At 41.1% G+C, this 288,358-nt stretch overlaps 3 protein-coding genes and 2 long non-coding RNA genes across 6 annotated transcripts; 3 read left to right on the forward strand and 2 right to left on the reverse strand.

The window, feature by feature from the left end:
- Positions 1-23,688: 23,688 nt before the first annotated feature.
- On the forward strand, positions 23,689-217,831 carry LOC108086994 (synaptosomal-associated protein 25). 2 transcript variants are annotated; one of them, XM_043208554.1, is made up of 8 exons: positions 23,689-23,821; positions 37,658-37,754; positions 42,659-42,700; positions 108,788-108,836; positions 133,956-134,073; positions 184,827-184,955; positions 203,181-203,325; positions 216,909-217,831. In XM_043208554.1, exons 2-8 carry the CDS (start codon positions 37,659-37,661, stop codon positions 216,969-216,971), a joined length of 642 nt encoding a protein of 213 aa, XP_043064489.1. In that variant the 5' UTR covers positions 23,689-23,821; position 37,658; the 3' UTR covers positions 216,972-217,831. The 2 variants fall into 2 exon arrangements, with proteins under 2 accessions (XP_043064489.1, XP_043064488.1); XM_043208553.1 differs by lacking the exon at positions 108,788-108,836 and adding an exon at positions 86,688-86,736 and having other exon boundaries at positions 23,690-23,821.
- Positions 93,368-94,666, forward strand: LOC108086992. Its single transcript, XR_001771157.1, has 3 exons — positions 93,368-93,651; positions 93,711-94,179; positions 94,241-94,666. It is a non-coding gene; the product is annotated as an uncharacterized LOC108086992 (long non-coding RNA).
- A 20,753-nt stretch (positions 217,832-238,584) lies between the features above and the next one.
- On the reverse strand, positions 238,585-239,463 carry LOC122320309 (leucine-rich repeat extensin-like protein 5). Its single transcript, XM_043208488.1, has one exon. The coding sequence runs from the start codon at positions 239,461-239,463 to the stop codon at positions 238,585-238,587; it is 879 nt and encodes a 292-aa protein (XP_043064423.1).
- A 17,334-nt stretch (positions 239,464-256,797) lies between these two features.
- Positions 256,798-257,095, reverse strand: LOC108086993. Its single transcript, XR_001771158.1, has 2 exons — positions 256,923-257,095; positions 256,798-256,866 (listed from the first exon to the last, which is right to left on the reverse strand). It is a non-coding gene; the product is annotated as an uncharacterized LOC108086993 (long non-coding RNA).
- A 142-nt stretch (positions 257,096-257,237) lies between these two features.
- Positions 257,238-259,861, forward strand: LOC122320310. The gene is made up of 2 exons (XM_043208489.1): positions 257,238-258,532; positions 258,724-259,861. The coding sequence occupies exons 1-2, from the start codon at positions 257,238-257,240 to the stop codon at positions 259,859-259,861; spliced, it is 2,433 nt and encodes an 810-aa protein (XP_043064424.1).
- The last annotated feature ends 28,497 nt before the right edge of the window (positions 259,862-288,358 follow it).

Below are 288,358 nucleotides of genomic sequence, written 5' to 3' on the forward strand. Positions count from 1 at the left end.
CACGTGTCCTCGGTGTTTGTATTTTCACTGCTGGATAACTTGCGACTTGCTTCTCCGGGATCTCAAAACCGACTGCTCCTTGCTTCTCCGGGATTTCAAAACCGACTCTCCGATCGGCGAGCAGCAGATGTCGTTCGAAGCTCTTGCCGCTGCTGCCGACCGCGGCAGCGGCCCTTACGCTGCCTTCGTGCAGCTGTCGTCGTCCTGCTTTCTCTGCAGCTTCCCTGCACCCGCGTCTCTCTACGCGACCGTGCTCCTCTCCTCTCGTGCGTGGCTCTCCTGGTTTGGTCGTCGGCTCTGCCGGTTGTCGGGAGACAACGCCGAGAGCGTAAAGTTTGGAGAGATGTTGCGGCGATGTTGCAGGTGATAATCCCGGTGATGTTGCTGGCGATGATGTCGGCGATGTTGCCGATGGGTGTTACTGGCAATGGTGTTGCGGGTGTGGCCGGGGATGTGGCAGGTGTTGGCGTGTGCTGCCGATACAATGGTTCTAAATCCTAACTTAAAACTATTCTTAACTAATAATATATGCAGGTGGGGCGGGGCCCCGTGAGGGATACCTCACACGATTTCTATATGTACCTATATATTGATATTTTTCCGTTTTTTCACATTATTCTTCTCTTTCTTTGACTTTTCATTTTTCACTTTTTATTTCGTTTGTCTCACTGTAATTATGTTTTCAGGTTTTAGGTTACCTTTGGGGAGATTTTCTAACCATAATTTTTTTTTTAAGCCTGGATTGTTTTGCTTTTTTTAATTCCACTTATTTATAAATTGTTTCACTTATTTTATCTTGATTTTCCCACTTGCTGATAATTTTTCTTCGTCGTACAAAATATGGATGCTCTCCACTGCTACTCCGCTGCCAAGCCTGCATTTAATTTTGTGTCGGAATACAAAAGAAATGAGGATCACTTGGTTTGGGTGGAAAAAATATAGTTAATAGTTACCCTGGGTTGGCCCTGGCACGTCGCAGTGGACAATAATTCTAGTTTTCTTTCTTTTATCAGAAATCCAATAACTGCACTCCCACAGGTGATCGTGTGCCGGTATGCACTTTTTCGTCTCTAAGCTTTAAGCTTGGTTAAAGTTATTTTAGTTAGACATGGGAGGCTATGAAAAAAAAAATAAAACTTACAAATGTTTGCTGCTGGTAGTCACTCTTTTTTTTTTTAAACTTGAGACGTCTGGTCAAGAGGGAAGTCAAATGGAAAAGACTTGATTCAGTGCCGTAGGATTTTAAAGTCAGCCGAAGCCGAAAATAAGCCTATCTTTCAAAGAGAAATGACACTGACAGACGATTTGTCAAGAGCATCAGCTGATCCTCAGGTTGCCAGTCGGTCTTATCTTAGTTCCAAACCTAGATGGCGCCACCCGAACTTAAGGGCCTTTTTTTCGAAATACTTGTGGCTTAATACGATATTAACATAAGTATTTATGTAAAATATCCAACTGCGACTACCAAACAAAAAAAAAACTTTGCGGATGGAAGCTCGAACAAGCCCTCTCTACAAGTGTGAACAGATATTCATCTTGAACCGCTTCACAACTAAGATAGTCGATATAAGTCATAAGAGAAAAGCCGAAGAACAAGGAGCTAAGTGAAGCGCAAGAAAATACGCATAGGAATAACGTACCATAATTTATCCACCTTAATTATTAAACAAGAAAGGAAGCTAGCTTCGGCAAGCCGAAGCTTATATACCCTTGCAGTCATCAAACATGTCCAACAAAATACATAAAGGCTAACAACATCGAAGCTATGACGACTTTTCTATTAATTTTCCATATTTTCGACTATTGTTCATATGGCAGCTATATGATATAGTTGTCCGATTTTTATGAAATTTTTTTCTCGGTTCAACAACTTTATAATTTTTTTTGCCATTATTTCTATATATATTTTTTGATCTTTCCTATGGCAGCTATATGATAGAGTTATCCTATTTTGATCAAATTTAATCCAAAATTCAATAGTAAGTAGAAAACGCCATCTGGAAGAAATCAAGTCAATTCGATGAAAAACAACGGCGTAATAATTTTTTTTCCTTTATTTTTTTGACCTCTTGTATAGGAGCTATCCGATATAGTCGGCCGATCCGGCTCGTTCCGACTTATATAGTGCGTGCAATAACTTCACAACTTTTCGGAAAGTTTCAGCACGATAGCTTCAAAACTGAGAGACTAGTTTACATAGAAACAGACAGACGGACAGACGGACCGACGGACAGACGTACAGACGGATTTCGATTCAGATCGTGATGCTGATCAAGAATATATATACTTTATAGGGTCTGAGGTGTCTCCTTCACTGCGTTGCAAACTTCTGACTGAAATTATAATACCCTTTGCTCTGCAAGGGTATAATAAACACACCACTCGCAAAGCATAAAACCATCCCTTCGCAGTTCAGCAGAAGTGGGATAATAATGATATTTTTGAGGTTGGATATACGTGGATCAGAAAAGTGCTACGAAAATTCTAGAAAAAGCTACTAGAATCGTCGGCCTGGAAAGTTTTCAATGGGATGTGTTCCCAAAGGTCTATGTGACAACAGATAATGAAAATTACGGATGTGTTCCTTTTCTACGCGGCAGACGGATTCAAAGCAGAGGAATCAGGAATCTTAGTGAACCTGAGTTCTAAGAAGTTTCGAGAAACAGGATCAGGAGTCTCAGTGAACCTGGAAATCGTGCGTGCACATGCAAGTTGTGGACAATTGGTCAATTGCCTGGAAGAAGTGAAAGAAAGCAGTGATAATTTTGAAAATGCCAAAAATTGCAGAGCTTAAGGTGGATGAGCTAAAGTTCTTGCTAAGATTAAGGAATGTGTCAAGTACAGGCACTAGAACAGAGTTAATTCAAAAACTTATAATAGTTGAGCAGTCAGAGGACATAGAGTTGCCAGCACCGAGTGGGCTAAGCAGCCAACAACAAGAGCTAGTGGTGACACAATCAGCAGCAATTTTACAATTGCAAAATGAGATGACGGAGTTGAAGGAAATAATGGCTCAGTTAATTAGCATTCAGAGGCAATCTGCAGCAGACTCAGTTGAAGTGTAGCATCAGCAGCAGCAAAACAGAGAAGCAGAAATCGAAGAGATCAGGAACGACAGCAGCCCAACAACGTAAGGCAAGCATCTGTCAAAGAAATTTCTAACACCTTACCAGTGTTTGATCCCAGTGACGAAAATGCCATATCTGTTAGTCAGTTCATCGATCGTGTCAATAAAATGGTTGACGCTTATAAGTGGGACGACAAATTCGTATTGCTCACAATTTATACACGGCTTAAAGGTCCAGCCAAAATGTGGCTTGATTCATCACCAATTTTGCACACCAAATGAAATAGTTTCGCAGAAGGTATACAAGAAGAAATCGGAACAAGCCCAGACGAAGCTGAAGTGTATTTTTAGATGGCCAATGCAACCAGACAACAGACGGAGACGGTCAAGGAGATGGGATGTCAGCCATTGGAGTGCGATACCAGCTTAGAGAAGCAGCGATCATCAGATATGCCAGATCAGGTCTACAGCACCGAGAACTTGAAAACAGTATTGCAGCTATTAATTTCGCAACTATGAAGCAACTTCGAGAGGCAGCAGAATCGTTTTTTGTAAATAGAGGCCGAACAACAGTAGGTAAAAGAGAGTTTGCACCAAAAAGCAGCAGCAACGAGCAGAAGCAGGACAGCGATGTTAGACCAACGAGACAAAAGGATGCCCAGAGATGTAACAATTGCGGAGAATCGGGACACTTCGCCAACCATTACCCAAAGGAGAATAAAAAGACGCGCTGTAGTAAATGCAATAAGTTTCACGACCCAAAAGAAGCTTGTCGAATGGCAAACGTTATGCGTATGGAAGCTGAAAATCACGACAAACTTTTCACGAAGGAAATCAGTATTAACTCGCACAAGTACAACGCATTCATCGACACAGGTACTCAACAGTGTACTATGAAAATAAAAGGAATGTGCGGAGGATCATGTTTGCTTAAGGAAATTATCATTACGGACGTGGACGTCGATGGAAAAATCATCAAGCCAAAATTATATATATAACTTTTAGGACATCATTATCAGTTTACAACTCAGTCTAAGTGTTGAGCATGGCAGCAGCGAAATTAGGCGAACAGTCTCGAAGCCGACAACATTTGTAAGTGACAGCATAACTGAAAAACTTTTGGCTAATTTTCAGAACAACAACGAGCGAGACAAAATAAAAAATCTGCTGGAGGAGTACGCCGATGTCTTTTCGTCAGGATTGCAAGGAATAGGAAAAACGAGCATAGTTCAAGCCAATATTATCGTTAATAGCAGTCAAGCTGTATCTCAAGCCCCGTACAGAATTGTCAACAAATGGTCAACGAGCTTTTGGGGGTATTATTTGTTTATCAAATTCCGAATATGCAAGCACTTATCAAAAAGCCGAACGGTAGTGATCGTATGTGCGTCGATTACCGCCGCCTTAATAAGCTCATTCAGAAGGAAAACTTCCCAGTACCCCAGCAAAAAGATTTAAATACCAACTTTTCTTCCCTAGATCTCAATAGCGGATATTACCAGATTGAAGTTGCACCCCAAATCAGAAAGTACACAGCATTTATCACTACCGATGGATTATATGAATTCAAGCGACTTCCTCTCGGATTGAAGAACGCTGCAGTTTTTAATCGACTCATGGCAGAGTTACAGAAGAGAGTGAGAAGCAGCGTCATGATACACTACATGGACGACATCCTTATTGGTAGCCAAACATTTGTCGAGATGTATGAGAAGCTGAACCGTGTCCTCAATGTTTTGAAAGAATGTGGATTATCGCTAAACCAAGATAAATGTGATTTGTTTAAGCAATCCGTGACATTTCTTGGTCACCAGATTTATGCAGAAGGCATCAGCCCAGGAGAGATTAAGACAATTAATTAAAATGTTTCCAAAACCCGCAAATGTTACCGATGTGATTAAGTTTTTAGGTCTTACAGGTTATTTTCGTAAATTTGTTTTTGGATATGCCATAATATCTGAACCCTGCGTATGCTTTTGCAAAAAGAAAAGAAATTCACATGGGAAACACCGCAACAATAAGCTTTTGACGAATTAAAGAGATGCCTAATATCAAAGCCAGTTATCAAAAGTTATCGCTTAAATGCCGAGCATGAACTACACACAGATGCTAGTTCCATTGGATTGGAACGTAAGAAGGATCAGCTAAAACCAAGTCGAGCAACATTCGAGGATTCTCGCGGAATGGACACGTCATGCCTTAAGATTTTAAAAACTTTAATTGACGAATCTGATTGGATATTTTCTATACAATTACAGGACGAGAAAATTAAGAAAATTGTTGCAGAGATGAAATTGAAAAAGACTTCAGAGACAGAGAAGTATGTTATGGAACATGATCGTTTGTTTCGAAAGTATAACAACAAATTGTTATGGGTTGTACCGAAGCAGTTAAGGTTCCATATTCTACACGAATGTCATGATAAGGCTCGCATTCAAAATTTGTTTTGGTTTCCCCGAATGCGCAACTTTGTAAAGAGTCATGTGTTGGATGCGCACTGCGCATTGCGCAGTAGAGTATATAAGATATCAGGTGGACGTCAAGAAGGTCAGTACTATTACGATGACATCAATCCAAACCCTTTTTCCAAAGAGTTCCAGACGAAATGAGCACATTTTAGTAATTGTCGATGCTTTCCCCAAGCTTACTATCATTCGAGCAGTTAAGAGTACAGCAACCAAACACGTCATTGATATTCTACAAGATGTAACTATCTATTTAGGAATGCCAAACAAAATCATCACCGATCGCGGCACAGCATATATTTCAAAAGATTTCGAAAAATACTGCAAGGCTAATAATGTAAAGCACCTAATCAATCCTGTAAGGACGCCTAGAGCAAATGGACATGCAGAGCGAACAAATCGAGTTATTCTTTTAATGTTATTGCCTCTAAATGAAAAAGAAAAACGTTGGGATGAAGACATGCGTACAATCCAGTGGAGCATTAACACCAAGATAAACAGTACTACTAAATGTTCCCCATTTCAGCTTTTGTATGGTTACGAGTCCCGAGACATTCTGAAGAACACATTGACAAATGCAATTCCAGGCCCGAACCAGAAGATGTTAACGGATGCAGAATTAGAAAAGCTAAGAGCAGATGAAGCAAATACAATCAACGACCATCGAGCGGCTGCTAAGAAACAATACTGTGCCAGACATTCTAAGCCAACAATGTATAGCCTTGGAGACCTTGTTTCGGTCGAGAATGAACTGTTTAGCACAGGCACATCACGCAAGTTGGAGCCTCGTTATAAAGGTCCTTTTATTGTCAGTAAGGTAATGCCAAGCGACAGATATCTGTTGGAAGATATCTCACATGCCCAGAGAAAGCAGAGACACTACAAGTCGGTATACTCGTCCGACAAAATGAAGCGCTGGTGCCAACTCCCCCCGATGACCCAGATGAAGATGACGATTTTGAAGACCACCCAGGACCATATCCCGAATCTTGCGAGGACGCTGCGATTTGTCAGGAAAGTCCGACTGGGAACAGCTATTCATCCTGAACCGTTTAACAACACATTTTTGTAGCATTTAAGAACTCTTTTTGTATGTATAAGATAGTCGATATAAGTCATAAGAGAAAAGCAGAAGAACAAGGAGCTAAGTGAAGCGCAGGAAAAGACGCATAAGAATAATGTACCATAATTTATCCACCTTTATTATTAAATAAACGCACCACTCGGAAAGCATAAAACCATCCCTTCACAAAAGGGTATTATTGCAAGGGTAAAAAACGTAGTCAATATAATCTAATTAAAATAAAAATACATTTTTTTTAGTCGTGCTTCTTATAAAAATAGGTATGACTTTTCAATAATTGTTTTGGTGAATTCATATAGGACATGGTTTAAAAAGTCACCGGCATTTTCATGTGGATCTATTTTTTTAAGTCTCATTGTTGAATGCACCAACGACATATTCATAAATTCATTGCTGGTTTTACAAAGGGTATCCTCGCAAAAGCCATCGATGAAAACATCCATTGAAAGCAATGGCTTATATGAATTTTCTCTGTACAAATTTCGTAATGACATAACAGACACTAGTGCTTCAACTGAGCTGTCAATCTCTTCTTTTTGGTACATGTTTGGGGAGCCAAAAATATGGCTACTTACATACTTTCTGTATTTAAGTCAATATGTTTTACTGGAAGTTAGAAAATGTGTGCGTCTTGAAAGCTGTTGATGGTCGTAGAGAAGAAGTTAAATGGGGGAGTGATCCGATGAAAGATCTGTTAAGTGTTCCACATGAAGATTACCTCTAGGCACTCTTCTTGTGACAGCAAAATCCATCAGGTCAGGTTTCTATTAAGATCTGTTGGCTAATATGTAGGCCTATATGTAGCTTGTTTCTTGGTGTTATTGTACAGATGGCTTTCTTTGGGGTTGGTGAGAGAGCCCAACCACTATAAAACCGTCAACTAATAGGTTAAAGAACTGTACAAATTCATCTTCGGCCTGTTCCTCGAGAACTAGTGGGATGTTCAAGAGGGCGCTTAGCTGGGGCCACCAGGCGGGTCGCAGGTTGCGGATAGCGAACGCCCTTTTTATAAGGTTAGTTGCGAATAAGCGCGAGCAAATAAGCAAACCCGGACATACAGCGGGTAAACCGTAGTCGGTGTACTGACAAGACGTTTGTCTGGCCGTCTTCAAAATTGTAGCCTCACACACCCCCTTCCCTCACAACTACCTACAAACTTCCCTCCCCACACAATCTCACTCTGGTGCCAGACTAAGGTGTCATCGGACTCGTGTCGATCGTCAGCCTGGCTGGGGACCCGCATCAACAAATAGCCCAGTCTTTCACGGAGGGTTCAGGCAAGTGGCGACCGCCTGTCCTAACCATGCCTTACCCGGGTATGGCGGATCTCTGCCCGGGTGGACCATACTTTCTCCGCAACTCGTGGGATTCGATTATGAAAAAGAATACGAACACCAAACTGCCGCAGGATATCCCTGCCTCAAGTGCCGCAAGGCTCTTGGAAAATAGACTCCTTGACGGAGTGCGACCCCAAGTGGGACCAGCCCCACCCAGGAGCGCAGCTACCATCAGGAGTGCGACACGGACGCAGAATGTGGGACAACCCCCACAACGATCGACTGTCCCAGTTCGGGAACGTGGGCTACTGGCAGGACCATCCCGGCCGGCATGTTCACCCCCCACGGCTGGACAGAAGAGCAAGACTGCCAAAAAGGAAGCTGTCCTTCCAGCCAGAGGGCAATCTGAGGCATCTGCTGGCATACCCAATTTCGAATCTAATTTTTTTTTCTATTTTGACTGTATGTATATTTAAAAATATTGTCTGAAAATTTCAAAGTATTCCGGTAAATAGCTTTGGAGTGATGAGATTATTTTTAAAGACGCCTCCGACGTAGTTCAACTAGTAGCCAAAACTTTAAATGCGTTTTTCTCGAAACTATGTTTTCAAAGTCGGTGGGGAAAATTTCTCCGAGACGGCTTGACCGATTGACTTGAAATTTTCACATTCTCTTCTTAGATATTTTTTTCAGGTAATAACACAGGGAATTTTGGCTCCGACAAAAATTTCGATTTTTTTAGTCACTTCAAAGTTCAAATTTTTGTGCCAAAAACGAAGTTTTATGTTTGGGAAGCCGCCATTTTGTCAAAAATCAAAATTTTGAAAATCCCACGTGTCATTACCAGTATTTGTCTATTCTTTGCGTAATCCTTTTGGTTTTTTGTATTTCTTATAATTTGGATCAGAGATACATATCTTTCTCACCGCAAAACACCTTTCTGAAGTGGACCCTCAGGGGATCCTTTACAGGATCGACACAGGATTTGAAAATGTATTCTGAAACTACAAAAAAATAACCAACTTTTCATATATAACACGTATAAATACAATAAAAAGCTTCTCCAGTAATAATTTACAAAAAATCCCATTTTTTCGGCCTCGCAACTGGATATAACCACTTAAAGAAGAACACATTTTTGTTTCGATGCTCCCGGTTGGGCCGGCAAGACCTTTATTACTTGCTACTAGCAAAAGTAAGGTCTCAGGGAAAGCCTAAACAGAAGCGTCGTCAAATTTCGCTGCAACTTTATTAGCAGGTGGACGCATAGATCATTCCGCTTTTAAACTGCCCCTACGAAAAGTGGCCCTTTGGGAAAAGTTCTGGGACGAATGTACCATGATTCAAAGAGATCACGTAGAAGCTTAATACAAAACTCTTAGAAGATCTTAGAAGCTGTGATAAAATCATGGGTGGGATTACTGTTATGTTTCCTGGGGACTTTCGAACTAGGACAAACATTGTAAAGACTTGCCTAAATGTTCTCCATTATGAAGGACTGTAAATATTTTTAAATTAGCGATAAGTAAGAGAGCCCATCTGAAGGGAGGTGTTGGCTGAAGCCAGTTTTATTTGTTTATTTGAATTGTTAAAATAAGTCTGATTGAATTGAATTTGAAGTTTACTGTAAGTTAGTTTAGGGCGAAGGTGGGAGCGCAATAAAGCTTTCGTTCGCTCTCTGCGAGTTCGCTCCGTCTTCGCCAACCTTCGGTAAGCTAGGCTTAAGTATGATTGTGGAGAATAGAGCATTCGTTGAAATTGAGTCTTATCGAGCGCACGCATTATTTTCGTTTCGTTTTGCCAAAATAAAAATATTAATTAGCCACCCAAATTTTCGGAATTTAATATTTAGAAAAACGCTTCTAAATTTTCATGGCGCCCCCGGGTGGACTAATTAATTAAATTAAAAGGCAACAAATTTTATTTAAAGTGACAGTGACACATATTCAAAAGTGCAAGTGATTTTTCTTGTGTTTTTTTGGTGATACATACATATACATATATATCAAATTGCACAAAATCCAATTTTGCTTGTGATATACACAGTTGCCCGCGACGTGTGTTCAAAAGAAAAACATTTAAGCTTCAGCTATTAATTAATCGTGCCGGTCGCGAAATTAAATACCCTAATTCGACGTTTCTGCCACCGACGAGGGATGCCCTGCGATTGTTCAAGTTGCAAAAGGAAAGTGGCAGCTGGATTGAAAGATCCAAACGAAGAACCGAAGGTATTTGTGCAAAAAAATTGAAAGCTGAGTTTTTTGACAAAAAACTAGAAATATTCGTTAATTGTCTAGTGCTGAAAAATTGTACCTCGCTTTCAATTCTTGGCACATATGTACAAAATAGTAGAGCTAGATTGCATGCAAATTAAAATTTAAACAATTTAAATAATATCAAAAAGTAGCAAAATATTAAAGCCATTATATATATATATAAATACCTAATATATTTACAAGTGCTAAATTTCTGTATACTATTTGAACCGCCTTTGGATGCAACTTTTGTTGAATTTTGTTAAATTATTGCAATCACTGTCGCCCCCCTTGTTTTTAATTATCGTTAAAACCTCGCAAGTTAATAGTTGGGAAGTTAATCTAAGCCGTTATACACAAATATATAAGCCCTTATATACAGCAGCTGCAGCGGTAAACTTTTTTTCGTTTTCGCTTTCGCTTGGTCGCCGCTAGCAGCGTTGTTGTTGTTGTTGGGTTCTTGTCATTTGGGCGCGCTACAGGTTAACGGACCGGCAAGTGACGCGCTACCCCGCATTCGGTCGGGTATATTGTTTTTCGCTGTCGTTTGCACCCACTATTAATTTTGATACTTCGTGCCTCGATATTCAATTTAAAAATTATTTTCGTTGTTTCTCGCCCCTAAATAATTATTTAATAATAATAATTATTTAATAATTTTTTTCGAACAAATTTAATATTTTATAAATTATTATTTTTTTGTGGTTTAATTCGAAAATTAATTTCATTTAATTTTTTAACACTTGGTCCTTTAATAATTTACTTTAATAAATTTGGTTTTTTGATAATTTAATTCAAAAATGAGCCAAGAAAAGCCAAAAAGTAACCTGCTTGAAGACTTGAAAGCCAAGTTACAAAATCGAGTAAAAAGCATTCGCCGATTAAGTGATCGACTCGATTCTGGCGCGATCGCGATTAAAGAAGAAGAATTAAAATGTAGATTAGATACGTTAAACGCTGCAATTAATAAGGCAAATCTATTGCAAGAAGAGATAGAAGATATAGATGATGGCGATGAATTTAGAGATGAGTTGGAGGAGCTATCAATTGTTACCAAGGCAAAATTAATGTCGCTCTTGTCGGCCTTGAAGACAGCAAGCGATCCAAAAATTTCCGGATCAGCTTCTGTAGCCCCAACTCGAGCTCGACTTCCGAATTTGGCCTTGCCAAAGTTCAGCGGCAAATATTCGGAGTTTAAAAATTTCATCAGCCTTTTTGAAACTCTCGTTCATCAAGACGACAGCATTCCAGTTATCGAGAAATTTAACCACCTAATTTCGTGTCTCTCCGGTGAAGCCTTAGGGACTATTAAGGCTTATCAAGTCACCGCGAGCAATTATGAGAAGGCTATGGCCAGCCTTAAAAAAAGTCTACGATAACGAATGCTTGATTTTTATGAATAATATCTCAACATTGTTCACTCTTCCAAAAATTACGCACCAATCAGCGTCTTCCTTAAGAAGCCTTATCGATACCGTTTCATCAATTTATGGATCGTTGTTATCGATAGGAGATGATACAAAAATATCCAATGCAATGTTGATTTATCTCGTCTTGAACAGAGTAGACCCAGTGACTAAACAAAAATGGGAAGAACAGCTCGATTATGAAACTTTGCCGCTTTGGTCCGATTGTGAGAAGATGTTGAATCGCCGATATCAGCATTTATCGGCTAAGGAAACATCAAAACCAAAGCAAGATAAATTAATTCCGAGCAAACATAATCGAAGCTCGTTTTCGTGTTCTTCGACCAACACTAAGTCCGTGCAAAGTTGTAGCTATTGCAATGCTGGAGACCATGTCCTAGCGAACTGCAGTCCGTTTGGTCGGCTGTCAGTAATGCAAAGGTTCGATTTTGTTAAATCTGCGTCTTTGTGCATCAATTGTCTGCGAAAGGGTCATACGGTTTCCAAATGCAAGGGAAGTAAATGTCGAGTTTGTGGTCGCTCGCATCACGTTTTACTACACAGATATACCGTATCCGAGAATAGCTTAGCGTTGCCACCACCCCAAGAGAGTCTGTCTCCCTCTAAAAGTCAGGATCAGCCTTCCACGTCACATGTTATGCATGCGACATCGTTGGACAGGGTGATTTTGGCCACGTCGATCGTAAGTGTCCGCACGAAAAGCGGTGAATACATTTTGGCTCGAGCCCTTCTTGACTCTGGGTCTCAAGCCAATTTCGTTACAGAAGACCTTGCTCGCCGCTTACAGATCCGTAAAGAGGAATCGTGTATCAACTTACTTGGTATTGGCGAATCCAATTCTCAAGTTAAGAAAAAGGTACACACAGTGGTGAAGTCGCGAATAAATGGTAGTGAATTTTCGTTCGATTTCTGGATTTTGAAATCGATATCCGGATATCATCCGGACCAGTCTGTGAATATCAGTGACTGGAAAATTCCTAAGAACGTACCATTAGCAGACCCCTATTTCTACAAGCCACAAAGAATAGATATGTTGATAGGAGCAGAATCATTTTTCGAGCTTTTAGCTGTTGGTCAAATTAAGCAAGGTCCTGACTATCACACTCTTCAAAAGATCCTACTTGGATGGGTTGTTTCAGGCAGATACAAGGCGTCTGCCCCAAGAGATGTTGTGAATAGTTATAGTTGTAGTGAAGAGCTGTTAGTATCGATTGATAGCACGCTACAAAAGTTTTGGTCACTGGAAGAAATGCCATCTATAAAGAAAATTCTATCACCTGAGCATAAGTTGTGTGAAGAACACTATAGAAAGACCACTCAGGTTTTGCCATCAGGTCGGTTTGAAGTTAGATTGCCGTTTAAATCTGATCCCACTGGATTGGGCAACTCATTCGAGGTTGCAAAAAGAAGATTTCTGTCGCTCGAAAGAAGGTTGTCGCGAGATCCTGAATTAAAGAAAATGTATCTCGAATTCATGGAAGAATACCTCGCGTTAGGTCATATGTCTCCTACAGACAATAGAGTTCCCTTGACTCCACATTATGTTATTCCGCATCAGTGTGTCCTTAGGCCCCAGAGTACGTCTACTAAGTTGCGTGTCGTGTTTGACGCCTCTTGCAAAACGTCATCTCAGGTGTCCCTAAATGATATCTTGATGGTAGGCCCAACTATCCAAGATGAGTTATACTCCACACTGCTCCGCTTCCGGCTGCACAGGTTTGCTCTGACAGCCGATGTTAAAAAAATGTATCGCCAAGTAATGGTAAATGAAGCGGATAGGCCATTTCAACTCATAGTGTGGAGAAGAGACCCCTCAGAATCCTTGAGATTATACCAGCTCAACACCGTAACATATGGAACTGGTCCAGCTCCATATCTAGCGATTCGGTGTTTAAAAAGGTTGAGTGAATCTGCCAAACTTTCATTCCCTAGAGCTGCTGAAGTGATTGGATCCGACTTTTACGTCGATGATATGCTAACTGGTGCTGCATGCGTCGAGGAGCTCAGATCTATTAGGTCTGAAGTGTCTCAGGTTCTTCAAACCGCCGGATTTGAATTGACAAAGTGGTTTTCGAACTCACCTGAGGTCACCGCATCTGAGAGCACAGTTAAATCCATACCGATCTCGGATTCAGAGTCGACGAAGGCGTTAGGCATATCGTGGTTGCCTAACGAAGATTCTTTCAAGTTTGAAATTGACAATTCCGTCATGGGTCTCAGAGCGACAAAGCGGAACATACTATCGGTGACATCGACCCCCTCGGCTTGCTTAGTCCTATCGTAATCAGAGGAAAAATCCTATTGCAGGAACTCTGGCTGAACAAGTTAGATTGGGATGAGTCGATTCCTGTGCATTTGGAAACTGCGTGGAATAAATTGAAAAATACATTGTCTCGTTTGGAGGATATATCAATTCCGCGGTATGTGCACACCGATCCGATGTCACCGGTTCAATTGCATGCCTTTGCCGACGCATCCATGAGAGCTTATGGAGCTTGCGTCTATATTCGTAGCAAAACTGCAGAAGGTATTAAACTGTCATTACTGACGTCAAAATCTAAAGTAGCGCCGCTCAAGACTAAAACGCTCCCAAGGCTTGAGTTATGTGCCGCTCACCTTCTCGCAGATCTCTGTCACAGAATCAAACCCCTATTAAAGGTCCCTATCGAACGGATAGTATATTGGTCAGACTCGGAAGTTACGTTGCATTGGATTCGATCCCATCCGTCTTCTTTGTCGATATTCGTCTCGAATAGGGTAGCGGAGATTCAGGAGTGGTCAGGAGAAGCTACGTGGCGGCATGTCCCAACTATCCAGAACCCAGCAGATATTGTATCAAGAGGTTGTGACATAGAGGAAATTAGCGATTCAATCTGGTTTACTGGACCATCCTTTTTGAAGAATGGAGAAGAGACCTGGCCCAAAAATTCACATTTCGTTCTTGATGAAAAGGTCCTAATTGAAGAATCAAGGAAGACTGTGGTAACGATGGCCGCCACGGTAAGGAAGTCGGAACTGGTGGATGTCATCGAGGGATTTTCGTCACACCTCAAGCTGCTTAGAGTGTTCGGTTACATGTTCCGCTTTATAAGGAAATGCAGAGACAAGAGTATAGTTTTTGAAAAAACTCTGTCTCCGAATGAGTACAACGAAGCCTTCTTAAAAATTGTCGAGACCATCCAGAAACACGAGTATCACGAAGTTCTTGAAAAAGTTCGGAAGAACTCTAGAGTTGGTCCAAGTCTTCAACGATTGAACCCACTCATTCATGAAGACTCGGGTACTTGGTGTAATTTTTCGTTGTTGCGAGTTGGGGGGCGATTAGCAAATGCTCCTATAACGTACGATGCCAAGTTTCCCCTGCTGTTGACAAAATGCTCCCAATTTGTGCAGAGCTATGTCCGGCATTTGCATCTAACCAATTTTCATGTCGGGCCACGAGCACTTGTGAGTCTCCTTCGACAGCGTATTTGGATCGTAAACGCTCAGGAGGTCTGCAGTCAAATAGTTCGATCCTGTATTCGCTGCTTTAAATGCAAGCCTCGACTAATGACGCAAATTATGGGAAATTTACCCGCAGATCGTCTCCGTGCTCTCCGCCCATTTAGTATCTGTGGCGTTGATTTTTGCGGCCCCGTCTGTACGACATTGAAAATTCGTGGAAGGCCTCCTTATAAGTCCTACATAGCGCTTTTTGTTTGTTTTGCGTCCAAAGCGGTTCATCTAGAAATTGTTTCAGATTTAACCACTAACTCCTTTTTATTGGCTTTCCAAAGGTTCGTTGGGACGCCCGGGCACCTGCTGACAGGCGGGCCACTATTCCCCATCCCAGCACTCCGGACCCCGGACCAGGCGGGTCTCAGTTGCTTGCGGCGATGGCAACTTGCCTCGTCAGCCAGGCGAATGTTTTGGCGGCGATGGTCCCTGGAGTATGTGCTGGGCCTTCAAGTTCGGGGCAAATGGCACCAGGAGCAGCCCAACATCCAGGAAGGACAACTGGTCGTCGTCGCCGAGGACAACCTGCCGCCTCAACAGTGGTTGATTGGGAGGATCGTCGCCACGCACGCAGGAGAGGACGGCATGGTCAGGGTCGTCGATGTGAGGACCAGCGGAGGAGGAATGTTTAGGCGGGCCATCCACAAATTGGCGCCGCTTCCAGTTTGTTGAAGCCGGATGGGCCTTCAACGGGGCCGGTGTTGGCTGAAGCCAGTTTTATTTGTTTATTTGAATTGTTAAAATAAGTCTGATTGAATTGAATTTGAAGTTTACTGTAAGTTAGTTTAGGGCGAAGGCGGGAGCGCAATAAAGCTTTCGTTCGCTCTCTGCGAGTTCGCTCCGTCTTCGCCAACCTTCGGTAAGCTAGGCTTAAGTATGATTGTGGAGAATAGAGCATTCGTTGAAATTGAGTCTTATCGAGCGCACGCATTATTTTCGTTTCGTTTTGCCAAAATAAAAATATTAATTAGACACCCAAATTTTCGGAATTTAATATTTAGAAAAACGCTTCTAAATTTTCAGGAGGTATTATAACTTTCCCATAAAAATTACTTTTAGTAGCAGACCCAAAAATCAAAATAAAATAATAATTTATCACAATTAGAAGTAGGAGTAGTTAACATTGAAGATTTAATACTAAAAGCTTACCCTGACATCAGCGAATTATATAAAGATGGATGTGTCAAAGGGCAACATTGTCGGCGAAAAACAGTAGCGTGGACGAAATTAATGACACCATTTTAAATAAACTTCCAGGAGATATAGTCACATACACATCTGTTGAAGATGTATTATGTAATATAATATAATATATATGGTCCATTACCCACAGAAGCTTCAAAATTCTTTATGCCCAATTGGCCTTCCTCCACATTCCCTTAACTTATAAAAAGGTGCCCCAATAAATTTACTTAGAAATCTGAAACGATCAAATTTATGCAACGGAACCCGAATTTAAGTCAAATGTTCGATATTTATTGAAAAGGGCACTTTAAAAAAAAAGTAAAAAAAAAACTTTTCCCTCGGCTTAAAAACTAAAATTTTTGGATGCAAAAAGTTTCTTTAAACAAAAATAATAGGAACTGCAAAAAGAATTTTTCAAAAATAATTTTTCTTCTATTTTTTATGATTTTTCTTTTCTCGCCTTTTCTCCTTTTCAAATATGTATGAAACTGTTGACAGGAATATTTTTATACCCTTGCAGAGCAAAAGAGTATTATAATTTCAGTCAGAAGTTTGCAACGCAGTGAAGGAAACACCTCAGACCCCATAAAGTATATATATTCTTGATCAGCATCACCATCTGAGTCGAAATATGTATGTACGTTTGTCCGTCTGTCCGTCGGTCCGTCTGTCCGTCTGTCTGTTTCTATGTAAACTAGTCTCTCAGTTTTAAAGCTATCTTGCTGAAACTTTCCCAAAAGTTGTGTAGCTATTGCACGCAGTATATAAGTCGGATCGGGCCGGATCGGCCGACTATATCGGATAGCTCCAATACAAGAGAATGAAATAAAAAATTCCTACGCCGTTGTTTTTTATCAGATCGACTTGATTTCTTCCATATGTCATTTTCTAACTACTATTGAATTTCGGTTTAAATTTTATCAAAATCGGACAACTCTATCATATAGCTGCCATAGGAGAGATCGAAAAATATATATAGAATTAATGGAAATAAATTTATAACATCGTTGATTTTTTTCCCACGAGCATGATTTTTTAAATATCAAGTTTTTTAACAGCCCTAATATTGAGAAAAAAGTTTCATAAAAATCGGGCAGCTATATCTTATAGCTACCATAGGAAAGATCGAAAGATCTATATAGAAATAACGGAAATATAATGATAACATCGTTGTTTTTTATTAGAAAAGCATGATTTTTGGAATATAAAGTTTTCTAACAACTCTTGAATTACGAAATAAATTTGATCAAAATCGAACAACTATATCATATAGCTCCCATATGATCATGATCTATAGTCGAAAATATGGAAAATGAACAAAAAAATCGTCTTAGCTTCGATGTTGTTTAGCCTTTATGCATTTTGTTCGACATATTTGATGACTGCAAGGGTATATAAGCTTCGACTTGCCGAAGCTAGCTTCCTTTCTTGTTTGAAATTGAATTGAACCAAGATTATACTTTTCAAGTTTTCGAAAACAAAATTGTTCCGTTCGTCGCTCCATTGAATATTAACAATTGAAAAAACGCGTTCGCAATTTGCGTTGTGACAGGGAATCGCAAAGAAATATTGAGCAATTTTGAGTATTTCAGAACATGATACAAGACAACTGTTAGCAGAAAGAAAATCACAGACTTTTTCATTGCTACTTTTTTTTGAAAAAATCATCTCTTACTTCTTATTCTTGCTTTTTTTTTCATTTAAGATTTTTTCAAATTAACAAACTGCTCGAACAGTTTTGAATCATCAATTTGAATATTTTTGGATGCGAGAAATGCAACAGATTTTTCAACAGATTCATACCTCAACTCTTTTCCTGGCTTGAAATTTAACCATTCGAAGTCTTCCAAATGACGCAATGACTGGCTCCATTTCAGCAAATAATCGCAAGATCTTTCATACACTACAAGCATGGATTCTGTGAAGTTTTGACACTCAGTTTCTTTACCTTCATTTGTCAGCTTTTGCAATTTCTGCTTGACTGCGAATGGTGTAAATTTCGAATTGAGTTTTTTAGCCAATATCTCCGATACTTAGTCAATGTTTTGCAAAACTTCTAGAACAGAATTGTCTTCGCGTTCGATGCTTTTGATTCTATTGTGAAAGACATTCATAAACTGAACTTATTAACAGTAATTGCAATTCCGCAAAATCATCTTTGAAAAACCTCTCTAAAATAATTGGCGGATGGTCAGTGGATAAAAAAATGATTTCAGAGCTGGAAAAATTTGTAAAATTCGCAACGAGGGTTAGCCATCGTGTTTTGCTGTGAGACAGTGCCGGATTAAGCTAGCGCGGGGCCTGTAGCAAATTTTGTCAAGGGGCCCTTGCTTTGCTTTAGGTTCTCAAGTTTAGGGTATTAAATAAAACAAAATTGTTACAAATAAACTTTTCTGGATTTAATATGGGCAAATTTAGAGATAACACTTTCAATATCGACTTCTTTAAGCAAATCATGCTCTATATTCAACAAAGTGAGATGATTAAGACGTTCTTGGCCCATCGTGTTTCTTAATATATTTTTAATACGTTTTAATGTTAAAAAAGAACGTTCGCCACTGCAGTTAGTGATCATGAGAGACAAGTAAATGCGCAAGGCAATTTCTAAGTTTGGGAAACACGATTCTAAAGAATTATTTAATAAAAGTTTATAAAATTGCTGTTCCAGAGGCTCCTGTTTCGTGCTGTCAATAACAGTAGCCACATCTGTTTTCAGCAGCTCCGCCACCTAGGCTGTTTTCCAAATCATCTTCGTAAGCACTGACCATACTTGAGGATTTTTCCAAAATCTCTTCTGTTGTAAGAGATTTTAGCTGTCGAAATACTTCAAAAACACTAGTAATCTTATGATATGCCTTCATACGTTTAGTTAAGGGGTTATATACCTTTTTCAAAATCAAAAAATCGAAAAAAATTGTATGATTTTTTTTTTTATGTACATACTTCAACAATTTTTCTGCAAAATTTTTTAGAGATCGGGGCACTAGAACCCAAGATACAGCCGTTCATAGCGCACGGTGTACACGACTACCTAATGTCCAGCTAAAACTTAAAACGCGATTATCTCGGAATCGCATTTTTGAGAAAAGGTCATTGCGGTGAGCACGGTATCTCGGTAACCACTACATCGATCGATTTGATTTTGGGGGATTGTTTGTAGATACAATAGCTAGTTCGTGAACGAAGGAATTTTATTTTCGACAAATTTTTCTATTTTTTTTGGGTGAAAAACTAAATTATTAGACCTCAAAAAATCATTTTTTTTGAAAAAAAAATCACTGTAACTGTAAAAAAATTTTTTTCGTAAAATATTTCGTTCACGAACTAGGTAACACTATATACTAACGTAGTTTTTTTTTTTTTTTTCTGTTGAGCCGTTTCCTTGTTTTCATGCTAACCGTGAGCCACTACTGAAAAAAGGACTTCTGCGGCAAGGACTATAACTTCCACAATTATGAATATTTTCACTCGAAATTTTATACGAATTTACTTAAGGACACGTACGTTGATAAAATGTATATTGTATTTAAATAAAACAATGGTAACATGCTAAAAAAAATAAATAAAAACCCTGTATTTCTCTGGTGAAAAAGGTATATAATCCCTTAAAGCAGACAGTACGTTATCAATAATGACAATAAACACCTGAACTTCGAAACGTTGTCCAGGAGTTTGATTTTCAACAAAGTCGTCGAGTGTAGTAGACCCGCTGAAATGGTCGTACTTTGTATTTCGCTTGATTCGTCTTGATGTCTGTTGCTGGTATTCTTCACAGTTGGTCAGATCTTTGGCTATATAATATTATAAATATATATATATAATATTAAAATCGATAAAAAAGTACAATCTCGGCTACGTAAACTCCCAAAATAAATGTATACCTATATAAAAAAATGAAAATCTGGCCGCTTGAAGGGTAGAAATGTGGTTTAATTTCAGATAAAATATAACGTGACGAAATCGAGTTTTATATTTTCAGATGGGAGTAAAGCATAGCCTAAGCGCTTCACGCTTAAGTCATGCAAATTATTTTTAGGTTCCTATCTAAATTTTTTTTTTTTTTACGATCAGATAGGTAGGAGTTGGAGCGCGGCAGCGCGGGGCCCCCAATGCGCGGGGCCCGTAGCATTTGCTACTCCTGCTATATGGCTAATCCGGCACTGCTGTGAGATAGCAGTTTCCTGTACTCCACATCAACGAAATCGCAAAAATCCTTCAATTGATTTGTCCGAACGATGTTAATCGAGAAGTGATTGAAAATTTTCATTACAATAGATTCAATGTCGAAAGATCGGGTGACTCGGACATTATGCCGTGTTAATTATCAAAAGCTTGTTGCAAGGGCAACCTGTGTTTTCGTCAAAAACGCGAAAAATACGGACATTTTTACAAAAAATACGGACAGAGCTGAAAATACGGACATGTCCGTATTAATACGTACGCCTGGTCACCCTAAATTTGGTATGCTTGACTGTGTTGCCGGCCGAAAGTGCGGGTCTTTACAAAGTCGTTCTAACAATTATAGATAACAAAGATAAACAAGCATATGGGACATTCTTTTTACAAATCGTACGGATTCGAGAAAAATTTTTTTTCATATCTCAGAATTGAATGAAAATTTTTTTTCAGCTTTTATGGAAGATTTTATTCGACACGAGTAAAAGGATTTTACTCAAAAAAAATGGTTTTTATTTATTTTTTCTATATATGAAATATATTATCTCCGCTTCCAGTAGACACATAATAAAAACTTTTTTTTTATTCAATAGGTATTAATGCTGCCTTTCAAGTTTTTTACTTGCAATTTTTTTATTTGTTCAGAAAAAAAGTTATAAACAATTTAATGGTTTCAAAGCTGATCCCCAAAACATATATAATAAGGAAAATTACAATTCTATACGTCATTCCTAAGAAAAAACATTTGGATTTAGAATGGGGTCTCTATTAGGTAATAAGATATAAAATAACATTGATCGCGCTGCGGCAGCACGTGGAGCGCGCGCTGCGCGAAGAGTCGAAAATTATTTAATTTCTCTTGATCTGATGAAGACCCCACTCTAATTCCTTTTACTGTTTATTAAGCGAAACATAGGGATAATAAACTGATTTTTTTTCAATTAAATAAGTTGTGGGGATCGGAATTGAAATGTCGATATAATGATTAATTTGTAACTAATTCTTATAAATAAAAAATTAAATTAAAAAATAAAATTATTTTTTGAAAGCTGAATTCTTGAACTAAATAATAAAAAAAAAAATTGTAACGATACGATTAATAGAACAAGAGATAATTGATTTAACGTGTTCAAGGATGGAGAACCATTGATATTGTCAAAAATCATAACTTTGTAAAAAAAAATTTTAAAGCAAAATACCGATACACGTGTCTTTTTATTATGCGTCCTACACTTCAAAAAAATTTGTTGACAAAAATCGGAATTGTTACGCAAAAAAAGGTGTACGATTTGTAAAAGAATGTCCCATATGAGTAGCTTGAAGAGCGGATTAGAAATGTAACTGCAGCGGTACACCTATGCGCACCAGATTAGGTACTGGCGGTCTGCTCCGAACACAAAAATCTTGAATTAGTATAGTACAGGGTGGGCCATTTAAATTTGACCCATTTGGCAACCCTGTAACTTTTGACAGCGTCGACAGATCGTCAAATGTCATACCACGTTGGAAGCGTCAGTCGAAGACAATTGATACCATGGAACAATACACTCCAAAGGAACGCGCTCAAATTGTTCAGGTCTACATTGAAAATAAATTCTCAATTGTGTTAACCCAACGTGGGTTTCGTAAAATGAATAAAGTTAAAAGTGCTCCAGTTAAAAACACAATTAAGTCTTCGTACGCAAAATTTGTAAACACCGGTAATCTAAGTAATGCCAGTCATGTATCCAGGCAACGAACAAGACGTTCTAATGAAAATATCGAAGCTGTACGAGCCAGTATTGATGAGACTCCTACGACATCGACTTATCGACGATCTCAGGAATTAGGCATCGCTCGCACTACTCTCCGACGCATAGTTCATAGCGATTTGAAGATGTTTCCTTACAAAATTCAAATGGCACATAAGATAACCCAGATGTTTATCCAAGACGCCTAAATTTTGCCAAATGGGCCATCGAAATGTCTGAAAACGAAAGTGGTGATTTTGACTGGCCCCCAACATCACCAGATTTGACGGCACCAGACTTTTATTTGTGGGGTTATTTGAAATCCAAGGTATACGCTAATAAACCAAAAACCTTAAGTCAACTAAAAGACAACATTAGACGTGAAATAGCCGCCATATCGTCTGAAACATTGACCAAAGTCATGGAAAATGCTGAAAAAAGAATGCATTCGGCTGTCAGTGCTAAAGGTGCCCATTTACGTGATATCATTTTTAATAATAATTTGTAAAAAATCCCCTTGGACCAAAATAAATGATTTTTGGAATAAAAAAAAAATTGTCCACTTCTTTGTTTTTGTTTTAAGAATCAAGTGGGTCAAACTTTAAATGGCCCACCCTGTAAAATAAATTTATTTAATAGTGAATTAATTAATGATATTTTTATATATGAAGGTAAAATGCCACGAGCCAGACGACCAAACATAGGCCGGCGAACTCGTAATGCAAATCAACTGGCATTATTAAGACGATCTCAGACTCCAGATGAACGCTCACAAGCTAATGCATCGCAGCGTGAACGTAATGCACAGAATAGTACTGATCTTGCACGGCGATGATTAAAACGCCGTGCTGCTTTTAATTGCAACAGTCAGATTGATTATAGTATGTAGGGATACATTGGAATGATATACGCATTACGTCTACATTGGGATGCAGCTTACTAACTCACGAACGGCTGCATGGATTAAGATAACTTTTTTTATTTTTTGCGTGATTTTCTGCAGATGGTTTATAGCCAATCAAAATAAAAAAAATCCCTTAGAAGGGGAAAGTTCAATTGAGACTAACGAAATCATAATTATAATTATATCAAAATTTTTTGGAACATAGAGTTTTTTAACGTCGCTTGAATTAGAAAAATAATAAAATAAATGGAAAGAAAGTAAAACTCTACAGTATTGGTGACGTTTTTTGGATTAGACCAAATCTAAAAAACTTGTTACTATAAACTTCTAAACCTTTTTTTAATCAAAAAAGGAAGATATACCATAGAATTGTTAATTGCTTAGACAACTGATTAAACTTCATGCTTCTTTTTAGATTTTTTATTGGTGGTATTTATGGGCGTTTTTTTTCATTGCTCTATTTTTTTGATGATTATACTACAAAGGTATTTAAAATATACTTTTTGGGCAAAGCTATGTCCCTTTTTCCTGGCGGAGTTATGTCATTTTTAAAACCCTCTAGTACACAATGACATGTAAACCATGAACATCATTATTCGTATAAGCCCTGCGCGCGCAAATTCTTTTCGTACTTTGTCTCATTTTAACTAAATTTTTTAATTTGTCATTCAGCGGCTCTGTGAACTTTTGTGTACACAAAAGAGTACTTATATTCTTGTTTATTGATTGCCAATTAGACAGACATTAAAGAGACAGGTATGTTAACGACCGAAGTATTCTTAAATTTCCGGATAGTCAAAAAAAAATAAGTACTGAGATTAAGTATATTATGAACTTTTATGAAAAGCACAGATTATTATTATTATAAAATGTTAGGAATTTCAACTATTTTATGCGTGGCTTTCTTTGCAAAAAACATAGAATATACATATGCAGAGCAATGTAGTGTTTTTGTATATTACAATATTAATAATTCAAAATACGTCATATACATTTGAAACATCAATTAATATACACATTTAAAAATAAATTTTACATTTATATAAGAAGTAAATTTTGCGGCAAAGTAGTTTTTTCTGAACTGTTACCACATTTAAATTTATTATAACCTTTTATTTGTATTATTGGAAATAAGTCTGTTTCAATCCAAACTAGTACTTTTGTTTTAGAACAATCGGACTTCATTTTTTCAAAACCTGTATGCATATAGTTTTTTATGTAATATACATATATGTATGATTGTTTATTTGAGTTGAATCGTTAAATATAAGGCGCTATAAGTATAAATATACATGATTGACACAAACGGTGATGTTGATCAAAAATATAGTTGGATTTTGTTTTTTTAACAATAATGACTGCCCGCCTGGAAGTTCCAATGCAAATTAGTCTCTCAGTTTTAAGCCATCTCCTTAAAACTTTACTACTGTTGCTATTTCAGGATATCACCCAGAAAGGCGGAGATTGGACGATCAGATAGGAAAAAGTCATCGTTTTTAATCAGTTTTTCTTTGTTGTGTAAAATTTCAAAAAGATCGGCGATTCTATTATACAACTACCAAGGGAAATATCGGAAACTCTATATAAAATTATTTTAAACAAAACTATAACGTACTTAGTTTTTATTTATTTTACTTTTTGAGTTTCTTTTAAGTCTGTTACGAACTCCATAATTCATTTTAACCTAAATAAAACAGTGAATATTTTGTCGTCGATTATTGTTATTGGGTTTTTTACATAATAAATAATTTTTTTGTAATAATTGTATCAAGAATACTTCTAAGATTGTTTTAATAAGTTATGTTAAAATTTATCTGCTTTGTTTGGGCGTTTATGCACTATGTTTAACACAAACAAGTGGTCCTTACGATACCAAGCAGTTTTTGTTACGTAAGACAAAAGTAATGGTTTTAAGATAAGCAAAGACTCGGTAGTAGGTATAGGGTTTAAAGGTTTACAAAGTTATCACGGTTTTAAAAAAATGGTTTTCTTTTTTTGGCTTTTTAAGTTGTACATGTCTAGAATATTCTCGCATCTTTTAAAACCGATCCACAAAACAAGAAAGGAAGCTAACTTCGGCGAGTCGAAGCTTGCATACCCTTGCAGTCATCAAATATGTCGAATAAAATACATAAAGGCTGAACAATTTCAAATTCAAATGTCATTAGAAAACTCTATATTCCAAAAATCAATTATAAAGTCGTTGTTTTTAATCCCACGAGCATGATTTTTAAAACATCAAGTTTTTTAAATACCTTTGAATCAAGAAAAAAAATTCATAAAAATCGGACTACTATATCATATAGCTGCCATAGGAAAGATCGAAAAATCTATAGGAATAAGGGAAACATTGTTGTTTTTCATCAGACAAGCTAAGTTTTTAGAATCTAAAGTTTTCAGTTTCGTGAATATGCACTCACTTTTGCTCGCCACTGTATATGATATTTTTTTGTCCAATTTTGATAAAATTGAATATGTAATTCGTTAGAAAACTTTATATTCCAAAAATTATGCTTGTCTGATGAAAAACAACGATGTTATTATTTTATTTCCATTATTTTTATATAGATTTTTCGGACTCTCCTATGGCAGCTATATGATAACGTTGTCGGAATTTAGGGATTTTTTTTATCGATTCAAGGGTTATTAAAAAACTTAATATTTTGAAAATCATGCCCGTGGGATTTAAAACAACGACGTTATACTTTTTCCCCATTATTTATTTATATATATTTTTAGATCTTTCCTATTATCCGATTTTAATAAAATTTAATTCGGAATTCAATAACACAGCCACACAAAAAAAAATATTTTTCGGGCCTGGAGGTCAGACCATGTTTACTATATGTTTTCGGGGTCGCTGAATCCGAATCCGAGGTCCAAAAATTTTCGGAATTCGAAGTCTCGGTCTCAATAAGTACAAACTTTTGTTTTATGGTAAACATGGTCTGAGCCCAGAACTCGGAAAATAAAAATTTTGTCAAGTTTTTGAGGTTATGTCGTAACCCTAACATTCTGGAGATTTTTAAACCTCGGATTCGGATTCAGCGACCCTGAAAACATATAATAAACATGGTCTGACTTACGGACTCGAATATAATTTTGTATGAGGTTTTTTAAGGTTATGTCAGAACCCTGACGTGCTGGGGTTTTTTGGACCTCGGATTCGGATTCAGCGACCCGAAAACATATAGTAAACATGGTCTGACCTCCAGGCCCGAAAAAATATTTTTTTTTGTGTGGATGTGTAATTAATCAAATCGATATGATAAAAAAAAACGTCGTGAGAATTTTTTTCTCTCGTATGGGAGCTATCCTATCTAGTTTTTGCCGATCCGGCTTGTTCCGACTTATATACTGCGTGCAATAACTACACAACTTTTGGTAAAGTTTCAGCAATATAGCTTTAAAAAGAGAAACGGACAGACGTATTTCGAGTCAGATGGTGATGCTGATCAAGAATATATATACTTTGTGTATATATGAGGTGTCTCCTTCACTGCGTTGCAAACTTCTGGCTGAAATTATAATACCCTTTTGCTCTGCAAAGGTATAAAAAGATACGCTAGAAATTATTGTAGGAATTCAATTGAATTCCTGATGCTGAAATCTGGAGTTTGTGTTTTTGTTGCGTGCCGCAAGTACAAAACCAGTGGCAATAGTCGCCGCACAAGTACAGTACAAATTGGGCTGCGGAGAAGTGAATACGTAAAGAGTTCTTTTCGTACTAATTTTATTGAGTCAAAATTAGGCTTTATATAGGGGAGAGTGGGGATAGGTGAACCATGGGGATAGATGAACCACTAGTAATATTTCACCTTCTATCAGGATTTGGTGCACCATCTTCATATGTATGTGTTGTTTATCCAGTCGGTATCTTAACATCACACGTACGCGTGATCGCGTCAAACAATTGCTGTAATTTCTATCACTAATCAAAGTTTTTGTGCGCCTTTCGCAGCTATTTGCGACATAACGTTTTCTTGGGAAAAATTTATTGTGCTCCGCCTGTGGCATTGAACTCTAGAAAATTTTTTGTTAACTTAAATAGACGCAAATTATGTTATTTTCACGTATATCTCACGCATTTCAAAATATTCCATTAGCCTGAAAGGTGGTTTAAGTATGTTTGTGGGGTGGTTTAAGTATCCCCACGGGTGGGGACACTTGAACCATTCGAGACAAAAATTTAAAATGCCCATAAAGTTCAAAAAAGTGACATATTATTTTCACCAACTACTTTAAATGCAAAGAAATGAATGCTCTTTTAGATTCCTATAAACAGCAGACCCTAACGTCGAATTGTTCAGACATAATAATGTTCAACAGAAAAAGTGGTTCATCTATCCCCACTCTCCCCTACATGTATTGCTCTTCTTCGAAGGCGCCTTTTTGTTGTTATTTATTCTTTAGCTTCACTTGTGAAAGCAACACCATAGTTTATAGGTCTTTAATCGGGTTCCGGTGGCTTTGAAGAAGTAGCAGCCATATATATATTATACTAGAGGTCCTGTGTCCACTTCGCTGGTCAACACAATTTAACAAAATAATAGTCAATGTTGCAACATTTTTCAAATATCTAAATTTTCATTATCACTGTAGTTCGCAGTGTTCATATTGGAATGCCAAGCGATTGAATGATGCCAATGATCTCCATGTGCTCATTTGTCTTTCTTCGCTTAAGTTTTTGTGAATATACTTGTTGCTGGCTTGGATGTCTGCGGCCAATGTTTGCACGCCGTCCTCTAAGCATTTTGGACTATGAACAGAGTGGTGAATTTATTCTCAAGTGCACGATCCACATAATTTTCACAGTTCAACTTAAATTGAATAAAAATACTTTTTTTTCACAATTTCACAGTGAACACAATACCCGTTTGTCCATGAAATTAACTGAGCACAGAACACTAAGGTTTGCATAATATGTGAAAAAACTTAATTCACTTGGAAATGATAAATGAAAACCACATAAATTGAGTTAAAATGCTATGGTAGCGTGTTTGTCAGTGTGATGAGGTAGCAACTCACTTGATATGCGACAATATTGCAATTTTCTTACGGATCCCTAATTTTTTTCATATGGCCTATTTTACTCCACGATAATGTAGCTTTCTATCGGTAAAAGAATTTTTTAAATCGGACCAGTAGTTACGGAGTTGCAAACAAACAAACAAACAAACAAATTTTACCTCTTTATAATATTAGTATAGAATAGTATAGATTTTCGTAGCCATTTTGGCAATAAAACCTTTCTCTTTAGGTCCAGATATAATCTCATAGAAAGGGACTTCTGCTTCGATTCCCTTGATAACTACTTGTAACCCTTTGCAACTTGTAAGTTTGTAGGTGTAGTAATTTACTTCTGGTAAATTTTACTTCTTGCCCCGTGCAGACGTGTTTTTTTATCTCTCCGCCAAGCGAGTCAGTTAGTTTAATATTTAAGTGAAATAAAACTGAAAAATTGCTGGCAGCAATGCCTAACCATATTAGCTCCCTTTCTTTCTTTTCTAACAGATCAAAGTGAAGAAAACAATTAATTTCAAACAAAGTACAATGCCTGCGGGTAAATCATTAATAAGTGCAACTGGCAAATCCACGAGTCAAAGTCGAATGCAACAACAACAAAAGCAAGACGAACGCCGACTGTCTTCTGCCCGGAATAATGCTGATGTAGCAATTGTTTCGGAGACAGTAAGTAACGAACACGCAACAACAAAAGCAATGTCATTGACTGCTTCCGAGAGAGCGCGCTCTCTGTCACCTGCACTCCTAAGCTCAAGCAGCGCTGCCATGACCCAGTCGTGGAGTTCCCAATGCCCATCTCCACTCTCACCACTCATTGCACTGACTACGTCAGCTCTTGCGCTGACTAGCACGGTGTCCTCTCTTACAACTGTTGTTTCGACGACGACAACAACAACTTCAACGTCGGTGGCAAATCTGTGGCCGATATTATCATCGCAATTAAAATGTGTCTCTGCTGCCGCTCTCCCACAAACTACGCTTGTACAGACCGGGATCGATCGGTATGTACAAATAAAAAGAAAGCTTAGCCCACAAAAAACTAATGCAAACCTGCCGAAGGTATCGACAACTTCGGGCAACAACAACAAGGCAACTTCTGAAAATAGATTTGCTATACTTGGTGACCTTGGAGAAGATGAGGGTCAACCGCCTCAACCCACCAAGGATGTAAAGCCACCCCCCTTCTATATTAGGAAACACAATTGCTCGGAGCTTATTAACAATCTTAAACAAAAAATCGGGCTAAATAATACCAACTTAAAAAGAGGTAATATATCAGAAACCAAACTCCAAATAAAAAATGAAAGCAACTACCGCACTGCAACGAATTTCCTCGACCGTGTGCCGGTAAATTCTACACCTACCAGCTTAAAAGTAGCAAAGGACTGCAAGTTATAGTAAAAGGCATAAAATCAACCGTCCCAGTAGCCGAGGGACTAAAAGAACAAGGTTTTGACGTTAAACATGTTACCAATATCAACAGGGCCAAAATTCCTCAGCCACTATTTAAGATTGAATTGGCGCCAGAGACTGCACCTAAAAATTAAGGTGCAGTCCACCCTATTTACAAGTTACAATATCTTCTCCACCGAAGAATTTCCGTAGAGGAGCCACACAAGCGAAACGGCCCGGTTCAGTGTACTAACTGTCAGGAGTTTCGGCACACAAGGAGCTACTGCACCTTGCGATCAGTCTGCGTCGCCTGTGTTGATTTGCACTGCATATATGCATGTCTGAGAAACAAAGAACACCCTGCGAGGAGGAAATGTAGTAACTTTGGTGGAAACCACACAGCCAACTATAGGGGCTGCCCTATCTATAAAGAACTCAAGACACGTCTGACTCAGAGGCGCAGACTCAGAGGCACAAGCACATATCGGACAAGCACATACACTACCCACGCTTACAAAAATCATGCTAGCGATACAAAGTACCCTGCAAGACCTAACGCGAAATCAAAATCTTCTTTTGGAGCTTTTGATTAAACAATCTAAATGAATCCCTTAAAAATATGTTTCTGGAACGCCAACGGCGTTTCCCAACACAAATACGAACTCCTTCAGTTCCTAAACAACCATGATATCGACATCATGCTTCTCTCGGAAACTCATCTAACCAATAAAAACTATTTTTATCTCGCCGGCTATGTATTTCACGCGACCAACCATCCAGATGGCAAAGCGCATGGAGGCACCGGCATTCTCGTCAAACAGCGCATAAAGCATCATCCTCAGGACACATTCGCTACAAACTACCTGCAGGCCACATCCCTACGTATCAATATAAGAAGCGGTCCACTCACACGATCAGCTGTGTATTGTCCCGCACGATTCAATATTCCAGAGAATGCATTTTTGGGCTTCCACAACTCACTAGGTAACTGCTTTATAGCTGCCGGTGACTATAATGCAAAACACCACTACTGGGGCTCTCGTCTTATTAACCCCAAAGGACGCCAACTATACAGTGCTACTATCAAACCTAGTAATAAGCTAGATTTTTTTTCACCGGGTAGGCCTACATACTGGCAAGCAGATCCGAATAAACGACCAGACATTATAGATTTTTCCGTAACTAGGAGAGTGCCACCCAGGCTGTTACGCGTTGGAACACTGGCGGAACTTTCATCTGATCACTCGCCTGTTCTTCTCTGCCTATTTGAACACCCACAGCTTGTAAAGAGACCACAATTTCTGACTTCCAATACAACAAACTGGCTAAAGTATAAAAAATATATCAGCTCTCACATTGAAATCGAGCCCAATATCTCGAGTGAAGCTGCCCAGCGGAAAAGTGAAAGTAGGTTTTTATTTGACTGGAAAACCTTCTGCTTTTAGCAGGCGTAGGTGTAGGGATAGACGATTTCGGACCGATTTCGGGGGTGGGTTTTTGAATTTTACCATAATTTTTACCAAAGTAAGGACAATTTTTGTTCAGCGGTAAGGGAAAAATCCAGTGGATTTTGTCCTGCATTCAGCAGCTGTAGGTCTACTGGATTTTGCCCTTCACCCCTTACTTTTGTGTGTCACCCCCGTGTATTTTGAAAGGAGAGATGGCAGAAATGTAAGGGGTGAAGGAGGTTTTCCACATTCCGCTTGTATGAAGAAACCACTGGAAAATAGCATATTTTCCACTGGTTTTTCCCGCTGGGTGACATTGAAAACTCACTTAAGCTCATAGCAGATGTAATGTCCTCAGCTGCCAAACACTCCACACCTGAAGCTTTAACTACATCCCTCCCAAATACTATGCGCACAAACATGCGGATCCAATCGCTCCTTCAAGAAAACCGTAGACTTCGCAGAAACTGGCAGACACACCGATCCCCAGCCACTAATCAAAGCTTTAAATAAACTTGTCGGAAGCTATCTAAGGCTCTAATAACTTAGAAGAATCAGGCTCAACGTGTCTATATATCACAGCTTTCACCCACTAGCAACAACTTTCCACTCTGGAGACCACACCCAAACATTCAACCACCTATAGAACCCGATTTTCCAATTCGATCAACAACAGGTGTACGGGCGCGCAGTGACGAGGAAAAGGCCAACATCTTCGCCTCTCACTTACAAAACGTCTTCCAACCTCATCCGCCGGCGAATCAATTTACTTTGCCAAACATCCCACCAGCAGAGCCTTCCTCCACAATTGTTCTTGAAACAAGTACAGTCACAAAAGCCATTGCAGAAGAGATGAATCCAAAAAAAGCACCCGGCCATGATTTAATTTCGCCTAAAATGATAATTGAACTGCCTGCATGTGCAGTTAAATGCATCACCACCATATTCAACTCAATTCTCAAATGGGGCTATTTTCCTCTGCAATGGGAAAAGTCTGTCATCACAATGATACCGAAACCAGGCAAAGACCTTCCGTTCTTATTAAAGCTATTTGAAAAGCTGATAAGAACACACCTCCAAAACAACAGAGCCATTCCCCTGCATCAGTTCAGCTTTAGGGAAAAGCACGGAACTATCGAACAGGTAAATCGCATAACTTTTGAATACAGGGAATACTACAGTGACATATTCCTGGACGCGCCTCAAGCCTTCGATCGCTTTTAGATTGAAGGTCTAGTTTACAAAATCAAGACTGTCTTGCCACAAAACACCCACAAGTTGCTTGAATCTTACCTCAAAGAAAGAGTTTTTACTGTAAGATGCAAAAACTTGTTCTCTGAAAACCAAAAAATCAAGGCTGAAGTACCCCAAGGAAGTGTGCTGATATTCCCACAAGCAGTCAAATCATTCTATCCACCTTTACTGATGATACAGCTATAATCAGTCGCTCAAAAGGTCCAAACACAGCAACACCTCACTTAAAAAACCATCTGAAGGACGTGGAAAAATGGTTTGCAGATTGGCGCATACAAGTCAACGATCAAAAGTGTAAGCACATTACGTTTACACTCAATCGGGAAACCTGCCCACCACTGTCCCTAAACAACAAACAAATCCCCCAAGTCAACGAAGTCACCTACCTGGGCATCCACTTAGACAGGCGGCTTACCTGGAGAAGGCACAATGAAGCAAAGAAGGCCTCACTAAAACTCAAGGCCAACAGTTTTACTGGCTCATCAACTCTCGCTCACCTCTTCCGCTGGAATACAAAGTTCTACAATATAACTCATGTCTAAAGCCAACCTGGACGTACGGGTCTGAACTCTGGGGGAACGCAAGCAGCAGCAACATAGAAATCATCCAATGAGTGCAGTCAAAGATACTGCGAACAATAACGGGGGCCCCCTGGTATATTCGCAACACAAAAAAATATAAAACCCGTCAAAGAAGAAATTGATAGTAAAGTTTTGAAATACGAAGATAGACTATCAATACATCCAAACCAACTAGCCAGGCAGCTCAGGAGCCACTCTCGTCTATAGCGCAACGACTGCCCACTCCTGCCCAATTGAGGGCTGTCGACCAATTAAAAAACATAATATAATAAATAAATAATATAAAATAATATAGGTTAAGATTTGAATTCTTATTGTAAGTCTCTTCAAGAGAAGATTCAATAAATAAAGATAAATCTAAAAAAAAAAGCAATTAACTTCGTCGAGGTATTTGGCCACTGATCGATATTCTTGTTCGTCGTTCACTTTTATTTTTGTTGCACTCGTGTTACCCTTTTTATACCCTTGCAGAGCAAGGGGAATTATAATTTCAGTCAGAAGTTTGCAACACAGTGAAGGAGACACCTCAGATCCCATAAAGTATATATATTCTTGATCAGCATCACGATCTGAATCGAAATCCGTCTGTACGTCTGTCCGTCTGCCCGTCTGTCTGTCTGTCTGTCTGTCCGTTTCTCTTCAAACTAGTCGCTCAGTTTTAAAGCTATCTTGCTGAAACTTTCCCAAAAGGTGTGTAGTTATTGCACGCAGTATATAAGTCGGAACGAGCCGGATCGGCCGACTATATCGGATAGCTCTATCATATAGCTGCCATGGGAAAGATCAAAAAATATATATAGAAATAATGGCAAAATAATCATAATGTTGTTGTTTTTTATTCCACGAGCATGATTTTTACAAAATCGACTTTTTGGACTACCCTTGAACCAAGAAAAAAATTTCATAAAAATCGGACAACTAGATCATATAGCTGCCATGTCGAAAATATGAAAAATTAATAGAAAAGTCGTCATGGCTTCGATGTTGTTAGCCTTTATGTATTTTGTTCGAAATGTTTGATGACTGCAAGGGTATATAAGCTTCGGCTTGCCGAAGCTAGCTTCCTTTCTTGTTTCTTAAAAAGAATTGGCCTTAGGTGTTTGAGAGGTAAAATCGTCCTCTTTTGAGTTACTAAGAAATCGATTTCTTGTCAGCGGGAGAAAGCGAGCGTGCTTTCTCCGTATTCACTCGCAGTGTTGAAGTTTTCGTTGAATCTGGTAACTCTTGTGGAGAAGTAAGCATTTGTTCTGATTGTCGAGAGTTGTTGTTGTTGCCAAGACTTCCTCATTATGGCTCTTCGTTACAGAGCTTTCGCTCTCAAATGTTGGCGTTGTTTTTGACAAACTATATTATCGTTTAAAAAATTAATTAGAACATTATTTGATAATTTCCACAGTCAACATGAGCAGAGGTACCTCTGCGTACCCTAAATTCGGCTATTTTCGATGTATTTTTAGTTACACGCCGGAGCGATCTAAAAAAACACGTCTGTTTTTATTTGCTGTGGAACTTTCAACTGAATGAATGTGTTTTAGTTGCCAAAACTAGTATTTTTTATATTAAGGTTCTTACAATGTAGTTTCGCTAAATAGATCGCAACCCTAACCTGGTCAGAAAGCCAATTGATCCTGTTCGCTCGCCGACCGACCTGTGAATTGTCCAAAACTTGAGAATCAACTGCAGGCGAACTCAGAACGGTCTTAGAAATTTATACAGAGCTGTTGCTTTCACTAGCAATTCTCTCGGGGTACAGCCTTGCGACACGACATCTGTCGTGTCAGAACAGCATTAAAAGGGGCAATCAAATCTATGGTTTTCTTGACGCCTTTGATAAGTTTAGCTAACTTCGTGTGTAAAAAAAAAAAATTTTAATAAAAAATAAATTTAATTTAAACGGCTGCTATTTGTTGTAGTTATATACCTCTTCAATTTAAATTTGTGCTCCAATTGGAAAATATTCCTCTTCGTTTGAACTTATAAGAAAGCGGACGCGTGGTTGGTATTGACAATAAAAAAAATTCGCATCGCTTAAAAGGAGTTCGCATCGCTAGTTTAAGGCAACATACCAGGTTGAAAAAAATCCTCAATTTTCCAATTGAGGCAACTAAAAAATCATAAGATTTGGCATACTTGAATCCCTCCAGAGACAATCTAACCAGGCTTGGTATTGTGTAGTTTTGGCTTGTCGCTAACAAAATTATATTCCGTAGCAATTACTTAAAAAAACACACCAACGCCAATAAAAAAGTCAATTCGGTTAATGGACTAGCAACTACCTTTAAATTAAGTTGGCTAGCAAGTTCCGAAGCATTGAAGTTCATTGGAAACTTGAATATAAGATTGCTCGGGAAGGCATAAATGCACCATCTCTATTTTTACGTAGATTTTAGCAGTTGGACTAATCTTTAAGGATCTTAGTGGAGGGTGTGCTAAATAATGATCATAATGCGATGATGAATATGAGCATGTCACTAGCGCTCATGAAGAAAACGGCCGAGAGCTTAGGAGTGGGTCAGATGATGGAGATGAAAATGAGTTAGATGATTGTTGCGAACTATGTCCCTTGCGCAAGCAGCTGGACAAAGAGTCTTTTTCTTTGCTTATCAGAATTGAAAATTCGAATTCAAGTTTAAGAATTTAGAACACTTTGGCAACTAATGACCCCAGCATCGCAAAATAGATATACCAGATGATTTGAACTTGTTTATATCCATGCTCGTTTGTTCCCATCTCCTGGTCTGGGGTTTGAATTACCAAGGTCGGATCGAGGTTTTCCACCTTTTCCAAGAATGACTGCAAAGCAGTCCATGTAAATCTGCGATTGACAAATTTTCTTGAATGTAATGTATGTTATCATTTTTATAAATTATCAGAATATGATTCATGACAACAAGCTACCTCCAAAATTGACTATCAAGGGGAGTGCATGCCGAATTTTGTGTCGTTTATGTTTTGCATTCTCTCTGTGCCGATAAGAACGTATGCATACACTGGCTTTTTTCATGGCATAAGTACTTTGACTGCATCTTTATATTTTATATTTTTACACTGAAGAAGTGAGAATCAAACAACTTAATTTAAGATCAGGTGCTAAGCGCAAAACAGGAATCGATCTTTACTGAAGTACAGAAATGAAAAAAAAAATGTTTTTCTGAAGCTCCAATCTACTGTCGATCAAATAAACTTAACAGCTAAGATCGCCATTGTGACTTTAAAATCCCATACATAACAAAAACAAACAAGCTTGAAAGACTGTCTTGTGCAAAGAAACATCTCCATAAACCAAAGGAGTTATGGAGAAGCGTTCTATAAATTCATGTGTTTTCGATCGAATGTAACAACGAATGTTTAAACGATACCTATAAAACAATAAAAACATCAAGTAGCACCTAACCTAATTGAACAACTGTCGGAGTCACCAAAATGTTTTTGGGGAACACAACCAAAGTGCCACCCTTGATTGATTAACTAAACCCACGATAATATAGGCTTAATTTAACGCATGTGTTTTATTTGCTTGGGTGCTACACACTAACTTAGCCAAACGAAAGCTTAACTTAGAAGAATATACAGTTGCTTAGTATGCAGTTTGCTTGAACCCGACATAAGAGAGATAACAAGAAAGGAAGCTAGCTTCGGCAAGCCGAAGCTTATATACCCTTGCAGTCATCAAATATTTCGAACAGAATACACAAAGGCTAAACAACATCGAAGCTACGACGACTTTTCTATTAGTTTTCCATATTTTTGACTATTGTTCATATCGCCGCTATATGATATAGTTGTCCGATTTTGATGAAATTTTATTTGTTATTCAAGAGTCGTTAGAAAACTTTATATTCCAAAAATCTTGATTTTCTGATGAGAAATAACGATGTTATCATTTTATTTCCGTTAATTCTATATAGATTTTTCGATCTTTCCTATGGCAGCTATATGATATAGTTGTCCGATTTTTATGAAATTTTTTTTACAAATCAAGGCTAGTTAAAAAAACTTGATACTCAAAAAATCTTGCTCGTGGGATAAAAAACAACGATGCTATCAATTTATTTCCATTAATTCTATATATATTTTTCGATCTCTCCTATGACAGCTATATGATGGAGTTATCCGATTTTGTTCAAATTTAATCCGAAATTCAATAACAGTTAGAAAACGCCATCTTGAAGAATTCAAGTCGATCTGATGAAAAACAATAGAGTGAGAATTTTTTATTTCATTCTCTTGTATTGGAGCTATCCGATATAGTCGGCCGATCCGGCCCGTTCCGACTTATATACTGCGTGCAGCAACTACACAACTTTTGGGAAAGTTTCATCAAGATAGCTTTAAAACTGAGAGACTAGTTTGCGCGGAAACGGACAGACGGACAGACGGACAGACGGACAGACGGACAGACGGACAGACGTACATACATATTTCGATTCAGATGGTGATGCTGATCAAGAATATATATACTTTATGGGGTCTGAGGTGTCTCCTTCACTGCGTTGCAAACTTCTGACTGAAATTATAATACCCTTTTGCTCTGCAAGGGTATAAAAATGGACAGAGAGCAGCTTCGTGCAAAGAGCGCTCCAGGTGCAGTAGTATAGCGTCGAGCACCTGAGTCTCAATTTTAATACTCGTTTATAATTTTTTAGGCAACTAGAGAAAATCCAATATATCCGAAAAAATAAATATTTAAGCAAACAGGGGCGTGAGATCTAAAATTTTTTTAGAGATTATTTTTGGTGAGCATTACACGACCTTTTATATTGAATTTGTGAAAACTTGAGAAGCGTTAAAATAAATAAATTAATTATTTAATAATTAGTAATAACTAATAATTTTGAAACCTCGAATACTTCAAACGTTATTTTGAATAAATTTTTTTTTTTTAATTTCAGAATGCCGGCGGATCCTACAGAAGAAATGGCCGCTCCTCAGGTCCCCAAAACTGAACTAGAGGAGCTGCAAATTAGTGCTCAAGGTGTAGCTGATGAGGTGAGTGTCTACTTAATCATCGCCGTCTTGAGAAGTCATAAATCACACAGATTCTGATGTACTTAAGAATAAAAAAAAAAAAAAACAAATTATTTTAATATCAAAAACAAAAAAGAAGCTAGCTACGGCAAGCCGAAGCTAATATACCCTTGCAGACTTCAAATATGTCCAACAAAAAACATGAAGGCTAAACAACATCGGAGCTTTGACGATTTTTCTATTCATTTCCACATTTTTGACTTTTGTTCATATGATATAGTCGTCCGGCTTTTGTGAAAATTCAAGAGACGTTAGAAAAAACCATTATTGTCTGATAAAAAACAACGATGTTGTAATTATATTGTATTTCCATTAATTTTATATAGATTTTTTGATCTTTCCTATTTCAGCTATATGCTAACGTAGTCCGATTTTTTTATTTTTATAGTAATTTTTGTGAGGGCGAATCTTTTGCTTGGTACATGCATTGTGAAGATATTACTCGCAGGCGTCGAAAAGTTGCTTACTGTAGAGCAAAACACCAATATAGGGAAAAAATGACTTATGTCTTTTGACAGACTTAAATGGTCGCGATATCAGTGTCGGATCGCGGCGGCAATAAAAAAAAGAATTTCAAAAGTGACTTCCAAAACTCGGGCTTTTACAAAAACAAATGAGCACTCAGAACATAGAAGTTGGGCACCACGGTACAATTATACAAGGTAGTCTCGTCGGCTGCCTAATCGTTCGGCTATTTAGTCAGTGCGTTCGTGCTTGTTGAAGGATGAGCACGCGTGCGATTTTTTTCAGAGTATTAACCCTTGTGCAAAGATGTCGTTCTGCCCTTGGCTGCAAACTTTTTTTGTTTTTTCACATGTCGTTTCAGATTATTTTAGTATAACAAAAAATGTAAAGGGAAAACTATTAATTGTTGCTAAGAAACATTAATTTAGATATTACAAAAATTTACTTTAATATTGACATTTATTTTAAAATTAAGAACCTAAACAAAGAAATAACTATCCAAAAATAAAAACAACGTTTAATTTTAAATACCAAACTATTAAAAATTAATTTATAAAAAACTTGAACTCCTATTACTATAAATGAGCAATTTAAGACCCATGCACCATCTGAGGGCTAAGCAAAAAGCTCTTTTGTCGTTTCACTCGCACTTACTACGCAGACTCCTCTCACTCGTTCTTGTGGTGAGTAATGAATAAGGGAGTGCTTTTTGCCGACGAGACTACCTTGTATAATTGTACCATGTTGGGCACCTCGGTTGAAAATACATATAATTTATCATCATCCTATCCTCCAGAAGTGACTAAACAGTTTCTTCCTAGGCGAAAGGCGATAGGTTTCTCGTCCAAATGCTTGCAGGCTTTTTTGGACTGTGTACAGTAAAAAAACAGTGAACATGCATTTATATAAGAAGCGAACAATATTACTAAACAAAAAGTAAATAATAATAATTACAATAATTTTACATTTTTAGTAGGCGAATGTTGTCAGGGTTGGGCCATATTTTGACCTATGTATGTCCATAAGTTCTGAACGAATGACAATTTAGAATAAGTTTATACATTTTTGGAAAGGTACAAGCGAGAGGAAGTGTTCACCAAAAATAGAGAATAAAAAAACAGAAACAAAAAAAGTTATAGGCGTTTGAAAAAAAAAATGTAGTCAGCGTTGGGCCATGTATTCAGGGTTGGGCCACCTTCAGAAAATCGTTGACAATATCGTAACGTGGTGGAATAAAATTGAATTCAGGTAAATCTGACAATTTTTTGTTCATTTATTTAATTATTTGGGATTTTACAGTAAATATCAAATTATTCAGAGTTGTTTTTCGTTTGTAGCGAGAAACACTAAGGAAAAAAGATAAAAATGATTCATCTTCTTTCAATCCATCAAAATATTTTTTTAATGAAATCTATTTAATTTATTTTGCATATTTTTGCTACAAAAAACTTAAATATTATAACAAAAATCGAAAATACACGAATAAAATGTAAAAATTATGATGGCCCAAGCCTGACTACAAGAGTGGCCCAACCCTGACGACATGCGGTATTAGTCTATTATGGTATGATATAGCCAAACTATGTATATCTAACAATGAAACTATATCTTAGTATTTTGTAATATAACAACTATATAACGTATTTGTATGCTCACTTTGCGGATGACATGTTGTAATCTTGTGTTATTCCACCTTTTCGGCCAGGTTAAAAAAACTTTTTCGAGCACTTTTTTTCACAGAACAACGGCACGTAGAAAAATGAAATCCCGAAATAAGTTGTCACGTGGAAAGTTTGGAGTGACCGATAGAAGTTTCTAGATACCCACTAACAGATGGTACTAGAACGAATATTCAAAATATTGAGATGGCCCAAGCCTGACAACGGCCCAACCCTGACAACATTCCCCTACATCTCAAGAATTGGCTTTGCATAAAGCGATAATGGGAGATAATGATAATTTCATGGAAGCTCTAACCAAACTTTTAAAGTGGACGCATGGCGTCAATGCAACATAATAAGCTTCAAATTTTGTTGTACACCAACAAAAACCTACAATATTATTGCGTCTCTGAGTAGTAAAGATGGCGAAAAGGGATTGAAAAGATAAAATTGATTTTGAAACCTATAAATTTCAAAGTATTTATGCAAAATCGGAATAAATTGCAAAACAGTTGGATAGTCCGATCCGGCCTGTTCCGACAAATATACTGCGTGCCGTGACTATACAACTTTTGGTAAAGTTTCAGCATGTTAGCTTTAAAACTGAGAGACTAGTAGACGGACAGACGCTGATCAAGTATATACATATAGGGGAATTATGTCAGGGTTGGACCGTTGTCAGGCTTGGGCCATCTTAATATTTTGGATATTCGTACTAGTGTTATATCGACGCATTTCCGCAAATGTATCGTATGTTGAAAAATCAAATTTTACAGGAGAAGCTTTTTCTTTATTTTTGTGTTTCGGTATTTTTGTGCGATTGCAGTATTTCCATGCAAATGAAAAAAAATTTGCATGGACATACGATAATTTCGCGCGCACATTGTAACATACGATAAAATTGAAACTTAAATTTTATCGGAACTATAGGGCTTTCAGTTATAATATTGCACAGGGTAGTGAGACATTAGGTGCCTAACAATTTTGCATTAAAATCTCAATTTCGAAAAAAAAGCGACATACGATACTTTCGCGGAAATGCGTCGATATGATTTTTGGTAGTATCGATATCCCCACTGGACACACACTCACAAATCACATCTACCGATAAATAAAGCACGCGTTACCTTCAAACTGGTTCTCCCTGAGAATCAAGTACAACAGTGCGTGCAACAGCACTCTTACTAGGATTGTGAATAATATATCAAAATATCAATATATCGATATTTTTTTGACAAAAATAAATATTTATATCATGATATTTTTTAACCTGATATATCAAATATCGCAAATTTTTTTTTTTATATATTTTTGATATTTCCTAATTGGTCACACTGATGTGATTTCCCGGAAGCCAAGGAGATGAGCGCGCCAAAAATTTATTTTTATGTGGATTTGTGTGTATTTCCGTGAATTTTTGAGTTTGTACACGAATTCCGTGTAATTGATTTGATTTGCTCTCGAGTTTTTTCCGCTAATTTCGTGTTAGTGATTTTGTTTTTAATTTTCTATAAATTACTTGTAATAGGAAAAAGGCAAAGTAAAATCAGGATAATATATAAATGTATGTATGCATTTAAAATAAAGCATTGAGCAACTGTGCAGCGAAAATCGTTAAAAAAAAACAATTTTTGTTAAATTTTGGTTGATTAATAAAAATAAATATGTAAATTAAATAAATATCAAAAATACTTGATATATCGATATTTTTGGGTGATAAATATTTTTATCAATTTGATAGATTTTTAAAAAACGATATATCACTGATACGATATTTTTTACATATCATCACAACCCTAACTCTTACGCTCTCTCAGATTCCCTATATCGATCGTCACCCTTTGTTGGCCCCCGGAAATTTTGTGTAAAATTAATTTAAGGGGGTCTTCCTATGTGACGGCCTGTTTTTTAGGGTTATTTTAGGATTTTTTTTCTACGACCAGTAAATATTTAGAGCTTCAAGTTTTTTTATCATTTATTAACACATATTTGGACAGTATAAATAAAAAATTTCAGCAAAAAATATTCGGTCAAACTAGAGTTACAGCGCTCTGAACACCCCCGCCTCGAAAAAAAGAGCTCCCACTTCCTCCACGATTCCAGCTGATCGGCTTATCAGAAAAAAAAAAAATAAACGGCGTTTTAATTTGTAGGCTTAAATGCACGGAATGAACTACAATCAAATAAATATAAAAAAATTGGGTTTTTTATAGACATTTTAAAAAAAGTTGCAAATTTGGCGTTTTTTTTTTTTTTTTTTTGCTATAAAAAAATCGAAGTTTTGAAAATTTTCGATTGATAATAGTTCATTCCATGCGTTTACATATATTGAGTGTGCCCGGTAAATTTCCAGTAATTCGGTCCAGCCGTTTCTGAGATACAATGGAGGAAAGTTTGAAAAACACAGTTTTGAGAAAAACGCGTTTAAAGTTTCTAACTGCCAACTCAGCGCTTCGAACCGCTCTTTCTTTTACCTGCTGTATCTTTAAAACGACTTCGAATTTTCTAAAATCGCTTTACTACCGTATTCTAGACATGTTAAGGGAGCAATTTATGAAAAAAAAAAAAATCGATTTTTTCAACCTATCACATAGGAAGACCCCCTTAAAAAACTACCTGGTACAAGCCGGGAGTTAAGTGAAGTAACTTTAAATGACTCGTAAAAATAAGTTTAATGATTGAAAATCCATAATAACCATTATCATCAATATTTTAAATGTATATTTTTTTTTTTTCTAGTCCCTGGAAAGTACGCGGCGTATGCTTGCTCTATGTGAGGAGGTAAGAAAACTAGTACTAGTGCTTCATAAAAATATTTATATTTTGTTTAACAATATTGTGAATATTTTAAACAAGGGTATCTTCGCGTTCATAATCAGGATTTAGATACAGGATTCAGTTATATTAAATTCCACCTTTTTTTAATTTAAAAACAGTAAATAGATGCTTGGCAAAAGTCAAACCACTTTCCAAATGGTAAAGGCCATTATGGACAACACGTTTTTAAAGAAAAATGAAATACATACGAAACACGGAAGGTGTTATTGTTTAAATTAGAATTTTATTTGCCTTAACCGAAAAAACCATCTACATTTTTTTGCGGAAATACAATAATACGTGAGTAGTTATGGATTGGTGGGCGATAAACACAAAAATTTAAATGCTGCAAAAGCTTTGATTGACTCCTCTCTCTAGCTTTGATGTGAAGTGCTATACTTAGTAAGCTTATAAATATTAAAAAAACATGTTTTTCAGATTCGTCTTGTAAATTTTATATATTTACATGCTGATTATTTATAGAATTATAATTACCTTAGGAGCACGAACTTTCAAAAACTAGTTAGCCTAATAAAAAGTTACTCAAACATATTACATTAAAACTAGCGGACCCGGCGAACTTTGTCTCGCCCCAATTTCACGAGTAGAACACTGGTAATTCAAATTTTTTGTGCAATTTTTTTGACTCGAAATCATTGGAGAGCGGTGTGATAAACAATATTTTTTGTTTTGTTATCCGGTGCAAAAATAAATAATGATGACGACTTTCCGACACGCGAACAGGCTACGTATAACTGTCCATGTGAAAAACATTGATTTTCCAGATTTATCCCGCAGACTTCCAACGACTGGCCTTGCGATTTATTGATTGTCATCGCAAATGCCAATCGAACTGGGAACTGAATCCTCTTAAATTGGAATGGAAGATCTGTTGGAACAATCGGAATTCTTGGGATAAGAACTTCCTCTCCTTTAAATTTACCCTTGATGATCGTCGCTTGAATCACGTTGTTCATTAGTTTCTTAAAGGACAACCGCGTACCGTTGCATAATCTCAGATGATTTGGATTCCGCTGCATTATTATAACTGATCCCACCTTCAGTTGCAAATTATGCGGCAGAGTTCCTGGCACATCCAGTGAGTTCAAAAATTCTGTCGGATAGTTGGTCGCTTCATCCTCTATTATTTTGTCGGGCTTGAGATGGGCTTTGAGCAGCGCGAAGCTGTGCCATTCGGGCACGTGTCGATGCATTTGTTTCTGCACGTTCCTCTTGCGTCCGACTATTACGGAAATTCGGACTATTTATTACATTGCGCGAACGCCGTCCAAGTCTTAATCTTCTAACAGCAGGCATTATTTCCAATTGTTTAAGCTCACTCAAATTTTTTTGTTTAAATATTTTTTTATCGAGTTCATCGATACACAATATCAACGCAGCTATGATCTTTGTAGTGTGTTTTAGAATTTTACATACAACATTGTATAGATCTGTTGAGCCGCTAGCGACTTTTCCAGAAGGTTTTCCCAAAATTTTCTTATGCTATAACCTTCTACTGGCAAGTAAAAACAACTGAAAAAAATTTGAGCCAGATCGACCCAGCCGTTCTCATGTGATGCGATTCCGCACATTTTTTGTCTCCATTTTTATATATATAGATAAGGACGTTAACAAATTACTTATTAGAGTAATACAATTTTATGATAATGTATAAAATTTACTTAAAAATAAAAACAAATCTTAAGTCAGAAATCTCTGTACGCTGCACGGCGTTTGCCCTCTTTTAAACTCAGTAAAAAAGAAAAGAAAAAATGAGAATGGAGGCTTATACGTAGTTCCAAACATGGTAAGTATACCCACGCCGCTGTCTGACATAATAATAATTTATGATACAAAAAAAAAACGATATTCGTCGAAAATGGATAAAAAAAAGTCCCAACTTGCTTTTACTAAAAGATAACTAAATTGCCTTTTTATAATTCGGTTTTATTCTGTAGATATAATTTATTTTCTATTTCGTTTTGGTTGCTGATGACGGCAAATGAAAAGTATTGAAAAGAGCGTTAGCCCTATGACAATTTATTAACAATGCAGCAAATAAATAATAATTTATTCACGATACGCAAAATGATAGTTGCCTCTTTGTCGAATTTGGCAACAAAACTTTGGTTCTGGAAACCTTCTAAACAAAAAGGGAATAATAAATGAGCAGCCTCTCATCTCGAACTTCGAACCAATGAGTGCGGTTGAATCATGTCGTAAAATGATTTTCATCAGAATCAGTAGTATTTTCGGTAAAGTTTACATCTGCCAACTTTACTACAACTTTACTAACTATTGCTTTTCAAAGTACTTCAAAAAAATTTGCATTACCATTAAATACGTATAAACGGCTCGGAATAAGCAAGCTCCATCACTTGGTAAAGGAATTATTAAAAAACAAGAAAGAATGCTAGCTTTGGCAAGCCGAACAAAATACATAAAGGCTAAACAACATTGAAGCTATGATGATTTTTATATTAATCTTCCACATTTTCGACTATTTTTTATATGGCAGCAATATGATATGTCCGATTTTGATGAAATTTACTTCGTTATTCAAGAATCATTAGAAAACTGATAAAAAAAAACAACGATGTTATCATTTTATTTCCGTTACTTCTATACAGATTTTTATACCCTTGCAGAGCAAAAGGGTATTATAATTTCAGTCAGAAGTTTGCAACGCAGTGAAGGAGACACCTCAGACCCCATAAAGTATATATATTCTTGATCAGCATCACGATCAGAATCCAAATATGCATGTACGTCTGTCTGTCTGTCCGTCTGTCCTAGTCTCTCTAGTCTAACTAGTCTCTCAGTTTTAAAACTATCTTGATGAAACTTTTCCAAAAGGTGTGTAGTTATTGCACGCAGTATAAAGTCGGAACGGGCCGGATCGGCCGACTATATCGGATAGCTCCCATATGAAAGAATGAAATAAAAAATGCTCAGGCCGTTGTTTTTGATCAGATCGACTTGAATTCTTCAAGATGGCGTTTTCTAACTGTTATTGAATTTCGGGTTAAATTTGATCAAAATCGGATAACTCTATCATATAGCTGCCATAGAAGAGATCGAAAAATATATATAGAATTAATGGAAATAAATTGATAACATCTTTTTTTATCCCACAAGCATGATTTTTTGAATATAAAGTTTTTTAACAACTCTTATATTGAGAAAAAAGTTTCATAAAAATCGGACAGCTATATCTTATAGCTACCATAGGAAAGATCGAAAAATCTTTATAGAAATAACGGAAATATAATGATAACATCGTTGTTTTTTATTAGATAAGCATGATTTTTGGAATATAAAGTTTTCTAACAACTCTTGAATTACTAATTAAATTTGATCAAAATCGAACAACTATATCATATAGCTCCCATATGATCTATAGTCGAAAATATGGAAAATGAATAGAAAAATCGTCTAAGCTTCGATGTTTTTTAGCCTTAATGCATTTTGTTCGACATATTTGATGACTGCAAGGGTATATAAGCTTCGGCTTGCCGAAGCTAGCTTCCTTTCTTGTTCGATCTTTCCTATGGCAGCTATATGATATCGTAGTCCGATTTTTATGAAAGTTTTTTTTCCATTCAAGGGTTATTAAAAAACTCCATATTTTGAAAATCATGCTCGTGGGTTTAAAAAATACGACGTTAACACTTTTTTCCCATTTTTTATATATATATTTTTTGGTCTTTCCTATGGCAGCTATTTGATAGAGCTATCCGATTTTGATAAAATTTAATCCGAAGTTCAATAGTAGTTAGAAAACTCCATCTGGAAGAAATCAAGTCGATCTGATCAAAAACAACGTCGTGAGAATTTGAGACTAGTTTGCAAGGAAACGGACAGACGTACAGACGGATTTAGATTCAGATCGTGATGCTGATCAAGAATATATATACTTTATGGGGTCTGAGGTGTCTCCTTCACTGCGTTACAAACTTCTGACTGAAATTATAATACCCTTTTGCTCTGCAAGGGTATAAAAACAAGTACTTTGTAAACTATGTTTTTTTTTAAACTGTTTTCATAAAAAAGGAGATCAAATCGCATTTGTTTAAGTGACAAAAACAAAGAAAATTTATAATTAGTTTTGATTTACCAATTTTCTAAAATTTGGGGTCAAATGGGGTCAAAAAATAGAAAAAAGAATGAATGGATCGGTTAAGTTCTAAAAGAATAGGTACTGCAGATTACCCAAAAATATTCGCAAGAAAGTGCGACCTGTAATTCAACGTATCCCTCATGGTGGCGGCAGTGTCATGTTTTGGGGATGTGTCTGTTTTAACGGGATCGGTGATTTGGTCCCCATCAATGGGACGATGAATCAAGGACACTATTTGCGTATCCTGAATGACCCCGCATTTCTTGCCGGCGACAGACTCATTGGGCAAGACTTTATCCTGCAACAGGATAATGCTCCATGCCATAAAGCAAAAATGATAACAAAATTTTTGATGGACTTGGAAGTAAAATCTTTAGATTGGCCACCCCAAAGTCCCGATCTTAACATTATAGAGAATGTGTGGGCTTACATAAAACGTAAGAGGAGTCCAAACATAACAAGAACTCTAGAAGAGACAATTGATGAAGTCGAAGGACTATGGAAGGAAATTTCCCTTGAAACACTTAAAAATTTAGTGAAATCTGTTCCAGCACGCTTACAAAAGGTGGTAATAGATGCCAAAGGAGGGTTTATTTTGTATTCATTTATATTTCATTATTAACATTTTTGGCAATTCACATTAATTTTCTTACAAATTATGTTATGTCAAAATACATTTGGCCTTCCACTTTAATGAAATTGTATTTCTAGTTTATAAGATGTAATATAATCTGAAATGTAATATTTTTGTTCTTTTTTATTGTATTATTACACTATTGTTATAAATAAATTTCAATAATATTTTTTGGGTAAATAAATTAGAGTTTATAACACAAAATGTGCATTTTTATTTATGTCAAAATACTTATGTCCACGACTGTATATTCCTAGCTTGTTTAACATTAAAACCCTTTTCTTTAAGTTCAGCTATAATCTCATATGTTGCTTCGATTCCTTTAATAACTAATTGCAATCCTTTGCAACTTTTAAGTTGGTAGGGAAGTAATCCCTTTTCAAGGATTTAAAATAGAAATGGTGTTATGTATTAAGTTAAAGGAATTACATTAATGAATAGTCGATAACGAATAGACGATAGTCTCGTATTGAAAATACTTTCCTGTATTACTTCTTGAATTTCACCATGAATTGTAATTGATATAAATAAGAAAAAAATATACAATTAAACAGTGGTGTCGGAAGTCAAAAAGAATGGCTTCTACTAATTCAGAGAGGGCTACATCAACTTCAAATAGTGATCTAAGCGGGATCATTGAGTCGCTGGCTGATGCAATTCGCATATCAGTGGCACAGTGGTTACAAGAGCGGGGAAGATTCCACAATTAAAGATTACTTCAGTTGATTTGAGTGGGCACTACAACTCAGCAAGGTGCAGAGGAGGAGCACCACAACTACGAGCCAGAAGAACCACTGGCAACGTTCGTATTTCGCTTAAAACAAGCAGCATATTTTTTTTGGTTCGTTCCTCGACAGAATGCTTACAGAACAATTGCTTTTCGGCATGGAGGGTCGCAGAATATGTGATGAGGTGATCGCAAAAAAGCCAGCTTCAGACAACAGCAGAAGTCGAATCTACATGCAAATTGGGATACAGACCAATCTTAAAGCGACCGAAGAGCAGCAAGAAAGGAACAAGATGCTATGGCTATATATAGAGGTCAGCTTATACGACAAAACTGCAAGTTTAAAGATGAGAAATGCTTTAAGTGTGGAAAAATCGGGCATATAAGCGAAGTATGTAGATCGAGTACCAAACAAAATTCAGAACCTTATGATTCTGACAATCATGCAGCATGTCAATTTGAAGAACCTACAAATTCCGTCAATTCAATGAGTCCAGCAAAAAGAAAAATTATTACAAGGCAATAAAGATACAAGCAACCGGACTAGCAGAAAACATAAAAGGTCAGCTTCTTACTAAATACGATTTGGTTTTTAATACTACAGCAGGAACATTCAAAGGGCTAGAGGTTAAGGCACATTTAAAACCAGGGGCAATACCAATTTTTGCACGAGCGAGAGATGTACCATTTGCACATAGACATTACTGATGCATATTCACATTTACGAATTGACGAAGAGTTCGCTCATACGCTTACACTTAATACAATTAATAGCGGGCTCTGTCCACCAACGCGCGCTGTATATGGTGCAGCAAACATTCGAGTTATTTGGCAAACAACGATGGAAACAATATTACAGGACATTCCAAATGTACTTAATTTTTTGATGACATATTGATATACGCTGGAAATATGGAAGAATTGCTCAGAACGTTAGAAAAGACTTTAGAAAAGCTGCAGAATTTCGGATTAAAACTAAATAAATCAAAATATATATTTGCGGCATCATCTATAGACGCAAAAGAAATACACAACGAAACACATAGAGGCCATAATACATGCACCGAGACCAGCAACAATAGAGCAGTTACAGTTGTTTTTGGGGAAAAGCAACGTACTATTCGAGTTTCATTTTAAACTTATCGACACTAGAAAAACCGCTCCGCAACGTTTTGAAGACAGGAAAATTCTACTGGTCTCAAAAAATAGAATCTACATACAATCAAATTAAACAAATCCCCATAAGTACTGATGATCCATCTCTACCTATACTACTAGCAACAGATGCAAGAATCACAGGAATAGGTGCAGTCTTACCTCATCGACTAACCAACGGCAATGAACGACCAATTGAACGACCAGAACTCAAATTCTCGCCAATCGACAAAGAAGCACTTGCCATTGTATGGGCGACCCAAAGATTCTTCAAATATTTATACGCTAGTCACTGGACATTAATAACGGACAATATACCCCCTTGCACAAATTTTTCACCCTAGTAAATCACTTCCAAGATTGCGCATCTCTCGAATGGCTAATTATGCAGACTTCATAATTAATAATAATTCATTATAAAAGATTTAGAAGACAGTTCTACGCTTGATGATTATTTCATTTCATTATACGACAAATTAAGCAACTTCCAGTGACAGCCAAGGGAATATCGCAAGAAACAAAAAAGGACCAACACTTAGGAAAGATTCTGCAACTACTCGAGAATGGTCAGTGTTTAGGCAAGAATGGATATAAAAATTGTAATTGATATAAATAAGAAAAAATATACGATTTAACAATTTGTTTGTTCCAATTTGATCAGTTATTTTTTTTTTACCAATTTAAAACCATTTGCCTGACATACAAAAATTAATGGTGGCCTCAGTTGCTTGGCCTTAGGTGTTGGGCGGTATTATCGTTTTAAATTGTTTTCTTGTGTAGCGATGCTTCTCCGGCCGGGATAGACCTCAGTCGTGCCAGAGCTCCTTACAAGAAATTTGTAATTTACAGGGGAACTTGTTTATGAAAGGAATTGTCGAGCGCGGGTTTTGGATCAATGGTACTCTGGCTTTGGGTACACTGCGTACTCTCTAGCGAGCTCTGCGCCGTTAGCTAGCGGAGAAGAGAGCGGGAGGGGGGCTCCCACGTGCCGTTGAAACACCTGGCTGTACCGAAGCTATGGTAGGTAAGAGTAGGAACGCGTGAGCGTGTCTGGGAGGGCCCAGGAATACTAGCTACGGGCACGGGAACGGGGCACGCCGACGTCCTCTGGGTTAACCAGGAAGGGTCGTAGCCACGCCGGAGGGATCGCCAACCACTGGCAGGGATCGGGATATAAATCCAACAGGGGCACGCCGACGTTCTCTAGATTAAGCAGGAATGGTCGTAGCCACGCCTGAGGGATCACTAACTACTGGTAGGGATTGGGATATGCATCCAACAGGGGGACGCCGACGTTCTCTGGGTTGACCAGGTATTGTCGTAGCCACGCCTGAGGGATCACTAACTTCTGGTTGGGATCGGAGAGGTTAGGGTTAGGGTTAGTTTCTATGAACTCTACGAAATTAAATACGCACTGGAATTAAATGATCACAATATATAACTTCACTTTATTTGATACTTGTCCTGCCTTGTTTCCCTGCTGCTGCACCGATATCTTATTAATTAAGCCGCGGTGGCTGTAGCGCGCGTTGGCTCTCGAGACGCGTGATTCGATTTTACCTGATTGCGGAGCGTATGACTGCTCTCTGCGGCTGATCTGGGCAGAAAAGCTCGGGTTGTGTAGCGCACGTTTCGCTCGCTGTGTGTGACCGGAGCAAAAGAGGCCGAGTTGCGGAGCGCACGTCTGCTCGCTACGGCTGACCGGAAAGGAAGAGATCGAATTACCATCTCGATCCTCTGACCAGGCTATCAACGTGGCGGTTTTTGACAGCGACGCGATCTGGCAAGGTTTGCGATCTGGCAACGTGTCAACCGTCAGCGTGTTGATCGGTAGTGCCGTAAATAAATTCGAAAAGGATGGAGATGGAGCCGTTTGTGCGGCTGGTGTCCCGGTAGTTTCCCTCTGGGCGTTGGAGGCGGTACCGCTGTCGGGACCTGACTTGTAGCGCTCGGGCTTGGATGATGTCTGCAATGTCGATGGGGATTCTCCCATCCGGCTTGTCACAAGTCCACTCCTCCGGGGGGACTAATCTGGTTTCGCCTGCGTCTTGCACTAACGGAGCAACTGGATCACCTCCATCGGGCAGCCAGTCCAGGACCATGCTCTCGACCTCTGGTGGGTGTTCGGCCATCAGGGCGTCCATTGCCTCGTCCGATATCCCCAACTCCAGTGTGTCGGCGCCGGCTTCCTATGGAGTTTGGACGCGGATAGGGTGCCTGGTGGCACTTAGTGTCGGCTGTGGTTGTTGGGCACGCTTCCTCCTGTGGCTGCGTCGGAATATGGCGACGTCGTCATCGTCGGAGTTACTCGACTGGGACGACCAGGCCATAGATTTCCCACTGGCCGTGTCCGATGATTCCGCATGGTTCAGCTGGCGAGCAGCGTCGTGAGCGGCATAAGTGCCCTCTACTCGCAGCATCCTGAGAGCGACCGGTATCCGATTGAAAGTGGCGTGTGCGCTTCCCAAGGGAAAGATGTCGTGGTCGTCCGGTTCTTCAACACAAACTGTGGAGCCGTAGGCTGTTTGGGGGTTCTTTGTGGCTGGCGTCAAGTCCAGGGCTGCGTCAGGAGCGGCGTATGCGTACTTTGACTGGCCAACCATGTCGATGGTTCCGTGGTCCGGGCGCAGCACAGCGCTGAATGCGGTGCTCGGCGGAGCCGTAGGGTCCAGGGCATCGCCAGGAGCGGAGTGAACGCGCTCGGGCTTACGAGCTTGGCCGGTGGTTGAGTGCCCAGAGGGCGACGCAGTGCTGAGACTGGTCCACGACGGGGTCGTTAGGTCCAAGGCGTCGTCAGGAGCGGAATGCACGCGCTCGGGCTGACGAGCCTGGCCGGTGGTTGAGTGCCCAGCGCTGAGTGTGATGCTCGGCGGGGCCGTCGGGACCAGGGCATCGTCAGGGGCGGAGTGAACGCGCTCGGGCTGACGAGCCTGGCCGGTGGTTGAGTGCCCAGCGCTGAGTGTGGTGCTCGGCGGGGCCGTCGGGTCCAGGGCATCGTCGACGTCGCTCGGGTCGGGGCCCACGAGCGCGAGGTTAGGCTCCGGTGAGATTGGAGGTTCTATAATCGGATCCTCTGTTGACCGAAAGGGCATCCGGATCCAGCACGAGGTGTAGTGGATCTGGAGCAACTGGATCCAGTGGCTGTGTCGGGTGACGTACCTTTCGATGTGTTCGAAGAATTGGTGTGGAACGCCTCCATAGCCGACCACGGCGTCGCTCGGCGTGTCGCGTCCATCGCTGGCTCCCTCGTCGTCGTACCGTGGCCCGTTGCTGTAGTCGCTGTCGTCCTGGACGTATGCCTCCGGGGATGGGGCATACCGTGGTTCGTCGCAGTACCGAGGCGAAACGCCTTCGTAGCGGGTTTCATCGTCGCTCAATGGGTCGCGCGGTCCGCTGGCCCACTCGTCGTCGCTGTCATCCGCAACATATGCCTCGGGGCGAGGGGCATAGCGTGGTGTGGCAGGACGGCGAGGGTGAGGAATTTCCCCATCGCGATGAGGAGGGCTGGCGTTCGGTTTGGCCTCGTTTGGGTGCGCTGTGCCTCGCGTTGGAGACCCGGGTCCCGGGGTTTGGGTGACGGAGCTCGTGGTGGAGTCGCGTCAATGTCACTGTTGCTGCATAGATCGACTATCTCCGGGTGGTCCATGGTAATTTCCTGGTGAATATTTTAAACTTAGGCCTTATCTAACTTAGGATATGATTAGCGGTATATATGTGTATGCGCAGAATAAACGTAAGGTCGGGCAGCAGCTAACAGATCTCCTAACAGTGAATTAAGTCTTAAAGCTAACAATAGTTTGTTGGTTTATGCTTGTAATCACCCCCCCGTTGATACTTGGCGTCGTCGCTTCATCTTCTTCGCCTGGAAGGGGTAGGAACGGGCTTCTTGTGTCTTCGTGGTCATCGTCTTCGGGTTCGCTGATTCCTGTAGAGGAGGGAGAATGGAAAGCTTTTAAATCTGCGATATTGGCTAACCGCCCCTTTCGCTCGCCGGGGAGGCGTAACCGAACGATATTGGGGGAGGTGAAAGCCACAACTTTATATGGTCCATCAAACTTCGGCGCTAACTTGGCCGCGAATCCCTCGGAAGCCTTTGAAAGGTGGTATTGTCGCACCAAAACAAAAGATCCTAGGACCGGACGCCATTCCCTGCGGCGGAGATTGTACTGACGAACCTGATCTTTGCTCGCTCTCTGTATGTTCCCCTGGACGATGCTGTAGATTTCTCGTAAGTGGTCGGCTCTCTGTGTGGGCGTCTGTGGTACGGTTCCCGTCCCCGGGGTGACTTCCTCGTACCAAGCTTTGGGTAACCGCGGTTCTCTGCCTTGTAGCAGGAATGCCGGGCTGTATCCCGTCGAGTCGGAGACACTAGAGTTCAATGCAAGTGTGATTTCGGGGATAAGAGTGTCCCATGTGTTCTGCTGGTCGCCTAGGTACTGCGAGATCATCGTCCTGATTGTGCGGTTCGCCCTTTCAGTGGGATTTTCGCGAGGGCAGTAGGGTGCTGTATACTGGAGCTCTACTCCAATACCTGATAGAAAGGTTCGAATTGCTTTGCTGGTAAATTGGGTGCCATTATCGTACACCATTTTCTTCGGTGCTCCGAAGTGACCTAAGACTCGCTTACGGAAGGCTCGAATCAGAGACGCCGAGGTTGCTTTGCGTAGAGGGATCAGTTCAATCCATTTAGTGAACGTATCGAAGAAAACAAGTAACATGTTGTTTCCTTGCTTGGAACGGGGCAGCGGGCCTACGAAGTCTGCACATAGTACTGCAAATGGTTCCTCTACCTGTCTCGTGAGCATCATGCCGGCTTGTCTTCGTTGGTCTGCTTTAAACTTTTGGCACAAGACACACTTTCGTACATATGCTCCGACGTCTTCCGTACCCCCAAGTGGCCTGCCGTGGGCGCGTCGTGGCATTCTTATAAAATTCCTTGGCGGTGCTCGCCTGGTACGCATAACTTCCAGGGTATGTAGTCGTGGTCGTCGGGACGATGTCCTAAGTGGCGATACAGTTCTCCATTTTCGACGACGTAATCCGGAAACTTCTGTGGGTTATCCTTGATGTCCTGTAGTTTGCGTTGAATCCACTTACACCGTTGGTTGCCGGTCGTGATCCGCTGGAGCCTCTCTAACGGCTGTCGAGATAAAGCGTCGGCGACTACGTTGTATTTTCCTCGGCGGTATTGGACATCGTATTGATATTGTTGTAGTTCTAACGCCTATCTGGCTATTCTTCCCGTGGGGTTTTCGGTATGGTTCAGCCATTTAAGCGCTAAGTGATCGGTGATTACGTTGAAACAATCACCTTCGAGATAACATCTGAGCTTGCGAATTCCCCAGACGATTGCCAAACATTCCTTTTCCATTGGGGAGTAGTTAAGCTCGGCCGCGTCTAGTTTACGGCTCACGTAGGCTATCACTCGTTCCTGTCCGTTGATGGTCTGGGTTAAAACACCGCCTAGTCCGTAAATACTAGCATCGTACAGTGGTCCGGCTATATGGAAAAAGTGGTCATAAATCAGAAACTCAACGTAGAGAGTTCAAAATTTGTAGTCGGGGGTTTTGGGGGTCGCTGATTTCCAATATGAAGTGGAAATTTCAAAATTCAAAACGGCGGCTCCAACATTGCAGTTGTGATTTCCGTAATTATCTGGTGAATATATTATCTCATTTTTCACGACCCCAGAGAGTACCACGTGAAGTTTTACGGTAAATTTTGACTGTCCTTTTTTTTTAAATTTTTTTGAAATTTTTAAAAATTTGTCTTTAATTTTTTTTAAATGTTTCTTTTTTTTTTGAATTTTTTTTCTTTGAATTTTTCTTTTTTTGTTACTTTTTATTTTGGACTTTGGTTTTTTAATTTTTAAGACATTTTTTTAACTAAAAAAAACAATTGATTTTACCCTAGCCTCCTCTCAATGTTACCGCATAAATTGAAATGAAAGAATATTCTAGTACAAAGTATACTTAAAATAAAGCAGCACAACTGCCAAATTAAAGTTACTGCATATGCATAAGCACACGTGAAATATTGAGAATGAGCGCAAAGGAGAACTAGGGAAGATAAAATCAGTAGGGGAGGGTGGCCCGATACCGACCCCCTAAATGGCAAAGGCGATAAAGGTGAGAAAAATCAATTTTTCAGTTCAGTTCAAAAATTTACTATGTAGAGGGATCAGTTTACTATACATCTAATGGATTAGTAAGTGCGTAGGTGCTTTGAAGCGTTAGATATTCAGGCAAATAAAAAAACTAACAGAACTTAACAGAAAAATTTAATAACATAAAATAGAATTTAACGATTTTGACGTATATTAAGAAATATATTGAAGGTTCTTTCCAGAAAATAAAAATTAATGTATAAAATAAAGGGCACTGTAGTCAATTGATGAATTCTGAGTTGTCCTCTTTCTCATAGTAAGTTTTCGCGTTGTTTTTCGAAAGCCGCTCGTTGATGACTGTCTCTTCGCTTTCTTCTGATCTTTTTGCTGTTTCTGTTACTTTTCTTTACTGAATCTTGTGTACTTTTTCATATTTTCCCTCAAAATTACGCTATGACATATTAAGCTGCCAATAAATGGGGGTCGGTTTCGGACCATCAGTTCGCGGTCGGTTTCGGACCACCACAACCTTTTCTAATTAACTGCTCGCCATTATCTAATGACGCAAAGAGCGATGTGATTCTAATAGCGTGAATGACAGCAAGGACTATCAACTATTAGAAAACCTTACTCTCCGATTTCTATGCGGAGAAAAAAAACTTTAAAAATATTTAAGCTCAAGTTCAGTAAAGCTCAAAAATGAATGTCACAGGCGTTGAAACAAAACAAACGGAAAAATTGCAGTGCATTGCAGAAGTCAAATTGGCTATCTATCTCCAAAATGTCTGTGTTATAACAGCTTTTCACTGAAGTTACCGACAATTCGGCTAGCATCGTCATCTCTGAGAAACATGGGGGGCGGTATGGTACGACCGGTCGGTATCGGGCCACCCTCCCCTAACTTTTGTTTTTGTCGCTTTCGCTGTCGCTGCTGATTAGGCTGGTGCTTAATTTCGGCAACAGGTGTGGAAAAAATGTTCGCATTTGCGTTTGCGCAAAAGTTTTAAATTGGGTATTGTAGTACAGATTTATACTAATATTACCTATATGGTCTCTGGTTGGAAGCTGATAGAAGGCTAATAAAATTCGATTCAAAAAAATTTATTTAAAAAAAAACAATTTTTTTGCTAATTAAATGAGAATCCCATCAATACAACTATACATATTGATCAAAATTTTTATTGGTGATATAGTTTACAGTAATAATAAACTGTTAAAAAAAAGTTTTTATCGAAAAAATGTTCGTAAAAAAAAAAATTATATCTTATATATATAAATAGCCTGTCACGATGTTTGTCCGCGATGGACTCCTAAACTACTTAACCGATTTTAAATTCAATCGGCACACCGTGAGCAGTCTGGTCCAACTTGAGAGATAGGATAGCTTAGATCTTTGATTATAGTCGCAATTTTATTTTATTGCAAATTATTTGTCTATAATAAATTGACAGTCACAATATCTTTCAGCATTGCCAGATACGAGTATATTTGACTTCACAAGCAAAGCGCGAAATTTGAATGTAAAAACCGGTATGTCATTACCAAACAACCTAATATATAAAAGGAAGTCGTGTTAGTTACATCACTTATAACTCAAGAACGGCTGAACAGATTTGGCTGAAAATAGGACATAGGATAATTTTTATCCCAATCCATATACCAAAAATCGCATATAAAGTGAGTTACTACCTCATCACACCGACAAACACACGCTACCATAGCATTTTGACTCAATTTTTGTGGTTTTGGTGAATTTAAGTGAAGTTGGTGATGGGTTTGTTTTGAGTAACATTTCGACAGCGTTCCCGTGTGACGGGAAATCTTCTGAAAAAATCTTCTGTACGCGTGTTAGTCATTGAACTCCTCCTAATCTTCGTATAAGCAATTACTACTCCATACTAAATTGAACAGTTTTTTTGGCTACTACCCAGGTATAATATACCCTTGCAGTGGGTATTAAAATTTGAGTCAGAAGTTTTCAACGCGGTGAAGGAGACACCTCAGACCCCATAAAACTACGTCTGTACGTCTGTCAGTCTTTCCTCCTGTCTGTTTCTATGTAAACTAGTCTCTCAGTTTTAAAGTTTAAATCTTGATATTTAATTTCAGTAAATGGTCGTGACACCAGTTTTGAAAATTGTTTAGGTCTGTTTGAATGACTGCAGTATTCATTATACTGCAGACACAGTTTTACATCGTACGCGTACATAAGCAGGAATGCGCAATGATCAATGGAAGATCATTAATAAACAAGGTAAAAAGTAATGGTCCCAGATGGATGCTTTATGGTACACCAGAGGTAGCTCTGAGGAGACTACTTAAGGAATTTTTGAAAAGGACTCTTTGCGTTCGGCCACTGAGAGAACTAAAGATCCAACTCACTTTATCGGCACTTATTTTGTCTTTTTTTCGCGAAATTCGCTCAGAGTACGCGTGGGTATCTAATTACTAATATAAGTGATATAATACAGTTTTTCACAAATTTTGCCACGCGCGATAAGCTCAAATAAATGAGCGGCGAGCAAAATAATGAGCGTAGAAGCTCCGTAACCCAAATAAACGCTTGTTATGCTTATTTCTCAACCCGCGATACCGAAGCAGAGAAAACGTCTACAAAGAGCAACCCGGCCCTACTGGCCGTCGAAAGCACGAGAGCCCGCTCTCTATCACCAGCCCTACTCATTCCAACTCCCACATCTTGGAGTTATCAATGCCAGACCCCACCACCACCGGCTTCTATGGGAGACGCACCAACAACAAGCAGTGCTTCAATTTCTACTACCTCAGCAAAAGTAACGGCAACAACTAAAGCAACGACATCGACGCCATGCTGCTGGTTGAAACTCACCTCACAAGGGAAGTTCAACTAGTAGTTTTGCGCCATCCCTAGATCTGAGGACGCGGTCGCTGCCATTACTAGAAGAAATGATTCTTAACAGGGTGACTTTCAGCTGTAACTCTACTACGCGGTAGAAAGGCGCAGATTGCTACTTCTTTGTTGTCCACTGCCCCTTCAAGAGTGTAACAAAGTTGGTACAGTGCAGTGTCTGTTGAACGACCTGCCCTGTATGCGTGCTGCGTGGATTGCAGCGGACAGTCTTTGAGAACTGTGCTGATATGGTAGTCTACCAGCTTTTCCAATGTTTTAAGACAAAACGAAGTTAAACTGAAGGACTTGGGGTTGGTGATGTCTTTCTTCCCTTCTTTGGCGATGAAGGCCACCCTAGCTCTACGCCACGCATTTGGGATGTGTCCAATTGATAGGCTACTCAACATTAGTTTTCTTAAGCGGGTTAGGAGTAAGTCCAGTCCCTGCTGCAGGAAAGATGTTGAGATACCATCCAGACCTGGTGATTTAAATGGTTGGAAGGTCTGGGGTGTCTCGGAGTGGACACTACTTCCACTGGGGTGGACGCATTCTCCACTAGGGGTGAGCTCCCAGGGAAGGGTGATTCAAAGAGTAAAGCTAGTTTATCCCTGTCGTCAAGAGTATAGGTGTTATTACATTTCCTCAGGGCTTGATTATTTTCTGGTTTCTGCCCCTTCATTGGTCCTCTTGATCACTTTGTTGTAGAGCTTCAGGCTTTGCTTATAATGCCCCCAGTTTTCCTCGCTCGTTTTTGCTCTGTTGGTGAGCCGGCGGGTGGAGATGCGGAGCCGTTCCAGGTTGGCGTTTCACCATGGGGCGTCTCTTTCTGCTTTCCGTCTGCCAAGAGAACAGCTGTCCTCTAAGGCATTGGCCATCTTCTCGCAGGGGCTACCCACTGCCTGATCTAATACTAAAGAATGTCTGGGTATACCTGATCCGCAAATTCCGGGTAAGGCATGGTTAGGACAGGCGGTCGCCACTTGCCTGAACCCTCCGTGAGAGACTGTGCTATTTGTTAATCCGGGCCCCCAGCCAGGCTGACTATCGACACGGGTCGGATGACACCTTAGTCCGGCACCGGAGTGAGATTGTGTGGGGAGGGAAGTAGGTACATAGGTAGTCGTGAGGGAAGAGGGGTGTTTGAGGCTACAATTTTGAAGACGGCCAGACAAACGACTTGTCAGTACACCGACTACGGTTTACCCGCTGTATGTCTGGGGTTGCTTATTTGCTTGCGCCTATTCGCAACTGACCTTATAAAAGGCCGTTCCCATAGCATGATTCGCTATTTATTCCCTGAGCACATCGACGATGGCTCTCTGAAAAATGCTGGGTGCATTCTTCAATCCAAAGGACAGTCTACAGATTTCATATTTCCCATTTCCTACTGAGAAGGCCGTTTTTTCTCTGTCTTTTTCGGCGAGTCGTATCTGGTAAGAACCGGACTTCAAATCTAATGTGGTAAAGTATTTTGTCTTTCATAAATATGCCAAGATAAAAACTACATTCGGGAAAGGGTATTTGTCATCTATTGTCTTTAAATTAAGCTTTCTCAAGTCTATTACTAAGCGTTTTTTGGTGTTTCCCTGTTCATCGGTCCATTTTTTATTTACAACCCAAACAGAGTTGTTATACGGAGACCGAGATGATCGGATTATGCCGTCTCGTAACATCGCTTGTGTTTCTGTATTTACAAGGTCTGAGACGCCCATCGGGTATGGGTTCAATTTCAAATATATCGGATCTTGTTTTTCTGTCCGGATAGTACCAATAATGTTAGTATTGTAGGGCAGCGCTTCGTTTGGCTTTGGAAATACGCCCGTACGGTTTCCTAACATTTCCTGGAATTTTTCCAATATTTCCGGTGGTACTACTATATCCTCCTAAACCATTGTAAAATTACGTTTGCGCACTTCAAAAATTTAATTTCATCCGAACGGCTATTAGTTATTTACTTTTTTCTCTTAGGTCAAGTACGATGTCAGTTTTTTTTAGTAAGTCCAGTCCATCAAACGTTGTTAAGTTTGGTAGCAAGTAAAATGTTGTTGTTGTATTAAAAAGGACATTATTCAATTTTTGTTTATTGTGTTCTGACCATGGATTGATTTTAAAGAGAATGGTTTTGAACTCGCAAAGAGCAAACGAAAGCTTTATTGCGCTTCCTCCTTCGCCCTAAACTAACTTCCATTAGACTTCAAACTTTATATTCAATAATAATAATATTTTAAGAATTCGAAATAAACAAAAACAACTGGCCCCGTTGAATGCCCATCCGGCTTCAACTGATTGGAAGCGGCGTCAATTCGTGGATGGCCCGCTTAAACATTCCTCCTCCGCTGGTGCTTACCCTGACCGACCCTGACCATGCCGTCCTCTCCTGCGTGCCTGGCGATGATTCTCCCGATCAACCATTGTTGAGGCGGCAGGTTGTTCTCGGCGACGACGACGAGCTGTCCCTCCTATATGTTGAGCTGTTCCTGATGACACTTGCCCCGAACTTGAAGCCCCAGCACATATTCCTGAGACCATCGCCACCAAAACATTTGCCTGGCTGACGAGACACAAACAACTGAGACCCGCCTGATCTCGGGTCCGGAGTGCTGAGATGGGGAACAACAGCCCACCTGCCAGCAGGTGCTCGGGCGTCAACGCTTCTCCGTCGCTGCGGTCGTTGCTTAGCGCGCCTAACGGCCGGGAGTTCAACACCGCCTCGATTCCGACGAGCACCATCTCCAGCTCTTCTGCGGCTGGGAGCGTGCTGCCCACCGCTCGTAGGAGTAGGTGTTTTGCAGACTTTACACCTGCCTCCCAAAGGCCGCCCATGTGCGGAGCCCGAGGAGGTGTAAATGCAAACTCGCATCCGCTTCTTGATGCGAATTCGCGTACGGCATCTGCCTGCTTCTCTATACGCTCCCGAAGACCCTGGATGTGGCGACTGGCTCCGACGAAGCTCGTCACGTTGTCGCAATGGACTGTGCGAGGGCATCCTCGGCGCCCAACGAACCTTTGGAAAGCCAATAAAAAGAAGTTAGTGGTTAAATCTGAAACAATTTCTAGATGAACCGCTTTTGGACTCAAAACAAACAAACAGCGCTATGTAGGAGTTATAAGGAGGCCTTCCACGAATTTTCAATGTCGTATAGACGGGGCCACAAAAACCAACGCCACAGGTAGTAAATGGGCGGAGAGCACGGAGACGATCTGCGGGTAAATTTCCCATAATTTGTATCAGTCGAGGCTTGTATTTGAAGCAGCGAATACATGATCGAACTATTGTCGAAGGTGTCAAAAGTGCTCGTGGGCCGACATAAAAATTGGTTAGATGAAGATGCCGGAAATAGCTCTGCACAAATTGGGAGCATTTTGTCAACAGCAGTGGAAACTTGGCATCGTACGATATAGGAGCATTTGCTAATCGCTCCCCAAGTACCCGAGTCTTCATGAATGAATGGGTTCAATCGTTGAAGACCTGGGCAAACTCTGGAATTCTTTCGAACTTTTTCTAGTACTTCGAGATACTCGTGTTTCTGGATGGTCTCGACAATCTTTAAAAAGGCTTCGTTGTATTCAGTCGGTGACAAAGTTTTTTCAAATACTATACTCTTGTCTTTGCATTTCCTTAAATAGCAGAACATGTAAACGAACACTATAACCAGCTTGAGGTGTGATGCCATCTAAAAATTCCGACTTCCGTACCGTGGCGGCCATCGCTCCTCAATTAGGACCTTTTCATCAAGAACGAAGTGTGCATTTTTAGGCCAGTTCCCTTCATCATTCGTTGAAAAGGATGGTCCTGAAAACCAGATTGAGCTACTAATTTCATCTATGTCACAACCTCTTGATATAATATCTGCTGGGTCCTGTTTAGTTGGGACATGCCGCCACGTAGCTTTTCCTGACGACTCCTGAATCTCCGCTACCCTATTCGAGACGAATATCGACAAAGAAGACGGATGGGATCGAATCCAATGCAACGTGACTTCCGAGTCCGACCAATATACTATTCGTTCGATAGGGACCCTTAATAGGGGTTTGATTCTGTGACAGAGATCTGCGAGAAGGTGAGCGGCATATAACACAAGCCCTGGGAGCGTTTTGTCTTGAGCGGCGGTACTTTTGATTTTGAAGTCAGTAATGACATTCTTTAGTTTTGCTACGAATACTGACGCAATCTCCATAAGCTCTCATAGATGCGTCGGCAAAGGCATGCAATTGAACCGGTGACATCGGATCGGTGTGCACATACCGAGGAATTGATATCTCTTCCAAACGAGACAATGTATTTTTTAATTTATTCCACGCAGTTTCCAAATCCACAGGAATCGACTCATCATAATCCAATTTATTCAGCCAGAGTTCCTGCAATAGGATTTTGCCTCTGATAACGATAGGACTAAGCGAGGGGGTCGAACAGCTTCAATGTCACCGATAATATGTTCCGCTTTGTCGCTCTGAGACCTATGACGGAATTATCATGCATGCAGCTCGAGTTAACATATCATTGACGTAAAAGTCGGATCCGATAACTTCAGCAGCTCTTGGGAATGAAAGTTTGGCAGATTTACTCAACCTTTTTAAACACCGAATCGCTAGATATGGAGCTGGGCCAGTACCATATATTACGGCTTTGAGCTAGTACAATCTCAAGGACTTTGAGAGGTCTCTTCTCCACACTATGAGTTTAATCGGCCTATTTACTTAATTTACCATTACTTGGCGATACATTATTTTAACATCGGCTGTCAGAGCAAACCTATGCAGCCGGAAGCGGAGCAGTGTGGAGTATAACTCTTCTTGCATAGTTGGGGACATTCAGGGACACCTGATATGACGTTTTACAAGAGGCGTCAAACACGACGCGCAACTTTGTAGACGTACTCTGGGGCCTAAGGACAGACTGATGTGGAATGACATAATGTGGAGTCAAAGGATTTTTATTGTCTGTAGGAGACATATGACCTAACGCGAGGTATTCTTCCATGAATTCGAAATACATTTTCTTTAATTCAGGATCTCGAGACAACCTTCTTTCGAGCGACAGAAAACTCCTTTTTGCAACTTCGCCCAATCCAGTGGGATCAGATTTAAACGGCAATCTAACCACAAACTGACCTGATGGCAAAACCTGAATGGTCTTTCTACAGTGCTTTTCACACGACTTATGCTCAGCTGATAGAATTTTTTTTTTTTTTTTTTTTTTTTAACGCGTAATCCCACGGCCCACCACCCGCCCACCAACCGACCGAGGGGCGACAGTCGTGAATCGTACGGCACGATTCGCGAGAATTTGGACGCGATTTTTAAAAGAAAAAAAAAGGAAAAAAATCAAAAACGAAGCTAAAGTTAATTTTATTTTAATTTTAAATTTAACGATTTAATTTCGTACCAGAAATTTTAGTATTAATCGTTTTAGGAGCTCCAGAGAGTCAGAAGAAGATACTATAGAATACAGTCTATTATAGTCCGAACAAAGTACCCTGAAAGGCTCATGCACGTCATAATTAGGTCTACAAAGACTTACAACTAAAGGAACATAATTTCTAGTAAACCTACTTGGAACCGAGAAATTCAGTCTACTTAACAAGTAAGCACTGTCAATTTCACCACGTATAAGCTTATGAATAAATGTTGTACCAAGCATCGTTCTACGGTTAGTAAGGGAGGGCAAGTTAATGAGGAGCAGTCAATGAGAATAGGAGGGTAGGAATAGGTTTGCATTCCCATTTATGCGGCTACTGTCAATGAGAACAGACGTGTTTTTATATCGCTCCGCCGTGCAATTAAAAATACATCGTAAATAGCCGAATTCCATTTCCCGAAAAGACGCTGAGGTAACGCATGGGTACATGTACTCGTGTTGCCTATGGAATTATTTCAAGTTATGTTCAAATTACGAAAATAAACAATAATACAGCTGATCATAAACAAAGCCAACATTTAAGAGCACCAGCTCTGCAACGAAGAGCAATAATGAGCAAGGCTCGGCAACAACAACAAGACGAACGTCGGCTCTCGTCAAGACGAACGTCGAACGTCGGCTCTTGTCAAGACGAACGTCGAACGTCGGCTCTCGTCAATTAGAAACAACGCTTACTTCTCCATAAGAGCGGAAGAGTTAGAACCGACAACAACTGCAACACTAAAAGTGAGTACGGAGAGAGCACGCTCGCTCTCTCCCGCCTTATTATGTCCAAGCGGCGCATCACAAAAACAGCCGTGGAGTGCCCAATGCCCATCCCCCGTCGCCTACAACATTACCAACGATCTGCTGATAACAACAACGACAAGCACAATGCCATCGTTTTAGACGGTGACATCGACACTAGCGGCGACAACAACCACTACAACAACCACATCAACTGCAGTTTCTGTTTCGTCAGGCCACCATTAATCTTTGTTCGTCAGGCAAATTGTTCTGAATCGGTCAAAAAAAATAATTGATCAAATAGGAGCAAACTATTTCTATGTTAAATCCTTAAAAAGGGGTAACATAAATGAAACTAAAATACAAGTAAATAACGAACAAGACTATCGATCTGTTGTCAAACACCTTGACAACGGAAAAATAAATTACTACACCTACCAACTTAAAAGTTGCAAAGGACTACAAGTAGTAATAAAAGGCATAGAAGCAACAGCTCCTATTTATGAGATCATAGCTGGACTTAAGGAAAAGGCTTTAATGTCAAACAGGCTATGTACATATTAAATAAAAACAAAGTTCCACAGCCAATGTTCAAGGTAGAGTTGGAGCCGGAAACCTTGAAACTAAAAAATAATGAAGTCCACCCAATTTATAAGCATCAATATCTGCTGCACCGTAGGATCACCGTTGATAAGCCCCACAAGCGGAATGGGCCTGTGCAATGTATGAATTTTCAGGAATACGGTCATACGAAGACTTACTGCACTCTACGTGCAGTCTGCGTTGCCTGCGGAGATGCACACTTAACTGAGGCCTGCCTTATAAATAAGGATAACCATTCTGCCATAAAATGTAGTAACTGTGGGGGAAACCACACTGCAAATTACAGAGGTTGTCCTGTCTATAAAGAGTTGAAAAGTCGACTAGGCCAACACATAACTGCAGCTCGAAATCCTGTAACCCGAAACAGTTCTCCATTTATATCAACGAACACGATCCCGGGAGTCTCTTTTGCACAGGCTTTAAGTAACAACAAGGGGGCGAACGCCACAGTATCTGAGGTGACAGTTCAGAAAACCACTATTGATACAGTGCGGCAACAAATATTAAACCAAACTCCAGAAACTACTGGCCAACGCGCGAATGCAAATACACAATTGCCTAATGGCGTAGAAGCAATGTTGGTAACTATAACCAACACAATGGTAGAAATACAGCAAACGCTGCAGGAACTTATGCACTCTCAAAATCTCCTTTTGGAGCTATTAATTAAACAAAAATCGGATTAGATGGTTACCTTAAAAATATGTTTCTTGAATGCGAATGGCATTTCTCAGCACAAATATGAGCTCTTGCAGTTCCTAGATCAGTATGACATTGCCGCCATGCTTATATCAGAGACTCACCTAACTAACAAAAACTACTTTAACCTAAATGGCTATTCATACACATCGATACCCAAAGCGGTTTCTTAAACCTATCCGCTGTATATTGCCCACCACGCTTCTCCATTTCCGAAGATGAAATTGTACAGTTCTTTAAGCTATTAGGTGACCGTTTTATAGCGGCTGGTGTTTAATGCGAAACACCCCCATTGGGGCTCTCGACTCACCAATCCGAAAGGAAGACAGCTGTACAACGCTATAATAACACCAAGAAACAAGCTTGACCTTATCTCTCCAGGTAAACCCACATATTGGCCAACAGATCCTAACAAGAAGCCTGACCTGATGGATTTTGCCGTCACAAGAAGAGTGCCTAGAGGTCATGTTCATGTGGAACACTTATCAGATCTTTCATCGGATCACTCGGCCATTTTACTTCTTCTCTACGACCATCCACAGCTTTCTAAACGAAAACATCTTCTAACTTCCAGTAAAACAGATTGGCTTAAATACAGAAAGTATGTAAGTACTCATATTGATGGCTTCCCAAACATGTACCAAAAAGAAGAGATTGACAGCTCAGTTGAAGCACTAGTGTCTGTTATGTCACTAGCTGCTCAACACTCCACACCTACTATATCGGCTTATAATTTTAATTTTAATTTTAGCAACAGTCGAGCTTCTGGGCATATCAACGAACTGCTACGCAATAAGAGAAGGCTTCGGAGGGAGTGGCAAGTCCACAGATCGCCTGCCTCGAAGGAGCGGCTTATAACAGCCAACTATCTTCTACGCACAACCCTAGAAGATGAAAGTAATCGATCTCAATTATTCTATTTGAAAAATCTCTCCCCTAACAGCAGACGATATCCACTGTGGAAAGCTAAATCGGGTATATGTCCATCAATCGAAAGCGAATCGCCCTTACACACACAAACAGGAGAGTGGGCTCGAAGCAACGAAGAGAGGGCGAATGTATTTGCTGCGCATCTGGAAAACGTCTTCAAACCGCTTCCATCAACAAACAGCTTTGTGCTCCCAACAATCATCACTCCAGAGGCTACTCTGCCTATCGCATTCGAACCAAGAGAAGTGACAAGAGTGGTAGAGGCTCAGGAAAAAAGAAAGCACCAGGACACGATCTAATCTCCCCTAAATGATTATGGAATTGCCGAGCTGTGCAGTAAGTCTTCTCACCACGATATTCAACAGCATGATGAAATGGGTCTATTATCCACAACAATGGAAAAAGTCTGTCATCATTATGATCCATAAAGATGTCAGAATCAGTCTTCTGCCGTGTCTATCAAAGATATTTGAAAAGCTTCTGCTGAATCGTATAATATAACACCTGCAGTCCCACAATGCCATCCCAAGCCGCCAATTTAGCTTCCGCGAGAAACACGGAACCATTGAACAAGTAAACCGAATAACCGCAGAGATACGAAATACATTTGAAAGTCGAGAGTACTGTTCTGCAGTCTTTCTGGATGTCGCCCAGGCCTTCGACCGCGTTTCGTTAGACGGCTTGATTTATAAATTCAAAATTTGCTACCACAGAACACCCACAAAATACTGGAGTCATATCTTGTGCAAGTTAACAACGCAACGGTGATCTGAGATAAGAGCACGATGAAGTCTTACGAAGGACGCTGGTCGACGGCTGTGATCTGTGCGAGTTAGGGTTACGATTAAGCTCTCCTTCTCTTACGTTTATTAGTTCTGAGCTGACAGCCGAAGAATAAAGGCATCTCTTGTAAATCGTGTGTGCTATTTTTTCTAATCACCGTTTGAGCAATAGCTGGAGCCACGACCCGGCTACCAGCTTACAGCAAGAGGATCAGCAGCATCATCGTCACTGATCGTGGCCACCACCTGGTCTAGATCGGTGCTCTGTAACTTTTTACTAGCGCAGGGCCAACTACCAAGTGACCGGCCGTTGTGGGCAGCAACTTGCCGCAGCGGTTACATCAGAACTAACACTTCCGTGAGCAGCACGTGCCACGGTGGAAACCTCCTGCAAGAGCTGTGCAGGTGGAGAATATTGTGGACAAACACGCTGCCACAATATTAATAACCTTATCTTGCATAGAAGTTTCGGAGTACGGTGTAAAGATTTCCTCTCCGATTATATGGATGAATATAATGATGTATATAATCTACACAGCAGACCTTCCGACTACCGGCCTTACAATAACTTCAACATTTGCTGATGATACTGCCATTCTAAGTCGATCTAAGTGTCCCATGAGAGCAACGCAAAATCTATCAGCTCATCTCGGGCTTTTGGAGAAATGGCTAGCAGACTGGCGCATAAAGGTTAACGAGCAAAAGTGCAAATACGTTACTTTTACCCTTAATATACAATCTTGCCCCCACCATCTCTGAACAACATCCATATTCCACAAACAACGGAAGTAACGTATCTTGGAGTCCACCTTGATAGACGGCTTACCTGGAGAAGGCACATCGAAGCCAAGAGAACACAGCTAAAGTTAAAAGCAAGAAGCCTACACTGGATAATAAATGCTCGCTCTCCACTTAAATAAGTACGAGGTACTTCTGTACAATGTAGTTCTCAAACCAATTTGGAAGTATGGCTCCGAGCTATGGGGGAACGCATGCGTTAGTAACCTAGAAGTGATCCAGAGAGCCCAATCAAAAATACTAAGAACAACAAAACATTCCCAACAATTTCAACGTGGGATCTGTTAAAGAGGAAATCGACAAAATAAAAGCAAAGTATACGATAAAGCTACAGGCTCATCTAAACAGGCTGGCGCGGTCTTCAACGTGGAACACTAGCCACACACGACTCCGGCGAAGAAATTTCCCCACCCAGCAACAATAGCTAGGGCCGTTATATCGAAAAATTAAAATTTTAATTAATTAATTATATGTATTAGGCTAAGATTTGAATACTTGTCGTTAGTCTCATTGAGAGAAGGTTCGATAATTAAATACCGTAATTAAAAAAGCAAAAAAAATGTTTAGGTGGCGTAGGGGAAAAATTAAAAAGTTTTTTGTACTGATTCCATGCGATCAGCATGTACTCCGTATTGGGGACTCCATACGGGTGCCCCATGCTCAAGAATTGGTCGGACCAACGATATAAATAAAGTCTTGGTAACGTAAGGATCCTCAAATTCCTTCGACCATCGTTTAATAAATCCAAGCCTTCCCCTAGCTTTATCAACCATGTTCGAAATATCAAGTTTGCGAATCAATAGGAAGTGATTTACAGAGTCAAATGCTTTACTGAAGTCTGTGTAAATGACATCAGTTTGAAAATGATTTCTAAAGCCATTTATCACAAAGGACGTGAGCTCTAAAAGATTTGTTGTAGTAGACTGATCTACAAAGGTGCTGCAAGTTATTACTCGCTCAAAAAGCTTTGGAATTGCTGACAATTTAGAAAAAAATTTACATTCTTTTACTCCACCCGTGAGCTTAGAGCCTCTACAATTTCTTGTAGAGGATTCAATTATCATAGATTTTCGATCGTACCGGTGATAAGCCAGTAGCGACTTATCCTAGCGGTGGGGTTGCCACCTGGCGCCATCTAGGAGTGACGAAAGTTCTATTGTTGGGTCCATAGTAACGTGGACGAGGGGGTGTACGGGTCCGAGGAGCCGAAATTTGTTACCAATGTTAAGTGAGCGATAGAGCATAGAAGTGGTGGAGATTTGGAAAAAGATACCGTTTCTTTTTCTCGGGGAGCCTGGGACTCGACTCGAACCCGGGCCTTCCGGACCGGAGGCCAGCGCTCTACCTGCTGGGCCACCGTCCCCCTAGAAATACCTCTATAATTGCTAGCATCCGACTTGTTTCCCTTTTTATGAAGGGGAATAACAAATGACTCCTTCCAAACTAGGGGAAACTGACAAGTTTGTAGGGATAGGGTAAACAGCTTGAGAAGGGGCTTACACAATGCATTAGCACAGTGTTTAAGAACACACCCAGGAATCCCGTCAGGACCTGGGGAGCAAACTGGTGTAACACGTTGAAAATCCAAAAGAAGGAAGCTTTCGTTTAAAGAGGGACGAAATATTAAGTTCGACTTAGGTATGGCGTATAAATATTGAATGACACTGTGGAGTAAGTGCTTTGAAAGAATTGGGCAAACAGATCGGCTATTGCCTGATCAGTATTAGCCGACATACTTTCAAACGAAAGCGAAGGCGAAAAGGAACATGATCTACGCTAAGTGTTAACAAAATTATAAAACCGTTTAGAATCCCGTAAAAACTCGGACTTGCAACGGACTAAATAATTTTTGTAACACTGAGCGTTTAGCACGGTAAAGTTTGACCGAGCTCTTATGTATTTTCCAAAAACAGACTCACAACCTGAAACCTTATATTTTTTATAAAGTCTGGACTTTAAATTCCTAAGGCGTGAGAACTCCTTGCTAAACCATGGGGGTTTATTGGATGTTGTCGGGTTATATAGCGGAACACACGAGTTAAAGAGCGATTTGATTGCCGAATAAATACTTGTAATGGCTTCTTCCATATTATGGCAGGAGTAGAGATCGGACCAGTCATTGCCAGATATAAAATGATTAAGTCTCAGAAAGTTAGCCCTGCGAAAACAATGAGTTTGCTTGGCTACCTTTATAGCATTATTTTAACTGTTAGCAGGGTGATACGGATCTTCAGGTAGCGTAAGTGGTACAAATCAAGTAAACGATCAAATAAGTTTTGAACATGGTTTACCTGACACAGAGGTATGTCAAGTAGACCATCAATGAATTCATTGTGGCCTATGGAATTATCATCCGAGGACCACGAAGTTCCAGGTATATTAAAATCACCTAGAACTACTAACTGATCCATATCGGACAAAGAACTCGAAATTGACTTTACAACTGATAGGTGCTGAAAATAGTCCTCAAGATCGGACGAAGGAGGTAAGTAAGAGCAGGTAATAAAAATTAACCTGCCAGCAACAGACAGTTTTACGCATACAAATTCTAACTCAAAGTTCAAAGGATCTTCTGTAAAAACCTCTTCTGACGTGAGGTTAGCGTCCACTGCAATAAGGACGCCCCCTCCCCGTCTAGAGGGACTGGGAAAAACTTCAGAGCTAAAGATCTCCGGCTTTAACCAGGTTTCTGTAAACACAATAACTTGGGATGCAAACGAAAAGCTTATCTTTATAGATGACATTTCTTCCAGTGACCAAAACGTTTGTAGTGTGCTATCAATCGATACTCTTTTACAACTGAAACTATTCACAACATCTCTTGGGACAGACGCCTTGTATCTACCTGATAAAACCCATTCAAGTAGGGTCTTTTGAAGAGCCAGGACCTTGTTTAATTTGCCCAACAGCTTAAAGCTCGAAAAATAATTATGCTCCTATCAACATATCTATTCTCTGTGGCTTGTTGAAATAGGGGTCTGCTAATGGTACGTTTTTTGGAATTTTCCCGTCACAATCCGTGAGTAGATTGGTCCGGATGATATCCGGATATCGATTTTAAAATCCAAAAATCGAACGAAAATTCACTACCATTTATTCCCGACTTCACCCGTGTGTGTACCTTTCTCTTAACTTGAAAAACAAAGAAGCAGATTTAAAAAAACGAACCTTTGCATCACTGACAGTCGACAAAACGGACTGCAGTTCGCAAGGACATAGTCTCCAGGATTGCAATAGCTACAACATGGCACGGACTTCGTGTTGGTCGAAGAACACGAAAACGAGCTTGGATTATGTTTGCTCGGAATTATTTTATCTTGCTTTGGCGTCAATGTCTCCTCAGCAGATAAATGCCGATATCGGCGATTCAACACTTTTCGCAATCGGACCAAAGCGGCAAAGTTTCATAATCGAACTGTTTTTCCCATTTTTGTTTAGTCACTGGGTCAACTCTGTTCAAGATAATCAAGATAAATCAACATTGCATTGGATATTTTTGTATCATCTCCTATCGATAACTACGATCCATAAATTGATGAAACGGTATGGACGATGTTGACTGAAGCGTTATTTTTGGAAGAGTGAACAATGTTGAAATATTATTCATGAAAATTAAGCATTCGTAATCGTATACTTTTTTAGGGCTGGCCATAGCCTTTTCATAATTGCTCTCGGTGACTTGAAAAGCCTTAATTGTCCCTAAGGTTTCACCAAATAGACACGAAATTAGGTGATTAAATTTCTCGATAACTGGAATGGTATCATATCGGTTGATAAACGAGAGTTTCAAAAAGGAAATGAAATTCTTAAACTCCGAATATTTGCCTCTGAACTTCGGCAAGGCCAAATTCGGAAGCCGAGCTTGAGTTTGGGCTACAGAAGCTAATCCTAAAATTTTGGGATCGCTTACTGTCTTCTTGGTAACAATTGATAGCTCTTCCAACTCATCTATAACTTCATCGCCATCTTCTTTATCTTCTATCTCTAATTGCAATTGATTTGCCCTAATTATTCCAGCAATTCTTCTTCTCAAATGGCAATCAAGCCAGAATCGAGTCGATCTTTCAACCGGCGAATGCTTTTCACTCGACTTCTTAACTTAACTCGACTTCTTAACTTGGTTTTCAAGTCTTCAAGAGGATTTAATTTTGGCTTTTCTTGGCTCATTTGAATTAAATTTAAAAAAAATTAATAGTGGGTGCAAACGACGGCAAAAAACAATATAGCCGACCGAATGCAGGGTAGCGCGTCACTTGACGGTCCGTTAACCTGTAGCGCGCCCAAGTGACAAGAATCCAAAAACAACAACAACGCTGATAGCGGCGACCACACGAAAGCGAAAACGAAAAAAAGTTTTCCGCTGCAGCTGCTTGTATATTTGGGCTTATTTACTTGGATTTAGCGGCTTGGATTAACTTCCCAACTACTAATTTGCGAGGTTTTGACGATATTTAAAAACGAGGGGGGCGACAGTGATTACAATAATTTTACACAACTTAATATAATATTTTAAAATATTTTTTAATTCGAAACAATTCAACTCTACTTAAATGGCTTTGATTTATTTATAAAACTAAATGTTGTCGCCGCTGTCGGTGTCTTCCTTCTATTAATTTGGTTGTGTTGTTGTTGCCGTTCCTGGTTGTGTTGTTGTTGCTTGATTTTGTTGGGTTTAGGTAGTTTTTTTATAAAACGGATCGAACGCGTTTTATATATTTTTTTGATTTAATGTTTTTATTTAATCGTAGAATCTTAGGTCTTACGAATTATTTTTTTTTTTTTTTTGAGCAAAGGTCGAAGGTTTTACGACGCGTTGTATTTTTTTTGAACACGGGTCGAGGATCTTACGACGCGTTGGGTGCCAATTAATTGATGTCGTTTTTTTAAGGATAGATTTAAGACGTGACGATTACGCGAATGAGAAGACTTGGGACTTGCGAGGTTACGACCGTCACGATTTATTTCCAAAATTAAAATAACTGCCAGGTGCATAAATTCTTATAACGAAAGCCAGCCCCATGCCCTGAAAGTGCTGACCCGGCTGCCCGTGCATGGTGTTGGGAAGCCGCCGTTGCATCGGAGTGCAGTGCCCGCTGATTGCGCTGACCGAAGCTTGGGTTTTTGGCAACGTCGTTATGCAATGTCCGCAGATGTCGCTGGCCTTGCATTATTTTCATGACGGTATAAATGATCAGCTTGGGAACTTCCGTGTTGCTCAGCGACCGTGTTAACTTATACATACTTATACGTTTTCAAATGACTCTCGAGTTTCGAATTAAATATCAATAAAATCGGACGACTATTTCATATTGCTGTCATATGAACAATCGTAGAAAATATAAAAACTTAATACAAAAATCCTTCGATATAATTGATGACTGCAATGCATATATGTATGCTTCAGTTCACCGAAGCTTCCTTTCTTGTTTTTATTGATTTTGGTGCCTTTTAAATATAAAATATTTGGTTTTTTGCTTTTGAAGCTATTATTTTGTAAATTTTGTCAAAAAGGGTAACTGTGTTTTTTTTGTAATTTATAATTGATAGTGCATTTTTCAACAAGTTTCTGCTAATAAGGATATCGTAAAAATGGGAAAAATTATGTTAATAGAAGGACTAATTTGTTTTAGAAATACTCTAGCTGAGTAACATAGTCAAATTGTTCAACGTAATAGGACCAGTTGATGGTTAAACTTCAAAATTAGTAATTTGAATTGGCATACAAAATGTATTTTTATTAATTACATTCTTTAACTCCACCCGGGAGCATAGAGCCTTTACAGTTTTGAAGAAGATTCATTTATCTTTGGTTTTTCGATCGTACTGGTGATAAGCCAGTAGCGACTTATCCTAGCGGTGGGGTATGGCGATATATATTTGCCATTAACGTTTATTGATAATAAAAATACATTTGATTAAGGTATTTAGTAAAGCTTGCTTCGCTGTATCGCTTCTTGAAACTCAACTGAAGAACTCTCGTCGTTGCCAGATCTCCCGCCAGGTTGGCAGGCTCTAGTTGGCGCTGCAACCATATGAGGTCGCCACAGTACTCCCCCTCCAGTGACTGCGTCACGAACCTTGGTGAGAAAATCTTACTCGTCGTTCGTATGTCCTGGTGATTTTAGGGGAAGCTTCATCTGAATCCAACTGTCGATCATCCTTCACTAAAAATGCTGGCTTGAGGCGATCAACTGACACTGCAGTCTCTTGTCCATTGATTTTTATCGTGAAAACTCGATCGCTTTCGCGCCTGGTGATTTCATACGGACCAGTGGAAGGGTTTTCCAAAGGCTGCTTGACGGCGTCAGTGCGAAGGAATACATGAGTACAATTATTGATCCCTTTCAACAAGAACAGTTTCTGCTTGGTATGATGTGCTGTCGGTGTCGGCCGCACTTTTTGTATGTGCTCACGGAACATGCTTAAGAAAACTGTTGGGTCAACCGTATCATCCAAATCCGCAAAAATTCGTTTGGAAGTCGAATAGGTGTTCCATAAACCATTTCGGCCGCGGAGGACTTGATGTCCTCCTTGAAACAGGTGCGAAGTCCAAGCATCACGGTTGGGAGTAACTGCGGCCACGCAGTACCACTGTTGCACATTAAAGATGACTTGAAGGATCTGTGCCACCTCTCTATGAGTCCATTTGACTGAGGATGGTAGGCCGTTGTGTGTATGTGTTTGCTTCCAACCAGATTGGCGAGATGTTTGAAAACTGCCGATTCAAATTGTGTTCCTTGGTCTGTCGTTATCGTTTTCGGTGAGCCAAATCTGGATATCCAGTGAGTCCAAAACGCTGTAGCAATAGTTTCTGCAGTAATATTTGAAAGGGGTACAGCTTCTGGCCACCGAGTAAACCTGTCAATCATCGTCAGACAGTATCGATAGTTTTGTTGCAGTGGCATGACTACAATGTCAAGATGGACGTGATCAAATCTTCCGTTTGGTACTTCAATCTTCTCCGGCGATAGGTGGTTGTGCTTATGGATTTTTGAACGCTGGCATGGTAAACAAACTCTGCACCATTCGAGGACATCTTTGTTCATTGAGGGCCATACGAACTTCTGGCGCACCTGGCGCACTGTTGATCGACCACTGGGATGAGATAAACTGTGAATGGATGAAAATACAGTATTTCGCAAAGACTTAGGTATATAAGGACGAACGCTTCCTGTCGATATATCGCAGTAGAGTGAGATGTTGTCATCAAATCGAATCTTTTGAAGTTTTAATGACGTAGCTCCGTGTAAAAGACGTGCCAGCTCAGGATCTGATGCTTGATCCTCTTCGATTTGGGATAATTTTATGGCTGTCGGCATTGTTATGGAGCATAATCTCGAGAAAGCATCTGCGACTGCATTCTCAGATCCTTTAACATGTAAAATCGTAGTGCTGAATTGGGAAATATAAGCCAAATGTCGAAGCTGTCTCGGCGATGCTTTCTCTGGTCGCTGTTGTAATGCGTATACGAGCGGCTTGTGATCGGTTTTGATTACAAAACTTCGTCCTTCAACAAGGTGTTTGAAATACCTAATGGATTCGAATATGGCGAGCAGTTCCCGGTCGTAAGTCGAGTAGTTTTTTTCTGTGGAGTTCAGCTTCTTAGAGAAAAATCCAAGGGGTCGCCAATTTCCGTCTGTGCGCTGTTCTAAAACTGCTCCGATTGCAAAATCGGAAGCATCGCAAACCAGCTGGAGTTCAGATTTTGGTGTGGGAAAAGACAAAAGCGCAGCGTCTGCTACACTTCGTTTGCAAGCCTCAAATGCTGTATTGAGTTCTGGTGTCCACTCAATTTTGCGTTGATCATTCTTCTTTACATTTTTTAGCAACTCAGTGAGCGGTGCTTGTATGTGTGATGATCGAGCCAAACATCTGCGATAGTAATTTATGACGCCCAAGAAACGACCCAGCTGGCTTATAGTTTCAGGGCGTGAATAATTTAAAATGGCATCTATGCGTTCGGTGGGTGGCTTAATTCCAAACTCGTTGATCGTGTAGCTGAGGAAATTTACTTGCGATTGTGCGAACTGACATTTGCTCACGTTGATACTTAAACCATGCTTCTGTAAAACTTCCAATACAGCTCGAGGATGTTCTTCGTGTTCAGCCAGGGATTGCGATGTTATAAGTATGTCGTCGATATAACAATAAACAAAGTCCATGCCGCGGAAGATGTTGTCCATAAAACGTTGAAATGTTTGAGTCGCGTTTTTCAGTCCAAACGGCATGTACTGAAACTCGATCAGTCCAAACGGGGTGCACACCGCTGTTTTTTGAATATCGCTTGCTGCCATGGGAATTTGGTAATAGGCTTTGACCAAATCGAGTGTTGAGAAAATCTTCTTTCCTTGCAGTTGCTCCGTAAAGTCGTGTATATGGGCTATTGGATAGCGATCAGGGATTGTAATTGAATTCAACTTCTGATAATCTCCGCATGCCCGCCAGCCACCGTCTTTTTTGGTCACCATGTGTAGTGGGCTGGACCAAGGACTTTTTGACGGCCGGCATATACCTTGTTCAATCAAGAAGTTTATTTCTTTTTTGGCAGTGGCAAGTTTTTCACCGGATAGGCGTCGTGATCTATCAGCAACTGGTATACCATTTGTTTCTATATAATGACAGACGTCGTGTTGCGTGGATTTGTTGATAGAAGGTCTTGTCACGTTGACAAATTCGCTTAACAGCTTTTGAAAATTCGAAACACTCTGCACTGTGGAAACTGATATGTGTTTCGCTTGTGCTAGACATGCGGGTGTTGAAAGACCAGTAAGCGAGTCGATTAATCTTTGATTTTTAAGATCGATGAGCAATTGAAAGTTGCTCAAGAAGTCTGCCCCAATAACACTGTGCGACAAAATTTAACGAAATGTTTGTTTGAGTTACTTTTTTGATTGTTTTCGGTTAAGGGGCATATGTTATGCACAAAAATATTTATGCCACCTTCTAAGTGATAGGATTTCTTTTTTTATGATAAATTTTATGAAATTATTATTATGAAAATATTTAACTCAAAATATTATTTTTTTTTTACTTCCAATAAACTATTATTTTTTTTAAAAGTGAAATTTTTTCTGATTTTTTTTGGTTTTTTCAGAGGTATCCTCGCGTAACAAGTTCCATACGTAGTCGCCCAGAGTATAGACTGGGAGAAAAAAATTTTAAAGCATTGTTATAAAAGCCTAACGGTATATTTGCTTAATATATTTTAATTAATAGATATTGAACTTGCATAAAACGCTTATAACGGTGAAAAAATATTTTCCCAATATGGTATTATAAGGCTGTGAAATATGCAAAAACACGCGTTTTTGGGACCTTTGAGTGTGCGTAGAAGCTGATTGGCTATTGATATTAACAAATCCAAAAACTTGTATTCTTATTTTGACTAGTAGAAGTGAAAAATAAGAAAAAATCAACTCAAACATTTTTTTGTCGCACAGTGTAATAGCTGTGTGAACATCGGCGATAATGAAAGGCCAGGTAAAGTTTCGGCGGAGACCCAAGTTCAGCTGTGTGACGTACTTTCCATAAGTATGAATGACGGTCTGGTTCGCAGCGTACAGTTCCAAATCGTTTAGAGTGGTTTTTTGTCTAACCAGCGTTCGGGGTATGACGGAAACTACAGATCTTGAGTCGATCAGAAAACGGATGTGAGATGAGCGATCGGTGATGTGTAGACGCTGTTCCTGTGGAGCAGCTCGTTGAATTGTGGGTTCGCTGGTTAAGTACTTGCTGCCGTCGACCAGCGTGTTGGACGACAGCTCCTCTAGTTTAACGACGAGGAGCGGGAGCAAGGGGGGCGGCGTTTGTGGGCGTTTTCTCCGAATCGCTCGTGGTAGTAACATAGCTTCTCTTGGGACTCGGAGGACTGGTAATTAGCATTTCCCGTTTGCGGTCGGTTACGCGATGGGCTGCGGGAGCGTCCTTGGAATTGGAGACGCTTGACATCCTTTTGCAAAACATCAAACTTTTGTGAAAGCGAACGCAGCTGCTTGTTGACTTTTTTCCAAGGATCTTCGGTAGAAGCTGCGCAAATGGATGAATCAGCAGCAGTCGAAGTGTTCGTGCTGATGGCGAAAGTAGCATTGTGGTTCACTGCTTCGAGCATTTTGTCTGCGATTTTGGCCAGCTTATCCAGATCGGTCTCTTCCCAGACGGTGAGGGTAGGGCGAATTGATGCCGGCATCTCTGCCTGGAAAAGTGTGAGGATAATGTTCTCGCTGCCCGGATTCGGAGCTAGTCGTCGCATGTTGGCCAAGATTTCGGATGGTTTCAGACCAGATGTATCCCCACCTTGTAGCAGTCGGCGTAGTTTCGACTCTGGGGATTCAGAATACTTTTGTAATAAGCGATTCTTTATTGTTACATACTTGTTTTCGTCAGGTGGTCGAATGACTAAGTCTTCCACAGCCAAAACCACATCCTCCTCCAGGTGAAGAGTAACAAGATCGAACTTGTCGGTGTCGTCCACGATGTGGTGTAGTCGGAATGAGCGCTCCACTTGCGCAAACCATAGCTGAGGGTTGCTATGTGCAAATTTTGGCAAGTGAATTGTCGTACGTGTTCGTGTGTGAGTAGTCTCATCTCGGTTACCAGGGACACTTGTCCGAAGTGCCTCAAGTTGCTGTTGCAGATCTCGGATTTGTGCAGTTAAATCAGGATTGGAATCCGGCATGATGAATGATGATGAATCGGCTGGATCGCTTTGTTCGTCGAAATAAAGGCGTCTTCCTTTTATATTTCTTAAATCGTATTGGCGTCTTTTCATTAAATGCGCAATTTCTGATTGCAAAAGTGCATGTGTGTGTGTTGCGAATTTCACGAAATAAAGTTAATTTCGCTCGTTGAGCAGGGTTTTAATATTTTAACTTGTCGGGGTCACCACTATGGCGATATATATTTGCCATTAACGTTTATTGATAATAAGAATACATTTGATTAAGGTATTTAGTAAAGCTTGCTTCGCTGTATCGCTTCTTGAAACTCAACTGAAGAACTCTCGTCGTTGCCAGATCTCCCGCCAGTTTGGCAGGCTCTAGTTGGCGCTGCAACCATATGAGGTCGCCACAGGGGGTTGCCACCTGGCGCCATCTAGGAGTGACGAAAAGTTCTATTCTTGGGTCCATAGTAACGTGGACGAGGGGGTGTGCGGTTCCGGGGAGCCGAAATTTGTTACTAATGTTAAGTGGGCGATAGAGCATAGAAGTGGTGGAGATTTGGAAAAAGAAACCATTTCTTTTTCTCGGGGAGCCTGGGACTCGAACCCAGCGCTCGAACCCAGCGCTCTATCTATACCACAACAACCGTCCAAATCTAATCATACCAACTTCTCAATTACCAAACGACTAAGACCATCAGGCAGTGAGCAAACCGTCTTGATTCCTTCCAGATGGCGTTTTCTTACTGCTATTGAATTTCGGATTAAATTTTATCAAAATCGGATAACTCCATCATATAGCTGCCATAGGAGAGATCAAAAAATATATATATAAAAAATGGAAAAAAATTATAATGTCGTTGTTTTTAATGCCACGAGCATGATTTTTGGAAACTCAAGTTTTTCAAATACTCTTAAATCGAGAAAAAAATTTCATAAGAATCGGAGTACTATATCATATAGCTGCCATAGGAAAGATCGAAAATCTATATAGAAATAACGGAAATAAAATTATTACCTCGTTGTTTTTCATCAGACAATCATGATTTTTGGAATATAGAGTTTTCCAATGAGTCTTGAGTTACAAATTAAATTTCATCAAAATCGGACGACTATATCATATAGCTGTCATATGAACAATATGGAAACCGTCATAGATTCGATGCTGTTTAGCCTTTTTGTATTTTCTTAGACATATTTAATGACTGCAAGGGTATATAAGCTTCGGCTTGCCGAAGCTAGCTTCCTTTCTTGTTTTTTTTTGTGGTATGGAGTATGCATTTTCTATAAATGTTGTGTCCAGAGCTCACAAATAACAGTCGACCGTTTCTCGTTGTCTGCTAATAACAGTATTCTCCTAACCCTTTACGAAAAGTCTCAGAGAACGACCGATTTATGAGTTCGTAAATGGGTTCGGTTGCGCTCAGACCGAAACCGATTTTTTCTATTCGGTTTTGTTCTGGTTGCTCCAGGACCGTTTTGTCGTTTTCAGTGAAGCAAAAGGTCGGCAAGCAAATCGTTAAACATCGGTTTTGCGGACGAAATATATTAATCGTCTTCGTGAATTGAACGTGTGTGTGTAAATGCCAAGACCGTTTGCTTTGAGTTTTTCGGTCAATCGGTCTATTGGTGACTCTCATTGTGCGATCGTTTCTCGATCTGCTCCTTACACACTGCTCATTGAAAGACCGAAATGCAAAAAACTCAACGAAAAGTGCTCAACAGAAAACACAAATTATGACAGCAAGGGGCTCTTGCTCAGAGCGAGAGCGAGACAGTATGAACTTTTTCGGTTGTGCTCGCACCCAGAGCACTAGATGAAAAACGGTCAACTGTTATTTGCGAGCTCTGGTTGTGTCAAATGATTTTTTTGAGGAATTGATTGTATGTTTATGAATTGGTTGGTTCCGAAACAATTTCGTAGGTTGTTGGACATCTGCCATGTATAAGTGGTTGCGTGTTTTGACTAAATCAAGGTTGGAATGGTTGAGAATACTGTGGGTAATTTCCTTGATATTGGTTTTGGTTATTTAGATTAATTTTGTGTGATTCTTAATTTTCTGGACATTTATTCAGTTTAAAATTAACAAAATCTTTATATATTCCAATTATTTTGTGCAATAGCAATTAACGAACTTACTTATGTGTTTGTAAATAGTGAAAAATTGTATTGGTAATTTTCTAATCAGTACTTTAGTGGAATCTTTTATTGCCTAAATATTAGATTGTTTGCTAATGACATACCGGTTTCTTTATTGATTTTTGACGACGATTTTAACATAGTTAGCATTGTCCAATTTAAGTACTATATGTACCGTTGTCTTCGATGATTTTCTGCCATTTTGATGGTATCTTGTATATGCCTCTCCTAAAGAAGTCCTTGTCCCTACTGGCAAAAAACTCGGCGATTCGATTTTCACAATTCTCCCTTGAACTCAAATTTTGTCCATCGCAAAAATTTTGCATGGCCAAAAACAGATGGTAATCGCTTGAGGCAATGTCCGCACTATAAGGTGGATCACCATGACTGGCCGCTTCTTTCATTCAAGTGCAATCTTCAATCGCTCCAGTTGTTCACAGTAGAGGTCAGAATTGATGGTTTGGCCATAGGGCAACACTTCATAATGGATAATTCCTCTGATATCCCACCAATTAGCAACACCTTCTGAGCCGTCAGGCTTTGCTTTGCCACCGTTTGAGACGACTCACTGTGCTTCGACCAGGGTCTTTTACGCTTTATGTTGTCATATGTGATCCACTTTTCATCACCAGTGACTAACCGATCCAGAAATGAGTCGAGTTTATTACGGTGCAACAAAGATTCGCAGATTGATACACGGTCGAAAAGGTTTTTTTGGGATAACTCATGAGGCACCCATACATCGAGCTTTTTTGTTAAATTTTTCGACTTTAAATGGCTATGGACGGTTTCCGTGCTTAGTTGCAGCTCCTCTGCGATAGTCACATGACGATCTCGATCCATTACTTCCATGATTTTATCCGTATCAACGGTCACTGGTCTTCCGGAAGGCTTGGGTCTTTCGGTATCAAAATTGCCACTGTTCGGCGGTTTAAATCGAAAGTTTGTTATCTCCTAAGACAGCAATCTTTGTCTACGAGATTCCACAGCAGTTTTTCCCTGTGCGAAATAAAATTTCAAAATTGCCCGAATTCCTGCGTTTGTGAACTCCATTCAATCGATTTTTTAACGTGGAAGCTCATGTAAACAAACTATATGTAATTTTAAGGGTGATACCAATACCAATAACGATAAACAGCATTGCCAGATACGATTATATTTGACTTCACAAGCGAAGCGCGAAATTTGAATGTAAAAACCGGTATGTCATTACCGAACAACCTAATATAATTAACAAAATCTATTTGAAAATTTTCCAAATGCAGTTTACGTCGTTGAAAAAAAACCTAAAACTTCGGTGACTAAATAAATTACTTGTCTGGCGAAACAAAACGAAAATATACATGCGCTCAAACTGATTCACTTTCAACGATTGTATTATCTCCTTCACAACCATACTTAAGCCTTACTAATAGAATTATTCAACTTAACTCTAACTAATAAAAACTGGCTTCAGACAATAGTCATCTTTCCGTTTCTTCGCAGAATGCTCTAAGATTTCTTTGTAAGGTGTATTTTTGAAGTTCTTCAGTAGTTAAAAGTTAGATGGTTGGCGTTACAGTTCTGTAATTAGTCTCGATCTAAGGCTTCGGCCGCATCGCATTGAGCGATGAGCGACTGAGCGACGTTCTCTCGAGCGACGTAAAATATTAAAGTTTATGAGAATGCATTGGAGTGGCCACGCAGCCGTTGAGCGACGAGCGATGTTCTTGAGCGTCGGGCGACGTCGCTCAGCGCTAGAATTGGTTTTAATTTTTAGTGCATCGCTGAGCGACGAAATGCAAACATGCAAAAAAATGCGCGGAAACTTTAATTTCGGCTGTTCAAAGCCGAACCGTTTTATGGAACGACACTCATAAAGTGTATAAAAATAAAAATACATAAAAGTATATAAATAAAGTAAAAATAAAATCAATCGATTAATGGGATGAACGCCAAACTTACGCCTTTGTATTCTTTTTAATTGCCTATATTTACTATAACGGCTTTCAAACAGATTTCGTAGAACCTCTCTAGAATAAGGCATTTTTAAAATGTTTACAACTAATCATCTCGAGTGATGTCGCTCAGTGCGTGGCCACCTCCCTCAAAGCGATCGCTCATTAAGGGGAGGTTCTTTTGTTTTTTTCCGAAAATTAAGCAAACTTTGAGAATTGATTGCGGGAAAATGAAAAGACATACGAACTTATGCTTTTGAACTTTTGATTCGTTGTTTATTGACGATTAAAAAAAATATTCAATATTCAGGAAATTCAAAATGGCGGCTTCAAAATGGCGGATCTCGTAGAGCTCTATTTTTCTGCTTTGTCGAGTGTAGGGCCGCTGGTAGTGAACCGAAATTATAAATCTAAATTATTTATTTAAATTTATGGAATTTCCTATGCCTTATACCTAAAAACAATCAATTTTGGTAAAAATAAACCAATTTCATGGACGTTTAAAAAAATTGACTTTTTTTTTTTATTTTGATCTCGTTTAAAAATTATAAACAATTTTTTATGCTAATTTTAGGTATAAGGCATACAAAAAAGTATATACTTTCAAACATTTTTTGAATGAAGGAAATCGGATCAATAGAACGACCCCTGTGCGCGACAAGAGGTTTGAAAACATGGTTCCGAGAAAAACGCGTTTAAAGTTTTTAGAGCGTACCACAGCGCGCTTGACATGGGTATGTTTGACACGCTCTAGCTCAAGAAATACGCGTCGTATCGAAATATCCCTTGGAACGTATATTCTACACATATGTAACTTTCATTTTATAAAAAAAAAAAAATCAATTTTTTTCAAAAAAACAAAAGAACCTCCCCCTTAACGTCGCTCGGTCGCTCATCGCTCAATGCGTGGCCGAAGCCTTACGCGTTACGTGTCCGATCGCGTTACATGTCCGTCCAAGTTTCTTTCGATGTCTCCAAGCAGAAATCTCTGTTTTTGCACACCATTAGAGTGAAATTTACAAAGTCCACTCTGCTGATGATGTATTTTAGCTGCCGATGAGCTTCAGCAAGGTTTTTGTCATTTAGCACCACAAGTTGAGGGGAGGCGCTGGTTGGCTTTGTCATTTTAATTGCCAAATAACTTTTTTTGTTGTAAGTTTTTTGTTTGTTTAATTTTCTTACAGTTGTATATGTTGTTTAAGCTTATAAATTTTTTTTCCCCACTTTTTTCGCTTTTGTTGGACAGGCGAATAGGAATTATAATCCAAGTCAAAGACTTCTGACGTTCTCACCTTGTGGGGGAAAGAAAGTCGTTTTTTTAGGCTTATCGTGTAGATACAGTAGAATCCGGTTATAGCAACTTTCAAGGGACCGACGAGTTTTCATCGTTATACCCGGAAGACGCACTATGCAAAAGGAGCAAAACATTTTGTTTGTTTATTTTATAGTTGTTTTTAAAATAAATCAAATTAATTTTTTAATTTAAACAAAAATTCAATAAATATTTTTTTTCAAAATACTGAAAACTGAATGAGCCTATTATTGCACATTTTGCACTTACCGAATTTACGCATTCAGTTTTACTCGGAAAAAAGCAGAAAAAAACTAGGAATATAACGGAACATCTCATGGAATAGGCTATAAGGCAGGGGTGCTCAACGCCTATGCACCGAGTGCACTTTTGTTTTTGTAGAGCTCTGTGCTTATGGGTAGTGCACCCATAAGCACCGTGCATATGGGCTTCGATTTGCATGCGAAACAAAAACAATTTTGCTTGTTTCTTCATTACATCTCTGTCCGTCGTCACGCTTATCTGATCGCAATGTATTTTGTTTTTGTTTTTTCCTCGAGCACATGCACTGAAACTTATCTTTCTGTCTGCGTTGGCTTTTGATTTATTTCGGGGTTGACCATCGTAAGTGTTATGTTAAATTTTTTGGCGGATCAAAATGAGTGATGAATTAGAGAGCAGTTTTTTTTAGCATAAACTTTAAATGCGAAGTACAATGCTTAATATGCTTCGTAGTTCTGGAGGTAAACACCAAATACATTCTCTATAGGCATTTTTCTCTCAGTGCACAGCTGCACCCCAACACAAACGCGCCGCTACATATGTACACGTTTTCTTGTGGATGTGTTAGTAAACGCACTGCCATAAGACGATCTTGAGCACCCCTGCTATAAGGTCTGCACACTCAGTGTGACGTTGTCAATGCACTTCGACTTTCTCTCTCTCTCGCAGCAGCGTAGTGACAGTGTAAGATCCTTCGTGTCGCTGCTAGGCACACAAGAAAGGGTGCCGATCAATAATAAATACATACATTTCTAACAGCGTGTTTTGGTGCTAAAATTTGGCACTGTTGCACTGTATTTCTTTTTGGGCACCACGCAATATCCAGTTGAATTTTTTAAATTTTTTGTTTGTCGCTAAAAGCAGAAACCAACTAGCGAAGATCTCACTTAGAGATCTCAAAATCCCAAAGATTGGCGATGTTTGTCGAACGCATGCTGAAAACTATTTCAGACGCCTTGGCTCTCATCCTAACTCCCTGGCTAACTAGGAGACCAACAAGAAGAAGACTCAAAAGATACCACCCACATGACCTTCCATTAAGATATATTTAATACCCTCGAAGACTGATCTAATTGAATTACACATGAATAGAATTAATTTATAATCTTGTACCATCCCTTTGTTAACCCCTATATTTACATACAACCTGCTCAAGCTGCCACATAGGTAGCAGTATACCCGTTAAATAATAAATATACACTTTTTACTTTTTACTGAAAAAAGGGATATCTTTAATTTTTTTGCGGCAAAATGAGTAATTTTATTTAATTAATTTTATTGTTCACATTTTCAAGAGTATTAGAAAAAAAATTATTAAAAAAACGTTTTGAAATAAGCCTGTGGATGTTAATCTTCCGAAGCGCCTAAAGAAAAAGTTGTTTTGCGGTGAACATCATAACTCGTTAACGGATTATCTTAAAAAAAAGTGATATGCGCTGTAAACATAATGAATTTCTCGAGGTAATCAGGAAGAGCTTTTTTTTTAAATTTATTTTTTGTCTATTTTTGGGAGCACTTGAAAGTGAGAAGTGCGATTTTAGCTCAAAAAATCGCTGTTAATTTATTTTTCAAAAATAGAAAAAATTAAAAATTAAAAAAAAACTCTTCCTGATTACCTGCGTATTTATGTTGCGAATTTTTGTTAAAAATTTTTAAAGGATTGGTTCAGTAGATTTTGAGTTCCAATGTTCCCCGACTTTCAAAATAACGTCTTCGGCAAAATCGATTCAAAGTGTTTTTTGTACGTAAAAATACGTCCAAATACGGTCGTTTAAAACGCTGTAACTCCGTTAGTTTGACTTTAATTGATTTAAAATTTTTATACAATGTTCGCGACATATTATTCTTTAAAAAAAAAAATAAAAAATGCAGAAAAAATTGTAAAACCTTGTATTATTATAAAACTGTTACGTATTTTTTTAAGATACTCAAAATAAAGTTTTACAAAGTCCATACATACAAGCATAGCTTTTAGCCCTACAAAATCTTGTTTCTTTCATATAAACAATAATAACACAAATAAATATACTTATACACTTTTACAAATTATTTACATTTCAATTTGCTGCACATCAGAGCAAGGAAGCAGGAATACGTACACTTGTAGCCCTTGATGATCAAGGAGGTGAGTCCACTACTAACAGAACAATATATCACATTTTTTTTCATACAAGTTCATTTTCACAAAGTATATACTAAACAATATTTGTCATCTCATACAAGAAAATTATTTTCTGCGAGTTCCAGCTGTAGAATTCTGGTTTTTGGTGGATTATAATCTTCAGGATTAAAATAGAAACTCTTGGTGTCAGATGTTTCAAAAACGTTATTAAGATTGTTAAACTGTCTTTCTAAACTTAACTTACTTACTTACAAGTCAAACCTGGAAATACAACATTATTGCATGAAAAATTCGCTTCATTTATTCCATGAATTTAGTCACGTGAGATTCTTGAAATTCGCTGCAGTTCCAAAAGTGCCTTGCCGCCGATGAATTGTACGACGACCCATTGGTGACAGCGGGGTACGCGCCTTTTTATATGGGATGTCCGCTTAGGGATGTATGCTCTCTCGATGACACTTTTTTCATGTCATCGAACTATTCAGCGGTGGCTTATACGAATTTTGTACGGAAAAAATTATGTAAGTCATTGATGTTTTCGTTGGTGACATGAAGGAGATGTTTTTATCAATGGATTTTGCGAGGATACCCTTTGTGACATCATCAATTTATTTCTAAAAATGCCATCCCCAAATACATACGAAAAACAATAAATATATATTTTTTCTTTTTTATTTTATTAAAATATTTTATTTATGTATAAACATAAATTTTTTTTTATTACACATTGTTTCTTTTAGTTGTTAGTTCTGATATACATAGTTGATTAAATATGTGTATGTATATCATATATATACATAACTGCCAAAGAGATAAGCTGATAAATAATATGAAATTCAAAAGTTTTTGTTTACGTTTTATGTGTGGTTACAACTGAAAGTAGCTACTGAGGAATATTCGCAGGGCAGCGGTTGTTTTGCGTCCGACTATGGTAAACAAAAATTATTTTATCATTTCATATTATATGTTACTTTTTTAATAAAAAGAAAACTTACCTTTTAAACGAAGATATCGGACGTATGGCTGAATCTTTAAAAGATTTAAATATGTTTGTAGTTAAAAACATACTATTTTTATAGTCTCATTCCCTGCTGCTAGTTGCATAAATTAAGTAAATTCCAGAGTTTGCAAATAACAGTTGACCGTTTTTCATGTAGTGCTTTCGGTGCGAGCACAACCGAAAAAGTTCATACTGTCTCGCTCTCGCTCTGAGCAAGAGACCCTTGCTGTCATCATTTGTGTTTTCTGTTGAGCGCTTTTCGTTGAGCTCTTTGTATTTCGGTCTTTCAATGAGCTGTGCGTAAGGAGCAGATCGAGAAACGCTCGCACAATGAGAGTCTCCAAAAGACCGATTGACCGAAAAACTCAATGCAAAAGGTCTTCGCATTTACACACACACGTTCAATTCACGAAGACGATTAATACCCTGCAGTTCTGGCTGTCACCTGGTGTCTCGTGGCATTCAAGCAATCAATGTGTAGGAAAGGAAAAGGGATATTCTTAAGTTTCCCTTTCTTTCTCACTCTTATAATACGATTTCTTTGCTTGCACCCGACAGCGGCCCGACTCCAAATTTGTCTTCTATTCTTTCGTTTTTCTAATTGCACTGTTGTCATTCTCCGTTAGAAACAAAACCGATGGAAAATACGGCTGAGGGGCGCTCGACTTATGTATACTCTTTTGATGTTAAAGTTCTTCAAATATTTAATATAATATATAATATATTATATATATTCAACATTATACATATAAATTATTAAACCAAGATAACCATAACACAACATTGATTGCAAATATAGATATAATATAACTCGCGTGTCATTTATGGTCGGTTATACCCAAAAAAGAAGGGTATACTAAAACTAAAGAAAATAATTGGAGGAAAAGGGTGAAAAATGAAATTGACCAGCGTCATTCTTTTGCCGTAGTGAGTTGACGATTGGTTGTGAATTTACCAGAGCTCGCAAATAACAGTCGACCGTTTCTCGTTGTCTGCTAATAACAGTCTTCTCCTGACCATGGTACAATTATATAAGGTAGTCCCGTCGGCTGCAAAATCGTTCGGGTTCTTTCCCCCTATCGACCCGAACCCATAGGAAAACACTCTCTCGCTCTAATTGTAGTGTCGATAGGGGGAAGAAAAAGCCGACGGGACTACCTTATATAGTTGTACCATGCTCCTGACTCTTTACGAAAAGTCTCAGAGAACGACCGATTTATGGGTTCGGTTGCGCTCAGACCGAAACCATTTTTTTCTATTCGGTTTTTTTTAGCTAACCCCGACGAACTCCGTTTCGCCACCAGATGGCAACGTACTCTTTTAGCATTCACTGTACTACGACCTTTGTTCCAACAACGTCGTCTTCCAAACATGACTTTATAATGTCTGTACAAAATTTACTCAGTTTTAGACTTATGTATAATTACCTACTGAGTTTGTAATGTATAAGCGAAAAAAGAAAATTATTAAAACATTAAAAACCTCAAAAATAATAAATATTTTTTTAACATATTGTAAATCTAAACCATCCTCAAACCCCCTAGGATACACACAGAAAATTTCATCAAAATCGGTCCAGCCGTTTAGGAGGAGTTCAATGACTAACACACGTACAGAAGATTTCCCGACACACGGGTCGAAATGTTACATAAAACGAAGCCATTACCAAAACCCCAAAAAACTTGACTTCACTTCAATACAGCAAAGTCACAAAAATTGAGTTAAAAAGTTATGTTAGCGTGTGTTTGTCAGTGTGATGAGGTAGTAACTCACTTTATCTGCGATTTTTGGTATGTCGAACAGGATTTAAGAGGATGAAAAATATATGTTGGCCGATTCTCAGACCTACGCTCACAAAATTTCATGAGAATCGGTATAGCCATGGTACAATTATACAAGGTAGTCCACTCGGCTTGCCGAAGTCGTTCGGGTTTGGTCCCTTATTTTCCTTGTGCGTGCCTGCTTGTATGTAGCCGTTTCACTCACACTTACTTGTCAAAGCTAAAAATAGGGGACTATGGATTTTGCCGAGTGGACTACCTTGTATAATTGTATTATGGGTATAGCCGTTTCGGAAGAGTATGGGAACAAAAACTGTGACACGAAAATTTTATATATATAGAGATTATGTTTAAATTTGAAGAGCTTTAACATCAAAAGAGTACTTATGTATCGAGGCCCCCCTCAGACGTGTTTTTACCGAAACCCAAACTTTTGTTTCTAACGGAGAATGACAACAATGCAATAAAAAAAAAGAAAGAATAGAAACAAATTCGGAGTCGGGCCGCATTCGGTTGCAAACAACGAAAACGTATTATAAGAGTGAGAAAGAGAGGGAAACTTAGGAATATTCCTTTTCCTTTCTTACAGACACGATTGCTTGAATGAAACGATTCACCAGCCAGAACTGCTGGGCGGATTTCTCATGCATGTTCATTCATTCTTCGAGTTAAAACAAACAATTTAAAATGGTGGAAACACGCTATCCCAGTTGTAAGCTTGGGAACGTATTAAAAAAAAAAAAATGCTAACGTGATTGCTTTTCCATAAAATGTAATGTATGAAGAGAATAGAAACTGTATGGAACCTATATAGATTTTATTTAAAAGAACACCCGAAACCCATCGGTTCGCCGAAATAAATTTATTAGACCCTAATTTTGGTGACCAAGACCACAGATCATTTAGGCTTAGCAAAATGCGCTTATTAAGCGGGCTTTATGTTGTATGTAGCCGCTGCAGAGTTCCCTGGAAGAGCGGTTGTGCCTGAGCTCACCAGTGACTCTTCTCGGATTAGGGAATGTAAGGCTGGATCGGTCTAGCGAGATCCGAAACGAAAACGCATTGTTTTCACTACATTTTTGAATAAATTTGAAATTTTAAAACTAAAAAAATGCTTGACCATTTGGAAGACAACATTCGCCGCTATGTTGCCGATATTTGACCACAAATGTTGTTGCTCCTAGGAACCCTTACCAAAAGCTTAAAGCTTAAAGGTTTTCGCATTTCTCCGAACACTTTTACCGCCGTCTATCTGAACAAAATTTGATGAGCCGTTGCTGTTTCGGTGGACATAGGAGGTGTGCTCAAAAAGTATCGCGAATTTTGAATTTTCGCGGGTTACCTCGTATCGAATTTCGATTTATTTGTGGCGTTATGTTGGTACTCATGTCTCTCACTTATGCCGACAAGCTCGGCCATTTTAAATGTTTACTTAATTGTTGGCAGCTCCTTTGCTTACACGTGTTTTGGCTCGTCTTCGATATTTACCTATTCAAAAAAATGGATTAAAGAAACTGTATCAAATTTTGTGTGAAAAACGAAATGAAGTACGTGGATGCATTCCGAATGTTGACTGTGGCATACGGAGAAGCTACCTTGGACCGAAGCAACGCTTATCGGTGGTACAAAATGTTCTTAGAAGGCCGAGAAGATGTGAACGACGAAGAGCGTGCCGGACGCCCGAGCACTTCAACAACAGACGAAAAAATTAATGAAGTGGAGAAAATGGTATTGGCCAATCGTCGAATCACCGTTAGAGAAGTTCCTGAGGACCTAAACATAACGATTGGCTCATGCCATTCGATTTTTATCAATGATTTGGGCATGAGTCGGGTCGCCGCGAAATTCGGACCAAAATTGCTCAATTGCGACCAAAAACAGCATCGCATGAACATTGGTAATGAGATGTTAAACTCTGTCCGAGACGACCCAAATTTGCTCCAGAGGGTCATAACTGGTGACGAATTATGGGTTTATGGTTACGACGTGGAAACCAAAGCCCAATCATCTCAATGGAAGCTGCCTCACGAACCAAGATCGAAAAAAGCGCGCCAAGTTCGGTCGAATGTGAAAGTTTTGCTGACAGTTTTCTTCGATTGCGGAAGCACAAAAATTGGCTTTTGCACCACGATAACGCCCCTGCTCACACATCGTTGCTTGTGCGCGACTTTTTGGCCAAAAACAACACATTAATGATGCCGCAGGCACCGTATTCTCCAGATTTGGCCCTCTGTGACTTTTTCTTGTTTCCTAAACTGAAGAGGCCCATGAAAGGACGACGTTACGCTACGCTTGACGAGATAAAGACGGCATCGAAGGAGGAGCTGAACAAGATAAAAAAAATGATTTTTTGAAGTGCTTCGAAGATTGGAAAAACCGTTGGCACAAGTGAATAATATCTCATGGGGATTACTTTGAAGGCGACAAAATAGATATTCAAGAATAAATAAATAATTTTTGAAAAAACACAAAATTCGCGATACTTTTTCAAAACACCTCGTATTCTGTACCAATTCCAAATGAACGGCCTTTATTGCCTTTTCCTTTATACAAGGGTCCATAGAATCGTGCCCAAATAGTTCGAAAGCATTGATTCCCGTCACTCGGTTAGCGCGAAAGCAAGAAATACATTTGCTTATAGCAGCTTATACAGTTTTTTTGCTGCCAATGGGCCAATATTGTAAACGAATCTTGGACAGAAGGGAACATGGCCCAGCATGTAAATTGGGCTCGTCAAACTCCATTATTAAATCACAAGTAATGTGGTTTCTTGTTAGTATGATTGGATGCTTGGCTTCGAAACATACCGCTGAGCTAGCTAGGTGGCTACCAACTTGAATAAATTTACAGTCAAATAATAATAATTTGATGGAGCTTGAGTTTTTGATGGATGGTACTCATTTTGAATATGAACTTGCTGCATTGATCGTCGTCTTATCTAAAGGGTAAACTTGAAGACATAGCCGAAACCACGGCTCATTTTTCAAAAGAGTTTGTGAACTTTAGCAACACTAGTCACAGGAACCAGAACATTTTTCACTAACTCTGGCAAAAAGTTCACAGCTGAACATGGGAATATATTCTTAATCTGTTAGAAAATCAGGACCATTTCCCCAAAAGTAAGACTCAAGAATGCAATTACGACATGCTCCCCGAGATATTGTATCAGCTGAATTGAGAGCATTGGGAACGTAGCGCCAATCCATGCTGTTGATGGAGACTCGAAGTCGAGCTGTACCTGCATTTGAGACATTGCGACGGCTGAGTCTGAGCAGCAGTACAACGGGCAAGAAAATGGTTTAACCTGAGTTAAGTTGTGAAAGCAGCAAAGCACCACAAAGTTCCCTCAAAATGTTGTGCATAGAAGATAAGTGCTCTTTCAATGAGCCATGGAAACTTCATAAGCATTCTCACTGGCATCTCCTAATTCATGAGTTCCATATTTGTAGTCATTTAGGATTTCTAACCGAGAAAAAATTATTATATATAAAAACGCGATATATCGGAAAGGACAGACCTTCTGTTTGGTTTGTTGACTCAGAAATTAACGAAAATATAAACAGAAGGCAATTACAAACGGGATCCCAGGAGAGACCAAATGTTTTCGGTATGTCACTATTATTAAGAACAAGAATTTGTCGAAGTACTTCCGGGTGGTTGGAACTTCGCTTGCGTAGTTGGAAATGGCCTTTCGTCAAAATGTTGTATGTTGTATCTGATGTATTGAATTCTTGACTTTTTCTGTGCAAGACCCTCCTCTGATAAGACCACCCACATAAAAACAGAACAGAGAGAAATAAGGCAGGCTTTGAGCCGTATGCCCGGGTGTCAAGCTTATAAAAATTAGTAGGCTGTGACGGGGAGTTGCGCCACAGTATAAATTGCAAAAACCTATCTGATTTAGAAATCCGAAAACATCTGAATATTTTACAAATGTCTCCAGTTAAGGCCTCTAAAAAGTTCGAGTATTGTTTGCTTTTCCTATATTGTACGCCCTGCCATTAAAATTTTACTGGGAGTGCGGCCTGATTCCCTTGACAGCAAATCCATCAAAAAATACTCTAAGCTCAGTACTTGTGATCTCCACTTCCAGAACGCAATGGTGAAGCAGAAACACTTGCAATGATTAACCAAATTGTATGTAACGACATATGCTTTAATTGTAAATTCTCCTTGATAAAATCCGAGTCTTGTAGTTTAAGTTGCAGATGCCGCTTAAGCTTTCGTTTAAGATAAAAGAAACCTATAGTGTGCTTGTTGGTAAGAATCGTCGTTTATTTGAGAGATAAACAAATCAGTTGGGGGGTGGACCAGCAAGAAAAGATCTGGCCTCCGAACCAAAAGACCTGGGTTCAAATCCCAGGCTACCCCACGAAAAAGAAACGGCTCTTTTTCCAAAGAGCTCCATCAATTCTATGCTCAATTCTACCTCGCACTAAACAATAATAACACAAATTCGGCTCCCCGGACACGTTACTATGGACACGACAATAAAACTTTGACCACTCCTGGATGGCGTTATGTGGCAGCCCCACCAGTCAGATAAAGTGCTTCTGGTTAATCACCAGTTCGACCGAAAAAACCAAAGATTACTGAATCCACTACAAGTTGTATAATCTCTATACTCCCAGTTGGAGTGATAAAGGAAAATTTGAACAAACGTTGGTAGGCGACAAAAATGTTCAGAAAAATATCTCTGACTCTTAACCTCCCTCTTCCCTCGTAGTCTTGGACGCAGTGTCCGGAACGCTTTTCTCCTTCCATAATAAAATCTGTTCTTTCCCTATCAGTCTGCGTAGCCTGCATGGTGATTAAGGCTGAGTGATTTAATTGGGTTCAAGTTGCCCAGTCCACAAACTGAAGCGGCAGACTTTGTGGACTTCCTTTAAAGCTGCAGTTAATGAAAACTCCGACAGTGATCGCATGATATGAAATCAAAGAAAGATATAGAACGGAAATAAAAACAAAACGGGAAGCAGCAGCAGCTGCAAAGGAAGCACAGATAAAATTTAAGAAAGAGTGGTGTTCTGTTTAATGTTTCGGATCCTGCTTGTTTTTCCCCTTGTCCAACCTAAGTACACTAACATCCTATTTTGGAGAGCTTGATTATTAAACACACTTTAATTAGCTCAAATAAAAAGAACCTTTAAATACCACCTTATTCATAAAGCAGTGATGCGGCAGATAATAATTTTTTTAAGTTTTGATGTGTACAGGATGTACAAGATTTGCCATAGTAAGCTTCCTAACGCTTTGGCCACGCTTTGAGCGATGAGCGACTGAGCGACGCTCTCTCGAGCGACGTTAATGAGCGATCGCTTTGAGTGAGGTGGCTACGCACTGAGCGACATCACTCGAGTTGATTAGTTGTAAAAACGCCTTATTCTAGAGGGGAAAATATAGGAAATTAAAAAAGAATACAAAGGCGTAGGTTTGGCGGTCATCCCTTAAAGTTACAAATAACTCCTACTTTATTCCATTGCTTATCAGTAGTATTTTTATTTATGTACTCTTTATGAGTGTAGTTCAATAAAACTGTTCGGCTTTGAAAAGCCGAAATTAAAGTTTCCGCGCATATTTTTTGCAACCCTCAGCGATGCACTAAAAATAAAAACCAATTCTAGCGCTGAGCGACGTCGCTCTGACGCTCAAGAACTTCGCTCCTCGCTCAGCGGCTGCGTGGTCACTCCAATGCATTCTCATAAGCTTTAATATTTTACGTCGCTCGAGAGATCGTCGCTCTGTCGCTCATCGCTCAATGCCTGGCCGAAGCCTAAAGGAACTCCAGCTTCAACGTTGTGCTCCTCACTTGTAAAGTTTTTACATCTTACAGTAAATAGCCTGTTTGTACTTAGCTGGAAACTGTATGGCTTTCGGGTGTATAAGATGTAACTCGTCTTTTTCGAAATCAATTTGGACGGAAGGTACATCTGTTGCATACATCTGAGTTCGACGAAATTGAGGCCAAACGATTTCGTTGATGTAGCTTATAGCGCCATTTACTAATCCCTTCGAAACGTCAAAATTGGACCGTAGCATAACTTTTGCCCCGACAAATATTTCCAGTTCTGCTGGTAAACCTCCAGTTTTGTTGATATCAGCTGGTATTATAGTAGCTATATCCACATTGTCTGCATTTCGTGTGGAGTATACTAGCTGATCCTGCGCTTTTATTTTGTAAATGCGAGCACCAATATTTCTGTACAAATTCAATACAGCAGAGTTGTGGTCGTTAACTTGTTGATTTGTGGGGAATACCCTTCACGCTTTGTCTATTGCAAACTCATCACTTGTGTCTTGCAGAAGTCTTCCCATTAAAATACTAAAATGTTGGTTTGTTAGCTCACCGACTCTGAAAGCATTCAAAATATCAATAAAAGCCTGGTCACCTTGCTGACGCATATTTTCAGTTAATTCACACAGCGTGAATAAACGCCAGAGATGTGTAGCTGTTTTGAGATGTTCTGGCTGTTTGAAAACAGGGTTTATTGATCGTTTTAGAGGAGGCAGTTGTAAAAGATCACCGAAAAGTAATACGTTTAATCCTCCAAAAAAACTCATTTTCACATTTCTTAATTTGCCTTAATCGAGCGTCCATCATGCATAACATTTGATAAGACACCATGGAAATCTCGTCGACAATCAAAAATTCTGTCTGATGCAATTGTTACCTCATTATTTGCAAGTAGTTTCCGGACAGTGGTGACATACCTGTTATGCGACCGTTTTTCTGTACAGGCAATTTTAAAGTACTGTGTATCGTAGCTCCATTTATTAATCTAGCTGCAATTCCTGTTAGTGAGCAGACTTTAACCGCATCCTTTGCGTAGCACCTAATAATTTGGTCTCGTAATAACTTTAATAGAAAAGTCTTGCCCACACCAGCTCCTCCTGTAAAGAATATTTTTAAACGTTCTTCATCACCTGTCATTTGATTTTGTATGAACTGGGTAACTAATCTAAAAATTTGTTTTTGTCCTGCATTCATTGACTGCTTAGTCTGTAAGAACTGGTTTTCATTTATTGGCAAATAAGGAACTTCTTTCGGCCTCATTGCGATACGGCATATACTGGATTAGTAAACTGTAATAATATGACTCTGGATCAGAAGATGCTACGAAGTTAGGTACCCGTACTACAGCTGGCGTGTTTCTAATAGTCATTTTGGTGTTGTCTGTTAAAGTTATAAGACGCCTTCTTGTTGTTTGCTCATGTGGTGCATAAGCATCGGTATCGATGCTCTCTTCATTTAAATCTCGCCGTTTTGTGTAGTGTGGCTCAAATAACATCGCAAATTCTATGAGACACATATTGTTAAAATCATAGTTGGGGTGCTCTACTGGTCGTTTTTCATATCGTTCGAAAATATTGGCACAATATCCTGCTGCTTGACCGGCTTCATTAAACTTCAACACTTTATACCTTTGTTCCGCTTTACGAGTATTGACAAAAATTGTTTTTCTCGAGCTGTCACGCATACTCAAATGGCATAGCCTGAATATGCATTCGTAGGCTGAAACTTGACGTTCTCTTAATATGCGCATTCTTTTAAGAACGCAAATGTGACCACCGTTGTAGATGAATTCGTTAGATTCAATAACATGTGTCTCTAAGCATTCCGAGCGTGGAAAGTTGAAACAACAAACAGAATTATTTTTCGTGCAGGTACTAGTGTGTCGATGTATTTGACAATTTTTAACTAATTTATATAGTTCTGAAGTTTCTGGAGGAATGGCAGTACTCCAGACTGAATCAATGCGAGCTATTCCTTCAGGTGTCGCAACAGACGTGTGATCTACGATCCAAATAACCATATGCAAATGAGGACGACTTCCTCTGTTCTGAAACTCGATTCGCCACAAATGATCTTTAACTTTACCGTTAAATATTTCAGTATCAGTTTTAAGAAACTGCATTAACGCATTAACACGTACTAAAAAATGTCTACTCACAACAACTGGATACTTCTCGATGAGTCTCTGAGTTTCCTGAATTTCTATGTCATCTGGGTCAATGTGCTGTTTACCATCACTAACAAGGAGGCCTCTTTTCATATCCTTCCAGTGAAGATCATTGCAGCTCAATGTAACAAAATAAGTGGAAGGTCCTAAACATCTGATTTGTGCTATAAGATCACTAAGAGCACTACGCCAATAAGCTGCTGAACCTCTTAGATTTTTTAAATATATTTGCAGGTCTTCCACTTGATTGCCGTTTCCACCTTCAAATTTTCTAGCACAAGCTGCAATGGTTGATTTAACTCGATAGTACTTAAACATTGATAGAGCATAGAATAGGTAATCGTTGCGCTGAAATCTAACATCAGAACCTAATAAACGAAATTGATAGTAATCCAAAGGACTTATATTTACGGGCCGTTGTTCTTTTAAACCATTTTTACCATACGGGAAAAGCTGATAACATGCGAACTCTTCTGCTTTTAACTCATAAACTTCATTCACAATATAATTATTCGTCTTTCTTCTGATTTCGTTTACATTTTCAAATACCTCTAGCTCATCTTCAACATCAGATTGGACGCAATTAATAGGCAACATTACAGATGTTTGTATAGGTATAGTTTCAGATCTCAGATTCGAAAGCGGTTGTTGTACTTGTACATCTTGATGAGTGATGGCATCTTCCTGTTGCTGTACTTGAACACCCTGACGAGTGATAATTTCCCTCAAATGTCTTCTACGCGTGTAAGGGTGTACGCGATATTACGTGATCCGAGGCATCTTTTACAGATGCGGCACAGTTCTTTCAAGTTGTCGCATTCTATTACACAGGCTTTGCCATTTGCTGATGTTGGTTTTCCTTTTGGGCCACATGAATGGGAGTCAGCAAAATAGAATTTGTCTCCACCGCGAAACACGCTAACAGATTTATTTGACGCTGTCAATACTCCTGAAGAATGACTATCAAATAATCTATTTAATGCTGTATGTAATGTAATGCCGATATTATTGGTATTTACAGAACCTTGGAGACTCCCGAATAAAAGAGTGTCTTCATCATATTCTATTGAAAATCGGCATTCATACATTTGTGAACTTTGCCTGACGATATGAAAGTTTCGTATCTCTAAATATCCTGTTTCATCCAGTTCAGTAGGATCAAGCTGGGTACGAATCCAGCAATATAAGGAGTCACCCGTTAACATATTAGCATTTAGAATATTGCCGTCCCATTGATTTGGGCTTATGATTGCAGCTTGGAAACTGTTCGCCAACGACATAGCACTACGTTGTACACCAGCATATCGCGAAGTAAAGACGTTGGCACCTTGATGCCATGAAGCTCGAATAATTCTTGCAACATTATTAATTGGAATGAATGCATTTCGAATTTAATTTTCATTCCTTTCGGACGCTTCATCTTCAGACAATTCGGGCACACTAAGTCATACTAACTCCTGGTCACTAATTTGGGCATTGTCGTCAATACGTACATCTTTGTAAAGCGGGTTATTTCTGATTAACCATATTAAAGCACTATAGACTTTTTCGCGACATATTGTGAATTATCTGGTGATGTTCAAATTTAATGAATGAGTAAATGAATTTACTTATTACAAGGCGACCGTGACAGAGAGCTAAGAACGCTCACAGTATTAAAAAACAAAAAATAAAAAAGATAGAAAAAATAATTGTAAAACATTGTAAATGTTAGCAATTTAACAGTGATAGAAAAACAAAAGTAAAAAGAGCACAATGCATCCCTTAAAAAAAAAAAAGATGTGGAATAATTAAACGAAACAAATTAATAAGTTGCAAATAAAAATACCTGTGCAAAGACCGGCACCGCCTGAGCCCAGAGGCCCAGGACATCAATGGGAATCAACAAGTGCGAGAGACAGGCCGTCCCTTGTGCCGACAATGGAAAAGAAAACAACAACATGTGTGGGAGGCATGGCAAAGCCCCCTACACCTACGAGGGAATGGAAGTGTGATAGGCAGGCCGCCGACTGCATCAACGATGGAAATAGGACGAGTGCGGGAGGCAATCCCCTGCAGCATCGCTGGAAAACGCCCACTCACAAAAAAAAGATCTCGCTCTCTTCAAGTGAACGGTCGTTTTTTTTTTTTTTTTATCTATACAAACCAGCGGTAGTTCGGTATATACACTTGTTTTCACCGTTCGCTTCGCGAGTGAATTTTGTGCGTTTTATAAAATATATATATATAATCATAAACTTTAACGATCTGATTTTTGTCTTTTTGACTACTTTCTTTTGTGCTTCGTCCGTCAACCGTAGTGTTGTTGTTGGGAGTGCATGCATATTAACTGACCCGCTCTCCCGCTTTTCTCTTTAGTACTAACATACTCGAAAGTTCTAAGCGTGCAATTTATACGCTCTTGCGGTACATTTGAGTTGCTCGCTTACGAATTTCTCTCAGCACAGTGGTCCGTAATATAATAAACATGGACTCCTACATTGTCTGCTTTAAAAAAACCTGCCTTCAGGTAATTAAGCCTGAGCAGGCAAAACTCACTTGTTGGATTTGTGACAAGATGGTACACACTAAGTGCGCTGGATTCACAGGGCGGACAAGTGATGACATTAGTAAAGGCCTTGGTTTGCAGTTCTGCCTTGAAGCATGTCGCGAAGTTGCAAACGAGATGAAGTCGTTCATGAGCCGAACTAATGGTGGCCTAAAGGGACTGATTGCTAGTTTTGGCACAGCTAGGGATAGTTTTGCCAGGGCCAGTGATCTACTCTTAGCGCTGGACTCGCAGTTTAATAGCCTTAAGCTATTAGATGAGTCCCCGAAGCGCAAAAAGGCTGCTGGTGGTAGGCCTGAGGGAATCGTCCTGCAACTTCAAAGCGACCAGCAGAACTCCTCTGCGGATGAGCAGTCGACTTTAGAAACCCCTCAAATGTTGCTAAGATCGGCAGCTAAAAAAGATTCGGACCCCGATCAATAAATAGTGGAGTGCATGAGACCAATGCCTATAAAAAGTTCCGATTTGTCTGAAGGTGGTTCTCAAACTGTAATTCCACCTAACCAGCCAAATCTACCCCCTCTTGTGTTTCTGAAACCGGACTACCGACCCAAATTGTCACCGCAGGCCCACAGCCTGCAGTAGCAAAACCCCTCACAGTGGTTCCACAAATGAGACAAATATTTGTTTCTCGGAGGCCCCTGATCTCACATCGTTTGATGTCTCGTCTTACATTAAAGACAAAATTAATGCCGATAAAGTGAAGGTGGAAAAATTCAACTTTTCATACGCTAGGAACATTTCATCTTTCAAGATAAGTGTTCCTGACGAACTTTTAAGACCATATGCTCGAGCGACTTTTGGCCGGCAAAAATGGTGGTTAAGGAGTTCGTAGCGAAAATAAAAAAAGGCCCTACGGGAATTAAACTCCCCGGCCGGGACAAACAAACTGCGCCGTCCTTAGCCCCTTCCCCAAAAAACTAACCACTAACCTCCTAATAAGCTATCAGAATACAATAGGCTTGCGTAGCAAGCTAACTAAATTGTATTCTGATAGCTTTTCTTTGCATCCCATATTATTGTGTTTACAGAAACGAAGTTAAAGTCGCAGATCCTTAACTCCGAAGTTTTATGCGAGTTTGCATTTATGCAAATGCCCGAGTTCCCATTAATTTTAATGAAAAGCAAAAAACGGCAGATGTGCGAAAGCGCAACCTGGAAAGGCTATGACTAACTAAATATTATAACAATACTACTTTTGATTTTTAGTTTGTTTTGAGGATTGATTTAAGACGCGAATAAAATTGAATTTTGAATAATCATTTATGGACATTGTTGGGTCAGTGAGCTTTTCACTAATGCTAACATTTGGTGGTGCCCAAATAAAATAAATCCGCACAAATTTTCAATTCATTTTGCACTTGATTATTTAACTGGCACCAAGGCCTTAATTTACAAAGTGAATGTTTATGAAGAGTTGGTTGGGCAGGCAGATCGAGTTGTCTGTGCCTTTTTAACTAGCGATAGTAAATACATATATACAAAGAACAGGCAGGCAGTCTGCGGCCATGCCTTCAGCGAGCGAGTACAAAATCGAAAAAAAAAACTAAAAAAGAAGCTGCTTGCCGTGGATAAAGGGTAGCGATAAGCAAAAAGAGTTGAAAAGAAGTAAGCATTTACAATTAATCAAAGAGTTGCCACGTAGGGCAAATAGAAAAAAATTAAATTTACGTTAAGATTTGAAATTAAGTGATTTGAGTTAGGCTGCGGCATGACCGAACAGACATAATAATTCACAAATCTTTTGATTTTATTTGCTGTTGTTGGCGAATTAAAATAATATACATTTTTTATTATATATTTTGGTGTTAAAGTTTTATTCTTGAAGCTCAATTTTTTTTACAAGACACTTTACTTATAACCAATCCAGATCGATCGCGAACCAAATTAATTCATTAAACTTTAATACAAGACACTATACTTAAAAATTTCATTGACCGATCGCGGAGTTAATCTTCATTGCATTACGCAATGACGGTGTCTATTATCTGCAAAATTTTCTCGCTATGAGCGACTAGATCAATTGTTAACTTTTTTATGCCAGTTAACAGTCGATCAACTTTTACATATTTATTTAACATATTAATTCATGATGACTTTGTTTAAATTAAACGACTGGTTTCTTTATCTCGGCTAAAAGCTTTTTTTTTCAATTTTTTGAACTTAAATTTTTGTTTTAACAGATACGAGGTGTATTCAAAAAGGATCGCGAATTTTGATTTTTCGCGGGTTACCTCGTATCGAATTTTGATTTTGGATCACATTTTGTTCTATTAAGATAGTGTTGATTCTGTCAAGTAGCATTTTTTCAAAATTTGTTTATAGAATTGGTAACAGGCTGATTGGTCCATATGAGCTGCAATTTTATGACATTTTGGGATTGCTGAAATCTGAGCAACTTTCCACGTCGAAGGGAAAATGTCTCTTTTAAACCAAATCGTATTGTCTGGCAGCTCTTTTAGTGTTTTACCACTGATTTGATCAAAACCCGGTGTCTTTTTGTCTTTGACTTTTGATATTTGTTCTCTTATTTCGTATATCGTCGTTTTCCTGATTGCACAGTTGGGCTTAGGTAAATGTGATGGAAGCTCAATGTTTTGGTTGTCCATACTGTTTGTAAAAATATCCTCAAAGTGTTCTGCCAGTGTGTCAGCTTTTTCTTTGTTTGTTCTTGCCCATGAGTTTTTCTTTGGGTTTATTGGATGTTTATGTGTGGTTGCTTTTGTCAGTTTTTTAGTTGCTTTCCATAGGGAGTAGTTTGTGGATGTCGTTGTTCCCAGATTTTCCAGCTGTCTCCTAATTTGGCTTTTGTTGTACTCTTGTAGCGTTTGTTTGAGATCTTTTGTTGCACGGTTTAGCTTGGTGTTGTCAGTTGGGTGCTTGTTGGACTGCCATATTTTTCTTAGTTGGCGTTCATGTTTGACTATGTCTTTTATGTGAGATGGAGTCGATTGTCACAGAGCTTTAATTATGTTGTCGTTTAAGTGCATTATGGCAGAGTCTAGATCTTCGTTTGTTTTTAGAGAGGCCATGGTATCCATGTTGTTAAGTAATATCTCCCTGAATAGGTAGGTTCCAGTTCGTTTTGTGGTTGTGGCTCGGAGTGTTGCTTGTCAGGTCTGGTGTGCTTTTTATGGTTACAAGGATTGGTGAGTGGTCTGAAGATAGGTCCAGGCTTGACTTTATTATTATGTTTTGGTGTGTCAAGTTTTTGGTAATGCAAAAGTCAATCAAGTCGGGAAGTTTTTTTGTGTCAGTTTGCCAGTAAGTTGGCTCTCCTGTACTTATTGTACGGCTATTATTGGCTTTGATAGCTTCGTATAGTTGTCTTCCCTTTGCATTTGTCAGACGCGATCCCCAAAATGGCATGCTTGACGTTATAGTCTCCTCCCGTCAGGTATCGATTCCCAAGCAATTTTAGGTAGTCAAGGTATTGTTCTTTAGAGTTATTAAATTTGGGTGGACAGTAAACAGCCGATATGTTTAGTTGTCCCGATTGGTTCGAGATTGATATTGTCGTTGCTTGTATGTTTGCAGCCTTATAGCATTCTACCTCTACACATTTTAGGTCATTTTTGATTATAATCGCTGTGCCTCCATGGGCTTTGTTGTCTGGGTGGTTTGTGAAGAATATGTTATAGTTAAGAATGCTGATGTATGTTTTGTCTGAGGCGTGGGTCTCTGAGATGAGCATTATGTCAATCTGGTTTTCTTGTAGGAAGTTCTTTATTTCTAGGATATGGCGCGATTGTTCATTTGCATTCCAGATTGCGATTCAAATTATTGTTTGTCAAGCTTGGATACAAGTATAGTAACTATGTTCATAATGCTTGACATCTGTGCAATCAGTTGTTTCATAAGTGTCTTCAGCTCTTGAATGTCCTCTTGTTGTTGGTTATTGTTTGTGTTTGTTGGGAAGAACGGCTCGATCAATCCACAGTGGAGTGTGAGAGAACAATGCCCATAAAAAGTTCCGATTTCTCTGAAGATGGTTCTCAACCTATAATTCCACCTAACCAGCTTAATGTCCTCCCACAAGAGGTTTCTAAGACAGAACTACCGGCTCAAATTGTCACCGCAGGTCCACAGCCTGCAGTGGCAAAACCCCTCATAGTGATTCCACAAATGAATCAAATATTTGTTTCTCGGCTCCACCCTGATCTCACATCATTTGATGTCTCGTCTTATATCAAAGACAAAATAAATGCCGATAAAGTGAAGGTGGAAAAATTTAACTTTTCATATGGTAAAAACATCTCATCTTTCAACATAAGTTTTCCTGACGATTTTTTTAGCACCATATGCTCGAGCGATTTTTGGCCCGCTAAAATAGTGGTTTAGGAGTTCGTAGCAAAAATAAAAAAGAAAGGCCCTGTGGGTTCAAAACTCCCCAGCCGGGACCAACATACCGCGTCGTCTTTAGCTCCTCCCCCAAAAAACTAACCACTAATTTCCTAATTAGCTATCAGAATTTAAGAGGTTTGCGTCGCAAGCTAACCAGATTGTATACTGATAGCTTTTCGTTTGCATCCCAAGATATAGTTTTATGTTTATAGAGACCTAGTTAAAGCCGGAGATCATTAGCTTCGAAGTTTTTCCCGGTAAGTACAAAATATATAGGCATGACCATCCCTCTAGACGGGGAGGGAGCGTCCTTTTTGCAGTGGACGCTAACCTCACGTCAGAAAAATTTTTGACAGAAGATTTTTTGACCTTGAAATTAGATTTCCGATCTTGAGGACTATATAAGACACCTATCAGTTATAAAGTTAAATTCGAATTCTTTGTCCGATAGGGAACAGTTGGTAGTTCTAGGAGATTTTATTATACCTGAAACTACGTGGTCCTCGGATGATCATTCCAATGCTTGAATTTATTTAATTTATTGACGGTGTACTTGACATACCTCTGTGTCAGGTAAAATACGTTCGAAACACATTGGATCGATTACTTGATTTGTGCCTTGTCTCAAATTCTGAAACTGTATTTCTCTCCAGAGCAACACCACTTATGCTGCCTGAAGATCCGTATCATCCTGTTTTCGAGGTGACTATCGACACTGGAATAACAGTAAAAATAATGCTATAAAGGCAGCCAAGCAAACTCATTGTTTTCGGAGGACTAAGTTTCTGAGACTTAATCTTCTTATATCTGGCAATAACTGGTCTGATCTCTACTCCTGTCATAATATGGAAGACGCCATTACAATTTTTTATTCGGCAATCAAATCGTTTTTTAACTCGTGTGTTCCGCTATATATCCCATCAACATCCAATAAATCACCTTGGTTTAGCAAGGAGTTGTCACACCTTAGGAATTTAAAGTCCAGACTTTATAAAAAATATAAGGTTTCAGGTTGTGAGTCTGTTTTTGGAAAATACATAAGAGCTCGGTCAAACTTTACCGTGCTAAACGCTCAGTGTTACAAAAATTATTTAGGCCGTTGCCTCTCTCTTCATATTTCGAACATGGTTAATAAGGCTAGGGAAATGCTTGGATTTATTAAACGATGGTCGAAGGAATTTGAGGATCCTTACGTTACCGAGGCTTTATTTATATCGTTGGTCCGGCCAATCCTTAAGTATGGGGCACCCGTTTGGAGTCCTCAATACGGAGTACATGCTGATTGCATAGAATCAGTCCAAAAAAACTTTTTAATTTTTGCCCTACGCCGCCTAAACTGGAATGCAAACCTATTCCTACCCTCCTATTCTAATAGATTGCTCCTTATTATCTTGCCCTCCCTAACTAACCGAAGAACGATGCTTAGTACTTTCTTTATTCCTAATCTTATACGTGGTGGAACTACTAGTGGGACTACGCGCGTAAAAAAAAAAAAGAAATATCTCCGACCCCGGTTTTTTAGAATTAGGGCACCACATGCGACTCTGTTTTTCGGCCAGGATTGCGTTTTAACGAAAAGGCATCGTTCTTCTTATTTTGATTCTTAAATGATTTCTTTTTTCGGCTTTCACGTTCTTTTTATACCCTTGCAGAGCAAAAGGGCACGTCTGTCCGTCTGTCCCCCTGTCTGTTTTATGTAAACTAGTCTCTCAGTTTTAAAGCTATCTTGCTGAAACTTTACCAAAAGTTGTGTAGTTATTGCACGCAGTATATAAGTCGGAACGGGCCGGATCGGCCGACTATAGCGGTTAGCTCCAATGCGAGAAAATGAAATAAAAAATTCTTACGGCGTTGTTTTTGATCAGATCGACTTGATTTCTTCCAGATTAAATTGGGTTAAATTTTATTAAAATCTCACAACTCTATAATATAGCTGCCATACAAAATATCGAAAAATATATACCTATATAAATAATGGAAAAAAAAACTTATAACATCGTTGTTTTTAATTCCACGAGCATGATTTTCAATATACGGAGTTTTTTAACAACCCTGGAATCTAGAAAAAAATTTCATTAAAATCCGACAACTTTATCATTTAGCTGTCATAGAAAAGATCGAAAAATCTATATAGAAATAACGGAAATAACATTATGACATTGTTGTTTTTCATCAGACAAGCCAAATTTTTTTAAAGAGTTTTCTTACGACTCTTGATTAACGAATTAAATTTCATAAAAATCGGACGACTATATCATATAGTTGCCATATGAACAATAGTCAAAAATATATAAAAATAATACAAAAATCGTCATAGCTTCGATGATGTTTAGCCTTTATGTATTTTGTTTGACATACGACAATTGATGACTGCAAGGGTATAAAAGCTTCGGCTTGCCCAAGCTAGGTTCCATTCTTGTTCAACTTTGTTTGCGTTTCGAGCAAGATCGCCGATGGTCAGTTGGTATCTGGGCTTGGTGAATCACTCCGTGTTTTAATTCCTAATTGGAATCTAGCTTCTAGCTTTGAGAACAACCCTTTTGATAAAAATGCTCTTTGGTATTGTTTTGTGGATGTAGCGCCAACTTAGGCTTTCTTGCCTTTGGTAAAAAAATTACATGACAATTTTTTTGGCAGCACAATAAAAATAGGCAAAATATGATTATGACTTTAAAAATTTTAAGCTCGAAATACACACCAAGAAATTTATACATTTTGTAAACCTTATACGTTTTAAATCTAATATAGCGATAATTACAAATTTTAAGTCTTTTTTGAGTGTTGTCAAACTCAATGGTATCTTTCGCAGTTATAACTTTATACTTGACCTTTTTGGGTTCGTGAGGGATTTGTAAACAGTCAATCTAGGTCAACGGAGTGCTGGCTCTTTTGAAGGAATATAATTTTCCATACACCAGTTACGCTTTAATTTGAACTTCGAATTAAAGCAGTTCTGGAAAAAAGTTCGACCACGGTACTAGAGATTTGGTAAATATTAATTAGAGCTTAGGCTTTTAGAAAACTTATCGGCCAAGCCTTTTTAACCGAAGTTCTCAGATAGATGATTCAAATACTTGAAAAATACTAAAAAAAAAAGTAGGTCGAGTTGCCAATTTCCTAAAATAAACTTTGGTGAACTTTTTGCCAGGTCTTCGCACAAAGATTAAGAAATGTATTTACTTAAAGTGTAAATAAGCAAATTCAAAACCAAAAAACAAGAAGGGAAGCTATTGCTTCGGCTTGCAGTCATCAAATATGTCGATCACAATGCATAAGGGCTAAACAACATCGAAACTATGACGATTTTTCTAGTCATTTTCCATATTTTCGACTATTGTAGAAAACGCCATCTGGAAGAAATCAAATCGATCTGATCCAAAACAACGGCGTCAGAATTTTTCATTTCATTCTCTTGTATGGGAGCTATCCGATATAGTCGGCCGGTCTGGCCCGTTCCAACTTACATATATACTGCGTGCAATAACTACACATATTTTAGGAAAGTTTCAGAGAGATAGCTTCAAAACTGAGAGACTAGACGGACGGAAAGACGGACAGACGGACAGATGGACAGACGGACAGACGGACAGACGTATTTCAATTCAGATCGTGATGCTGGTCATTAATAGATATACTTTATGGGGTCTGAGGTGTCTCCTTCATTGAGTTGCAAACTTCTGACTAAAATTAAAATACCTTTTACTTTGAAAGGGTATAATAAACAATGGACGGAAAACACAAAACTATCGCAAAAATGTTTGACGCTTTCATAAAACTATTGGTCTCTGTCAGGTTTTACTGACATAATGGAGCAAAATTGGTTCCAAAAAAGTTGTCAACATAAATACTCAATTTTTTCTCGTTATGGAAAAGCATTGTGGAATCTTCTATTTATTCATATATCTCGCAATCATTTTTATAATGTATGTTCCTTATTTCTGCCGATTTTCCAATGCAAAAACAAAACAATTTTTTTTACATATGTTGGTCTTTTTTTTCATTTTATGAATGTTTTGCTCTTGCGTAAATAACGTTTATACGACCTTGGCAAAGTGTGGTGTATGAAAAAAGTATGTCGAGCTCCCTGTAAAGACCAAAAGACATGGTACAAAAAAAGGAGTGCTGGCTCCATTTTTTATAATAATTAAGAATTTGTAATAATAACGTTTTTAAATTGTAACGCAAATAGAAATATGTATATCTTTATAGTGGCGTACGCCAGAGAGGGGCTTCAGCACAAAAAAAAACCAATTGTGGCATTTAACATATGCAAATCTTGCGTACACCACTGTTAAGATATATTAAATCGCAACACACGTTTGTCACACTAAGTATGATTTAAAGAAACGGATGAAAACACTTTCATTAATATATTTTTGGAGGTCTAATTATTTCAAAATGCAAATGTATTTCTATTTAGAGCGCAGAAGTTGGGATGCGAAGCATTGTTATGTTGGATGAGCAAGGAGGTAAGAAAATTTAAAAAATACGCGTTTATTGGTTAAATGTTATTATATTTGAATAGTAAAAGTTCTAAAAAATAGGAAGTACAAGTTAAAATTCCATATTTATTTTATGTTAAGCGTAAATGGAGTGGTACTATATTCTTATCAGACGCCAAAGGTTGCAACTAAATTGTTAAGCTGGTAGAGATAACATTTTTGTTCTTATTTGATTTTTCAAAAAGTGTTTTTTAAAACAATCTAAAATCTTAAGTTTAGAGTGCTTCCGAATCCGTGTCTGAGTAAGACGTGAGACGTTAAGCTAAAATCTGCAAAACTATGGCTATTTAAAAACGCAAACCATTTTTTTTTTTGTCAAAAAAAGTAGTCAGTGTAGTAGATTCTATAGAAAACTGTATATTAAAAGGTTCATAGAAGTGATTAATAAGATTCAAAATTATTTGAAACTAAAGAAACAAAATTTTAAATTTCTTAGACATCGATTAATAAATCCAGGAACTCCCCTTGCCTTACTAAGTGAGGACGGCAAGATCGTCAACAAGCGTTACTCTTTCCAAGGTGTTCGATGACATCATAATTCAATACTAATTTTAATTTTATTATTTTTTTTTAGTTAATTGTGTATTTATTTAGTGCAGAATCTGTACAGCAAATTAAAGTACTTAAAATGTCACAAATGAGAAAAATAAACCAAACCTCAGCATTAAAATGAGGATTATATTATATATTAGGTTGTCAAAAAAGTCTTGCGGTATTTTCGCTAGTTGGCGCTGAAAGCGCGTAGTTCTTGTTTTATTCGTCGCATCAGGTCATACTATACCTTTTTGGAAAGCTCATTTCACGCGCTAAGACGTGTTTGATTGATTGTCTTTTCTTTTAAGTCGTTCGTTCGTTATAGCGTCGCAATCATGGAGCAAAATAAAGAGAAAATACGGCATATTTTACAGTACTACTACGATAAAGGCAAAAATGCACCTCAAGCCGCCAATAAAATTTGTGCAGTTTATGGACCCGATACAGTTTCCATTTCCACCGTACAACGATGGTTTCAACGTTTTCATTCTGGTGTAGAGGTGGTCGAAGATGCGCCACGCTCGTCGAAAATTGCGATAAAATCGCTGAATTGGTCGAAAGAGACCGGCATAGTAGCAGCCGTAGCATCGGTCAAGAGCTGGGCATGAGTCGTCAAACCGTTATTAACCGTTTAAAGAAGCTTGAAGTTACTAAGAAGCTCGATGTATGGGTGCCACACGAATTGACGCGAAAAAACATCTTTGACCGTATCGACGCATGCGAATCGCTTCTAAATCGCAACAAAATCGACCCGTTTTTGAAGAGTATGGTGACTGGCGATGAAAAGTGGGTCACTTACGATAACGTAAGGCGCAAACGGTCGTGGTCGAAAAGCGGTGAAGCGGCCCAGACGGTGGCCAAGCCTGGTTTGACGGCCAGGAAGGTTCTTCTGTGTGTTTGGTGGGATTGGCAGGGAATAATCCACTATGAGCTGCTCCCCTATGGCCAAACGCTCAATTCGGACCTGTACTGCCAACAACTGGATCGCTTGAGGACAGCACTCATGCAGAAGAGGCCATCTTTGATCAACAGAGGCCGAATTGTCTTCCACCAGGACAACGCCAGGCTACACACATCTTTAGTGACGCGCCAGAAGCTCCGGGAGCTCGGATGGGAGGTTCTTTTGCATCCACCGTATAGTCCGGATCTCGCACCAAGTGATTTCCACCTGTTTCTGTCCATGGCGAACGCGCTTGGTAGTCTGAAGTTGGCCACAAGAGAGTCCTGTGAAAATTGGCTCTTAGAGTTTTTTGCCAATAGGGAAGCGAGCTTCTATAAGAGGGGCATTATAAAGTTGGCATCTTGTTGGGAACGCGTCATCGAACAAAACGGCGCATATTTGACTTGAATCGCATTATTGTAACCAATTTTATGAACAATTGAAAATTCAATAAAAATACCGCAAGACTTTTTTGACAACCTAATATAGTATGTTAGCCTTATTGGTTCTTTATCGTCTTGGCAAAGCCTTGCCTTTTAATACACCTCAAAGGTCTCGCTGGGAATAGGTTCCTAGCTAGTAATTTGCGGTGTCTTCTTAATCTATCTCTGTATCGGCTTGTGAGTCTTGTGTATTAATCTGTTCTTTGACAGTGTATAGATTTAGGTCTCTGTGAAGTGTCGTGCCACGTACATACCAGGGACAGTCGGTAATAGTACGTAGAAACCGATTCCGCAACACTTGTATCCGTTTGTAGTTCGATTTGGCTGCGATCTCCCAAATTTGGATATCATAAAGCCAGATTGGCAGGATACAGTATGCATACAAGGTGTGTGTCAAAAGTTTCCGAACTTTTCAAAAAGAAAAAAAACTACAAAATAGTTTGGAATGAAACTTTGCATTTATTCAAAATAGTCTCCCTCTCAATACAACGATTTGCACGATTTAAAAGTGATTCGAATGAGTGTTTTAGCTCGTCAACCGGGATGGCCTTGAGTATGTCGGTCGTCGCCTTTTCAATGGACTTTATGTCATCAAAATATCTTCCTTTCATTGCCAATTTTAATTTTCCGAATAGGAAAAGTCACACGGAGCTAAATCAGGTGAATATGGTGAGTGGTTGACGGTAAGAATGTGATTTTTTGTTAAAAAATCGGTCTGAATGCGAAGCGCCTTTTCGTGCTCTTTGAGTGTGTGTGGAACAAACCGTGCACAAACCTTCCGCATACCCAAATGCTCAATCAAAATGCGATGAATAGACTTATAGGATATCTCCAACTCCATTTCCATGTATCTCAACGAAGATTTTGGTTCTTTTTTGACAAAATCACGAACAATTTGAATGTTTTCATCAATAACAGCACTTTTCGGACGGCCCGAACGTTCGTCGTCTTCCAGGCTTTCACGACCATTTTTAAAACGATTAAACCACTCGTAAGTTGAGGTACGGGATAGACAATCATCACCATAAACTTGTTTCATCAATTTATGAGTCTCGGTGAAAGTTTTACCGAGTTTAAAACAAAACTTAATAACCGCTCTTTGCTCCATGATTTTTCGTCGACCAACTAACACAAGGTACTGTCACTTAAAACGCAATAATTCCAATTCAACTGTTCCAAATGTCTTGAAATTTGGAGGGAAAATCGGTGAATAATGTATCTTTCAAACGCATATACTCACACAAAGATGGCGGCACCAGAAAATGCCCTGCCAGAAAAGTTCGGAAACTTTTGACACACACCTTGTATACTGCTCTCTTGCATCTCAGCGGCAAAGTGCTCCTTCTGTGTGTATGCCAACGCAGTTGCTGAATTTCTGAGTTGCATTTCTTGACTGTTGCTTTTAGATGTGGTCCGAACATAAGGTGCTTATCCAGTGCGATACCAAGATATTTTGCTTGCGACGGCTGCTCCAGAGTGACTGCCTCTAGCTGGATTTCAGGGGTGTTGGATACAAGTCTCTTTAGTGTAAAGCCCCTGCTTCGTTCGTTATTTTTTGCGGATTGATTTTCATATTCCATCGTTTACATAAAGCAGCAAGATATTTTTAGGTATCCGGAATTTGGAATTGTAGATGACTGCGATGTCATCTGCATACGTTGCAATCAGAGCTTTGGAAGGAGCTACCATGTGATGTCTGTTTGGGCTTGGTATATCAACAGTATACAACGAGTAGAGGAGCGGACCAAGCACACTGCCCTGTGGTACTCCTGCTTTCATTCGAAAGTTATCAGAGATTATATTCCTAACTCTGACCTTAAGGGGGGGGTAAGGTTTTAAACATTTTTTTTTTATATATTTTTTTTTTATTTTTTTCTGAATGATTAATATGTCGAGAACATTGTGTAAAAATTTTGAGTCAATTAAAGTCAAACTAACGGAGTTACAGCGTTTTAAACAACCGTATTTGGGCGTATTTTCACGTATAAAAATACTTTGAATCGATTTTGCCGAACACGCTATTTTCAAAGTCGGTGCCCCTCATAACTTCAAAACTACTGCACCGATCCTTTTGAAATTTTGAACACTACTTCTGTACATATTTTACGAGGTAACGCTGTCGAGTTTTTTTTTTTTTTTTGTTCATAATTTTGATTTTGCAATGACAAATTAACCGATTTTTTCCCAAAAAATTGTGTTTTTCACTTCAAAGTCTTCGAAAAAATTAAAAAATTGGAATTTTCAAAAAACCTTCACAGCGTTACCTGGGGCGAACTATTATCTAACGAATGAACTTTCATTTTTTGATTTCGTATGATCCAGCACCGAGTTATGAGGGGCACCGCAATTCAACTTTTTTGGCGACACGTTCGGACAATTGCTACCATTGCCATATTTTTTAATATTTTTTTGTAAAAATTTGATAAAACATTCTTCTAATGTCATACTTTAATATACCGTTGGTTGAATAAATAAATTTTATCTGTGTCGTCAGGAAAAAAATCACAAAAACATGGCTTTTTTTCGCATGATTTGACCTTACCCCCCCCTTAAACTCACGTCCATCAAGGTATGATTTTAGATTTCCAAATCTATGGACTTGTTCAACAGTGCCGTGTCCTCCACGAAAGCGAAATTGGTGGTCTGGCAAGATATTGCAATGAGCCTTCGGTTTGGTATGAGTCTCTCCCACAACTTAGACAGGGAAGATAAGAGACTTATTGGACGGTATGACTCAGGATCTGCCTCTGGTTTACCGGGCTTGTGGATCATCAGAATCGCAGCCAATTTCCATTGCTTTGGAAACACTTGAAAACTAATAATAGCATCAAAAATTAATGTTATATATGGGATCGCTCTTGTGGGCAAAGCCTTTAACGTTGCATTACAGATCCTATCAATAGATGGAGCTTTATTTTTTGGTAAGGATTGATTGAATTTAGATATTTCCCCAACCCTTATCGGCTTAACAGGCAGCGACATCTCCAGTGGAGTCTCCAAACTCAGATGGGTCTCTCTATTTTGATCAAACGAAGATAAGTTATAAGGAGTGAAGCGATCTTCTAGATGTTGACCGAATGCATTGGTTGCTCCACTTCATTTTGTGCAAGTTCACCTCCAGGACGTCGAACAGGAACCTGTCTATGGGGCTGTCGTTTAAGCGATTTTGTGCACCTCTACAGTGAGTAGTTTGTATCAACTGTGTAGTCCATGGAGGACAATTTTTGATCGAAAAAGCCGCTTCGTAGTCTTCTTAAAACGGTTTGTAGTTGTTTTGCTGCCCTGTTCCACATAATTCGGTCCTCAGGATCCTGAGAACGAATTGCTCTTCTTCGAAGGCGCCCTTTTGTTATTATTAATTCTTTAGCTTCCCTTGTAAAAGCAACACCATAGTTTATAGGTCGATAATCGGGTTCCGGTGGCTTTGAAGAAGTAGCAGCCATATATATATTATATTATTAGTTAGAATTTCGACAGCATTCTCAATGTCTTCTCTAGAGTCCAGGGTAGAATTTAGTTAGATGGAGTTATCAAGAAAAACCGAGGGCTTGGTCTGATATTGATACCATTTGTTAGAAGTTTAACAATAAGGGCTAAGTGATCCGACTCCAAATCCCGGCAAATGTTTATTAGAGAATCCAGAATTTCATGGTATAATGCAAAATCAATGCTAGTAGCCGTGTGACTAGAAACATAAGGATATCTAGTTGGTGAACCAGTGGCAAGAATTTTAGCCCCTCTGGCTGAAATGGATTCGACTATATTCACGCCTTCTGGGTGAAATATAAATGTCGCCCCACAACCAATGTCGAGCATTCCAGTCACCTCCAACAAAGTACCTCTGGCCACAAGAAGCGAGTAAGTCAGTGAAATGCCTTTCTTCGATTATGTGCCTTGGAGGACAGTATATTGCGCTTACTACGATGTAACCCAAGCCTGTCGCAACTTTGATGGAAGACATTTGAATGTTTTGTGTTTCGATAACACGTTGTGGGAAATGATTGAGAGAGCTTCTCATCACCAATACCGACGCCGTGATTAAGTCGTGATGGTTTATAAGCTGGATGGAAGGAATAACCGAAAATTTTGACAGCTTCACCTCGATTGAGCCTTATTTCACTTAAAAGTAGGATATCAACGCTGTTGTTGTGTACGAAGAATTCAACTTCTTTGGCATTTCCTGAAATGCCATTGACATTCCAGATAAGGGTCTTGGGTGTATTCATTTTGAGGCTGAAACGTTGTTATGGAGCTGGAGTACTGCTTTGCCCCCAGTATTGCTTTATACAGTTGGCCAATTCAAAAACCGTATTTGCAAGTCTTTCAAGTCGTAGACTGTTCTGCTTTTTTTGTTTTTGTTGTTTTTGCTGCTGTTGCTGTAACCACAAAAAGAATTGCTGCTGCTGCTGTTGCTGAAGTTGTTGTTGCCATTTCATTAACTGCTGTTGTTGTTGCTCCAATATTGACTGAACGTCAAGCACATATTGTTGTTGTGGTTGAACAATAGTTTCCTTCGGATTCTGTACTCGTGGCTACGCTTGTAGATCATGTAGACGGCGTTGGGCATGTACATTTCCACTTCTTACAATTGAGGCATAAGATTGGCCTATACTACTGCTGGCAGGAGTACTAGGCATTTGCTGAGTTAGTTGCTGTCGAGTTGACTGTTGTTGCTGACGTTTTTGTAGATCCATAAATCGTCTAAGGTAATCTTGATACCACTAACAACCCTTGTAGCTTGCCGTATAATTACCTCCACAGTGCATACATGTAGGCGGTTGATCTTGGGGAAGTACACATTGCTTTGTATAGTGATCTTCGCCACAGAGAGCACAATTAGGATGTCGAGGGCAATACTTCACTGTGTGGCCAAATGCTTGGCGTTGAACAATTTCAGATGTTTTACGCATCCTTTCTATCCTCACTCGTTGGCGGCAAAGTTTTACTGTGTCATACATATATAGCATTAATTGGTGGTTTCTTCCTCTTGCTCGTCAGATGTTTTAGGCTAACCTTCAACTTGGTAACAGCATCATTAAATGGAGTAGAAAAAATTTTAGAATTATCATTAAGAGTTGGAGAGACAATACCACTGGGTATTGGGGATGCATTGCCAGATGAGCGTTGGGTGTAATAAACATTACTTTTATCAATACTCGCGGAAGAGCGAACACTGCTGATTGCCGCAGTTGATGCCGTTGCCAGCGTTGTGGTTATGGTAATAGTGCTCGGAGTTTTAGAGCACAGTAGCCGTTGGGCACTGATGATCTCTGTCCTTATCTCAGAAGGTAATTTACCAGCTATTTCGTGCATTTAGAGAGAGTTAGAATAAAGATTTCCATCCAGGGGTAATGGATGTGCGGCTGCGCGCGGAGTGATTGGTGACCGTCTACAGATGAGTATTTATAGTTGTACGTCTGCATTAAACAGCGTCCAATTAGCACACGAAGCGCGCGCAAAAGAAAATTTTGAAATCCACTTGCTTTGCTTTTGGTATTTCTATCCACTGCACCACCGAATTTCATCAAGAGCCTCTTTGCAATTTTGTAAAATAAAATATTTTTAAATTCCTACTAAGTAGCTATTTTGACGTGTGGCGGCGGCCCTGCTCGATCGGTACACGTTAATATACACCCCATTTAATTATTATTATTTTTATAAATAACTTTGTTTAAAGCTGTTTAATAATTTAAATTCCTTGCCAACTTGTTCTACTTAATTACCCCCCACTGTAGGTAATCATAATTTTGTATTTTGAATTCGCCTTACGTACTCTTACACACATGTACATATCCCTCTTTGTAATCTCGAAATTAAACATTGAAATCAGTGTATATTCGAGATCGAAACAACTCGGACGTTTTACTCTGATAACTCTGCATTTGGGCAGAGTCTGCACACAAGGTATATTCACTTAGCGTATAGGTGACATTATGCGGATTGACCCGTCAAAACGACATCAGCTGGCACTTAGTGTTTTTTTATATTCCTAGTTTTATTTAGTTAAATTAGAACAAAAGCTTTTTTGATGTACCAGATAGTATATAACAAGTTATGGCTCTGATATAACTGACATTGGAAAGAACTATCACCTATAACACTGTGCGACAAAAAAATGTTTGAGTTGATTTTTTCTTATTTTTCACTTCTACTAGTCAAAATAAGAATACAAGTTTTTGGATTTGTTAATATCAATAGCCAATCAGCTTCTACGCACACTCAAAGGTCCCAAAAACGCGTGTTTTTGCATATTTCACAGCCTTATAATACCATATTGGGAAAATATTTTTTCACCGTTATAAGCGTTTTATGCAAGTTCAATATCTATTAATTAAAATATATTAAGCAAATATACCGTTAGGCTTTTATAACAATGCTTTAAAATTTTTTTCTCCCAGCTCTATACTCTGGGCGACTTCGTATGGAACTTATTACGCGAGGATACCTCTGAAAAAGCCAAAAAAATCAGAAAAAAATTTCACTTTAAAAAAAAATAATAGTTTATTGGAAGTAAAAAAAAAAATAATATTTTGTGTTAAATATTTTCATAATAATAATTTCATAAAATTTATCATAAAAAAAGAAATCCTATCACTTAGAAGGTGGCATAAATATTTTTGTGCATAACTTATGCCCCTTAACCGAAAACAATCAAAAAAGTAACTCAAACAAACATTTCGTTAAATTTTGTCGCATAGTGTAATGGATAGTATAGTTTTACACGATAGTCATAATAACTCTTTTTGAGCATTCTGGTTTTACCAAACTTAAATCTATAAAACGACTAGCGATACAAACCTACAATTTGAGTTATACAAATGTTTCTATAAAATTATTTAAGATGGAAAGATGGGAAAGTCAAAGTTAATAAACCCATGCACATACAAATTTCAATATAACAGTTAAATGGCGTTGTAGTTCCAAACTAAAAGATATTTCTGTGTACTACACTGTGCGACAAAAAAATGTTTAAGTTGATTTTTTCTTATTTTTCACTTCTACTAATCAAAATAAGAATATAAGTTTGTGGATTTGTTAATATCAATAGCCAATCAGCTTTTACGCACACTCAAATGTCCCAAAAACGCGCGCTTTTGCATATTTCACAGCCTTATAATCACATATTGGGAAAATATTTTTTCACCGTTATAAGCGTTCATGCAAGTTCAATATCTATTAATTAAAATGTATTAAGCAAATATACCGTTAGGCTTTTATAACAATGCTTTAAAATTTTTTTCTCCCAGCTCTTTACTATGGGCGACCTTGTATGGAACTTGTTACCCGAGAATACCTATGAAAAAGCGAAAAAAAAATCAGGAAAAAAAATCACTTAAAAAAAAATAATAGTTTATTGGAAGTAAAAAAAAAATAATATTTTGTGTTAATTATTTTCATAATAATAATTTCATAAAATTTACCATGAAAAAAGAAATCGTATCACTTAAAAGGTGGCATAAATATTTTTGTGCATAATTTATGCACCTTAACCGAAAACAATCAAAAAAGTAACTTAAACAAAGATTTTGTTAAATTTTGTCGCACAGTGCTATCGTTACTAATAATTTAATTAGCACTTAATTTTTGTTTATATTAACGTAGCATAATAAAATAACATAACTGTCAAAAAAAGAGGCGAAAATAGCTTCGGCGAGCCAATGCTTACCTATATACACTTTCATTTATTACGAATGTCAAGCAAAGTGCATAAAGGCTTATCATCTTCGATGACATGAGTCGTCCGATTTTAATGAAGTGTAATTTAAAATATAAGAGTCGTTAGTAAACTCTTTATTCCAAAAATTCTGCTTCTATAAATAACGAAGATAGAAATTTGACCCATTATCTAATATATAAAATTCTCGTGTCACAGTTTTTGTGACCTTACTCCTCCGAAACGGCTATACCGATTCTCATGAAACGTCCAACGTCTATTTTTCATCCTTTTAAATCGTGTTCGACATACCAAAAATCGCATATAAAGTGATTTTCTACCTCATCACACTGACAAAAACACGCTACCATAGCATTTTAAATCAATTTAAACTGGGGAAAAAATCCTTCATCATTAAGTAAAATCATTAATTCTATTTATGAGTGTTCTGTCCAGTGAGCTATGCCAAGAAAACGCAAAGCGGGTACTTTGAGCCGTGATACAAGTAGATCTCGATACATGCGAAATAGAAGATCCGAAAGAATAGCGCAATTGCATCAAGAAGAGCCAGAAGTTACACGAGCTGAACGCAATGAAGTCAGAAGATTACAACAACGACAACGGCGTGGGTCACAGTCAATAGAGGTAGAACAAATGACCATCAACGACAACAGGCACATCGAGCATTTATATATAATTCATTACTGCGTCTAGCATTCCAGTATGAGCCCGATACTAAGTATTATGCTCACTCAAAAGTGGTAATTGGTACTATGGACAAGGAATGTCCGCATTGTCATGCTCTGAAATTTAAAAATGAGCCAGCTGGGATGTGTTGCGCGTCAGGAAAAGTGCAACTACCAGAAATTGAAACACCACCTGAACCATTGAACGGCTTACTTATCTGCACGGATCCAGATTCTAACGTGTTCCTGAAGTCAATTCGAACATTTAATTCATGCTTTCAAATGACACCGTTCGAAGCAACAGAAATAGTTCGAAATATTAATGCATATTAAATGGTCAAAACTACAATTCTACATTCAAAATTAGAGGCCAAGTTTATTATAAAATGGGCTCACTGCTGCCAATGCCAAATGAATAACATAAATTCTTACAAATCTACTTTATGGGCGGAGAGGATTCCGGAAGCGCACTTGCCAATCGCGTGAATGCACGTTACGATTATAATAACCTGGATTCATTTTATGCCAGACGCATCGTCATATGACGAATATTAGCGGATATTGGAGAGCGTCATAAACGTTGTTTTGCTTGAGGCGTTGAACAGGACATTGAAAGATATTAAAAACAACGACAAACTATTTGGCGGAACTCTGTTGGTCCTTTCAGGTGATTTCAGGCAAACACTTCCAGTCATTCCACGTTCAACATACGCTGATGAGATCAACGCTTGCCTAAAATCATCTCCATTGTGGCGTAATGTTGAAAAATACAGCTAAAAGTAAATATGCGCGTTCAAATGCTTCGAGATCCATCCGCTGAAACATTTTCAAAACAACTCTTAGATATCGGTGATTTTTGATTTTTGCACAATCGCTAATTCGCAAGATACTCTAATTGAACAAATATTTCCCGATTTACACTCACAGTACATAAATCATGAGTGGCTTGCAGATAGAGCAATTTTAGCGGCAAAAAATGTAGACGTTGACAGTTTAAATCAAAAGATACAAATGTTGTTGCCAGGAAACTTGGTATCATATAAATCTATTGATACAGTTTGGAACGACAGCGAAGCAATAAATTTTCCAACAGAGTTTTTGAACTCACTGGATTCGCAAGGCATGCCAACGCATAATTTAAAATTAAAGGTTGGATCTCCAATTATCCTACTTCGAAATTTGAACCCGCCCCGACTGTGCAACGGTACGCGATTAGTCATTAAAAAATTAATGAACAACGTGATCGAAGCCAGCATTTTAAATGGAAAGTTCAGAGGTGAAAATATACTAGTACCAAGAATTCCTATTATACTTGATGCGCCAATTCAATTCAAACGAATTCAGTTTCCGATTAGATTGGCATTTGAAATTACTATCAACAAATCCCAAGGTCAAACGATGTCTATTTGTGGCTTAGATTTAAGAACACCATGTTTTTCACACGGACAATTATACGTGGCATGCTCTCGAGTGAGTAAACCATCCAGTTTGTTTATATTAGCAAAAGATGGACTCACAAAAAATATTGTTCACGCTATAGCATTAAGAGACTGATATTATTTAATCTAATATATAAAATTCTCGTGTCACAGTTTTTGTGTCCAGTCTCTGCCGTTAGGTCGATGTTAAGGAGAGTGTTTTAATTGCAGGGTGTTTGAAAGGTGTAGGCATTGTCGACGTTCCGCTTTACAACATTTTAGTGGCTTTAGTTTTTAGTAGGAAGATTCTAAATGTAAAGTGAATATTATGTCCCATTATAACCTTGCATTATGAACCTCAGTCAGAAGTTTGAAACGGTGTAAAAGAGACACCCCAGACCCCAGTAAAATAAGTTTTTTTTTATTAATATTGTGATTAGACGTACAGGTTCAAGGGAAGACTAAGCAGAAGAAGAAGTTTTGAGGAAAACGCCACGAGCGCTTTCACGCCTAGAAACCGCAACAATTTGTGGCGTCTCATTTAACAATAATTTGTATGATGTATTTGGATTCTACTAACGAATTCAGAAAGGATAAGTCAGCAAAAAAGTAAAACACGAATACGGTTCCATCAGTAAAAAGTGAATTTCGAGTAATAAGTGAAACACGAGAAATACCAACACGAAGGTATGATCGCGGCCCGTCGTACTCTTGGTCGGTCTCGTGGCGAGGGTTACGTCGTGATGTGACAAGCCTCGAAGGACGAGTATTTCAACTGTACGTGTATCGAAATACGTATGCGTTGTAAACTATACGGAACCTGCTAGAGTCTAAGAGCAGCAGAATCACTAGAGCCAGAGGCCACACAGCACAGTACGCAGTAGTAGACGCTAGGGTGGAACGTTCGTCGAACGATCGCCGAGGGAACTTGCACACACAGAGAGAGAGAGTAACTCGGGATTTTTTCCCGAGTCTGTTTGTTTTTATTTTCCAGCCAGGCGGGATGAACACATACACAACTCCGTAGCTAGCAGAATAAAGCAAGAAAAAAATAATAATAATTACATTGTTATGAATTAAAAGTTTGATAATTATTGTTAAGTATTGGAAAAACGCAGATTGTGGTCCACATGTTTTAAATGGAGCTTAAAGTGTCAGGCTTTAACTAAGTTTCTATAAACACTACAATGACGACGATGAAGGTTTTGGGTTATTTTTGATCTGTGGCGTTCTCCTAGTAGGCTTGCCTCATATATCCCTCTTCTGTGCTTAGATAATCTTTGATGTGTGTGTCTGGCCATGCCAAAATATGGCTCCGGTTCTCGTAACGGAAGTTTTGCCCCTTGTTTGGCCAGCGTGTCTGCTAATTCGTTCCCGGATATTTTTTTATGTCTTGGGATCCGTCTTAGCGGCCATTCCATTACCCTCAGAAGTAACTCTTAATAGGTTAGCTTCTCTCTGCAGATCTATTACGCAGTGGAGCGTAGTAAGCTCCATGAGAATTTCCAGTGCCGTGGAGGGACAGGTCCTCGTTGCTCTTGTCATACATACGCACGCCAATCTTTGCAGCTTTTGTAGTTGTTTCTGTGCGGTAATGAGCTGCGCTCTTTTACCTCAAGCGACTGCACCATATGTGAGTATTGGCCTTACAGTAATAATATAGAGCCATCTCTCCATGTTTTGTCTGCAATTTTTCGACAGGTGAAGAGCGCTTACAGGCACTTGTCTTAGCAGCTTAGCAGGGCACCATTTCACTTTCTAGTTGTTGCATCAATATTCCTTCTAATGAGGGCCGCTAAGAGAGCATCATGTGACACATTGTCAAAGGCTCCCTCTATATCTAGAAAGGCGCAGATTGCAAAACGAAGTTAAGCTGATAGGTCTAAAGGACTTGGGGTTGGTGATATCTTTCCTCCCAACTTTGCTAGGGTACTCATCATTAGTTTCCTTAAGCGGGATGGTGAGATGTCATCAAGACCTGGTGACTTAAATGGTTGGAACTGGTTGGCAATTGCCCAGTCCCTTGTACTTAGTCTAGGGGTCTCAGAGTGGACACTACCTCCATTGGGGTGGACGCATCCTCCACCAAAGGTGAGCTCCCAAGGAAATCTGAAATGTGAAAATGAAAGAGTAATGCTATTTTATCCCTATCATCGGAAGTGTAGGTTTTATTACCTTTATTTAGGGCTATATTACTGTCGGGTCATCCAGCCGCAGCAGATATTCCGATTCTCTTAATGCTAGCTCTTAGCTTATCTGCATAATTACCATCGCCCTCTCTCTCTCTTTATCTTTCTATTCGCTCTCTCTCGTTGCTTGTTGGTTTATACTTTGGGTCAGCAATCGGTTGATCCGCGTCTTGATTCAATTCAATTGTATTACTTCTTTTCGATCTCGCGGAACATTTATAACTCATTTTCGTCGAAATAAAATCGCTGCTACAGAATTCGAAAACAAAATTTTCTTCGTGCATAATTACTTCAACAGCTAATAAAAAAGCTTATTAGCTCAACAATTACTTTCTGGTATAATTTTGGCCATAGCTTTGTGCAATCTTACCATTTCCTGCGCTGTGCTGATTGCCTCACAGAAGTCTCTATAGTTCTTCCATTTGGCTTTCCTGATCTCTTTGTTGTATAGCGTCAGGCTTTGCCTATATTGTCCCAAGTTTTGCTCGCTCGTTTTTGATCTATTGAAGAGCCGGCGGAGACCTGAACCTATGCCAGTTTGTTTCCTGAGGGTTGAAATCTATTTCAAACCTAATGATTAGGTGGTCCGCCATTGATACCTCTGGCGGCACATGCAAAATTTTAATATGCAGTCCTAGGGACCTGCTCGACAGAGTGTTTAATACCTCTTCTCTCACCCTAGTGACAAAAGTCGGTGTACAACCAACCTTACAGATTTCTAGGCTACTATTGATAAAAAATTATATGAGCTGCTCACCTCTGTTGTTGACATCAGTGCTTCCCCATAACACATGATGTGCATTGGCGTTACAACCTTTTATCAGGGGCATCTTCTTTTGTTTGCAGCAATCCACTAGCCTAATGATTTCTCGCGGTGGGCATGCTGCATTCCCAGCTAAATACGCCGAGGCTATAGGCATTGCTGGTGTTGTGCCTGTGCCGCTCAGCACAACCACGACACAGTCTCCATTTAGGAATTCTGAAAAGATATTATAATTGATACCTTTTCTTGTTAATATGCATGCTCTTGGGTGTATACCCCTTTGGTAGCATATTACCATTGAGGCACTTAAATTAATTGGTTACACCACGGCTCCTGTATAAGCGCTAGCCCTGAGGCAACACCTGGGGGGACATGGGATTATCATCCCCCAGATCCATGCTGACGATGGAAGCCTTGCAAGAAGCTAGCTTTACATTCCGTAGAGCTGCCAGAGGACACTTCCTCCGATGTGGCCTGCTTTTTGAAACCACTGACCGAGGCGGACCCAAATCTAAAGTTGAGCTGATGCCCTTTAGAGATGACCTCGTCTCGGTTGCTGATCTACTCCGATTACGAAGAGTGTCCCGCCTTCATCATTTCTTCGGACCTTCCAGGCATCTATATCCATCTTTTTCTAGCACCCCACATCGTGAGGAGTTCCTCATTAGTTGTTTCCGCACTTCGTGGACAGAAGACCGTGACGTTGTAATCCGCGGGAATGACGCCCTTCAAAGTTCTCAGTTATGGCGCCACGGCACGGGTAAAGCATTACGTAGTAAGCCATTTGAAATTCTGATGGCAAAGACGAAAGGAGGAGTATGGTTTTTTGGTTTTTAGGGCTCAGGAGAGCTCTTCAATGGGAGTCAATTTCCATAAAATATTCTTTATTTTCTGCTCTTCATTCTCTAGTATAGCAAATATGCCCTCAGGCCAGAAAGTGTTTGAGTACAGAGTTCCAAAATGCGCATCAGGAATCTTAACTATTAACGGTGATACTTTTCTACCATAAGAACATTTGAGTTTTTCAACCTTGAAATCATCACCTTGGACTTTTTTACGGATATATAGTAAGCTGAAATATTCAGAGACGAAGGTCTGGGGCGATACAAATAAACATGTTTTAATTTTAGCACCCGAACACATGTAAAAATATTTAGGTACAACTAATGTAACCATCTTTGCTACTGCTGAACTAGTGTCGGCACTAGCAGTACTATCTGGTAATACGGTGGTTGAGACTAGCAGCAAGGGGAGGCTGGCTGATCACTATTAGCGTCTTGTCTAAGACTAGCTCTGTTAAAATACGGCTAAACGGCCAAAAGCACATCTAGTCCGAAAAGCTGGTTTTTATGCTCCACACATTTATCGCGAAGGCCACTCCTTTTATCGATTCTGTCTCAAGCCAAGTAAGAATATCGAAAATTTTTATCATGATATATTTTATCACAAGTTTGAAAAGGATTTCCTTGTCATCGGGCAAGATAACTTTCTCGTAAATTTGTAGTGAATAGAAAGACATTTTTAAATGATTGCGGACTACTGTGAAAATGTAGCGAATAATAATCTTTATAGTCAAGAAATTTGAAAATGAGTGAGAAAGGGTGACAGAGCAGAAGCGTAACACAGAGTAACTCTGATGATAGATGTTTAGAAAAGGAGAAGTCCGTAAGAGCATTTGCTGCTCCAAGAGCGGAAACGAAAAAAAAGGATGCAATAAAAACAACAAATGCAAACCAAGCACCAACTAAGCGAACATGATATCGATTATGACAAAGTTAATTGCACTGAAAACAATTTTGTGTTGTGACACCCTAGAGTTGACGTCTGGGAAATAACTCGCGAGCCGGATTTGGACTAACCGATCTTGAACTGAAAACATAGAGTTGCTTAATTTCAAACTTTAGTCTTTTGGCAAGGTTACGGTGCTGTTTGTTTAAAAAGTCGAAACGTTTTGGCCACCGAAAGCTAAGGCTTCTTTAGCTCCTTAAATCCCTTGTAATATTACGACCCGGGCAGGTGCTAAATTTCTTATAAGAATTTAGGAAATCTTCATAAAAAAACAAGGATATCCGCCCTTGCGAACTACTTTCCAAATCAACTTACATCATCCCTTAGATCAGCTAACTAGGAGGGTATATTACTATCTAGAGAATGTCAAACGGCATTATTCTATATTAATATAATATAACATTTTGTCGCAATGTTTTAAAATGTTTCCCGGCTTAAAAATTAAGATAATAAATCAAAATACTTTGAAAGGTAATAAAAAAATTTTCATCGAAAGGATTACGCCTTCCGAGTTCTGCTTGCCGTTTTAAGCCTTATTTACGCCGTTGACTTTAAATTGCCCGATTTAGTGCAATGAGTTCCCTTTTATTTGATTTTAAGTCGTTCAGAAAAGCGCGAAACCTTTAATATACGGGTTTGATTTTAATTAGTTTGCACTGTTTTGTTATTTTTTTAACGAATTTTTGAAGTGAAACTTCTTTAGGCGCGTTATGGATTTTCGGGGACGGAGTAAAACCGATTCATGACCGTCACAAAAAAGCGAGTTCAGCGCGTTCATACAAAGTTGAGAGCGTAAAAATCTAAAAATAGAATGCGGTTGCGTGGTTTACCTCCATATTTAGGATTTTCACCTAACTGAATTGTAATCCAACAATTAACATTTATGTAATCAATATATTAAATTAACACTTATGATAATATCAACTTTAATTACATTAATTTTTTATTTACGAATTTGTTATTCAGCTTTTATAGTAAATTATTATTAATTATAACTTTTTTATATCTAATTATAACTTTCTTTTCAATTTTTGGATTATTCTTAATTTCTTTATTTTTTTTATATTTTAAGGCTTTAAGTTAATTAAACTAATAGCCTTCAAAGTTGTAAATATAAGATATTCCTTTAAGCCTTAGTAAAATTGTACTCCCTGAAAATTGCAGTTTGATGTCATTATTGACTATAAGACCCATAATTTATTGATTAAGAAGAATATTTCTTATAAATAGATTTACAATCTAGCACCTAAACTTCAGCCAATTAATCTAAAATAATCGCGACAATAAATATTTTCTACAAATCATAACGATGTTAAAACTTTATATTTTATTTTTGGAGCTTGAGCTGGAATAGTAGGGTATTATAATTTCAGTCAGAAGTTTGCAACGCAGTGAAGGAGACACCCCAGACCCCATAAAGTATATATGTATATTCTTGATCAGCATCACCTTCTGAATCGAAATATGTACATATGTACGTCTGTCCGTCTGTCTGTCTGTCCTCCTGTCGCTTTCTATGTAAACTAGTCTCACAGTTCTAAAGCTATCGTGTTGAAACTTTTCCAAAAGTTGTGTAGTTATTGCACGCAGTATATAAGTCGGAACGGGCCGGATCGGCCGACTATATAGGATAGCTCCCATATGAGAGATTGAAAAAAAAAAATCTCACTCCGTTGTTTTTGATCAGATCGACTTGATTTCTTTCAGATGGCGTTTTATAACTACTATTGAATTCTGGTTTAAATTTGATCGAAATCGGATAATTCTATCATATAGCTGCCATAGGAGAGATCAAAAAAATATATATAGAATTAATGGAAATTAATTGATAACGTCATTGTTTTTCATCACACGACTATGATTTTTTGAGTATCAAGTTTTTTAACTAGCCTTGATTTATAAAAAAAAATTTCAAAAAAATCGGACAACTATATCATATAGCTGCCATAGGAAAGATCGAAAAATCTATATAGAATTAACGGAAATAAAATGATAACATCGTTATTTCTTCCTTCCTTTCTTTCTTTCTTGTTCGAGCTGAATTAGGTCACCCAGGAACTTTAATTGGTGATGACCAAATTTATAATTTAATTGTTACTGCTCATGCTATTTTTCTTTTTGCTTTTGGTCTTTACCAGCGACAGGCTGCTGACTGCAAAGTGGAGCTGGTGTTCAAAGATTAATGCGACAGCCATTGAATATTTATTGGTTGTTACTTTGCATATAATTTGTGGGCCGGGGTGGCATTGGTTTCCTTGCAGGAGGGCAAAATTTAAATGTGGAACCTGTCAGGCTGTTGACTCTGCGGATTTAATTTGTCAGAGTGCGCAAATACGAAATTAATTTGCCCGGCTAACCAGGAAGGCTGTCAAGATACTTGTTCAGTTTGCGGCCAAGACAAATGGCGTCTGCTATTGAAATATTAAAAATTTCTTTTTGTCCTAGTCCGTGCGGTAAATCGCTAATTTCAGCTGTTTTTTAGGGATGCATACGCTAGAAAAATTACCAAATCGTAACCCGTGCGTAATCGGTATTACAAGCAGTTTTGCACTTAAAATGCCAAAATTTACGGGTTTACGGACAAAAAGCACCGTATGTATCACTTGCGGTAAATACGAGATGACACTCGTTTATAGAAGATGCTTGGTCAATGCTTCGACTGCAACTTCTGATTTTTACAAAAGCAGAAGCAATTGCTTATTTTAGAATGTTACACACAGTCGAGGCACCGAATAGCTTAAGTTTTGCGACTTCTGCTAATTCGACTACAGTTTTTTTAAACACTGCTTTGGAAACCATGGAGAAAGTGCGCCAAGAAATGGAGAAAGCGCAGAAATTTCTAGAAGCTTTGCAACGACAGATCGACGGCGTCAGTTCTGGAAGCAACGCCAGTGGCGCCAAAACCAACAATTCGGCAAATTTATACAGCAAGATAGAGCGAGATGGCAAGAAATGTAACGGTTCCGAGAATTTCGAGAAAATGCAAGAACGGAAGGCGCAGACAAATGGCGACAAAAATAGCGAAGATGAAGACAAGTTAAAGCAAGATGGAGAGAGAAGCAACGGTTCTGCAAGAAGTTCACACGAGTGTAATCTCGTTCTTACCGCACTAGATACATAAGGTTCTACTTCGCAAGAAGTTGCGCCAGCTTTGTTAATTATAATATTGTTATTTATGTAATGTTGTATGCTTGGAAATAAATTGAACATTTTTGGAACTATAGGTACATTAATCGATCGTCATTCTTCTATAAGAAAATATAAGATACAAAAATCCATGCTTCGTCCTTGAATTATTTAACCTCTAATCTTTAAACTAACCTAAGAGATAATGAAATGATAAGAGAGAGAGGAATACTAGAAGTTTCACTTCTGTCGTGCGTAGGCTGGACACACCCCTTTTTTTTTAATCGAATATAGTTATTTTCGTATTTTGGGGTTTTTTGCGACTTTTTAGCAAGTAGCCTTTTCAGGTTGAATTTTTTAAATCGTGTTTTAAAAACATTATTGAACAAGCAACTTTAATAGTTTAAGGAGGAGTCATTTTAAAATATTAAACAGAAATACTCCGGTTTTAAAACTTTTTTTTTTTTTTTTTTTTATAGCTTTGCTTTTATTTATTGAATCTACTCTTAATTTTGAGACTAACAATAAGTTGGCGAATCTTAACATTAAAATTTAACTAACAGTATACTAAGACTGCATTCTGGTTGCGCGTCCCTCAGGTCGTTCGCTGGGTGGGTAAGTCGTTGCGACGAAGGCGTGATTGGTTGCTCAACCTTGTTAGACCTCTCGCCAGGTGGTTAGGGTGCACCGATAGCTTGCTTAAGTACTTTGCCTTCTGTTCAGCGATCACTTCTTTGACTGGTAGGATGTTTAAGTCGCGGTGTATGTTTTCGTTGCGAACGTACCACGGTGCCCCGGTGATAGTTCTCAAGATCTTCGACTGAGCTCTTTGAATTATGTCAATGTTGCTATTGCTGGCGTTCCCCCATAACTGGGAGCCGTACATCCATATAGGTTTTAGGACCGAGTTGTACAGCAGGACTTTATATTCAAGGCTAAGAGATGACCGAGCGTTGATAAGCCAATGAAGGCTGCTGGCTTTTAGCTTTAGGTGTGTTCTTTTGGCTTCAATGTGCCGGCGCCATGTGAGTCTTCTGTCGAGATGTACTCCTAGGTATGTTACTTCGTTTGCTTGTGGGAGTAGGGTGTTGTTTAATGTAATCGGCGGGCAGTTTTGCCTGTTCAGAGTGAACGTAACGTGCTTGCATTTTAGTTCGTTCACTTTAATTCGCCAATCTGACAGCCATTTTTCAACATCGACCAAATGAAGAGCTAGCTGCGCAGTTGCTTGAATCGGGCATTTTGAGCGGCTAAGAATAGCTGTGTCATCGGCAAACGTGGATGTTGTTAGACGTGTGCTTGTCGGGATGTCTGCTGTGTACAGGACATATAAAATTGGTCCTAGCACGCTACCTTGAGGAACTCCAGCTCCAACAGTGTAATCGTCAGATATAGCAGTGTTGCACCTCACGACAAATTTTCTGTCGAAAAGGTAAGACTCTAAAATCTTGTGGGTGCTGTAGGGAAGCATTGTCTTGATCTTGTACATTAGACCTTCTAGCCAGACTCTATCAAATGCTTGAGAGACATCTAAAAATATGGCAGTACAGTACTCCCGTTTTTCAAACGCGTTCCGAATTTCGGATGTTATCCGGTTGACCTGCTCAATTGTTCCATGCTTTTCACGAAACCCAAATTGGTGTGACGGGATTCCTTCCTGGATTCTCAGGTATGTGTTTATCCGAGTCATTAGGCATTTTTCAAAGAGTTTGGATAGGCAAGAGAGTAGGCTTATAGGTCTATACGACGTGGGGATAGTGTGGTCTTTCCCCGGCTTTGCTATCATTATTATAATTGACTTTTTCCATCTCACTGGAAAGTGGCCAAGTTTTGCGATGGCATTAAATAGCTGGGTGAGAGTGCAAACAGCGCAGTATGGGAGCTCAATGATCATTTTGGGAGTTATGAGGTCGCAGCCCGGGGATTTTTTCGGATTCAGTTGTCTTTTGATGATGTTAACGATTTCGTTTGGGCGAAACTCGATTGGCTCATGTTGAGGCTGGGGTTCATATGATAGAGTCGGCAAAGTAAACGCATTGGTGGCAGGATTTGGTTGGAAGACATTTTTAAGGTGTTTGGCAAACGTGCTGGCTCTGTCTGCGTCGCTGCGCGCCCACCCGCCTGTGGAATTTCTAATTGGCATCACGGTTTCTTTCGGTGAGCTCATAGTTGGGTGAGCTCTCCATAGTGAATGTTTTGTACTGTTAGTTGACAATTGCTCTATGTAGCGGCGGTGGACATACGTTTCTTCTTGCTGTAGAGCTTGATTAAGTTGACGTGAGGCTTGTTTTAAGCGTTGCTTAGCAGATGGCGATCTGTGACATTGCCATTCTCGGCGTAAGCGTCGCTTTTCGAGGACGAGCTGTTCGATTTGTAGATTTGTCTTCTTTTGAATGTATTGTGTGTTTGTAGTTTGAGGTGTTGAAACTCGAGCTGCAGAGACGAGTACAGACTCCAGTGAATTAACAAAACTGTCTACGTTGGCTTCGTCGCTGAGGTGAGGACTCAGCTCAATGTGTGAGCTGATATACTTCCTGTACTTAACCCAATTGGTTTTATGTGAGGTCAGTTTTGATGAGTGATCCCATGTTCCTGGGTGTCGGAGTAGAGTAAAGAGGACAGGCGAGTGGTCAGATGAAAGATCCGAAAGGCATTCGGCGCTTATCATATTTTTAGGAATATTTTTGGTAATCGCAAAGTCTATTAAATCGGGAAATTTCTTTGGGTCTGCCGGCCAGTATGTTGGAGTGCCAGAAGAAACATAGTCTAGCTTGTTCTTAGCTTTGATAATTGCATTATAGAGCTGCTTTCCTTTTGGGGTCACGAGACGAGATCCCCAGTGTGTGTGCTTGGCATTGTAGTCTCCTGCTGCTATAAAGTGGTCTCCGAGTGAGTTGAAAAACTGCATAAACTCATCTTCGGCTATGGAGAAGCGTGGGGGGCAGTATACGGCGGCTAGAGTTAGTTGCTTGCCAGTATTTAGGTGTATATTTATTGATGTGGCCTGTATGTAGTTTTTAGAAAATTTCGTATGGTAATGGTGCTTAATACGGCTTCTGATTAAAATTCCAGTCCCGCCGTGTGCTTTACCATCTGGATGATTTGTTCCATAGAATGTATATCCTCGTAGTTGGAAATTGTATTTGTTTGTAAGATGTGTTTCTGAGAGCAGCATTACGTCGATTTGATTGTCTAGAAGGAATTGCGCTAACTCGAGTTTGTGCTGCGAAACGCCGTTAGCGTTCCACGTAGATATTCGTAGGGAAGTCATTATTTGGATTGTTGTGAGACCAGCATTTGTATAAGTAGATTTTGGTTTCGCATTAGATCTTGCATGGTTGTACGCATAAACGACATAAACTCCGTAAGGCTTTGTTGTAGACTGCATATCAAAGATTCAAAGTTACTTTTTGGCTGCTCCGGCGGTTGATGCTGCTGAGCCGTGTTCGGTTCTTGGTGTGCTGATTGCGGCAGTGAGATTTTTGGGGCTGGGGTAGCCAGTCCTGATTTTAAAGCGCTTGCGTATGTGACATTTTTGGCAGAGTTTATGGGTCCTAGTGAGGATCTGGCTGCAGTCGAGAAGAAGACTTCAGGGTTTGACCTGGAGGCTATGAACTGATTATTTTGGGTGCGGGCAGTAGATCCCCTCTGGTGGATGCGGCTTTTCAGCTCCTTATAAACTGGGCAACCTCTGTAGTTAGCAGTGTGGTTTCCACCGCAGTTGCCGCACTTTTTCGAGTTCTGGTCATCTTTGCTCGCTGGGCAGTGTGCGGAGTCATGGAGCTCACCACAAACTACACACACCGGGCGCAGTTTACAGTAAGACCTTGTATGGCCATATTCTTGGCAGTTCGCACATTGTACCGGGCCATTGCGTTTGTGCGGCTCCTCAACTGTAATTCTGCGGTGCAGCAGGAACTGAAGATTGTATATAGGGTGCACTTCGTATTTCTTTAGGGGCTTAATTTGTGGCTCGAGCTCAACCTTAAAGAGTGGCTGTGGCTTTCTATCCCTGTTAAGGATATTGAAGACTGTCTTGGCGCTAAATCCCTTCTCTTGTAGCGCCTTTGTTATCTCTGCAGGCGATACTTCGGGCTCTATGCCCTTAAGTACGACTTGCAGGCCCTTGCTGCTTTTTAGCTGATACGTGTAAAAGTTCTTTTTTTTGTCGGTGAGGTATTTCGATAATACTCTGTAATTATCTTCAGACTTCGTTTGAACTTTTGTTTCCTGTATATTGCCCTTTACGAGTGGTATTATGTGGAAGTTGTCCTTGCCAATAAGCTCTATAATTTTGTTGACCAGAACGTTGGAACTTTTTTCTCGTATGTAGATTGGCGGGGGCTTAGGCTTCCTTTTTTCGACTTCTGTAGATTCGGCGTCATCCTCATAGTCTGCCAAGATTTTAAATCGGTTTGAGTTCGTGGGCGTTTCTATTGCAGCTATATTAGCATTGCCACGGGTTATTTTCCGTTGAGAGTTAAGGGGGCTCAGCTTCCTTTTGATTTGAATGTACCGATCCATACCAGTCTGCACAGCCGGCTTAATATTTTCCTTGTTATTGTTCTCTTTTTCGGGCAGCGCAGCGGCAGAAGTATTAATGTCTGCGCTGCTAACTGATGACGTCGTTAAACGCGCTGTCGTTACAGTTGCGGTTGTTGTTGTTGTTACGGTTGACGTTGTCAAAGAAATTGCGGTGCTAGTTACTGCGCTCTTTGGCTGCAGAGACATCGATGGTAGCGATGGGGAGCAAGATCGCGCTCTTTCGCTCTCTACGTTTAAGAATTCGGTCAAGTTTGGGGTAATTGACCGTGTTTGTGTTGAGCTTGCATTACTTTCGGTTGCTTTGAAAGTAAAGTAAGCGTTGTTTCTTTGTACTGAGAGCCGTCTCTCGTCTTGCTCACGTTGACGTTGTGTGCGAACGTCGTTTAGACTCATTTTAAGTGTTGTGTTTTATATTAATTAATTAATTAATCAATATAAACATTAGCGATTTCATCGCTAAAAGCGTCTTTTCGCGTTGTTGTTGATTTTCGAAACCAGTCACTGCACTTTTTGATATTATTGAGTACTTTTTTCCCGGAGCACAATAAATATACGTCTGCATGCGACGACGATTCGATTGCGAGACTTTTTGAAGAAGTTTTTATTATATATTTTTTTTCGACACGACCAGAAGATTGTGTAGTGCACAAGCATAGAGCTCAGAAAAACGCAATACAATTTTTATGTCACAAGTATGTGGATAAAATATTTTGACTCTATTCATAAACGCACCGACTTGTGTGTTTTTAAAATCCGCTCTTTTTTAAGGTCGATATCTTGAAAACTATTTAACGTAGACTATTGGTCAAAAATATATCGGGGATGCTTTCTTCACAATGTTGCAAGCTTTAGACCTATATCCTCTGAAGGGTGTACAAATATTGCTTTTTAGAAGTTTAGTCGATTTAAAGACTGAAGTTATATTTGCTTTGATTTTATAAAGCTAGTTACCTTTCTTGTGTTATTTTTAATTTTACTAATGTGTTGTTTTTTATTCCAGAACAACTGGACCGCATTGAAGAAGGAATGGATCAAATCAATGCTGATATGAGAGAAGCCGAAAAAAATTTAAGTGGAATGGAAAAATGTTGCGGAATTTGCGTCCTTCCATGCAATAAGTTTGTATAGCTATTCTTAAATCTCTAGGATTTAATGGGTGTATTGTATTTGTTGAAAAGTGATAAACAGTTAAAAGGTAGTTCATGCGATCTAATGAGCTGTACGAGGTGTGTTCAAAAAGTATCACGAATTTTGTGTTTTTTCAAAAATTATTTATTTATTCATGAATATCTATTTTGTCCCCTTCAAAGTAATCTCCATGAGATATTTTGCACTTGTGCCAACGGTTTTGCCAATCTTCGAAGCACTTCAACAAATCATTTATTTTATCTTGTTCAGCTCCTCCTTCGATGCCGTCTTTATCTTGTCAACCGTAGCATAACGTCGTCCTTTCATGGGCCTCTTCAGTTTAGAAAGAAGAAAAAGTAACAGGGGGCCAGATATGGGGAATACGGTGGCTGCGGCATCATTAGTGTGTTGTTTTTGGCCAAAAAGACGCACACAAGCAACGATGTGTGAGCAGGGGCGTTATCGTGGTGCAAAAGGCAATTATTGTGCTTCCACAAATCCGGGCGTTTCTGGCGGATTGCTTCGCCCAAATTGCGCATAACTTGCAGGTAATATTCCTTATTGACCGTTCTTCCCTGTGGCAAGGAATCATGATGCACCACCCCCTGCAATCGAAGAAAACTGTCAGCAAAATTTTCACATTGAAGTGCTCGGTCGTCCGGCACGCACTTCGTCGTTCACATCTTCTCGGCCTTCTGAGAACACTTTGTACCACCGATAAACAGTCAACATTCGGAATGCATCCACGCACTTAATTTCGTTTTTCACACAAAATTTGATACAGGTTCTTTGATCCATTGTTTTGAATAGGTAAAAATCGAAGACGATCCGAAATACGTGCAAGCAAAGCAGCTGTCAACAATTAAGTGAACATTCAAAATGGCCGAGCTTGTCGGCATAAGTGAGAGACATGAGTACCAACATATCGCCACAAAAACGACGAATTTCGATGAGAGGTAACCCGCGAAAATTCAAAATTCGCGATAATTTTTGAACACACCTCGTACATATAGTATAGCGTGTAACAGCTTCCCAAAATGGTACTATCATCAAGTCCCGTGTGTCATCAAGGGGTGTGTCCCGTGTGTCGAAATTATGATATTTTCATATTTTGTTATTAAAGAGTTTCCCATAATTTATTCGTGTTCTGTATAATACTATTAAAAGTACTATTACAGTGAATACAGACTTAAGCAAACAATAAAACAAGAAAAGAAACTAATTTTGTCAAGCCGAAGCTTATATACCCTTGCACACATCAAATATATCAAACGAAATAGATATAGGCTAAACAACATCGAATCTATGACGATTTTCTGTTAATTTTACATATTTTCGACGATTTTTTATATGGCAGCTATATGATAAAGTCGTCTGATTTTTAATTAGTAATTTAGGAGTCATTAAAAAGTCTAAGTTCCAAAAATCATGATTGTCTGATGAAAAACAACGATGTTATCATTTTATTTTCGTTAATCTATATATACAAAAATGGAGACAAAAAATGTGCGCAATCGCATCACATGAAAACGGCTTGACCGATTTGGCTGAAAATTGGTAGGGAGATAGCTTAGAACCAGAAGAAGGTTTTAGCATAAGAAAATTTTGGGAAAACCTTCTGGAAAAGTCGCTAGCGGCTCAAAAGATGTACACAATGTTGTATGTAAAAAAAAGATCATAGCTGCGTTGATTTTGTGTATCGATGAAGTCGGTAAAAAATATTTAAACAAAAAATAGAGCGAGCTTAAACAATTTGAAATAATGCCTGCTGTTAGACGAATAGGACTTGGACGGCGTTCGCGTAATGCAATAAATAGTCAGAATTTCCGTAATAGTCGGACGCAAGAGGAACGTGCAGAAATAAATGCATCGACACGTGCCCGAATGGCACAGCTTCGCGCTGCACAAACCCCACCTCAAGCCCGACAAAATAATAGAGGAAGACGAACCGCAAATGAAAACTTGAATCGCGCTGCATTCGCATACAATCCGGAAACACCCTAAAAAGATCATAGCTGTGTTGTTATTTCATTGTCTGTCGTATGTCAGCATTGCAATGCACTGAAGTTTCGATTGGAAACCCCCGGCTTATGCTGTGCAGGTGGCAAAATTAAATTGCCCGTTTTGGCTCATCCACCAGAGCCATTATATTCGCTACTATATGGAAATTCAGCCCAATCAAACAGTTTCCTAAAGCTTGCACAATAATATAACGGATGCTTTCAAATGACGTCATTTGGAGCCGAGGTTGTTCATCAACCAAGCTACAATCCAAGTTATAAGGTAATGGCGTCTCTCTTTTATCAATATGAACAACTCCAATTTTTTTAAAATTGCATCCCAACATTCAGATTCAAGGACAAATTCACCACCGAGCGGGCGCTTTGTTACCACCACATAACAAAGATCATAAATTCCTTCAGATCTATTTCATTGGTAATTCGGCAATTGAACTAAATCAACGCTGTGCAATTTTTACTGCAACTAAACGTGAAATTATCGAACAATTGCAAAATCTTCTCCATGAGCATAATGAATTGGTCAGATTGTTCAAAACCGGATTGGAAAAATCATTATCAGCGCTGACAAAAGACCCACAGGTAGCCATGCAAGACAATTTAATGCTCCCACTATCAATGAAGTCGCAGTGGTGATTGTTGGCGAGAATGTGGAATCACGCGATATTGTTCTTAAGCGTCGGGATGATGGCCAATTGCAGCGAGTTTATGAGACTCATCGGTCATATGATGCTCTTCAAGACCCGTTGATGTTCTGTCGTGGAGAAGATGGTTATCACTTCAACATAAAGATGGCTAATCCAATGACAGGTTTGTTTACAAGTTATCACTTCTTTTTGATTCTATAACTAGGTTTGAATTAAAACTTTAGGAGAAGAAACGAATAAGAAGGTCAGCTCTATGAATTTTTATGCGTATCGATTGATGATTCGACTAGATGTTGACAATCATCTGTTAAGATACCGCCGTTTGTTTCAACAGTACTGTGTCGACATGTACGTCAAAGTAGAAACGGAACGTCTCAATTTTATTCGTTTTAATCAGTCGAAGTTGCGCTCGGACGAGTACATCCACTTGCGTGACGCCATCGCTACTGAAGGACACGCGGCCAACATCGGTTGTTTGACCATTCTCCCAGCTACTTATGTTGGAAGCCCGCGCCATATGCATGAGTATGCTCAAGATGCGATGACGTATGTCCGGAATTACGGGCGCCCGGATTTATTCATCACGTTCACGTGCAATCCGAAATGGCCCGAAATTACCAATCTGTTGCTTCCAGGACAAGCATCCAGCGATCGCAGTACTTATGGATTACATTGTGAAGCAGAAGGTTTTCGGCGCAGTTCGTTGTTGGATGTACTCGGTTGAGTGGCAGAAGTGTGGTTTACCACATGCGCACATTCTGCTCTGGATGTTCGACAAGATCAGACCAGATCATATTGATTCGATTATTTCAGCTGAAATACCAGATAAACAAACTGATCCCGAGCTGTATTCCATTGTGACAACGAGCATGATCCATGGCCCTTGCGGTGTCCACAACCCAGAATCAGTATGCATGGAAAACGGAAACTGCACAAAACGATTTCCCCATCCGTTTACGGCTGAAACAATCAGTGGAAACGATGGATATCCATTGTATAGGCGTCGTTCTCCAGATGATAACGGCAAATGGATCGAACTAATGGTGAAACGTAACGAAACAAACGTAACAGTAATCGTGGATAACCGCTGGATCGTTCCATATTGCCCGCTTTTATCGAAAACGTTCTCAACGCATTGCAATGTTGAGTATTGCAACTCTATCAAATCCATCAAATACGTTTGCAAAATATGTGAACAAAGGGAGCGTTCGGCATTGCTGATCCGAATGCAAACGACGAGGTGACGAAATTTCAACTTGGACGCTACGTTAGTTGTAACGAGGCCATTTGGCGGATATTCTCATTTCCGATTCATGAACGTCACCCGACTGTCGTGCACTTATCTGTTCACTTGGAGAACGGCCAGAGTGTCTACTTTACGGACGTGAACGCAGCGCAAAGAGCAGAACGGCCACCAGCGACAACGTTGACAAATTTCTTTTCGACATGCGAAAGCGATCCGTTCGCAAGGACTTTACTCTATTCTGAGATGCCACGCTATTATACATGGAACGCTGCATCGAAGAAGTTTCAACGCCGGAAGAGAGGTGATACTGTTGCTGGCTTAGCTGATGTCTATTCGACAGATGCGCTCGGACGAATATACACAGTTCATCCACGTCAAGATGAATGCTTCTATCTTCGCTTGCTTTTGGTGAACATTAGAGGCCCTACATCCTTCGAGTCGCTGCGTACTGTGGATGGTGTGCTGTGCGCCACTTTTCGGGAGGCTTGCCAACGTTTGAACTTGCTCGAAAACGACGCTCATTGGGACTCAACGCTCGCCGATGCCACGGCTTCTGCGTCAATGAATCAAATCCACACATTATTCGCAATTATCATAGCTATGTGTTATCCGTCGAACCCGACCGCATTGTGGGACAAATACAAGGACCAAATGGTGGACGATATTTTGAACAGAGTACGCAGGACAAGTTCTAATTTCAATCTTGGCATTAACGAAGATATGTACAACGAAGCATTAGTACGGATCGAAGATATGTGCAAATTAAATTTGATGTTATTGGTGAATTTAAAAAAATATATTTTATTTTTTATTTATATATTTATTTTGGTGATAAACTTTTAAACTTCTAAATACAATTTTTCACAAGACACTTTATCAGATATAACTGAACGCGATGCCGATCTGAACAGAACTGCCTTCTTAACTTTTTGATCGGCTCCAATAAACCTCGGCCAGGAGCTTTTCTTCTTTTTGTTTTTCGAACTTCAATTTTTGTTTAGAATAAAAGCTTAAGATGAAACTGTCGCATCTTATTATACCCTTGCAGAGCAAAAGGGTATTATAATTTCAGTCAGAAGTTTGCAACGCAGTGAAGGAGACACCTCAGACCCCATAAAGTATATATATTCTTGATCAGCATCACGAGTAGAATCAGAATACGTCTGTACGTCTGTCCGTTTCCGCGCAAACTAGTCTCTCAGTTTTAAAGCTATCTTGCTGAAACTTTCCCAAAAGGTGTGTAGTTATTGCACGCAGTATATAAGTCGGAACGGACCAGATCGGCCGACTATATCGGATAGCTCCCATACGAGTGAATGAAATTAAAAATTCTCACGCCGTTGTTTTTGATCAGATCCGAGTATAGCCGTCTTTTGAACAATAGTCGAAAATATAGAAAATGAATAGAAAAATCGTCTTAGCTTCGATGTTGTTTAGCCGTTATGTATTTTTTCGACATATTTGATGACTGCAAGGGTATAAAAGCTTCGGTTTGCCGAAGCTAGCTTCCTTTCTTGTTGTGAAATTCAATTATGCTGACCGATGCAATTTGGTGGGGACTTGAAACTCAATCGGCGCAATTGATTGCGCTTCGAACGGAAGCTGATGTTTACTTTAAATTTGAATTGTTTAGCTTAGCTGGGGAACTAAGAGCGGGCCTCAAAGCCAAAGACAAAGGAAATGCGGAGTTTGAAAATATTGTTTATAAAAGCCATAAGTGGCCTGGTTTCATGGGTTGGATAACTCTCCCCCTTCTAAAATGGATCGTCCCGATTCAACATATATTTCATTTAAGTGATCTCTTAATTCTGTTAAAAAAATTTCTTGGTTAATGGATTTTTCTGGATCTGGCCGTTGCTTTTTGGTTACAAAAAATAATATAGTATCTTTGTATTTTATAATAAGTAAAAAAATCAAATATATAATGATTAAAATTAATAATATAAAGGTAAGTGATATTTTAGTATTATTAATTTTTATGAAAGGGTTTAAAATGTTGATATTGTCTAAAGAGAGTTCCGAGTTATTTGATAAGATGTAATCGGATATTTCATAATTTTTAAAGTGGTTCGTGGCTATGTAGTCAAGAATTTTGTTTTCCAAATTGGTATATGAGATGTTATTAATTATGGTTGTACCATTAAATGTTATTAGGAAGGACCCGTTTAAATGGGAGTTGTTAACAATGTTGTAGCCATTTATAAGAATGGCACCATCTTGTATAATGTCTATTTTTTTTTTTTTTCTCTTATTTTTTTACAAGTTGATTTCTCGCCATTTAGTAATTGGGTAAAACAAGTTTTTTCGTAAATTAAAGTGCAATAGTTATTAAAAAGTTCATTCTTAAAGTTAGACATTTCATAAAAAGTATTTGCGCATTTTGCGATTTGGTTGCTTAGTACTAGTTTTCCATCGGTTTGGGAAATTGCTCTGGCGTGATATATCTCGCATCTGTTTTTTATTATTGGGTATTTTATATAAATTATTAAAAGTTCTTTATGCAGTGCGATTTTGAAAACAGAGATATCCATTAAGTCAGCGATAACTACTGGCTCTTGTTCATGTTTTAATATTTCCATGATGTCATCATTGTTTAAAATTTTGGTATTAAAAATGTCAATTTTTGCTAGTGTGATTGTGTCAATTAGATTTTGTAGATCAAATGTTAATAATCGTAAGCGATGTTTTCGTAATGGTAAATCTTGATCAATAAAAACATTTTTAAAGTCATCTGAAAGTGATTCTATTTCTTTGAACAATTTGGAATTGATAATAGATTGTTTATTATTATTTTCAATTAATTCATCGATTTTATTCTGTACTGTAACAAAATCATCATGATCCGGAGCTCCAGCTAACCATTTCCATACAGTGCCTAACTCATTTATCCCCCTTTTGGATCTAGTTGATATTAATTGTGATAAAATTAATTCGATTACTTCTATGTCATATTTAATTTCCCATTGCGACCTTTTATTAGTATTCTTTTTATATTATCTGATTCTACTTTTATTATTTCTTTATAAAAACTTAAGTTAGTTATGTGAAATAAATCGGCGTATGAATCGTATGTCAATACACCTTTATTGTCCTTGAATAGAAGATACTCGTGACTTGTATAGTCAATTATTTCTGACTTTGTTAATAAAATAAGGTGAAGTATGATCACCTGATAAAACATTTTCTGGAAAAAGTAAAAAAAAGGAAGATAATATATTTTTAGAATTTTATATTATCTTTGTGAATAATTCTATTTCTATTGTTAATTATTATTTTGTTGGGTAAGTTTTCTTTAACTACTTGTTTTTTATATCTAGTTTTAAGTTTATTTCTCTCCCCGTGTTTCTTTTCATAAACTACCTGTCCTTCATGATATTCTTTTTCTTTTCTGCTATTATTGTGTGTTTCTAACATTTTCTCTTGTGTATTTTTTAAGATTTGAGGAATATTATCGTGCTCTATTTTGTTATATAGAACGTCAAAGGGTTTTTGGTTCGTTGTAGAATGAATGCTCTGGTTATATTCTTGAGCGGCTCTTATCACTATTTCGGAATAATCGGTTAAATTAAATTCTTCTTTTATGCATCGAGCTAATTCTGTCAATGTTGAATGTGCCCTTTCGACCTGTCCGTTTGATGTACTATGTCTCGGGTCTGCGTAATGTAAGGTTAAACCACACCTTTGTGCAAAAGATTTAAATTGGACCGAGGTAAAGCTCGGTTCATTATCGGTCATTATTACTTTGGCTTGTGGAAATTGTTGAAGTAATTCCATTACTTTGTTTTCAATGTTAGATTTATTTTGTATTTCTTTTACTACTAGAAACTTTGAATAAGCGTCAATACAAGTTAAGAATGTAAGACTTTGCGCATAATATATATCAATGTGTAAATTTTCGCCTTCCTTACTCGGAATTGGGGCTTCTCCAATTGGAATTTTAACTGGGTGTCTGTTATACTTGTTTTCATTACAAATTTTACAATTTTTTATATATTCTTTTAGTTTTGTAAATAATTTTGGCCAATAATACAACCTACTGATTTGTTTATAATTTTCTTCGAGCCCCCTGTGTGCTCTACAATGTGTTTCTTCGACTATAATTGCTCTGTCTTCAGAGTTTTCTACGTCTTGGAGAAATATTCTTGTATACAAAAATTTATTCATAAAATTTTCTTTAAGTGGTTTCTGAATTCTATAAAAGTCCTCTAAAGTACAATGGATACCTATTGTTAAATTTGGAGGAATATATTCCCTTAGAATTGATATCAAATTTTCGGGAGTGTCAAATTCTATTATATGTCTGGTATTTTCGAATATATTAATCGACTCATGTATTGTATACCGCCCCGTTGCTAATAGCAATTGTTGCTTAAACTGGTTTAAGGGTTTTCGGGTTTCTTGTATAACATTCTCAAAACTACTCTCTGCTGAATGCTGAGTGTTTTGATCTGAGACCGATTCGTTACTGTCAGTTATGTTGTTGATCCGAATCCTTGATAAGGCGTCTGCAACTACATTAGTTGTACCTGGTTTATAAATAACTTTTGGCGTGAAACTTTCTATGAAGGAGTACCAGCGTTTCATCTCGATATTAGGGTTTTTATCAGAAATAGCGAAAGATAATGGTTGATGATCGGTTTGAATTTCAATACCAATCACTCCGTATAAGTAATTTCTAAGATTTTTTAGAGCCCATACTATGGCTAAAAGTTCCTTCTTATTGGTTGCATAAACTTGTTCTGTTTTTGATAGGGTTTTCGAAATAAAGGTTATCGGTTTACCTTCTTGTGATAATACTGCACCAATCGCTACGTCCGAGGCGTCGGTGGTCAGCGTAAATTTTTTATTATAGTCAGGCTGAATTAGTTCTACTTGAGCAATGAGATTCTCTTTTAGCTCGTTAAAAGCTTTAATAGCTGGGTCATCCAGCTGAATTAACGTTTTTGTTGACATTCTTTTTGAAATTTTGCCATTATGACCTCCAAGATATTTTGTTAGAGGTTTGGCTATAAGGGCGTAATTTAAAACAAATTTTCTATAATAGCCTGTAAGGCCTAGGAAACTTCTTAGTTCCCGAATATTTTTAGGAAGTGGATATTTAACAATGGTTTCAATCTTTTCTGGGTCTGTCTTGATGACGTTATAAGATACAATGTATCCTAGAAAGTTGGTTTCGCGTTTAAAAAACTTTGATTTTTCTAAAGAGATTTTCATATTTGCCCTTAATAATATATTTATAATTTTGTTTAAGTCTACATAATGTTGTTCAATCGAGTTTGAGAATATTATGATGTCGTCCATGTAGACATGGCATGTTTTTCCTACTTGTTCTCTAAGAATATCGTCCATTGCTCTCTGAAAAATTCTTGGTGCATTTGTTAGTCCGAATGGCATTCTTAAAAATTCGTATTTTCCATTATTTATTGAAAAAGATGTTTTTTCGACATCAGATTCTTTCATTAATATCTGATGAAATCCTGACTCTAAATCTATTGTTGAAAAATATCTTGCTTTTCCTAAATTGGATAGAATTACTGATGGGTCTTGCATTGGGTACCTGTCAGGTATCGTACTTTCATTTAATTTTTTATAATCAATGACGAGTCTTAGTTTACGGCTTCCGTCTTCATTTTCTCCTTTCTTTGGGACTACCAAAGCTGGTGAATTATAGGGACTTCGGCTAGGTCTTATAATTTCTTCGGAAAGCATTCTACTGATTTCGCTATTCACGAAGTCGGTGACAGATAAGGCATATGGATATTGTTTCCCGTATATTGGTCTGTCATGAATTAGATTTATTTCCCCTTTTATGTCTGTTCTAAACGGAATTTGCATATTTATTTTTGAATGCTCTTTTTCAATATAATGAACTATCTTTTCCTTTAGTCCATCTAAGTGATCAACACCTATATTATTTATCTGCTGTTTGTCGGATAACTCAACGACGGCGGGTTTGAAATTATTAATTTTCCATCTATTTTTATTTTTTCGATTTTTGACGGTATTTTCTTCGTCGGCATTCTCGGGATTTTTTCCCAAGATATTTGTATTTTTATTGACGGATATTTCTACGTCGGCATTCTCAAGAATTTCATTTCCCGAGCTTTTCTCACTATTTTCCACAAATATTGAGTCTGTTGTTTCGCTACTTTTATAATCAAAATATTTTTTTATTATAAATTCCCTTAACGGAAGAATATTGTTGACTTCAACTAAACTGAATTCCTTTTTTCCTCATTATCATAATATTTTAATTTTTCTGTCTTTCCTTTATATTCCAACACTCTTTTTTCTATGTTTATTATAGCTCCGATTTTTCTTAATAAGTTAAATCCGATTAGAAGATCAGATTCTAATCCTTCGATTTCATAAAAAAGATGTCTTGTTTCAAATATATTTATAATATGGTAATATTTAATAATTGAGTACCCATGAACTGTAGTTACCTTTTTGTATATTGATAACTCATTTTTGTTTTCAAAAATTCCCTTTTTAATATAGCAAGCAGTGGCTCCTGTATCTATTAAAATCTTTAACTGCTTGTTGGTTTTTCTATCTGTTCTTTCTAAATAAGGCATTCCCCGGTAGGGGTCTGGTCTAAAAAATGTTCTTCGTTAATATTATTTAGTCGGGTAACTTTGTTAGCTGGCTGATTTTCTGTTCCTTCCTGTTCCCTTTTTTGAGCTTGAGTTGTCTCTCTGTTTTGATTTGTGCGATAATAGTTTGATCTATTATTATTTTGATAGTAATTATTATTATATCTCCTTCGATTATTATTGACCTGCCGATTGTTATAGGATTTATTCTCAATTTGAATTGATGGATCGACATCCATTGGCTCGACGGCTTGCTGCTTATAATTATTATTTTGATTATTATTTTGATAATAATTTCCTCTCGGTGGCCAATTATTATTTTGGTTATTACCCCAATTATTACCCATTTTATTATTATTATTTTTTTTGTTGCCCTTGATCGAACCGTAAGTTATTTCCTCGATATTTATTTTCACTTTTAAACCCGTAATACCTGTTAGCAAATTGGGCTCGGAAATTGTTCGATTCCAATTCTTGGACCTTTGCCAAAGCATTGGGCAAATCTGGTGGATTTAACGAGAATAGTGTTTCTGAGATGGATCCATTTAGTCCGGATATAAATATTCGTAGTGCGTTGCTTCTTATTGTTTTGTTCGTTTCTTGGGTAACTGAGCTTTCCTTTCCGTGTGTCATTATAGTTTTGTTTATTAACAAAGTCATTTTTTTATTGACTTCATTATAATATTCTATAACTGTCATTCGCCCCTGCCTGAGTATACTAAGTTCTGACTCGAGAATGTGTATTGGTCGTTTATCGCTGTATACAAAATCAAGTCTAGATAAGATGGCTTTAAAGTTTAAAACTGTGCCATGATTGGTTAGAGCATCATGGGCAGATCCCAAAATTTTATTTCGTAAAATTGTTAGGGCGATAAAATATTGTTCGCTTTGAATTTTATAAAGGCTCATTGCTGTTTCTGCAGCTTCCCTCCAACCGACATATTGTGTTATTTCCCCGGTGAATTTTGGCAATGATTTTACGACTTCAAGTGTAGTATCGCATTTTATTGTTGGGTCGATTGTTTGAATTTTAAAATCTTCCACAGTATTTGCATCTGTGGCCAACCTTCCTTCTATGCCATCTATTTTTCTACTAACTTCGCCCAATTGAACGCTTATTAATCTATTAATTAACTCCAGTGTTAGGTTGCCGGCTGTGGCTACACTCCCTGCAGAAAAATTTGGTGCTGAACCTCCTGTTGCCATTGTTAATTTTAATTGACCAAAACAATTTATTAAATTTTCCAGATTGTTGTCAAACTATCTTATTGTTTTTATTCAATTTTAATTTTTAGATTTTTTCCTGTCAACCCTGGTCTTAAGTTATGATTTTTTATTTTTGTAATTGTAAATATTTAATTCCTCACGAGACTGTCCCGATGGGGTCTTCCTTCTGTGTGGTTGTGGGTTGATCTTCCTTCCTGATGTCAGAGATTATTTGTCCTTTAGCGTGATTTTATGGCTGGAGTATGATCTTCCTTCCTTCTTGGTTCTTCTTATTACAGCGTGTTGGGGTTTTTTTTTGTTGTTGTTTTATTTCTTTAGTGTTCTTGTGTTTTTTTTGTTTTAGATTTTTTTAATTCACCTTTAAATGGATTATTTCATTTATTATTTTCCATTCAAATATTGTTAACGATCACTGTCTCTTATTTGTGTCGTTTAATGGAAATTAAATTTTATTTTTCCACAGTTAGTTCGGCCGCGCAAGCTCCGTTTAAGTTTAACTTATTTTCATTAAACGATTTTTTTAGAACTTTTTATGACGCGGCCCCACGTTGGGCGCCAATTAAATTTGATGTTATTGGTGAATTTAAAAAAATATATTTTATTTTTTATTTATATATTTATTTTGGTGATAAACTTTTAAACTTCTAAATACAATTTTTCACAAGACACTTTATCAGATATAACTGAACGCGATGCCGATCTGAACAGAACTGCCTTCTTAACTTTTTGATCGGCTCCAATAAACCTCGGCCAGGAGCTTTTCTTCTTTTTGTTTTTCGAACTTCAATTTTTGTTTAGAATAAAAGCTTAAGATGAAACTGTCGCATCTTATTGTGAAATTCAATTATGCTGACCGATGCAATTTGGTGGGAACTTGAAACTCAATCGGCGCAATTGATTGCGCTTCGAACGGAAGCTGATGTTTACTTTAAATTTGAATTGTTTAGCTTAGCTGGGGAACTAAGAGCGGGCCTCAAAGCCAAAGACAAAGGAAATGCGGAGTTTGAAAATATTGTTTATAAAAGCCATAAGTGGCCTGGTTTCATGGGTTGGATAACTTGCATGCTCATGTGCGGCAGTCTACTATCGACATTGGGAATGCCAGCGCCAAATCGTTCAGTGCACGATACTTTCAATCGCGAATTTCAACGGGAGCAACACTACAATCACAATAACCTGGCCGAAAGAGTTCGAACAAATGTGCCGCTTTTGAATGCCGAGCAGAAGAAAGTGTACGATTCGATAATGAAGGTTGTTGACGATGAAACGGGAGGCTTATACTTTATCGATGCTCCTGGTGGGACAGGCAAGACATTCGTCATTTCGTTGATTCTGGCAACGATTCGGTCAAGATCTCAAATTGCGTTGGCTGTTGCATCATCTGGCATTGCTGCTACATTGTTGGAAGTCGGTCGAACTGCACATTCCGCTTTGAAGATACCCATGAATCTTCTGACGGTTGACCAGCCAACGTGCACGATGAGCAAGAACTCAGCGACAGCGAAATTGATGCGAGAATGCAAAATCATCATTTGGGATGAATGCACGATGGCGCATAAACGGGCTTTGGAGGCAGTTGACCGAACGATGAAGGATTTACGAGGTGATTCGAAACTATTTGGTGGGGCTTTGATATTGCTGTCCGGAGATTTTCGTCAAACGCTTCCCGTCATCCCGAGATCTACAGCTTCCGATGAAGTTAATGCATGCCTAAAATCGTCCTCTTTGTGGCGATATGTCAAGAAGTTTAAATTGACCACGAACATGAGAGTCGCATTGCAGAATGACCCATCCGCTGCTGAATTCTCGGGACAACTGCTGGCGCTCGGCAATGGTGAAATTCCTGTTGATGTTTCGACTGGACTAATATCGTTCCCAGCAAATTTTTGCAAGCTCACATCATCGAAAGAGGAACTCGTCACAAAAGTGTTTCCCGACATTGCACAAAATTATAAAAATATCGATTGGATTAGTGAACGGGCAATACTAGCACCAAAGAATAAGGATGTACATAGTTTAAATTTCGTTATTCAAAGTCAAATCGCTGGAGAACTGCATTCATACAGATCCGTTGACAGCGTGATCGACGAGGATGAAGCGACCAACTATCCGACAGAATTTTTGAACTCACTGGATGTGCCAGGAACTCCGCCGTATAATTTGCAACTGAAAGTGGGATCAGTTATTATAATGCTGCGGAATCTAAATCATCCGAGATTATGCAACGGTACGCGGTTGTCCGTTAAGAAACTAATGAAAAATTTGATTCAAGCGACGATCATCAAAGGTAAATTTAAAGGAGAGGAAGTTCTCATCCCAAGAATTCCGATTATTCCATCGGATCTTCCCTTCAAATTTAAGAGGATTCAGTTCCCAGTTCGATTGGCATTTGCGATGACAATCAATAAATCGCAAGGCCAGTCGTTGGAAGTCTGCGGGATAAATCTGGAAAATCAATGTTTTTCACATGGACAGTTATACGTAGCCTGTTCGCGCGTCGGGAAGTCGTCATCATTATTTATTTTTGCACCGGATAACAAAACAAAAAATATTGTTTATCACATCGCTCTCCAATGATTTCGAGTCAAAAAAATTTCACAAAAAAATTGAATTCAAGTGTTCTATTATTACTCTGGGCTTATATGAAATCGTGAAATTGGGGCGAGACAAAGTTCGCCGGGTCCGCTAGTTTTATATAGATTTTTCAATCTTTTCCAAGGCAGTCTTCAACATTCTTGCTATGCGCCACTGCTTCCGTGTAGCGCCTTCCTTGACCAAGATTTCATCTAAGCCGGGTGATCCGGCAGGCAAGCTGCTCCTTTGAGTAGATCATTAAGCGTATGAGGAGCTTCCTGGTGAGCAGATGGGTGAGCGGACATGGATTCACAATATTCTCCGCCTCTATCAGAAAATTCTTCATGACGTGCTCCTTCGGCGCCACTTCCTATACTGTGTGTCGCAGAACCCTCTTCACGTGCTGCACCATTCGCTTCCAGACACTGCCATCTGACGGATTCGATGGACAAATAAAGATCGATTCAATGCCCTTGCTTGATAGCTTCGTCTGAATCGCCCTGGTCGTCAGGCACGTAAACAAAGCCACTCACCGATTCTCCTTGTGCTGAGCCACGGTCACTAGCAGTGGTCCGAAGTTATCCAGTACCGTACTCTTGAATGGCCATTGTCCCTCAGGCGATCCTCTGGCAGGGGCCCCATAATCGGTGGCAAGACCGCGCTCTGTGTAGCTTGCACTTGCTGCATTCAGAAATCACACTGCGAAGCACTCTCCGCAGTCTCGTAATCCAAAACCTGGTCCGGGTTTCCGTTATCTTAGCATCCACATTTTGGGGCTTCATCCTCATGTGGGCGTCGCGTACAATCATCTCTGTGACACTGTGCCGGTGCGAAAAGATCACTGGCCTCTTTGCGCTGTGCGTTATAAACAGCGCCATTTCAATCATTCCGTACACTCGCAGGACTCCATTGCCATCTAAGTACGGCGCCAGTCCATATATGTATGTCGTTCCCTTCAGCGACTTTCAGTCCATTTTTTGCACTCCGCATTTCATCGGAACACGCCTCACATTGCGCTCTGCGGACCAACAAATTTTCAGCTGCCTCACACTTCACTACAGTGAGGTCATGGCTCTCAAACTCATCTCGTTGTCCACGGCATTGACGCGTAAACCATAAGACACAGGCCTTAACAATCACCTGTAGCTTGAGAATCTCCGTAAGGATATAAACACATCACTCGTTCCAATGAGATCAAACTCATTTGGCATCTCCTTTTATCTTCCGCACCCGCTTCGTCGTCGGGTGGAGGATGGATCGTCTTTGCACACACGAACCTCACTTGCACATCGCCTCTCTTATACATGATCACCGCTGCGAATGCTGACTGGCTCGCATCCACAAACACGTGCATCTTAATAGTCTTTACCAGCTCAGATCCAAAATAGTGACGTGGGCTCGGAAACTGTTCCGCTTTGTACATCTCCTTACGCCAATCCATAAGACCGTTTTACATCTTAGCCGGTAGTGGCTCATCCCATGGAATCTTCCTTCTCCAGACCTCTTGAAACAATAACTTCGCAATGACAATAGCAAAACAGGCAACACAGGAATCCCAAGGGGTCAAACGTCGACATATCGATACTTAGGAATTCCTCTTCCTGGAAATTCTCTTCCCATCCGACACGTTGGGGGCAACTTTATGGTACTTCACTCGAAACCTGAAGTCATCCGTGGCTGGCAGCCACCGCATTCCCAAATCTTCTGCTCAGGCTCGCCGCATCATATAGGCGTGATCACTGGGTCCGAGCATCCTCTCTAGTGTGGGCGAACTAGACGAAAACTTACATATCTCTGGCTTCCGCATGTATTCCTTCACTCTGGTAGATACTTCGATAGCTTCGCTCTTGGTGTCGAAACTGTCTTCGCAGTCATCAACGTAGTGGTAGTCCAGGATGGCCTTGACCGCTCTGACATCTGAATCCAAGAATCGCCTGTTGTTCACCGTCTTTACATGATGCGCCGCACTCGGTGAGCATGCAGCTCCAAACGTCAGCATGCACATCTCATATACATCGGGATCCCGTCGTCATCCCCATCTCTCCACAAAAATCGTTGCGCACACCTCTCTTTGGGTCGGATTAGCACCTGGTAAAAAATCTCCTTAATGTCACTGCAGACTCCGGTAGCATCTTCCCTGAAATGGAAGAGATCAGATTCCGGGGGCTTGTAGTGTTGTGGTCCCTTGCTCAGCGCTGAATTTTAAGCCACTTCTCCGACTCGTGCCGCTGCGTCGAATACCAATCGTATCTTTCCCGACTTGTTGGGATTCCCCACTCCAAAATAAGGCAAGTACCAATCCTTATCGCTGTTCGATCTCCTGTCGTTCCAAACCCCTAGCGTATCCCTTTACGATGTAATCCTTCATAATTCGTGAATATTCCTGGGCAAACTGCTCATCTCGTTTCATTTTCTTATCGATATTGATAAGCCGAATACACCACATCAAAACTGCGTAGCAGCTCAACGTGATCCTTCTTATATAATTATCCCGGTTGGTATCGACGGCCAACTCGCTTCGTTGTGTCGTCCAAGATCTGCTGGGCCCGCACGTCGTTGCTGGCTGCGACCGCTGATGCCGCCTTTATACCAAAGTTCTCAATCTTCCGCGTTATCACCCAACGACGTGGCTAGCAGACAAGTACTCGGTGATGGTGTATCTCGTCGGTCTCCTACTGGCCCAAAAAAAACCCATCCAAATTAGATTGCGGCCGCATACGGTCCCTCTCTGCAAACCTTTTGTCCTTAGTGCAATATTAAGGGTTCATGGTCCAATCCAATAAGCAGCTTCGTGAGCCTCCACTTCTCTGTAGGTGTGACTCCAATGAACCGCTGGCAGACCCAAACTGCATGTTGTCCAGGTCCGAGACCTTCACACATTGGACAACTTGAAAGGTGACTCTCTTGTTACTCTTCCTGATCACGGTCGACGCTAACATGAAGCAGTCGACGCCTTGGCTCCTTTCCATCAATGTCTGCTACCACGCAGGCCACATTCGCCAAGTTCGTCAGCCACGAGCTAAAGTCCACAACAGTCGGATACTGAATTGTTGCAGAATATCGTGCCTATTCCACTCGTTTGCTTATTGGGAGCTTGGCCACGGGGTCCTCCATTAGGGTAGGGTTGCCCAAATACTACTCTGCCTTCTGCTGCAAGAAGGCCTTGAATTTACTCACATGGTTCAGCTACAAAGGCTTAATCTTCATTCAAAATTCAGTATTAAGAGGTTGTTACTGGATATCGTTTTACATTTAATGCAATTTCACAAAATGGCTTTACTAAATTTATAATTAAGAATGATAAAGTATTTCTACTTTTGCAGTTTATATACAAGTAGCTCAAAAATATTTAACAATAACATAAAATTGGAATTTAATATTTTCCAATTTTATGTTAAGCAACTTAAAACAAGAAAGGAAGCTAAAAAAGTTTTGTTGAAAACTTTAATGTTTTTTATTTACATTTTAAAAGCTTTTGTTTCTTCCAAAAAACTAGTTGATTATCACTGTTTATGGGGAAGACAACTAAAATGTAACCCTTGATAAAATAACTAAACGATAGGTTTAATTAAATGTATTTTACTTGCGATCTTTAGAGCTGCAACTGCCTTTGATCGAATCGGAACATTAATTTGATATGATTAAATATGGGGTATGAATATATGCGAAATTTAATGCATAATTTGATATGTTTAAATGTGATATGGTTTTTTATATAAAGGCATAAATTTAAATTTAGCTCAGCTAAGTAGCGTTTCAAAACACGAGTTAACGACTCTTGAATTTCGAATTAAATTTCATAAAAATCGGACGACTGTATCTTATAGCTTTCACGAACATTCGTCGAAAATACAGAAGCTTTATAGAGAAATCGTCTTAGCTTCGATGTTGCTTAACCTTTATGCATTTAGTTCGACATAGTTGATTGCTGCAAGGGTATATAAGCTTCGGCTTGCCGAATCTTTCTTGATTATTAAAATTCTTTTGCGTTTTGCGCTCTGAAGCCTTTCACATACCTATCAGAATCAGGGATTACCTTACAGAAATCAGCTTTTGCTTGTGTGGACACGGTTTTTCCTGGCTTACATATACAAATATCCTGCTTGACTAAGAGAACCTCTCGAATATTGTTATTATTATTATTTATTTAATTATTTTCCCAGGGCTACAAGCCATTGCTTATTTATTATTGCCCTAGACACATGGATTTTTAATTTAACATATATACACTGACGAGCAAAACTGTAACACGATTTCATTGTTTCAACTTCAAAGGTCTGTAACTTTTTTTCTAATGCACGGATTTTAAAGATATTAGTCTGGTTTTGTAGGTTATATCATTTACTAATATTAAATAAAGTTTAAAACCATTTGATATCAGTTAAAGAAAATGACGCGCCAAACTGTATAAAAAGTCAAATGTTACAGTTTTGCACTCTGGTTATTTTTTTTTAAGAAATATTTTTATTAATGATTTTTAAATAGTGAATTCACATTCCCTTGGACTTTTTTAGCTCTTCTATGCGTCTGGGCATATTTTGGGTATACCGTCGTAACATTTCCGGGGGAATATCATTCCATTCGCCCTGTTGCCGCTCTTACAACTCCTTCATTCCACTTGGAGGAACTGCATATTTCTCCAGCTTCGATTTCACATGACTTCACAAGTTTTCTGTTGGATACATGTCGGGAGATTGTGGTCGCCACTTCATAGATTGAAATTTCTGTTTTGAAATCTAATTTTTTACCAATATGGACGTGTGCTTGGGGTCGTTGTCTTGCTGAAAAACGCATTTTTCGGCAGAAAGACCCAACTTTCCAAAATTCCTTTGGAAGATTTTCTTGTAAAATGGATAGTGTAACGCTTGTATCTGACAACGCTTATATCGTATAGCGACGCCACCAACCTCTAACATCAAGGGTGGAGGAACTGTGGAATGGCAATAAGGAAAAGGGCAATGAGAGCAACAGGGCCAAACGTCATCAAGTTCTGGGTCATTATCCCATCTCGGGAGAGTATCTAGGGGTAGGCGCCAAAAGGATGGCGTCGGTCGGTACAGTTCAGCCAAGTTGTTCGAAGGTACCAGTACATATCTTCTCTAGACAAGATCGTGATCATAATCCCTGAATCTAAGTGTGGCGAACAGAATTTTTTTTTGTGAAAGGAGCTCTGAGCCCTCTGGGTAAGTGGGAAAAATATTTTATTAACAAATCCAAGGGGAAAAATAATAAAAGGGATCCGAATTTCTAGTCGAACTTCACGACGGTCATCAAGCGAGGTTCAGTGAACATATCAGCTCGAACCTAGCTTCTAGTTCGCTTGCGACCGCGCTCGACGGTGGTTTTCGTCTTTCTGCTCCCCCGGGAAAAAATGTCGTTTTTTCGCCCAAAATCGTTCGAATTGGCCAAAACCCAAATGCAAAGCGTGGGACGAGAGCGAGGCGTCGGAAATCGTGGTTCCGGTATACCGCCAGGCCTGGGGAGACGCGCCAAAGGCCTGGCGCTTCTGAAACCGCCTGCAGCGATTGCATAAGAGGAGAGGAAGGAATAGGATACACTGGACGAAAGCGAGAAGAAGGAGGGACGGAAGACCAAGGACTGGATTGATTTTTTTTTATAGCTTATAAATAGAGAATTAATGTTTTTTTTTTAGGTGTTATTTTCAAAGAGAAGAAAATTTTGTTTGCGCATCGGTAAAAAAAAAAGGGATGTGATGAAATTTTGTGCAGTGTGATCGGGTAGTTTTCAGTTCGATTCCGTATATATTTCTTTCTGCCCCCTTACACTAGATATCCAGGCCACCACAATCCTCGGGAAAGCGCTTTCTTCGATGGAACGCCAAAAAGTGCGGGTGAGTGCGAATTGCAACAATAATTATTAAAGAAGGAAAAGGGAAAGGTAGAAAGAGACAAAGAGGAAGAGAATATCACCCCATATACATATATTTTGTTAAAAAAAGAGGAAGTAGGAAAAAGCCCACACACTGCGGAACCTAATTCAATGGGCATAATCAAACCGACTTTTTAATTTAAAACTTAACGTAATGTAACTTAAAGACTAGGGAACCGACCTTAAAATTATTTCAGACGCAGGCGATCGGATGTCCAAAGAAATTCGTTTGGATGTTCGATAGAGCTTTTATATGTTCGAGTGCGCGTTTGCATGTTCGTCTTGCTTGTTTGACGTTCGTTTATATGTTCGATAGCCCTTTCTCATGTTCGATTTTTGTTTACATGTAATAGTATCCGATTTCGTCCGTTGGCCCAAACAAAGTTTTAATGAAGGAAAAATTACGCTCTCTTAGGGAAGTAAAATATAAGAATAGGCGACTCTTTTAAAATATCCCATTATATTCATTTACCCACTTATAACTATTTTAAATTATATATGTATATGTTTTCTTAAAGTCTGTAGATTATTATTTGTCTTTAAATTTAATGTTAAGCTTAAAACTGATTTTCTGTCTAGTTGTTAAATAAATTTTATAATGTGTTAAAAACCTTTTTGTCGACCTTTAGCAGACTTATGACCCCGTGAGACCCTGACGCGTAGGGGCTGCAAAAGAAATATTTGTTTTTGGGACAAGAGCAGCCGAAGTTAGGGGGAGATCGGGCTTCAATAACACCGGGAGTTCCGCGCCGCGTCAGAGGAAATCCCCAGATTCAAAGAAGTCCCTTACTCTAGCCTTTCATCGTAATTCTGATAGATTTTGGCTCGAATGATTGTGGCCCCTTTTTTTTATCGCTTGCCTCGGCACGCAGACTTTTTTATTAAGGTAATGACAACAGGCAACTCGGGAGGAGGCGGTATAAATACCACCCCGTTTGCTGGCGAGCGAGAGGCCGGATGATTTTGTAGTTCTGCGTGCGCCCTCTCCCCCGACCCCAACACCTAGTCTGAGTTAGTGTCCGTGATGTACTCGTTACATTTATGATCATAATTAATAGTCATTATCTTATGAAATGGCGCCCAACGTGGGGCCACGTAATTTCACGTAGCTCAACGTCACAATCCTCGTCTTAGCCTAATTAGTGCAGACATTCTTAGACTCTTGCGGGAATCAAACGACTTTTTCGTTGGCCTAATCAAGGTTTTGGTCCGCGCTAATCAAACCAGCATCAAACCTCGCTCGAAGTTCGATCAGTCGATTCGGAAATAGTCAGACCAAGGAGTTTATACACTTAGTCGACTAGCCTCGATTCATTTCGATCTTGGGAGACAGAAAATTTTCTATAGACACCCTAAATTTTTTTTTTGTTCCAAATCAATAGGTTTGTTTCCATCAGACGTATAGGATCATTAGGCATTTGCATATTTTTTTAAAGCGAAGAGCCTAACCACGTATGATGGGCAAACGATAACTAGTTGACCCTTTCCATAAATCGCATTGGAAAAACAGTAATTTAATACCTTATTAAATTTACTGACCACGATAAATGGGAAATCGGTATACCCTAATTGCAGTGTGCGTAGCTCGGATGATAGGCAAAAGCGTTTGATCGCAGCCGCCTAACCGCAAGCGCCAGCCGCACCTGTTGTTGTTGTAGTTGTGCAAGCAGCAGGTGACGGGCGTCAGACACGCGCAATAAAATTTTTCTTATCTTCTTATCTTTTTTTCTTCTCTCTTCTTTGTATTTGGGTCTTGTCTCACGGGGATTAGTCATGCTTGAGGTCGATTTTTGTCTGATAATTTTTTGTTTCCGAGTTTGTGATTACTTTGTTCCGAATATTTTCCAGTGTTTGTCTACCTACGCAAATTCTTTGTCATATAACAAAATTTGGTTTGAGTTCGATATCTACAATAAATCAGGTTTGATCGAATTCAACACCTTTTTGTTCGTTCGGACTTTCTATACAATTTTTTTTTAAGTTCGTCTCTTATTTATACCATTCCATATTTTTTTATATTACTCCAAAACCAATTTATTTTTAACATTTTTATATTTTTCCTTTATTTATGCTATTTTATTTTATTGTTACTCTTCCATTTTCTCTCTCTACCATTTTCTGGTTATTTTTGCCATTTTAGTCTTTTAAATTTTTAACTTGGTGTTTTGCCGGCTCAAGGTCTGGGACATCAAAAAACAAAAAACACAATTTATGTTTTTTAAAACCAATATATTTCGGTTGCTCCGCGGCAACCGTCTGCAGGGCAACTACACAAAAACAAAAAACAATCAACATTAAAATACAATTTTCTTACAATTTAAATATTAACCTACATTTTGACACGTCTGCGCCAAGTGACGTGGAGTTGAAAACTAAACCTATTTCCCTAACAAATGTCTATATATATGTGCGCAGTTTTCTGTGTCAGTTTTGTAATTCATTCTAATGTTTGTCGGTGTGTTGATTATATGTAACATTTCCATCATGAAGCGCTTCCTGTAGTATTGTTCTTGGGCCAAGATACTTGTCTCTTCAAAATTCGGAGAGTGTCCCTGTTTGGCACAGTGGGACATGAGTGCTGTTTTTTGTGTATTCGTCTGGTGCCTTAATTTGAAATCAGATTTATGTTGTGACAGTCTAGTTTTTAATTTTGATTTGGTTGTACCTATATAAACATTATTGCAATTATTTTTGTCATCTCCATTGCACGGTATTCGGTATATTATATCTTTTTTGTCTGTGGGATCATCATCAACTTTAACTCTCGACATCCAAAGATGATGATAAGGAATACAGCCAGCAGCTGTATAAATAGGATGCTAAGGATTTCAGACGCAATTTTCCACGAAGAAATAATTAACGAAATAAAAACCATATTGACAAATAATGACTTTCCGAAACACATGATTAAATCTTTATTGGACAAATATTTAAAATCAGACAACAACCAAAGACCACCAAAAAAAAGAACGGACCTACATCTCGGTTACATATGTACCTGGACTTTCAGAACGCCTTGCACAGTCTGATTGCTATGACAAAGGAAATATTTTGATAGCCCACAAACCCGACAACACATTAAAACAAATATTTAATAAAACTAAATCAAAAATCGCTCCCACAGACAAAAAAGATATACAGGAAGCGCTTCATGATGGAAATGTTACATATAATCAACACACCGACAAACATTAGAATGAATTACAAAACTGACACAGAAAACTGCGCACATATATGTATATAGACATTTGTTAGGGAAATAGGTTTAGTTTTCAACTCCACGTCACTTGGCGCAGACGTGTCAAAATGTAGGTTAATATTTAAATTGTAAGAAAATTGTATTTTAATGTTGATTGTTTTTTGTTTTTGTGTAGTTGCCCTGAAGACGGTTGCCGCGGAGCAACCGAAATATATTGGTTTTAAAAAACATAAATTGTGTTTTTTTGTTTTTTGATGTCCCAGACCTTGAGCCGGCAAAACACCAAGTTTATCGATTGGAAAGGTCGCTAACACCCACAAATTTTAAATTTTTACTACATTAGATTCACAAGTATTTTACTCGCAATTAAACATGCCAGATTCTGAGGGAAACATAGCACAAAAGTGCCCTTTGTGTGAGAACAGTCTCGATAGTGGGAAAATCTACAAAACAAAATGTGGGCACGAATTCCACCAATCTTGTATTATAACCCATTCCAAAACCAAGACTACCTGCCCCACTTGCAACACAGTGTGCTTTGAGAAGCCGTCAACCCCATCTCAAAACACAAGAGGGCAAAAAGGACATATTTTATTGGCCAACGATCGCACGCCCGGTGGCTCATCAGGGTCAGCAGTTTTGGGGGCGGCTCAGTCTGAGTTGATTCAAAACGCAGTTGGGAGTGCAGTGCAGTCAATGCAGAATGATCTTTTAACCCAGATTTCTGAGAAAATGTCCCAACTAATCCAGACTAATTTATCCGCGCATTTTCGGTCGGGGGAACCGATATCGGAAAGCCAATCGAGAAGGAATTCCTTAGGCCACATAAACTTAGATAATTTTAACGGCCCATCCGGTTCTGGCCGAGATACGCCGCGAAGCAGTCAGTCCGATTTGAGCCATAGACCCGATAAAGTAGGCCACATTATGAATAGTTGGAAACTGCGCTTTAGTGGAAACCCCGATGGCATCAGCATTGATAATTTCATCTACCGGGTAGAAGCTCTCACTAACCAAACACTCGAAGGAAATTTTTCAGTCCTCAGCAGCAATGCAAATCTTCTTTTCGGATGAAAAGCTAGGGAGTTCTACTGGCGATATCATAAAAACACGCAGGAATTGCGATGGGAATATTTATGTACGGCACTGAGAAGGCGATTCCGAGATGCCCGATCAGATTTAGATATCCGGGAATCAATTCGAGATCGAAAGCAGCGGGAAAAAGAAGGATTCGATTCGTTCTACGATGCGATCGAAGAGTTGATGGATAATTTGGATATGCCTTTTACCGAGATGGAATTGGTGGAAACTCTGAAAAGAAACTGAAATTAGGCATGAGATTCTCAACATTCCATTTCGATCGGTAGAAAAACTTCGGGAAATATGTCGCCGAAGAGAAAGTTTTTTGGAGGATGCTAGAAAATCCCAAGGCTATCAGAGAGTTGCACCATTCAGGAAACAGGTTTCTGAATTGTTCGAAGAAATGGAAGAGGCAGCGGAATTCTCTGAGGGCGATCCGGATGTGGAAGTGGGTGCTTTGGCCCTAATATGTTGGAATAGCAGAAAGGAAGGCCAGCGCTACCAAGATTGCGGAAGCAAGCGAAGGGTGTTTTGTTTCGGGTGTGGTGCCGCAAATGCGTACAAACCAAGCTGTTCAAGGTGCCAAAAAAACGGCAGGGTAAACAGTCGACAGCAGGCGAGTGTTCCGAAAAATCAGTCGTCGAACAAGGATCAGAACCCATAAAGCCCTCGCAAATAGTCCAGACGCCAGATGTTTCGATCACCGATAGTTCGACCGAAGTGTGTTGGCCAAGTTTAGTGACCCATCAAGAAAATAAGTTCAAAGAAATTCCTCAAAATCGTATGGCATCTAGAAATAAAAACAGAATAAAATCATATTGGAGAAATGTTAAAACTATCAATACTATAAGGTTTAAAAATAATGAAATCGTCCATACGCTGAAGTTAGGCTTTTAGATAGAGTAGTTATTGGTCTGCTGGATACCGGGGCTGCCATCAATGTCATTGGAGGCAAGTTGGCAGAACAATAATCCGAAGTAGGATTCCTTCTAAGATAGTTCCTACAGTGGCCACAACAGCTGATAGTCGAAAGCAAGACGTTGAGGGAAAATTAAAAACGGAAGTTAAATGCAAGGATATGGGCAAGGACCTGGAATTTCATATTATTCCATCGCTAAGTCAAGACTTGTATTTGGGAATTAGTTTTTGGTCCACGTTTAATCTCTTGCCGCCATCCATGCAGATTTCTGAAATCGCAGCTGATTCTCATGCACTATCTGAAGCCCAGCGTGCTTGTCTAACTGAGGTAATAGGGAAATTCCCATCGTTTGCTGTATCCGGGCTGGGAAAAACCTCTCTTATATGCCATGAAATCGATGTCAGCGAAGCAAAGCCAGTGAAGCAACGCCATTTTCCGGTATCGCCCGCAGTCGAAAAGCTTCTTTACCAAGAAGTCGATCGGATGTTAGCGATGGGGGTCATCGAGGAGTCTCAGAGTGCGTGGTCCTCGCCCGTGGTCCTGGTGCAGAAGCCTGGAAAGGTGCGTTTATGTCTGGATAGTCGGAAAGTCAATTCGGTAACAACCAAGGATGCATATCCCTTGCCACAAATTGATGGCATTCTGTCTCGACTTCCCCAAGCCATGTACATCTCAAGTTTGGATCTCAAAGATGTATATTGGCAGATTCCTTTAGATATAAATTCTTGAGATAAAACTGCCTTTACAATTCCGGGAAAGCCATTGTACCAATATAAGGTGATGCCATTCGGACTATCTAACGCATCCCAAACAATGACCCGGTTGATGGATAAGGTAATCCCGCCTGAACTTAGAAACGAAGTTTTCGTCTATTTAGATGATCTTTTGGTGGTCTCAGATACTTTCGAAACTCATATAAAGGTATTAGGCGCAGTGGCTGATCAAATAAAAGCAGCAGGATTAACACTCAATGTAGAAAAAAGCAAATTCTGCATGCGATCAGTAAAGTATTTAGGGCATATCGTAGGTGAAGGTATTATCCGTACTGATCCGGAGAAAATTTCGGCCATGGCAGACTTTCCACTACCCAAAAGTTTAAGATCTCTTCGAAGTTTCCTGGGCATGGTGGGGTGGTATCGCAAATTTATCAGCAATTTTGCCTCGGTGCCCGCTCCGCTTACGGATCTGTTGAAGCCAGGAAAGAAATTTGAAATGACCCCAGAAGGCGAGAAGGCGTCTGTTTCGTTGAAGGAAATGCTATGTTCTGCCCCAGTCCTGCGAAGCCCTGATTTTACAAGGCCTTTCTATGTCCAATGCGATGCAAGCAAGTCAGGAGTTGGAGGGGTATTGGTGCAGAAGTCCGACCAGGGTGATGAATTTCCAATTGCGTTTGTGTCCAAAAAATTAAATAAAGCACAAAGGAACTATTCAGTGACAGAACAGGAATGTCTGGCGGCTATAATTTGTATCAAGCGGTTTCGTCCTTATGTGGAAGGACATGGTGGTTAAGTGGTTAATGTCCCAAACTGATCTTCATTCTCGCCTAGCTCGCTGGGCTTTGAAACTCCAAGGATTCAATTTCAAGATCGAGCATAGAAGTGGGAAGATGAATGTCGTACCGGATGCCCTATCCAGAGTAAATGAAGCAGAGACAGCAGCTATAGATGCGATGCAGGGTTTATTAATAGACCTTAATTCCCAGGAATTCAAGTCAGAAAAATATGTGGAATTGGCCGAGCGGGTAAAGGCTAATACTGACAAGTTGCCTGATTTTAAGGTAGTTGATAATTTGGTTTATCGACGATCCGATCACGCTTCGGGAGACCAACTGCATGACACGTTCATATGGAAACTATGAGTTCCAAGTGGACTAGTTGGAGAAGTCATGAAGAACAAGAAAGGAAGCTAGCTTCGGCAAGCCGAAGCTTATATACCCTTGCAGTCATCAAATATTTCGAACAAAACGCATAAATGCTAGACAACATCGAATCTAAGACTATTTTTCTATTCATTTTCCATATTTTTGACTATAGATCATATGGGAGCTATACGATATAGGTGTCCGATTTTGATCAAATTCAATTCGTTATTCAAGAGTCGTAAGAAAACTCTATATTCCAAAAAATCATACTTGTCTGATGAAAAACAACGATGTTAAATTTTAATTCCATTATTTCTATATAGATTTTTCGATCTTTCCTATGGCAGCTATAAGATATAGATGACCGATTTTTATGAAACTTTTTCTCAATGAAAACGTTGTTAATATTCAAAAAATTGAATATTCAAAAAATCATGCTCGTGGGATAAAAAACAACGATATTATCAATTTATTTCCATTAATTCTATATATAATTTTCGATCTCTCCTAGGGCAGCTATATGATAGAGTTATCCGATTTTGATCAAATTTAATCCGAAATTCAATAACAGTTATAAAATGCCATCTTGAAGAATTCAAGTCGATCTGATCAAAAACAACGGCCTGAGAATTTTTTATTTCATTCTTTCATATGGGAGCTATCCGATATAGTCGGCCGATCCGGCCCGTTCCGACTTATATACTGCGTGCAATAACTACACACCTTTTGGAAAAGTTTCATCAAGATAGTTTTAAAACTGAGAGTTTTAGTTAGACTAGAGAGACTAGGACAGACGGACAGACAGACAGACGTACATGCATATTTGGATTCTGATCGTGATGCTGATCAAGAATATATATACTTTATGGGGTCTAGTTAGACTAGAGAGACTAGGACAGACGGACAGACAGACAGACGTACATGCATATTTGGATTCTGATCGTGATGCTGATCAAGAATATATATACTTTATGGGGTCTGAGGTGTCTCCTTCACTGCGTTGCAAACTTCTGGCTGAAATTATAATACCCTTTTGCTCTGCAAGGGTATAAAAATCATGATGATCCCCTTGCTTCCCATGGGGGCATTCATAAAACGTTGGAAAGGATTCGAAGATATTATTACTGGCCAGGGTTAGTAAACGATGTAAAGTCTTACATACAGTCATGCGAGGTCTGCAAGTCTACCAAACCGCCAAATAGGACACAGCGGCCTCCCATGGGCGTGGCACCAGAATCGGAACGATTTTTTCAACGACTCTATATCGATTTTCTTGGCCCATATCCTCGTTCTCGCAGCGGTAGTATAGGTATCTTTATAGTTCTGGATCATTATTCCAAGTTTGTGTTCCTCAAAGCTGTGAAGAAACTTACGGCGGATGTTGTTATCAAGTATCTGCAACAGGATTTGTTCCACACCTTTGGCGTGCCAGAGAACATTGTTTCTGACAATGGCTCGCAGTTCAGGGCTGAAGCTTTTCAGAAATTGTTAAGGGAACACTCAATTTCTCACACTTTGACTGCCGCCTATTCGCCCCAGGCAAATGCTTCGGAAAGAGTTAACCGTTCGGTTATAGCAGCGATACGTTCCTATGTCAGGGCAGATCAGAAGGATTGGGACGAGCATCTCAGTAGCATTTGCTGCGCTCTCCGAACAGCAGTTCATTCTGCAACAGGTACCAGTCCATATTATATGACGTTCGGGCAGAATTTCGTATCGACTGGAGCATCATACAAGTTGCTGAGAACCTTGGGACTCCTGGAGGACAGATCAGCAGTTTTCTCTCGGGAAGATTCGTTAGAATTGATCCGGAAGTCTGCTTGCGATGTCTTAAAAAAGGCAAAATGAGAAAAATTAGCGACAATATAATCTGCGATCCAGAGAGGTAGCCTATCGGGAAGGGCAGGAAGTTTTCTTCAAGAATTTCCGGCAGAGTAATTTCGCATCTGGGTATAGTAGCAAACTGGGTCCAGCGTATTTGAAAGCCAGAGTCCGAAAGAAATTGGGTAATTCCTGCTACGAATTGCAGGACTTGCAGGTCCGCATTCCTGGGCGATTCCATGCCAAAGATATGAAGCAATAAAGAGAGCAGCTACCAGCTTTGTGGGTGATCCGTCTTCGGGTGTCGAACCCCAAGTCAGATCCTTGGCGGGGGGCTTTGTAACGCTTGTATCTGCCAACGCTTATATCGTATACCGACGCCACCAACCTCTAACATCAAGGGTGGAGGAACTGTGGAATGGCAATAAGGAAAAGGGCAATGAGAGCAACAGGGCCAAACGTCATCAAGTTCTGGGTCATTATCCCATCTCGGGAGAGTATCTAGGGGTAGGCGCCAAAAGGATGGCGTCGGTCGGTACAGTTCAGCCAAGTTGTTCGAAGGTACCAGTACATATCTTCTCTAGACAAGATCGTGATCATAATCCCTGAATCTAAGTGTGGCGAACAGAATTTTTTTTGTGAAAGGAGCTCTGAGCCCTCTGGGTAAGTGGGAAAAATATTTTATTAACAAATCCAAGGGGAAAAATAATAAAAGGGATCCGAATTTCTAGTCGAACTTCACGACGGTCATCAAGCGAGGTTCAGTGAACATATCAGCTCGAACCTAGCTTCTAGTTCGCTTGCGACCGCGCTCGACGGTGGTTTTCGTCTTTCTGCTCCCCGGGAAAAAATTTCGTTTTTTCGCCCAAAATCGTTCGAATTGGCCAAAACCCAAATGCAAAGCGTGGGACGAGAGCGAGGCGTCGGAAATCGTGGTTCCGGTATACCGCCAGGCCTGGGGAGACGCGCCAAAGGCCTGGCGCTTCTGAAACCGCCTGCAGCGATTGCATAAGAGGAGAGGAAGGAATAGGATACACTGGACGAAAGCGAGAAGAAGGAGGGACGGAAGACCAAGGACTGGATTGATTTTTTTTATAGCTTATAAATAGAGAATTAATGTTTTTTTTTAGGTGTTATTTTCAAAGAGAAGAAAATTTTGTTTGCGCATCGGTAAAAAAAAAGGGATGTGATGAAATTTTGTGCAGTGTGATCGGGTAGTTTTCAGTTCGATTCCGTATATATTTCTTTCTGCCCCCTTACACTAGATATCCAGGCCACCACAATCCTCGGGAAAGCGCTTTCTTCGATGGAACGCCAAAAAGTGCGGGTGAGTGCGAATTGCAACAATAATTATTAAAGAAGGAAAAGGGAAAGGTAGAAAGAGACAAAGAGGAAGAGAATATCACCCCATATACATATATTTTGTTAAAAAAAGAGGAAGTAGGAAAAAGCCCACACACTGCGGAACCTAATTCAATGGGCATAATCAAACCGACTTTTTAATTTAAAACTTAACGTAATGTAACTTAAAGACTAGGGAACCGACCTTAAAATTATTTCAGACGCAGGCGATCGGATGTCCAAAGAAATTCGTTTGGATGTTCGATAGAGCTTTTATATGTTCGAGTGCGCGTTTGCATGTTCGTCTTGCTTGTTTGACGTTCGTTTATATGTTCGATAGCCCTTTCTCATGTTCGATTTTTGTTTACATGTAATAGTATCCGATTTCGTCCGTTGGCCCAAACAAAGTTTTAATGAAGGAAAAATTACGCTCTCTTAGGGAAGTAAAATATAAGAATAGGCGACTCTTTTAAAATATCCCATTATATTCATTTACCCACTTATAACTATTTTAAATTATATATGTATATGTTTTCTTAAAGTCTGTAGATTATTATTTGTCTTTAAATTTAATGTTAAGCTTAAAACTGATTTTCTGTCTAGTTGTTAAATAAATTTTATAATGTGTTAAAAACCTTTTTGTCGACCTTTAGCAGACTTATGACCCCGTGAGACCCTGACGCGTAGGGGCTGCAAAAGAAATATTTGTTTTTGGGACAAGAGCAGCCGAAGTTAGGGGGGGAGATCGGGCTTCAATAACACCGGGAGTTCCGCGCCGCGTCAGAGGAAATCCCCAGATTCAAAGAAGTCCCTTACTCTAGCCTTTCATCGTAATTCTGATAGATTTTGGCTCGAATGATTGTGGCCCCTTTTTTTTATCGCTTGCCTCGGCACGCAGACTTTTTATTAAGGTAATGACAACAGGCAACTCGGGAGGAGGCGGTATAAATACCCCCCGTTTGCTGGCGAGCGAGAGGCCGGATGATTTTGTAGTTCTGCGTGCGCCCTCTCCCCCGACCCCAACACCTAGTCTGAGTTAGTGTCCGTGATGTACTCGTTACAATAGATATTGCTCCTTTCGCATTATTCCATCAATTATCAACAAGGAACCAACTCCATTTAAATTAATGCACCCCCAAACCATGATGGAACCTTGATCAGCATCACCATCTGAATCGAAATCCGTCTGTACGTCTGTCTGTCTGTCTGTCCGTCTGTCCGCCTGTCCGTCTGTCTGTCTGTCCGTCTTTCCGTTTCTCTTCAAACTAGTCTCTCAGTTTTAAAGCTATATTGCTAAAAGTTTACCAAAAGGTGTGTAGTTATTGCACGCTGTACATTAGTCGGCCGATCCGGCTCGTCCGACTATATCGGATACCTCCAATACGAGAGAACGAAATACAAAATTCTCAGGCAGCTGTTTTTGATCAGATTGACTTCATTTCTTCCAGATGGCATTTTCTAACTGCTATTGAATTTCGGATTCAATTTTATCGAAATCAGATAACTCTATCATATGGCTGCCATAAGAGAGATCAAAAATATATATAAATAATGGAAAAAAAAATTATATTGTCGTTGTTTTTAATCCCACGAGCTTGATTTTTGAAACATCAAATTAACTGAACTTTTACAAGCCAACTTTTAAATTCCTTGCCAAACACATGGCTTCACAAATTCATTAATCGTATTACTCGTCCATCGCCCAAGAACATGGCTTCACGAATTCATCAAATACATCTCTCGTCCATCGCCCAACACTTGTCTTCACGAATTCATCAAACACATCAGTCGTCCATGGCCCAACACTTGGCTTCAAGAATTCATCAAATACATCAGTCGTACATCACCCAACACTAGGCTTCACGAATACATCAGTCGTCCATCGCCCAATACTTGGCTTCACGAATTCATCGAATACATCAGTCGTCCATCGCCCAACACTTGGCTTCACGAATTCTCCAGACACTTTTCTAAAGCAACTCTCGTCCATCGCCAATCACATGGCTTCACGAACACTCTCTTTTTCAACATACTTTTCCAACTGCCTTTGTTCTTTGTAATTTACGTCGAGCTCTTCTTGAATTTGCACATCCGGTAACTTTCGCAAACTTTCGTGTGGGTACGCCTATTGTTCTGTGTAGACTTTAAAACACATCGGTCTCCGTCCAATACCTCGACCACCAAAAAGGGTCCTCTGAACTTAGGACCTAATTTCGTTTGCTGTCTCTCGCTGTTTTTAAGCAGCACAAAGTCCCCCACACAGAACCTTATTAATTTAGCCATATTTTTATAAAATTTTGTCTTCTCATATCTAGCGGCCTCCTCCATGTTCTTAGCAGCCAACTCCCTTGATTTAGTCTTGTCAATTTTATCTTCGGTATCACTAATAGGTATCCAAACCTAATGGTCGCCCAACTTTACCAATCAAAAGTTCTAAAGGACTACACTTAATGCTACGATTAGCTGTACATTTAAGAGCTAACTGTACATCCCCTAGTGCCACCTTAGATGCATGATAGACTCATGTACCTGATTTATAACTGGCCAGCGAAAAGTACAAGGTAACAAGGTACAACTACAGGTAACAACGAGTTTTTGAAGTCCTTTGACTCTTTCTATACAAAACATTTGATCAAATTTCATAAGTGGCAACTAATGCCAATGCTAAATCGTCATTCTTCAACTTAAGTAAGATTTCTGATATTTCTGGATCCTTTTGTAGTTTTACCAGTATCCAGTTCTCCGATATTTCTGTTAAGTCAATTCGTTTTTCTTCTATGTTATTTGGTACTGACTTATTCTTTAGACACACCAGGTTTCTGGATAGAAAGTCAACGTGGGTCATACGTTTACCTTCCCTGTATTCAGTGGCGTAACTATAGGGTGGCAGAGGTGGCCAAATGCCACGGGCCCCCGGCCCAAGAGGGCCCCGGCTCATGAGGCTGCTAGCTCAGTTTTTTTTGTTCTATGTGTTGTAAGAACCTGTGTATTTTATTTGAATTGATAATATAAATATCAATATTTTAAGTTCTGTATCTATATAAATGTATACAGTGTCCGATAACTACTTAAAGGGTTTATTAAAATGACAGGGCCCCATCAAAAAAATTTCCCACGGGCCCCAGAGGGTATAGTTACGCCACTGCCTGTATTCAAATTCGAATTCAAATCTTTGAAGAAACTCCCAACGATAAATCTTAGGTGACAACTCGACTTTATTTCGAGAAGATTTGATTGAGTTTCAGTCAGTAAAAATTGAGAATTTTCTGGAAGAAAATATAAAAGCTTCATCTATTGAGAAAACCGGAATGAATTGACGAAAGTATGACGCTAACCCAATAAACTGTCTTAGAGAAGCAACTGACTTTGGTGGAGGCAACGCCACTTTTTTGTTAGAGTTTGGACGTATCTCCCCCGCTTGTATCTTATAGCCCAGGTAGCGCACTGTAGTTCTCAAGAAAAAGCACTTTGAAATGTTAAAAGAGAATCCTGCGTTCACTAAAACAATTTTCAAACGTTCAAACGCTTCTTCCTTTGTTTCTGAAACAATTAATAAATCATCCATATAAACAATTACAAACGAATGATCAAGACTGCCAAGTGCCTTTAATACAGCTCTCTGGAACACTGAAGGTGCGTTTTTAACCCAAAAAGCATCGCAAGAAATTCGTACTGCCCATCAGGGGTAACAAAAGCAGTATAAACCCGCTAGCCATGTCAAGAGATGTGAAATATTTAGCTCCCCTAAGTCTAGCTTTTCGATCTGATATTAACGGTAAAGGAAACTTATCAGCTACGGTATTTTTTATTTAATTCTCTGTAATCAACGCAAAGCCTTAATAATAATAATTGGCCATCACAACCCTTGACGGGTCACAGCCTGTTGCACGATTTGCCTCCACGCATCCCTGTCCTGGGCGCGCCTTCTCCAGTTGGCAGCACCGGATGTAGACAGGGCTTCCATCACCAGGTCTTGCCAACGCATCCGGGGTCGTCCTCTCCTCCGTTTCCCGACAATTACCGCATCAAACACCTTACGGGCCGGAGCGTCTTCTTCCATACGGGCGATGTGACCCAGCCAGCGGAGTCTGTGAATTTTAACTCGACTGACTACATCAACATCCCCGTACAGCTCATACAGCTCGTGGTTCCATCTAATGCGATAGGCATCGCCAACGCAAATCGGACCAAAGATCTTGCGGAGAATCTTTCTCTCGAACACTCCAAGAGCGGCTGCATCGGATTGCACCACTGTCCAGCACTCCGCACCATATAAGAGTACTGGAAGAATGAGCGTCTTGTAGAGTGTTATTTTTGCCTGTCGAGAGAGAGCTCTACTGTTGAAATGCCTACTGAGCCCAAAGTAACACCTGTTGGCAAGTGTGACTCTCCGCTTAATTTCTAGGCTGACATCGTTTGTGCTAGTTATAGCAGTGCCAAGGTAGATGAATTCCTTGACGGACTCAAAGCTATAGCTGTCTGCAGTCAGCTGAGAATCAAAACGCCGCGATTCTCTGCTTGAGCACACCATAAACTTTGTCTTGTCCATGTTCACTGCTAGTCCTACTTTAGCTGACTCTTTTTCAATAGCCCCAAAGGCTGCTGTAACATCACGCTTGGTTCGGCCAATAATATCAATATCATCAGCGTAACCAAGGAGTTGGACACACCTGTTTGACAGAATCGTGCCCGTTCGATGCACACCAGCCCTCCTTACAATACTCTCCATTAGAATATTGAAGAGCATGCAAGATAGCGAGGCACCTTGTCTGAGACCACACTTGGTACTAAAGGTTTCGGATTGGTCGTTTCCTACCTTGACAGAGCTGATGGTGTTGCTCAATGTCATCCTGCAAAGCCGTATCAGCTTTGCTGGTATACCAAGCTCAGACATGGCGGCATATAGGCGATCTCGCCGGGGACTATCGAATGCAGCCTTGTAATCGACGAATAGATGATGGGTGTCGATCTGGTTCTCATAGGACTTCTCCAGGATTTGGCGCAAGGTGAAAATCTGGTCATTAGTGGATTTGCCAGGCCTGAACCCGCACTGATAAGGTCTAATCAGTGCTTCGGCATGGGGTTTCAGGTTTTCACACAGTACGCTCGAAAGGACCTTGTATGCGACTGGAAGAAGACTAATGCCACGGTAATTGGTGCGCAATATAGCATCACCCTTCTTCAGGACAGGACAGATCATGCTGAGGTTCCAATCTTCGGGCATGCTCTCCGTACGCCATATCTTGCTGATTAGTTGGTGCATGCTCCCTACCAACATATCACCAGCTGCCTTAAACAATTCAGCCGGCAGGCCATCAGCACCTGCAGATTTATTGTTTTTGAGTCGTTGGATTGCATCCTTGACTTCGGCATGGCTTGGGGTCGGTACATCTATATCAGTACCATAGATTGGGGTTTGTGGATCATAATCTTCATAGCCCGTGCCAGAGCTAGCTAACAGGCTTGAGAAGTGATCCCTCCATAGCTTCAGCACAATCTCTGCATCTGTGACTAGGTTTCCGTCATTGTCCTTGCATGCAACTCCTCCAGTCTTACAACCTTGGGTCAGACGCTTAACCCTCTGATAGAAGTTACGAGCTTCATTTCGGCATCTGCTGCTCTCTATGCTTTCACACTCTCGCTTTTCATGTTCTCTTTTCTTGCGTCTGAAAAGGCGTTTCTCATCCCTTCTTCTTAACCTGTAGACCTCAACAACAGCCCGTGTAGCCCCAGCTTGCAGTGTTCTTCGCTAGGCGGCGTCTTTTGCAGCTGTTGCGTCCCGACACTCCTGGTCATACCATGGATTCCTTGTTGGGGGGCGCTGGAATCCAATGACTTCTTCTGCGGAAGTTCGAAGGGAGTGGGATATGAGCGCCCACTGATCGCTGATGTCTTCAGGTGTTGGAGTTGTTCGGCTCAATAGGCCAGAGACTTGAGTGGAGGATGCATCCCTAGTCTGTTGTGATTGCAACTTTCCGATGTCCAGCCTTCTCAGCAGTCCTCGACGTGCAACCTTCGCAACACATAACCGTGCGCGAATCTTAGCTGCAACAAGATAATGGTCGGAGTCGATGTTGGGACCCCGACAGGATCGCACGTCGAGTACGCTAGATGCATGCCTTGCATCGATCACAACATGATCGATCTGATTTCTGGTCAGTCGATCGGGAGAGAGCCACGTCGCCTTATGTATGTCCAAATGACGGAACCCAGAACTACGAACTACCATATTATGCGCTGCAGCAAAGCCTATTAATCTGAGACCATTGCTCAAGGTGGTCTCATGTAGACTAAATCGCCCGACGGTGGCACCGAAGATGTCTTCTCGCCCAACCTTGGCATTAAAGTCCCCAAGGAGGATTTTAATGTCATGAGAAGGGCAGCGGCCGTAAGCTCGGTCGAGCTCCGCATAGAAAGTATCCTTGGTTATATCGTCTTTTTCTTCGGTTGGAGCGTGCGCGCATATCAGGCTGATGTTGAAGAATTTGGCAGTAATTCGGATCGTTGCAAGTCTCTCGTTTATTGGCAGAAAGTGAGAGACTCGGCGCCGCAGTCTGGTGCCAACAACGAAGCCACAGCCAAATTCATGCCTTTCTGGATGGTAGCTGTAGTAGATGTCGCAGTCCTTCTTCTTAATGCAACCTTGCCCTATCCATCGCATTTCCTGGATAGCAGCGATATCGGCCCTACATTTTTTGAGGGTATCTGCTAGTTGTTGAGCAGCACCTGGTCTGTACAGTGTTCGTACATTCCACGTGCATACTCTCAAATCATTGTCCTTTTTCGTTTGCCATGGTCGTCAACGTTAAATCGGTCCCGTTCCGAGGCTTCTTCTGCTTCTTTCATTGAATTTTGGTTTTTCTATGGGTGGATTTCAAGTCCTACGCCACAACCTAGTTTGAAGAGCTAGGACTCTCGTCGCGCGCTTTAGTTTGCCACTCAACGGATGTTAAATGGCAATCCAGGGAGAACCACGTGGAGGTAGTGCGTCGGCTTGAGGAGATCAGTGATAAGGATCATGCTGGCATTCACCAAGTTGAATGCAGTCAGACACTTTGCCTTATATGCTCTCCCCCATCCCCGCAAAGCCTTGCTGAGCCGTATTTCACTCAGCTTCCGAATCAAATGTAATTCGAAATCTCTCACCATTGACCAGCATACTCGATTGAGGCTCCACTATAGCGAATAGCTTCACTCTTTTTTCCGTTCTCACTCCCAATTCAGCATTCTGCACTTTTTTTGACAATTAGTGGCTATGTGTCCCGGTTCCTGACATCTGTAACACGTTACGTTTTTCCTTCCATGACGAGGCTGCGCTGACGGCCACTCCTTTCCAATTGTCGAAACCTGAGATCCAGATCTACAGTCTTGCTTTTTGTGGAACTGTTGCCAAGTTATTCCCGGGTAACATATTTGAGATAACCATTGTGCCGCTGTGCCTTCCAAAGCTTTACTTAACGCTAATATAAGAGGTTAACTTAATGGTTTTTCTCGTAAGATGATGTCGACCGTAGCGCAGCACTGCGTGGCATCCATACCTGCAACGTCCGGATTATATTTCGGCAGGCAAATCTCGCTAGTTTGTTGCAACTCACTCGCCGGCGTCTGTAGGCTCTTAACCAGTTTCAGAAAGTTCCGGTTTTCTTGTTCTTACAGCGCGAGTATTTCTCTAAAAGAAATTTGGTAAGGGCCGAATCCCACTTCTGATGTCGGAGAATTGAAGCCTTCTCCACGCAAGTTCTCATTAGTCGCTTGATCGATTGCTTGTTGCTCTTCCATATTGAGTCCTGGCAGGTGCTGCGAGTCTTCGTTGCCTCTGTTGCTTATAATTATTATTCAATTATCAGTCCTCAACTAAACACCACGCTAAAGCTCGGAACGATAGAGAGAGAGAGACCAGATCCAGCAACACAACGAAACCACACACGGCAACATTCTCAGTAGACCATAAGTCTTGCCAGTAGCTTGATTTATGTTATTGTTCCACGTTAATGTTTTATTAAATATGACGCCCAAGTTAGCCGTATGGTTCACATATTCAATAGGTGTATTATTGACTTTGAGTTTTATTATATTGGAAGTGTCTATATAATTTTTGTGTATTATCAATGCTTTTGATAATAATAATATTCCTCAGGAGAAGTACGCTCCCCAAGTTGATCTCCGTAACGGAAATAAAGCTTTTGGAAGGTAAAGATCTGCAACTCGAAATGAAATGATAATGTACGCAAATGAACGCTGCAACTTATCCAAAGAGTTGAGGAACGTCAGCCCAAACGCGTTGTCCTCTGACCGTTAATATAGACATGCATGGAGCGTGCTGATATGCTAGCATCGCAGAGTCTATGGGACTTGAATTGTAGAAATTTTAATTTTCTTTTTTTTTTTTTGCTGGTTTGTTGTAGTTGTTGGAAGCGTTTTGGTATTATATCAGCAATAAGCAAAGCAATATCAAATGGGATACACTAAATTTAGGTCTGGCTGGTATTTTAGTATTTATATTAGGTCGGCTGATAAGTCCCGGGACTGATATATAGGGGGCGCCACTAAAATTGTTTCAACATTTTTCCAATTGGGTACAAGCATTTAAACGAAACATACAAAAATTTGAAAAAAAAAAATTGGACAATCCGTTCGTAAATTATATCCGCGTGAGTGAAGCTACTTTTGCAACTCCGAGAAAAATGGAAAAAGACGAATTTCGGATATTGATCAAACATTATTTTTTGATGGGTAAAAATACCGTCGAAACAAAAATTGACGAATGTTATCCAGACTCCATCGAAAACAACAATCTGCCGATGGTTTGCTGATTTCAAGCTTAGGCGTGTGAGCACAAATGATGCTGAACGCAGAGGACGCCCAAAAGAGGTGATTACCCCCGAAAATGTCAAAAAAGTCCACAAAATTATTTTAAAGTGAAGTTGGCAGAGATAGCTGATACTCTAAAGATATCGAAGGAGCGTGTTTGGCATATCGTACATGAACATTTGGACATGCGCAAAGTGGGTGCCGCGCCAGCTCACAATTGACCAAAAACAGCAACGAGTTGACGCTTCCGAGCAGTGTTTGGCACTGATCAAGCAAAATAAAAACGAATTTCTCGTCGGTATGTGACAATGGATGAAATCTGGCTCCACCACTATACCTCAGAGTCGAATCGGCAATCATCGGAGTGGACTGAGCGAGATGAACCGACTCCAAAGCGTGGAAAAACGTCAAACGTACGGAAAAACGTAAAGTCAGCTGGGAAAGTTATGGCGTCCGTATTTTGGGATGCACGTGGAATCATTTTTGTGGTCTACCTTGAGAAGGGCCAAACCATCAACAGCGACTATTTTATTGGGTTATTGGAGCGTTTGAAGGAAGAAATCGCAGAAAAACGGCCTCATTTGAAGAAGAAAAAAGTCCTGTTTCACCAAGACAACGCACCGTGTCAAAAATCGGCGAAAACGATGGCAAAATTGCATGAATTGAGCTTTGAATTGCTTCAGCACCCTCCATATTCCCCAGATCTAGCCCCCAGTGACTATTTCCTGTTTTAAGATCTTAAAAGAATGCTCGCTGGGAAGAAATTCAAGACCAATGAGGAAGTTATTGCCGAAACAGAGGCCTTTTTTGGGGACAAAGACAAAGAATATTTTAAAAATGGCATCGAAAAGTTAGAGGATCGTTATAGTCGGTGTATCGCCCTCGAAGGGAACTACCTTGAATAATAAAAAAGAATTTTAGAAAAAAAAAATGCATTCCCGGGACTTATCAGCCGAACTGTTATATATAAAATATATTAAATATATTTCATTATATATATATTATATTTAATATTTGAAGAACTTTAACATCAAAAGAGTATACTGTGCCGGATTAGCCATATAGCAGGAGTAGCAAATGCTACGGGCCCCGCGCATTGGGGGGGCCCCGCGCGGCCGCGCACTAACTCCTACCTATCTGATCGTAAAAACTAAACGTATGAAGGCATATCATAAGATTGCTAGTGTTTTTGAAGCTGTCGAAATAGCTAAAATCTCTTACACCAGAAGAGATTTTGGAAAAATCCTCAAGTATGGTCAGTGCTTACGAAGATGATTTGGAGAACAGCCTAGGTGGCGAATTAGTGCAGTTCGCAGAGCTGCTGAAAACAGATGTGGCTACTGTTATTGACAGCACGAAACAGGAGCCTCGGAACAGCAATTTTATAAACTTTTATTAAATAATTCTTAAGAATCGTGTTTCCCAAACTTAGAAATTGCCTTGCGCATTTACTTGTCTCTCACGATCACTAACTGCAGTGGCGAACGTTCTTTTTCAACATTAAAACGTATTAAAAATGAATTAAGGAACACGATGGGCCAAGAACGTCTTAATCATCTCACTTTGTTGAATATAGAGCATGATTTGCTTAAAGAAGTCGATATTGAAAGTGTTATCTCTAAATTTGCCCATATTAAATCCAGAAAAGTTTATTTGTAACAATTTTGTTTTATTTAATACCCTAAACTTGAGAACCTAAAGCAAAACAAGGGCCCCTTGACAGAATTTGCTACAGGCCCCGCGCTAGCTTAATGCGGCACTGAGAGTATACATATATAAGTCGAGCGCCCCTCAGCCGTGTTTTCCATCGAAAACCAATTTTTTGTTTCTAACGGAGAATGACAACAGTGCAATTAGAAAAACGAAAGAATAGAAGACAAATTTGGAGTCGGGCCGCCGTCGGGTGCAAGCAACGAAATCGTATTATAAGAGTGAGAAAAAGAGGGAAACTTCGGAATGTTCCTTTTCCTTTCCTACACATTGATTGCTTGAATGCTACGAGACACCAGGTGACAGCCAGAACTGCAGGGTACATATGTACACCTTTCTTATCTTTTGCTGCTTTTGAATACTGACCTGCGCAAGAATACAAATTATACGTGTTGCAATATGTTAACCCTTATGTTAACCTAATTAATTTTTTTTAAAACAATACATCATACCAATTGAACATTTTTCCACATTAAATCCATAGAATTGACAAACAATTGTTTCTTTTAAATATTTAAAATTTTGTGTACACTTAAAAAAAAAAACCAAAATAAAAATTTTAGAAATACAGGCACACATTAAGGTAAAGAGAAACACACCCCCTAAAATGAACATAAAACCACAAACATATTAACATCAATATATATCACCACCTTTAATAATTACACACCTTGATAATAAAAAACGAAAATATTTTGAATTAATGCCTTACTCTTAGCTAAAATTATTAAAAAAAAAAAAAAACTGAATATACGCATACCCACATACATTGAACCTTTATATATCGCATATACTTATATTCTTAGAATTTCAAATTTGTTAACTAATATAAATTAAATTGTTTACATTGCTTGTAAGGGACATTACAGTTTAGGATGATAGTTAGTAGAAATTTAAAATAAATAAAATTTGTAATGAAGTTGAAATGAATTGGTAAAGTTATTTTTGATTTCCTGAGGACCTGGTGAATTAAAATGATGTGAATTGAACATTTTTGGGGATTTTCGACAATTTTTAATCGCGCAGAAAATCCAATTGGTTGGGTGGGTAGAGAGCGCGTAGGATCTATTAACATCCATGATCCTCCCACAACTGACAAATTCGCCTTTTGTTGTGTTTCGGAGTTAAGCTCCAGTTGTCTCGTCTAATTATGAACTCCTATTTTAAAATTTTTGTAAGTGAGCAGTCGCGAAGAATGAGCAAGCTCACCCCCACACGCCGAACTGAGCTAAATATAGGCAACCAAAAGAGTTCCGCCTGCTTCTTTCGATCCTCGGTATCAGCTTTCTTTTGGAAGGCTGATGTGACTCCAGTATGCCCTGTCCAAATTTTTGCATACTGAGCACTCCCTGAAAGTGCTTTCTCATACTCTACTACACATTTAATATTCCCCTTTACAGAAAAGGAAAAAAGCCCTTACTTTTTGTTTATCCCCCATTAGTTCTTGCGTACTTATGTACGTGAATGATGTCAAATTCAGTCTGCAATATAATGCATGCTCCGGTCATTTAACCACAAGCCACAATAATTAACTTAATTTAAACAGCTCTTAGTGCAAGTTGATTTCAATCAATCGGGTTGATCCGCACATTATTACTAATACGCTTAGTGCAATGAATAACCCTTGTTGACGATCTTGGGACCTGTTGGACCCAAAACTTAAATTTTCTCTTCATATTTCGAAAATAGTTGATAAAACCAGGAGGACAAAAGACCGAATATTAATGAAATGCGATGGTTTACGAGCATAATGCCACGGTCTTTAATACCTCTGGTAAACCGACTCAAGTGGAGGATACCCCTACAGGGAAATGACAGCTATATGACAAAGTCGCCCGATTTTTACAGCACTGCAAAGGGTATTATAATTTCGGTCAAAAGCTTGCAACGCAGTAAAGGAGACACCTTAGACCCTTATGTAAACTAGTCCCTTAGTTTTATAGCTATCTTGCTGAAAAGTTGTTTAGTTAGGGCTCGCAATATATAAGTCATAACGGGCCACTATATCGGATAGCTTCCTTACGAGAGATTGAAAAAAAATTCTTACGACGTTGTTTTTTATCATATCGACTTGATTTCTTTTATATGGTGTTTTTTAAATACTATCGAATTTTGAGTAAAATTTTATCAAAATCGGATAAGTCTTCTATATAGCTGCCATTGAAATGATTCAAATCAAGAAAGGAAGCTAGCTTCGGCTTGCCGCAGCTTATATACCCTTGCAGTCATCAAACATCAAACAACATCGAAGCTATGACGACTTTTCTATTAATTTTCCATATTTTCGACTATTGTTCATATGGCAGCTATATGATATAGTTGTCCGATTTTTATGAAATTTTTTTCTCGGTTCAAGGGTAGTTCATAAAGTCGATGTTGTAAAAATCATGCTCGTGGAATAAAAAACAACAACGTTATGATTATTTTGCCATTATTTCTATATATATTTTTTGATCTTTCCTATGGCAGCTATATGATAGGGTTATCCGATTTTGATAAAATTTAATGCAAAATTCCATAGTATTTAGAAAACGCCATCTGGAAGAAATCATGTCAATTCGATGAAAAACAACGGCGTAATAATTTTGTATCCTTTATTTTTTTGACCTCTTGTATGGGAGCTTTCCGATATAGTCGCCCGATCCCTAGTTCCGACTTATATACTGCGGGTAATAACTACACACCTTTTGGTAAAGTTTCAGCAAGATAGTTTTAAAACTGAGAGACTAGTTTGCGTAGAAACGAACAGACGGACAGACAAACAGACGGACATACGTATTTGGATTCTGATCGTGATGCTGATCAAGAATATATATACTTTATGGGGTCTGAGGTGTCTCCTTCACTGCGTTGCAAACTTCTTACTGAAATTATAATACTCTTTGCTCAGCAAGGGTATAAATATATACATAGATCACTGACAAATACATACATTTCTAACATTTTCCGGCACGACGCAATATCCGGTTAAATTTTTCAATTTTCTTGATTCATTTCATTTTTATAAGCGGTTTGTCGCTAAAAGCGGAAACGCTCTAAGCGGAGGCCCTTTCATATAACTTTGTATGGGGACCAACCAAACCATCGAGTTTTCGACGCACAACCCGGACGGACACTATAAGCGGAGTCGTTATAACAGGATTCTACTGTATATGGATAATGGCAAAAAAATTATAACGTCGTTATTTTTTATCCCACAAGCTTAATTTTTATTTATTGGGAGTACAAATAGAGAACCGTCGTTTTTTCTCATAACACTGTGCGACAAAATTTAACGAAATGTTTGTTTGAGTTACTTTTTTGATTGTTTTCGGTTAAGGGGCATAAGTTATGCACAAAAATATTTATGCCACCTTTTAAGTGATAGGATTTCTTTTTTTATGATAAATTTTATGAAATTATTATTATGAAAATATTTAACACAAAATATTTTTTTTTTTTTTACTTCCAATAAACTATTATTTTTTTTGAAAGTGAAATTTTTTCTGATTTTTTTTGGCTTTTTCAGAGGTATCCTCGCGTAATAAGTTCCATAGGAAGTCGCCCAGAGTATAGAGCTGGGAGAAAAAAAATTTTAAAGCATTGTTATAAAAGCCTAACGGTATATTTGCTTAATATATTTTAATTAATAGATATTGAACTTGCATAAAACGCTTATAACGGTGAAAAAATATTTTCCCAATATGGTATTATAAGGCTGTGAAATATGCAAAAACACGCGTTTTTGGGACCTTTGAGTGTGCTTAGAAGCTGATTGGCTATTGATATTAACAAATCCAAAAACTTGTATTCTTATTTTGACTAGTAGAAGTGAAAAATAAGAAAAAATCAACTCAAACATTTTTTTGTCGCACAGTGTAATTTGAGGTTTTATTGTAAAAATCTCGTTACAATGTCATTCTTCAAAATAATTTCCATCCTTAGCAACTTTTTCCCATCTTTTTGGCAACTTCTGAATTCCTCTTCGAAAAAACTGTCCGTCTTTTGACGCGATCCACAAATCAATCCAATTTTTCGCTTCTTCGTAAGAACGAAAGTGCTATTCGGCCAGGTCATGCGTCATCAATCGGAAGAGGTAGAAAACAGATGGGGCGATGTCAGGAGAGTACGGCGGGTGCGATAGGACGTCCCAAAGTTTCCAGGTATGTTTTCACGACCTTGGAAACATGTGGACGAGCGTTGTCATGCAGAAGTATGACCTTGTCGTGTCTTTTCGCGTATTGTGGGCGTTTTTACTTTAACGCTCGACTCAAACGAATCAGTTGCGTCCTATAGAGGGCTCCTGTGATGGTTTCGCGAGGTTGCAGGAGTTCATAGTAAATTACGCCAAGCTGGTCCCACCAAATACACAGGTCCGGGACGCTCCTTATCATCCACGTCATACTCGCCATTTCTAAACTTTTGGAACCATTCTCGACACGTTCTTTCACTAATATAGCTTTCACCATAAGTTTCTACAATCATTCGACGCGCCTCTGCTGCATTTTTTTCGAATGCTATGCAAAAAGCAACACTTCCCGCAAATGTCCCTTGTTCGGCTCGAATTTTGCCATTTTTGCACACGAACAAAACGGAGCACAGTGAAAATAGACAAACGAGACAATAAAGAGTTGTTGACAAATGCCTCAGCTGGCTATGTCACGTTCCTGTTCATACTTTTTTACCGACGTGCACTGCTGGCACCACCTATCGGAAAACGGCGGTTTTATATTTGTACTCCCAATATTTATTTATTTTACACTGTATGCCTATGTTAAAACTTAGGCTACTGGGAAGGGGAACAGCCATAGCTGCTGGGGCTTTCGGCTGGCTACTTATTTATATAAAAAATATTGTACATCTTAATGGTAGTTTAAATATAAGCAAGTAAAATCTTCATATCTTCAAAATTGGAGCACAGTTTGTTTGCCTTTGAGTTTCTAAAGAAGATTAAATAATTTCGATTTTTTAAGGTAATTAAGGATTAGGCTTAAATTCATGGGTGATGGATTCGCAAGGAGCGGTAGAAAATCGGAATTTGGTATAGTATTAAGGCGAAGATTATTAATATCCTTTAATATGTTCAAAACAGAGGTGTTCGCATTATTGCAGAAAATGCATTGGTTGCAGGGCGGTTGTAAAAATTTGCTTTTTGTGAGTAAGCCTTGTGTGGTCAAGTCGTAGTCGTATTAGGGTCGTTTGTTCCTTTCTCGATAAATTGCAAAAATAAGCGCACTTAGTAAAATCAGCCATGGTCAATGAACCGTCATTCAGTCGTTTGTACCAGTTTGGAGGATTCTAGATGGAGATTAGAATTACGATTTGAAAAAGTCGACTTTAGGAATCTGCGAATTTCTGATTTGTTAATATTAGGGCTTGTGATAACTGGAGACATTGTGGCTAATTTGGGTGCTTGGTCTGCAAATTCATTTCCTGCGATTCCAAAGTGGCTCGGAACCCAAAGTATTTTAATTTTGCTTGGAAAATTTGTTAGAAGTCTGATAGCTTCAAGAATAGCTACTGCTTCTGCTGCATAGACCGTTGAGTAAGCTGGCAAGATCCCCAATTTATCCCTCTTCGGATAATGATCCATCGGTATAGATTAACTTGTAGTTATGCAAATCTCGTTTTTTTAACAAAAACTCTTTTGTTGAGATGTCCTTTGGTGTGGTTGATTTGTTGTATCTGCTAAATTGTGTATCTAACGAGTTCTCAGATAGTTTCCATGGGGGTCTTGAAGTTGGTAACTTTTTTATAAAATTCATTGAGAAACCAAGTTTTGAACACAGATTTATACTTTTAAAAAGCAATAATTTTATTTACTAGTGGTTTAAGAGGGGTGTCCTGGCAGCGTGCGATTGTATTGAAGAGGTTAGCTGTCATATAATGAAATTTTGAAAAAAAAAAAAAAAAAAAAAAATACGAGAGAATTGGTCTCCACGTAGAGGTTTTTGATTGGTGTTGATGGGAAGGCGCACGTAGGGCTGCGTTCATAATTGTTTCTATAGGCCTTAGTGTGGATTTCGCAGCGTTGCCATAAAATGGGAGACAAAAGTCTATTTTTCACATACAAATGCTATTTGCAACCTGTATTAAAGTTGGAGGATGGCAATTGTATTTGGAGCTGGCAAGACATTTGATGATGTTAAGTGAGTTGTTTAGCGATTTTTGTAGCTTCTTAATGTGTGCTCCCCATTTGTGTTTTGCGTTAAAATATAGGCCTAAGATTGTTATTTCATTTGTTGTGTTGATAGTAGCTAATGTTGTATCAATTTTGGATTGGCAGCTAATCTTTCTGCATATGTGTATGTGTTTGCACTTGTTAAGCGATAGGGAAGCTCCTGAAACTTCACACCAGTTCTCAGCGAATAGAGGATCCAGATTTATTCTTGTGTGTTTGCGTTCGTTCAGGTCGATCAGGATGTTGAAATCGTTAGCATAAGCGGTGAACTTCAGAGTTTTGTGTTTTTCTAATATAGCCGCGACATTGTTAAAAGCAATCAGAAATAAAATTACTAAAAGTGGTGATCCTTGCGGGATTCCATTGTGTAGAGGTTGTATCTCGGAAAATGTTTGGTTAGAGCGTACACGAATCTTTCGGTTGGTCATAAAGTTTGTAACGTAGCGGATAATCGTGTAACCGCAGCTGGTTAACCACTGTATGGATTCCTATTTTTTCAAACGCTTTCTCGAAGTCCAGGGAGATAATAGATAACTGTCTTTATTCGGAAAGGGCTCTGTTTATCAGAGCGTCTACGTACAGTAGACAGTCTGTAACATTTTCCTTTTTTGAACCCCATTTGGTTACTATTGGTAAGTTTGTTTGATGTAACAAACCACCAAAGTCTTTTAGCCATTTTTTTGTCTAAAACTTTTGCTAGGCAAGGGTTTAGAGAAATGGGTCTATAGGAAATTATAGCTGTTTTGTCGGTACCTGGTTTGTGGGTAGGTATAATTGTACTGGTCTTGTAGGATTGGGGTATCTGTGATTTTAAGATGTTATAAAATAAGGTTATAATTCTATTTTTAACATTTCCTAAAACGTTGATCATCGAGTAATTAATTTTGTCGTGTCCTGCAGAATGACCCTTTAAGCTATTTAAAGCTGTGTAGAAATCCAAATAGTTTGTGTCATCCTCCATAAATTCTGCTGATTTATGAGGAGGTTCAAAATGTGTCTTGCTGAGGATATCGTGTTTAGCTTGAAGGAAAGCCGTCGAGAAATTAGAGTCCTTTGAGCGTGTAGACCAGTGTCTGGAGAATGCGTTCGTGATTTCTTTAAGGTTAGTTACTGGATTAGGGTTTTTTACGCAATGGATAGTAGATGCTCTATGGATTCCCCAGAACTGTTTAATTTTGTTCCATACAATTTCGGTTTTTGTGTTAGGTGAAATGATAGATGTCAGAATGTGGATGCTATCTTTTTTGCTTGCCCTAATTTCAAATCTGTACTTTGCATTGATTTGTTTAAAACGTATTAAGTTTTCAATGCTCATGTTCCTTTTGAACTTTTTCCACGCTATGTTTTTATCTCAGAGCTTTCAGAGGCTGTGGACATAAATTCTTCATTATCATATTGTAATATGGGTCTGTTGCCTGAAGATGGTTGGTCTGTTAGTTTTTGATGGTTTACTAAAGATTCTGATGAAATTGAAGTTTTGGATGATGTTGTAGGTTGAGTTGATGTTGTTTTTGTGGTTTGTTATAGAGATCGCCCATGGTTAGGGCTTGCCACTGTGGAGAATAGAGAACCGTCATGTTGGTGTCTGGATCTGTAGATTGCACACGCTTCGCGATTGTTTACTTTTTGAAGTGTTTTGATCTTCTTCTACTTCTTTGTGCGAGATGAGAACAGGGCACGTAGAATCTCTGGCGTGATGGTTGTTGTTAGCGAATTTTTTCTTTCTACAGTTGATGCAGCTCGCTTCGTTTGAGCATTCCTCTCCTAAATCGAGTTGAATATGGGCTGGTAGACTACACTTTAGGCAAGATTCAGGCAGCTTGCAAAATTTAACCATGTGTCCAATACGTAGGCAATTAAAGCAGCGCATAACTGGTGGGATATATGGACAAAGATTCACTCGTTCGTATCCGATGTAATAAATTCCGGAAGATCGAGAGTAGAGAAGGTGACTGCATTTAGTCCTGTTTCGATTGGCACACGCTGGGTAAGTCTAGTGAACTTTTTCACCTCGATAATTTTTTGAGATTTAACATTATCTAGAATTTCCTCTACCTCAATACCTATTAGGTCTCGGCTATATATCACGGCTTTGCAGGTGTTCAGAGATCTGTGTTCTGAGACTGAGATGGGTATGTTGCCAGGAATTTCTTTAAGCTTTAATAACTTATCTGCTTGGAGTTGGTTTTTTGTCATAATCAAGATTTTTCCGTCTCTGAGTTTTTACGTTCAGCCACTTCTCCGCCCGCAGTTACGTCAATAATTTTTTCAGTGTGAATGGTAAGACTTTTGGTGATGATTAGAAATCTACCGTCGGGTGCGGGGGGCCTCTTTAAGGCATTGTTAATTTTGTAATTTGAAGACTTAGTAGGCGCACGCCGAGCTCACTGATTTGTTTGCTGATAAGAGAACCATAAAAGAATCGGGTCGGGTTGGTTCGTTTCGAGCGATCGCAGGTTAATGACTATAGAGAGCCACAAGATTGGCACAACCGTTCGTATCGAGAGTCGAAATTGAACTGAGCTTAATTCGCTATTTTTTTTTTGACTACTCTTAAATCGAGAAAAAAATTTCATAAAAATCGGACAACTATATTAAAAAGCTGCCATAGGAAAGTTTGAGAAATCTATATGAAATTAACGGAAAAAAGAACAAAAGCTATATACCCTTGCAGTAATCAGTTGATCCAAATGCATAAAGGCTAAAAACATCAACATATGACGATTTTTCTATACATTTTTCATATTTTCGACTATTGATTATATGGCAGCTATAGGATATAGTTGTCCGATTTTGATAAAATTTGATTCGTAATTCAAAAGTCGTTAGAAAACTCTATATTCCTAAAATGGTGCTTGTCTGATGAAAAACAACGATGTTATAATTTTATTTTTCGATCTTTCTTATAGCTTCCATAGGAAAGATCGAAAAATCTATATAGAAATAACGGAAATAAAATTATAACATCGTTGTTGTCAATCAATGTCATATGAACAATTGTCGAAAATATAGAAACCTAATAGAAAAATTGACAAAGCTTCGATGTTGTTTAGCCATTTTATATTTTGTTCAACATATTTGATGACTGCAATGTCGACTTGCCGAATCCAGCTTCCTTTCTTGTTATAAAATTTAATTAAAACTTACATTTACTGTGCTACCGGTGGCATGGTTTTTTTTTTACTGTTGAATTGCGTTTCTATCTTTTGAACAGCTTCTAAAGCTAGCAGCGGTCTTATCGGTTTGGTGTTGGCGTCGTTTTCTGTTTTCTTTCGGAGCAGTAAGAGCTGGTGGAGCTTGGTTCATATGCTCTTCTGCGATTTTAGTCAAACAAAACTTGGATTAGTCTTTGCCGCGGCTTTGTTTGGTATTTGGGATCATGAGCTGCATATACCTATTGTTTGTGCGAAGCCAGTATTGCCTAAAAAGCTCGCCTATCTCCGTGATCTTTTAAGCTACAGTGAGCCGCTAAACCGTTTTTAATATAAATAAATATTAATATAGTGTCATGACTAGTAACGTTTTTAGTATAATTTAATTATTTTAACTAATTATCTCATTATATTATATTAAGTTAAAATAAAAACATACACGTATATATTTTCATTAAATTAGCGCAATAAAATTTATATGAATACTTGCAGAAGCCAGTCATTCAAAGAAGATGATGGAACTTGGAAAGGCAATGATGACGGAAAAGTTGTAAATAATCAACCGCAAAGAGTCATGGATGATAGGAATGGAATGATGGCACAAGCGGGATATATCGGCAGGTAATAATATAATTCCTTAACAACCTAGTAGAATGATTTTGACCAATAGAGAACCGCACCGAGACCAACATAGTTAGAAATGTATTTTCTTTAAGGCAGGTTCTCACCTTGTGGAGCCGAAAAATTACACTTTTTTAAAAAGGGGCGGGAGGGGTCGTTCCTCGGTGGCGGCATGTCGGCCTAGGGGTGTCCCGCTAACGGAAGTGATTCATTGATTCAAAAGATTTTTGAGGTGTACATTACTGTGCATAAAATGAACTAGGATCAACAAAAAAAAATTTTAAATTGCAAAAGTTATTAGCTTTAGAAAAAAAATTATGATTTCCGCCCTTTTTTTCTTAATTTATATTCATTTTAACAAATAAAATTTTTCAATATTTTTGGATAATCCTAGTTCATTTGTTAAAAGAAACAATTAGGAACATTTAAAAAAAAAACTTTGATGACGGGTTAATCCCAACGCCATCAAATATTTCCGTGAGATCCGAAAACGTGGTTCTGAGATAAACGCGTATAAAGTTTTGGCTTCAAATGGACGGTGCTCGACGTGTGCTCCATGTAAAGGCGTGTAACTCCTGTAGGTTTTAAATTTTCAGCTGAAATTTCTTGAGAACATTTTCGGAACCCGCTTAAGTTGGGTTGAATAAGAGATCGTAGTGTACACCTTGGAGTTACATTTAACATTATATATACGCTGCCAGTCTTGTATTCACCTGGATGTTCTCGTGCAACACCTGAAACCTTTTTCGCAATGGTTTGCAAATAAAAAAATGTCTTGCCTTACGCGTTTATTAAATATGCCAACGGTCATAGTTGACTAGATGAATAGGAGTAGTAATACATTGATGAGAACCTTTGGTAATTACGCAAACAGAGGCCTTTTCGTTTGATGGTAATTTCTTTCCAGACAGAATGTTCATTATTATGGTTTATTCTGAAAGCGTTTTGATATAAAAGTATATGATTTCGCTATATTAATTTATATTCATTTCACTATTCGGTCTGAATAAACACAAATTTAATATTATTTTTTTTTTTACCGATAGTGCAGCTGCCTATGCACAATACCGTTTTAAATAGCTCTACAAAATTTATACAAAACAGTATTGCCAAGCTGTGATTATTTTTCAGTCCTTCATTTCTAATCCGTAAAGCTTATTAAGCTGCATTCTAATCTGCTTGAACAACGAATTCGAGAGCTACTCATTACATATTTATATTTTAATATATTATTTTAATTTCAGTTAGAAGCTTACAACGCAGTGAAGCAGACACCTAACATCCCGAAAATAATTTGATCAGTACCACAATCTGATTCGATCTAGACGAGTTCAGGGTTTGTCCGGAAAATAATAGGACTGATAACACTGTGCGACAAAAAAATGTATAAGTTGATTTTTTCTCATTTTTCACTTCTACTAATCAAAATAAGAATACTAGTTTGTGGATTTGTTAATATCAATAGCCAATCAGCTTTTACGCACACTCAAATGTCCCAAAAACGCCCGTTTTTGCATATTTCACAGCTTTACAATCACATATTGGAAAAATATTTTTTCACCGTTATAAGCGTTCATGCAAGATCAATATCTATTAATTAAAATGTATTAAGCAAATATACCGTTAGGCTTTTATCACAATGCTTTAAAATTTTTTTTCCCCGCTCTATACTCTGGGCGACTACGTATGGAACTTGTTACGCGAGGATACCTCTGAAAAAGCCAAAAAAAAATCAGGAAAAAAAATCACTTTTAAAAAAAATAATAGTTTATTGGAAGTAAAAAAAATAATAATATTTTGTGTTAATTATTTTCATAATAATAATTTCATAAAATTTACCATGAAAAAAGAAATCGTTTCACTTAAAATGTGGCATAAATATTTTTTCGCATAATTTATGCACCTTAACCGAAAACAATCAAAAAAGTAACTTAAACAAAGATTTTGTTAAATTTTGTCGCACAGTGTAATCTCCCACCGCCACTGTACTTTGGAGCGTGCGTGCACCGACTGGACATGGTAGAGAGCTTTCTTAACTAAATAATGAAAGGTTTGTCACTTGTCTCCGAGCACTTGGACAGGCATTTTTGTGGCGGCGGGGATAATCAGTCCTATTACTTTCCGAACAAACCCTGTAGGTCTGTCCGTCTCTCAGTTTTAAAGCTACATATATATTTAGGGTTATAGCTTTAACGAGTTACCTACAAATGTTTATTTATTATAATTCTGGATATTCTTAATGTCTTATATAATTTAAATGTGCTTGACGTGTTCTCTCTTAACTTCTTAGTTTTCTTCTTTCACACTTCTTAGTTTTCCTCTTTTTCGTTTCATCTTTTACCACTTAAGCTCTCGACTTCGACCGCTCTGTTCGGCTTCTCATTCCGAAGTGTGTCCGTATTTCTTAAAGCTTAACATCCTTAACATTAATTCTTAAATACTAAATACTTTATACTTAATACTAGATCCTTAACTTGCCAATCCTAAATATATATCTGTAAAACTTTACCAAAAGCTGTCTAGAAACGGCTATACCGGATAACTCCCATCGATTAAATTATTACGCTCTTGATTTTTATCATATTGACAGGATTTTTTTTTAGATAGTGTTTTTTTGCCAATCCCAACCGTATTAAAAATATATCCCTCCATTCGATATGAAAAATTTGGTTCTTTAGGTTCTGGCTCATTTTAGTTATAGTTCCGTGATGACATGTTATCTTTTTTTGCCCAATTTCTTAAATACTTTGTATGGCAAGCACATTACAAACTTGTCCAGAATAAAAAACTCAAAGCGAATTAAAAATTCTTTTTCGGCTCTGCCTTGCGCGCTTTACTTGGCTTCTTATGATACATAGAAAAAATGTTTTGAAATGCTAAATAATATGTGCTGTGAAACATTTCAAAGTTAATAGCTATTAACAGTCAGCCTTGCAGTGTCCTCGTAAAATTAGGGAAGGGGTCATCCTCCAAATCGTCATCTTCATTTGGGTCATCAGGTGGCAGTATGCACCAGGGCTTCATCTCGTCGAGCGCGTATACTGACTTGCAGTGTCTCTGCTTCCTGTGGGCATGTGGGATATCTTCAAGAAGATATCTGTTATTTGGTAGTCTGTATTCTGTTTATTGTAGTCTGTAGTCTGTTTATTGTCACCTATAAAAGGACCTTTATATCGAATCTCCAGCTTGCGTGGTTGCCAGTGCCAAAAGGATTCCTTTCGGCCTAAACGAGGTATTCAAGACTATACATTGTTGGCTTAGAATGTCTATTATCGTTATGTTTCTAAACATTCGCTCTATGATCATTGACAAAACGCAACTTTTAGCTGCGTTTCTGCATCCGTTAACATATTTTGGTTCTGGTCTTGAATTGCATCTGTCGATGTGTTCTTCATTATATCTCGGGTCTCGTAACTTTGAAAAGGTTGAAATGGGGAACATTTAGCGGTACCACTTATCGTCGTGATTATGCACCACTGGATTGCGTGCATATTTTCATCCCAACGTTTATCATTTAAACTAAAGGCAAACAAATTAAAAGAATAACTCTATTCGCTCGTTCATTTATTCTAGGTGTCATTTCAGCACTATGTATAAGCTTAGTGTTATCTGACTTGCAGTATTTTTCGTTACCTTTAGAAGTGAATGCTGTTCCCCGATTGGTGATGATTCTGTTTGGAATTGCTAAGTAGCTTAATCCATCTTTTAGAATGTCAAAAACGTGTTTGGTTGCTATACTTTTAACTGCTCGATTGACAGAAAAAAAACATCGTCAATTACAAGAATAGCTCATTGTAGTATTTGAACTGCTCCAACTACTCGATAGATCGGCTTATGTAAACGATTTGCTTAATCTGATCCTCTTTACATTGTTGCAATACTTTGGCTTACCCAATCGGAATCTCATCTGTGTGTAGTTCATGCTTAGCATTTAAGTGATAACTTTTAATAACTGGTTTTGATATTATGCATTTCAAATTCATCAAAAAAATCTTTATCTGTTTTTTCCAGAATTTTTGCTCTTTTTGCAATAGAAAACGCAATGTCTCAGATGTTATGGAATGATGGAACAAAAAAAGAAAAACAGCTGGGGGTTTTTAGCTGGAAAGGAAATCGTTTGAATTTGTATTATCCATCCGTAGAGATTAATTCTGTATACTTTCTGCTTTGTGGAATTTCGTTCTGGTAATATTCACTATTGAGGAAGAGAAAAGTTTTTAAATTGTTTTGCATATTCCAAACGCTCTTCGATGTTGGGAACAGGGAAACTTTTCTTCTGAATAAGTTTATTAAGGCAACAATCGACGGACATACGATCACTACCGTTCGGCTTCTCTGCTTGGCTGCTTTTGACGATGACATTGGCTTGAACTATGCTTGTTTTTCATATGCCTTGAAATCCTGACGAAAAATAATCAGCTTACACTTCTAGTATATTTCTCAAATTGTCTCGCTCGTTGATATTCTGAAAACTATCCAAAAGTTTTTCGTTTATATTATCACTTACAGTTGTTCTGACATGGGGACTGATAATGTCATACTTTTAGCAAAAATGATCCTCCTCTTGGAGGACTGGTTAGAGACATTGAGTCTGGCGTATTACCCGGCGGGTCCTGATCAAGTCTACACACACGAGTCCTTATTCGAGGAAAACGTGCTATCGGTGGGGAAGAGTCAAGAACCAGACGCATACCGTAGGGTCTACCAGACGGTAATCCGGCGTTCGCTTAGTCTGTCTCGTGGCGAGGGTTACGTCGTGGTGCGACAAGCCGCGAAGGACGCGCAGTTGAACTGCACGGGTGTTAAAGGCGTATACGCCGAGAACCCTGCGGTATCTGCCAGAGTCCTGGAGCAGCAGAGCCACGAGAGCCAAGGATTGAATAGCCCCAGCATGAAGTAGTAGAGCCGGGCGGGACAGAGCAAGGGACAGGAGGTCGCGGTTGCTAAGGGCATACGCCTGGAGAGCACGGCGCCTGTTCACCCTAGTCTGAGAACGGTGACTCTTCCCATAGCCCAGAAATAACCGAAAGGAACGGCGACAACCGAGCGGAACTACTGGAGAGGCGGACACATCAGAGGAGGCGCCGCGGGAATCGCAGCGGAGCTAGCATTACATTAGATATTCGGATTCAGAGATCGAATAAAAAATTGTGAAGTCGAGAAATCAAAGTTGTCACAACATATTATTTTGGTGGGACGAACGCACAATAACTACACTAAGCTAGCCGCACAATTCCGTATCGAGCACAAAAAGTAAATAAATCAGTTCGTTACAAGCTGCCATAGGAAAGATCGAAAAATATAATAACGTTCTTGTTTTTATTCCCACGAGCATGATTTTCATAATATAATGTTTTTAATGTTTTGAGAAGAAAAATTCCATCAAAATCCGACAACGGTTTCATATACAGAAATAACCGAAATAAAATTATAACATCGTTATTTTTTTATTAGACAAGCATGATTTTTGAAAAATAGGGTTTTGTAACGGCTCTTGAACGGCTAATTAAATTTCATCAAATCGGACGACTATATTAAATAGCTGCTTCATATGGCATAGTCGAAATATGGAAATTTAAGGGGCACAACTAGTGTGAGGGCCTAAAAAAATGGTGATTTTTGGGAATTTTTAAAAAAAAAACTACTTGATCAATTCTTTTAAAATGTTCAGAATATATTTATACATGTTTTAAGAATGTATAGTGAAATTTTTAAAGAAAAAAGTTAAATATTTTTTAAGTTATAGTCGATCTCCAACGGCGCTAAAAAAAAGTGCCTTAACTCCTGCAGTGATTCCGGCCCTCTCCGTGGACGAAATCAAAAAATGAAAAATTCTCGTTAAACTAGATAATATTTTTCATACCATGAACTACAATAAAAAAAAATATAAAAAAATGACAAAATGGCAGCGTTAAAAAAAAAAAAATCGAATTTTAGCCAAAATTTTGGTCGTTTTTGGCCTGCCAAAATTCGATTTTTGATCGGATCAAAAAACCGATAGTTCATGGTACGTAGAACTATATAAATAACATGTAAAAAAAATTTGGTAGTGATCGGATCAATAGTTTTTGAGTTATCACTGCAGCAAATTTGGAAAATGCTGTTTCGAGAAAAACGCGTTTAAAGATAAAATGATCGTTTGCACTGTTATGAGAGCGGCTGCTCTTTAAATTGTTATAACTCAAAAACTATTTGAGATATCGATTTTAAATTTTAATATGTTATTTTAAAAGGTGTAATCTATCGAAATATGAAAAAAAAAATTTTTTGATTTTTTTAAAACTTCACACTAGTTGTGCCCCTTAATAGAAAATCTTCATAGCTTCGGTTGTTGTTTAGCCTTTATCTATTTTATTCGACATGTTTGATGACTGCAAGGGTATATAAGCTTCGGCAAGGGTATATAAGCTTCGGCCGAAGCTAGCTTCCTTTCTTGTTTTTATTTTCAGAGAACACTGGTAAAGCTTAGCATCGATTTGATGGGCAACTGATTGGCGAATAATACTAACTTGACTAACTGATTTTCAGCATAAAAAGTTTGTCGTGATTTGTCACTCTCATACGCTCCTACTCGACATGTTCCTTTTTGTTTGTGGAACAAATTGCATTGACATCTTTTTATATTCTTTCGGCACACATTGTTAGTCTTTTGTGCCACCTTTGGGAACAAACTCTCTGTTTGTTGCTGCTAATTTGTTTAAAAAAAGACTCCGCAGCATCTCGAATTTGCTTTATAGAAAAGAAATGAATAGCCGCAATACCGTTTTCCAGTTCTTGGTTCTGTAGACCTTATCGGGCATATCTGATGATCGATCTTAGTAAAGAGCTGGTATCGCACCCTAAAGACGGACATCCTGAAACCGTATTCTTGACTCGAAATGCATTTTAGCTTCGTCTGAGCGGCATGAGCGGAATATTTGTGATGTGGATATGAAGATTGGAAACAAGCAAGAAGTTTCGCAGTCAGCTGGTAGATGTCGCGCTTTTTAGTTAAGGGCTGTAAGCGCGTCTCACGACCCCCGTGTCTCACAACCCCCCGTGTCTCACAACCCCCGGTCTCCCCTACTGTTACAGCCCCGTGGAGACGCCACGGGCCCGTTACAAAAATATTTAACGCAATAGCGACCGAGTTTTCACTTTTAGAATCAACGGGAAGGAGAATGTAGTACCAGTTGTCCGCCTCTAGTCGTTATTTTCCCCAAGAATGATCAGCATTTGTAGACAGAGGAAGTTGTACCCAGTTCACATAAGACATATTATTCAGAGCGAACGTAACGTGCTTGCATTTTAGTTCGTTCACTTTAATTCGCCAATCTGACAGCCATTTTTCAACATCGACCATATGAAGAGCTAGCTGCGCAGTTGCTTGAATCGGGCATTTTGAGCGGCTAAGAATAGCTGTGTCATCGGCAAACGTGGATGTTGTTAGACGTGTGCTTGTCGGGATGTCTGCTGTGTACAGGACCTATAAAATTGGTCCTAGCACGCTACCTTGAGGAACTCCAGCTCCAACAGTGTAATCGTCAGAAATTGCAGTGTTGCACCTCACGACAAATTTTCTGTCGTAAAGGTAAGACTCTAAAATCTTGTGGGTGCTGTAGGGGAGCATTGTCTTGATCTTGTACATCAGACCTTCTAGCCAGACTCTATCAAATGCTTGAGAGACATCTAAAAATATGGCAGTACAGTACTCCCGTTTTTCGAACGCGTTCCGAATTTCGGATGTTATCCGGTTGACCTGCTCAATTGTTCCATGCTTTTCACGAAACCCAAATTGGTGTGACGGGATTCCTTCCTGGATTCTCAGGTATGTGTTTATCCGAGTCATTAGGCATTTTTCAAAGAGTTTGGATAGGCAAGAGAGTAGGCTTATAGGTCTATACGACGTGGGGATAGTGTGGTCTTTCCCCGGCTTTGCTATCATTATTATAATTGACTTTTTCCATCTCACTGGAAAGTGGCCAAGTTTTGCGATGGCATTAAATAGCTGGATGAGAGTGCAAACGGCGCAGTATGGGAGCTCAATGATCATTTTGGGAGTTATGAGGTCGCAGCCCGGGGATTTTTTCGGATTCAGTTGTCTTTTGATGATGTTAACGATTTCGTTTGGGCGAAACTCGATTGGCTCATGTTGAGGCTGGGGTTCATATGATAGAGTCGGCAAAGTAAACGCATTGGTGGCAGGATTTGGTTGGAAGACATTTTTAAGGTGTTTGGCAAACGTGCTGGCTCTGCGTCGCTGCGCGCCCACCCGCCTGTGGAATTTCTAATTGGCATCACGGTTTCTTTCGGTGAGCTCATAGTTGGGTGAGCTCTCCATAGTGAGTGTTTTGTACTGTTAGTTGACAATTGCTCTATGTAGCGGCGGTGGACATACGTTTCTTCTTGCTGTAGAGCTTGATCAAGTTGACGTGAGGCATGTTTTAAGCGTTGCTTAGCAGATGGCGATCTGTGACATTGCCATTCTCGACGTAAGCGTCGCTTTTCGAGGACGAGCTGTTCGATTTGTAGATTTGTCTTCTTTTGAATGTATTGTGTGTTTGTAGTTTGAGGTGTTGAAACTCGAGCTGCAGAGACGAGTACAGAGGTCAGTTTTGATGAGTGATCCCATGTTCCTGGGTGTCGGAGTAGAGTAAAGAGGACAGGCGAGTGGTCAGATGAAAGATCCGAAAGGCATTCGGCGCTTATCATATTTTTAGGAATGTTTTTGGTAATCGCAAAGTCTATTAAATCGGGAAGTTTCTTTGGGTCTGCCGGCCAGTATATTGGAGTGCCAGAAGAAACATAGTCTAGCTTGCTCTTAGCTTTGATAATTGCATTATAGAGCTGCTTTCCTTTTGGGGTCACGAGACGAGATCCCCAGTGTGTGTGCTTGGCATTGTAGTCTCCTGCTGCTATGAAGTGGTCTCCGAGTGAGACATATGAAAAGCGGAAACGTGTTCAAATTCTAAATCAAGTTGCGTTGCAGATCAACTAGAGGAAGAGTACTGTGGTAGCTCAAAATATATGACAGCGTCATCTAGCTCAAGAAACGAACTAGTGAGTTCTTTAAACACATTACTGTGTCAAAGTGCACTTGAAGCTTTTTGGTTATATCTTTACTTTAATACATATTTGGCAAAATAAAAAGGAAAATATTTGGAATATATTTTTACTAAAAAACGCATAAAGCTCAACAAACTTAAAAGAATTAATACCAGTATAAGAAACAATTCCAAAAGGATGTAATTTTTAGAGATTTAAGCAATGCACTTGATTCTGTTGAATTGGTCTTAAAAAGTACCCCTTAGGATTTCCGAACATGCTTACTATGTGGATATCATCTTACTTAAATATTTAAAATGAATCTTTACTTCACAAATAGGAAAGTTAATCAAACTTTCCAAACTTCGGAGGTATTGCCGAAGTTAAAGAAATTTTAAAACTCTTTTAACTGATGATTTCTGGGTTCATGAAATGCCGATCAACATCAACAAACATAAAGGAATCAATATCAGTAATGAGAAATGGATACAAAAGGATGTAAATCTTCGCCAACTCCGTGGATATCATCTTACTTAAATTACCCGAAAATACATCCTTACGAAACGGGTTTTGCTCTTTGCTTTGATTAGATTATAATGAAAGCCGAATTAACGTCTGTCATCCAAGTAGACCATATTTTTTGAGCCTGGCCCTGTTAAAAAACCGCTGAATATGCCATGGAATGATTTTACTTTTTAAGCTAATGGGATTCAGTGCATGTACGACTGTTTTCAAATAAAAAGTTCTGGACTGTATTATTCTTTTTCTTAAGACTGTCATAGACTTAACCTTACGAGCTTAAAAGTTTTAAATTTAAACAAACGATTTTTCGACTCACGGTGAACTTCTTAAACGGGGACAAGTAATAATTTCGACTGTGGTAGGTTAGACACTAAAGTTCCAAATAAGTCATCCCTTCTTGCCATGTGAGTGTAGAGAAATCACTTGAATACATATTCATTGGGGCGCGGATGGGGGTATAAAGTGCCAACTTAAGACTTCAGACCAAAAGGAATCAGCCAACTCCAGTATTACTCGATGAAAAGGTTCAGACAAATCTTTTTGATAAAACAAGGATTTTCAGTCAATAATGCGCAGGCCGTTCATTTTGAGAACATAATTATAACATGCGAGCACTCTAGAGGCTTTTTTAGGAAGCAAAAAACGTAAATAACATCACAATAAAACTTAATAAAAGATGTTCATGACTCAAGCTCACGAGTAAATACAGCTGAGTAATTGTATTCTGCCCTTAAGGTACTCAATATTATCAGCCATTAAATAACTTCTCAATGCGTTGATTTACGGCGAAATTGTCTTGGCTTGGAAAAATTCAATGTTGCTTGGTGCATTATTTTGAGGCTGAATCTGGGTTTTTAAACTAGGCATTTTTATAAAAAAAAAACGTAAATGTCTTAACGGGTTAAAAATGCACGAAACACACTGCAATTTAAGGGCAAAAATGTGAAGGCATTATTGGCAAACAGCGCGGACTGTAGGAAAACCAAACGACCAGCTGTATGCACTATACATATATGTATGTATGCTTGGGCGTTTGTGACCGAACTCCCGCAAACAACAACGAATGCTTGAAAGATATTTAACAATAAGAAAATTGCACACTTTGATTAACACGATAATCACGTCGGGGTCACCAAAATGTTTATGGAGAACACAACTAAAATGCCACCCTTGATAAAATAAATGAACTCACGATGTACTCTATTTGCTATCTTCGGAGCTGCAGAATTCTTCGAACTGTATTTGTATGTATTGTGTAATGACTTGTACAAATATACGAAATGTCAATGCGAAAAAGTCATGTGCTTAATGTACGCCAGCCGAAAGCGTGGATTTTTTTTTTTAAGAAACTAGATTATAATGTAGCTTGTTTTAATAAATAAAGGGACAAAAGCGAAATTAGTGATACACTTATGAGCAGGGACTGTAACGGTTATAATTAAAAAAGCAAAAAATTACAAAATAAAAGTTATTTCTTAATTTTTACGAAAAAATTGATTTTTAATACTTAAAATTAATTTTAATAATAAAAAATTAGTAATAATTATTAAGTATCAATTTTTATATAAAAATTACGCAATAACTTTTATTTTCAATTTTTATTATATAAATTGAAAAATAAAAATTATTCGATAACTTTTATTTTAATAATTGAAAATAAAGATTGAATCTATATATATATCTAATATATCTTTTGATCCGTAGAAGCCAGATCCAATGTGTATGTAGGTATATATATGATCTACACATCAATACCTTTCAGTTGGTATATAATAAGTATGTATATATATATAGATTCAATCTGTGTTTCCAATTTTTAAAATAAAAGTTATTGAATAATTTTTATTTTTCAATTTATATAATAAAAATTGAAAATAAAAGTTATTGCGTAATTTTTATATAAAAATTGATACTTAATAATTATTACTAATTTTTTATTATTAAAATTAATTTTAAGTATTAAAAAATCAATTTTTTCGTAAAAATTGAAAAAAACATTTATCTTGTTTTTGAATTCGCCATGAAAATTTAACTTATGACAATTTTTTCCAATTTTTTTGGAGACTGTTTTGGGCTTCAATTTTTTTAAACTCATAATAATTATTTGCGGTCCCTGCTTATGAGGAACTAGCTATGTGCTGGCGTAGACCGCTTCTAAGCAAACAAAGTTAAAAATTTCAAATTAAATCGTTTTCGAATTTTATCAAAGTTGTCTACCATATTAAATTTGGATTAAACCCGACAATGTTAAGGGATCAGAAAGTGCCGTTCTCAGTCATCTTTTAGCAAGACATCAGAAACATCAAGGAATAAACCTTCACCGAAATGAAAATGTTAAATGCAGATCGTTTAGGAGTTTTATCAAAAAGGGGGTAAAAAATGCAAACTTAATTAAATGAAAAATGTAAATGCAGATTTTTTGGAATCTTATCAGAAAAGTTCTAAGTATGTATGCCTTTTTGAGGCTACGATTCGAAAAAAGTACGTAGCTGTTCTCGTAGACCGCGCCTTTGCATTTTGGAATAATAAATTCAGCCAATGTCACCAGTCCGCTGCATTGTCATCCCTACATCAAATCGCCAGATTATTGCAGTAGGATTTTAGTCCGTACAATGAAAAAGCCTCTTTGAATCGACAGATTGAAGCCATTCGTCAACAAAGGTGTTCCTGTATATGACCGCTACGACTTCCGGTGATTAATTAAGCCAGGGTAGGCTATAATGAGACTCCGAACTCCAGGAACGCCAGAAAATCTGTTGGAATATCTACCAGGCAATCGCTACTTTACGTTTACGGAATCGTAGAAGCACGCACATTACTGATACCAGTATGTTGGGTTCTTTTAGCAAGACATCGTTCGCCTTTTGAACTAATAAATTTACTTCGTACAGCGTCTAGAGCCGCTCCCTTTAGGCATTTTTGAACAAGGTTCTCCTCATTGTTGAAGCTGCATCTTTCCGTGGTTTTAAAATTGCTGATATAAGCGTGATTTAGAAACGGTGGTGGTGCGGTTGTTAAATTTTACCGTGTTGGCCTGGATTGGCATCTTATGTGTAGTCTGTAGGTGGGAGTCTGGCTTGATTCAATATTTTGCATTCTTTTAGTTTCTTCAGAGCATCCGGTCGCTGTGGGTCCTCGTGGCATTGACACCAGTCTGGCTGGTAGATCTTATCCATAGCGATCTGCCTCACCTGGCCCGTTCCGCGGCCTTGTTAAGGTTGTATATTAGGGTGCGCTGGCAGAAAGCATAGTGAAATCACTATAAGATTTGTTTTCCATATGACCTTAAATTTCACTACGGAAGACAGGCCTGGAATCTCACTTGGTACACCGTTACCGCGCTTCTGCTGCAACTCCTTTCTTAACGCTTTAGTTGAGCCTGATTTCAAATTTTCTCACTTAGCGTAACTTGATTCTTAACGAGATCCGCCAACTTAGGGTGACCAGGCGTCCGTATTAATACGGACATGTCCGTATTTTCAGCTCTGTGTCCGTTAGTCCGTATTTTTTGTAAAATGTCCGTATTTTTCGCGTTTTTGACGAAAAAACAGGTTGCACTTGCAACAAGCTTGTGACAATTAACACGGCTAATGTCCGAGTCACCCGATCTTTCGACATTGAATCTATTGTAAGGAAAATTTTCAATCACTTCTCGATTTACACCGTTCGGACATTTGTCCAATTGAAGGATTTTGCGATTTCGTTGATGTGGAGTACAGGAAACTGCTATCTCACAGCAAAACACGATGGCTAATCCTCATGCCAAGCGTTGATCGAATTTTACAAATTTTTCCATCTCTGAAATCATTTTTTTTATCCACTGACCATCCGCCAATTATTTTAGAGAGGTTTTTCAAAGATGATTTTCCGGAATTGCAATTGCTGTTTATATGTTCACTTGTCTTTCACAATAGAATCAAACGCGAAGACAATTCTGTTCTAGAAGTTTTGCAAATCATTGACGAAGTATCGGAGACTTTGACTGAAAGACTCAATTCGAAATTTATACCATTCGCACTCAAGCAGAAATTGCAAAAACTGACAAATGAATGTAAAGAAACTGAGTATCAAATCTTCACAGAATCCATGCCTGTAGTGTAGAGGTGGAGAACTATCGATAAGTCTGCGCCATCGATAGCGCTTGATAGTTTTCATAAACTATCCACTATCGGCGATAGCAAAGAAAAGCTATCGTCGATAGTTGTCTATAGTGCAAAGTACACTCAAAAAAAAAAAATAATTTAATTAGTGTTTCTAATAATATTTATTTATATATAAAGTATTTATTTATAAAGTATGACATTGGTTTTCCAATCTTTATCTGAAAAGAATAAATAATTATTATTCGAATAAAATGATTTTGTTTTTTTAGGCTTACCTTAACTGCTTTCTGTAAATTTATATATGTTTGGCGTTTTCCTTTAATTAAATGTATACTTTTATTATTATGTATTTATCTTTGTGAAAAAGAAACGCATGTATGTATATATGCGTATGTATTTCAGTAATGCAGTAAGCAGTATGGCATCTCACGTAGCACTTTTGTTATTGTCACACAAAATTTTGCTTTTAACTTTATAATACAAAATTACAATATAACAACAAAATAACAATATCTTACCTATTTGAAGAAAACGATCCATTATGTTTTTAAAAACAATTTATAAAACTCTGTAAAAAATTCGCGCAATTTCCTTTCATTTACACTTTTAACGTAGACATGGAAAAACCAAAATATCGACAACAATCAACGATAGCGATTGACCACTATCGAGAGTACGCGCAGCTATCGATGGCGTATCGATAGTGACAAACCATCGATAGTCCCGATAGTGCCATCGATAGTTCTCCACCTCTACTGTAGTGTATGAAAGATCTTGTGATTATTTGCTGAAATGGAGCCAGTCATTGCGTCATTTGGAAGGCTTCGAACGGTTAAATTTCAAGCCAGGAAAAGAGTTGAGGTATGAATCTGTTGAAAAATCTGTTGCATTTCTCGTATACAAAAATATTCAAATTGATGGTTCAAAACTGTTCGACCAGTTTGTTAATTTGAAAAAATTGTAAAGTCATTGGTCTATGCGGATAAGCCACAAAACGCTTGACCATTTGGAAGACAACATTCGCCGTGTTATTGCCGATATACGGCCGCAAATGTTGGGAAAAGTCATCGAAAATTGGACGTCCAGATTGGACTACATCCGAGCCAGCCGTGGCGGCTACACCTCTAAATAAAACACCCGATACAAGAATGTTGATTGTGACATCTATGAAATTCAATATATCTGATATACAAAAGAAACATTTAATAATAATACAAGGTCCGAACAAAAAGTATTTCCAAGAAGCAAACGAATTCGGGAACACGTTAGGATTATTAGATCACAATCGGCAATAAAAATAAGCTTTCAACTTTGAGCAACATGGCCAATAGATAATTAGGAGTATTGGATTCGCAATATGCTCAAGAATATACATAGTATCATCTTCTTAGCGACGGACGGAATTTACTAAGGCAATCTACATTTGACCAAACTATATATGTTATGAAGGCGAGTACAACTTAATCGAGATAAGAATAAAGAACATCGAAACCCAAGCTCAGAACCTTAACAACACGCATATGATAAGAAGTTTAGCGCAAGTCACGACCGAATTGTCGCTCTTAGCCGGTCATTTAAAACGGACACAGGCAATGATAGTCATAAGGGATTTAGAAATTCAGCAAATATCTGCGTACTCACTAGAGGTGGAGAACTATCGATGGCACTATCGGGACTATCGATGGTTTGCCACTATCGATACGCAATCGATAGCTGCGCGCACTCTCGATAGTGGTCAATCGCTATCGTTGATTGTTGTCGATATTTTGGTTTTTCCATGTCTACGTTAACCCTCTAAGCCCCAAGAGTGCCTTGAGGCACTCATTTCACATGCGTTTTTGTGGAAAGTGGCATTAGAGGGTTAAAAGTGTAAATGAAAGGAAATTGCGCGAATTTTTTACAGAGTTTTATAAATTGTTTTTAAAAACATAATGGATCGTTTTCTTCAAATAGGTAAGATATTGTTATTTTGTTGTTATATTGTAATTTTGTATTATAAAGTTAAAAGCAAAATAAAGATTGGAAAACCAATGTCATACTTTATAAATAAATACTTTATATATAAATAAATATTATTAGAAACACTAATTAAATTATTTTTTTGAGTGTACTCTGCACTATAGACAACTATCGACGATAGCTTTTCTTTGCTATCGCCGATAGGGGATAGTTTATGAAAACTATCAAGCGCTATCGATGGCGCAGACTATCGATAGTTCTCCACCTCTAGTACTCACGGTAAGACGTACTTTGGCTGGTTAGCTTTCGTTGCCATAGCATAAATGCTATTGTGAGTACAAATAGAAAACCCCCGTTTTCCCATAGGTGGCCCCAGCATTGCACGCCAGTAAAAAAGTATGCCCTGAAAAGTCACATAGCCAGCGGAGGCATTTGTAAACAATTCATCATCATCTCCTTTCTCTATTTATATTGTGCTTCGTTTTTTTCGTGCGCAAAAAAACCGAAATTGAAGGCGAACAAAGGACATTTGCAGGAAGTGTTGCTTTTTGCATTTCATTCTAAAAAAAATGCAGCTATGGCTCGTCGAAGGAACTTATGAAGGAACGTGTCGGGAATGTTTCCAAAAGTTTAGAAACGACGAGTATGACGTGGATGACAAGGAGTGTCCCGGACAAAAAGTTTGAGGATCGCCATCACGGGAGCCCTCTATAGAACGCGAAGGATTAAATTATTTTGTAGAATGAGATTGTATTTAAACTGTTTTATTTAGGTCACACTAGGGTCAAAATTAGAAATTTAAATTTAAGTACCTTCCTGTTGTCAGATTGATCTGAAATTTGGTACACACCTTCAGTTCCGATGACAATACAATATAGTAATGTCAATAACATTGTAAATCCAAGATGGCGGCCGCAAAATGGCGGATAACGTAGGTTCTATCAATCCCATCAATATGGGTATCAAATGAAAGGTCCCAACAAGAAGAATACAATGTACTATATAAAATTAAAACTCAAGATTGCGGCCTCTGCAAAATGGCGGATAACTTAGGTTTTATCAATCCCATCAACATGGGTATCATTGTCACTGTCAAACACATCAGATTAATTCAGATCAGTCTGACAACAAACGGGGTAAGCTATATCTTGTATATAAAAATGAATCGCAGAATGTGTTGGTAAGCGCATAACTCAACAGCGCCTGGACCGATTTTGATGAAATTTTTTGTGTGTATTCCAGGGGGTTTGAGGATGGTTTAGATTCACAATATGTTAAAATAATATTTATTGTTTTATAAAGCAAAACGAGCTAAAGAAAGTGAAGTTGATAGAAACAAAACTAGAGGTTTACCAGCAGAACTGGAAATATTTGTGGGGGCAAAAGTCATGCTACGGTCCAATTTTGACGTTTCGAAGGGATTAGTAAATTTCGCTATAGGCTACATCAACGAAATCGTTTGGCCTCAATTTCGTCAAACTCAGATGTATGCAACAGATGTACCATCCGTCCGAACTGATTTCGAAAAAGACGGAGTACATCTTATACACACGAAAGCCATACAGTTTCCAGCTAAGTACAATTACGGGACGACTGAGAGAAGAATGTTGCCTTTAATACTATCATGGGCTTCTACAATACATAAAATGCAGGGCAGCACTGTGGATCACGCAGTCGTATGTATACTTAGGTGTGAAACTGTTTGAAGAAGGTCAAGCTTACGTCGCTCTTAGTAGAGTAAGATCTTTGCAGGGACTACGTATAGAGAAGTTGGACTGCAACAAACTAACGGGCAAGAAACCATGCAATAATGAAGCACTAAATGAATTAAACAGAATGCGAATTAAAAAATAATAAAAACTTAATCAAATTTGTTAAAAAAAAAATTTTTAATTTAAAAGGTTTTATGTTAAACATACATTGCAATGTTTAAGATAAACGTACTAATTATTGGACCTCTGGGGGCGTCGACCGTTTAAATGACTATTACTCGTGGAAACAAAATGGTAAAAAAAAAAATATAAATAAAAATGCGAAATAAAAACTAAAAACTAGAAAATAAAAAAAGGTAAAAAAAATTTTTAAGTTAAACCGTTTTATGTAAAACATGTACTAAATGTACTAAAAGCTTAAAAATAATATAAAATAGATACAGACGAGGGAAATTTAAACATATGCTTAGACTAGACTAAAATAAAACCGTGGGGCAAGTCAATTGTGTACAATCGTTGATTAAAATGTTTGTTTGCCCCACGGTTTTACTTTAGTCTAGTCTAAGCATATGTTTAAATTTCCCACGTCTGTATCTATTTTATATTATTTTTAAGCTTTTTAGTACATTTAGTACATGTTTTACATAAAACGGTTTAACTTAAAATTTTTTTTACCTTTTTTTATTTTTTTACAATAAAACCTTAAATTATGAGAAAAAACGGCGGTTTTCTATTTGTACACTTAATACGTCAAAGTTAACGCTGGGTACTCTCAATTTCTTTGCCATAAAATTGTCTGTAATTTTGTCATCCCCATAGTTATTTTAATTATAGAATAGGACAAGAAAGGCAATTACTAAGCTTTAAAATATTTATAATACTTTATAATATTTAAAATATTTTAGGATAACGAACGATGCTAGAGAAGATGAAATGGAAGAAAACATGGGTCAGGTAAACACAATGATTGGCAACCTTCGTAACATGGCATTGGATATGGGCTCTGAGCTGGAAAATCAAAACCGTCAAATTGACAGAATTAATCGAAAGGTATGTATACAACTGTGAAACAAAAACGAATCCTGTATTTTTCGTCACATTTTAGTTTCCAAGATTTGATGACGTATTTTGGGTAATTGGCCCAAAATAAACACTTTTTAATAAATAAAATTTTTCGATTTCTCGCACCGTTTACGAGATATCGAGCCTTAAATTTCCGATAATAGTGAGGGCTGGTAGCGGGCGAAAATACTTATTGCACATATTTTTCGTGGAACTTTCAATATTTGCGGTACTTTTGGCCGAAGACAGACACTTAAATTTATTTTTTCAGTTTTTAGTGCGCGCGCACTTATGCATTGATACATATGCTATATTATTTTTTTAGGTAATTGTTATAAAAAAAAATAAGCTAAAAACTGAAAAATATATATGTCCTCAAATCTTGGAAACTAAAATCTTCCCTAGCGCGGAAATGGATGACGTGCATGTAAGAGTTTTCCGCTGATTTTCGAGGAAAATTCCACTTTCCAAGGTAAAAAACCTTCTGCCCCTCTTAAGGAGGTTATTATCTTATGAAAAAACTCTTGATTTGGTTCGCAGGTTTTTTTTGGGGCTCAAATATATCTGGAGTCAAAATTCCGAAGTATTACCAAATTTTCAACAACTAGCCTCGAACAACCAACAGGATATCTAGGGACGAGGAAAGGTCACTCCACTCTACCGTATTTGAAGATCAGAAATACCTCGGGAAAAATAGTTTAGATATTAATTAATACAGGATCCACTTTTTCTTTTATCCGGCCTGAATTGGTACAAAAACAATATATAAGAGCAATACGAGAGCCAATAAACTTTAAAACAATTACACAATCCCACAAAATTTTGAGAGAGGCATTTTTTCCAATGTTCAAAGAACTGAAGAGGAGTAGGGGAGATAAGAATGCTACTATTCAAATTTCCCCAGTTTTTGGAAGGACTTATTGGAATAGATGTTTTACAGCAACTAGGGGCCATTATTGATTTAGAAAAAGGGTGGTTCCACACTACAAGCGAGAAGTTAAAAATTCATTTTGAGATATACAGACCGACGGAGGTATACACAATAGAAGCAGGTACAAGGAGAGTTATTTCCGTTCCGGTACAAATACAGGATGGGGATTTCTTGTTGAATAAGGCATCAATAAAAAAAGACATGCTTATCTCAGAAGGTATTTACACAGCGGTAGCCGGACAGAGCCTAGTGGAAGTGACAAATTATACAGAAGTAGACCAAGAATTATTTTTAGAAGAATCACTGAATGTTATCGAATTCAAGTCCGAACAACACTTCGAACTGAACATCATAGAGGAGGTAGGAAACGGAAATAAGGATATACCGTTTCACAAGATCAGGACGGAACATTTAAATTTCGAGGAATTGGCAGAATTAAAAATGATTTGTAAAAAATACCCCAAGGTATTTCATAGAGAAGGGGATAACTTATCTTTCACGAATGCGGTAAAACACCAAATAAGAACGAAGGACGACATCCCGATATACGTCAAGCCATATAGATATGCGATTAAAGAATAATAAGAGATGAGAAAACAGTTGGAGAAACTACTGGATCAGAAAATTATTAGACACAGCCATTCACCATGGAGTGCTCCGGTTTGGCTAGTGCCAAAGAAGAAGGATGCATCGGGAGAGAGGAAATGGAGGATCATAGTAGACTACAGAAAGCTTAACGAGAAAGTAATCAAGGACAGGTATCCACTACCAATAATTAATGATGTGCTAGACAGTTTGGGAAGAGCAAAATACTTCTCAACTCTGAACTTGGCAAGTGGATACCATCAAATTGAAGTAAAGGAGGCAGATATTCCGAAGACAGCCTTCTCGGCAGAAGGCGGTCATTTCGAATACGTAAGGATGCCATTCGGACTGAACAATGATCCGGCGACCTTCCAGAGATTAATGAACAACATTTTCGGAGAATTGCTGGGGAATTGTTGCCTAATATACATTGACGATATTGTGGTATATTCAACATCCCTACAAGAACATATCACGGACCTGGAAAAAGTCTTTAAGAAACTCACAGAAGCCAACTTCAAGCTACAACTGGACAAAACGGAATTTTTAAGGAAAGGGGTGGAATATTTAGGATATGTATTGTAGTAACCCAGCAGGGCATCAAACCAAAACCGGGGAAAATCGAGGCGATAAAGAAATTTGAAATTCCCAAGACCAGAAAACAGATCAAGTCCTTCGTAGGATTATTGGGGTATGTACTACAGGAAATTTATAAGAGATTTCGCAGCCATAACAAAACCAATGACACGGCAGTAGAAAGGGAAAAAGGCCGTACAAGTAGACGAAGAATACATAGAAACATTTGAGGTGTGCAAAACTTTATTATGTAACGACCCAATATTACAATTCCCCGACTTCGAGAAACCAGTCATCCTTACTACAGATGCCAGCAATTATGCAATTGGAGCTGTTTTATCCCAAGGGAATTTGGGGATGGATAGACCAATTGCCTATGGTAGTAGAACATTATCAGGAGCAGAAGTAAACTACGCGACAATAGAAAAGGAAATGTTGGCCATTATTTGGGCGATTAAACATTTTAGGCACTACCTGTTTGGCACCAAGTTCAAAATAGTGGCAGATCATAGGCCATTTACCTGGCTTATGAGCATCAAGGAGCCTGATTCTAAGCTAGTAAGATGGAGACTCCAAATGTTAGAATACGACTATGAGTTAGTGTATAAAAAAGGTTCCCTGAATGTAGTGGCAGACGCGTTGAGCATAATCCAGCCGGAGATTAATGTACAAGAAAATGCCTCAGAAGTAGCTACGAGCGGTGAAACGATTCACTCCGCAGGGGAACCTACAGCTTGGGTTTCCTATATCGGAGAAGCCATTGAATGAATTTAATATACAGATAGTTATTGAAGAAGGTGAAAAATCAAAGATAAAGAAACAAATTCCATTTAGAAATAAGCTAAGAATAACCTGGACAGAAAATATATTTAATGAGGAAACTATTGGCCGTAGATTAAAGGAATTTTTAAAACCAAAAAGGACAGTAGCATTATTAATACCAGATAACTTAGTGATAACAATCCAGGATGTATATTGCAAGTATTTTGCGTATAGTAAGCTATATAAAGCGATAAGATGTACAATATTATTTCCAGACATTGTAGAGAAAATCCAACAAAAACAAATTATTAAGTATTATCATGAAAGGAGTAATCATAGGGGAATAGATGAAACTTTAGCCCACCTAAAAAGAAGGGTGTTTTCCCCGCATATGAGACAGACTATAGCACAAACAATTAATAACTTCGATAGCTGTCAAATACAGAAATATGATAGAACCCCACACAAGATTAAATACAGCTTGACAGAAACTCCACAGAGACCCATGGAAGTAGTACATATAGATTTGTATCTTTGTAACAAAAAAAATGTATTAACCATAATAGATAAGTTCTCAAGATGCGCGTGGGGAAAAACGATCCCAGCAAAAGATAGTATAAACATAGTAAAGGCGATAAAAAAACTTCATGGCTTTGTTCGGGATACCCAAAAAGATACAATAGTATGTGATCAGGGAGTGGAATTCTCTTCAAACCTGTTTAAGAATTTTGGTAAGCAGTACGAATTACAATAGAACTGCATACAACCTCCTTCCAGCAGTCGTCGAGTAATTCCACAATCGAAAGATTACACTCTACCTTGACGGAAATATACAGATTAATAAACGAGGCAAAGAAAACAAATAGAATGGGAATAAAACATGAGGAGATACTAGACGCAGCATTTATAACATACAACAATGCTATTCATTCGGCTACAAAGTTGACACCACAGGAACTATTCACGGCTAGAACGCATAATTTTCTGAATAACATATAGTTTAACAACGAACATGATTATTTACAGAAAATTAATGCGTTCCGGGCTGGATTATACCCGAAAATCAAGGAAATGGTGGAACAGCAAAAAAAGAATAGAATCAGCAAATGCAAACAGGGAGAATCCGAACCTAGTAGAACCAGGAGATACAATATTTAGGAAGGAAAACAGGCGGGACAAACTTACTCCTAAATTTTCAAAACACAAGGTGCTGGAAGACAACGGGTTAACACTAACATCTACCAAACCCCAGAAAATTCATAAAGAAAAAATAGAAGACTAACCAAACCAAACAAACAATAATAATTACAGGTGGTCAATGACCATGGCCGAAGGAAGGAGTCTCGAGATTCGGGAGTTACAAGGAAACGAGCCTTTAGCACAAATAAATTTAGGTCCTGCAAAAATAATACAGACGTATAAGAACTTAATACATATGTAAGGTTAAAAGAATATCAGGAAGCAATAGAGAACAGAGAAAGGACACTCAGAGACGTAGCTGACGATGCAGAAACGAAAGAACTTGTGAGAGCATTACAAAACAAATTACAGATGATTAAAACAAGACTAGAGACAATATGCGCTAAGAAAAGGAAGCAGAGGGGACTAATTAATGGGTTAGGATCAGTTGTTAAGTCCATAACAGGAAATCTGGATGCAGAAGATGCAGAAAAATTGGAAAAAGAAATAAGGAAAATACAGAACGATTGCGAGAGGCCGTAACCTCACAGGAAAAGACAGGTAACAAGTTCGGCATAATGTTCAAAATTTTGACAAAATATATTAATGAAGAACAAAGCAGGGTAATGGAATAAGCAAGACTTTTTTTTTTTTTTTTTTGCGTGTTAAAAAAGTAGAAATTTATTAAATTATTGATTAGCGCACTACTACCCAAATGGCAGCTTAATCTAATCCAACTACATTTTAAGTTTGAACAATTGGTCTAATAATACTTAGAACTAAGATAACATAAAGACAATTTAGGAAATACGGTAGTTTAAAACATATAAAGCAGACATAGAGTATAACATTGAATTATTAAATTATTAGGTCAAAACCCGGTCAGGCAGGTCTTGAGGGTGGTGTCGCTTCAGTCTTCTTCTAGTTCTGGTTCGTGGGTCAGCATTGTTAATGGCAGCTGCGCCAAGCTTCCTTGCTAAACTATTAGGGTGCGCATTAAGCCTCTCCATGTACCTCGTAGAGACTTCTTGTAGCTTATCTCCGAATTTGGGCACGTTGAGATCACGGTCAATGTCTTTGGTACGCATATACCAAGGCGCTCCAGAGATCAATCTAAGGGTTTTGGCCTGCAGAATTCGAATTTTGTTTAGGTTATTTTTTGCAGCAATTCCATATATTTGGAGGGCGTAGAAAAGACTAGGCGCTAAGATGGACTTATAAATTTGAACCTTGTTGGCTAGTGATAGTTTGTTCCGTGGTGCAAGCAGCCAATTCATACGAGCGACCTTGTTTTTGAAGGAGTGCTGTATGCATGTGATGTGTTTCCCAAAGTTTAGCCTTCTATCTAGGGTGACACCCAGGTATTTATATGCCTGAAGAGAGCTGATTGGGCTTTCATTGAGGTTCACGCCAGGACAGCTACCACGTCGGTTAGTGAAAGTCATCGTCGCACATTTTTCTGCGTTAATGCGGACATTCCAATTTACAGCCCATTGATAGATTGCATCAAAATATTCTTGAAGAGCAAAAGTGGCAGCCAATATACTTTTACTTTTGATGAGAACAGCCGTATCATCAGCGTAGGTTGCGATTAGCACATCTTCTTCCTCAACCTCAGTTATTGGAGTATGTGAAGGCATATCTGAGACGAAGATAGAGTACAGGGTAGGGCCAAGGACGCTACCTTGTGGGACTCCAGCAGATATGGTTTTGTTTGATGATTTGTACCCATCAGCAGATACATGGAAAGTCCGATCCTCTAGAAAACTTTTTACAACTTGGTATAGCTTAGGTGTGAGGAGTCTCTTCGTTTTATACAGCAGCCCGGGGTGCCAAACCCTGTCAAAAGCCTGTTGAATATCAAGGAAGGCAGCGATTGCATATTCCTTTTTTTCGAAAGCTTCTAGAACGAAGTTTACTACTCTATGTAGTTGCTCAGGAGTGCCATGCTGTAGTCGAAAACCAAATTGGAACTTCGGAATCTCGCTGGTTACGGTCTCCAAAGCAAGAAGCCGGTTTAAGGTCAGTCTCTCCATGATTTTTCACAGAGATGGGAGCAGACTGATTGGCCTATATGAGTCTACGTCTGTCGGCGGTTTTCCAGGTTTAAGAATCATGATGACACTCGCCGATTTCCAGGCTTTTGGAAAGTACCCAATACTAAACACGCTGTTGAAAATCGTCACCAGGAACTGCAAGGCTTGGTCTGGGAGAAGTCGGATGGTCCAGTTGTCAAGAAGGTCTTCCCCTGGAGTTTTCTTGCGAGGCAGTTTAGATATTAAGATTTTTACTTCTTCCAGTGTGACAGGACTAGTAGGTAGACTCATTTGGAATGGGGACTCTAGATATTCATCCACTTGACGACGTAGGGTTTCTGGCAAATAATTATAAGGCTTAAAACGCTGCTCAAGATTGTTAGCGAACACTTCAGCTTTTTCCAGACTCGTACGACACCAGCCCCCTGACGCATTTTTAATTGCTGATCTTGGGGTGGGCTGTGTCTTGTAGCGCTTTGTGATTCGCCACAGTGAGTAATTAGTACTTGCGTCAGTGCCTAGGTTTTCAAGAAAGCTGTCAAAACTTTCCTGCTTTCTTCGGGCGAGGGCCTTGTGTAAACAGTTCGCCAATCGTCTTTGTATCTGAAGAATCCGAGGGTCACCTGTCCTAGCAAACTCTCTTCTGACCTTACGCTTAAGATTCAGGAGTGAGGCAATTCTGGTCGGAAGCTGGAGTGCTCTGGTGGCTGCTGTGTCGTGCTGAAGTCTGGGTGATGCCAGCTCAGCAGCCTGACTTATTTTGCTCATCAAAATACTGATGGCATTGTCAATATCAGACTCATCCTGAATTTGTAAATTAACCTCACTCAACTGTTCAAGGTGGGCTTTGAAAATGTTTTTGTTTGCACCGCGGGCAAGGAGTCGCAAGCGTTGGGGTTTTCTCAATATCGTAGTATGTAAAGCTGCCAGAATAGGGGAGTGGTCCGACGAGAGTTCATGTAGGGTTTTTACATTAAACCTGCCCATTGCAAACCCATTGGTTATAAAGAAGTCCAATGCCGATGGTGCAATCCTGGGGTTGTATGAGTAGAACGTGGGTTCACCCGTAGCTAGAACTTGGTATTGTTCATTCGCAATGACTTCCTGCAGCATTTTTTCTCTAGAGCAGGCCCGCGAGTTACCCCACCAAGCGTGCTTGGCATTGTAATCTCCACCAGCAATAAATTTGTTGCCTAATGCGGTAAGCATGGATTCAAAGTCAGGTTTTGACCATCTTTCTGCTGGAGGAAGGTATATTGCCGCAAGTGTGACAGTCCCCTCTGATGTTTGTAGGTGGGCGCTCGAGATCTGTCTGTTATTAAAACATATGGGCGGTAGGGGGTTGTGACTTATGGTAGATCTAATAATAATTGCTGATCCACCTCGGCTGTTACCACTTGGATGGTGGGCATGATAGATTTGGTAGCCAGGCAGGTATATGTTCTGTCCAACTCGCGAATGTGTTTCTGTGACCAGCATAATATCTAAATTATGTGCGCTGAGGAATAGCCGTAGTTCTTCAGAATTTCGTGCTAAACCGCGAGCGTTCCACAGACCGATTCTCATGATTGGTTGAGTCATTTCATCAATTGTGCGATAAGAACCTGGACCATTTCTCTAAAAGCCTTGTTGGCCTCTATAGTTTCCTGCATAAGCTTAAAGAGTTGGTCCATTTTTGTATTGATGGCACGAATGGAGTTGTCTATAGCCAAGAATTTGTGGCTGAGCTTAGGATCTGAGGGTGAAGTAGCGTCACTCTGCAGTGTAACAGAGGTCTTTGCTTGGAAATTGTTGGGTCGAACGATATCGGCGTAAGAAACGTTGGTTCTTAATGCCTCAGATGGAATAAATCCACGGGAGGTGGGTTTCAGATCATCAGTCTTGGGGAGCCTAGGCTTAGCCTTTAATTTCTTAAACTTTTCTACTCTAACAGGGCAGTTTCTATCACTGGAGGCGTGGTCACCTCCGCAGTTTACGCACTCAAATGTTTCGCTAGTGCAGAGCACAGAGCCTGTAATATGAGGGCCACTACATTTACCACAGACAGGGTCCAGGACGCAGTAATTTCTCGAGTGCCCAAATATTTGGCATCGTTGACATTGCAATAATTCTTTTCTACGAGTGCTACTCGTTCTATATTTACTCTGTGTCTGCCAATTTGGGTTATAAGTAGTGCCTCTGCTACGTTCGGACTTTGCTTGACGTTAACATAAAATAGGTTTTGCCTTGTTTTGTAGTTGATTGTGGCCTCAGAGTCTTCCTCGTTAATCTGAATATTCCTCCAGCCAGATTTCTTGGGACAATACAGGGTGCGCCATCTCGAGCTTCGGTATGAAAATATTAAATAACTTTGGAAAAAAACAAAAATTCATGGAAAATGTTTTACATATATTTAGATTGATCCTTTACAATTCATTTGAGGTAGTTTTTGAATACAATATCGACTAAGTGACTTCCTTTGTTCTTGATGGCAAAAAGTGTCCTTTTTCGAGCATTTTTCATTATTTTCTTGAGCAATCGACCGATATATTGGCCATTTCGGTGCGAATACTCTCCTTGAGCTCTGTGATGGTCTAGGGCTTGCTTATGTATACCCCACAAAAAGAAATCCGGCGGGGTCAAGTCCGGCCAGTCGATATCGCCTCTTTTTGACACAACGCATCCAGGAATTTTGCTGCAAAAACTGCATGGTTTCGTTTGCTGTCTGACATGGGACCCCGTCCTGCTGAAACCAGAAATTTTCTAGACCCTTCAAAAACTATCTCAAATGAATTGTAAAGGATCAATCTAAATAAACATAAAACATTTTCCATGAATTTTTGTTTTTTTCCAAAGTTATTCAATATTTTCATACCGAAGCTCGAGATGGCGCACCCTGTAGATATTTAGGACTTCAAAGCCGTTATCAGAAAATGTTTCTTCGATCTGTGATTTAGGAACATTGGCATGTATTCCTTTCACCACTATTCTATACGGCTTCTCTTCTTTAAGTTGGTGATGCCAAAACTGACAGTTAAGAGTTAATAATTCTACAACCACTGAACGGAAAGCGTCAGGGGTAGCTGTATATATTCTGGATACACCAAATTTAGAAGTTCGAATATTGAAGTTGGTGCAACCAATATTTCGGCTAAGGGTCTGCTCCAAGGAAAGCGGGTCGCTTACGTTCGGTACACATATTGCTGGGGGGCTTAGATTTGGAGGATTTATTATGCCTAGTAGGGTCAGCAGCATTAATTGAGTCAGCATCCGACAGCTCTTGTTCCATTTGATCCGCTTGAGCAGCCAGAATTGCAAATCGATTGCTACCCAAGTCCGCTGCTTTGGAAGTAGATTGTGCCTCATTAGGCGGCACAGAGGTCTGCAGTTTAAGTTTGCGGGTCGGGGGGGGGAGTGAGGGTCGGAAATGAGACCTGAGTCGCGCCTTTCCGTTTTCTGCTCACATTACGATCAGCAGCTTGAAATGGGCATTTTTCTTTGTATACCTTCTTCGCCGTTGATGATTGTTTACTTTTTGACGTGTTGTCATCACAAGACATAGTTGAGCAAATGTTAGAGGCAACAGATGCAGCCACAGTATACGAAGAGGTGCTGGTTAAATTTGCTTGGGCATTCGTAACAGTGCAAGTAACACTGGTAGTGGAGTTGCTGCTGATTGTTGCCATTGAGCTGGAGATCTGTGATTTTGCTGACATACCTGCGAGTAAGGCATTTTTGTCCGCATTGTGGGCGTGGATTTGGGACCGAGTTTCCCCAGCATCTGTCCCAGTTGCTCTTCTCAACCTCTCAAGATTATCGCTAGGTTGCGATTGAGCCGATGACTTATCCATTATATCAATTGACGTTATATTTTAACGTATAATGCAATAATATTCACTTGACACGAACAGAAGTCTAAAACGTAAGTTGATAACAGCCTCTCGCTTGCGCGACGCGCGGCGCGAGGGGGCAAACAAAACACAGCTTAAGACTTGCAGGTCAATGACCGTTTTTGCGATAAGCAGTGGCCACCGTTTACCAGTGGTAGAACTTCGTGCGCAAGAATGGCACACGAGCGGAGAATAGATTTGGATTGTACGGGAGGTAATTTGCGTGCACGTCTTTACTCAACGAATGCTGGGGAACGACTGAAGACGTTTTTAGAACAGGATAAAAGGATTTATAGGTTAGAATACATAGACAGGATTTCAGTAACAATAGATATGCTTGGAATAAACTTAAATGACGTTGCTGAAAGTTTATTGTTGGCAAAAATGGGATTGGTTTCAAAATTTATATTCGACAAACACGAAGCAACCAAAATACCAATTTTTAAAAATGGAACATATTCTCTACATAGAATAATAGCATTACCTATGAATAAGACAGAATTTGTAATAACGCCAGAATATGGGGCAATGAATAATGAAGAAACCTACTACTGTAAGAATCAATGTCAGTGTTTAGAGGACTGCAACTACCGCTGTTGCTACCGCTTTATGCACTTAATAATAAGGCCAATGTTTTGTGATTTAAATGAGATGTGATTTTTGTATTTGGGTTTCTGAGTATTATTTGGTTTAAGTTTATGTACAAATTTATGTAATTTGTGTATACACGATTGCGAGGGTGAAGCGAGAACGAACGAAAGTTGAATGTATGTCTAATAAGTTTAGAGTTGCGAAAAGAAGTGATGATAATGAAGATAGAGAAAATAGATAAGCAAAGTTAGGTGCGATTGCAATTAGACGGGTGTTGGTTAACAACTTTACGATTACGTTACGTTACGTTACATTATCAGTTAGACTTTGAATTTTGAATAGAGTTTACAAGTTAGGGGTTCTGCTCCGAACAGTCAGCAAGTAAGAAATTTATATATATGTAAGAACGATAAAATTGTAAACCAAGTTAATGAAAATTGTATAAGAAAACTGATCAACGGAAAGGAAACGGATTTTGAGACGAGAGATGCTGGGCTCAAAACCAAGATTTTTGAACCGGAAGAAGGGTATATCGCCATTAAACCATTTCGCCATAAAACTGCGTACAGACTGGAGAGAACAATAAATGGATCAGCAGTAATCACGTTCAACGAATGCAGAACTGTGATTAATAACGTCCAGTACGAAGCAACAGAGAGGCTTGGATATACCACACATCGGAACTATCAACAAGATTGAAAAACACAAGAACTGGGAATTCACGAACTAAAGATGGAAGATATACTTGTAGAAACGAAACTACAAATCAACAGACTACAAATGGGAACCACTATATATTGGCCGTGGGCATTTTCTCAAAAAGGACGACTACCTTCACACCAACTTCACCAATTCCGACGTTAACACCAACCATTAATCCACCTGCCACCTTCACATCGACCATTACTTCACCTGCTACCTTCACACCAACCATCGCTCCGTTATGGTCGGTAGTTCAGTCTGATGGGGGAGGAGTTACCGCCTCAACAATTAGCCTCGGCGGTCCCCCATCAAAACCACCACGATTTTTATAGACGCCGTCTCGTCAGGAACCCGTAGCAAAAATTTAAGAGGCCATCCGATCGTCACGCCGCCTCAGCAAACACTTCAGCGGCCACCCGATCGCCCTACTAATAACCAATGCATCGAATTCCGAACTTATCAAAACAATAGCATCCGCTCCACTTATCCACTCTACTTAACTACTCCAATTATACGACCCACTTTAGATCCATAGAGTAAGCACTTTCCGTTAGATCAGCATTTTATGTTAGAATAATAACCAACGAGTTGACAAAAGAGAAAATACAGAATCAGTCTGAACATTGAACTCAAACTATCCGGGCGTTTTATTCAAATATTACAAGTCAAAGTTATTCCCAACCAAAAAATACCAATTCCATCTACGAACCTATTATAACATGCGCTTAAACAGCGGCTTGTGCAAATCAATTAGGGTGGTCCCAAAAAGTTACCACACAACAATTATATTAAAAATATTTTTAAACATTTATATATTGCCAAATTTTTTTTATATTCGGTAGGACTTCAATTATGAAAATGAAATGACTTAACACCTCTTATATCAATTTCTAACTCTCTGCCGCTCTTCACTTCTAACTTTCTTAGCACATAATAAGATCTTATTGTGTTCTTCCTCATTTTTCTGGGCCTTTACTTATTTTTCTAAATCGCGACTCTTTTCTCACGTACTAAGCCATACGATACACGGCAGCGCCCCTCGGTCGGTTGGGCGGGAGGTATGGCCGTGAGACACGGACGGTAAAAAAAAATTTCAGGATTGTACGCTTACTAGTCACTACCAGTCCAGTTCTTTCTGACATTCTTAAGATATTTTGGCCTCTGGAGTTCGTCGATGATATGCCCTTTTTATGCGCTCGGAATTAAAGTCTCCAGCTACTATAAGGCTTCTGTAGAGTTGCTAATCTTCAATTTTGTCGAATTTATCTTTGAAAAGGTCTATGCTATCATTGAAAATTAGATAATAGCTAATAATACTGTACTCCATCAGTTGTACCAACGCTGAGGCAACTTATTTCACTGCTGGGACAAAAAGCTAAGAATTAGTTTTTAATTTCAGCCAGAAATCAGTTTGTTTCCATTTGTACTGTTCGCTGTTTGTACCACAAAACGAATAAATTCTATTTGGGACAGCAGATCATCTGTTCTGCTATTAGGCTTAGATGTTGCCTCCTTGCGGTAATTATGCTATGCAGTTACTTGTCCCGGGGAAGTGATAAGCCTTCTTTTTCATATGTGCATACGTAAATCCGTCCCTCAGTGTTTTTGTGTATTTTTTCATTATGCCCGGTTATGCTTTTGCTTTTGATGCAAAAATCTCTCCTTTCTGGTTCCGTGCAAGCCCTTTGGAGATAGACTGCCCCGAAGCGTTTAAGGCAGCGTATAACTTCGTTAAACGTTTTACTTGAAATCGATTTTTGACTCTTTTAAAATTTCGCCTTCATTTTCTCTTGATAACACATAAAATCGGGCTTTTGCTCAAAGTTGTGTATGCCTTTCATTCATACTTAAAATTTCAGGCTGGGTTCCCCTATTATTGCCGTGATTGCGGCAACAACTTCCTCCCTACTCGTTAAGCTGTCTATGTCTCTTATTTTAAGCTTGCATGAGGGCCTATTTACTCTGAATGTGGTGTTTTATATGAGAGCTGAGAGAGAGAGAGAGAGAGTCCCTAAAAGTCTCACAGAATTTTTGGCTCTAACTTTCTCTTCTAAGTTCGAAAAGCGGATATCCTGATTTGGTTTACCTAACTTAGCACCTCTTCTTTTACCAACTTGTGATCGAAATAATATTAACCTTAGCCAGGTATAAACATTAGTTAATTGGAATCAATCGAATACATAACATTCTCAAAAGAGAAGAATATATTTTATTTAAAAACGTAATAACTTTTTACAAAAAGCTGTTAAAAATTTCATAAAGTTTATAGATTTCACCTATTTATACATTTATATAATTAACACTACTTATGAATACTTCGGTCATTGTTTCTTTTTCTAGGGTGAATCCAATGAAGCGAGAATAGCCGTTGCTAATCAAAGGGCTCATCAACTATTAAAATAATGAGATAATAAGACGACAAACATTTGCAACAAAGTTTTAACTAGAAGTATTCCGACAAATATGCGTGCTTCTGAAACAGTATTTTTGTTATATTTTTAACCTTCTGTGTGCTTCAATAGTTATAACAAATCTTCAAAAAGTGAACAATATTTGACCCCAAGACAAAGTCGTAAGAAATAAATTCATTTATTGCCTTGTTTTTTAATAACTCGTATATTTCCTAACCAACATAAAAAACTCTTAAGTTACGTATCAAGAAAAACCTGTAAAACTAATATCTGTAAATTGTATAAAAAAATGTTGTTTGCTAATTGGGGATGTAACAGTGGTAGAACAAATTAATTTTAATTTCCATGAAACTACGTAAAAATTATCTTTTAATAAAAATATCAAACATTCCTTACCTATGTTAGTATTATAATAATGTATAACATTAAAAACCGGAATCAATATTTAATTTTTCAACACCGCCTAAAAATTGATGAACTGAAAAATTGAAGCTTTTCAGGTACTTCTATTAATAGGCTATAAGCTATTTATAAATACATTAAAACAAAACAAATCGCCTTTAAATTGTTAAATTGTACAGATTAACCTATATTATTACTTAACACAGTGTGGGCAACCAAAGTGTTGATTATAATTTAAAGGCACAAAAAATATGAATACACAAAACAAATTATATTATACAACTTTTTTAGAAATCGAATAAACACAAAAAAACTTATAAAAATTACAAAAATGTTTTGATAACATTTTTTGCTCACTTAAAAATGTTATTAAAACCTTCTAATGTCTTTGCAAACTTTTAAGTAATAAAACAATATTGTAACCTGAAATAAAATATCGGTCTATCGAAACATTATGCATTTTTAGTTGCTATCAACGTGGTAAAATTGACAGGAGGTTCAAGCGGCTTAAAAAAAAATTTTTTTTTTTTAACTTAAGTGTTTTTTATATCTACGCACTCTGGCGAAAATTGAGAGGCTAGAACTAGCGAAAGCGGTTTATTTAAAGTGTTTCATGTTGTAAATAATCTCTGCGAATGCATAGAAATCCCTTGACTCTACCAAGTCCTATGACTCTGCTCGGATATGAGGATGTTAGGCAGAGCTCGCAAATAACAGTTGACCGATTTTCATGTAGTGCTCTCGGTGCGACCACTACCGAAAAAGTTCATACTGTCTCGCTCTCGCTCTGAGCAAGAGACCCTTGCTGTTATCATTTGTGTTTTCTGTTGAGCTCTTTTCGTTGAGCTCTTTGTATTTCGGTCTTTCAATGAGCAGTGCGTAAGGAACAGATCGAGAAACGCTCGCACAATGAGAGTCACCAAAAGACCAATTGACTGAAAAACTCAACGTAAACGGTCTTCGCATTTACACACACAAGTTCAATTCACGAAGACGATTAATATATTTCATCCGCAAAACCGATGTTTAACGATTTGCTTGTCTATACTGCACTGTATACCAATACATATTGAAAAGACCTTTTGCTTCACTGAAAACGACAAAACGGTCCTGGAGTAACCAGAACAAAACCGAATAGAAAAAAACGGTTTCGGTCTGAGCGTAACCGATCCCATTCACGAACCCATAAATCGGTCGTTCTCTGAGACTTTTCGTAAAGGGTCAGGAGAAGACTGTTATTAGCAGACAACGAGAAACGGTCGACTGTTATTTGCGAGCTCTGATGTTAGGTGGGTCCTTCTATCGGGGCTAAGCAAAAGTGTACCGCCAGCCGGTCTGACAAAGTCCTTCCTGAAAATTCTTATTCGATCCACAGCAGGAGTTGATCTGGATATAGTCTGCCTGGCGCCTAGCAGATTCAACGCCCGGTTGCCTTGTGCACAACTCCACGCCAGAACGTTTTCAAAGACTCCATACTTCAAGCACGAAGACGTGCATTAAATGTTACATCGACTTCACCGCCGCTTCCCAGAGCCCGCCGAAGAGCGGCGCACGTGGAGGGATGAAATGAAACAAGACGCCCGTTGAAGAGGTGTACGTCTTGAGGTGTTGAAGAGCTGTTGCTTTCTAAATTCGTTGAGTTGGGATTGAGCACCAACAAAATCAGTTGCTTTGTCGCACCAAATGCTCTCTGGAAGTCCTCTGCGTCCAACGAAGCGCTTTAAACATGAAACAAAAGTATTAGTGGTGAGGTCTGATACAAGTTTAACGTGCACTGCTTTGGCAGCGAAGCAGATAAATACGGCCATATACATCTTATATGGAACCATACTCAAAATGAGGTAAAAAATAACCACATAACCTTTCGGCTGGCAAGGATCCCAGAATTTTTGCATTATACTGGTCTTGTAATGGAAAAAGTGAACACAATTTTTGACTACCTTGGCGGCGTTGCGACGAACGTTTACGATTCATATTTTAAGCCTTAAAATTCCAATCAGCGCTTTGAGGACCGCATGGATTTTGTGAAGGTATTCCAAGTACTTATAGGTGGACGGGTGATCAGTAGGAACAAGCAATGGGAATTTCACATCGATAGGAATCAGAGCGTTTGCTAAACGGCCACCGACTCGGATCACTGCTACAGTTCGATTTCCAATGTCAGCTACATACGGAGGTAATTTTCGAAGATTTTGATTATAAGTCAACTGGATCCTTTGCAAAACTTTGGCTTTGAATTGTGGAGATGATATATAGAAATGCCCCTTGAATTTCGCTAGCTTGATGGGTTGTGAGCCAATAAGCTGTCTACTGGCAGAAACGCCATGCAAAACTCGAAATATGAATGCTACGATCCGTAGAATTCGAAGATGTGAAGAGGTTCTGCTGATGAGTTGATCAATTATGGTTCCCCCGATTTCACAATCGCTAAATTTAAAAGTTGATACTTTACGCAATTCTAGTGCGCCATCCAGTCGGCTGTAAATTTTTCCTGTGGTCACAAGTATTTATTAAATCAAAGAAATGTTGGCCCGTTGAACCAGATTATGTTTTGAAGATCTGCTGCTGCGCATCCTCGGGATACGATATTCTCCTGACCCGGAACATGTCGCCATTTAACGTTCGCAGACTTTGTTTGAATCGTTGACACTTGAATGGCTACTAAACACTTAAGCTGAGGTGTGTGCATTGTTATATAATGCAAGGCAATTGTCAGTGATGGATTACCGCCTAGGCCTGTGAGGCCCGGGCCTAGGGCGGCACAGCTTGGGGGGCGGCAAATTTTTCAAAATGTCAAAAATTGTAAATCTGATATAATGTAACGACAAATCATTTTACGGATTTATTCTCATTTTTATTCCCTTGCAGATACCCTTTTATAATTTCAGTCAGAAGTTTGCAACGCAGTGAAGGAGACACCTCCGACCCCATAAAGTATATATATTCTTGATCAGCATTACGATCTGAATCCAAATTTGTCTGTACGTCTGTCCGTCTGTCCTCCTGTCCGTTTCTGCCCAAACTAGTCTCTCAATTTTAAAGCTATCTTGCTGAAACTTTCCCAAAAGTTGTGTAGTTATTTCACGCAGTGTATACGTTGGAACGGGCCGGATCGGGCGACTATATAGGATAGTTCCCATACAAGAAATTAAAATACAAAATTCTAACGCCGTTGGTTTCGATCAGATCGACTTGATTTCTTCCAGATGTCGTTTTCTAACTACTATTGAATTTCGGATTAAATTTTATCAAAATCTGATAACTGATAAATCATATAGCTGCCATTGCACTATGGTTTTTTTCGCGTTTTTTTTGGCATAAAGTCAATTTTTTTTTTTTTTGTATCTTACAATTTTTTTTTATTTTTAATTTTTAAACACCCTAGACAGATAAAAAAATATGTAACTTTAATATATAGAGCAACACTGTTCTGCTGGCGAGTTGTTAAAGTCAGCTAATTATGTACCACCTGTTTTGTATGAAATTGGCGCGAAAAATTGTGCAACTTTGATCGTTTGTTGTGGCAAAAGTTTACGAAAAAAATAAGTGAATAAATATGGAAAACGATTGTCCAGGTATCCAAAACTAAAGTTTACCAATGTTTGTGTCGTTGTTATGTGTTTTTTTCCAATTGTACCGTGTTTTGTTTATGTGTATTTTTAGAACGAGCTTAACAAGTGTAGTTGTGTTTCGTGGATCAGTACTTTTGCATGGCAAAGTGTTGCAAAAAGTTGTAAATGAGAAACTATTAACCAAAGTGTGCAGATTAATGAGAAACTTACCATTTATGTCCGAATTCACACGTTTTCGAAAAAATCATAAAGAAAATTGAGTAACTTCTATAGCAAGTAACATAACCAAACTTATTTCAAATTTGGTAAAATGTATCTTTACTTTCAGATTGAAGCACTAATAATGGAGATGAATACTAAAATGTGATCTTAGATAATTGGTTTTTTTTTATTAAACACAATATAAAGAAAATAAGAAATAAAAATATTTAATGGAGCTTTTTTGTATGTCGGTCAGATCGGTTATATGGCAGCTATATGAAATAGTGCTCCAAATTATTTGAAACTTGGTAGGTCATCTTGGGAGCTTCAAAAATGTATACAAACCAAATTTCAAAGCAATAGCTTGATAAAAATAAAAAGTTGGGGCATATCGGCCAGATCGGTTATATGGCAGCTATATGAAATAGTGGCCCAAATTATTTGAAACTTGGTAGTTCATCTTGGGAGCTTACAAAATGTATTCAAACCAAATTTCGATTCAATAGGTTTAAAATTAGAGTTTATGCCAAAAAAGTCGAAAAAAAAAACCATAGTGCATAGGAAAAATCGAAATTTATATATATGGGTGATTCCATATCAGATTTACAGTCGATATTGGGAAATTCGATGAGATATTTTTTTTCATGCTCTTTATCGAAAATAAATCGACACGTTTAAATAGCATTAAAAATTCATTTTATTGACCCTTACTATGCGCGCGCGAAACGAATTGACGCTCGTTAGAGTCGTTGGTCGGCGCACACCCTGAGACCGAGCGCGCGGACCGTGCATGATGATCTTGAATATTCTATAACTCAAAAACTAATTTTGATACCATTCTGAAATTTTAGTATGTTCATCAGAAGAATTTGAAGGATTTATTGTGATAAAAAAAAAAATCAAAATTGTCCAAATTGGAGAAAAATTAATTTGTTGTAAACATTTGAACTTTTTGTGGTGAAAAATTGTTTAAAAAAATTATTTCACGAAAGTTTTGCAAAGAAGAAGGAAGGATGAAATTTTTACTTCCTATACATTTTTTTTCTGCGACGTACGGTTATCGAGTTATTGGGGCTGGAAAACGCGACTGTTATCAAAAAAAGGACAGTTCATCAAAAATTCAAAAAATCATAACTTTGTCAAAAAAATTTTCTGAGCCATATAAAAAAATACGTGTCGATTTATTTTCGATAAAGAGCATGAAAAAAATATCTCATCGAATTTCCCAATATCGACTGTAAATCTGTTATGGAATCACCCATATGTATAAACAATGGAAAAATTATAACGTCGATGTTTTTTATTGCATGAGCATGATTTTTTGAATATCAAGTTTTTTAACAACTCTTATATTAAGAAAAAAGTTTCATAAAAAATTCGGCCGAATGCCTAATAGTGCCAAATCATGAAATAAAACACATCACTTTAATCAAAACTTCTTTTTATTATCAAATTAAAGTATGTCAATAAGTAAAATTAATAAGCGGTTAGTTGTGATGGATGAAAACCAGTTTTTCAGCATTTGTCGGTAGTAACCGATTACGCATTTCATCGTAAATAATCCCTGCTTCCGAAAACAAACTCTCACTATAGACGCTACTCCCGGGAGAGGAAAGATAAATTTTGGCAAATTTCGCGAGGTTTGGGTATTGTTTTTCATTTGCTGACTACTACTTATACCTATGTAAGGATCAGCTTTCCGATCTAGGCGAATTGATTTCAAATAAAAATCTATTTCATTTGCCACAGCATTCGTTCCCACGTTCTCCTCATGATAAGTGTTACTATTGGGTAGGCAAGAAAGTCATGTCATATTTTTTAGTAATCGTTTTTAATCTAATTTATTTACGACTAATCGAGCACCAGGGTCATACTTTTTAGTATCGTTTTAAAGCTTATTGTCTTAGGTACTATCGACGAAAATTTGGTAATTATTCGATAACATTTGTACAAGCTATAGCAAATTAAACTTGGAGGACCAAAGTGAGCATTTTCGGCATATTTTGCTTTTTTACTTCCAAAAAGGAAAAAAGCGGTCGAAGCTCGCGAAAAATTGTGCGAAGTGTATGGTAAAGATGCCATGAGTGATCGCCAATGTCAGCGCTGGTTTGCCAAATTCAGGCTTGGAGATTTTGGAGTTAAAAACGCCCCACGTTCTGGTCGACCATCGGCCGTTTTTGACGAACAAATTCAGGCTTTGCTGGATGAAAACCGGCGTTATTCAACGCGGGAGATGTCAGAGAAGCTCAGTGTGTCGCATACAACGGTTGAAAACCATTTAAAGAAACTTGGCTACGTAAGCAAGCTCGAGGTTTGGGTTCCCCATACTTTAAGAAAATTCACCTTACTAAGCGTATCAACATCTGCTATTCTCTGCTGCAATGGATTAAAAACGATCCTTTTTTGAAGCGGATCATTACTGGCGACGAAAAGTGGTTTGTTTACTTTACCTACTACAATTCATACCTTTCTCGTTCGTTAGAAAAGTAGGGTTATATTGTTGAAATTTTACCAAGGATCCTTAATTTTTTTCAAAATGAAATATAGCGTAAAAAACTTATAAATGAGTTATAACATTTATTAAAAAAATAAAATAGAAAGGAGTTTCAAATCTCTAGGGGGGCAGCTGCCTTCGAGCGCGGAATTATGCAGCTGCCCGAGAGATGGTCATTAGTGGTCGAACAAAACGGCCAACACATAATTGATTAATTATAAGTCCTGATATAAATAAATCATCTTTGAAAATATTGAAAAAAACGACATGACTTTCTTGCCAACCCAAAATTTCGCATATTGTCTTTAGCAACTTCCTCAAAGCAGTTCCAAAAACTGTCATGTATTTCAAACCGCTTATCATTTTTGTTCAAATTCCTTTTCTTACGAGGTGGAGAAGAATCGTCATCGGTACTACTAGGCTCATCGTCATTACAATTTTTTGTCTTGCTTTTTCTGCTTGAATCTAGAATCTAGAAAACTTGTTTTAAAGCGTGGGTCAAGAAACGTAGCAACCAGATTTTTGTTGTTCTCATTCAAATTAAAACGCTTCTCAAGTTCGGCTTGTAGTGAAGATCTCATCGTTACTAAATTTGGTACTTAAGTTCTTGTTGAATGGATTTAAGTTTCTGCTCTACTAAGCCTGAATGGTACCATGATGCCATGCCTAGGCATCTCCGAAGTTCCTTGAGTGTAGTTGGTGCCGGCAAGTTTCGCACTGCTGATACCTTGTCCGGGTCCGTATGTATCCCCTCATTGCTGATTATGTGGCCACGATAAGCGAGACGTCGTCGAAAGAAAGAACATTTTTTTGGTTTACGCGTAAGTTTGCCTTCTTGAGTCGTTGGAAGATTTCGTGCAAGTGGTCCATGTGTTCTTGTAGAGATGTGCTCACCACGATGATATCGTCTAAATACGCGAAGGCGAACAGCTCGAGTTCCGTCCCGATGACGCTATCGAGGGCACGCTGTACATGCACGGCTGTCTTGTACGGCGACGGTATTTGCCAATAGCCGTTTTTGAGGTCCAGCGAAGACATAAATCTCGCATTCCTGAGGCGCTCAAGAAAGTGGTTGACGCGAGGTAAAGGGTACGCGTCGGGCACTGACTGGACATTGACGGTAGTCGACGCACATCCTCCACTGTCCTGTCTTCTTGTGTTCTAAGACGATGGGCGCGCTGTGTGGACTCCGCGATGGTTCGATACAGCCTTGTCGCAAAAGTTCGTCCACCTGTGTGTTGATTATTTGCTGCATCGCCGGGTTTTTTGGATAATAACGTTGCTTAATGGGGTTGTTGTCCTTCATGATAATTCTGTGCTCTGTGATCGTTGAAATGCCCGTCATAGCCTCCTCCAGGAATTTGGTCACCTCTGCCTGGTCGTTTGGGTTTACTCGCTCACCTGGGTAGGTAGGGCCTTGAGTTCCTGATCTGTGTTTGATAATCCTGTGCTTCGATGGGGTCGAGCTGCCCTGGCGTCGCTCGAAGTTTCCTGCTCTGCTTGCTCGTCGCTGTTACTTAATGCTATCTCTGCTCCTGTTCCTGTGTTGCGTTGCTTGTCGTTGTTACTTAATACTATCTCTGTTGTTCCTGTGTTGCGTTGCTTAAATTCTAACGTTGGTCTTCGGTCTTCCTTCTGTGACGCTGGCGTGGTCTCGCTTGCTGGTATCCCTTGACTGGACTTCTGGTTGTGTTCTCCTGGTGGCTGTGTCTCTAATCTTGGTGCTGCGGCTGAGGATGGCTTTGATGGTTCTATGCTGCTGGGTTTGGCGTCTTGCGTGGCCAGATCTGGCCTTTCTGGGATGGGTAACTCTGGGTTGTGGCATTGAGAAGGCCCCAAGGGCTGTATTTTCGTTAAACTCTGGTCTTGGGTCACGGGGTTTGGCTTAAAATTTAGCGTTGTTGGCGTCCGTTTCGCGGTGGTCAGCTGAGTCTGTTGAGTGGGCGGTGTCCGGCAAAGTGTGGTGGGCGTCGAAGTTGGGGTCGTAGCTGGCGCTAGACGAGTTGCTGCAGGCATTTCGGGTTGCATCAGAGGCGCACGCGGGGGGCGGGTACTCGAGTTTCAGTTGTACTGGACCACAGATAATTCTTGCTTGAGCAGCACAAAGGAAGTCGATGCCCGGTATGATGTCCTTTAGTACTGTAGGGAGGTTGAGCAACAGCATTCGGATCCATAGCGTCCCCAGTTTTACTCTCACCATCAGGGCTCGCGTCACCTTCTTTGCTGTGCCGTTTGCTAACCTCACCCTGGCGCATACATCTCTGTAGTTTTCCCGATTGCGAAATCTTGCCGGTGCCTTTTCGCTAATAAAACTCCTAGTCGCCCCGGTGTCCACCGTTGCTTCAAATGGCTGTCCTTCGACTACCACGGCTGCCACGATTCGGCCGCTTACCAACCTCATTGTGTCTATTGTGTCCACGCTGTTGCCTGTCCTAGCCCCGACTGGTCCCTGTTCAGGCGGGGCCGCGATGCGTTTCCCGGCTTCGTCTTGCAGCATTCAATTGTTCGAACACCACTCCCAGCAGAACAAGACTGCGGCGTTCTTGCACTCACGGGCCATGTGGTCATGGGCACCGCAGTTTCTGCAGGCTCGCCTGACATCGACGGGCTGCTCCGGCTCGTGGGTGATCATGCCATTTGCGATCTCCCCGGGGGTGGGAATCACTGCATGACTCATGTTTGGGTTCACGAATGGTGGTTCTGAGTAGGCGGTGCCATATGGTACTCCGTTGTCCATGCCCACGGACATCCAACCCATGGGATGCGTTGCTGCTGGTGACATCGATCCTGGTGGCATGTTGATCGTCGTCGGTAAAAAGGAGCCAGCGCCTCGATAGGGGCCGATTCCTGCCGTTGGTTGCCGTCGAAATTGGTCTTCTACCACCTCGTAGTTGACTGCCAGTTCCGTCAGAAGGGCCAGCGACATGACCTCCTATCTACGGATATACAACTGGTATTCGGGTAAGAGGTTGTCGTAGACCCGTTCCAGCTCCTTTCGTTCGCTGTAGTGGGCCCTATGGAGGAGCAACTGGATCGCCACCAGGTTAATCCCCTTCCATTTGGACTCTCCTACGTATTTCATCTTCGAGGGTCTCAAAATACCGTGGTGGTAGGAAAAAGGTGAGGAAGGCCTCACGAAACGTTTGCCAGAACGCGTTCTGAAGACGGCTGACTCGAAACCAATTTTCAGCTCGCCCAACCAGCAACTCTGGGATGGCCTGAGGATTGGTGTCGATGTTGTGGGCCATGGCCCGCTGCTCCAAGCGTTCGACGAACAACACAGGGTCACCCACACCATCAAACTGTAGTCCCCATCGGCGGAACTTGTCTGCAATTGAAGGGTCGGCCCTGTCTCCGGTCTTGGTGAATGGTTGACTAGGTCGGTGGTGGCCTAGGCGCGTTGGCGATGTTGCCGAAAGATGTCTAGTCATACTAGTGGTGGGAACTGGTATACTGAGTTGTGGATCCATGCTGGTTCCGTTGGTGCCCGGTAGGAGTGAGAACGGGACTTCCGTTTCGACAACGTTGGCCACCAGTTGGGGCTTGGGCTCGGCTCGTGGAGATGAGGGTCAAGATGGCTGCGAAAATTCGATGGCCAAGTCATTGAGTTTGTCGTAGATCTCTGGGGGGGTGGTCAGTTTGACCGACGAAGGCTGAGAACCGGCTGCGAAGTTCCTCGACTGTACCCACTGCGTCTAGGCCGAACTCCAGACTCATGGCATCTAGCTCGAACTTCTTCCTGTACCCTATCCACGAGCGCGGGATAGGCGGTTGGGCTACGCTGGGCTTCTTGGACATGTTTGTCATGTTTTTTTATTCTTATTCAGTTTATTTAATTTTATTTGCCTTTATTCAGATTTGCTTCTATTTAAATTTTATTTTATTTTATTTCAGTATCGTTTGAATTTTGTTTTATTTTTTTATCCTTTATTTCCTTTCATTTTAATTTTATTTCAATTTTTAAATCCCTTGAGTTAAATTTTATTTGAATTATATTATCCTTAAATTTTCTTTGTTAATTTTATTTTAATTTTTATTTCAATTTTATCGTCCTTGAATTTAAATTTGAATTTTTATTTCCTTGAATTTTTCTTTGATTTATTTTATTTTTTTTATTATCCTTGAATTTAATTTTTATTTGGTTTATTATATTATTCTGGATTGTTTCCTTTGTTTCACTTGTAAGGTGTCCCTCGCTCTAGTGTCTATTTTCACTTCGGTAATTATATTTATCCTCTTCGAAAGGATTTGAAAGGATGCACTGGTTATGGTTGACTTGACTTCGCGGAGATGCTGACTCTGCTCTGCTGGTTCACTGAAGATCGACTGTCCTGTTGGTCCACTGAAGATTCTCTGTCCTGTTGGTTCACTGTGGATCGACTGCACTGTTGGTTCACTGAAGATTGACTGTCCCGTTTGATCGATGAGGATTGACTGCCCGGTTTGATCTGGAACCGCTGCATATATAGCCAGCCTCTGCGATTTCCTTCCCGGCTGAGATCAGTGGCGCCTCTCTCGACTGCTCTGCCCACACACGGTTCTGTCCGCCGTCCGTCTCTGTCGCGGTTTTGGCGCTTTGTCGTTTTGCTCTGCTGCCGTCCCTGTCTCTGTACCTGCCTGCTTAACCTAACTTAATGCTTGTTGCTTACTTCCTATTGGCCGCTGCCTTGGCTCTGCCGTCGTCTTTTGCTTTGGTCCCTGTCGCCTGTCTGTCCGTCGATTCCATTCTTCCTGAGGGCTTTTCTAATCTAAAAAGAGAGCAAACGTGCGTTTTGTAGTTGCCTTTTTTTCGCAACTGTACCGATGAAGGGTTTTAACGAATATTACGAATGTGTAGGTCAAGCAAATATATATACAGTAGAATCCGGTTATTGCGACTTTCAAGGGACCGACGATTTTTCGTCGTTATACCCGGAAGACGCACTGCTTTGGGAACAGGGTGGGGGTATTAATGGTGGGGTTAGATTGAAACGGAATTTTATGCAAAGAAAATAGGCAAAAGCGTGTGATCTACGAATATACTACCATAACCTAAAATGATGACAAAAAAACCACGCGTCGGCACCTTGGTGGGTTTTTAGTCTACCAATAGTGGGTGAATCTTTTGAGATCTCCAACTGCTCCCACTGGCCCCCAGTTGTCCCTGCTCGGGCGCCATCTGTAAAGATGTTCTGGCTATGCCGGGGTGAAGCCTCAGCGGTGCCAGGGTTGTTCCTCACAGAAAATTTATAACTTAACTATAGAGGGACACTGGAGGTTCGTGGGCGGTGGGCGACGTATGGCACCAGAGGGGGAAAGGGCACTGGTGACGACGGTAAGGGTGGTCATTGACAAGACGGAGTAGCCGACCCAGTCGCAGCCGACCCAGGGCGTGGTAAAAATTTCAGGCACACTGGGTGGCAGACGACGGGGCTGGTTCCCACCGAGGTAGTTGCTTGGGTGGGGCGCAAAGGGGTGATCTGTGCCGATGTCGGTGCCGGGTGCGATCGGGCATAATCTCTGGGCGCGGCGGTCGAGAGAACCCGGTCGCCTCCACCGTAGCCAGTCCCGTGTGTGATAAAAATTACAGACCCACGGGATGGCTGACGATGGAGGGCGGAAGATCGGACCCAGAAAGAGGGCGGGGTGCCCAGTTGGCCGCGTGGTCGACGTAAGGCTGACCGTTGGGGATACAGAGTAGCTCTCGCCGCAGCCGACCCAGTGCGTGGTAAAAATTCCAGGCACACTGGCTGGCAGACGGCGGGGCTGAAAATAAGGCGAGGAAGGATCGAGGGACCCAGTTAGCTCCCGCCGAGACAGTTGATGGCGTGGTAAAAATTCCAGGCGCCATAACTACTGGGACAGGGCGAAAAGGGTGAACTGCGCCATTGCTCGGGTACCTGCGGGGTCACTTGCCACGGAGAGGGAGGAAAACAGTTAACGGTGCCGATGCTGGTGTTTCTCTGTGTAAATGTGAGTGTATGTGTGTGTTTTTTTTTCACATAGACGTTGGCGTACCGCAGTACTTTCAAGTGGCACTTGTGAAACCAGGACTACGCCAGTTTATTGCACATATTACTATTCAGGCACTTTACCTCCCTTTGGGATCAAAACTAGTTTCTGTCTTTTCCAGCACTTGAGGAACACCCCTTCCAAGATGCACCTGCTGAAAAGAGAAGCAAAGTACCTGGTTGAAGCTCGATGGCCTTCCTCATGACCGCGCTCGGTATTCCGTCGGGGCCGGGAGCTTTCCCTGGAGCAGGACCTCTTCTTCTGTCACACAGTCGGAGGGGGTATCGGTCCAATTCACGTTTGCCAACCTGTCTACCCGTCTGGGCGGTTGGTGCGGGAATAGGTGGACTACTATTTTTCCCAAAAGATCCGGGCATTTTGGGCTAGCTGGCCTGAAAGCGTGCAGCCTCTTCATCGCTATTTTGTATGCTGTGCCCCAGGGGTCCGAGTCCGCCTGGTCGCACAGTTCCAGGAACAGCCGTTTCTTGCTCTCTTTTATCAGGACTTTGAGCGTTCGCCTCTTCTCCTTGAAGGTGCATTGTTGGGCGGCGGCGTGGGTAACCCCACGTCTTTGTGCTCTCTGGTATGCTCGTCTGGCACGGAAGCTTGCTTTCCGAGCTTTGGCAATGTCATCGTTCCACCAGTAAATGGGCTGCCTGTTAGGCCCATTTCCAGTCTTTTTCATGGAAGCATTGCATGCCCGGGCCACGTATGCCATGACCTGGCTGGCCATGTCTGTGGCTGTGCCACTTGGGTGCAGTCCTTGCAAGGGATTCCGGTTTATATCTACTGACTCTGGTAGGTACAGGAGCGAGAGCCCGACTATGGATAACCGTTATTATCGGTTGGTGGTCACTATGGGTGTAGCATTTGCTTACATTCCAGGACGTCCTGGGTACGAGCGTGCTCCTTACAAACGTCAGGTCTATGGCAGATCCTGAATTTCCTCTTCTGAACGTATTTTCGCGCCCGTTGTTCAGAAGGGTGACCTCCAGCGCCGCAAACGCGTCAAGAACTGCTCTCCCTTTCGAGTTTGTACTGACGCTACCCCAGTCGATCGCCCATGCGTTGAAATCGCCGGCGATTAACCATGGTGACTTGTCTCTCGCGTCTCTGACCAGTAAGTCAAGTATACCTGTGAACTCCTTCAGGCTTAGCGATGGAGGGAAGTAACAGCTTTATACGTATAGCCAGCCTACTTAAGCTCTTATAAAACCCTTTTCTGACATGATTTCGGATTTCCGTCAGCGCCTTTTTAAGGTATGGACACCTGCCGCTAGTGGCAGTGTGGTCCGTCTCCTTTTCTCCCTTCCTGGCGCATAATATGCATTTTGGGCTCTTTTTACAGTCCTTGGCTTTGTGGCCAGTTTCGCCACATTTGAAACTGGTGTCTCTGTAGTTGGCCCCTTCAGAACATCTGCTAGCCGTGTGACCGTAGTCCATGCACTTAAAGCAGCGGACTGGCTGCACTTTCCTTCTTATGCGGAATATTACCCAGCCCACTCGAACTTTTCCCGCCTCCACCAGCTTGTTCACCGTGTCTGCTGGGAGCTTTAGTGACGCCGTCTGTGTGCCGCCGTATGCCTTCCGGTATGACACAATGGAGGACCTGGTGACTTGGATTTCACCAAACTGGGTTATCAATGCCTCCAGAAATTCCTCCTCTGTCGTGACCTCATCAATGTCCCTGACCTCGACCAGCGATGTCTCAGTCAGGGTCCTTACCTCCGCTTTCGATCCCAGAAAGCCTTTTACGGCTTCTTCCAGCGCCCTTGTGTTCGGGTCTGACGGCCTTGATTGCTCAAAAAGCAAATCTCCCTTTGCCGTCTTCCGAATTCCTCTTACATGTTGCGCGAGGCTTTTTAGCGATGGTTCGCTATTAACTGAGCGCAGCATGTCCGCGTAGGAGGTGTTTTCCGTCCCCTTCACCACAATCGCATCCCGCCTAGCGGGTTTGCTTCTGGCGGTATTGGTTTTGGCGGATTTGGCTTTGGCCTTCCGTCTTTCCACCTTTTCCCACAGTTCCTCTCCTTTGGGCTCATCTGCCGGTGATGGCCTAGACGGCGCTTTCTGGGAGGGTACCTTTACCTCCGCCTTTGATTTGGGCTCTGCATGGCCTCTGGGCTTCTTCGGTCTCGGTGGTGGTGATGTGTTTTCACCCCTCTCGCTTCTTGGCCTTTTGCCCTCGGATGGCTTGGGCTTTACGGGAGATGCCTCAATTGGCATCTCTTCGTCTGCCGTCGTGTAAAGGGCCATGATGCAATCGATCAGATCCCTCATTGGTTGGTGGATCGATCGCCGCCCATCCAGAATTTTGCTGAGCGCTCTAATCTTTTCCCCCAGAACCTCGAAACCCCTTTTAGATGGTTGGGCTATTCCCTTTGGGGGGTGCCCTGGCGCTGAGCATCCAAATTGGCTTCCACCAATGCTCGCCTTGGTGACCTTTGCACCTTCCTGCTCTTTTGCAGTGAGTTGTAGGTGGGCTCGGAGCTATACCCGCCCTCATTCTTTTGTTTACTTACAGCTTGTATCTCAGCCCCAGCGGCCACGTTGGCCGGTGCCAGGCCCGTCTTCTGGGTAGGCTTAGTACCCGGTGCACGCGTTTTTGCCCCTGCTCGGGGGGCCTGCTCGCCCACTGGCGATCTCAGAAGTCTGCTACTCCTTCCGAATGCGAGCTTCTCCTAATTTTTCATCTCGGTTGTTGTTGTTTGTTTGTTTACACTCATGCTTATGAGTCCCAACTCCTAGTCGTTGTCTCTAATCGTTGCGCAGTCGCGTTTAGTGATTCCATGGTTATCTATGCAAAGCAGGGAGGCCATGCTAGAGTTGACATCTGCCCTTATGGGGTTAGGTGTACAGAGCGGAATCCGCGTAGATCAGGAATGTTACATCTGAGCCTGCGCCGCCAAGTGAATGGTGTCGAGTTAGAGAGCGTTCTAGGAGACTTGCCACTTTTTAACGGGACGGAGGGCGGCAGTAGCATTAGCCTAGCAGCCATTTCGGCAGGATTTCACTCCGCTTACTGAGGTGCTAGAATACTACCATCGTCGATCCATGAAAGGGGGTCCAGTTGTCAATCCTAGGGCCTTTCTGGTCTCGGCCTTAGTCGCCTTTTCGTATTTTCTAGACGCATCACTGTGTGAATTGTCTATCCAGGGGATACCTGACGTCTTGTTGGAGGTTACGAGCTGCTTTAACTGCACCGGAGAGGAGTTGATCTGACCGTTACCAAGTTAATGGAGGTCAGAATCGTGCCACCATAGGGGCCCTCTCTGGGCAGAAACATCCCCTTATCACCTTAAGTCGCCTCTTACGACAAGCCGGGACAGGCTGTGGGAGTATTCTGAGGCCGCTACCCACACGGTGTGTGTGTGTATGTGTAGGTGTGTAAGTGCGTAGGTGCATGAGAGTGTGTGTAAGTGTGTGCGTTTGGGTTTTTTTTTTTTTTTTTTTTTTTTTTTGTATAGGGGGAAAGCTTGAAGAGCCGAATTCTGGGTCTTTTACCCAGTAAAACCCTGAACCTACTCTCCGTTTCCCTCTCACGGTACAACCGCAGGTGTTAACCTTGAAGATAGGATTTGAAGCACCCATGTCCTGTCAATAGTTGCGTCATGTAGAAGTCAACCTGTCCGTGCTTTCTTTCTGCCCAACGCTCCACATCGGGCAGCAGCTTGTACGTCCACCTGCCCTTTGTGCTTCCACTCCACCGGTTTTGCCACGCTGAGACCACGCTGGCTCTAATCTCCTCAATCGATGCATATTCGCCGGCCAGCTCCTGCGCCTGCCTTGCGTGCAGGTCTAGGGGCGTCATGGCGGCTAGAAATAACGCGCTTTCCTCGGAAATGGTCCGAAAGCTACAATTGACTCGGAGTGTGGCGCGTCTGTATGCCGCCCTGCACGAGCGGCTACAAGTAGGCGAGGTCATGGCCGGAGCCCAGATCGGTGCCGCATACATAATAGTGGATTTTACCACACTGGCAAGAAGGCGCCTACTCTGCTGTTTAGGCCCGTTTACATTCCCTAACATCCTAGCTAGGGTCGTGGCAACTTTGGCCGCTTTGTTGCCCGTCACTTCTAATTGGAATTTGAACGTAAGCCGGTGGTCCAGCATTACGCCAAGGTACCTAATAAAGGGCTTGGACCGTATAATTGTCCTACCCACTATTATTTGGGCGGTTTCTACCGCCTTCCTGCTGCTAATCAAGACGGCTTCCGTCTCGGCGAGCTTCAAGCCATTAGCACATAGCCAGTGGGAAGCTTGCTCGATGGTCGCATTCATTACTACTTCGGCTTCATTTAGGTGCTTCGCTACTGCGACGACAGCAATATCGTCTGCGAAGCCAATGATCGTAGCTCCTTCAGGGAGCTGTAGGTTAAGTATTCCATCGTACATGCAGTTCCAGAGGGTCGGGCCCAGCACCGAGCCCTGAGGAACTCCTGCTGAAACTGCATAGCTTCGACGGCCCTCCTCAGTATCATATATAAGCTGTCTGTTGCTAAGATACTCTGAGACTATGTCCACCAGATAGCTGGGGACCTGTAAACGTCTCAGGGCCGAAAGTATCCGCACCCAGTTTGCTGTATTAAATGCGTTCTTTACGTCCAGAGTAGTCACAAGGCAGTATTTTTTGCTACCATCTCGCCAACGTGCTCCCTGGATTGCCTCGGCGGCCAGTTTGTGCACCAGCCCGATCGCGTCCACTTTTGAGCGCTTCTTCCTAAATCCAAATTGATTATGGGATAAGCCCGGACCCTTGGACAGTGCAACTTCGATGCGGTTGCAGATGAGCCTCTCATATACCTTAGCTACTGTATCAAGCATGCAGAGTGGTTTACAGGCCGCAAGGTTATCATTTTGACTGCCCTTGGGTAAACGTACCAGTCTCTGCATTTTCCAGGATTCAGGGAACGTTCTCTGAGCGAAGAAGGCATTGAAGAGCCTGACGAAGATCTCTAATCTCTCCGTCATTAAAATCTTTAATGCCTTGTTCGGAATCATATTTGGGCCAGGGGCCTTTTCGACTTTGATTCTCCTTACTTCAGCCAAGACTTCCGAGGCATTAGTGGACATGGAAATGTCATCACTTTGTAGCGCGAAGGGCTCTTGCTGTGGCTGCAGTGCTTCGCTCGACGGGAAGAGTTGCGCCACTATGTTGCTAAGCTGCTCAGGACATGTTGGGGTGGGCTTGCTGAAGGCCGCCAATTTCCCCATTAAGTACCAGCTTGTACGCTGTACCCCAGGGGCGTGCGTCTGCGTCATCGCATAGTTTTGCGAAGCATTGTTTTTTGCTTGCGGAGATCTCCTTTTTAAGAGTCGACCGCAAGGATTTGTAGAGGCGTTGGAGTGAGGCGAAGTTCGGCCTACCTCGAGAGCGCATATATTGCCTTCGTGCCTGGTGGCACTTCCTGCGCGCCTCCGCTATGGCATCGGTCCACAAATACACCGGGATACACCCATTTCTGTCAGCACGTCTCCTTTGCATAGAAGCTTCGCATGCTGACCAAGTCGCCTTCTTTATGCCTACAGCATTTTCATTGGCGTTCTTACGCTCGTCATACACGAGGTCTTCCGCCATTAAGATCAGGGCTTGCGGGTCGAGGGTAGAATCTCGGAACCCAGTGGACGCATTGGTGTTTTTGCGTTCCCGTCTCTTATTTCCATGGTGATGGCTCGATGGTCGCTTCCGGTATATATATCTGAGATTTGCCATGCTGACGTCCTGGTTAAGGTTGGGCTCATAAACGTGATGTCGATCACTGAACCCATTCCCGCCTTCTCGTAGGTGTTGGCTGACCCTGTGTTAGCCAGAGTGAGGCCTGACCGGGCAACAGCGTCCAACAATATGTGGCCTCTATGGTTTGTGAGGCAACTGCCCCACTCCGTTGCCCAGGCGTTGAAATCGCCGGCAATGATGATGGGGTGTCGTCCTCTAGCGTCCTCCAGAATGTCGTCGACAATGCTGCCAAATGTCTGGGAGTCGACGCTGGTGCAATGTAGCACGAGTAGATGGTAAGGCTACCCACCTTCGCCCTGACAAAACCTCTGCCTGAATGCCGGGATTGGATCTGCATTGGTCTCGAGCTGCAGCTCCAAATTGCTGCACCACCTTGGGTGTTTTGAAACCAAATCCCATCGTGCTTACTTGCGTATGGCTCGCTCAAAATGGCCAGGTCTATTTTTAAGGCACTGTTTGTGCAAGCAAGTCCTGAGCCGCTCTGCAATGGTTCAAATTGTAAGGATGCTAATCACGGGCCAGGATAAATACTCAGTCTATCCAGGGTCCCCTACAGAAATAATTTATATTTGCGGAGACAGACAGGACAAGGAGGCGGGTTTTCTAATTGGGCGTGGGTTTGAGGGGGGAAAGTTTGGGTTAGTTTGGGTTGCGTGCCGTGGTTATGCCGTCGCCCGTCACCCGGGCGGCCGGCGGACCTGGGCAGGCCCAGGGCGACCGATCCCGTCACCCGTGGATCGGCTTATCCGGCCCCGTCAACCGGGTGCCGGAGCCCTGTTAGGGGGGCGGAGGATTACGAGCCGTCGATCCCGTCACCCGTGGATCGACTTGCCAGCCCCGTCACCCGGGTGCTGGTGCTCAAGGAAAGGATGTAGTGAGCGACTGATCCCGTCACCCGTGGATCAGCGTGCCGGCCCCGTCACCCGTCGGCCGGTGCTCAGACTACGAAGGAGGGGATGGTGAGCGACCGATCCCGTCATCCGTGGATCGGTGCTCCTAAATACTGGGTATGAGCGACTGCCCCCGTCACCCGGGGGTCAGCGTGCCGGCCCCGTCGGCCGGTGCTCGTAGGTATGGGGGAAAGGGGAAGGAGGACTTGGGAGAGAGAAGACTTTAGTTAAATTGTGGTTTGCTTACAACTTTATTCATAATTTAGTGCCTGGGGGTCCCTAGTTTTCCCTGCGCACGTGCTGGCCACCCCGTAGGGCTGGCCCGCGGCCGGCTCACCCGTCTTACTGGGAGGACTCCATGTCCACGTGTCCTTTATTCCTTGTTGTCATCCGCTCACGTCCGTTCACTTTGATCGTCGAAAACTCACTCCCCGACCGGCGAACAGCGAAGGCTGTTCGAAGCCCTCGCTGCTGCCGTCGACCGCGGCAGAGGCCCTTACGCTGCTTCCGTGCAGACTATAGGCGTCCTCTTTATTCTGCCGCCTCCGCACCCGCGTCTCTTTACGCGATCGTGCGTTCCTCTTCCTTTTCGCGTCTCTCCGGACCCGGCCGTCGGTTCTGCCGAGAGCGCAAGTTTGGAGAGACGGAATGTTGCTGGCGTGTTTGTGGATGTTGCTGATGTGGATGTCGCTGATGTGCATGTTGCTGATGTGCGTGTTGCTGAGGTGCGTGTTGCTGAGGTGCGTGTTGCTGATGTGCATGTTGCTGAGGCGTGTGTTGCCGATGTGCATGTTGCTGATGTGCGTGTTGCTGAGGTGCGTGTTGCTGATGCGTGTGTTGCTGACGTGGTTTTCGGCGTGGCCGGGGATGTGGCAGGTGTTTGAGGCGTACCACACCCCAACTCAAAAGTGATTGTCCCCTGAGGGGGGGATGCCCTTCATGGGCCTTAATATAAAAGGGGTGCCCTCCATGGGTCTTTGGTCGTCCTTACCCTAAACCTTAAGATTCTACCTTATATCATACCTTATAAACTACGCCTAACTATTATATACATGAGGGGGAGGGGGGGCCCTTGTGAGGGTTACCTCACACCCCATCCCTTCCTCGGGGGTGCGGGAAGACCTTTACCCGGCCGCTGGTCGATATCTGGATACGATAGCGGGTGCCGGCTACCTCCTCCAGGTAGCGCACCTCCCGGCGTCTCGGCTGGCGCAGATGCCCGTCAATACTGCGCAGGAGGGCGATGGGTACCCACCCGTCCTCGGTAACCCATCCGTCGAGGGCGCGGACCTGGGCGTTTGGAGGCAGGGGGTCCACCGGGGGAAGCTCCTCCTCCGAGTCGGCGTCCTCCTCGTCTTCCTCGGCGTCCTCTCCTAACTCCTCGTCAGTACTGGCCTCCTCCATGGGCCATGGGGCCGGTCGGCGGAGGATGCCTGGGCGGCCGACTGGTTCGCCTCCGGGATTGGCCAAGGGCTGGCGGCCACGCCAGCGCTGCTGGTCGGTGGCTGGCATCGGTCTCACCCGCCGCACGGGCCTGGGTGGCAGGACGGCAGCTACGGCTGCAGTGGCCGCGGTGCCGTCAGGTGGCGTCGGGGCGCGCGTCGTGACGGCGGCGTCCGGTTGGGCGGCCGCTTGGGTGGCGGCGTCTCGTAGAGCCGTGGCGGCCGGCGGGATGCCGGCGGCCGATCCGGTGGCTGCGTTGAATCGGGCGATGGCGGCCGGCGGGATGCCGGCGGCTGCGTCGGATTGGGCGGTGGCGGCCGATCCGGTGGCTACGTCAGATTGGGCGGTGGCGGCCGGCGGGATGCCGGCGGCCGATCCGGCGGCTGCGTTGAATCGAGCAGTGGCGGCCGGCGGGATGCCGGCGGCTGCGTTGGATTGGGCGGTGGCGGCCGGCGGGATGCCGGCGGCCGATCCGGTGGCTGCGTTGAATCGAGCAGTGGCGGCCGGCGGGATGCCGGCGGCTGCGTTGGATTGGGCGGTGGCGGCCGGCGGGATGCCGGCGGCCGATCCGGTGGCTGCGTCGGATTGGGCGGTGGCGGCCGGCGGGATGCCGGCGGCCGGTCCGGTGGCGGCGTTGAATCGAGCAGTGGCGGCCGGCGGGATGCCGGCGGCTGCGTTGGATTGGGCGGTGGCGGCCGGCGGGATGCCGGCGGCCGGTCCGGTGGCGGCGTCGGATTGTGCAGCAGCTTTCGCCGTGGGGATCGTGGCCATGATCGTTCGGACCGCGGCCCGGACTGCCTCCCGCTGCTGGGATGCGGCGGACGTGGTGGGTCCGTTTGGGGACGCAGCCAGCTTCCCCAGCAGGAGCGCAAGTAAGTCATCCCCCGTGGGGGGTGCTGGCACCTGCCCGGACGGTTTCCGCGCCGGCGGTGTCGTCGGCGGCGATGAACGTGGGCGTGGCCTGCTCCTTGGCGACTGCGTCGGTGGCACTGGGTGCGGGCCTGGGTGTGCCTGTGGCAGCGGCGCCGGTGGCCCGCACCGCCATGGTGGCAGCGGTGCTCACCCCGGCTGATGCTGGAGGATCGGGCTCCGGGTACGGGCCCGGCCCGAAAAGCTCCTCGTATGAGGGTGGCGGCGTTTCTTGATGGGGCGGTACCCACGGCACGGTCTCCTCCTCGTCGAGAAGGACGACTGTGTCCATTGCCGCGCCCCGTGGCTCGTCGTCGTCCGAGCTGAGAGTCACCACCTCAGCATCGGAGACCTCCTCATAAATTGCGCCCAGCGGGCCCACGGGGGTCGGCGAGACGGGGACCGAGGGGATGGCTGGGTCCGGCTCCTCTTCTGCCTCAAAAATAGATGCCACCACGTCCTCGTAGGTTAGCCCTTCACACCAGGTGGGGCTGATCGCGGGCGACGGTGGGGCGTCGCTGTCGGCGGTGGTCGCTGGTGCGGTGGGTCCGGTGGCAGCGGGCGCGGCTGATGGCGGACGCGGTGTGCGCCCCGTGTCGGCGGCGACCGTGCCTGTCGGCGTCGGTGGCCGCGAGTTGTGCCTAGGACTGGTGGCGTTGCCTGCCAGGTGCAGCTCCTCTATTGCGGGCATCGTCGTGGCGGGAGCCGCGGTGTTTGGGTGCTCACCTGGGTCCGGATTAGCCGGGCGATCGTGGCGGTGGTGATGGTGGCGATGGCGGCGACGTTGTTCGTCCTCCGGATGGCGCGAATGGCGGCGCCGCGAATTTGTGTTCCTCTCTCTCGGCATTTTTTAGCTTTTGCGTCTCACAATTTGAACGCGTGGATCTGCAGGGCGAAGATCGCGCTATTTTTATCGATATCCGATAGCGCGATGCCCGTACGTATCGAAGTGGTTTTTCGGTCGATCTGGCAATTCCAATAACGAATATTTGGGATCTATGAAAATAAACAAACGTATTAGTAGAGTCCACCCCCCTTTTGGCCTGCTTGAGGGTGGCGCCTATCCTAAGCTCCTGCGCTCCTATAGCTCCTTAGGATCAGAGCCGATGCCAGAGTGGAGGCTTCCGGACTGATCACGTGCGTCGTGGTCGTCGTGGTCGTCATGGGCTGCAGTGATGCTGAGGCTATCCTCGTTCTGATGTTCGTCGTCGTCCGCGCTGCTTTGGTGATATGCTTTTAGGTTGTTTATGCTGGCCGTGCGGCGACGGCGGCTCCCGATATCCTGCAGCCGGACGATGTTCGGCGAGAGGAACTTGATCACTCGGAACGGGCCTTCATATTTCGCAGCCAGTTTGGCTGCGAAGCCCTCGGCGGCGTTTGATAGCACATGATGGCGGGCGAGAACGAGGGAGCCCAATGGTGGCTTCCACTCTTGTCGTCGTAAATTATAGTGCCGGCCTTGCTCAGCCGTGGCACGCTCGGCGTTGTCGCGGGCCACTTTAAATATGTTGTGCAGCTGCTCGCTCCTCTCCGCTGGGGGAATCAGGGCGGTTCCTCGTCCCGGGGTGACTTCGTCGTAAAGTGCGTTGGGTAGGCGTGGTTCCCGGCCTTGTGCCAGAAAGGCGGGGCTGAATCCCGTTGTGTCCGACACGCTGCTGTTGACGGCCAGCGAGATTTCTGGCAGGAGTTGATCCCAGGTGTTCTGCGGCGCGTCGCCCAGGTATTGTGCGATCATGGTTTTCACGGTCCTGTTGGCCCTCTCCGTAGGATTTTGACGGGGCGTGTAGGGCGCAGTATACTGCAGTTCCATTCCTAGTGATTTGCAAAATGTCCGGAAATCCCGGCTGGTGAACTGGGTTCCGTTGTCGCAGACCAGAGTCTTCGGGACTCCGAACCGACTCAGGATCCGCTCTCTAAACGCTCGTTCGAGATATGGTACCGTGGCCCGTCGCAGTGGGACGAGTTCCACCCACTTGCTGAATGAGTCGAGGAACACCAATAGGACTGTGTTCCCTAGCTTGGAACGTGGGAGGGGTCCAACGAAGTCCGCACATAGTATGTGGAAAGGTTCGTCGACCTGGCGGGTGAACATTTTCCCGGCCGGTTTTTCTTGGCTTACCTTAAACTTCTGACAGCTTGTGCATCGTCGTACGTATTTGGCCACTTCTCGAAATAATCCAGGCCAGTAGTACTTCTGGGCGACTCGTGTGCTTGTCTTCCGCACGCCCAGGTGGCCTGCGGTGGGGTGGTCGTGGCATTCAGTCAGCACTCTTGCGCGGTCGTTAGTGCCCACGCATAGTTTCCAGGGGGTGTATTCCTCATCCTCCGGACGCAGCCCGATGCGTCTGTAAAGTTGCCCGTTCTCCTCTCGAAAGTCTGGATACTTGGCCGGCTCCTGTCGGATCCTGTGTAGCATTGTCGTGATCCACTTACAGTTGATGTCCTGAACTTGTGCCTGCTGCATGGTGGCCAGTGGCTGGCGCGATAGTGCGTCCGCGACCAGGTTCTGGGTTCCGCGTCGGTATGTCACGTCATACTGGAACTGCTGCAACTCCAATGCCCACCGAGCGATCCTGCCCGTGGGGTTGTCGATGGAGTTCAACCACTTTAGCGAGTGGTGGTCGGTCAGCACCTCGAAACGGTATCCTTCGAGATAGCAACGCATCTTACGGATGGCCCATACTATAGCGAGGCATTCCTTTTCCGTAACAGAATAGTTGCGCTCGGCGGTGTTTAGCCGGCGGCTAGCGTAGGCGATTACGCGCTCCTGTTGGTCGATAGTCTGGGTGAGTACGGCTCCCACGCCGTATTCGCTTGCGTCGGTTTGGAGTACAAATTTCTCCTCGAAATCTGGGCACGCCAGAATTGGTGCCTCTGTGAGCAGGTCCTTCAACTTCTGGAACGCCTGTTCCTGCTTCTCGGTCCATCTCCAGCTTTGATCCTTCTTGAGTAGCGAGGTCATTGGCTCGACCACGTCCGCGAAGTTTGGCACAAAGCGTCTGTACCAAGACGCTATGCCGAGGCATCGGCGAAGCTCCTTCAGGTTCGTGGGTGGGGTCAGTTCCCGGATGGCAGCGACCTTGTCGGGGTCGGTCTGTATCCCGGCCTCGCTGATTACATGGCCAAGATATTTTATGCTCCGCTGGAAAAACTGGCACTTGTCTCGGTTGAGACGGAGATTTGCCTCTCGAAGCCGTCGAAATACCTCGCGTAGATTCCGCACGTGCTCGGAGAGAGTGGCGCCGACGACGATGATGTCGTCCAAGTAGGCGAAAGCGTGTGGTTCCATGTCGGGGCCGATGACGGTGTCCAGCGCCCGTTGAAATGTGGCCGGCGCCGAGTGAAGCCCGAAAGGCATCACCTTCCAGTGAAATAGTCCGCGGCCCGGGACGGTGAATGCGGTGCATTCGCGGCTATCCGGGGCGACGGGGATCTGCCAGTACCCGTTCTTCAGGTCCAACGTCGATATATAGCGGGCGTTTCGCAGCCGCTCCAAGATGTGGTGGATCCGCGGCAGCGGATAAGCGTCGGGGATCGAGTTCTCGTTTAACTGTCTGTAGTCGATGCACATCCTGGCCTCTCCATTCTTCTTTGCCGCGATGACTATCGGCGCACTATGGGGGCTCTTGGAAGGCTCTATGCGTCCATCGCGGATAAGCTCGTCGATCTGTTGGTCGATGACGGCCCTCATCGCGGGATTCCGTGGATGATAGCGTTGCTTGATAGGGCGATCGTGGCGCATCACGATCTTGTGCTCGGCGATGTGGGAGACGTTGGCGATGCTGTTGAAGTGGGACAGTTCTCGTTCGAGAAACTCCCCGATCCAGGGCTCCGGGTAGTTGTCCTCGTGGCCTCTGGCTCTCGGTTCCTCCTCGATGTCGTATTCGGCGTCAGCGATACCGCAGGATGGAGGCGGCGGTTCCAAATCGCTGAAGCGGACCCTCTTGGCCCCTTTGCGAAAGGGGTTTCGCTGAACCGCTACTGGATCAGGCGAAGGTAACGCTCCGGCCCAGCTTGGAACCGTGCGCACGTTGGGGTGCCTGGCGCTGCGTGGCGCGTCAGGGCGTTGCGGTGAGTGCCCCTGGGTGGCTGATGAGCCTGCCCGTGGGTGCGCCTGTGTGGCGGCTTGTGCCGTCGTTCGTGGGGCGGCTTGTGTGTGCGCCTGTGTGCGCGCCTGTGGGTGCGCCTGTGTGTGCGCCGGGGTGTGTGCCTGTGCGGCAGCCGATGAGTGCGCCCGTGGGGCGGCTTGTGTTTGCACCTTGGTGGCGGCTGAGGGGTGCGCCTGCGTTGCGACGGCTGATGCGTGTGCCCGTGGGGCGGCCTGTGTTTGCGCCGGTGTGGCGGCTGGTGTTTGCGCCTTGGTGGCGGCTTCGGTGTGCGCCCGTGGGGCGGCTTTGGAGTGCGCCCGTGTGGCGGCTTGGGGTTGCGCCCGTGTGGCGGCTTGGGGTTGCGCCCGTGTGGCGGCTTTGATGGGTGCTCGTGGAGCAGCCTCGGTGTGTGCTCGTGGAGCAGCCTGGGTGTGCGCCTGGATGGCGGCTTCGGGGTGCGCCTGTGTGGCGGCTTGTTTTTGCGCTCGTGGAGCGGCTTGAACCTGCGCCTGTGTGGCGGCGTCGGTGTGCGCTCGTGGAGCGGCTTTGGAGTGCGCCTGGGTGGCGGCTTGTTTTTGCGCTCGTGGAGCGGCTTGAGTGTGCGCCTGGGTGGCGGCTTGTCCTTGCGCCCGTGGGGCGGCTTGTCCTTGCGCCCGTGGGGCGGCTTGAGTGTGCGCCTGGGTGGCGGCTTGTCCTTGCGCCCGTGGGGCGGCTTGTCCTTGCGCCCGTGGGGCGGCTTGAGTGTGCGCCTGCGTGGCGGCTTCGATGCGCGCTCGTGGAGCGGCTTTGGAGTGCGCCTGGGTGGCGGCTTGGGGCTGCGCCTGTGTTGCGGCGGCCGGTGAGTGCGCCTGGGTGGCGGCTTCGATGTGCGCTCGTGGAGCGGCTTGTTTGCTCCCGGTTGGTGTCGGCGAGCTGGTCCTCGTGGGTTGGTCAGGAATGGGTGGCTCAAGTTGGAGGGTCAGACCCCCGCACTGTAGTGTGGCTCCTCCGTAACACAGGAAATCCATCCCGAGTAGAAGGTCGTCCAGCACATCCGCCATGATGAGAGCGGAGACGCTGACCCGAGCCCTTCCCAGCTGGATCGTGATTCGCAGGGCCTGTGTGAGCTCCCTGCCGGTTCCGTCTGCTAACTTCACCCGCGTTCGCACGGCACGATGGTTCGTCCCGTCGTGAAGTGCCCTTGCCAGGCGCTCGCTTATAAAGCTATGCGAGGCCCCCGTATCCAAGGTGGCGGTGAGTGGTCGTCCCTCGACCGTGACCTGTGCGCGGATACGGTTCCGATCCTGTTGGATGGCGTTGGTTACTGGGTGTGGGAGTTCGGTGGGTTCCTCGAGTGGCTCCCTGATACTCGAGGCCCTTGCCCGTTTCCCGGCGTCTGATTCCGGCAGCACTCGACAGTGCGTATGCCTTGGCGACCGCAGTCCCAGCAGAACATGGTCCTCTGGTTCCGGCATTCCGTGGCGTAGTGACCAGCCTGGCCGCAGTTTCGGCAGGTGGTGCTGGGGTCGGTTGACCTGGTGGGCGTGGCCCCTTGGTTGGAGTTTCCTCCGTTGCCTCGGCTGGCGGCGTCGTTGGTCGCGTTCCCAGGGCGTGGCACCTGCGGTGTGTGAACAGGGTTCGCCCTAGGTCGTGCGTTCCTGCTCTGGGGTGGATACTCGGCGTCTGCGTTTGCCGACGGGTATCCACGGACGGGTCGGCCTCCGCGGCTGCGGGCGACTTCGTAGTTGACCACCAAATGTGTGAGCTCGGTCAACGTCTTGAAATCCTGGCGGCGGGTAAACATCTGGTACTCGGGCAGCATATTCTCGTAGACTCGTTCTAATTCTTGCTCCGGCGAGAATCCAGCGCGGCGCATCTGGAGGCGAAGATCCACCAGGTACTCCTTGAACGGCTCGTTCACTTTCTGGAAGTGAGTGCGGATTTCGTCGTCGAGGCGTTGGTAGTACCGGGGCGGCAGGAAAAATTCCAAGAATTCCCGGCGGACTTCGGTCCAGGTGCGTCCCTGCAGATCACTGGTTCGGAACCAGCTCTCCGCCCGGCCAGTCAGGAGGACGGTGATAGCGTGCGACAAATACTTCCGGTCGATCCGGTAGGTATCCGCTCGTTCTTCGATATGCTCCACGAAGCTGAGCGGATCGGAAGTGCCGTCGAAGGACAATCCCCATTTGGTCGCCTTGTCGACCACCATCGCGTAGACGCCTGTGTCGGACTGGGATGCACTGGCGCGTGCGGTGCCCTCCGATTTTCCTCGCGTCCCTGGGGACGGGGAAGTGCTGCGTGGTACCGCCAGCGTGTGGTTGCTGCTGGGTACCTTCTCCTGGTAGGGGGTATCGGCGAAGGTGGTTTGATGTCTCCGGAAGGGGTGTACTTGCGTTCCAACTCCCCAAGCCGGATCAGAGTGTCCTCGGAGTGCTCCGGTTGCCTGGCGAACGCGTACAGTCGGGCTCGTTGTTCTTCGACCGTGCCGTTCTGCTCCAGGCCGAGATCGAGAAGAATAGCCTCGAGCTCGTGCTTCTTCCTGTATGAGATCCAAGAAATTCCCATGTTGCTTGATGTGTGTCCTGTGTGTCCTTGTTGTCCTGTGTTTCCTTGATTGTCCTGGCTATGGTGCAGGAGCGGCGATGTCCTTGAGTATCCTTGGTATTCTTGAGAGGATGTGTATCCTTGATGTCCTTGGCGTGGTGTGTATCCTTGTGGTCCTTGAGTGATCCGGCGGATCGATGTGTGCTCGTGGAGTTCTGATGATCGACTGTTGTCGATGTATGTCGGCTGGCGACCTATATGCTTCTCGGCTTTGCCGGCGTCGGGCGTCCCATTTTGTGAAGGGACCAGTCGTGCGCAAGGGAACTAAATTTTCCTAATCGCGTGGTTGCCGGCTGCGGCGTCCACGTGGCCTAAATTTGGCGACTCTCTTTCTCTCCATCTCTCCTTCTCTCTGTTCTCTCCCGTAAGACTGTACTTTCTGTCGCGTGCTGCGACATTTTCCTCTCTCTCGTAATTATTTTTTTCCTATTCCTTTTCTTTTCCGTCCAAAAACGTGTTTTCCCTAACTTTCGTCCCTAACCTCAGATTTTTACCTAATTTCGACCCTATTTTTCTTCTGGTGGGTTTTTATGCCACGAAGGATTAAAATGTCCTTACGATATCCTGTCTAGTCCCTGCTCGGGCGCCATCTGTAAGGATGCTAATCACGGGCCAGGATAAATCCTCAGTCTATCCAGGGTCCCCTACAGAAATAATTTATATTTGCGGAGACAGACAGGACAAGGAGGCGGGTTTTCTAATTGGGCGTGGGTTTGAGGGGGGAAAGTTTGGGTTAGTTTGGGTTGCGTGCCGTGGTTATGCCGTCGCCCGTCACCCGGGCGGCCGGCGGACCTGGGCAGGCCCAGGGCGACCGATCCCGTCACCCGTGGATCGGCTTATCCGGCCCCGTCAACCGGGTGCCGGAGCCCTGTTAGGGGGGCGGAGGATTACGAGCCGTCGATCCCGTCACCCGTGGATCGACTTGCCAGCCCCGTCACCCGGGTGCTGGTGCTCAAGGAAAGGATGTAGTGAGCGACTGATCCCGTCACCCGTGGATCAGCGTGCCGGCCCCGTCACCCGTCGGCCGGTGCTCAGACTACGAAGGAGGGGATGGTGAGCGACCGATCCCGTCATCCGTGGATCGGTGCTCCTAAATACTGGTTATGAGCGACTGCCCCCGTCACCCGGGGGTCAGCGTGCCGGCCCCGTCACCCGTCGGCCGGTGCTCGTAGGTATGGGGGAAAGGGGAAGGAGGACTTGGGAGAGAGAAGACTTTAGTTAAATTGTGGTTTGCTTACAACTTTATTCATAATTTAGTGCCTGGGGGTCCCTAGTTTTCCCTGCGCACGTGCTGGCCACCCCGTAGGGCTGGCCCGCGGCCGGCTCACCCGTCTTACTGGGAGGACTCCATGTCCACGTGTCCTTTATTCCTTGTTGTCATCCGCTCACGTCCGTTCACTTTGATCGTCGAAAACTCACTCCCCGACCGGCGAACAGCGAAGGCTGTTCGAAGCCCTCGCTGCTGCCGTCGACCGCGGCAGAGGCCCTTACGCTGCTTCCGTGCAGACTATAGGCGTCCTCTTTATTCTGCCGCCTCCGCACCCGCGTCTCTTTACGCGATCGTGCGTTCCTCTTCCTTTTCGCGTCTCTCCGGACCCGGCCGTCGGTTCTGCCGAGAGCGCAAGTTTGGAGAGACGGAATGTTGCTGGCGTGTTTGTGGATGTTGCTGATGTGGATGTCGCTGATGTGCATGTTGCTGATGTGCGTGTTGCTGATGTGCGTGTTGCTGAGGTGCGTGTTGCTGATGTGCATGTTGCTGAGGCGTGTGTTGCCGATGTACATGTTGCTGATGTGCGTGTTGCTGAGGTGCGTGTTGCTGATGCGTGTGTTGCTGACGTGGTTTTCGGCGTGGCCGGGGATGTGGCAGGTGTTTGAGGCGTACCACACCCCAACTCAAAAGTGATTGTCCCCTGGGGGGGGGATGCCCTTCATGGGCCTTAATATAAAAGGGGTGCCCTCCATGGGTCTTTGGTCGTCCTTACCCTAAACCTTATGATTCTACCTTATACCATACCTTATAAACTACGCCTAACTATTATATACATGAGGGGGAGGGGGGGGCCCTTGTGAGGGTTACCTCACAAAATTCAATTGGAGAATTTTCATTTCCCCTTTGCTTTGAGAGCCTGCTGGTAAGCTGGGCAGCTTCTGCTAAGCGTGTGGTGCTTGCAGTTTGCGCCATGGGTTTTTGCGCATAGTAGGCAGCGTGCCTCTTTGCTGCAGCTTTTGGACTCGTGATCGAGCCCACCGCAGTTAAAACACGCTTTGGACAAATCGACCTTGCTACGGCAGTACAAGGCCATGTGACCAAATGCGAGGCATTTTTAGCATCGCTTTGGCTCTACGGTTTTACGGACCCTACAGTGCGCCCAGTCGATGCGGAATTTTCCTTCTGCTAGGATCTTCTCCGCAAGAACGGGCGGGATGCTCATCCTGGCTATTAGTGTGCCCCCGTATGCCTTCCTTAGGGAGGGAATGGCCGCTGGTGGAATATCGCCTTCGTAATTGGTGAAAACTGCCAGAATTATGTCATCCTTTGACGAAAATTCCGCAATGTCCCTAATCTCGACTTGAACTAGCTCCTTCAATTCTTTAACCTCTGCCTTATCAGACAGAGTCTCCTGCATTGCCTACTGTAATTTGGATGTGGCTTGGTCGGCGGTTTTCATCATTTTGATGAGAAGCTCGCCCCTACCAGTCATCCAAATGCCTTTAACGCAATCTTTGTGTTGCTGTAAAGTTGGGTTATTTTTCACCAACTTTAACACTTCGGCATACTGCATGCACTCGCCACACCTGATGACTAGAGCGTCTGTGCGTGGAGGGAGTTTTCTCTGCTGCTGCTGCTTTTTTGGCTGCTGCTTTTCGGTTTTTTGGTAACCGTCGACCATTTTTCCGCAGCCTGCTTCGTGCCTTTGGCCGCATAGCTCGGCGGAAGAGGGCCGGAAATTTCCTTCGCTGCACTAGCGTAGGTGATGGATTTCACCACCTTATTACTTTTGCTGCAAGGCTGCGGCACCTTCTGCCTTTTGCGCTGAGAGCTTACCGGCTCTAGGGCTCTAACGTTACCTCTTGGGAGTGGGCTTTTGCTCACTGGGATTCTTTGGAGCCGTCTCCTGCTGACTTTTGGAGGGCGATGACCTGCTGCATGAATTCCTTCATAGGAATCGTCACCATCATCCTCGTCTTGCCTAACATCATACTGTTTATGTCGCCATTGGCGATAAGCGGAGCCAGTCCCTGCTCGGAAATAGCGCTGAAGTGGAAGACCCCCGCTTCTGTGGGACCTCCAGCATGCGCCGTATCCGCCTGTTCCTGCTCTACTGCAGGCGAGAAAATGGGTGGAGATTTTGGCACCCTTGTCGGCGATCTCCCCATCTTGCTGCTCTTCCTAAATGCGTCAGCTTCCGGCGCAGCAGAGTTTTTAGCTGCTGCGCTTTCGGCCTTGCCCTGAGGCGCCTCCATAATTATGCTAACCGGGCCAGAGCCACGGATCGCCATTCTTAATAATTCCTTTCTTGTTGCTACCTAACGCCTTTTAGGTCGGAGGAGTGCTTTCTTTAGAGCTTTCCTCGCGGGCTTACGCTCGCTAAGAGTTGGCAACTGAAGAGCCGATGTCTGGGTCTTTCACCCAGTAAAACCCTGAACCTACTCTCCGTTTCCCTCTCACGGTACAACCGCAGGGGTTAACCTTAGGTATTACTTCGCGAGGGGGGAGATGGCCTGAAAAACCGCAACTAGTAATTAAACTAGGTTAGAAGACGGTTACGCTGACGTTCAGCGCCACGCATGGATTTCATGACAAAGACTGTAATTTTGCTTACGGCATCCCAATTGTTTTGTGAGCCCAGTAGCATATCCATCAGGTCAGAGACCGTGAACGGCTTCCCAATTGCTAAGCTGAGCTTATGCCTTATAGCTTCAAATCTCGGACATACAAAAAAAACATGTTCTGCGTCTTCGATTGCAGAACGGGTCCGTCTCGTGCCCAAACCTATGAAGATAGGCTTTGAAGCACCCATGTCCTGTCATGTGTAGGGTATGTATGTATTTATTTGTATGGAGAAAGCCGGGTTATTGTATGTTTTGTTTTATGAACTATTGCTGGTGCGTAGTAATTATCTTGTGTATTCATCGTCGCTGCCGTGGTTGTTGTTGTTGCTCTTCGTTGATTTTTTTGGTCACTGGAAATTTTCCACTGGTTCTTAGATTCACTCGCGCTACTGGTTGTGCTTTTGTTCGCGACCTGATCGCCTCGGAAGTTCTAAGTTAACTCCCCGATTGGTTTTTGCTGCCCTTTCGCCGGAGCCTCGCGCTGCAGGCTGCGCTGCCGACTTTAGCTTGCACAGGCCCTTCGGCTGGCGTCGCATCCCGATCGTTGTTTTTGGTGTCGCCAGATCGTAACGAGCGGGAGGGTGGTCGTTTGCAATGTTTCGGGTGGTCTTTATCTTCTCGGTGGGCTATTGATATTTTGCAATTGGGTCATATTTCCGTCAGGGTGGCAGGGCTATTGTTATTTCTGGGCTATGGGTGTTGAAGGTGGCAACCTGTTTTACTGTGGGGTAGGTCGCGATTTTGTGACTTCGTCACACCATATTAGCACCACTTTCGTGGACAAGAAAATGGACCTTGCTTTTAGGAATATTCCATCTTTCTGCAATAGCATTGAGTTCCTTTGCAATATTGTTACCGGAATGTGAGCTGGGAAACGGTTTCTAGCTAAGACGCCATGTTCCATATTGAAATCTGGAGATATCCAGAGCGCAGTGAAGCTCAACAAGCTATCGTTATTATGCTGACATGTCCATATATCGGTTGTCACCGATACTGCTGTTGCCTGCGAAATACTGGCTTCTATTTAAGACCAAATTCTGTTGTATATATATGTAATAACTTTTTCGGTTATGTAAGTTCGACCAGGTACTTTATATTGGGGCACAGCGATTGCCATAAGCCTCTGAAATCCAACCCGTTCAACAAGTGAAAATGGTTCGTTGTCTAAAGCAATCATTTCACCTATCAAGTAGCGATTTTGGATCATTAATGTCCAATAGCAATTTCCTTTAGGGTTAGCTGTCGACTTATTGATCTGGGCGTTCCAGGTACTGCAGGCATCTTGGAATCAGTGGAAGTAGAAGTGCCGCCCTTATTGCTGCCACTTGTCGAGGAAACATCAGGTAAAGTAGCGTACTGTTCAGCATGTTTGGATTTCAGCTGGTTATTTAAAGAAGTTGTTGCTGAAAATAAAAAATTATTGTTATTATTTATTCACTTATAACGATTTACCTTACCGTCTTTCAACTGTTTCATAGACCGATGAAATTTTTACGTATTGTTCTATTTTTTAAAGCGGTAATGCTATTTAAAGTTTTTAAACGCACGTGTTAATACAATAACAAATCGTGAATCGTGAAATCGTGAATCGTGAAATCGACAAAAAGGTAACACTTTGACAAATCGTGAAACATAAAGATTCCGTAGGTACATATTGTGTGAACGAGTTGTTAAATTAATTCAAGTTTTTACTTACTTGCTTTCTTTCCTTCTACAACTCTTGAAATCTTGTTACTACACAACAAACAATTGGCCAGTTTATTATTTTCACTACAAATCTCATAATATTGTCATATGGGCTTTTTTATTAATTGGTGGCATTTTGTGATAAAAAAAAAAAAATAGATAAAGAACTTTTCTACAAAATCGTTTTGTTTTGTTATTTATATTAATCTGACAATGCGTGCCGTAGCGTGGTTTGCTTGCAATTGAAACAGTCAATGGCCTCAGACCGCCAGCGCACGTTCAACGTCGCGGACGATTCGTAACATGTCTATTTCTTACGCGCCCGACTAGCATGTCAGTGTTGCAGTGATATTCGGCTTACAGCATTGCCGAACATTCGGTATTCGGTATTCGGCAAGATCACTATTCGTGGCAACTCTAGTTACTAGTATTCTGAAGATTTGGAAGAGACTTTCGCGAATGAATGTATTCATTCGGATTGTCAACTCAACGATACTCTAATAAACCCAAAAGATATTCGTTCCGCGCAAGGAATATACAATTCATTGCATTCTCAAAACCTTAATTTTTTTGAGTATTCCGGCTACGAACTGTTCAGGAGAAAGATCTTTTTCCACCTTGGAAAGAGCCAAAACTTATTTACGCGCAAGTATGTATGGACCAAGAGAGACTCAATGCTTTATCACTACTGTCAATTGAAGCCCAACTAGTTCAAGAAATTGATTAGCACGGTATAATTGATGATTTTGCCCAGACGAAAGCCAAAAAGAAGATTTTAAGAAGTTAAATTATACATTATAGTTTAAGAAAACTGACTGTTATTTATGTTGTTGATATTTATTTGTATTGTTTAACAATTATAGTTTTATGAAATAAATGTGATATCTAAATAATATGAACGGATTCAAAGAAGTAAAATGTTTTCTTTAAAAAGGGCGGCTAATCAGACAGGGCCTAGGGCGGCAAAATACTTACTCCGCCACTGACAATTGTTGAACATGATCAAAATGTGATATGTTTTCAAACTTAGGTTTGATTTTATCCCATGTTTCGTAAAGCAGCAAAGCTGTGCATAACTCTATTCTTGGGAGAAAGATAGTCTGAAGAGGTGCAACCTTTGATTTTGCGATAACTGCGATTCTGCGAACCCTTGTATATCGCACTCCATATTACGAGAAGAATTAACAGATCTTGAAACTTTAATTTGGTTCAACATGAGTAAATCGGGCTCAATTCGCCGCCAGTTTTCTTGTAGCGTAGCAGGCAGTGGGTCATCTCACTCAACACTTTGTCTCCAACGTACTTGTACAAAATTTTTGTGTCTTATAATGATTGGACCTAGAAATCCAAGGAGGTCCTACAAACTTGCCATAGTGAAAGTGATTCGCCTCTTTGTGGAAACAAAAGCGAAATATATACATTTGCGGCTTCCATGACATTCCTAAAGCCTTTGTCACTTCATTGCCTTCCATCTAAAATTGGTATTCTCCTAGACACTTACCCTCGCTGCTGAAATTCCACTTGGTCAGCTTTAAACCTGCTCGTACGATAATCTCTTTGGTCTAAAGCATCTGTAAGTCCTGCAAACACCTGGGTTGTCGAACTGGGAACTGAAAGTCCTCTTGCTCTTCACCTTTCTTAATCTTGGGCTATCTTGGGCTCCGTTGGGTAAAGATGAATGATGTAAGCCGTGGCATGTCCTACAACGAAATTTCGAAGGACAAGCTTCGGCAATATGTCCTTTATGTAAACAATTTAAACATAAAATCGCCTGCCTTGTCCAGCTATTTCGCCCTTCGAATAAGGATCCCAGAATTCGTTGCATTAGCCTGGACTGGTAATGGAAAAATTTTTTTTTTTTTTTTTTTTTTTAATACTTTGCTTTGTTTATTAATTCTTCTCCTTACGAGACTAAAAATAACTGTATCAAATCTTATACTATAACATAATCATCATTCATATAGACTGGAACAGTAAAAATAGCCCTGACAAATTATGGCTGGGCTGGAAGGTCGTTATGTTGTGGGCGGGTTCTTCTAGAAATCCGAGTCAGATCCCTTGCGAGAGGATTTGGGTGTGCTGAGAGTTTTTCCTTGTATGACGCTTTATGCTTCTCTATTTCATCTTTTACTGCGAGAATGCCAAGATCCCTGTGGATGTTTTGCTTTCGAATATACCATTGTGTCCCAGTGATAGTTCTCAGGAGCTTTGCTTCAGCGCGCTGTATGATGTCTATGTTGGTTTGGCTTGCGTTCCCCCAGAGCTGGGAGCCATATGTCCAGATTGGCTTAAGAGTGGAATTGAAGAGTAGTACCTTGTAGTCCAGACACATGGGCGATCGGGCGTTTATAATCCAGTGGGGGCTGCTTTTAGTTTAAGGTGTAGTTTCTTGCATTCGATATGTCTACGCCATGTTAGACATCTGTCGAGGTGGACGCCGAGATACGTTACTTCGTTGAATTGGGGGATCTGTGTGCTATTCAAGTAAAGCGGAGGGCATGTTTGTCTGTTAAGAGTAAACGTTATGTGTTTACACTTCTGTTCGTTTACTTTGATACGACAGTCGGATAGCTATTTCTCTACTACCGTGAGGTGGTTGCCTAATTGGGATGTTGCACGGACTGGGTATCTTCGGCGAAGGTGGATGTTATTAGTCGGTCGCTCGTGGGAATATCCGCTGTGTAAAACATGAATAGACTAGGTCCAAGTGCGCTTCCTTGTGGGACTGCAACTCCAATTTTTAGTTGTCGGATGTTGTTGTGTTGCACCTCACTACGACGACTCTGTTTTAGAGATACGACTCAAGTAATTTATGAGTTTACCCGGGAAAGTGTGTTTTGATTTTATGCATAAGACCGTTGAGCCTGACGCGGTCGAATGCTTGAGATATGCCGACGAATATCGCGCTGTTGACTTTCTCAATAGTCTAAAGCCAAATTGATGGGCTGGGATAATGTTATGAGCTCCCATATATGGTATAATGCGTGTTAAAAGGCATTTTTCGAACACTTTGGACAGGCATGAGCAGGAGGAGGACGGAATCGTGTGATCTTTTCCGGGCTTCGGTATCATTATGATTATTGACTTTTTCCATTTATTTGGGAAGCAGCCAAGACTTATGATCCCAGTGAAGAGTTTACAGATGATTTGGAAGACGCCCCTGAGATGTGAGGCAAATGTTTCGGCTCTGTCTGGGTCGCTGCGCGCCCAGCCACCTGATGAATTTCTTATCGGATTCAACCGGAGGGCTTAGGTTTGGGTGAGCCCTCCACAAAGGATGCTTTGCACTAGTTGGAGATAGTTTCTCGATAAATCTTAGTTGTGCGTTTTCGGCATCTTGCTTCAGAGCCCGGTTCAGTTTACGGGTGGCTTCATTTAGACGTTGCTTTGAGCATGGCAATCTGCTAACTTGCCACGCCCGTCGCAGACGCCTCTTTTCAAGAAAGAGCTGTTCAATTTGCAGGTTGCTTTTGAACTTCTTTATTTGCACATCATGTCGTTGTGGTGTTGAGATCCTGGCTGCTGTGACGAGTACCTCTTTCAGGGCGGCGGTAGAACAGTCGATGTCCGCTTCGATATTGAGCTGGGGGGTTAGCTCAATGTGTAAACTTACATACTTCCTGTATTTCATCCAGTCAGTTCTGTGCTACGTCATCCTGTAGGGGTGGTCCGTTATTTCTGGGCTTTGAAGAAGGGTTATCAATAATGGAGAGTGGTCTGATGAGAGATCTGGTAGGGCCTTGGCGCTTGGGTGCTAGGGTGCGTGGGATGTTTTTTGTCACAGCGAAATCGATAAGATCTGGAATCTTTCTGGGATCTGTTGGCTAGTATGTGGGGCTACCAGGAGAAACGTAGTCTAACTTATTTTTTACATTTATAAGTGCATTATAAAGTTGCCTTCCCTTGGGAGTAACGAGGCGCGATCCCCAGTGCGTATGCTTGGCGTTGTAATCTCCAGCAGCTATCTGTGCGAAGAAGGTGAACCAGCAGGTAGAGCGCTGGTCTCCGAACCGGTATGCCCGGGTTCCATTCCCAAGATCTCCGAGAAAAAGAAACGGTCTCTTTTTCCAAATCTCCATCGTTTCTATGCTCTATCACACACCCTCTCGTTCACGTTATTATGGACACAATAATAGAACTTTCATCACTCTTAGATGGCGCCAGTTAGCAACCCCACCGCTCACCAGTTCGATCGAAAACCTAAGATTAATGAATCCTCTACAAAAAAATTGTGGAGGCCCAATGCTCCCGGATTGAGTGAAGAAGGTAATTTTTTTTTTGTGATACAAGAAGCTGTATCACCATATTTTGGTTCTGGACCAGCGTTTGCATGGTCGCTTTTATAAATTACATGAGCTCCATCATACTTTGTTGCATAGTAACCATCAAAGTTTCCAAATTTCTCTGTGGCTGGATTGGGATCTCTTGAACGTTTTCTAAGTGTGGCTAGAGCGGATTTTCTATACCCGTTCGTAGAGCATTAGCGTAGAAGATGCCGTTGATAATTTGGCGGCTTTGGCAGAAATTACGTCTGTCGTAGTTTTTGATTTATAATACACATTTTGTTTATTTTGTTGACGCATAGCTGTCGCTCGTCGCATGCGAATCTTCAGCTCCTTGTAAACCAAACAGCCTCTGTAGTTTGCCGTATGGTTTCCTCAGCCCTTCCCACATTTTTTTTGTATGGGGGTCTTTGATAGCAGGGCAGTGTGCGGAACTGTGAAAGTCTCCGCAGACTACGCAGACTGACCGAAGTGTGCAATACGTCCTGGTGGTCCAAACTTCTGACAATTTGTACATTGCTCTGGGCCGTTCCGTTAGTTTTTTTACTAACATTCTTAGCAGAGAATGCCGTGTCTTTAAGGGCTTCAAGTATCCCAGAGGTGGCGACGTCAGGTTCGAATCCTTTAAGTACTACTTGTAACCCTTTGCTGCTTTTTAGTTGGTAGTTGTAAAAGTTCTTTTGTTGTTTCCTTCAGGTATTTAGACACAGCTCGGAAGTGTTCTACATATTTGGTTTGAACTTTAATTTCGTGAATGTTCCCTTCAATAAGCGGAACAACATGAGCTTTTTTCACTAATATAAATGGGTGGGGGCTTTGGTTCCTTTTGGGTCACTTGCTCCGGCTCAGCTTGGCTCTCATCATCTGCTAAGAGGGAAAGTCTGTTGCTGTGGTTGGCAATCCTGGTTTTTTCTTTGGTTTGGATTGTGCGGTTAATCTTTGGTTTGTTACCAACCGTGTTTTGTGGACTAAGCTTACGCTTAATCTGGATGTAGCGATCCATACCGGTCTGTATGGCTGGAACCGCTTGTTGCTTATTAAAGCTTACGGTTTTTGTTGCCGTTGCAGTTGGCGATGGAGCCGTTGACACCGTTTTCGCAATATTTGTCGTTGCTTAAGTTGTTGCTGTTACTTTTGGTGAAGTAGCAGAAGCCGGTGGTGGTGGGGTCTGGCATTGATAGCTCAAATATGTAGGAGTTGGAATGAGTATGGCTGGTGATAGAGAGCTTATGTGCTTTCGACGGGCCGGGCTGATCTTTGTAGACTTTTTCTCTACTTCGGTATCACGAGTTGAGAAATAAGCATAACAAGCGTTTCTTTGGTTAACGAAGCTTCTACGCTCATTATTTTGCTCGCCGCTCATTTATTTGAGCTTATTGCGGGTGGCAATATTTGTGAAAAACTGTATTATATCATTTTCATTATTTATTAGTTGTTGAGCTAATAAGCTTTTTTATTAGCTATTTAAATAAAAACACGAAAATTTAGAGTTCGATTTCTGCAAAGGCAGCGAATTTATTTTAGCAGAAGTGATTAACAAAATGGTCCGCGAGATCGAAAGGAAGAGTTAGAATTGCAACGGATCAGACAATTTCAGACCCAGAGTAGAAGCCAACAAGCAACGAGAGAGCGAATAGAATGATAGAGATAGAGAGCGATGGTTATTATGCAGATAAGATAAGAGAGAATTGCGGGAAAGTCGTTGCGTACCGGACGTGTTTTATATTCGAGTGCGCGAAAACAAGTTTCCTACGTTGTGATCCGCGTGTGCGACATCTGAAATTGAAGTAGAGGGGTTGTAGCGACCCATAGTTGTGGAAGGATAAACATACCAGTGTGCGGAGGTCTTCCCTGGACCCCAGAATCTCTCTGGCTCCAGTAGCGTCGGCTCGGCACTGGGACGAAGGGGTGATACCCCCCCTGCAGGTGAGTGAAAGCCCTTTTCACTCAATTTTCCGAATTGGGTGATTAGGTCTGCCATCTTCGTGGTCAGTTGACTGATCAGCTGCGCTTCAGAGTTGCCAACTCTTAGCGAGCGTAAGCCGCGCTGTCAACCTGCGGGGAAAGCTCTTAAGAAAGCTCTCCTCCGACCCAAAGTGTAGCATACACATAGGCGTTAGGTAGAAACAGGAAAGGAATTATTAAGAATGGCGAGCCGTGGCCCTGGCCCGGTTAGCATAATTAAGGAGACGACTCAGGGCAAGGCCGAAAGCGCAGCAGCTAAAGACTCTGCTGCGCCGGAAGCTGACCCATTTAGGAAGAGTAGCAAGATGGGGAGATCACCGACTAAGGTGCCAAAATCTCCACCCATTTTCTCGCCTGCAGTAGAGCAGAAACAGGCGGATACGGCGCATGCTGGAGGTCCCACAGAAGCGGGGGTCTTTCACTTCAGCGCTATTTCCGAGCAGGGACTGGCTCCGCTTATCGCCAATGGCGACATAGACGGAGTCATTGGCGCGATCGGGGCGAAATTGTCCCAATTAAACAGCATGATGTTAGGCAAGACGAGGGTGATGGTGACGATTCCTATGAAGGAACTCGTGCAGCAGGTCATCGCCCTCCAAAAATCAGCAGTTAGGATTCGGGAGACGGCTCCAAAGATTCCCAGCGAGCAAAATCCCACTCCCAAGAGGTCACGTGAGAGCCCTAGAGCCGGTAAGCTCTCAGCGCCAAAAAGGCAGAAGGTGCCGAAACCTTGCGGCACAAGCAATAAGGTGGTGAAAGCCATCACCTACGCAAGTGCTGCGAAGCAAATTTCCGGCCCCCTTCCGCCGTGCCATGCGGACAAAGGCACGAAGGAGGGTGCGGAGAAATGGTCGACGGTTACCAAAAAACCGAAGAAGCAGCTGCCAAAAAAGCAGCAGCAGCATAGAAAACTCCCTCCACGCACAGACGCACTAGTCGTCAAGTGTGGCGAGGGCATGCAGTATGCCGACGTGTTAAAGTTGGTGAAAAATAACCCAACTTTACAGCAACACAAAGATTGCGTCAAAGGCATACGGATGACTGGTAGGGGCGAGCTTCTCATCAAAATGATGAAAACGGCCGACCCAGCCACATCCAAATTACAGAAGGCGATGCAGGAGACCCTGTCTGATAAGGCAGAGGTTAAAGAATTGAAGGAGCTAGTCCAAGTCGAGATTAGGGACACTGCGGAGTTTTCGTCAAAGGATGACATTATTCAGGCAGTTTTCACCAATTACGAAGGCGACATTCCACCAGCGGCCATTCCTTCCCTAAGGAAGACATACGGGGGCACATTAATAGCCAGGATGAGCATCCCGCCCGTTCTTGCGGAGAAGATCCTAGCAGAAGGAAAAATCCGCATCGACTGGGCGCACTGTAGGGTCCGTAAGTCCGTTGAGCCAAAGCGATGCTATAAATGCCTCGCATTTGGCCACATGGCCTTGCACTGCCGGAGCAAGGTCGATTTGTCCAAAGCGTGCTTTAACTGCGGTGGGCTCGATCACGAGGCCAAAAGCTGCAGCAAAGAGGCACGCTGCCTACTATGCGCAAAAACCCAGGGCGCAAACTGCAAGCACCACACGCTTAGCAGAAGCTGTCCAGCTTATCAGCAGGCTCTTAAAGCAAAGGGGAAATGAAAATTGTCCAATTGAATTTGAACCATTGCAGAGCGGCCCAGGACTTGCTTGCACAAACGGTGCGAGCCCTAAAAATAGACCTGGCCATTTTGAGCGAGCCATACGCAAGTAAGCACGATGGGATTTGGTTTCAAAACTCCCAAGGTGGTGCAGCAATTTGGAGCTGCAGCCCGAGACCACTGCAGATCCAATGCCGGCATTCAGGCAGAGGTTTTGTCAGGGCGAAGGTGGGTAGCCTTACCATCTACTCGTGCTACATTGCACCCAGTGTCGACTCCCAGACATTTGGCAGCATTGTCGACGACATTCTGGAGGACGCTAGAGGACGACACCCCATTATTATTGCCGGCGATTTCAACGCCTGGGCAACGGAGTGGGGCAGTCGCCTCACAAACCATAGAGGTCACATATTTTTGGACGCTGTTGCCCGGTCAGGCCTCACCCTGGCTAACACAGGGACTGCCAACACCTACGAGAAGGCGGGAATGGGTTCTGTGATCGACATCACGTTCATGAGCTCAACCTTAACCAGGACGTCAGCATGGCAAGTCTCAGAGATATATACCGGAAGCGACCACCGGGCCATCACCATGGAAATAAGAGACGGGCGATTTAAACGCAAAAACACCAATGCGTCCACTGGGTTCCGAGATTCTACCCTCGACCCGCAAGCCCTGATCTTAATGGCGGAAGACCTCGTGTATGACGAGCGTAAGAACGCCAATGAAAATGCTGTAGGCATAAAGAAGGCGACTTGGTCAGCATGCGCAGCTTCCATGCAAAGGAGACGCGCTGGCGGTAATGGTTGTCCCCCGGTGTATTGGTGGACCGATGCCATAGCGGAGGCGCGCAGGAAGTGCCACCAGGCACGAAGGCAATACATGCGCTCTCGAGGTAGGCCGGACTTCGCCTCACTCCAACGCCTCTACAAATCCGTGCGGTCGGCTCTTAAAAAGGAGATCTCCGCGAGCAAGAAACAATGCTTCGCAAAATTATGCGATGACGCAGACACACGTCCCTGGGGTACAGCGTACAAGCTGGTAATGGGGAAGTTGGCGGCTTTCAGCCAGCCAACCCCAACATGTCCGGAGCAACTCAGCAACATAGTGGCGCAACTCTTCCCGCCGAGTGTTGCACTGCAGCCACAGCAAGAACCCTCCCCGCTTTAAAGTGAGAATTTTCCCACGTTCACAAATGCTGCGGAAGTCTTGGCTGAAGTTAGGAGAATCAAAGTCGAAAAGGCCCCTGGCCCAGATATGATTCCTAACAAGGCATTAAAGATCATAATGACGGAGAGATTAGAGATCTTCGTCAGGCTCTTCAATGCCTGTTTCGCACAGAGAACGTTCCCTGAAGCCTGGAAAATGCAGAGACTGGTACTATTACCCAAGGGCAGTCAAAATGACAACCTTGCGGCCTATAGACCACTCTGCATGCTTGACACTGTGGCAAAGGTATATGAGAGGCTCATCTGCAACCGCATCGAAGTTGCACTGTCCGAGGGTCCGGGCTTATCCCACAATCAATTTGGTTTTAGGAAGAAGCGCTCCACAGTGGACGCGATCGGGCTGGTACATAAACTGGCCTCTGAGGCAATCCAGGGAGCACGTTGGCGAGGTGGTAGCAAAAAATACTGCCTTGTGACTACCCTGGACGTAAAGAACGCATTTAATACTGCCAACTGGGTGCGGATACTCTCAGCCCTGAGACGTTTACAGGTCCCCAGCTATCTGGTGGACATAGTCTCAGAGTATCTTAGCAACAGACAGCTTCTATATGATACTGAGGAGGGCCGTCGAAGCTATGCAGTTTCAGCAGGAGTTCCCCAGGGCTCGGTGCTGGGCCCGACCCTCTGGAACTGCATGTACGATGGAATACTGAACCTACAGCTCCCTGAAGGAGCTACGATCATTGGCTTCGCAGACGATATTGCTGTCGTCGCAGTAGCGAAGCACCTAAATGAAGCCGAAGCAGTAACTAATGCGTCTATCGAGCAAGCTTCCCACTGGCTATGTGCTAATGGCCTGAAGCTCGCCGAGCCCAAGACGGAAGCCGTCTTGATCAGCAGCAGGAAGGCAGTAGAAACCGCCCAAATAATAGTGGGTAGGACAATTATACGGTCCAAGCCCTTCATTAGGTACCTTGGCGTAATGCTGGACCACCGGCTTACGTAAAAATTCCATTTAGAGGTGACGGGCAACAAAGCGGCCAAAGTTGCCACGTCCCTAGCTAGGATGTTAGGGAACGTAAACGGGCCTAAACAGCAGAGTAGGCGCCTTCTTGCCAGTGTGGTAAAATCCACTATTATGTATGCGGCACCGATCTGGGCTCCGGCCATGACCTCGTCTACTTATAGCCGCTCGTGCAGGGCGGCATACAGACGCGCCGCACTTCGAGTCATTTGTGGCTTTCGGACCGTTTCAGAGGAAAGCGCGCTGTTCCTATCCACCATGACGCCCCTGGACCTGCTCGCAAATCAGGCCCGGGAACTGACCGGCGGAGATGCATCGATGGAGGAGACCAGCGCCCGCGTGGTCTCAGCGTGGCAAAGTCGATGGAGTAGCAGCTCGAAAGGTAGGTGGACATATAAACTTCTGCCCGATGTGGAGCGTTGGACAGAAAGAAAGCACGGACAAGTTGACTTCTACATGACGCAACTATTGACAGGACATGGGTGCTTCAAATCCGATCTCCATAGGTTTGGGCACGAGACGGACCCCTTTTGCACACACTGTGCGGGGGCAATTGAAGACGCAGAACATGTATTCTTTGTCTGTCCGAGATTCGAAGCTTTAAGGCATGAGCTCAGCTTAGCGATTGGGAAGCCGTTCACGGTCTCTGACCTGATGGATACGCTACTGGGCTCACAAAACAATTGGGATGCCGTAAGCAAAATGACAGTCTTTGTCATGAAATCCATGCGTCGCGCTGAACGAACCTAATTATCTGCTGCGGCTGGATGACCCGACATACACCCCCCGTTGGAAGCCTGGCTTTCAACAGCATCTTTAAGGGGCAGCAGACACAGCTTATTAACTGCTCATTTCGTCACTCCTGATGTTGTCTTGAGGACTGCAACTCGAGCAAATCCATCTGCACCAAACAGAAGCTCAATGACTCTCGCTAGGGGCCACTTCTTCGGAGGCAAGTTCTCATCCTTGACCAGCACCACGTCACCGACAACCAGGCCAGGCTTCGGGGTATGCCATTTAGAGCGCTGCTGCAGTAGCGTCAGGTAATCTTCCTTCCATCGGGTCCAGCGGACTTGCTGCAAATAGGCCACACGTTGCCATCCATCCAATCGTTCCGTCTTCCTCCCCCCAATAGGACAATACTGGGATCGAACTATGCAGAATAGGGCGCGAGGTCCAGTGTACAGATTACGCTCATGAAAGTGAGTAATGATGGCGGCAGTGACAGGATGGCTTCGTGACAATATGATTGGATGACGGCCATTGAAGTCCAGCGACGAGTTTCTTAGTCGGCCATCCACTCTTAGAAGCCCAAACTGATCCATAAAGGGAAATGGGAATGATCCAACCGAACTAGATGGGGCTACTACTCCTTTAGACTGCAAGGATTTTATGGTGCTTTGGATATCCGACGCATTAAGATCCGGCTGACGAATGCGATTGATAAACTTGTAGACGTATCCGAAAATCCTTTGAAGCGCAGCGAAGGAATTTGCAAATTTGGAACAGGCTACGATGTCTGCGTATGGTGATTTTATTAGCAGAACCTTTCGACGATCATCAAGGCGATCCAAGCTATTCTCCTTACTAACGAGAGGTACAGCAAGGGGCGAGATAAATGAAGTGCCATTGGAGACGCCATATCCTCCGGAAACAACCCATCCCAGTCGAGTCTTTTGAATAAGCGGTAATCCAGGTGCGAGTTTAATTTGTCCAACGCACAACAGCTCGTAAAACAAACTGGATCCAATCAAAAGATCCACACGCTGAGGGATATAAAATGTAGGGTCAGCTAATTTAATGTTTTGCGGTATTTTCCAGCTGCCGACGTCCACATTGAAACTAGGCTGTAGCTCAGTTATATTGGGGGCAATAACTGCGGTTAGGTTCACCGTGTAATCAGACGTTCGGGACTGCATCGTAATATTAACTGAGTGACCATTTGTAACAAAGCTCGAATCACCGATTTCAGTAACAGATGCCGAGGACTTCATCTTCTTTGTTTGAAGCTGATCTGCAAAGCGGGAAGGACTCGACATGGAACGAAAACTTCAGACCGATATTTTACGAGAACGGTGTCAGTGGCTAGGAGCACAATGTCAGTACTGAAATCCTGAGCAATAAGAGCAGTGGATGTGGAAGGCACGGCAGATGGTTCTACGACAGCATTGAGAGAGACAGCGGCAAGAGCTTCTGGAAGCTGTGATCCTGCCTGTGGAGAAGCGGAGGCTAAATTTCCCAAGTGAAGGAGGGTGTGGTGTTTAGCTCCGCATGCACGACAATTGCTGGAATTGCACTGCCTCAATTGATGCCCTATCTTAAGGCAATCTATGCAAAGAGAGAGCCTCCTTACTTCTTGAAGCCGATTTGCAGGGGGCAGAGCATAAAAATCTTGGCAGTAATGAATGGAGTGACCAGAAGCATTACAGGACGAACAAATCCAAGGGTTAATATTTGTGGCAACAAAAGCGGATCTACGTGAATTAGACGTTCCGTTGTTTCCTACCTGATCGCCAGACGCTTAGTTTGCCATGGCGAAATCCATAGTCTCCAATGTGCTGCATCGCTGCTCCAAAAATGACGCCATGGATTCCCACGTCGGAATTAGATTAATGAATACTGAGTACTCTAATCGCTCCTATTTGGCCTGGCTCGCAGGATCTAGCTTTTGAAGCAATATTTGGACGATAATGCAACCTGCGATTTGTTCCGTAATGTCCAATCCCTTTAGAGCACGAATATGAGCATTAAATTCGTCGGACAGCTCACGAAGCATCGAGACGGAACCACTCTGCACTGCTTTTAGCCCCAGGATCTCAGTAATGTGTGCCTGAAAAACTAAACGACGATTATCAAATCTGTTTTGCAGTAAGTCTAAAGCAACAGAATAATTTCTATCCGAAATTTCCAGCGAGCGGATGGTTTCCAACGCAGAATTCCTTAGGCATGAACGTAGATGCTGCAGCTTTTCAATGTTGGTCAGGTCAGGATGACTATCTATGATAATTGTAAACATAGAATAGAAATCTGCCCAATTCGCATAACCTCCAGCGAATTTCGGAAGTTCAAGAGCGGGAAGTGGAATAGCTCGGCGCAGAGCTTGTCGCTGTTGATGGCCGAAATAACCGGACGTATTACCATCAGCAAAGGTTGACTGCTGAAGCAATTGCGAGGAGCGCTTTGTGATCTCCGATCGAACCGTTGACTTAAGAATTACGACGACGTCATCAAATTTCTCGTCCAAGTCGTTTTCAATTTCGTCGAAATCCAATTCCTCAAGCTCGCTGAGAACCTTTTTAAATGCTCCTTGAAGTTCCTCGATAAGCTCCAACCTCACATGAAGGCTAGAATCGTAAAACGAATTCAACGCCGAACTTGAAAGAGATTCTATTAAACGCTCCACTCTATTAAATAGTGAATTTGCCTTGCGCTTCAGAAACGTCACCCTGTTTGAGCTGCTATTGCCGGTGACGCTTACCGAATTTTCTGTAGACATGTTAAGCAGCAACAACAACAACAAAAACTGCAGCAGACTCGGTGGGCAAAATTCGGCTTAGCGGGAAGATGAGCGCAAAGAGTAATACCGAAAACAGTTCGCTACTGGTCTATGTACCGCCTTATGTACAATCTTGTGTAATATTATTTACACAAATCAACTTATACAAATTTGATTTGTTTATGGCCGGCCAACGCACTGCAACACCGATAAAAAGAGATATGCAGCTGGTAAAATAAATTAATTCTTGTGACTTGCACTGGGTATTTTTATGCACAAATCATGTCGGGGTCACCAAATGTTGAGCTAATAAGCTTTTTTATTAGCTGTTTGGTCATGCCGCAGCCTAAATCGAATGATTAAAATCAAATCGTAACGTAATTCAAATTCTCGATGTTTTGCCTTTTGTTTTGCTATTTGCCCTGCGCGGCAACACTGTTTTGATTGTCATTGCTAACTACCTTTGCACTTTTTCGCTTATCGCTTCCTGGCCTTGTCCACGGCAAGCTTCGTAAAATAGTTCGATTTTGGTACTCGCTTGCACAAGGCACGATCGCTGATCGCCTGCCAACTTTCGGCTTATATACTTTTGTCTAAAGCACAGACAAATCGGTCTGCCTGCTAAAATACCTTTTCGCGACTAAAACGGCACAGACAAATCGGTCTGCCTGCCCATCATACTTTCGACTATTTAAAAGGCACAGACAAATGGGTCTGCCTGCCTAATTCCTAATTCAAACCTACATAAACAATAACTCTGTAAATTTAAGGCCTTGGTGCCAGTTAATAAATAAGTGCATTATTTAAGCGAAATTTGTACGGTTTTATTTACTTGGGCACCGCCAAAGGTAATGGTTAGTAAAAAAGCTTACTGACCCATCATTAGCTATTTAAATAAAAACACGAAAATTTAGAGTTCGATTTCTGCAAAGGCAGCGAATTTATTTTAGCAGAAGCGATTAACAAAATGGACCGCGAGATCGAAAGGAAGAGTTAGAATTGCAACGGATCAGACAATTTCAGACCCAGAGTAGAAGCCAACAAGCAATGAGAGAGCGAATAGAATAATAGAGATAGAGAGCGATGGTTATTATGCAGATAAGATAAGAGCGCGCATTAAGAGAACCTAATTATCTGCTGCGGCTGGATGACCCGACATTAGTAATTAGGTACAGGCAACATGGCAGCACCCACGCGTACCCTGAGCGTCTTTTCGCAAAATAAAACTCGGCTATTTTCGAAGTATTTTTAGTTACTCGGCAGAGCGATGTAAAAACACGTCTGTTGTCATTGACAGTTCCCGATTTGGAATAAGTGAACACAATTTGTGCGGACTCTGCCCAAATGCAGAGTTATTAGAACGTTCAACTTGTTTCGACCTCTAATATGCACTAATTTTTAATGTTTGAGTTCGAGATTACAAAAGAGAGACATGCACATGTGTGAGCTGCATGTATAAGAGTGCGTAAGGCGAATTCAAAATATAAACATATGATTACAGTGTAGGGCAGTTATTATGATGTCATCGAACATTATCCGCCCGTTGAATAATACAAGGAGTATTCAAGCACCTATTTGTTCAGGCAAGGGCGCTATCTTACAGATGGGTCTTCGAATGGTTCCATTTTTCACCATGATCTCGACCACTCTTACTCGTCCATCAGCTCCGACATACGTGTTCGTGATGCGACCAAGGATCCATTCCTCGGGAGGTGTATTATCCTCGTGAAATGACCATTTGGCCAATTTGAATGTTGGCAATGGGATTGAGCCATTTGGAGCGCGCCTGAAGCGTGTGTAAATAATCACGCCTCCATAGCTCCCAGAACTGTTGCTTCAAGTACGTTACGCGCTTCCACCGCGTAAGATACAATGGTCTGCCCTCATCAATTGAAGGCTCCGGTACGGACATGAAGGAGGACCCAATCAGCAAGTGCGCTGGGCTAAGCGCCTCCCCATCGTTTGGGTCTTCAGAGAGGGGTGCCATTGGTCTTGAGTTTACGATTGTTTGCGCCTCGATTGCAATCGTTTGAAGCTCCTCGTATGTTAGCCCAGTATTGCCCAAGTTTTTCTTCATCAAGGTCTTCATGGACTTCACTGCGGCCTCCCACACTGCTTCACTGCGGCCTCCCGCCAAAGTGGGGAGCACACAGAGGGATGAACTTAAACTCGAATCCCACGATACTGCTGAACTTCTGTACATTCAATGTGTTGGCTTCGTCGAACAGCTGCTGCTTAAAGTCCTCGAGCTGCGATCGTGCACCGACGAAATTAATTGCACTGTCACAATAGATGCGTAGTGGGATGCCTCTGCGACTGACGAAGCACTTTAAACAAAGAATAAAGGTATTAGTAGACAGATCGGAAATGAGTTCTATGTGGATTGCTTTTGACGAAAAGCATATAAACTTGGCCATGTATAATTTATATGGCATATAAGTCGACTCCAGTTACAAAAATAGGTCGTTGTGAATGAAAGCGATCAACTGGAAGTGATCCCATTATTTGTTCCATTAAACGAGCCTTAAATTGGTAACAATGTGTGCAGCGCCGTACAATCTTTCAAACAATTTCTCTGGCGTTTACAATCCAAGCCTGCAGTCGCAGGATTCCAATGAGATCCTTTGGTCCAGCTTGCATGTGATGCCAGTGGAGATATTCAACAGATTTCAATGTGAAGACATGATTCTTTGGAAGAAGAACTGGAAATTTGGCATCGAGTTAAATGGGCGCCTTGGCTAAGCGGCCTCCTACACGTAATAGTGTTATAGAACGGTTTGATCCGTCAGTCGCTGCTAGGAACGGATTTAGTTTTTGAAATTCGGCTTTAAAAATCTTGTTTTTTTGAGTTTTCCTTGAGCTGCTGGATTTTGTTAAAAAAAGGTCTTCTGCTGAATATGTGATATGATGTGCCTGAACGCGTATTGCCATTCAGTTGCTGGTGTATGAATTACATCGACTACGTTCAATTTCCTGTTGACCTTGATTCTATTGAAGACGCGCAACACAAAAGCTATGGCTCGCAAAATGCGCCGATAGGATGAAAATTTGTTGATAACGTAGTCGAATATACAGTAGAATCCTGTTATAAGGACCCCGCTTATAGTGTCCGTCCGGGTTGTGCGACGAAGACTTGATGGTTTGGTTGGTCCCCATACAAACTTATATGAAGGAGCCTCCGCTTAGTGCGATTCCGATTATAATTTAAATTAAAAATTTGACCGGATATTGCGTCGTGCCGAAAAAAAATACAGTGCAATACTGCCAAATTTAAGCTTAAAAACACGCTGTTAGAAATGTATGTATTTATCAGTGATCGGCACCCTTGGGTGTGTGCGTAGCAGCGACACAAAGGATCTTAAACTGTCACCACTCTCTGTTAGTTTTTGCTGTCGCTTTAACAACGCTGCTGCGAGAGAAAGAGAGAGTCGAAGTGCAATGCCGACGTCACACTGCGTGTGCAGACCTCATAGCCTATTCCATGAGATGTCCCGTTATATTTCTAGTTTTTTCTGCTTTTTTCCGAGTAAAACTGAATGTGTAAATTCGCCAAATGCAATATGTGCAATAATAAGCTCATTCAGTTTTCAGTATTTAAGAAACCTATGTTTTTGAATTTAATTTATTAAATTTTTCGTTTTAATTAAAAAATTAATTTGATTTATTTTAAAAACCTATTACAAACACAGCAAACATAAAATAATCAAAAAAACATTTTTTTTGTTCCTTTTGCTTAGTGCGTCTTTCGGGTATAATGACGAAAAACCGCCGGTCCCTTGAAAGTCGCTATAACCGGATTCTACTGTACTAAATGATTAAATAGCTACAGAGAGTGAGATGAAGATAATATAAAAAAAGTCTATTGAAGTCAGAATAAAGTACTCTGAAAGGCTCCTGGACGTTATAATTAAATCTACAAGGATTTAAAACTACTGGAACATGATTCCTAGTTAATCTACTTGGTACCGAGAAATTTAGTCTTCTCAACAAATAAGGACTTTTAATTTCACCACGTATAAGGTTAGGAATAAAGAAAGTACTAAGCATCGTTCGACGATTAGTAGGGGAGGGCAAGTTAATAAGGAGCAATCTATTAGGATAGGAGGGTAGGAATAAGTTTGCATTCCAGTTTAGGCGGCGTAAGGCAAAGATTAAAAAGCTTTTTTAAACTGATTCTATACGATCAGCGTGAACTCCATATTGGGGACTCCATACGGGTGCCCCATACCAACATACGGGTGCCGGACCAACGATATAAATAAAGTCTTGGTAACGTAAGGATCCTCAAATTCCTTCGACCATCGTTTAATAAATCCAAGCATTCCCCTAGCTTTATTAACCATGTTCGAAATATGAAAAGAGAATTTAAGTTTAGGGTCCAAGAGGATCTTGGGATCGTCAACAAGCGTTATTCTTTCCAAGGCATTACCACTTAGCGAATGGGTGACATTATAAGGATTGACCCGACAAAACGACATCAGCTTGCACTTAGAGCTGTTTAATTTCAGTAAATTGTCGTGACACCAGTTTTGAAAATTTTTAGGTCTGCTTGAAGGTTTGAGTGACGGAAGTATTCATTACACTGCAGACACAGTTTTACATCGTCCGCGTACATAAGTACGCGGGAATGCGCAATGATCGATGGAAGATCATTAATAAACAAGGTAAAAAGTAATGGTCCCAGATGGCTTCCTTGTGGTACACCAGAGGTAACTCTGAGGAGACTACTTAAGGAATTTTTGAAAAGGACTCTTTGCGTTCGGCCACTGAGATAGCTAAGGATCAAACTTAAAAGATCTGGTGGAAACCCTATCATGTCAAGTTTGCGAATCAATAGGAAGTGATTTACAGAGTCAAATGCTTTACTGAAGTCTGTGTAAATGACATCAGTTTGAAAATGATTTCTAAAGCCATTTATCACAAAGGACGTGAGCTCTAAAAGATTTGTTGTAGTAGACCTGCGCTTCATAAATCCGTGTTGGCATGGAGATATGACTGATCTACAAAGATGCTGCAAGTGAGGAGCTATTACTCGCTCAAAAAGCTTTGGAATTGCTGACAATTTAGAAATACCTCTATAATTGCTAGCATCCGACTTGTTTCCCTTTTTATGAAGGGGAAAAACAAATGACTCCTTCCAAACTAGGGGAAACTGACAAGTTTGTAGGGATAGGGTAAACAGCTTGAGAAGGGGCTTACACAATGCATTAGCACAGTGTTTAAAAACACACCCAGGAATCCCGTCAGGACCTGGGGAGTAACACGTTGAAGATCCAAAAGAAGGAAGCTTTCGTTTAAAGAGGGACGAAATATTAAATTCGACTTAGGTATGGCGTATAAATATTGCTCATTTGAATGACGCTGTGAAGTAAGTGGTTAGAAAGAATTGGGCAAACAGATCGGCTATTGCCTGATCAGTATTAGCCGTCATACTTTCAAACGAAAGCGAAGGCGGAAAAGAAGATGATCTGCGCTTAGTGTTAACAAAATTATAAAACCGTTTAGGATCCCGTAAAAACTGGGACTTGCAACGGACTAAATAATTTTTGTAACACTGACCGTTAAGCACGGTAAAGTTTGACCGAGCTCTTATGTATTTTCAAAAAAACAGACTGACAACCTGAAACCTTATATTTTTTATAAAGTCTGGACTTTAAATTCCTAAGGCGTGACAACTCCTTGCTCCAAGGTGGTTTATTGGATGTTGCTGGGATATATAGCGGAACACACGAGTTAAAGAACGATTTGATTGCCGAATAAAAAATTGTAATGGCTTCTTCCATATTATTGCAGGAGTAGAGATCAGACCAGTCATTTCCAGATATAAGTTGATTAAGTCTCAGAAAGTTAGCCCTGTGAAAACAATGAGTTCACTTGGCTGCCTTTATAGCATTATTGGTGATAGGGATCTTCAGGCAGCGTAAGTGGTGTTGCTCTAGAAAGAAAAACATTTTCAGGATTAGAGACAAGGCACAAGTCAAGAAAACGATCTAATGAATTTTGAACATGGTTTACCTGACATAGAGGTATGTCAAGTAGACCGTCAATGAATTCATTGTGGCCTATAGGTTGTAAAGCATTGGAATTATCATCCGAGGACCACGAAGTTCCAGGTATATTAAAGCAAACTTGGCTTAAAAAGTAAACTGTCAATGACAACATACGTGTATAACGCTCCGCCGTAACTAACTAAAGAAAAGACGCTCAGGGCACGACGCGTGGGTACTTGTGCTCATGTTCCCTATATCTAATTACTTACTTACTTATTGCCACGCGCAATAAGCTCAAATAAATGAGCGGCGAGCAAAATAATGAGCGTAGAAGCTTCGTTAACCAAAGAAACGCTTGTTATGTTTATTTCTCAACTCGCGATACCGAAGTAGAGAAAAAGTCTACAAGGATCAGCCCGGCCCGTCGAAAGCACATAAGCTCTCTATCACCAGCCATACTCATTCCAACCATTCCATTCATTCCACCTCCAGCTTCTATGGGAGATGCACCAACAACAAGCAGTGCTTCAATTTCTGCTACCTCAGCAAAATTAACGGCAACAACTAAAGCCACGACAAATACTGCGAAATCGGTGTTAAAGGCTCCATCGCCAACTGCAACGGCAACAAAAACCGTAAGCTACTAAAAGCAACAAGCGGATCCGGCCATACAGAACGGTATGGATCGCTACGTCCAGATTAAGCGTAAGCTTACTCCGCAAAACACGGTTGGTAACAAACCAAAGATCAACCAAAGTTAAAACTAGGATTTCCAACAACAGCAACAGATTTTCCGTCTTAGCAGATGGTGAGAGCCAAGCTGAGCCGGAGCCACTGTCTCATAAGAAACCAAAGCCCCCACCTATTTATATTAGGGAAAAAAGCTCAAACGTCCTGGTCAACAAAATTTTTGCGCTGGTCGGGGAAGAACATTCTCATGTTGTTCCGCTTATTAAAGGGAACATTCACGAAACTAAAGTTCTAACCAAAAATGAAGAACACTATCGAACTGTGTCTAATTACCTGGAGGAAACTAAAAGGAATCAAGCCCCTCTGAGATACTAAAAGCCCTTAAAGACAAGGGATTCTCTGCTAAGAATGTAAGCAACATTATTAACAAAAACAAAAAGCCGCAACCACTCTTCAAGGTCGAGCTCGAGCCAGATAGCAAAACCCAAAAGAAAAATATAGTGCATCCGATCTACAAGCTGCACACTTTGGTCAGTCTGCGTAGTCTGCGACGATTTCCGCACACTGCCCTAACCCCTATATAAAAAACACCGGTAGCACTCCGGGAGTGCCGGCAGAAGTGAAAACTTCAATATTAACGTTGTGCTTAAATATAAGTATAAAAGTACTATCATTTATGAGGTAGAATACAATGTTTATTTATTGCGCTATCGTACACAAATATGACAATTTATATGTTGTTATTTTTAATATTATATCGTCATTTATATATTACATTAAATTTTATCTCTCAGAAATATCAACTTTCATCCATAATTTCGACGACTTTTACACCATCGTTATTATCAGAATCATCATCGCAAATTTTTACAACTGATACAATTGGTTTATGATAACTGAAGTAAGAAACAAACAGTTTTAATTCGAACCTATTTAAGTGTCTAATAAAGACCGCATCAATAGTAGTTTTGTATTTCGTAGTGCTAAAATTGCGATCATTTGACAAAGTAAAACCAAATTCATTATTTAAAAATTCAATTAATGATTGATTTTTATCGTCTGCAAAGTTTATATTGAAATCTCCAATTAAAAACAATGGCAATTTATCAAATCTTTTTCCATTTTTTTTTTTTGAAGCAATGCAGATACGTCATGAGAATAAATAAGTACAAGGTAGTCTCGTCGACTTTTTTTTCCCCCTATTGGGCACCACAATGAGTGCGAGTGAGAGGGTGTTTTCCCGTAAGTGCAAAAGAAACAGAAGAAGATGATGTCGTTTTACCCTTATGCTGTGCACGGGGCTTAAAAAGGACTGTTATATGTCCATGAGTATTAATTTTTCCGAAATTTTCGGTTTTGACACAAAGCTGCCCTTCAGGACTCGCTCCCATATTGTTCACATTTCAAAATATTTTTCTGCAGTATTACATGTTACGCCTTGTAAGTGCTTGCTACAATAATTGCAACAAGTATTTTTCACAAGCACACAAGGGTTAACGTTTTGAGACAAAAAACCGTCCGCGGACAACCTCTCACTTCGAAATCCCGAGCGCACTGAACCATAGGGGGAAAAAGCCCGAGCGATTTTGCAGCTGGGAGCTGCGGAGGTAACCATACGGCAAACTACAGAGGCTGTTTGGTCTACAAAGAGCTGAAGATTTGCATGCGACGAGCGACAGCTACGCATCAACAAAATACACAAAATTAATATTTTAAATCAAAAACTACGCAAGATGTATTTATCGCCATGGCAGCCAAATCATCTTTCCGTCCGCTCAGTACCACCAACGGCATCTCCTACACTGATGCTCTACGAACGGGTATGAAAAATCCACTCCAGTCACAATCAGAAAACGTTCAGCCGGTCTCAGTCCAGCCACAAAGCAATTTGGAAACTATGATGTTTACCATGCTACAAAGTATGATGGAGTTCATGTCATTTATGAAAGCGACTATGCAAACGCTGGCCCAGAACCAGAATATGGTAATGCAGTTGCTTGTATTACAAAAGTCCCAATCATCAATGACCAATCTACGCAATGCCAACGGCATTTCACGGCATAAACATGAAATAACACAATTTCTGAATGTAAATCACATCGATGCCATGCTGCTGGTTCAAACGCACCTCACTTCCATATACGTGGTTATATCTTCTACCGCACAGATCATCCTGATGGTAAGGCCCACGGCGGCACCGGCATCTATCGCTTTAGGGGATCGCTCCATAGCTGCTGGAGATTACAACGCCAAGCATACACACTGGGGATCACGCCTTGTTACTCCCAAGGGAAGGAAACTTTATAATGCAACTATAAATGAAGAAATAAGTTGGACTACGTTTCTCCTGGTAGCCCCACATGTTAGCCAGCAGATCCCAGAAAGATTCCAGATCTAATTGATTTCGCTGTGACAAAAAACATCCCACGCACCCTATTAGGATAAGCGCCAAGGCCCTACCGGATCTCTCATTAAACCACTTGTAACGAACTGCTTTTTATCTTTCGCTCGCTACCTAAACGCGAGGCTAGCTCATCTCAGTTTGTGTGTTCGTCCCACCAAATTTATATGTGCGTGAACCCGTGACCAAGAAATAGACAAAAAGTTAGATTATAGCAGAAGGAAGTATGATTTATTGGTTCTCGATTTATAGAATTGATTCGATCTGGAACGCTGCTGTCTGGCAACGATATCGCCCTCGTTGACGCCGGTGATGATTCCCTCGTCGACTCCTACGGCGGCACGCCTACGTCGCGTCCTCTGCCTCACCGAGTTTTTTGGGTACCGATCGCGTAATAGGCTCGCTACTGGTCTTTCACGACGTAGAGGATGTGAAGCAGATCCTCACTAGCGGGGCTAAGCAGTGGTGCCTGCAGTCAACACTTTTCGCTCCACCCCGGAGATCGGTCGGGACTTCGTCGGCCTGGCCCACGGCAGGTCCTCACTTTCGTGTAGACCGACACCGGGTACCTCACGCACAACTCCCTTGGATTCCCGTCGGCCTGGATTTCAGCAGGTCCTCACTCTCGTGTGAACCAACGCCGGACGCACAACATCCGACTCGTAGACGCGCCCTACACCTTACCTTGTACCCTCTGGATCTCAGCTTGGCAGTCTGAGCTTATGTTGACGTTACCGTCGTTGGGCTTCTCGACTCGGCGATATTGATCCGGATATGTAGGCACTTGGTTTTACTTGGGTTTTCTCTCGCGTTGGTACGATCACTTGCGCTGCTTGATTAAGACTGTCCCTCCAGCGTGCACGAGTTTTCCTTCTCATTCTGGTCCCGCAATTTCCCTCCAGATCGGTGGCGTGATCAGGTCCAAAGTGCGTACAGGTCCTGTTATTTCCCCGTTATAACGGGTCCAAAGTCCACAGCAGTACCGTTAGTTCACCGTATCGTCTCTTTGCGCGGGTCCGAGGTCCGCAGACTCACCGTTATTTCCCTTTTCCTCTGCTTGCAGCTCCTCCCGCTGTTACTATGCAGCGCTCCCCTGCTCTTAAAATTGTGAGGAGTTTTACAACTCCTTACATCTCCGGAATGTCCGAGGAAACGTTTTCTACATCATCCTTCCCTCGCCGATCTCCACCTCCTGATGTGGATAAGGGCCTCTTGGATCTCATTCGAATGGTCTCAGCTTAATAGACCCTTTCTGGTTGTTCGGCATCTTGACTCCCATGGCTCCTTGCGCACACCTCCTTCCTTGATCCTTGAGGTCGCTGCAACTCCCGCATGCCACTCCTCATCGACCTCCTCATCCAGTTACGTCTGAGAGCTCCTCCGATCTCAGCATTTTTGTCTCAGCTTATATAGACTTCCCGTCGTTGGGTTTCTTGACTATGCGTCTCGATCGTCGAATCCCCAGCGCGCCAAAACGTTTCCCGCCTGCCATTTTCCTGCGCACAATCGATAACCATCTCGATCGATCGTGGCGCTGCCACTCCTCAGGGCTGCAGCCAAAATCAGTGTGACCGGCCAGCGATATTTTCAGTATTTTTGCTCCCGTTGATTGCACTATCGATCAACCGCCAATTTCGACTGGCCTCGTGGTTTGGTTTTGGGTAAGTATTTGATTTCAATTCGTTTTTACGCTGTTTTTACCACTTTATTTTTCATACAGCCACTTCGAGCTGGGTTGAGCCGCGGAAGCCTTCTTCAGATGCATGTGCCGGGGCGCCACCCATCCGGATGGCCAGCCGCTCAACGATGATTATGCGCCGGACGCCGTCCTCGGCTTATCACGTTCCGGCGGGTGGCCCTTGGTCGGATGACCAACGCCAGCTCTCATGGACTTTATTTAGCCTTAAACACCCTTACGGCCCCACCGGCCACCGTTATCCGGTAGCGGCCGCCCTCCCGACTCATCAGTTTCACCCACAGCTGGGTCCATCCGCGTCGTCGCTGCTTAATTAATTTAGCCGGCTCGAAGGACCAAAATGTGTGTAGGGGGGTGGACTTTCTTCTGGACTGGAATATGATCACTCGGCCGAAAATAGGACTTGCGTTGGGGAAATAATAAAACTTGGTGTTGCACTTGAAAGTTAAACTTTATTTGCGTAGGTCAGTTTTTACACTAGTTGGATGTAAATGCAGGAGAGGGCGGCAGAGCGGTGTGGAGACAATTAACAGACCGAGAGAGCGAGATGAGAGTGCAACTGGAGAGAACTGCTCTCTGGTCTGTTAACTGTTACACTGCCATAAAAAGTGTCCCGTCTTGGCGCAGACATATAATAATAATAATAATAATAATAATTCGTACCCATTTTGTATACCCAACCTAGTTATAATTATTGACAAAAAACTGAAACAATGTAGGTGGGTCTTAATATAAAAACCCAGAAAAATCTACATATAACTTATGGAACAAAATTATTATATCATTTTTTTTCATATAACGATTCTGAAATTTTCTAAAAACTCTAGACCATATCATATAGATGTCATAGGAACAAGCGGTGAAAATATATGAAAAATGAATAGAAAAATAACATTTTTCTGTTTATCCGATGTGCATATTGCTCGACAGTGGTGATGACTGCAAGGTCAAATATTTTTTTAAGCTTTCTTTCTAAGTTTCACTTCCTTTGCGAGTTTAAATAAGTAAGTTATCGCGTTATTAATTATAGTTTTGCCTAATTTTTGAATATTTAATGGCAAATTCTAGAATTATATTTCAACTTAAAAACTTAAATTTCATAAAAGAAGCTAGTTTCGGCGTGCCGAAGAATATACACACTTGCCGATATCACCGGCAAGTAGAAAAAGACTAGAATTGACTTAACTCTAATTTTGTCAAATTTTCCATACATTTTCTCAGTTCTTATTAAAGAGTCTTTAAACAAGAAAGGAAGTTTATATACCCTTGCAGTAATCAAATATGTCGAACCAAATACATAGAGACTAATATGCTGATTTTTTAAATTTTTTTTTTTTTTTATATTCCTTTATAACTCCTCCTGGAAGCATAGGGCCTCGACTAGATTTCTCCATCTTACTCTATTCCTTGCTGTCTGTTTCGCTGTGTCCCATGTGATGTTGTATTGGGACAACTCTTGAAGGGCGGTTCGTCTCCATGTTGTTTTAGGCCGACCTACACCGTCTGCTTCCTTGTGGGAAGCATTCTAACTATGCTTTTTGATCCTTACGCAGTGCGTGGCCTATCCATCTCCATTTATTCTTCCTGATTTGGAGTCTTATTGCTGTTTTACCCGTCATATTTCAGAGGTCTATGTTGGAGATTCTGTTTGGCCAGAAAATCCCGCATATTATTCTGATATACTTGTTGTTGAAAGCCTGCAATTGCTGGATCATTATCTTTGTTGTGAGCCACGTCTCGCTTCCGTATAGTAGGACGGATATATCATATAGTTGCTCTAAATATTGAATCGAACGCTTTCTTGAAGTCGATGAACAGGAGGTACAGTGGTGCTCTCCATTCCACAGTTTATTCGGTTATGATGCGTAGGGTGTTGGCTTGGTCTACGCAGCATTTGTACGGTTCCCATTTCCTAGCGCAACGCTTCTGTAGTCATCGCTCCTGCTAGGCATGTTGGAGTTGCTGATTTCGATAAAGTGTTGGCGTCATCTGTGGATTTGGTCGTCGTCGCTAGGGAGAAGTATTCCGTTGGCATCTTTGACTGGCTGGGTCTTTCTTCTATGACCTCCTGAGATTTGTTCAATTGTCTGGTATAGTGATCGCATGTTGTTTTCATTTGCTGCGCGTTCTGCATTATCTGCCAGTCGATCCAGTAGGGCTCTCTTATCATTTCTGGCTGCTCTCTTGACAGCTTTGCATAGTACGCGGTGTTCGTCGCGTCTATTGCTATCACGGTCAGCCAGTAATTTCAGTGAGTTCCTTTTGTTGATCGTGTCCCACGTTGCGCTAGAGATCCAGTTGTTTCTTCTTCGTTGTTGTGTGCAAATGATGCCCTCTGCGGTGGTCCTTAGTGTATCGCACGTCTGTTCCATGTCTGGCCTTGCTGCGATAGTAGGTGGGTGCGTAATGTTAATGCCAGTCTGGCGCTGATGTCCGTTTCGCCAAGTAGGTGTAGGTTGAGGGGGGACGGGAGGAGGATCCTTGAGTCAGCGTTCCGGGGGCGATTGCGGATCCGGGGAGCCGAATTTTATTACTAATGTTAAGTGAGTGGTAAACCATAGAAACAATGGAGCTTTGAAAAAAAAAGACCATTTCATTTTCTCGGGGAGCCTGGGATTCAAACCCGGGCCTACCGACTCGGAGACCAGCGCTCTACCTGCTGGTCCACCGAGCCCCGAACTTTTTTATAAAGTTTCTATATATTAGGTTTTAAAGACCCAAAGCAGGCTGTATTTGTGTTTTTTTTTTTTTGCAGCGAAATGAGTTATTAAATTTTATTAAGGTAAAAGACATATTATTGTCCAACTTTTGAAGAGTATGTAATTGGAAAAAAATTTGAATAAAAAATATTAAGAAATAAGCCTGTGACGGTTAATCTTCAGAAGCGCCTAGAAAAAAGTTGTTTGGCGGTGAACATCATAACTGTTTAAAGGATCCTCTTAACAAAAAAATATGTAATGCGCTTTAAAAGTAATATATTTTTTGGAATCAGGAAGAGTTTTAAACAAATTTTTTTCTATTTTTGTGCAGCTCTTGACAGTAAAAAGTGCGATTTTAGCTCAAAAAATCGTTGTTAATTTATTTTTTAAAAATAGGAAAAAGTGTAAATTTTAAAATAAAACTCTCCTGATTACCTGCGTATTTATGTGGAGAATTTGTATTAAAAATTTGAAAAGGATCGGTCCAGTAGATTTTGAGTTCAGATTTTCACCGACTTTCAAAATAACGTGTTTCCGGAAAATCGCGTTGCAAACTTCTGACTGAAATTATAATACCCTTTGCTCTGCAACTTGGACAAAAAAAAATATTATTGTGCATCGGATCGTTTTTTATAAAAATATGGTTTAAGCACCCAGATGACTATGGTGATCTCGTTCGGTCGAAACGGTGTTATCGTGGATTCACTTTCAGTTTGGATTTGCGGTAGAACAAAAAGATTTGCAACGGGATTCGGCTGAAAGACTCCTGAGATGGTTCGGCTCTGTCTGTGTCGCTGCGCGCCCAGCAATCTGAATAATTTCTTATCGGGTAAACGGACTCAACCGGAGGGCTTAGGTTTGGGTGAGCCCTCCACAATGGATGCTCTCCACTAGTTGGAAAGTGTTTCTCGATAGGTAGGGACTAACAAAAGTTTGCTTAGTTGCTGTCATATTATATTTTTTTTTACAAATAAGCTTAGTTGTGCGTTTTCAGCATCTTGCATCAGAGCCCAGTTTAGTTTGCGGGTGGCGTTGTTTTGAGCATGGCGATCTACTGGCTTGCCACGCCCGCCGCAGACGCCTATTTTCCAGAACAAACTCAATTTGCAGGTTGGTTTTGAACTTATTTTTTTGCACATCCTTCCGTTGTGGTGTGTTGGGATCCTGGCTGATGTGACGAGTACCTCTTTCAGGGCGGCGGTAGAACAGTCGATGTCCGCTTCGATATTGAGCTGGGGGTTAGCTCACGGTGGGAACTCACATACTTCCCGTATTTCATCCAGTCAGTACTGGGTGATCCGTAATTTCTGGGCTTTGAAGAAGGGTTATCAATAATGAAGAGGGGTCTGATGAGAGATCCGGAAGGGTTTTGTTGTTGTTTGTCTTTGCGAAATCAATTAGATCTGGAATCTTTCTGGGATCTGCTGGCCAATATGTGGGGCTACCAGAAGAAATGTAGTCCTACTTATTTCTTACATTTATAAGTGCATAATAAAGTTGCCTTTCCTCGAGAGTAACGAGGCGTGATCCCCAGTACGTTGCAATCTCCAGAAGCTATCAAGCGATCCCTAGGTGAGTTGTAGAAATCCAAACGGTCTCTTTTTCCAAATCTCCATCTTTTTGTGTGCTCTATCACACACCCCCTCGTCCACGTCATTATGGACACAATAATAGAACTTTCATCACTCTTAGATGGCGCCAGTTGGCAACCCCACCGCTCACCAGTACGTTCGAAAACCAAAGATTAATGAATCCTCTACAAAAAAAATTATAAAGGCCCTATGCTCTCGGATTGAGTGAAGAAGGTAATTTTTTTTTTGTACAAAAAAAACAAACAACAAAACTTCATATTTGGTTTGAACTTTAGTTTCGTGAATGTTCCCTTTAATAAGCGGAACAACATGAAAATTTTCATCCCCGACCAGCGCAATAATTTTGTTGACCAGGGCGTTTGAGCTTTTTTCCCTTATATAAATAGGTGGGGGCTTTGGTTTCTTTTGGATCACTTGCTCCGGCTCAGCTTGGCTTTCATCATCTGCTAAGAGGGAAAGTATGTTGCTGTGGTTGGCAATCCTGGTTTTTTCTGGTTTGGATTGTACGGTTGATTTTTGGTTTGTTACCAACCGTGTTTTGCGGAGTAAGCTTACGCTTAATCTGGATGTAGCGATCCATACCGGTCTGTATGGCCGGAACTGCTTGTTGCTTATCAAAGCTTACGGTTTTTGTTGTTACTGCTTGTTGTTGGTGTGTCTACCATGGAAGCCGGTGGCGGTGGGGTCTGGCATTGATAGCTCCAAGATGTAGGAGTTGGAATGAAAGGGCTGGTGATAGAGAGCGAGCTCTCGTGTTTTCGACGGCCAGTAGGGCCGGGCTCCCCTTTGTAGACGTTTTCCCTAACTCGGGATTTGAGAAATAAACGTAAAAAGCGTTTGCTCGCCGTTCATTTATTTGTGGAAAAACTGTATTATATCACTTACTAAATATTAGTAATTGAAGTGGTGGGGCGTCCGACTAAAGGCAGCAAGTTTGTGGTGCAGCGACGGCTGGCGGTGGTGAGCTGTGGGGGCGAGAAGAAACACTCGGCGATAGCGCAAAATAAAAAACTTGAAACTTCGATAATGGCGCGGACCGGCCGGGCGTTTATTCACTCGATGACGTTTTTGGTACTAACTTAAGCTTATCTAAGCTAGGCGCTTGGAGGCGCAGCGGAGACTCCTTGCGCTCGGGAAGTGGAGCGCCTGGACGGCCGAGCGCGACACGCTCAAAGCTCCGGGAGAGGGAGAGTGCATTGTGGGGAGAAGCTCAGGGAGAGGGAGAGCGGGAGAGGCCTGAACATTTCGCCCCCCTTGCAACCACTGGCGTTGCAACATAATCAGTCCTGGTTGCAGGCGCCGGACAGGATCCAGCCGAAAATGGTCTTCTGGGCTACTGGCAGTCCCTTGGCGACCAGGTGGAATCCTGGTTGGATGACCTTGGTGTAGACATCCGCACCCAGGATCATGGAAATCGACGCCGGCAGATAGAACCGCTTGTCGGCCAGCGGAAGATCCTTGTAGCGGCCGACGACAGATTCGTCGATCGCTCGGATAGGGGTGCGGACACCGACGCCGGGTTCAATCTTGAGGACGACTTCCAACGCAGCTCCCTCGACGACTTTCGATCGGGGGATCGCCGTGCACACCCTTTCCTTTCCGACCTTGGTGGTCGGCAGACGAAGGCTGGACGCCAGGGTGGCGTCGAGACAGCTCTGAGGCGAGCATGGGTCGATGAGCGCCACGGTGTCCACGATCTTCGGACCCGCCTCCAGAGTGACCAAAGCCGTTGGTAGGACGTTGACGACGTGGTGTTGAAGGAGGGTCGCCAGCGTCGGAGCAGCGCGAGCTGCGCGAGTCGAGGGCTTATGTACTTATTGACAAGAACTGCCCGTAGCCGCTTCTCCGGGCTCAGCTTAAGGAACCTCTGGCACCTCCTTAGAGGGTGGATCCCCCGGCAGACTCGGCACCGGTAGGACTGCGTGCCTCGAGTTCGCCTGCTCTCCAATACTTGAGCGTTTTGCTTACGCGGAGCCATTGTCTACGGGTTTTAGCGTTGGATCATGAAAAGAAAAAAAACAAAAGAAGATGTTTTATAATGGTATGACTCGGGGCTTACGGACTACGGATAATGACGTATGGATTACTAGGTAGAAGTTTGGGAAGCCTCTCCGGGAAGGAGAACAATTTTGGCTACTGGACGCCGGACAATGCCGCGCGCCGTCCGGATGTCGACTACGCGGACGTTGCCATCGGCTCCAGGAAAGACGGAGTCGATTCTACCGAGTCGCCACTCATTCTAGGGCAGATTGTCGTCTTTGATGACGACCATGTCCCCGACACGCATATTCTCGGTGGGACACTTCCACTTGTTGCGCTTGTGGAGCTCTGTAAGGTACTCGTCCTTCCATCGAGCGCGGAATTGCTGATGGAGAGCTTTCAAGTGTTGCCACCTGTTCAATATGGACTTGGACTCTCCCTTTACTTCGGGCTCCACTATGGATAGAAGAGGGCCGCCGACAAGAAAGTGCCCTGGTGTCAACGCTAGAAGATCAGTGGGATCCTCTGACATGGGAGATAGCGGTCTGGAGTTTAGACAAGCTTCAATCTTCGCTAGCAGAGTGGCAAGTTCTTCATAGGTATACTTCCGCGTAGCTGTGCATTTATAGAACAATGCTTTGAAGCTCTTGACACCAGCTTCCCATAGGCTTCCCATATGGGGTGCCCCTGGCGGAATGAAATGCCAGTCGAGCTGCTGATGACTATACGCATCAGCCACAGACTCTTTAACGGCATGGAGGAAATCTCGGGACAGTAATGTGGCAGCGCCAACAAAGGTCTTCCCATTGTCCGACTGCACTTGGCGGGGACACCCTCTTCTGGATACGAACCGAGCGAACGCCGCAAGAAATTTCTCCAAATGGATAGCCTTGGTGGAGAAACAAACGAAAACCAACACATACCCTTTTGTAATAAGACATGCTCTACCAGTGTAATTCTTTATATCGAAGGGCCCTGCGTAGTCAATCCCCGTGTACGTGAATGGACGGGAGAATGACACTCGTTATCTTGGCAAATTTCCCATCATCTGAACTTGCAATCTCTTTTTGTAGATAACGCAGACCTTGCAGGCATTGATAACTGCCTTCACCAAGTTTTTGATTCTCGGAACCCAATATCTGGAACGGGTGAGACGTACCACCAACTGATTATCTCCGTGTAGCGTTATGAGATGCGTGAACTTTACCAGAAGCCGAGAGAGTGAACATTCGTACGGGAGGATTATCGGATGTCGTTCATCGTAACGCAAACTTTCAGAGGCTGTTACACGGCCACATGCCCTTATCAGCCCCTCCTGATCTAGGAAAGGGTTTAAGGAAAGGATCGCACTGGAAGGGGGCACCGGAAGCTTCTGACACAAGCAGCGATATTCGTTAGTTAAATACCTGCGCTGAGTGCAGAGAATCATGAGCCGTTTGGCGGCGACAAGTTCCTTGGCCTCCAGACGGATCTCTGAAAGCGGCGATTCTTTTTTGCACCGATTGATAAATCGCTGGACATACGCGAGGACCCGCAACGCAATTTAGAAATCCGATCAAGGATGTCTTCGTTCGGAATATACGCTACGTGGGCTTTGACTGCTCGCTTTTCGATCTCGGTCACGGGTAGATCGGTCCCCTGGCTAGGCCATTGGCTACGTGGTTTTTGCAACCAAGTGGGTCCATGCCACCAGACTACCGACTACCGACAAGCTCTGGAAGGGCCACCCCTCGACTAGCCAAGTCAGCGGGATTATGTTCGGATTGAACGTGTGACCAGTTGGCTGCCTCTGTGGACTGAGTGATCTTCGTTACTCTGTTGGCAACGAAAGTAGTCCAATGGCAAGCTGGTTTTGCTAACCATGCCAACACAATGGTGAAGTCGGTCCTGCAGTGGAGACTCGAATTCAGCATCGGCATGCTGGGAAGGATCGCCTCCGCCATTTCGGCTAGTAGTAAAGCTCCACACAGCTCTAGTCGAGGAAGCGACACAGTTTTGACTGGCGCAACACGCGTCTTGGCGGTGAGCAGGTATACCATCGTGGTATGTCCCATCTCTACGCGCACGTAGATCGCAGCGCCGTAGGCTTTCTGCGAGGCATCACAAAATCCATGATGCTCTAACGGAATTCTGGGCGAAAGGAAACCCATCTTGGACTCCGGACCTGATCAAGGACCGAATAGCTCTGAAGAAAACTGTGCCACCTTTGGCCCAGCTCAGATGGCAGCTTATCGTCCCACCCCAGCTCCTGAAGCCAAATCTCTTGCATAAAGATCGTGGCACACACAACAAATGGTGCAAGCGACCCTGCTGGATCAAACAGTTTGGCGATTTGGGAAAGCACTTGGCGTTTTGTGGGGGAGATTTCTGTGGGTAGATCTGATGGAACGAAGAAAAACTCATCGGACGTCGCTCTCCACCGTACACCGAGAGTCTTGGCTGTACTTTCAGTGTCGAGCTCAAGGAAATCGCTGTTCTACTTTTGCCCCGTGCAGAGGTGTTTCTTGATCGCTCCGCCTAGCGAGTCAATTAGCTCTATATTTAAGTGAAATGAAAACTGAAAATAGTAGCGAAAAGACGCTGACAGCAATTCCAAACCATATTAGCTCCATTTCTTTGCATTCTAACAGATCAAAGTGAAGAAAACAATTAATCTCAAACAAAGTACAATGCCTGCGGGCAAATCAATAATAAGTGCAACTGGCAAATCCACGAGTCAAAGTCGAATGCAACAACAACAAAAGCAAGACGAACGCCGACTGTCTTCTGCCCGGAATAATGCTTATGTAGCAATTGTTTCGGAGACAGTAAGTAACGAACACGCAACAACAAAAGCAATGTTATTGACTGCTTCCGAGAGAGCGCGCTCTCTGTCACCTGCACTCCTAAGCTCAAGCAGCGCTGCCATGACCCAGTCGTGGAGCTCCCAATGCCCATCTCCACTCTCACCACACATTGCACTGACTACGTCAGCTCTTGCGCTAACCAGCACGGTGCCCTCTCTCACAACTGTTGTTTCGACGACGACAACAACAACTTCAACGTCGGTGGCAAATCTGTGGTCGATATTATCATCGCAATTGAAATGTGTCTCTGCTGCCTCTCTCCCACAAACTACGCTTGTACAGACCGGGATCGATCAGTATGTTCAAATAAAAAGAAAGCTGTGCCCACAAAAAATTAATGCAAACCTACCGAAAGTATCGAAAACCTCAGGCAACAAGAACAAGGCAACTTCTGAAAATAGATTTGCTATACTTGGTGACCTTGGAGAAGATGAGGGCGAACCGCCTCAACCCACCAAAGATGTAAAGCCACCCCTATCTACATTAGGGAACACAATTGTGCAATTGTGCACAATTGTGCTCGGAGCTTATTAACAATCTTAAACAAAAAATCGGGGCAAATAACTTTTATATTACCAACTTAAAAAGAGGTAATATATCAGAATCCAAACTCCAAATAAGAAATGAAAGCAACTACCGCACTGTGACGAATTTCCTCGACCATGTGTCGGTAAATAACTACACCTACCAGCTCAAAAGTAGCAAAGGACTACAAGTTGTAGTAAAAGGAATATAATCAACCGTCCCAGTAGCTGACATAGCCGAGGAACTAAAAGAACAAGGTTTTGACGTTAAACATGTAACCAATATAATCAACAGGGCAAAAATCCCTCTGCCGCTATTTAAGATTGAACTGGCGCCAGAGACTGCACCTCTTAAGAAAAATGCAGTCCACCCTATTTACAAGTTACAATATCTTCTCCATCGAAGAATTACCGTAGAGGAGCCACACAAGCGAAACGGCCCGGTACAGTGTACTAACTGTCAGGAGTTGGGCACACAAGGAGCTACTACACCTTGCGATCAGTCTGTGTCGCCTGTGGTGATCTGCACTGCATATATGCATGTCTGAGAAACAAAGAAGACCCTGCAACGAGGAAATGTAGTAACTGTGGTGGAAACCACACAGCCAACTATAGGGGCTGCCCTATCTATAAAGAACTCAAGACTCGTCTGACTCAGAGGCGCAGCAAACCAACTACCGTTCAACATGTTGCTCAACCAAACTACTTCACGCCATCAGTAACAACACCCGGAGTCTCCTTTGCCAGAGCTCTTCGATACTCTGGAGCATCGCCAGTGCCAGTAAGTTTTACTTAGCCTGAAGTTGTGCATTCTCTCCAGCCCATACCAAATTGAAAAGGTGACTCGCTGCCAAAGCAAAATACCCAGCGAACAACTCAACCCACTACTCAGCAAAACCAGCTTAATTAATTTTTATCTCACCGGCTATGTATTTCACGCGACCAACCACCCAGATGGAAAAGGGCATGGAGGCACCGGTATTCTTGTCAAACAACGCATAAAGCATCATCCTCAGGACACATTCGCTACTAACTACCTGCAGGCCACATCCATACGTATAAATATAACCAGCGGTCCACTCACACTATCAGCTGTGTATTGTCCCCCACGATTCAATATTCCAGAGAATGAATTTTTGGGCTTCTACAACTCACTAGGTAACTGCTTTGTAGCTGCCGGTGACTATAATGCAAAATACCACTACTGGGGCTCTCGTCTTATTAACCCCAAAGGACGACAACTATACAATGCTATTATCAAACCTAGTAATAAGCTAGATTTTGTTTCACCGGGTAGTCCTACATACTGGCCAGCAGATCCGAATAAACAACCAGACATTATCGATTTTGCCGTAACTAGGAGAATGCCGCCCAGGCTGATACGCGTTGATACACTCCCTTGAAACACTCATTCCTCTGTTCTTCTCCGTCTATTTGAATACCCACAGCTTGTAAAGCGACCACAATTGACTTCCAATACAACAAACTGGCTAAAGTATAAAAAATATATTAGCTCTCACATTGAAATCGAACCCAATATCTCGTGTGAAGCTGACATTGAAAACTCACTTAAGCACATAGCAGATGTAATGTCCTCAGCTGCCAAACACTCCATACCTGAACCTTTAGATACATCCCTCCCAAATACTATGCGCACAAACATGCAGATCCAATCACTCCTTCAAGAAAAGCGTAGACTTCGTCGAAACTGGCAGACACACCGATCCCCAGCCACTAAACAGAGCTATAAAGAAGCCTGTCGGAAGCTATCTAAAGCTTTAATAAATGAAAAGAATCAGGCTCAACGTGCGTATATAGCACAGCTTTCGCCCACTAGCAACAAATTACCACTCTGGAGAGCGCACCCAAACATTCAACCACCTATAGAACCCGATTTTCCAATTCGATCACCAACAGGTGTATGGGCGCGTAGTGACTAGGAAAAGGTCAACATCTTCGCCTCTCACTTACAAAACGTCTTCCAACCTCATCCGCTGGCGAATCAATTTACTTTGCCATCATTATTGAAACAAGTACAGTCACAAAAGCCATTGCAAAACAGATGAATCCAAAAAAAGCCCCCGGCCATAACTGCATGTGCAGTTAAATTCATCACCACCATATTCAACTCAATTCTCAAATGGGTCTATTTTCCTCTGCAATGGAAAAAGTTCGTTATTACAATGATACCGAAACCAGGCAAGGACAAATCCCAACCTTCGTCATACAGACCCATTAGCCTCCTTCCGTGCTTATCAAAGCTATTTGAAAAGCTGCTTTCATGCCACCTAAGAACACGCCTCCAAAACAACAGAGCAATTCCCCCGCATCAGTTCGGCTTTAGGGAAAAGCACGGAACTATCGAACAGGTAAATCGCATAACAGCTGAAATACGCGCAGCTTTTGAATACAGAGAATAGTGCAGTGCCATATTCCTAGACGTGTCTTAAGCCTTCGATCGCGTTTGGATTGAAGGTCTTGCCACAAAACACCCACAAGTTGCTTGAATCTTACCTCAAAGATAGAGTCTTTACTGTAAGATGCAAAAATTTCTTCTCTGAAAACCACAAAATCAAGGCTGGAGTACCCCAAGGAAGTGTGCTCGGACCGATCATGTATGTCCTATACACGGCTGATATTCCCACAAGCGGTCAAACAATCCTATCCACCTTTGCTGATAACACAGCTATAATCAGTCGTTCAAAATGTCCCAAAAACAGCAACAGCTCACTTAAAAAAACCATCTGACAGACGTGGAAAAATGGTTTGCAGATTGGCACATACAAGTCAACGATCAAAAGTGTAAGCACATTACGTTTACACTCAATCGGGAAACCTGCCCACCACTGTCCCTAAACAACAAACAAATCCCCCAAGTCAACGAAGTCACCTACCTGGGCATCCACTTAGACAGGCGGCTTACCTGGAGAAGGCACATTGAAGCAAAGAAGACCTCACTAAAACTCAAGGCCAACAGTTTTACTGGCTCATCAACCCTCGCTCACCTCTTCCGCTGGAATACAAAGTTCTACTATATAACTCATGTCTAAAGCCAACCTGGACGTACGGGTCTGAACTTTGGGGGAACGCAAGCAGCAGCAACATAGAAATCATCCAACGTGTGCAGTCGAAGATACTGCGAACAATAACGGGGGCCCCCTGGTATATTCGCAACGCAAATATCCATAGGGACCTGGATATAAAACCCGTCAAAGAAGAAATTGATAGTAAAGCTTTGAAATACGAAAATAGACTATCAATACATCCAAACCAACTAGCCAGGCATCGAGTTCCACTTGCCAGAACGCGTTCTTTACATCGATACTGCTGATAAAAATCGTCTCATCTTCCCGGCTTAAGATCGACTCAATGTTTTGCAGTGGGTAAGCATCCTTCACTGTAAGTGCATTAAGTTTTCACGCGTCTAAGCACAGTCAATTTTTACCAAGTTTCTGTACCAGTGTCGTTCGGTTATTCCAGGGACTTTCACTCACTGGCCTCTTGGTAATTTGCTTCTCGGACTGCTAGAGATTCACGTTTCGATCATTTAATGCTATATG

The sequence above is a fragment of the Drosophila ficusphila genome, unplaced genomic scaffold (assembly GCF_018152265.1).
Source record: "Drosophila ficusphila isolate 14025-0441.05 unplaced genomic scaffold, ASM1815226v1 contig_470, whole genome shotgun sequence".
In the NCBI taxonomy this organism is placed as follows: domain Eukaryota; kingdom Metazoa; phylum Arthropoda; class Insecta; order Diptera; family Drosophilidae; genus Drosophila; species Drosophila ficusphila.

Coding starts and splice junctions, on each gene's coding strand:
- LOC108086994 (XM_043208554.1), top strand. CDS start 37,659: ATGCCGGCGGATCCTACAGAAGAAATGGCCGCTCCTCAGGTCCCCAAA. Junction 108,837..133,955: donor TATGTTGGATGAGCAAGGAG/GTAAGAAAATTT, acceptor TTTTTATTCCAG/AACAACTGGACCGCATTGAA. Junction 203,326..216,908: donor TTGACAGAATTAATCGAAAG/GTATGTATACAA, acceptor TTCTTTTTCTAG/GGTGAATCCAATGAAGCGAG.
- LOC122320309 (XM_043208488.1), bottom strand. CDS start 239,463: ATGCCGAGAGAGAGGAACACAAATTCGCGGCGCCGCCATTCGCGCCAT.
- LOC122320310 (XM_043208489.1), top strand. CDS start 257,238: ATGGCGAGCCGTGGCCCTGGCCCGGTTAGCATAATTAAGGAGACGACT. Junction 258,533..258,723: donor AAGGTCGATTTGTCCAAAGC/GTGCTTTAACTG, acceptor GAACCATTGCAG/AGCGGCCCAGGACTTGCTTG.